The 233,687-nt window shown below is 38.8% G+C and overlaps 4 protein-coding genes across 8 annotated transcripts; 3 read left to right on the plus strand and 1 right to left on the minus strand.

Annotated features, from left to right (window-relative positions):
- Positions 1 to 7,479: 7,479 nt before the first annotated feature.
- LOC145995302 (uncharacterized) lies at positions 7,480 to 59,228 on the plus strand. Of its 2 annotated transcripts, XM_083131903.1 has the most exons (10): positions 7,480 to 7,631; positions 9,352 to 9,506; positions 10,146 to 10,244; positions 11,360 to 11,519; positions 12,558 to 13,747; positions 32,615 to 32,750; positions 37,526 to 37,666; positions 51,294 to 51,415; positions 57,859 to 57,961; positions 58,928 to 59,228. In XM_083131903.1, exons 2-10 carry the CDS (start codon positions 9,352 to 9,354, stop codon positions 59,000 to 59,002), a joined length of 2,181 nt encoding a protein of 726 aa, XP_082988029.1. In that variant the 5' UTR covers positions 7,480 to 7,631; the 3' UTR covers positions 59,003 to 59,228. The 2 variants fall into 2 exon arrangements, with proteins under 2 accessions (XP_082988029.1, XP_082988030.1); XM_083131904.1 differs by lacking the exon at positions 51,294 to 51,415.
- An 11,634-nt stretch (positions 59,229 to 70,862) lies between these two features.
- Positions 70,863 to 93,134, plus strand: LOC145994901 (uncharacterized). The gene is made up of 4 exons (XM_083131368.1): positions 70,863 to 71,347; positions 88,800 to 89,403; positions 90,943 to 91,018; positions 92,998 to 93,134. Exons 1-4 carry the CDS (start codon positions 71,287 to 71,289, stop codon positions 93,001 to 93,003), a joined length of 747 nt encoding a protein of 248 aa, XP_082987494.1. The 5' UTR covers positions 70,863 to 71,286; the 3' UTR covers positions 93,004 to 93,134.
- On the minus strand, positions 93,099 to 108,034 carry Cisd2 (CDGSH iron sulfur domain 2). The gene is made up of 4 exons (XM_083131369.1): positions 107,897 to 108,034; positions 99,663 to 99,760; positions 97,304 to 97,411; positions 93,099 to 93,653 (listed from the first exon to the last, which is right to left on the minus strand). Exons 1-4 carry the CDS (start codon positions 107,991 to 107,993, stop codon positions 93,558 to 93,560), a joined length of 399 nt encoding a protein of 132 aa, XP_082987495.1. The 5' UTR covers positions 107,994 to 108,034; the 3' UTR covers positions 93,099 to 93,557.
- Positions 108,035 to 108,178: 144 nt separating this feature from the next.
- Efa6 (Exchange factor for Arf 6) lies at positions 108,179 to 216,190 on the plus strand. Of its 4 annotated transcripts, none has more exons than XM_083131366.1 (12): positions 108,179 to 108,358; positions 154,601 to 154,667; positions 157,084 to 157,137; positions 160,411 to 161,848; positions 166,337 to 166,530; positions 167,116 to 167,308; positions 169,810 to 169,979; positions 171,123 to 171,351; positions 171,766 to 171,910; positions 178,494 to 178,637; positions 180,953 to 181,152; positions 211,868 to 216,190. In XM_083131366.1, exons 1-12 carry the CDS (start codon positions 108,215 to 108,217, stop codon positions 211,881 to 211,883), a joined length of 2,994 nt encoding a protein of 997 aa, XP_082987492.1. In that variant the 5' UTR covers positions 108,179 to 108,214; the 3' UTR covers positions 211,884 to 216,190. The 4 variants fall into 4 exon arrangements, with proteins under 4 accessions (XP_082987492.1, XP_082987490.1, XP_082987489.1 ...); XM_083131364.1 differs by lacking the exon at positions 211,868 to 216,190 and adding an exon at positions 182,351 to 183,442; XM_083131363.1 differs by lacking the exon at positions 211,868 to 216,190 and having other exon boundaries at positions 180,953 to 183,446.
- Positions 216,191 to 233,687: the final 17,497 nt, after the last annotated feature.

The following is a 233,687-nucleotide window of genomic DNA, read 5'->3' on the forward strand; positions in this document are numbered from 1 at the left end:
CAATGTAGAAACTGATCAGCTTGAGGGCCTCCCCGGTGGCGCAGTGGTAGCGTCGTTGCCTTGAAATCAAGGGGTCAAGGGTTCTATACCTTGTGGAGGCACATAGTGGTTCGGATACCACTTTGAACCACAGGTCCAGTCTCGATTATCCATACTGTGCATAAAGTGGACTTAAAAAAACCAACTCAATCTATCAATTGACCAGCTTGACTGATTGATTTTGTTTATTTTTCTTCGAATCTCTGTCACTTTTGGGCTAATTGCGAAGATGAGGATGAGTGATGATATGATGGAATGGATGAATGGACACTCACAAAGAACACCTGTGCTCAGGCTGGGATTCGAACTCACCACCCCTGGCGTTGTAGCATGCTTTCGTAACCACTCATCCACGAAGACTGGCTACTCAAGCTTGAATCACTTTGTATGCACACATCACTAGTATACTCTTTGGGTACATATTAAGACTCATAAATGTTATAAGTACATTCTGAACTATCACACTCGGACCTAAATGCATTGTTGGTTATATTCTTATTTACTCTTACATTTTTTTCTCCTTTCAGATCATGGACGCCTTTCCATACAGACACTTTAAAGAAATGCAACATGCATATTTTTATCAATGAAGTAAAATTGGTACTGAAAAATAATTCCTCTTTTTTTGGATAAAATTGTGAGAACTATGTTGAATTATTACAAGATGAAATGTACGTATATTGTAAATAAAGTTGAAATTTTTGCTAACTGGTGACTTTATTTCTTCAACCTAATCTTTGGGGTGAAAAAATTAAGCTCGGTATTTGAAATAGAGTGGTTAAAAATTATGCATATGAACATATTTATAACTTTTACTAAATTTGCTCTGCCTTCTTAAGAATGTACATTTTCCTTTATAATTAATTTATTAAAGTACTGAAATAGGTTCTAAAAGCACCAAAAATAACTCGCATTGTAATGATTGTGGCATTGAACTGAGTGTGCTGAACCAGCAGCAAAGGAAAGGTAAGGTTGAATTATTGCTTAATGTGTATGCATTTAGTGGCAAGGTAGTATTTGTCAGAGGTTATCCTCTTACCATGTATGTAAATACTTGCATCCCATGTATCGTACATAAAATTTATCTACGGATATACAAGTATACAGTATTTTGTTGTGTTAAGTATGTCATTTATATCCTAGCAATGTATGATTGTATGTGTGAGCATGAGTTGCTTTTCAAACAGTGCAGAAAAAAGTTGATATTTTGTAATTAACGGGTGTAACTTCTGAAGATCAATCTCCTTCATATTATATTTTACAGTCAAGGACACTTCTGGGTTGTAACAGCACCATTGAATTTCAATTAAATCATTACAACCCAGCAGTGTGTGTGACTGTACATATATCCAGTCCCAATTGGCTTCTAAGCATCAAGTGGAAGTCTCAAAAATGACTTATTGGACAAAATGTATGTACATTAAAAGTTGCGACTTTTTTGTATGATTTAGAAATCGATACATAATATTACATGCAAGCTTCATGTAATTTATGGATGGCTTGTTCTTCTACATGAATACCTTGGTGAGCGTGCCGCATCTAGTTTCCTCTAAGATTTTTAAGCTTTGTCAAAATGTAATGCTAAATTGAATGATATTATTTTTATAAAGAAGACAATTAATCACATTAAAATCTGAACACATGAAATGAAGAAACACTGTTTCCCTGTGATGTCGTATATTACACAATGCAAGAGTTAACATTGCATTTCTCTACTTTGATGAATTTGCTATCTGGGAAGAAATTACAATGAAGTTATGATTGCTCTATCTCATTCTGCATTCATATTGTATAAGATAGAAAAGATATGACTGATTCTTCAAGGTTAAAGGTAAGCATTATTATACTAGTTGAAGATCATTTACCTCTTCCTCACGAACCCCTCAAACTCACCCTATGGGAGGAAAGACACACTCTATACTAGGGTGAGAAAACTCACCATATGGGAGGAAAAACACACTATACTAGGGTGAGAAAACTCACCCTATGGGATGAAAAACACACTATACTAGGGTGAGAAAGACTCACCCCATGGGAGGAAAAACACACTCTATACTAGGGTGAGAAAACTCACCCTATGGGAGGAAAAACACACTCTATACTAGGGTGAGAAAACTCACCCTATGGGAGGAAAAACACACTCTATACTAGGGTGAGAAAACTCACCCCATGGGAGGAAAAACACACTCTATACTAGGGTGAGAAAACTCACCCTATGGGAGGAAAAACACACTCTATACTAGGGTGAGAAAACTCACCCTATGGGAGGAAAAACACACTTTATACTAGGGTGCGAAAACTCACCCTATGGGAGGAAAAACACACTTTATACTAGGGTGCGAAAACTCACCCTATGGGAGGAAAAACACACTCTATACTAGGGTGAGAAAAACTCACTCCATGGGAGGAAAAACACACTCTATACTAGGGTGAGAAAACTCACCCTATGGGACGAAAAACACACTCTATACTAGGGTGAGAAAACTCACCCTATGGGACGAAAAACACACTCTATACTAGGGTGAGAAAACTCACCCCATGGGACGAAAAACACACTCTATACTAGGGTGAGAAAACTCACCCCATGGGAGGAAAAACACACTCTATACTAGGGTGAGAAAAACTCACCCCAATATGGGGTGTGGAAACTCACCTTTTGGGGACGTCTATTTGTGACAAGCCAAACTCACCCCAAAAGGTGAGTTTCCACACATTTTTTTTTCAGTGTACAGGAGAATTGCACTTCACTAAGTGACTTTCATTGTTTCTAATACTTAAGAAGATTAATTTCTTCCAACATCACGTTCATTTTGCAAGAAAATTAAACTCTTCGAAGCACATTTTTTCTTCATTTATATTATTATCTTATAACTTGAATATTTATATCAATAGTTTTATCTCATGAAAGACGATGAATTATAAAATTATGAATGTCTTCCAATACTGAAATAGGCCACTAGAGACAACGCAACTTACGAATAAAAAAGAATTAATGCCTTTATTACATAGAATCATATGGAGATAAACTCGTAATCAAGAAAATTTAGGCAGTAAACGTCCACTCTAAACAAGGGACAAACACAAAACATCATACATGCATATAATAATAATTATCATTATTATAACTATTATTATATATGTATATATATATGTTATATATGTAGTGTTTTCGGGCGTTTTAATGTGACTGCATCCCAACAATATTTTGTTGCACCCCTTCGCCCCCCTCCCGTCACATTTCCCTTACGCCGTCACTGGTTGGAAGTAAATTTATTAGGACGAGTAAAGTAACATTAGCTGTTGACAGTGTTGCACCAAAGGACGTGATATGTACTACTGTTTGTATAAATGATAGGAAATTTAAGCATAAATTTATAATTGTTGAGATTTGAGAGTTGTTTCCGCCATTTGATCATAGGAAGAGGTTTTCTGAGACACAGTGGGATTATTTTACACATACATGAGAAAGGGTGGTTGTTCAAAGATAGAGAAGTATTTTGCACGTTTTTTAAAAGTTCAGATAAAACGAGAATTTAGCCTTACTCTTATGAAAAGAAATAACGCAGTACAGGGAAAGAATAACTCTTCAAATTTCTCGCACCTGGTGGGATGTAACACACGTGCACAAGAGTATTGTAGGAAGTCTATGAACAAGGATGAAGAGGGATATGTGAAATTTGACTTACCTGCGGGTGAATTAGTGGATTCTAATATTCTTAACGTTTTAATGTTCTTAAAGTCCACTTGATTTACTAAATTGCGAACCGACTTTCAGGTTAAAGTGCAATCTAGTCTACTTTGTGCCTCCATTGGGTATCAAACGCGAGGACCCTTAATTACAAGATCTCGGCGTTATTACTACGCCATCGGGGAGGCATCCAATTTACACAAATAGGTTGATTAAAATAACACGTTATATGCATAATCTGATAATTATGCACTTTTGGTGCATCTAAACATATTTTTTTCAACTATAGCATGTCTAAAAATGTCATTGAAGTTTGGATTTTTATAACTTCAGGAGACACGGATCTGAAAATGTGCGATATAAAAGAAATGCAGGTTTGCCTTCTATACGTGGTGGTTTTGTCACGTTTCTTCGCTTCGTGAAACAGACACTTTTTCAGAAACGGCTTCTTGCATCCGCCTGGGGTCTTGCTCTAGCTTAAAAAAAATATATTTGTTTAGCATAATCGAGGGTTACTTATTCCTGCCGAACAAGGATTCTATTGCGACCATACGGCTTTGCATGACAGTATCAATGAAGATTTATGTACAGAAATATTAATTAGGAACTTTTTCTTTTCGTCAACTGGATTTAATATCCTTTTTTGTTATTCAGCAAATATTCAATTCATCACCTTTTTTTTACATTAATTTCCTAGCCAGGACAGCTGTTTTTATGCAAATTTTGGCGATCTTAACTACACGTAAGCTAGATATTAGCTAATATTCGTGCTGTTATATTACTATTCTTGTACTGTCTTTGTAACATCTCATGTAATAATAATAATAATTTAGAATTTAAAGAAAAAAGGTAAATTTTCATAGTGCACGAAAGTTCGACATTCAGATAGAAAGATGGTCTAGGGGAAAACATTTCAAAAGGACAGACAGTTGTATGGAAGCGAGAAAAAACACAAGGTAGATTTCATAAGATACCTAACAATCAGTAACCAAGAAACTGCATTTTTAATATTAATGTCCTCATGATTAACGAACCTTATTTATTCTCACCACGCAATGTGTAAAATATTTGGAGCTTTATCCCACTTTCCGGAAAAATATTGTGTTTCTGCTACTTTCGACTTTTGTTGGCATGATATCCCGGTTCACTTTTACGAGACGAGACGAGACAAAACGAGACGGGACGAGACGAGACGGGACAGAACCCTTCGAGACGGGTCACGAGACGGGACAAACGAATATTTTCGAGACGAGACACGAGACGGATTTTTCAAAGCTCTAAACAGAGCAAAATATCTGGTGCCACTGTTACCTGTACCAGAGAGAAGCCTATACTATCCAAAGTGGTGTGATCTGTGTGGTCTTGCTCACTTTCGCGTCACTTCGGTGCTTTGTGGCATTCATGCCTTGCAAACTAACATTTCAACATTGACGTTAGCACCACTGACTATGTTTATGTTGAAAGATCATTTTCAGCTTGTAAGATGATCCTCACTTTCTGCAGGTAACAGTGACGTCAGACATTTTTGTCTTGTTTAAAGCTTTGATAAACATCATATACTTGGAGGGAGAGAAATCGACAGAAAACATGTTTCAAACACGCCAGTCATTGAATTATTTCGCCACCAAACCTAGTAAATACCTCTGTGAGACAGGCCCGTGCCCAGGATTTTTTTGAGGGAGGTGCCAGACCCATAGGCGAATATTAAATAAATTTTCTCTCATATTTTACGCTGTATATATATATGTGTGTGGGGGGGGGGGATACAGCGTAAAATATGAGAGAAAATTTATTTAAAATTCGCCTATGGGTCTGGCACCTCCCTCAAAAAAATCCTGGGCACGGGCCTGTCTCACAGAGGTATTTACTAGGTTTGGTGGCGAAATAATTCAATGACTGGCGTGTTTGAAACATGTTTTCTGTCGATTTCTCTCCCTCCAAGTATATGATGTTTATCAAAGCTTTAAACAAGACAAAAATGTCTGACGTCACTGTTACCTGCAGAAAGTGAGGATCATCTTACAAGCTGAAAATGATCTTTCAACATAAACATAGTCAGTGGTGCTAACGTCAATGTTGAAATGTTAGTTTGCAAGGCATGAATGCCACAAAGCACCAAAGTGACGCGAAAGTGAGCAAGACCACACAGATCACACCACTTTGGATTGTATAGGCTTCTCTCTGGTACAGGTAACAGTGGCACCAGACATTTTGCTCTGTTTAGAACTTTGAAAAATCACCATGGACTTGGAGGAAGGGAAATCGACAGAGAGTACGTTTCAAACACGTTCGTCATTGAATTTGTACGTGACCAAACAAAGCAAATGCCTCTGTGTGACATAAAAATTCTGTAAAACCTAAAAAAATATATACATAAATACCTAAAGAAAGGCCTGATTTAGGCGCATAAATCTAAAATAGGTCCCAACAAGCAAAATAGTTTTTTAGGCACTATACAACTTCACCAGTTGTTGCGTTTTTTAACGAAACGCTAACATAACTTATTATTTCTTACATACCTAAATAGGAAAAAAAATTGGTTAAAAACCCAAAATCCGAGGTCCCAAAAGTGGGACAAGAAGGGAAGTAAAATCAATGAATCACTGATTTTTTGGAAAGTTTGCCTTGAAAACCGGGAATTATACTTGAAATTTATCATAGTCCTAGAGTGGCCACCGTGACTACATAACATTTTTCGTGTTATCCACAATCAAACTCCGTCTTTTGTCTGTGGGGATCATCTTATGTGCTCAAAATGATCTTTTAACACAAGCATAGTCAGTGGCGCAAATTTGAATGCTGGCACGTTACTTCGCAAGACGTGAATGCCACAAGGCTCCGAACTGACGCGAAAGTGAGCAAGATCATATGGATCAGAAGTTTGCACTTTGGACTGAGTATACTCTGTCCCCGGAATCTGTGGAGCTAGGCCGCGCACGGCGGCAGAGAAGGGGCGGGGGGATCGAGAGGGCAGAGCAAAGCAGTACACGGTGCTGCTGATAACCGCAGTCGCTTTCTCCCCTCCACGCAATCTCGTTCCTTCTCACGTGTTCATTGGCGGAACCGTCTCGCGTCACTACTTGCCAGAGACTTGTTTTCATTCGCGTGCTCCAGAGATACCCGGGACAGAGTATAGGTAAGAGTGGCGCCAGACATTTTGCAATCTTCACAGCTCTGAAAAAACATCATGGATTTGGAGTGAAAGAAATCGACAGAAGGTTCGTTTAGTCATCAAATGTTTTCGTCACCAAGCAGAGCAAATATCGCTGTGTGACATAAAAATCCTGTAAAACCTTAAAAAAATATGTATATTAAATATATATAAATATATATATATATAAAAATATGTACATTTTATTTAGGAGCATAAACCTACAATAGGTTCTAACAAGCAAAATAGATTATTTTAAGCACTATAAATCTTCATCAGTTTTTGCATTTCTTAATGAAACGCTGACGTAACTTGTTATTTCTTATTTACCTGCAAAGGAAAAAAATAGGTTAAAACCTAAAATCCGAGGTCTCCTTATGACCTTTAATAAATTTTTACATTGATTAATATTTTGTCTTTGTATCTATGCTTTGTAATTAATACAGTATGTTAAAAACTGCTAATATCAGTGATTAAGATATGTGACGTAAGTTGGACATAAAATGACGTTGTTAGAGCAACCAATCCCAGCGTTTTTCAGTATATGGACAAACAACGTGTGACCACAATTATATTATAAATAAGTGAAATTGGACATTTTAAAAATAATGACGTACGATGTTAAATTGAGAGTAGTGTTTTCATAGTTTGTGGCTACCTTTATAAATTTCGTGATTACCTGTGAGCAAATTTAATAATTGTGGTTGGTTTAAATCGGAATTGTGATTGCAAGAAAGAACCAAGACGTTCAAGGTATTGTAAATATATTTTCGTAATGTAATGATAGATTCATGCTCTAAACCGATTCTCTTGCTCCCTCAATACATTTTCAAAATTTGACATCTCTTTTACCAATGCATCATGATTCATGTATCTTTGTTATCTCGATTAATAGACAAGGGACTTGCCTTAGCAAAATGCAAGTGTATGAATAAAGATTTACGTAATTTTGCTGTTTCAACAACGCATTTTTTTAAAAAGAAAATTCTGATTTAACTACTTATGCAATCCGAAGAAGTTAACTGTAACACAATATATTCTATGTTCTATGCCTGGACTCTTTCTTGTGTGTTATATGTTTTCAAGTCACTCAATTTTCTTGTTTTTAATGCCGGTAAAGTGCCATTATTGTCCTCCGTGGCCGTGCGGTCTAAGGCGCTGTGCTTTGTGCTTGAGTCCGCCTGTATAGCACCGGTGGCAGGCAACACACCATCGTAAAGAAATTATTGAGTTACGATTGAGTAGCGTAACCCGGTCACGGATATCTCCTATAACGGCTGGGAGTTAGACGTGCTGACCACACGTCACCTCATTACTGGTTGAAGATCTCCACACCTCTAGGTAGGATTGTGGGAGGGAAACTGGCAGTCGGGAGATCGAGCCACGGGTTATTGTTATTTTATTTAAAGCGCCATTATTGTCTCTCATTGCCCAGTTAAACTTATGTTCACACTACAAAAGGTAGCTCAGTCGTTCTCGGGGTGTATATACTACCGCATAAGGGTATTCCTTTAAAAAAGAAAAAAAAGTCGCAATGGCGTCTGACTACCATGCGAGATACCCGGGTTCAATACCCGGCGGGGGAGAACTGGATTTTTTTTTTCATCTGTTCAAGTGGCTCCTGCGCCCACCCAATGTCGTATAAAGTGAATACCTGTAGGAAACTCTGGGGAGTAAAGGCGGCTAGGGGCCTGGTGCTGATCACATCACCCCCGCCTTCAGCCGTGATCAAGAAAGTATGGGGCCCTAACTCCACAACCCCTATACGCCTTCATGGCGTGGTGCAAAGCACAGGGGGGCACTTTACTGTTTACTTTCAATAATTATCTTTGAATTATCAATACATATAATAATATATATTCGCTTTGCGAATTCTACATTTGGAGCCACATAAAAGACTTAGTTTACAAGACGCCGGTAAACTCGCAACAAGAATTCAGGGAGAGGATCTTAACAGCTGATCAACACATCAAGGACACCATCACATCACGAGTTAAGAGAACAAATGTCCGTAAAAACCCGCGTGCCTGCATTCGTAACGGAGGTGCCCACTTTGAGCAAGACGTGTAATGTTCTTTAATTGTATTGTTCATTGATTCCATTCACATGAAGATGAATGAAATATTATTAATATGATTGTTATTTGGGACAAACTTCTTTCAACGAACCACTTATTTGTTAGTTATCAGAAAACGCTGAAATATGTGCCATACAATGAGCTGTTTTTATCTCAATTCGTATTTTTATGTGGAAAATTGTCATTTAAAAAAAAACAATAGAAATTCGATTATCTCGAAAACTACTAATTTTCGGACGGGGCATCATATATGGTCAAATTTATTGCAAATTGCCTCTACTTTAACCCCTTTCAGGGAATACATCTAATTACAGGTCACCCTGTATATATATAATATATGTGTGTATATGTATGTGCGTGTGTGTGACTGAAATAATCTATATTCGTTTGTTACAGATGGAGATGAATCTAAATGAAGCGTACAAAGAACTAGGAACCATTGTTGACTTTTCGGCAGCTGATCTAAGTGTCATAACTCCAAAGGAGAGAGTCACTATGATGTTTGAATTTGGAATTGCGGTAGATATAGACCCAGAAATACCATTGATTAGGTAAGGGTATGCATCCAGCACGTGACCCTCTTGTTTCTCTGACAGTCTTAATATTTCGTGCAGTCCAGTGGTGTGCCCAGCATATTCGGTAGGGGGCGTTACGTATACTTTTCTATAGTCAGCCCTCATCTTGCTATCTTTTCCTGCCTTTGACGTTCTTTCCTTTTTTTAAGGGAATACTGGGGATGACGCCCACCAACCCGCTTTGGGCACGCCATTGATGCACTTTATCGAAAATTTTGCTCTGTTGAGAAATGGGTATTTTTATTTTGTTTCAAAGCTTCCTTGAGTCATTGCGACAATGTTAACGAAAGGAATTTAAACTATCTTCTTGAAAAATAATATCCCTGTTGAATGGTTGCTTTGCAATCGAATAACCACGTTGTCTGTTGAAATATTGTTTTGAATGAATTCAAAATATCTGCTTTGTATCAATACGCATGATTTTGTATCGATTATAACCTGGAATGCAGATATCTAAGTTGTGCAAATTGTGGAGATACCAAAGATGGGCTTCGTAGCACTGGTTGAACACTGACACATAATACCAAAAACCCATATTCGATTTCAGGTCGAGGTACAATTTTCACACGACTTTCCAATAAGTTATAATTTTAACGTTTATTTTTAATTTTTCAGGTATTACACAGCTTGCCTGGATATGACAAGATTAGCTCGCCAATACCTGAGAGAACAAAGCTTCGAAAATGCTTTCATTTTGTATGTGAAAATCTCAACGTAAGTATATGCATTTTGAATTATGAATAGTTAGATATCTAGGACTATTACAGTACCTTAAATTTATCATAAATCAAATAGATATGGCAAACATTTGTCACAATTTCCTCAACATTTTATTCCTAAGTGAAATTGCCTAAGTGTCCTTCGTCGAGACACTATGCGGACATACATGCTCGAGAGAACTAAATGATTTCCAGATTTCCTTCTCTGGATCTTCATGATGCTTGCATTAATTATCGTTGGGAAATTATTATAATTATTATAATTAAATAGTTAACGTTGGCTTAGATGTTTTGGTACTTATATCAACGTACTTAGAAGTGGTTTATTTTTACAGGCGAAAGAAGAAAATGAAGGATTTTTTTTAAAAAGGGGTGGCTGTAGTCTGGACAAAATTTTATCTTTTTACGAGTACATTTGGAGTTGGAGATATTTGAAGTGTTTCACTGACCTAGAAAGAAATCAGTTCAAATTGTCTCATTGTAACCACAATCGCAACAGAAGTGTAACATAATATGAGGCACGGTGTTAAGGAAACATGACTTTAAAAAACATACCTATCCACTAGGGCCTCTCCGGTGGCGTAGTCATAACGTCGTTGCATTATAAGGTGTCCCGGTGGAGGTAGTGCTTCGGATGAATTTTAAATTTCTGTAGGTCCAGTCCCGCTAAGCCTCTCTGTGCATAATATGGACTTAAAAACTCAAATTCTTAACCGACCTCCAGGGCTAGAAGTGTAAATTCCTAGCTGGGAAATGCCTATGCGAATTAACCTAGTGGGTGCGTGGGATGGGGGACGGGGTTATGAGAATCCTCTTAACTGTGGAAAAACATCACCCAATGTTTTGTGAGGGCCATCTCAATGGCGTAGTGATAACGTAAGTCGCCTTGTAATCAAGGGGTTCAGTGTTCGATACCCGGTGGAAGCACATAGTGGTTCGGATCCCACTTGAAACTTTAGGTCCAGTCCCGATCAGCCTATCTGGGCATCAAGCGGCCTTAAGAAACAAAACTCAACTAATCATCATTAGTGTATTGTGCTTCTTTATTGGCGCGTAATAAATGTTGCCTACCACCTTATTTGTTCTAACACACAGCTCTTGAAATTTCAGGATCTTGTGTGATAGAATCCTTCAACATCCAGAATACGACAGACTCTCCGCCGAGGGCCAGGAAATGATCCACCAGAGGGTGCAGGATGTTCTTCCCAAGATGGAGGCCCTGGCACAGTTGCTGTTGGAGATGTACAATTGCCAATACGATGCTTACATCGTATGTGTTACAGCAATAACGAGTGACAGGATTTCTATTATCAGTAGTAGTAGTCCAATATTTGCAGTGTAAAATTACCTAGGTATACTTATAATATTGGTTTTGTATCTTTTATAACTGTGTAGTAACTTTCTGACTTACACGCAAAAGGTGTATTGTAAGACTTACGTAATTTATAATAATCAAGTGTAAGCAAAATGTTGATAAGGAAACTAGACAGTAGCATAATGAGATTGAAAATATAACAGACATAAAACAGAAAGAACATTTACTTTTCACTTTAATACGTGCTATCCAATCAGCACTATGTAAAATATAATGAGAGTATAATGTCTCAATATGTGCATTCGACACCCGGTGGAGGCACATGGCACAGTGCTTCGGATCCCACTTTAAACTGTATGTCCAGTCCCGATTAGCATTCCTGTGCATAAAGTCAACTTAAAACAACAAATCAATCAATCAATATCTGCACTTTATATCAAAGTATGAAACTTGTCAAGTTTGTTATTTACAGCCATTTACAGTGGTTTCAAACGCTGTAGGCATCAGCGGAATTTACTTTGAACCTCAATCTTGGAAAATAGCGGACAAAAGCCGATTTTAGCCTGCAAATTTCGAATGGAAGGTCCGATTTTCATTTTTCTCTCTTTCTTTCTTTCTTTTTGTTTCTTTTAAAGCTCCTTTTAAGACAAAACTTTCTGAAAAAAGCATATATCCATTCAATAATTCAATATCTTTTATAGTGCACAATTGCACTTTCAGACTTCAAATAAAGAAAAATAAACTTTCATAATATTTTCATACCGCAAGCCGTATATTGACGTAGTTTTCTCAATAATTGATGATCAAAATAACAATGTCAGATTCTATTTAAAATCTTTTGATGTGACTGATACATAACAGTACATTGCAATTTACTCCATAAATTATGAATATCTTGTAGCATGAAAAGTTTTAGTCAGCTGTTACTCTAAAAATCAAAATTTCCCCGGTGTAGGATGAAATATTTACCACGAATACCGTATTTCTTTCCAGAAACTTAGCAGAAAGGGAAAGCGATCAGAAACAGAAGAAAGGAGACGCACTACCTTAATTGAAGAAGAAATTCGAAGCTTCAGCATGGGAGGGTCGCAAGTAGATGTCGGGGAAAGCGTTGAAGAAGAACCTGAAGGTGAAGAAGAGGAACCAGAACCCGAGGTTCACATTGAAACTTGTGCTTCCCTTGAGAGAAGTGCTTCACAATACGAGACTCCCTCAGCAGCACCAAAGGTAGACAGGCTAAGAAGGAGACGACGAGGCGACCGTTACTGTGACTTCTGCCGTCGAGAGTGTACAGGCAAATGCGCCATGAAGACTGGCCTCCGAGTAACCGCAACGTCTCTTATATCTGTACTTGAGAGCACGTCTGCTCGGTCATCGTTGAGTGTAACTGAGGGAACGTCACCATTGGACATCAAGAAGAGTTTGTTACCTGAAGGAGAAGTTCAAGGTGAAGGTGAGCGTAAAAGCTACCTTGAAGATGAAGGTGAGCGTGAAGGCGAAGGTGAACATGAGGGTGAAGGTGAACATGAGGGTGAAGGTGAACATGAGGGTGAAGGTGACAGTGAAGGTGAAAGTGAAGGTGAGAGCGAAGGTGAAGATGAAGGTGAAGGTGAAGATGAGGGTGAATATGAAGGTGAATGTGTGCCGAGGGAAAGCATCCCTGTCGAGAAAGACATGTCCTCGCGTATCGCCGGTAGCAGAAGTTCATCAGGAAGAAGCTTAACAGGTTCTCAGAGGGCAAAATCCACCCAAAGCGCAATTGAAAGTTCATCTGTAACAAGACTTGCAGGCTCTCAGAAAGGGTCTTCTGACGTCTTATCTGAAAAAATATCGGGAGAAGCCCCTATCGACATTGAAGAGGGATCTGAGGAAAGGATCGGCTTCGGTTCTCAACAGAAGGCTTCAAGAGCTTTCGAGCGAAGCATAGGTACAGAGCAAGAAATCCCAGGACATGCCGAGAGGGTAAGCGAGAAAGATGCAAAAGAAGCACAATCTGGTGGCATAGGTCTTGGCATTTCAATTCCAAAAACAAACGATTACTACGCGAGGCCAGTTTATAAAGCCGCTGTTCGCAGGCAAAGAGATGCCATGCCTACATATGAGACGCCGGTTGATGAACATGAAGAAAGGAAGACCCCAGCATGGGCAGAAATTAACCATGCAATACCATCACCTCGTACAAAGTGAGTAGATTTTCTTATTTGTTTTTCTTTTCATTTGTCGAATCGCGAAAATAGGAATAAATGGTGATAAGATGAAACTAATGAAAGGGCACCCACAATCTTATATGAACAGCACAATACACGTCCCGCAGAGGATTATACAGCCTGTGCGTTCAGACGCCAGGTAAAGCCCTATCACACGGAACTGGATTTCTAGTAGGAATGCCCTAGTTGGCGCTGAACTAACTTTCTAGGTAGCAATCATGGCCGGCTGGCTGACTGCTTGACTGGTTTGGAGGAATAGGACATGTTCTAATTGCTACTTGCTTTCCTCGACTGGATTCTGTGGAACAGCCAATCAGAGCAAAGTTTCGCCATGTGAAGATAATCTGTGAGTGTGCAAAGGAGCGCTTTTGTCTGTGGTTTCCGAGTGTTAATCCAGCAATGTATAACGTATACAGCATGAAAAGCGCGTTGAGTTACACCATCTATGCTGAGTGCACGGTGTTTACATTTGAAACAACTAAAATATTCTTCCATACGTGTACAGTAAACGTTGTAAAGCAGCGCCATTGTTTTGTACCTAATAACGTTTTATACGAAACGTTATTCCTCTCGGTTGAATAGTTATCGGCTTTTAAAAATGTGAAGTGATCCATTGTTTACATCTCACGCGGCCGCCATTACAACTTCCCTCGTATGGGAACAAAAGTCTATCGACAAGTACGCTGATAAGTATCGTGTGAGGCGAAAACTTGCAAATTGGTAGCCAGTCGAGCGCCAACTAGAGCATACCTACTGAAAATCCAGTTCCGTGTGATGCGGGCTTTATACACAGATTTCATAAACTGACTATTCATATCAAAATTTCATATTTACTTTTGTTGTTGATACTCTCTCTACTCATCGACACTTTGAGACACACAATATAGCTTTAACGAGAGTAGTGTAAGTTTATCGTTTCAAAGTAACACTTGGTACGAGTGCTTTTTTAGCCTCTTTTTTTATCAATTGAATACCACTTTTTGACATATTTTGACAATTTTTTGTCGACGTTTTAGCGTTTAGCGATGTTTTTGTAAAATTTCCCATTTTTTCCCTTTTTTTCCCACTCACACTTGGTACGAATGCCACGATCTTACGTGATATAACTTAACCTATCCTTTCTTTGTGCTAAACTACACGAGAGCCTCTACGTGCTAGTAGTGGTGGTGGACCGGTTCACAAACCGAAAATGAGGCTCGGTGAGGCTCGCCAAAACCTCAAAAACTCACTTTCTCTCCACGTTCCGCGCCTCATTTATTGCGCTGACGATGTTTCGCAGCGACGAAAACAGCACCAAAACCTCAAAAACTCACTTCAATTCACTGAAGTGAGCCACAGTGTTGCAAACCTACGAAAATTTCATCAAAACCTAAAAAAAAAACCCCACTTTCTCTCCACGTTCCGTGCCTGACGAGTAGTAGGTGGAACCCAACGTTCTGGACCCATCCTTTGACCTACTTTTTTATTTTACGACGTTTTACGGACTAAACTAACCTACAATGATAGAAAAATGAACAGAAAAAAAAAGCTCTGGCATCACTTTTTTAAGCTACTTTTTTACCTCCTGCTCTTATGCTACCTCGTCCTTTGACCTACACTTTTGAAATGACTTACGACATTTTCCTATAAGTCTGCTGTCTCCTCTTACTCTTACTCCTCAGTGTAATCTACTACGACCTTGTGCTCTCAGCGTAATCTGCTACGATGTTTTTTTTTAAAAAAAAAAACTCATGTGTGATCTTCTGCGGTGTGTGTGTGTGTGTGTGTGATAATCAAAATTATTTTTGTTAAGACCCTCAAAAAAAGAATAAAAAATATTCCGCCAGAGAGGGGTGCGTGGTGCCCAACACCAGTTCTAAATGGTCATGGCTATCGAAGCCATGCCTCTGTAGAGTTTCACGAGTTATTATTTTTTTTATTTGCGCATCGAACTAACTTACATTGAATCCCGATAGTAGTGTGTAGCGTTAATTTGATCGGAGGCGCCTTATCGACAGGATCGTCGTTCTGCAGTACCGTCGAGAGAAAATCCAAATTGTACACACGCTTGCCGAAATGTTTTCGTATGCGTGGAAGGGTGTGCTCGCACCAGTGTGGAAATTTATTTTTCGCACCGACACCGAGGTTTGAGAGCGTCTTCGTGCTCGAATTATTAGAGGGACTCGTGGTCGAAGATGCGGTGTCCGTCGTGCTGGCGATGCTCGTCATCTCAATTTCGTCGTTGGTCTCGGGACGTTAAGGCTTCTATCAAGAAAGGATTCAAAACAATTTTGTCGGGCTGGCGCAAATCCAAAACTAATCCACAAGGATGATGAATTAATTGCAAATTTGCAGCATCGACGTCGGACGACGATCTAAACCAGGCGCGGCATTTTTGGCATACTCTGTAATTGTTCGTGGTGGGTTGCAGCGAGGAAGATTCTGTGCCTACGAGTATAACTTTCAAATCCGAAGAAATGAGCGTCGGGGTTGTGTTGCTCAGCGTCTGCAAGAAACACATCGTATGGCAAAATTCGCAGCACGAGTCCGGTACGTCGCAGCAGGAGAATTCGATGCGGATGTTGCCCGGGACGAAATGGAGCAAGCAGCACGCTTCGTTCTCCTGCTGGTCTATCTGGTCGAGGATCAAGCTGAATCCTAACTTCGGAGAAACGACCGCTTTAACGGTATTGTTGCTGTTTGCCTCGATTCCAAATAATCGCCTGGCTCCAAAATTGCGATCATCTTTCATGTGAAAATAAGAAAAGAGCGTTCGCACGACGTCGACCCACGGCGAGGGGATCTTTACCCAGTTCACGCGCTCGATGCGCTCCAGAACGAATGCGGAATCCTTTTTGGGGAAGTAGCGTTCTTTGCTTGCGTCCAGGTTGAGAGAATCGATGTACGTGGCCCAAGACCACACGTTGTGCTGTTGATCGCTGCTGCTGCCACAACCCTCAACAATCTGGTGGAAACGAAAATTATCGGGCAGGATCGTCTGTTCGAAGGTTTTGTACTGATTCGATATTCTCTTCTCCGTCCTCAGGAGGCGCAGAAATTGAGTTTTGAACGCGTCAGTTTCGGTCACGTCCTGGTACAAATCTTTCAGGACGTTCAACTTGTTTTCCAAAACCGTATAATGCAGCACCAGGTAATTGATGTTGCAGTGTATGATGAAGAACGTCGGGATGATGCAGCAGAATCGATAGATCAGACCCCAGCCGAGAAAGTAATGCGTGTGGAAACGATGCTGGGTCGTCCACGTGAATTCGTTGAGAACGTGGCCGTCGCAGACGGTATTCGGAAAAATCGTTCGCAGGTACTTGGCCGGATCCTTTCCGAAAACCTTCTCGAAAACGTGTGACGCCAAGCCAGAGCGTTGATGCAGTCGCTTTTGAAACTAGCCAGCGGAGCTGACAGATCGAGCTTCCTCCCCAGATCGAATTGAGTCGCGTGCCTTTCCACGAACTCCAAGTAAGCCTTCGCCGTGGGCCACACGATGCTCGTGACGATCTGTTCCCCCGAGAAATTCTATATAAAATAACATACCTGAAATTCTATTCACAGTATAGATTGAATTTTTTTTTTTTTTTTTTAGTTTTGTAATCACCCCAAGAAATTCTATATAAAATAACATACTTGAAAATTGTATTCACAGTATAGATTGAATTTTTTTGAGTTTTGTAATCACCCCGAGAAATTCCATATAAAATAACATACCTGGAAATTATTTTTTTTTGGTTTGTGTGATCTCAGAAAGCATAATGGAATCCACCAGTTTGATCGAATGTGTTACTTGCAAAAAATTAATATCTAAAACTAATATTAGCAAGCACAGGGCAAGATGTAGCGAAACAGGTTCGAGAATTAATCGTTCGTTACCTTCTAAGTCTTGTGCTCGATGCGGAAAGATGATCAGCATTGCACATTTAAGTAAACACCTCAAAATTTGCAAACCATCGACCGGACAAGCATCGAAAAGGAAAATCGATAATGCAGATACGGAAGCTTCCACTTCCAAGCAAATTAAATTATCGAATGAACGCAAACCAATTAGATCTGCATTCAACGACCAACTCCAGGATTTTTCAATTAAGTCAGAACCAGGCCGTGACATCCTTAGTTTCTTGGATGAAACGAAAACACCTGTACTAAATATTTTAAAAGATAAACTTGAAAACAACTCTATAAAAGTATACGTTGTTCTGTTTTCTGAATACGAGAAAGTTGATGGCACAACGAGTATTTTTTATCATCGTACAAAAAACCAGACACTTTATTTTGCTGACGTCGAAAATTTGGACAACTTCTATTATAAAGTTTCCAACGAGCTGGTTAAGAAACACGACGGTTTCGAGGCTAAAGGGTCGGGATGGTCTCTGTGTGGAAGTCCTCACACGTTAACCGTTTACGTGAACCGATTCTCGCCTCTTCGCGCTTCCAGCTACGTTCCTCTTCCACCGAACATTCAACACAAGAGGGCTGTGTTAAATATACAGAACAGCGATAACAAGTGTTTTCTCTGGTGTATATTGGCTGCACTGCATCCTGTTCATTGGTCAAATAATCCAGAACAGGTTTCTCATTACAAGCAATACGAGTCCGAGTTTGAAAGTGTAATGTCTGGCATCGAATACCCGGTGACATTGTCGGATATAACAAAGTTCGAAAATCGTGCAGGAAAACGCATCGCTATTAATGTATATTCCTTCACGTCAGATAAATATCTCGTGCATCCCGTCAGGATAAGCGATATCGACGATGACGATGTTCGTGTGATTAATCTTCTTCTAATTTCAAACGAGGATGTTCATCACTACACGCTAATTCGTTCACTATCACGTTTGGTCAAAAGTCAAACAACCAAGTATGAACATTGTATCGAAGTTTGCCCGAGATGCCTAACCACGTTCAACGATAAAAAACAAGTCGATTATCGAAAATACACCAGACGTCAGATTGCTATCGAGAAACTTGCCGAACATAAAATTTACTGCGGTGACAACAGACCGACTTGCATGTTGATGCCGAAATCAAAAGAGGTCGAAGAATTTAGGATGCATAAGGCATTGTTCGAACATCCTGCAATAATCATTGCTAATTTTGAGTCTTTTCTCAAACCGTTGTCGTACTGCGAACCAGACCCCGAACTTTCATCCACAACACCGTATCAGTTGCACGAAGCCTCGAGTTTCGGATATGTTGTCGTGCGACAGGATAGGATAGATGAACCGTACGTTTACCGAGGACCAGACGTAATCAAACATTTTTTTGAAAAGATGGTTGAAGAGGTTGAGACCATTGGCAGCCTCTTACGCGAATCGAAACCAATGCTTCCATTATCCAGCGATGAACTTCAATCTCACAATAACATTGAAACGTGTCCGGTGTGCGATCAACGTTTCACCGACGAGAACCGGAAAGTTTTTCACCACAATCACTTCACCGGAAACTACATCGGTGGAATCTGTAACATGTGTAATCTAAAGATCCAAAAACCTACGTTTGTCCCCATATACCTTCATAATGGCAGCGGTTACGACTTCCATCTCTTAATTCGGAATCTTGGATATGATAGACAAAAAATAAATATTCTAGCAGAGAATGAAGAAAGGTACATCAGTGTCAGCAAGCGAGTATTGATTCCGGGAACAAACGAAACTGTGGAGATGAGATTTTTAGATTCTTACAGATTTTTATCTGCGAGCTTGGACGCTCTTGCCAGCAAACTTTCGCCTGAACAATTTAGAATAACGAGAGCTAGTTTTCCCAACGTAGACATAGAAATGATTAGACGTAAAGGGATTTATCCTTACGAATATGTTAGTGATAATTCTAAATTTAACGACGACACTCTTCCACCTCAAAAAGAATTTTACAGTCGACTCAGAGAGAAAGGAATCACGGACGATGAATACGAACACGCGCAACGGATGTGGGACAAATTAGGATGTAGGACGCTCGGCGATTATCACGATGCCTACTTGAAACTGGACGTGACAATACTCGCGGATGTTTTTCAAGCATTCAGGAAAACGTCGGCGAATATTTACAAATTAGATCCTGCATATTTTTACGGTCTCTCGGGCTTAGCGTGGTCTGCCATGTTATTACAGACAAAAATAAAACTCGAATTGATACCGAACGTGGACATGTTATATTTTATCGAGAGGGGGATACGAGGTGGAATGGTGCAATGCGTACAGAGACATGCAAAAGCAAATAACGTTCACATGACAGAAGAATACGATCCTAACGAACAATCGAAATACATATTTTATGTGGATGCAAATAATTTATACGGACATGCTATGATACAAAAACTTCCTTACGGCGGGTTCGAATGGGTGGATACCACTTCCATTAACATTAATAATTTCAACGACTGTGAATTTGGCTTGTTTATAGAGGTGGACCTCGAATTCCCCGACCATCTACACGATTACTTCAAAGATCTACCTCCTGCACCCGAACTAAAATGTTCGCCTGATTCAAATCAACGTAAGCTTCTGTTAACATTAAATAGGAAAGAGAGATACGTTCTCCATTACAAAAATCTTCAATTCTTAATTGAGAAGGGAGTTCAAGTAATAAATGTGAGAAGAATAATGAAATTCAAACATTCCGAGTGGTTAAAACCTTACATTGAAAAAAATACGTATCATAGAACACGCGCCACGTCAGATTTAGATAAAGATTTTTTTAAACTCATGAATAATGCTGTTTACGGAAAAACAATGGAGAATGTCAGGAAGCACGTGGACGTGAGATTAGTTCCCGATTCAAATAAATGTAGAAAATTGATAGCATCGCCGACATTCAAATCACGAAATATATATGATGAAAACCTGGCCCTGTTTGTGATGGATAAAAAAATAATCAAGTTCAACAAACCAATCTACGTGGGGGCGACGGTTTTGGATTTATCTAAACTGCATATGTTTGAATTTCATTATAATGTCATGAAACCTTTCTATAATGAAAATATAACACTTTTGTACACGGACACGGACAGTTTTATTTATTCCGTACAGACATCTGACCTCTACAACAATTTGAAACAACCGAAAATGATTGATCATTTCGACACATCTTCCTTCGCTCAACCAAACAGATTTGATCTCCCTTCTCGCAATAAAAAAGTGCTTGGTAAAATGAAGGATGAATGCAACGGAGAAATCATTCTGGAGTTCGCCGGCTTACGTTCCAAAATGTATGTGGTGAAAACAGAAACCAGCATCACCAAAAAAGCCAAAGGTGTTGGTAAAAATACCGTGAAAAACAAGCTTGTGTTCGAGGATTACATCAATTGCCTCTATTCACAGTCGAGGATTCTACGTTTGGAGACAAGGATACAAAGCGTAGACCACGTGATTACAACAAACAAAGTTAGGAAAGTAGCATTAGATCCGCATGACGATAAAAGATGTATTTTGTCTTGTGGAATCCACACGTTGCCTTGGGGGCACTATCGTTTAGAAATTAGTAAAAATTGTAGGCGATGCAATTGAAAAAAAAAACTTTAACTGTCTCACATACACAATAAAATAAATAGCAAGAACAATGAATCTTTTCGGTTTCCGAAAGCAAACAATGGAGAATGTACACCGCACGACGACAGATCATGAATTTCTACCTTCCGTGTTAACTAAACTCAACGGTCTGTTGATCATTCACCTCAACAGCATTTGGACGAAATTGGATGAAGACGTCGGCAAAACTTTTTACATCTTCAATAACAATTTACATTTCTACGAAATTCCGATCGACGGGAAACTTCGGATCACCGTGAATCCGGAAAACGTAGGCGAAATCAAAATATCTACCGGCAAGAACATTTTTCGAATGAAGCACGACAAGATGCTTTCTAACATAACGTACGATGTTTCAGCAGGAGATTTACTTTACGTGGAACTCCTAGGAGATTACGACAAACTCGTTCCTCTCTTCGTAGAATTACGAATCGTCTATCCTATTATAAATAACACATTTTCGGCCACACCAAGCGTGTAGATCATGCAGAAGAGATTCTCATGTTGGATTCGAGTCAAAAAGTTGAGGAGCGATTTGATCGCTTTGCAGGAGACCTTAAACAAAAGTTTAGAGTCGGAGATCGCTACGCTCCAAACGCAATGTCTCGACCCCATTCTGAAAATCGATTCCGAACTGAAAACGCTCATAAAAAATTATGTCGACGTACCTTCTTACGACAACGTTCAAAATATACAGTTGAGCGTTGATTCGCTTCAAAATGATTTGCTCAAATTACAGCAATTTCAATCGAAAAATGAAGATTTGGAAAAATTGAAACTCGAAATCGAAGAACGAACTTCCGCAATCGAAAAGAATTTCTCTGAACTTCAAACCGTCGTGAACGATATCGACGTAGAACGCTTGCATGTCGTCGTTTCCAAATTACAAGAAGAATTCACCGGCACGTTGGAAGAAATTAAATCCAAGTTACAGACTTTGGAAGATACAATGACGAACCTACCATCGTCAGACGAACTGCAGGTCATCAGTAAAAGCGTCGCGAACATAAAAATTCAACTGGAGGCTTATCGAGGTTTCGAACACATTCAAACCACCATCGCTACGCTTCAGGCGTCTTTGGAATTGATCAACGAAGAAATTAAAAATATTCACGCTGAAGCGATCGCGCTGACGAGCATTCAAGACACGTTAAGCACGGTTCAGCAGAAGATCGAATATTTAGAAAATTTGAACGTCGAATCCAATCTTGCTCATTTTCATCACGTACTGGACAACATACAGGCTGACTTGGAATCGTTACGGACGAGAATGCCTTCTAGCGAAGATTTGGAAAAATTGAAAACGGCGGTGACGGCATTATCCGATTCGAGCGACATCAAAAGTTCATTGAGCGATCTCGAGAGTAGGGTGGCCAATCTCCCCACCTCCAAAGAATTACACGCTTTGAAAAGAAACATATCTCGAATGCTGAAACGACTGGAAACGGAAACGGCGAACGTGGAACAGATTCGAGATGAAATTACTTCGCTGGTGTCGACGCTGCCCACTTCGCAGAGCGTCGCGGATCTTCACACGCAGTTTACCGAGATGCGAAGCATCGTGAACGATCTTACCGAGAAAAGCTCGAAATTGAATCAAGTCGAGAACCTTCAGAACATTGTCGTCAACATCAGAGATCAAGTTGGAGTGCTGGAATCCACGCAGGAATCGACGCTGGCCTCTTTCGGTGCCAAGTTGCAAGAACTCAACGAAAACTACAAGCAGTTGAACGTGGAAGTGAAAATCAAACTGTCATTTTCTGTCGTAACGGATACCATAGTCGAGCATTTGCTCCCCATCGAAAATAAACTCGGACACGTTCACAGTAATCTGCTCGGCGTCGACACTAAATTCGCCAAATTGTTCACCTTGCAAGCCATCGAAATCAACAGCGTACCCAATCAGCAGAGAATCTCCACGTTCGTCGAAGGTAACAAACTGTACATGTTACATCCTTATCATCCGTACTACAAGTTTCTTCTCGATGGCACGATTCAGATAAACGAATTTTCGTACTGGTCTCACGGCAGAAAAGCTAGCGTTCCCACCATGACCTTAATATCGAATCGTGGTGTCCAGAAAGCAGGAAACATTCCTCTGGCACGTTGGAACGAAACGCGCAACATATATGAAATACACGAAGACGAAGATTTAACTGTTTTCGACGTGAGTGCCGGCGATAAGCTGATCGTTCAAGACACGAGCGACGTGCCACCCTCTTTGAATCCCATCACGCTGGTGCTTCTCTTCAAACGTAATCTCTAAAAAAAAAATGTCTAGGCAAGCCATCGTCCAAGAATTGCATAAACCTGCACGCCGCAACTACGAACGTTTGGCGGTGGTAACCAAGGGCATCGATGACCTCTGGGAAAGCGACCTCGTGGAGATGAGTAGCGGCAAGTTAAAAAATGTACATAAATTGAACAAGGGCAACAAGTACCTCCTCACCGTCATAGACACATTTTCGAAATTCGCATGGGCTCTACCTTTGAAGGCGAAAACAGGAACGTGCGTCACGGAAGCATTCAAATTAATTTTTCGCGAAAGCGGCGGCAGACGACCTCGGTTTCTGCACACGGACAAGGGGAAGGAATTTTACAATGCCGTATTCCAAAAGTTTATTCGGAAACACGACGTTCAACATTACTCGACCTTCAGTCACATCAAAGCCAGCATCGTGGAAAGATTTAATCGAACCTTGAAAACACACATGTGGAAACGATTCACGCTTCGGGGAAATTACAAATGGGTCGACATCCTGCCGGAACTCGTCGAAACCTATAATGATACGGTACACAGAACGATAGGCATGAAGCCAGCTGACGTTACGAAGTCTGACCAGCAGCGTTTAATTTCTACAGTTTACTGTCCAAAGTACACACCCACGACTACCAAGAAATCAAAATTCAAAATTGGAGACCAGGTGAGGATCAGCAAATTCAAACGCACCTTCGAGAAGGGATTCACAAAAAATTGGAGCACAGAACTTTTTACGGTGGTTCGAGTTCTACCCGGAAACCGACACACGTATATAATAAAAGATAGTAGCGGCGAGATTTTGAAAGGAAGATTTTACGAAGAGGAACTCTCTAAAACAAAATACCCCGACACGTACCTCATCGAGAAAGTATTGCGTAGGAAAGGTGACAAACTTTTGGTGAAATGGCTGGGACTTCCGGAAAAGAGTTGGATCGACGCGAACGAAGTGATCTTGTGAGTACGTGGAACGTGGTGAAGCGTCTGCCGGATCCGGAAAGTCAAACGAGAAAAAAAAAGAACGGCGAGTTGCTTCCCGACAGCATCCGCTGTCTAATCGTAGGTCCTTCGGGGTGTGGGAAAACGACACTGCTCGTGGACAATTTTCTCCTCGCACCGAATTGGTTAGATTGGAAGAACAGGCACCTGTACGTATTCTCGAAAAGTTTGGAGCAATCCAAATACCAGCAACTGATGAAACTGTACGATGGTCTGGACGTTGCAACGTTCGCTTCGGAAATAAAACCACTCGACGATTGTCGTGAAAATTCAGTCGTTGTGTTCGACGACGTCATCCTGGAAAATCAAAATGAAATTCGCAACTTTTTCACGCAAGGTCGTCACAAAGGAATGGATTGCTTCTACCTAGCTCAAACGTTTTCCAAAATTCCAAAACAGTTAGTACGCGACAACGCTAATTTCATATGTTTGTTTCGTCAAGATCACACCAACCTCAAGCACGCGTACGATGACTACGTAGGCGGAGACATGAACTACAATCAATTTTCGGAACGCTGCTGCTCTTCTTGCTGGAACAGTGACGATTTCGGATTCGCGACGATCGACATGACGAGGAAACCCAACGACGGAAAATACAGAAACAAAATCAACGACTTTCTAAACGTTGCAACGTTGTGAGAAACGACGTGTATAAAATAACGTTATGACGAAACGAAAAATCGAAAACGAAAATCTTAAGCTTCGCGATTACCTCGCGAAACGCTTCAAAGGTTGGAAATCCGAGAATCGCGGATCCTACGAAGAGAAGAAACGTCAGGATCAACCTGTGATCGACGCCATCAGCGGTCTAGGTAAAGAAATTAAAAGTGTCACGGAGCAAAATAAAAATTTGATCAACGAACTCGTACCGCTCGCAGCTAAAAGTTACGCTGTACCCACGCCAATTTCGAGCATTCCTTCGACGCCGTTCGAACTGAAGGAAGCACCGGCACGACGTCGAGCCATAGGTAGCACGTCTTCGGATAAGATCGAGTTGGGACCTTTGGCACGAGACTACCTGAGCACGGGGAAATTCGACAAGGACGAAGTGTTCGGATTGTATCCGAGCATGGAAACCAACGAAGGCGGTGGTGTGGTGTGGAAGATTGGGAAATCGAAGGTGACCTTCGAAGGCAACGACATTAAAGTTAATTTAGGCGAGAAGGGTAGTTGGACCAGGTATCCGGGTACGGTGGGACTGTGGGAACTCGTTGCCAAAAAGCAGCCGAAAGATTACACCGACGAAGATTACCAAAGTTACAGGGAAATTCTGATCATGACGGATGCCTTGTACCAGAACAACGACGCCTCGCAGAATAGGGTGAAATCGAGCAGCGGCGAGAAGTACAGGAATCTCATCAAACCGATTTGGAACGAGGTGAAGAGTGGAAGCGGCGTCAAACGCTACAACACGTTACCCAAAGAATTCGTTTGGGTGGACGACGTGAGGAAGCTCGTGGACCGATTGTTGGTGATAGCCGGCGAAGAGAATGCAGGCAATCGTAATTTCTACAACGAGAAGGTTGGCATCGTGGACATGATCAGCACGAAACTTTCCAACTTCATCGTGAACGACGACAAGGGCATAGGTTACCTCATTAAAATCATCAACACGCTGCCTCCGAGATTCTGGAACGTGGCCGAAGGAAAGGGACTCGTGAACGACATCATCAACAAGTTACCTTTCGAGATGCATTTACCTGGCTACCAGTACTGCGGACCGGGTACCAAACTCGAGAAAAGATTGGAGAGAGGAGACAAGGGTGTGAATCCGTTGGACGCCGCATGCAAAGATCACGACATCGCCTACAACACCACTCGCACCGATCTGGATGCACGTCACGAAGCAGACAAGAAATTGGAACGTGCCGCTTTCGAAAGATTCGTCAGCAGAGACGCATCGCTGGGTGAACGGGTCGCCGCACTGGGCACCACCATCGCCATGAACACGAAACAAAAACTTGGGTGGGGTATATAAATAACAGAGTAAAAAAAAAAAATAATAACAACATGTCTCGTATAACTGATTTGCCGCCCGAGCTACTATGTAAAATATTTAAACACGCAGTAAACGGAGATTGTGAGGATGTAGGGAAACTTGTAATCATAGCAAGAACGACGCCGGAATTTCGCATCCCTTGTGAAATGGTTCTCAAGGACCATCTTCGGGAGATCAGCGGTCTGAGGTGCGGTGATCTCGACACTCTTCTTTCGGCCGCAGGGAAAAAATTAAACGATAGGATGAACACGGATGATTGGTGCAAGTCTGAACAGAAGGCGGCAGATATTATAATGCACATCATCTCGTTTTCCGAAGCACAAGCTTTCTTCCTCTTACACACACTGTAAAAAAATAATAATATACGTGTCAAAAAAAATGTACATGTCAAAAAAAAGTTGCCATGAACATCGTCAGAAAAATGTTGTCTTATCGTAAAAAAATTTTATCTTAAAAAAAAAAGTTGACGTGGCATCGTCAGAAAAAAAAATTGTCTCGTCAAAAAAAAATTGACGTGGACATCGTCAGAAGAAAAGTTGCCTTATCGTAAAAAAATTTTATCGTCAAAAAAAAAGTTGACGTGGACATCGTCAGAAAAAAAATTGCCTTATCGTAAAAAAATTTTTATCGTCAAAAAAAATTGTCTCGTCAAAAAAAAAGTTGACGTGGAAAAATTATCATCGTGAGAAAAAAGTTGCCTTGCCTTATCGTAAAAAAATTTTATCGTCAAAAAAAATTTGTTGTCAAAAAAAAGTTGACGTGGAAAAATGATCATCGTCAGAAAAAAAAAGTTGCCTTAACGTACGTGTCAAAAAAATATACGAGACAAAAAAATGTACGTGTCAAAAAAAAATATACATGTCAAAAAAAATATACGTGTCAAAAAAAATGTACAAGACAAAAAAAATGTACGTGCCAAAAAAAAATGTACAAGTCAAAACAAAAAAAACTTGATATATAAATAACACACATCGTGAAAAAAATCTACGAGATCAAAAAAAAAATTCTTCGGTATATATAAATAACACACATTGTGAAAAATTAAAATTCTGTAACACACACACCCTGAAATTTCTCTTCGATATGACGACTGAAAAAAAAATGAGTGATCTTCAAGCATTAAAACAAATGCTAAATTTGTCAGTCGAATATGTAAAAATTCAGGAATTGGAAGTCGGCAAACCTTACACGATAACTTCCGGTTCAATCGTTTCTACCCAGTATGGTCCCAAGGTACGTCTGTTGCTCGACGGACAATACAGTCTATTTTTACCAGATCGATACGCTAACATGTTATCGGACGAGAAGCTATCTATTTTAATCGAGAACAAAACTCGAATCGTGTACAAGGGGACAAAGGAACTTCTTGGTAAGAAAACGAAGCACGTAATAGAATTTGTTTAATCACAGACACCCCAACCCTCGGAAAATATATATATAAATAACATACCATGAAAAATATGACAACTTGTCTAACTCAACTTCCTCCCGAAGTGTTGCACAAAATATTTACGTTCACGTTCGACGGGGATGTAACTAAACTCATAGACTTGTGTAAAGTAACGCCAGAATTTCGTTCACCGTGCAAAATTATTTTCATGGATCACCTCCGAGAAGTAAGCGGAATGAAAAAATGTTCCGATCCCCAGAGACTCTCTTTCGAGCCGCAAACAAAAAAATTGACGATAGGTTAGACGAGCTGCACGAGTGGAGGCAGGGGAGAAGAAGATTTACCAAAGACTGGTACGCGTCGAACATTGAAACTGTCGATCTTGTAAACCACATGATAGCATTAGGCGAAGCAAAAACTTTTTTTCTTTCCCAGAATACATATATATAAATAACACATCGCCACCTATTCTGAGTGAGACGATATAAATAACACACATCGTAAACCTAACGGGAAAAAAAATTGTTCTCTTTCCCAGATAACATATAGCATCAAAAAAAAACATGAAGCCCAAGGGTGTCGTGTACCAGATACCATATTCGAATCTAAAAAATCTAGGTGCCCTCGATGGGTTACTCACCAAGAAACAACGCGAGAAGAAACGTTCTTGCTTGAGCAAAGGACACGGAATTAAATTACTTCTCAGCACACCTCAATTGAGACGCTTGCAGCGTTCGCGGAAACAGCAAAAGATCGGAGGTTTCATATTCAGCATCCCGGCCATCCTGGCAGCATTGGGGGCCGTTGGAAGTTTGGCTGGGGGTAGCGCCGCCATCGCGAAAACCGTCATCGACTCGAAGAAGAACAAGGCGGAATTGGAAGAACAGAAACGTCACAACCTGGCCATGGAGAAGAAAGGGGGGAAGGGCGTGATGAAAAAGTTTAAAAAAAAGAAACAGCAGCACTCACCAACCGAGACATTGAATCTCTGATCCAACCATTACAAATCAAACACTTCAGAGGAGTTTTCATGTCTGACTCGTTACCTTCAACCGTTAAAAGAAGAGAATGCGGCGTAGTCAACTTGGACGGTCAAGAAAATCCAGGCACGCATTGGATATGTTACCACAAAAATAATAACAAAGCATTCGTTTTCGATTCTTTCGGAGGTGTTCCACCTACAAATTTAGTTCATTTTCTGAAAACGAACAAAACCTCTATATACTACAACGACGAACGCATTCAAGATTTCGGAGACGTGAACTGCGGTCATCTCTGCCTCTCCATGCTCGCGTTTCTCTCTAAAATAAATAAGCCTACGATCAAAGATTTCCAGAAAGCATTGTGGAATTTGAAACACGATGGGCGTGTTCCATCTCACGAGCGAATCTTCGATCTTGAAACTCACGCTGCACGACGACATCGTCTATCCTAAATCCGTAGCTCTGCGTGCATTCTACAGCATGTACCTCATACCTAACGTCACGCAGCACAACAACAAAATTAGCGTCGGAAGCGAACATATCGTCGTCACGCCAGGCCAATACAATCTTTCTACTTTGCAAGCTCAGTTACCCAAAGGCACGTACCTTTCTCAAAATTCGGTCACGCACAGAGTCGAAATCGTATCGGCGACGGAGACCGTGGACCTTTGCACTATGGGAGAACTTTAAGGTTTCGAGAACGACACAAAACTCGAAGCTGGCATCAAGCACGTAGCAACAAACATTCCTAAATTCTTGGCCATAGAGACTCTGAACGTACACTGCAACGTGGCGGAAGGAATGATCACGAAATCTTCGGACGGGGGGTTGCTGGGAAGTCACAAGCAGACGGGAATCATAGCCACGTTCAAACCCAGTTCCGAATTCATGGAACCGATCATCTACACACCCTCTTCGCCGATCTATTTTCCAGTATGTCGCAACCGCATAGACGACATAGAGTTGGTGGTGACGAACGAGAAAGGAGACGTGGTGGATTTCGCAGGTGCAACGACCACGGCCGTCGTGGAGATCAACGTATAATAAATAACACACATAGTGAAAATGGAGCAAATCGAAAGTTACGAATTGCAATCTTTCCCTCCCAACCGTCGCACGTTCGCCAATTTGAACGAAGCGAACAGGGAGATCGAATACGACGTGGACGTAGGCGACGGGTTCGTTCATCCTCACAGAGCGGACCTTTACCTTCAATTCGACGTGGTGAAGAAAGAAAGCGGAGAAGCGTTTCCCGCAGCAGCAAATTTGATACTCGTGGACAACTTCGTGCCTCACCTGTTCCCGCAGGTGGAGGTGAGGAAACACAACACCGTCATCGACAGAATCGATTATCCAGGCATCACGTCGACGGCAGTGGGAACATTGAAATTATCCAAAACAGACGCAGCGTACTACCAGGCGGGAGGATTCGAAGCGGGGACGAAAATATCGACGAGAAGTCACACGGTGCTCTTTCCCATGCGTCTGCTTCCCGGTTTCTTCTCGGACTACAAGGAGATCATGTGGAAGGGAGGACTGAGGATCACGTTTCGAAGAGCGGCCAACGACAACGACGCACTGATGCGATACGCTGCTTTGGGTCCGGACGGCACCACGCCGATAGCCAACACTTTACCCGAAGCAGCCAAGTGCGTCATCCGGAGCATGGAATTGAGAATGCCGGTGGTGGAATACGAGACGAACTACGCCCTCAAGTACAAAGCGGAGATCTTGAAGAGTCCACAGGTACCGATTCACTTTCACGGTTACCAGTGCGTGCAGAAGATGGCGTCGGGAAGTCACATGGAATTCGACGTGACTACGCAGTTCAACAACATACAGTTCGACATGCCAGATTTCGTCGTAGTGCTCTTTCAGACCGGGAGGGACAAGAATCAGGAAAAAGATTCCAGCAAATTCGACGACTGCAAGATCAAGAACGTTTATCTGAAGAATGGGAGGAACGAAGTGTTCCCGCGCGAGAATTACAACCTCGACATGACCAAAGATGATTACCTCAAACTTTACGAAGCGTTCTCGGCTTACAAGCGCGTGACCGAGGGAAGCGTGGACATGTACTACACGCCCAGCGAATTCAAAGCACGCAGGCCGATGTTCGTCATCAACACGACGAAGAGGAAGCAGTTGGTGGTCAACGATCGCACCAACATCAAGGTCGTCTGCGAGTTCCACGATGCCTTGCCCGAGGATACTCTATGCAGTGTCATCCTGGTCGCAGAGAAGTCCTTCGTCCACGACGTGAAGAACGAGAGGGTCACGGAGCAGTTTTAAAAAATAATTCGTAAAAAATAATAATTGCCACATACTAAAAAAAATCAACAAGGTTATATAAAATACAATGTAAGTTAGTTCGATGCGCAAATAAAAAAAAATAATAACAACTCGTGAAACTCTACAGAGGCATGGCTTCGATAGCCATGACCATTTAGAACTGGTGTTGGGCACCACGCACCCCTCTCTATGGCGGGATATTATTTTTTATTCTTTTTTGAGGGCCTTAACAAAAATAATTTTGTTTATCACACACACACACACACACCGCAGAAGATCACACATGAGGTTTTTTAAAAAAAAAAAAAACATCGTAGCAGATTACGCTGAGAGCACAAGGTCGTAGTAGATTACACTGAGGGACCTTACAGTAAGAGGAGACAGCAGACTTATAGGAAAATGTCGTAAGTCATTTCAAAAGTGTAGGTCAAAGGACGAGGTAGCATAAGAGCAGGAGGTAAAAAAAGTAGCTTAAAAAAGTGATGCCAGAGCTTTTTTTTCTGTTCATTTTTCTATCATTGTAGGTTAGTTTAGTCCGTAAAACGTCGTAAAATAAAAAAGTAGGTCAAAGGATGGGTCCAGAACGTTGGGTTCCACCTACTACGTGGAGAGAAAGTGGTTTTTTTTTTAGGTTTTGATGAAATTTTCGTAGGTTTGCAACACTGTGGCTCACTTCAGTGAATTGAAGTGAGTTTTTGAGGTTTTGGTGCTGTTTTCGTCGCTGCGAAACATCGTCAGCGCAATAAATGAGGCGCGGAACGTGGAGAGAAAGTGAGTTTTTGAGGTTTTGGCGAGCCTCACCGAGCCTCATTTTCGGTTTGTGAACCGGTCCACCACCACTACTAGCACGTAGAGGCTCTCGTGTAGTTTAGCACAAAGAAAGGATAGGTTAAGTTATATCACGTAAGATCGTGGCATTCGTACCAAGTGTGAGTGGGAAAAAAAGGGAAAAAATGGGAAATTTTACAAAAACATCGCTAAACGCTAAAACGTCGACAAAAAATTGTCAAAATATGTCAAAAAGTGGTATTCAATTGATAAAAAAAGAGGCTAAAAAAGCACTCGTACCAAGTGTTACTTTGAAACGATAAACTTACACTACTGTCGAGTGTAAAAGATAACTTAAAATAGCAAAACTGTATTAGATATTGCAAGACAATTAGGATTGACACAGCAATAGACCAAAGAAATCCAGAAAATAATTGAATCTCAAATATAGGTTGAATTGTTTAAATTTTTGTTCCAAATAATATGATTACACATGATACTTCTTCCCCAGTATTTTCTAGTTGCATCATTGGTTTCGAGCTGTTTCAAGCTCTTTGTTAGCTACCCTTGATACTAACATTCAGATACTAAAACCTGAACCGTGATCTTACGAGTATGTAATCAAAGTTTATTCCTTGCTTTAGGCCAGATCTAAGAAGACATCAAAACAATCCGCATCAAATAGTTATTCCTTCAACCTTAACTCAGAGGTTTCTGATTGCTGCTCAAGAAAACACTTTGGCCAATAAGGAAACTGCAGCATTTTTAAGTGGCAAGCGAGTAAGTTTAAAGAATTGTACATTGCATAAAATAGTTGAAATTATTGCACACAGCATTACTTTTATTACGTATTTTCTCGATTAAAGCATTAATTATGAATATGCATAGCTATCTGTAATTTGTAGTGTGTGTGTGTGTGTGTGTGTGTGTGTGTGTGTGTGTGTGTGTGTGTGTGTGTGTTGGGGAATCCAACTGGACGCTTGTAGTTCCAAGCTACTTATTGTGATCTTTAATCCGGGAACTTCGGTGCCAAGATCAAAAGTCGATTCGGAGAAAGGGAAGCGTAAATAAAGAATATATCCCATATCAAGTGGCTTAAATTATTCTCATGAGACTTATAATTTACTTATACTCATTGTGTTAAACTTATTTTGCTCTATTATATTTCTTTATTGCCTGGTGCCTACATGGACTTTTTAAAGGTATTAATTGCTACTACAACTGTTGTAAGCATTGTCATTGGCTGGTAGCATTGTAGGGTAGTAATAATCTGTGGTATTTAGGTTAGGATTGTTGAGTTAGGTTTGGTTCTCTTAGAAGAAGAAGACGAAAAATAGTTGTCGCAGCAATACCGATCCTTTTTAAAATTCTAACGCCTTTTTCGCTGACCCTTGGGGAACCGTTCGCCTCAAACCTATGAACGCAGGTCGGGGAGGAGAAAGGGCTTTTGCTGTTTACTGTTATCGTTGAAAGGATGCAACAGCCGTCATGGAAGCGTGCATTGCGATTGACTAGCTACCAGTGACGTAGCATGAGCATTTCGGGTGGGAACGCCAAGTCCAAAGGAAGGCTACGCCCAGGGGTTTATCCAGGATTTTTCCCTTATGAATTTACAAATCTGTAACGTATTTAAGAAATATTTATTTAGATATTCAAACGCTGAACTGGCAATACTGTGCGGTATGTGCTCCCTCTAAAGAGGGCGAGAGGTCATTTTGAAATTTTTCAGATGGCAATGTCCCTTCCCTAGAGCTGACCAAAGCCTTGTGTTTCCAGGGGCCCGTCAAGTATCTGAGCGACGCTCGTTGAGCAGACAGATCATTTACTTGACGCTGATTGTTCATTGATCAAAATATCAGTACCTTTGAATAATCTGTGATCAATGTGGCTGCGTCGAGTGGACAAGATTTCGGTGTTTGAAAAGCTGTTAATTATGGAAATAGAATAGTTGATGTGAACAAAACTGTCGAAATTTTCATTTTCACACCCTTGCACAACTTTCCAAGACTAACGTGAATATTTAATATTTAGATTGGAATAAACAACACTTTCATATTAATACAATTACAAAAACTGGAATATTATTTCTTCACCTTCTGTTACTTGAACTTCCTCTCTAATTACGCTATATCGCAAGCCGTTCATCATAAATATTTCCTCATTGGTCGCCACGCCACTCGCGGCCCGCCACTCCGCCATCCTCAAAGTGCCTCAAATCATACAGGCAAATCATGCCTCACGAGATCGAAACACAAAAACGCTATATTATGTGGTTCAAACCTGTGGCGGGCAAGGTTCAAGTTCACTCAGCGATCAAGTGAGCAGCGCTCGCGGAGCAACGCCTATTTGGCCGTCAAGTAGCTGAGCGATCACGTTGCTCGCTGAGCGTTCAGATACTTGACGCGGCCCAGGAAATGACCATGCTGCACATTCCACCCTCCTTCCTTGACATTTTGGTTTAAGTTGATCGAAAGGTCCATTGGACTACGCTTCTTGTAGAGCTACAAATGGTTCCTTTCTGTTAAAGTATTGTCATTTTATTGTTGATATAAAAGTCCATATTTACAACTTCCCTACAGGGGGGTAACTTTTCTGCTTGGGGGGGGGGTGTTCGTCAAAATTTGGGAGGGTGTTTGGGGAGCGTGTTAGAGGTATGTGGATAAATCACTGGCTACGCCTGTTTTGCCTAATAGTTTAATTATGGGATTATATGATAGCTATAAGTATTGTCTATATGAAAGTATAATTTCATTTTGTTTTGTTGCCATAAGTCGCCCGGCATCCGTTAAAACAAGATTCATCCATGCATATTTAAAAGCTTACAAATGAGATACCTCACTATGCAACAAAGGTTTGGAAGACGGTGTTTTATAACTTTTTTTGTAATTAGGTTTTTCAACTCAGAACACCATACGGCATTCGGAGTCTTTAACCAAACATAGTGCATGTATAGCAAAACTATATTTTGTTTCTCTCAGCACACCCAGTTAACCAAGGACCTTTCGGCATGACGCAAGTCATTAAAAAACCTACCAGACTCATAAGCGATTCTAGAACATTGGAGACGCATTTCGCTCTTCTGCCACTTTTGGTTAATCGCGAAAATGAATATTATAAGTGATGGTATTGATGAAGTTGAAGGGACACTCACAAAGAATACCCATGCTAACCACTCCGCCACAGAGGTCGGCGGATGATCCACCTATCTACACTCTACTGACATAACAGTGCCGATTAGTAATTCAGACTATTGTCTGACATACATTCACGTTGCCACATAAAGAAAACAAACTGATCAATACTTTAAAATAATTCCGTCCAGAGATCATTCGATGTTAAGAGTTTTACAACGAACGCTAAAAATTTCCATTGACAAAATATAAAGGATTTACATATTATCGAACAAATAAACTTTCTTAATGATACATTACTTTTGCGGGTTAAGTGGTAGAGCAGCCATCTGAACTTCGGCTATGAATAAATAATCTCAGTTTCTGACATTTCATACCACTAGAACTGAAAAAACTGACGAAAACTGGGTTTTTGTTTTGTTTTCTTTTAGTTTTTAATGCACATCGCTGTTCGTGTGATAATTTACACAAAGAAGTTATATATTGGAGTTTGATAAAGTTACGTGAGCCATCTTGTGTATTGTAGCATCACACAGCACGAGCGCGAAGAACCGGGTAGGTTTTTCGTCTGCATCGGAAGTCAGGAAGGGTCACATGAGCTCTAGAACCAGTCAGGTGCTCCGTACGCCAGCGTTCTCGAGAGCATGTCGGCCGTGCTGTAGAGATCCAAGATTTCCTCCAGCCAAGCAGAGTCCTGTACGCCAAACCTCCCCGGCGTCCGGCCAGCAAAGGAATTAGAAAAATGCTATAACGAGAGCTGTTTAGTGGAGCGTTATAGGCGTACCGAGATAAATAGCTATCATAATGTCATATAGCTCAAACATATATAATTAGTATTTTACTTTTTATTTACAGCACTCACGCATTTTTTACCCATTTTAAATCAGTGAACGCCTGGCGTTTTGGCATCCAATAACGCTACGCCACTGTAGCTACTAGGAATATAACGTAGCTACTTCGAGTTGAAAATATGACACATGTATTGCAGGTCCTGTAATTTACAATCATATTTAAACAGAAATAATCTGAGAATAGACCTACCATTTATGTGGGATCCGAACCAATCAACTCTATCCGAACTCTCATTTCTGCTTGCGGAAGTCGATTCCTAGAGTCTTGTTTCCTTCGTTCAACTTCAATAGCAGTTTTTGGGTGTCTCTGCAATCGCGCGTCTAGGTTGTTACACGATGCAACACCGACTCGTCTACTTCGTTGATTTGGTGTCAAGTAATGTATTTGGTGCCTGCACAGTTTGCACTACGTTCTGGAGCAGTGTAATTTGTGTTGTATAGTCACGTGGTGCGTGCTAATTAATCAAATGAATGTTAAAAGCAGCAGGCAAGCATTTGTTGAAGCTTCTGAACTTGAACAACGCTATTCGTCTACTTGGTTGAACGTCATTCCCTTGCCACCGGGATACACCTGCACTGCAACTGGTGTCAAAACGTGCTGCGAACTAGATGGGGCTAATGAGTTCACGTCACAGTTGGTGCGTTTGGTAACAGCAATACAGAGAGAGAAATAAAGATAATCACAGGCAGGAAGCAAAAGGTGTGAAAAAGAGAGAGAGAAAAAACAGAAGACAAGAGGGAGAGAGAGGAAATAAAGCGACAGAGATAGAAACGAGTGGGAAAGAAAGATAGAAAGAGAACATGAGAGAGAGAGAGAGAGAGAGAGAGAGATAAGGATAAATCAATGCAGAGAAAGAAATATCGTAAGGAAGAGACACATAGAACGAGAGGGAAAGAAAAGTCTAAGAGGGATAGAAGAGAAGAGAAGTTGAAATTAAAGGAGAGAGAGATGCAAGATTTGATTGGTTAATTTAGTGTTTTAAGTCCACTTTATGCATAGTAAGGCTAATCGGGACTGGACCTACAGATTACAGTGGAATCCGAAACACTATGTGCCTCCACCGGGTATCGAACCCGGGCAGGCCCGAGAGACGCAAGAGAAAGAGAAGTAGAAGAAAGCAGACACAAAAGAAAACTGAAATTCACAGAAAGCGAGCAAGCGAAATAGGGTGAGTGAGAGGGAGAGAGGAAGAGAGAGAGGGGGGAAGAAGTACGATCGAATAACTCAACCCAACAATTCTATACAACAGAAATATTTGAAAATGTAAATCAATTTATTTCAAACATTGCGAATGTATTTTTCGTTTCAGAAACTGAATTGAATATTTGATATGTATCACCCTTCCAGTTAGCATTTAAAAAATTAAATTCATTCTGTTCATTATTATTATTATTATTATTATTATGATTGTTTCTTCCCTTCCTTTTCAAATCTTGATATTAATCAGCTGTAGGGTATTTAAAAACCTAAGGTTTCAAACCATGTAGTTGCAAATAATTTTAATCGTTGAAGATAGTGATGTCTAAACTTTTATTATGTAGCCTATTATCTTTCTTTATTCTCTGTGCTTAGGATGAAGATGGAACAATACGTATAACACACCTGTTGATCCCGAAGCAAGTTGGATATCCTGACACTGTCACGACTCGAAATGAAGAGGAAGTTGCATATTTTCAAACCGATTTTGGACTTCAGACATTTGGCTGGATTCACGTAAGATTTAATATTCTACCATGACTATTCATCATTATTGTCATCATCATCACCATACACATCAATATTACATCCTCTACCTTTACCACAGAGGAATCACCTTTAACTTCATAATTAAAAGAAAGTTTACATAATAGTTATCGAATCAGCAGCAGAACATTTAGGTCCACTTTACGCGCATATAGGCTTTTTCAGTGCTTGGGGATCACACTTTAAATTATAAGTGTAGTTGTTACTTATAACACTTATAATTTAAAGTGTGGTCCCAAAGGACTGAAATTTTCTCTCAACGGGAATCCAACCCGGGTTCCTTTCATTGTGGATCTACTAGATTAAAGCAGAAATGCTATTTCCTTGGGCAATTCCACACATGATGACCCAAAACTCAACTTGTTTTAATTCTTAATTTGTTAATTGAACTGTATTACATAGATAATAAATAATAACTCTTGTGAAATTTGTAGTACTGAGTGTTGGGTAATTATCTAAAAGAAATCTTTTTCCGTGTTATGAAGCTGCATGGAGGCTGTTGTAGTATAGCCCGCCCCTTCGTTCTTATTTCTGGTTCGGAAATACTACATACATATTTTAATTGGTTTGTAAAACACCCCTTCGGAACACAACGAAACGATGCCTATTTACTTGTATAACTGGGCTCTCAAAAGGTTCATGGTCTTAAGTCAGTAATTATTATTTTCATCAAAAGCATGAAAAAGCACTGGATAATAGACGACAGTTGATTACCATTAACAACCTTAATTACTTAAATTTTAACAACAATAATGAAATAAACTGTCACCAAAAATAAATGTTCATCATGATACAGATCCATTTTATAATTAACAGTAATCAATTAACATTAATAATAGCATTATTACAATACAACAATTAGAAATTAAAAACTAGAAATTCTTTATTCATGGGCGAAGTTCAGCCTGTGGCTGTTCTACCACTTAACCCGCAAAATCTAGTACAAGTGACTCTCTCTGATGTTAATCTGTTCATTGGTTTGAATTACTCGTAATAACAGAGATTTGTCCTTTTAATATAATGGGAAATATCTATTATTAATTCTAAATTGTGTCTCTGTATTGACCCCCCCCCCCCACCTTTTTGTTTGATATTACGATCATTCGGATGAAGCTCAACAAGGGAAAATATTTACCAGAACTACTTCTACAAAACAAACTAAAAATAGTGCCGGCTCCCGTGGCGGAGTGGTTAGCAAACGACGCCAGGGGTCCCGGGTTCGAATCCTTTCTGGGCATGGATGTTTGTGAGTGTGCATTCATCAATTTCATCACATCATCACTTACTCCCATCTTCGCAAATTAGCCAAAAGTAAATTAAAGCAAATCAATCAATCTAACTAGAAATAGTGTTAAACAATTAGCTACTCCTCCACCACTACGTGCAGTTAAATCTTACCCCTGTTGAACTCATCCGTCACGTCACGTGTCTGCTTAAAGAGGTAGCAAGGTGTATGGCAGCTGGAGGTGAAGCATAGACATACTACTACAAGATGTTACAGCTGCGGGTTAAGAATGGTTGACAGTATGGCGGCAATGGCGGCGATGACGGTGCCATGTTTTCTAACTCCCACCTGCGAGAACAGGTACGGCACAAAGTTGTCCACGAGCCTCAGGTTCGCGTTGGTCGGGAAAGCTTCGCCGCTGTCTCTCTTCACCACGTAGAACTTGACGTACAGGTCAACTCTGTGATGGTGGATGAATCCATCCCCGACGTCCACATCGAACTCGATCTCTCGGTTCGGTTCGTTGAGGTTCGCAAACGTGCGACGGTTGGGAGGGAAGGACTGCAACTCGTAACTTTCGATTTGCTCCATGATGGTTATTTATTACACGTTGATCTCCACGACGGCAGTGGTCGTGGCTCCGGCGAAATTCACCACCTCGCCCTTCTCGTTGGTCACCGCCAACTCTATGTTGTCTATGCGATTGCGACACACAGGAAAGTATATCAGAGGCGAGGGCGTGTAGATGATTGGCTCCATGAACTCCGAGTTCGGTTTTTGAACGTGGCGATGATCCCCGTCTGCTTGTTTCTGCCCGGGATGCGGTCCGAGGACTTGGTGATCATACCTTCCGCCACGTTGCAGTGCACATTCAGTCTCTCGATGGTAAGAAATTTAGGAATGTTGGCACCGATATGCTTGATGCCAGGTTCGAGATTGGTACCGTTCTCGAAACACAGGAGCTCTCCGACAGTACCTAGGTCCACGGTAACCGTAGCAGACACCAGTTCCACTCTGTGGGTCACGGAGTTCTGCGACAGCAACACACTTATCGGCAAGTGGGCCTGCAAGGTAGACAGATTGTACTGGCCAGGGGGTGATGCTGATTTTTTCGCTACCGACCTTGATGGTGTTGTTATGCACCGGCCCATTGGGTATCAGGTACATGCTGTAGAATGCGCGAAGGGCGATAGATTTAGGATAGATGATGTCGTCGTGCAACGAGAGTTTCAGGACCGAAGTCTCGCTAGTGAGATGGAACATTCCCATCGTGCTTCAGGTGCCACAAAACTTTCTGGAAATCCTCGACTGTTGGGTTATTTATTCGAGACAAGAACTCGAGCATAGAAACACAGAGATGACCGCAGTTCACTTCCTCGAAACCTTGCATGCGTTCGTCGTTGTAGTAGAGACCGGAAGCACCGAGGTACTTCACCTACCCAGCAGGTGGCACACCTCCGAATAATCGAAAGCAAAAGCATTACCGTTTGCTTGCTTGTCGTAGCATATCCAGTGGGTTCCCAGATTTTCGTAACTGTCCAGGTTGACCACGCTACACTCTTCTTTCTTCACAACCGAGAGTAGCTAATCGGACATGAAAACGCACTTGAAGTTTTTAATCCCCAGCTGCTCGATCAGAGATTCAATGTCGAGGTTGGACAGCAGCTCTTCTTTTTTTAAATTCTTTTCAGAGCTTCGAGCTTCCTACCCACACCTTTCCCTTTCTTTTTCATGGCCAGGTTGTGACGTTTCTGCTCTTCCAGCTCGGCCTTGTTCTTCTTCGCGAGGATGATGATCTTGGCGATGGCGACGCTTCCACCGGCCAAGCTACCCACGGCACCCAGAGCAGCCAGGATGGCCGGGATGTTGAATATGAAACCTCCAGTCTTCTGCTGCTTCCGTGAACGCTGCAACCTCCTCAACTGAGAGGTACTGAGCAGCAATTTCATTCCGTGGCCCTTGACCAGGCAGGAACGTTTCATTCCCTCTGTTTCTTGGTGAGCATTCCATCAAGAGCTCCGAGAGACTTGAGTTTCGCGTAGGACACCTGGTAGACGACACCCTTTGGTTTCTTGGTGGTTATTTATATCGCGGGAGCGGGAGAAGAAGGTTCTCGCTTCGGACAACGCAAGAAAGTGACTGAAGATATCATCGGTCTCAGCGTTCGATGCGTAACAGTCATCGGTATATCGTCTCCTTCACTCTCTCGCCTCATGAAATTCGTCCATCCTATGGCCAACTTTTCGCCTGCAGCCCAAAAGAGGGCATCGGGATTCTGCAAGCTCTTTATACCGCTTATTTTGCGAAGATGGTCCATAAGAATCATCTCGCACGGTGGACGAAATTCTGGTGCTGTTTTGCTTAAGTCGACGAGCTTCGCAACATCCTCACCTCCGTCGAAAATGTACGCAAAAATTTTGTACAGCAGTTCCAGTGGTAGGTCGGTTATACAGGTTGCCATTTTCACGGGGGTGTTATTTATTTACAGTCCCCACCCCAATTTTTGTTTCGTGTTCATGACGATGGTTGTACCCAACGCGGCAACGCGTTCACCTAGCGAGGCGTCTCTGCTGACAAGTCTCCCGAAAGCCGCGTGCTCTAACTTCCTGTCGGCATCGTGACGCGCGTTGAGATCGGTGTGAGCGTTGTAAGCGATGTCGTGATCCTTGCATGCAGCGTCCAGCGAATTCACACCCTTGTCTCCTCTCTCCAATCGCTGTTCGAGTTTGGTCCCAGGATCGCAGTACTAGACCTCGACCCTCGGCCACGTTCCAAAATTTCAGAGGCAGGGTGTTAATGATCTTGATGAGCTACCCTATGCCTTTGCTGTCGTTCACGATGAAGTTGGCGAGCTTGGAGCTGATCATATCCACGATGCCCACCTTCTCGTTGTGGAAATTACTGTTACCGGCATTCTCTTCGCCTGCGATGATCAGCAAACGGTCCACGAGCTTCCTCACATCGTCCACCCACACAAACTCCTTGGGCAGAGTGTTGTAGAGTTTGACAGCGCTGCCTGTTTTGATCTGATTCCATACCGGCTTGATGAGGCTCGATTGTTGGATTTGACGCAATTCTGCGTGGCGTCTTTGTTTTGGCACAGGGCGTCCGTCATGATAAAAATTTCTGTGTAACTTTGGTAATCCTCGTCCGTGTAATCTTTGGGTTGCTTTTAGGTGGAGCTCCAACAGTCCCACCGTGCCCGGATACCTGGTCCAGCTGTTCTTCTCACCTAAATTGACTTTCACGTCCTCACCCTGGAATGTGACTTTCGATTTTCCAATTTTCCAAACTACGCCCTCGTTTAGTTCCATGGTCGGGAACATCCGAACAACTCGTCCTTTTCGAATTTCCCGGTGCTTAGGCAATCCCTCGCCAACGGACCCAACTCGACTAGCTTGTCCGAAGAGTTGCTCCCTAGGGCCTGACGTTTCGGTGGTGGTGCGAGTTCGAACGGAGTGGTGTGAATGCTGGATATCGGTGTGGGTACGGCATAATTTCGAGCAGTGAGTGGCACGAGCTCGTTGATCAAGTCTTTGTTTTGCTCGGTAACATCTTTGATTTTTTTTACCAAGTCCGCTCATGGCATCGATGATAGGTTGGTCCTGGCGCTTTTTCTCTTCGTAAATTCCACGATTATCGGATTTCCACACCTTGAACTGTTTCGCCAGGTAGTCGCGCAGCTTCAGGTTGTTGTCTGCGTTTTGTCATTGTTTGTGTGTTATGTTATGTTATGTAACGTTTCAAATTTCGTGAAATTGTTCATTTTGTTGTTGTATTTTCCGTCGTTCGGTTTCCTCGCCATGTCGATCGTAACTAATGCTCCAGATAGAAAAATTAGTGCTGAGCAAGTATTAACAATTTACAGGGTAAGTTGGCAAATTGAGTTATTAGACTTCTTTCAAAATTCATATAATGAGCTCAAAATTGTGAATAGCAGAAATCAAATTAAATTCTAAATCAACCAAATTCGCGTTTATTAACATTTTCAATATAATATTTTATACTAGTTCCCTCAATTTTGAAAGAAGTATATTATTTAAATTGTATAAGAGCCATATAAAGCTTGATAATCTAAAAGGAAAGCCATACAGGGTACTACGTGAATTATATGCTAAATTGTGTGCAATTCTTATATTCCATGGAATGGTTAGTTGTACAAAACTGGAAAAAATACAGAACTTAGCTTAACAAAGGCATTTATTGAGTTCAGTTCTGCACAATGCGCAGAATTTCGAAAATTTGTTGTAGCTCAAATCTCCACCCACATAGTTGTCGTGCACATGCTTTAGGTTGGTGGCATCCTGGCGAAACAGGCACACGAGGTTGGCGTTGTCCCGGAGCAGCTGCTTGGGAACCTTGAAGAAGGTCTGAGCAAGGTAGAAGCAGTCCGTGTCTCTGTGGCGACCTTGGGTGAAGAAGTTGCGAATCTCGTTCCGGTTTTCCAGGATCACGTCGTCGAAGACCACCACCGAAATTTGGAGGCAGCGATCCAGCGGTATCACTTCAGAAGCAAATGTGGCTATGCCCAGTCCTTCGTACAGTTTTGCTAGCTGGCGATACTTGAATTGCTCCAATTTTTTGGAGAAAACGTACAGGTGCCTGTTCTTCCAATCCAGCCAGCCGGGCGCGAGCAAGAAGTTGTCCACAACCAACGTTGTCTTCCCGCATCCCGAAGGTCCGACAACGAGGCAGCGAATGTTGTCGGGCAGCAGCTCGCCATTTTTCCTAGAGCGTTCCGAAAAAGAATCGAGCAGTCGCTTCACCACGTCCCACGCGCCAATCACACAATCACCTTGTCCGCGTCGATCCAGCTTCTTTCCTTGAGTCCCAGCCATTTGACCAGCAGCTTCTGTCCTTTCATACGCAGGAATTTCTCGATGAGGTACGCGTCCCGATGTTTTGTTTTCGAGAGCTCCTCCTCGTAGAATCGCCCTTTTAAGATTTCTTCGCGAGCATCCTTTATTACATACGTGTGCCTTCTTCCCGGCATGACTCAAATCACGATGAAGAGTTCCGTGCTCCAGTTTCTGGTGAAACACTTCTCGACTGTGTGCTTGAACTTGCTGGTCTCACCTGGTCTCCTACTTTGTATTTTGGTTTCTTGGTAGTAGGTCGGTCCTTGGGACAGTAAACAGTGGCGATCAATCGCGCCTCATTTGACTTGCTCACGTCGGCAGGTTTCATGCGTATCGTACGGTTGACCGAGTTGTTGTAGTTGTTCACAAGTTCCTGCAGCACGTACACCCACTTGTAGTTACCCTGAAGTGTGAATTTTTTCCACATGTGCTGCTTCAAAGTTCGATTGAAGCGTTCTACAATGCTGGCCTTCAGTTCGCTGATGGTCGAATAATGCTGGATACCATGCTTTTGAACAAACTGTCGGAATATCGAGTTGTAAAATTCCTTTACGTTGTCCGTTTGCAGGTAGCGTGGTAATCTAGCACCTTGCTCGACAATAGATTTGAATGCTTCTGTAACGCACGCACCGGTTTTGGCTTTCAGCGGCAGGGCCCATGCATATATGGAAAACGTGTCTATGACGGTCAGGAGGTACTTGTGACCATTCTTGACTTTGTGCAAATTCTTCAAATTACCACTGCTCATTTCGACGAGATCCGCCTGCCACAGGTTGACGATGCTCTTGGTGACCACCGGCAAGCGTTCGTAGTTGCGACGTGCAGGTTTGTGCAGCTCGTCAACGATGGCTTGCTTAGACATTGAGTGAGAGATTTCGTCGGAAGGAAAATATTACGGAAAACGGGTTATCCTCGGGGTACAATTGTTTGACTTCGAAGAATAGCCTTTCTCCACTTTCGACGTCAAAAACGGATAATTGTTCATCCTCGTGTATTTTATATTTGTTGGTTGTGTCGTCCCAATATGCGATCGGTATTTGAAGCGCTCTGAATACCCAGTCCTTTCTTTGTATGGTGAAGAGCGGCGCCTCAGGATGCTTTCCATTTTTCCAGTATCTAAATTTGAGAAACCGAAGAATACCGTCGAGGAAAAATTCGTGAGACAGGGTGTAAGAATATAATTTGTAAATGTGACCTGCGCGTTCGTACGTCCAATGTCCTCGAACATTCGGAACGCTGTGAAGCCAGAGAATCTCCACGGAGAACAAATGACGCGAGTCTGAATCGTCCAATCTGCTCAGCACCGGTTCCAGGTGTTCCCCGATGGTGCGAACAACCTCGTCGTAGCTGGGCTTGGTCCTCACGTCGATGTACAGTTGCTTAAATTGCTCTTTCAATTCATGAAACTTCCTGGTTCGCTTCGACGGAGCCGATCTGGAGCTTGACGTTTGCAACGATCTGCTGCAAGCTTTCCACGAGCCTCAACTTGGAACTTTGGGTCCCGAGGTCGCGAACTTGAGTCCTGATTTCAGCAAACAGCACATGGAGGTCGGCAACATTCTGGTTGGTGGGCAAAGCGGCAACCGTGTCCCGAAGTTGCGCGATTTCGGCTTGGATGTTTTTGACGTCGTCGGATTTGAATATTCGGTTCAGGGCCCGCTTTACAGCTTTCAGTTCCTGCAACGTTGGCATGGTGGCCACTACTTTGAAGCGACTCCAGAGCCTTTTGCACGGTATCCAGTTTGGTGGCATCTGCCACGGTGCGCATGGCATCTTGAACTTGTGCCACGTCATCCTGGGTAGGCGTCGATCGCTGCAGCGTTTCTAACTTGTTCTGTATGTCGTCTATCACGTGGTGGAAATGTGAAAGTTTGGATTCGGTGTTCAAACTTTCCAGCTTGGAGATCTGCTGTTGAACGGGGACCAGAGTTTCGGCGATGCCGGGCAATTTCGATTCCAAAGCTTCCTGGACGTTCGAGAGATCGCTCTGCATGGTTGCCAAGGTATCCTCTATTGAGCGACGGTACCTTGAATTTTCCCAAAATCCTCGTAAGTCTCGAGCTGGCGTTTGATGTTGGCTACGCTGCGAGCGATGGCGTTCAGTTTGCTGGACGAAGGCAGGTTGTCTATGAAGCTTTCCAGCGTTTGGAGTTTGGCTTGGACCTCGGCGATGGCGGAGTGCAGGGCATCCGTTTGAAGTTCCAACTTAATGTTTTCCAGCGTAGGAATTTTCAAGGATTCAAACTGCTCGTATAAATAGGCGTAATCATCATGAGTTTTGATACTCTGAACGATGAATTGCAGTTCGGTCTGGATGCTGTTCGTTTGATCCTCTAATCGCTGTTTCAGTTGTTCCACATAGTTGGTCCGTGCCTTGAGTTCGTGTTTCAACTTGCCAACACTCACCTCCAAGTTTCCGAGGTTGTCAATGGACGCAAGATCGGTGTACTTTTCCAGCAGAGATTTGAGCTCGGCATCGATTTTGAGGATGGGGTCCAGGCACTGAGACTGCAGGCTGGCTATCTCGGTCTGGAGGCTGGAGTTGTGCGTGGGCTGCAGGGCCTGCAGGTCGCTCCGCAACTTGTTGACCCTGACGTCGAGCATGAGAAGCTCGTCGCTGTGGTCGTCGCGTTTCGTGTGACCGAAGATGTCGTTAGGCACTATGCTTATTTACCGTATTATAGGGTAGGTGATTCTCAACTCGACGAAGAGAGGGATGAGTTTGTCGTAATCACCCAGAAGCTCGACGTACATGGAATCGTCGGCAGATACATCGTACGTGATGGCACTGTCCATCCTACCGTGCTTGATGCGATAAATATTCCTGCCAAAGGAAACCTTGACTTCACCAACATTCTCCTGTCACGGTATCTAGTGACATGTGAAACGCAATTCGATATAAATTATTTTTTGTTTATTGATTCATTTTATGTTCAAATATAAAAGTGTGGGGTACTTTATTTTGTGGATAAACTTGTATCCGAGCCAGACGTCGGGAGTTGGAGCCGGGTCTTTCCTGAGTGACAGCCGCCGCTTAGAACATGACATATTTGCACCAACGCGAAGATAAGGAAAGATTATTTTCGTCGCTACCAGGCCTGAGTCGCAGCGGGCGGGCTAACCCATGTTCACGGATGACCAGAGAAATCAGCTGGAGCTCAAGCCTGCAAGGATCCAGGGCGCGTCGCCGACCGCGCCTTTCAAGACAATGGACAGAGGTCATTTCCATCCCCTGAGAAAGCGAAGCGAAGCCACCTTAGCGTGGGTTTCAACGGACGAATTTGAATATCTTATATATATGCGGTGCTACCACCCCAGACACAGTTTTTACCCGGATTTCACAGAGAGAGCATCTCCGCGCTACACTCTCGCGTGATCATTGTTTTGTGTCCGTGGACTTTGTTTCCTTACGTACCGTGAGCGGATCGCAGATAGAGGGTTACCAGTGTGCGCCTTATTTTGGTGAAGATTACGCGGTGATTTGTTTTTTGCCAAGCGTTAACTACATAATCATGGGCGGCTAAAGGAGATTGAGAAGGGAGTCTGTCGACTTCCCTGACCCCGCAACGATGCATCGCCATCTTCCGATGAAGCCAGTCAGCCAACGCCAAAGACGACACCAAAGCCAAACACTGCCCAAAGCCCGAAGGACGTTTTCAGAACGACGCCGATCGAAGCCCGTCACCAGAGAGAGAGATTGAAGGACGACTCCAGAACGACGCCGATCGAAGCCAGAGGGAGAGATTGAAGGACGACTCCAGAACGACGCCGATCGAAGCCAGAGGGAGAGATTGATGGACGACTCCAGAACGACGTTTCCAGAACGACGCCGAATCGAAGCCCGTCACCAGAGAGATTCCGAACCGGCGCGTGACCACGTACATCCGACGCTAGTGGCAAGAGGAACGCCCGAAGTACTAAGGAGGTGCAAGTACACCAGATCGTCGCAATTAGTCTTCGTCGCGATCGACCTCGGAGGACAATTTCGCCACAAAGGAACCGTGTACAAGTCCCGCGTCCAGGAGAGATGAATGACCACGCCATGTAGCAGAGTCTGGTACAGTATACTTCAGAGGGTCTCATGTACATGTAAACGTGCGTCGTTAGTATAAACACCGTACAGTTAACGCCGAAGTCTCACTTATTTGCAAAGTTACTCAGGAAAACCCAAACCTAACTTCCGCGTCTAAAAATTGTTTTGGTATTGTTATAAAAAAGGGTAATTTCATGTTCAGATGTTCTAATTTAATTGTCTGCATTCAGGGTTAGAAGCTCCATTTCATTTCTTTAATATTTAGTATAAATTGTCAAAGTGTGCTCCATTTCTTGTGTAACCGACCGCCCCGTCGCGCCATTTAATTTGTCAATAGTTGACTGATGAGTCCTTTTTAATTGTGGAAAGCGTAGTTGTTTTTATTGCAAGGTCGTGTGCGTGAAATAGTATTATTTGTTGCATGGTGGTTTTTAAGGTAATTTTTGCTCGCGCCGACGATTGATTAGTGTATTCCGGCAGCTGGAGCCAATTAAGTTTTTGCATCCCTATGTAATTGTGTAGTTGTTCTCATTGGACGAGAGAGGCTTATGTGTAATACCCCCGTCCGAGAAACTTGTATAATGTCGTGCTTACGACTCGATGCATACGTTCATTGGAACGAAAGATTTAACCACGCCGACCCAATTGTCTTAGTTAACCGCTTTCCGAGGGCTGGCACTTAAGTTAATTTAAAAGAGCACAGGAGCTGGCAGACAAATGCCCTAAATTCACATAAAGGTTTAAAAATTAAAAGGAATGATATGTTAATGAGATCCATGATTTGTATCCATACTTCACATGTAAAAATACCTCATGTGTGTGAAAGAGAGATAGCGTGAATGTTGTGAGAGTGAGGAGGCTTTGTAAACAGTTGTTGATTGCAATATTTTTTTTGTTGTTACAATATATATTCACTTTTTACCGTTCGTCAGTGTTGTTATTTGACGTTTTCAGGTACCGGATCTTATGCTATTAGAGTTGACGAGCTGTATCTTTGCGGGTGGCCGTGGCTACTCCGCGCAGAGTGTGAGAGAGATTCGTTTATGTAGTTGCCACCTACTCGCCCTTTGGGTGGTCGACAGCAAGAACAGAAAGCAAGGATAATGACGCGCAGCCCGTAGCTCCTCCCCCTTGCTACTGCGCAGCTGGGCTTGGGCAGGGTTCACCCGCAAAGATACAGCTCGTCAACTCTGTGTTATGAATGTTCGAATCTACATATCAAAGGTAAACAAAACAGTGTAACATTTCAAGGTATTAATTTCCGCCTCGCAATAGTATGACAATAAACGACCGTCTCAGTACCGAACTTGATAACTGGACCGTGAGTCACGACCGGTTTCCCGTACACATAACGACGTTTGGCCCCGTGCCGGGGTATGATTGACACGTCATTTCGGGGACCGTGAGTGCACTCGTTACACTCCGGAATCACAATTATCTGAAGTTTGCCGCTGATCGGAATTTTGTAGAGATTCAAGTTGTTGTTGAAGACATAGAATGTTTTGCCGACGTCGTCATCGTATTTCGTCCAAATGCTGTTCAAGTGAATGATTAACAGGCCACTCAGTTTGGACAACATGGACGGCAACAGGTCGAAACTTGGCGATGCAGCCTGACTCGGTGCTTCCATGACAGTTTGCTTCCTGAACCCGAACAAGTTCATAGGCATGGTTATTTTTATGCACGCGAGTTGAAACACTACGACAGTAAGTTAGCTACGCTGTGGTTGGGGGTTCATGCAGATTTTCGCCAACTGCTAAACATACATCCGATAAGTTAGAGACGAGCCACATCGCGATAAGGTTAGATGGCATCCATTTTAGGTTAGATTGGGTCGTAGGCAACAACAACACACTGATTCGGTTGCTAGGGTAACAAGAGCATGCCATCCATTTAGGTTAGATAGAGTCATTATAGAGTACGATGCAGTTTAGATTAGAATATAAAACAGTACATAACTCGCCAACACTGATTCGTAAACAGCTATAAGTTGGCAACACTGCCAGTGAGGTTAACACACAACGTAAATAGGTGTGAGCCCTCAAAATATACATCGTAAACGGCTACAAGTTGGCAACACCGCCAGTGAGGTTAACATACATCGTAAAGAAGCCATAGCTTTTTTAAATATACATCGTGAAAGGCTATGCCGAGTTGGCAACACTGCCAGTGAGGTTAACATACATCGTAAAAGGCTACGAGTTAGCAACACTGCGAGCACCACTGAGCACTATTATTGGTTGCTCAATCGGCCTTGTGCCCCTACTACTACAAAAGTGGGTCTAGAGCCTAAGCGGTAAGACTTAGCCAAAATCTGTTTGGGAATTTATAATACACACCTATATGTGAGTAAAAGTCTCAATACAACCTATGCTCGGAAATCCAAAATGGCTACAGGAAGTTGGTCTATCTCGGAAACCGCTAGACTTAGCTGAAATCTGTTTACGGATACATAATATGTTCTCGGATATGAGTAAATGTCTCAATACAACCCATGCTCCGAAATCCAAAATGGAGACAGGAAGTGGGTCTACAGCCTAAGTGGTAAGACTTAGCCAAAATCTGTTTGCGAATTTATAATATATAATCGGATATGAGTAAAAGTCTCAATACAACCTATGCTCGAAAATCCAAAATGGCGACAGGAAGTGAGTGTATCTCGGAAACCGTTGGTTGTAGAGAGTTCGGGTTTTCTGCAGTAGCATTGTCCTGGTGTCCAAGTTTTGTGTTCCTAAGTTCAAAAGGGAGCGGTTTGGTCCAATTGTCGAAATTATAGGTTTGTTGATGACAATACAGTTTGACTCGGGTCCTCCATGATAGCCTGCTGCTTCCTGAACCCGAACACAGTCATAGGCATGGTTATTGTTTTTGCGCGCGAGTTGAAACACCACCACAATAAGTTGCCAATGTTGCAAATGGGGATTTTCGCCAAATGCTATATATCCGAGACGTTAGCCACATCACAGTAAGATAAGGTGTCATCCATTTAGGTTAGATTAGGTCGTAATAGAGTACAATGTTAGTTTAGATTAGGGTGTGAAGGAGTAACATGAATCAGTAACACTGCGAGCCTCACCGAGCCCCATTTTCGAAACAGCTGGCAAAACTGTTAAATATACATCGTAAAAAGGCTATGAGTTGGCTACACTGTAAAATATACATCATAAGAGGCTACAAGTTAGCATCACTGCGAGCCCCACTGAGCCCCATTTTCGGTTACAGAATCGGCTTTATGCCACTACTTAAAAAAATATTGTAATCCTAGGGAGAGCGTTAGTCCAACATGGCAACAGCGCCTGGCTACGCGTGACCTTGAGTCTCGCATTTTTGTGTCCCGCGGTATAGGAAATTGGTTAACCTTTGTACTTTTATATTTTTTGCACTTTTATATAAACACCATTTACATTTTGAAAAAGTACCGTGGAGTACTGAAACGTCCAAGAATAAGAATAAGAAATATATGTTTTTATTCAATTACAGACTCATCCCTCTCAAACAGCTTTCTTGTCCAGTATTGATTTGCATACGCAGTTTACTCTACAAAGATACAATCCTGTGGGGCTTTCCATGTTGGGAATTGTTTGTTCTCCAAAGTATAACGAGTAAGTAAGTTTTCAATTTATATTTAGATTTATTTTATATTTGTAGGCCCGGGGCTAAAACATACGAGGCCTCCTTACGCATATATATGTATGTATGCATGCATATATGTTTTGTGTGTGTGTGTGAGAGAGAGTGTCTACCTCCTGCACATTTTTGCAACATGCCGTGAAGGTATATGTCGAATTAGTGTTGAAACATTCCCAATCTCGGCCATTTGTGGAAGTGGTGTGATCAGCACCATGCTCCGGCTCCTGTAGTCCTCCCTTTCCTCGCTGGTAGCCCCTTTGTTAGAGGCAGGCTGAACTCCAGAGCCGCTTCATGAAGGAACATTACTGGAAAAATATGTTCCGAATCGAACCTGGTCACCCGCATGACAGACATCCTACTATCTGGACCATTCCGGCTCCATACACAAACACACACAGACACACTGTGTCACTGTGAAGGACTTTCAATTCAATGGAAGCGTCACACTGTAAATTGTTCGCGACAACCATTCATAATGCACAGCTCTTCATGGATGTATCCAATTAAAATAATGTGCAATGACATGCGAACGTCTCTCCATAGACGTCACTTTGATCTCGATGCATTACCGAAGCGCTAAACAAATTTTAAGGCATTTTTCTAACACCTCGAAAAGGAGCAAATTGGTACAAGAATTCAGTCATAACTTTTTACTGGTTAAAGATATGTTGAAAAAACCTTCACCATTGCATTTCTCGTGAAATTCTAGCCCATTTTGATATGTCGCACGACCCCCTTCCCTTTTAAAATTCTGAAGTTGAATTCAAGATGGCGGACATCAAGATGGCCGCCGACCGTGTGGGTGGCGTCAATGTGGTTCCCCCTTGGCCTGATAACGATTGGTCATCACCATTTCCATGTTGCGCGCTGCAGTGGCCTTGTACTGGGGGTGTTAAGTGACTTATTGAGCCACCCTGTATAATTGTTTTCGTACATTTTTAAAGGAAATATCGAGTAATTTTATTCTTTCGTTATATAGTAAGCCTAATGTATATCCTTATGAACCGACCCCCGCCTTGCTTGGCCTCGCCAATAGTAATAGTGATAAGTGTAACATATGGCAAATTTTGCACCGTGCATAAATTTCGACCCATTTCAGTTCAGCTTCGTAATCCGGAACGAACTCTCGCCGCACACTACAATAAAACCTGATCGGGAAACGAGACAGGGAACTTGCGTCCTTGCGGACTAATCGAAGCCATTACTCACCGAGATCCACTCTTAATTTCACCCTAATTTAAACCCTCACCCCATCATACTCCCAACCTCAAGCCTAATATCATTCTGGACGCCAGAATGGTTGTCCCTCCTATACATATCATTCCCTATTAACTACAAGATAACTAAAACTAACCTCCAAACTCAAATTATCCAGGCAAACTAAAGCAATTTTTCGTCAAATTTGGGCAAAATTGCTTCAGAAGTTTTTTAAAGAATTTCTAACTCAGAAATCATTACTGAATAACATATCCAAAATCAGACAAAATCGGACTACGGAAAAAAAAACGGATTTCAAAATGGCGGACTGGCTATTGAGAATTTCCCAACATTTTATGTTTATTTGTGAATAACTTTTAATATTTTGTGTACCATTACTTATAATTTGTGTTTTCTTGTTGTGTCGAACTATATTTTGCCTTCTAAGAATGAAAATCTCTAAATTGTGCGCCATTTGTGAGAAAAAAAATTGGACAATGGACAAGAGGTAGTTAAAATATGATTACCACGAATGATTACCATTGCATGATGCTGACAGAATCGGCTCGTCGACGTTTCAAGTTATACTGAAGATTCTCTCCATCATTGCAGCAGCCAGACATCACAATTACCTCAAGCCCCTGTACCTGTACTTGCAGAAAATTTTGTCTGTCGTCTGAAAATCCAACCGTGCTGAAAACGTTCCTTGGGGGTAAATTTGTGACAAGATGAACTGATTGATTATGGACCGAACTCGGATTCAGTTTTGAGTTTTAAGTCCACTTTATGCTAATTGGGGCTAGACCTTCAGTTTAGAGTGGGATCCGAACCACTATATTTCTCCACCGGGTATCAAATCCGGGATCCTGGGCCGAACTCGGATAAGATTTCTTAATATAACAAGTTCAAATGCATTCTCTGCAAAGCAGGGGAGGACTGACACGAAGAAGCGAATTTACATAAATCCAGAAGGCAACATACATGCCTGTGTTCCACACTTAGCAATGCAAGAATATCCCAGAGTTTTGTTGAAGAGTGGTGAACAACACAATGGAATGCGAGAAAGTAGACAAACGAGGGGGACCTTAATGATATTTAAAAAAACAATCTAACGACTGGAATCCATATCCCCATTCCGTTTTGACTCAAGTTTCTGCAACATTACTACAGCAGTCAGTGACAGCTGATTCAAGAGTTAATCTTGATGAATTGCATTACATCGGTACGGACATCGTCTTCAAAATAATTGAGAAAGAGGTGTTCAAATATTCTACCGAAAGGTTGACAAATTGAAATCCGTAGGATTTTCTACTGCTGCTGTTGTTGTGAGCTCTGTCGAATACGATATACAAGTAGATGCAGTACTTTTTCAGAGAATGACGACTTCTGCGACTGGCAGTGCCACTGGAAAATGCCATGTCTTTCGAGCTTCGTGCGTATCCTCTTGCAATAATTCGAATGATAAAATATGTTGAGGAGAGCCGACAAGTCTCAGTTAATTCATGCAGTACTCAAATACACCAACAAGTTACGAATGGAAGAAGTTCAGTGTACAAGCCAGTGCGTTTTCAATGAGATCCATTTCGTAACAAAGAAACACACAAGAACATTGCAATATATTTTGTAGATTTCACTCTGAAAACAGATGGAAGGGCTGTCGTTGTTTCTGATGGCTACAGTGGCTTCCCTACGATCAAGGGCAGAATCCTCAGAAGATTCTGCATCAAACCTATAGGGTTTTTCTACTCTTACGGCGCCCTACATGCTGGTAAGGGAAGTGAGGAGCGGGGAATACGCCGCAGACCAACCAGGAAACAGCGGTGGCGCCGAGAGTTATGACGTCGAGGGGAGGTGCTGCCCCCATCTCTTTCTATAGATCGACCACAAGAAAGAACAAGAAATAACACTTGCTAGCTAATGAAAACAACAACCAAGCAATTATTTCCCTTGTAGGTGAGACGTTGAAGAAGCACCGGTGTGCTCTGCACAACGCAGGTGAGGATGCTCATGTGGACGTCGTTTGTGTTGCAGTCTCATCATCACAAAATGCAAATAGTAATAATAATAATAGAGGGGAGAGGCCGACTTGCTACTGTACGTACCATACCAAGGACAATGATTTCAAGTCGTACTATCTCAGCAGGGGCGCCGACTTGTCAAAATTATTGGGGGGGGCTCTGATCACTGAAATAAATGAATGACTGACTCACTCACTCCCTTTTTTTTAAAATAAAAATTACGTCCTCATGTAGCAATGTTTAAGTAGCTATTATATTCCTCATGCAAATGAAATTTAACAGGAAAAACGTTTAGAAAATGTTTCAAAGTTTCTTTACGTCTTTTGTGTCTGCTCATTTGTTTTTTAGATAACAATTAACATTTTTATTGAAAAGTACGAGACATTAAGAGACCAACCTAACAGTTTATGCTGGCCTCGATAGCCGAGCGTGTTGGTTGGTCGACTCAACTCGCTTTGATCCAGAGGTCTCGGGTTCGAGTTCCATCGAGGGCATGGGTGTGTTTTAATGTCCGCAACAGACATGTGATGGGTTGCAAATAACGAATATTTAACAGTTTTATTTAATTATTTACATAAATGCTAACACAAATCGCAGGAAAATAGTTTTACTTGTTTTTTCTTGCTACAATACGTTGTTACTTTTTTAATTTAATTTTGCAATAATAAGAAAATAGCATGTACACTAAGATATAAAGTGACATACACAACAAAACATATGAACATGATTTAAAAATAAAGCAAAAGTTGCTCTACGCAGTGGGTTATTTTTTATGAACTTATCAACGAGCGGTCTCAGGTCCAAATTATCAAGCACAGTTTGATGTATGTGGAGTACCGCTAAGCTGCTTAGTCTCTTCTGCCCCATTGTAGATCTCAAATATGTCTTTAGTCAGCTAATAGCACTGAATGACCTTTCGGCTGTGGCTGTCGTCACTGGCACAGTGCGGAGAACCATCATGAATTTGGCTTCTGGAGGGCGGTGTCTTCCAAAAGAAACTTCCTTATGTCACGCATGGTAGTTAGAATCACTTTCTTCTGTATGGCTATATCACGAAGCATGGACATGTGTAAGGAGAGCCTATCGGCATCCAAATCTTGGCGAAAGAATTCTCGCGTTTGCTGAAAGTTTGTTGTGCAACTGTTCACAGCTGAGATGCATTCTTTCTCTACGGCTGTTACTTTTTGTAGTCCTGTACATTCATGCCCTTGTTTAACACATGATTTTGCTGTGTCACACACGTCAGTGTACGTATATTGATTTATAATACTATTTTGGAGTGTAGAACTTGTGATGTTTGGCAGCATCAGCATTTTCAAGTCTCTTAGGGACGTGACGTTGCCGGGGCAATTCTGGCTCATCAACAAGGCTTGATTTGCCCTCTGTGCATTTCAGCCAGAACTGCTCAAAACTCATTCGCTTTTCTTGAAAGATGTCAGTCAAGTATTTTAGTTTTGATTCCACTTCTGTAGAACCAATGCGTGGAGACTGAATCTTACAGTTTACCTCTTCTATTGGACCCATCACATGGCAGTAGAGGGAGAGAAAGAAACATGTCTTGAAGTGAAGCATTGTCTCCAGGTATCCAGCACATTTTAATGCTGCGTCAGTAGAATCTTCTTCAGAAAATTTCTCAAGAAATTTGAGAAGGTTTTCATAGTTCCTTAAGATCTGTTGCATACTGGAGGCTCTCAACGTCCACCGACGAGGGCAAAGTGGACGCAGTCCAGTATGGCCAGCCTGCTCATTCACATCAATAATATTCCTAAATATTTGCATTCTTTTAGGGGATTCCCAAACAGTCTTTAACAAGTCGTTGGCTAAATTAATTATGTCTCTGATTAATATATGTAAAATAGTTAATAATAATTATATACTTAGTATATAGTAATAAGTCATGTGTTTTGCTGTCTCCGGTCTCAGCCCCCCCAAAGTTGATGGTCTAGAACATTTCAAATGTGTATTTAAAATTAAGTTCATGTGGCACAATTCGGAGTAAACTTTACAAGATAAGAAAAATAATACATTAGATCCTCTTAAGCAAAATTATTTCGGGGGGCTCTGCCCACACATCATTAACATTGGGGGGGCTCGAGCCCCCCTAAGCCCCATAGAGTCGGCGCCTATGTATCTCAGTGATAAAAGGCGGGGAACATCTCCCAATACTGCGTTCGATATCCTCGGAATTCAATCCTTGCTGGGCCGTGAGATCCGCAAGCTGCTTCTGTATGTTTTCACGGGTTGTAATGCCATACCCATATTTTTTCTGGCCTCCCCGATGGCGTAGTTATAACGTCCGTCGCCTTGTATACAATGGGTTCATGGTTCGATACCTGGTGGAGGCACGTAGTGATTATGATCCCACTTTCAACTGAATGTCCAGTCCTGATTAGCGCATCTGGCAATAAAGTGAACCTAAAACAAGAACTCAAAACCACACCCAGAATGTGTTCCATTGGGAAATCCTCAGCATTAGGCAAACTGATGACGGTAACTGAACTCCGTTCAGCTGCAAATTCATTTTGTTTACATTCTATCAACATTCAGGTATTAAAGCCATTGGAAGAAAAGAAATGCTTCTGTTGTATGACTGCGAGTTGTTGGAATCCACAAACGAACTACAGGTATGTCGTCGAATGTTAATTGAAAACTGCTGCAGGTACATCGTTTATTACACCTGAGTGTTCGTCCACAAATTACCAGCTTTCGCACACATTTTCAAATAGGAATCTGGAAGTATACAGAAGAAATGATCGAGGAAGAAGGGTGGGGTTGGTATGTAAAGAATAATTCCTGCTATGACTGTACACCCCCTAAATCCAGATTTCCTTCTCAAGATGATTTGCTTTTCCTCCTCGACGAACCTATATGATACTTCACGATGTGGATGAAAGCGAAACCCATTGTCCTCTTCAATCGCTCGTGGCGAGTGGTTCCCATAATAATGTGATGACAGTCACTAGAGTACGCAGGATTGTATTTTTCTTTGGGGGAGGGGTGTTGGAATTGTAAAAATGGGTATTACATATGTTCTACTGGGGTGCTGGAAATGGACGCAACTCTTCAAGGAAAGAATTGTTAGCAATAAAACACATCTAAATTATGCATCATTGTTGCAGTCGGATTGGTAGACAATATACTGCACACACAGACTTAACTGTAATTCACTTCAATGCCTTTTTTTAAATTATTTTTGCCAGCACGCTCTTTGCTGTTTTGACCGACCACGGATGCACAGTTCTTGCTGCCTGCGCCGAGGAAGAGGATTTTCACGATCACCCAACGAAAAGACCTCTTTATCAGGTTGGTATTTCCAGTGTGTTTTATTAGTATTACAAGAGAATGAGGTGGGTGCCTTTACTAAAATGCTATTTACTCATGACAACGAAATTGATTAAATACGGAATGAGGCAGTAACTACCGAAAACTAAAAAGAGATTCGACTAGCGATGGGCTGTTGAATCCGAATTCGAATAACTCAAATTTAAAATTGTTCTAAATTCTTTTATCCACTGAGTTTCGAAGCCTCGATTCATTGAACGGTTCTCTAATCCAGGACTCGTTAGCCAATTCTAGGATCCAGAATTCCTTTCCCAGTTTAAGCCGCCCCCGTGGCGGAGTGGTTAGCACATCGCGTCACGATGCCAGGAATCCCGGGTTCGAATCCTGGCTTCGGCATTGATGTTTGTGAGTGTCCATTCATCAATTTCATCACTCATCCCCATCTTCGCAAATTAGCCAAAAGTGGCACAAAAAGCGAAGTAAAATAAAGCATATCAATCAATCAAACCTTTCCCAGTTTTCTATCCCAGAATACATTCTAGGACTCTAGAGATTCTTATACAGGATTCTGGAATCCGAAATTCGTTACCCAAATCTTCAAAAATTCGATCGAATCCTTTACTCGTCGTGTTCGTATATGTCTATGTATATAGATGTGTGTGTGTGCGTGCATACATGTGTGTGTGTGTGTGTGTGGGGAGAGAGAGAGAGAGAGAGAGAGAGAGAGAGAGAGAGAGAGAGAGAGAGAGAGAGAGAGAGAGACAGAGAGAGAGAGAGAGACTTGCGATAAGCTTGTGTGGGCGTGAACGTGTTTGTGTTGGTTATTCGCGTAATATAATTTTTAAATTATTTGCAAATTTGAAAATCAGTTTAAAAATTTATGCCAACTAAAAAGACTTTCTTTTAAGTTAAGTTCTTAAATGGACAAATTCTGTTCAAGGTTATATCTTTGAAGTTACGAGTATATCTTATTTATATCTTTTACAGAAAGCAAAGAATTATTCTTTCGATCCGCAGGCTGCAATGTATGTTGTCGACTTTCGAAATGTAACAAATGAATAGAATTGAAAGTAGTTCTGTTCAGCTCGCTCGCTCTCCGTAAGAAGAATCTATCAAAAGTTGCTTGTACATACAAATATTCTGTTTTTATATGAATGTTGCAATATTGTTTCTATTGTTATCATAAATATTTTTTAATCATAAGTATTTTTTTACCTATATATAATGTATACAAACATTTTTGGAAGAAAAATGGATGTACTTTGATATGTTACAGATATAAAATGTTCTTGAATATATACATATTTTGTGTCTTTTGATTCTTGGTGTAGTAGTTTAATACAAAAATTGTTCAGGATATGCATACATTTAACATAAAAATGTTACTGACATTTGCAAGTTGCACCAAACTAACAAATGCATTTGTGGACGTCAGCGATCGTTGAGATCTTGGCGGGGAAGTGCACTCCTTCTTTCACGAAGCCACCTCGTGTTTCTTCTTTCATCATGACGCTACGACCCCAGGATTCCCGGGTTCGGATCTTGGTCTTGGCATGGGCGTTCTTTGTGAGTGCCCTTTCATCAAATTCATCATATCATCACTCATACTCATCTTCACTGCACGAACATTATCGACGAAGCCTCCTGCCTGGTTCGCTTCCTTCATTACGCCCCTCTTACAACGCTACAGTCCCGCTGTTCGCGCTGCATGCTCGTCCACATGCGCACATAAGATCACAAATAAGGCGGATTGACCAGGTCTCAAATAATGTATTTTATTATTTTACGTCGCTTTCCTTCCACTTTTGTCTAATCGCGGCGATGAAGATGAGTGATGATTAGATGAAATTGATGAAAGGACACTCACAAATAACGCCCATCCCAAGCTCATGCCCGGTTCGCTCAAACATCGTTAAAACGTTCTTAACGAGCTGATAGTTAACGCATCACTAACATCTTAGCAGCCTGAGGCCCGTTAACTAATGACATGTTAGAGGCATTTTGCTTTGATTCCTTGCTATTCTCATACTTCGATACGAGAAATGCAACGTTTTGATTGGTTGCGCCGTGGACAGTAGCCTGTGCGTAAGCGCATTCTTCCGAAACATTTGTTTTGGCCTTTTTTGTATGAAAACCCAGGAACAGCAATAAACATCACATACATATATGTTTAAGAAACGAATGTTAGTTAGGTATTTACGTTCGCACACCGAAAATATTATGTATTAAGATTAACAGTTATATTGTAATTTCGTAAGTTAGATTTAAATGCGTGCCTGCCGACTGCCAGTATAAGATCATAAATATATAAATAAAAACTACTGTTCTAGGTTAGGGTAATCTGTTTAAAGTTTGATAAATTTAATTATATTAATATGGCATTTCAAAAGAGGCCTAAAGGTGGAAATGAACGTGTGTTTGCAATAAGAACAATTTTCCTCAACAAAAGAGGACATTTTATGAAATGTACACCATGCATAACTTAACTTGCTTTGCCATGGCAATTAAATAATATGTAAATATTGCAAGTCACTTCTTTTGGCATTGATGTGAATGTGATACTGCAAACAAGTAATGTACTGTTTCCAAATAATCACTGACAAAAAGAAGGCATGTATAATTAACGTAAAATGTTTACCACTTACCAGTATGCTTACCGTTCATGCATATGTACAAGGGACGTTTCTGAATGGCTGTGTGTTTCGTTTTGTGCAAATATTTTTTTAAGAAATATATATATATATACAATACGATATTTTATATTTGATTTATCATAAATGGTAAAAAGAAGGACAAGTATGAAATGGTAGTCATTCAGATAATGTACCTTGTACATGGAACGTTTGATTAATATGATATTTGATTTATCATAACTGGTGAAAAGAAACAAGTGCACTGTTAGATAGTATCATTACCACTTGTACGTATGTACAAGGAATAGTTTCCGAATGGATGGTAGTGAGCTTTATGTCACTGCACAATGTCAAAATGTTACAATGTCCATGCACGAAACTACATACCTGAAACTGCTTAGGACCTTAAGCTCTTTTACTTAATGAAACACATATGTGTAGTTTGATTTGGTGTTTTAAGTCCACTTTGTGCACAGTAAGGCTAATCGGGACTGGACCTACAGTTTAAAGTGGGATCCGAAAGCAACAAAGAAAATACAAAAAAGACTATACACAAAGGAGACAATTGATATATTCATGCAGAAATTAGGGGAAGAAAGGTGGGATGTCATTTATCAACTACCCTGCACAAATACGAAATTCAATGTCCTCCTAAACAAAATTTGCCTACTCCACAATGAATGCTTTCCTGTAAAACAAGTAAATATAAGAAATAAAGAAAAATCCTGGATAACAAATGGAATAAAAATATCTAGCAGAAATATAAAATTACTTCATGCAGAAAGTAAAGTAAATAATGACCCAAATTTTATAGCCTACTACAAAACGTATAAGAAAACATATCAATCAGTATTAAAACAGGCAAAAATCAGACATAATGACATAAGGATACAAACATCGGATAACAAATGCAAAGCCATGTGGGATATAATCCGAAGTGTAACATGTCCACACTCAAACACAAGAAAAAACATAACATTAAATGTAAAAGGCAAAGAATTAACTAGTCCATATGATGTAGCAAATGTATTCAACACCTTCTTTATAAACTCGGTACCATGTGCTGGCCAAAATAAAAATAAAAAGATGACCAAGACAGGCGCAAAGGCTTTAACAGCTCTGAAAAATGAAAAATCAATCTTCATTTCACCCTTTTCTGAACTAGAATTAAGGGAAATATTCAGATCATTAAAAAACAAGCACTCATTTGGATTTGACGAAATACCAGATTTTCTGATCAAAGGTTGCTACAAACAGCTTTGTAAACCTCTGTTACACATCATAAATCATTCCTTTGAAACAGGTATCTTTCCTGACAGACTAAAAATTGCAATTGTAAAACCAATATACAAGAAAAATGATCCAAAAGATGTAGCCAATTACAGACCTATATCACAATTTTCTGTGTTCTCAAAAATTTTTGAACGTGCAATGCTAATAAAAGTTGAAAAATTCTGTGAAAAGTATTCAGTACTAAGCAAGACACAACACGGTTTTACAAAGCAAAAAAGCACAAATTCAGCCCTTATTGATCTCATTGAACAAGTGGGTGAATCACTTGATAACTGCAAACACACACTTGGGATTTTCTGTGACCTGACAAAAGCCTTTGACTCGGTCAATCACGAAATTCTCCTAAACAAACTAGAAAATTATGGCATGCGAGGACTAGCACATAAATGGTTTAGATCATATCTTCATGAAAGAAAACAATTTGTAGAAATATGTTACTTAAATGCTGATGGAAATACAATATATAATCAATCTCCAGTTCAAAAAATAAATTGTGGAGTTTCCCAAGGCAGCATACTTGGACCTGTTCTATTCCTGCTCTACGTAAACGAAATGCCAAAACTTTTGGATGAGGCACAGGCTATATTGTATGCAGATGACACAAACATTATATTAACAGATCACTGTGAGCATGCCTTAAAAAATAAAGTAAACAACACATTGCTAAAGCTTGATAGCTGGTTTCAAGGAAATAATTTAATTCTAAATACAAGCAAAACAAATTACATAAATTTTACTGCCTCTCAAACAAAGAAACACTTAAATATTAATGTTAAGTTCCAAAATACAGACTTAATGCACGCAAAAGAATCTACATTTTTGGGTATTGTTTTAGATGAACACTTGAAATTTTCAAACCACATCGACATGCTTCAACAAAAATTAAGTAAAGTCTGCTTTGCACTGCGTGTAATGGTAAATATTACCAGCTTTTGGTCTGTCAGAAGTCTGTATGTAGCAAACTTTGAATCAGTAATAAGGTATGGAATCATGAGCTGGGGAAACAAGGCACATAGCTCCATACTGTTTAAATTACAAAAAAGAGCACTTCGAATTGTGGCAGGGGTCAATGGGAAATATTCATGCAGAAATCTCTTCCGTAACTTCCGCTTACTGACATTACCCTGTTTGTATATTTATGAATGTCTGGTATACATCAAACAAAATATTAGTACTTTCAAAACCAATGAAGATATCCATAGCCTGAACACGAGAAATAAAGATAAAATTCGAATGAAGACATGCCGTCTTACTCTCTACAAGAAGGGACCTAAAAACTCAGCAGTTGCCCTGTATAACAAGTTGCCCAGAGAGTTAAGACACGAACCCAAAGTGGAAAAGTTTAAAAACAAAATCAAAACCATGCTAATTAAACATTCATTTTACAGCATACAAGAATATACAGAGGCAACACTCATCTTTTGAAGGTCTTGTATATCTGTAACCAGAATAAATTTTAAAAGGTATGGTTAGGTTAGTTACCATATGTGCAGAGCTTGTTGTTGCACATCAAACTTGAATTTTTCAAGTATAATATTTTATATGAAATGTATCTTATGTTAAATTTACTAAACTTTATTATCATGTATTTCTAATTCACATGTCCTATAATTCTATGTGTAACCAGAATAAATGTTAAAAGGTATGGTTAGTTACCATACATTCAGGGCTTGATGTTGCACATCAAACTGAAATTGTATAGTATAATATCTTGATATGCAAGGGTTATAATACACCAATATATATGCGTGTATCTTATGTTAAAATTAACAAATGTTATTATCATGTACTTCTACTTGACATGTCCTATACTACAGATGTACCTATTTGTACAAAATTGTAGTCCTTGGATGCAAATAAATCATATCATATCATATCATATGTGCCTCCACCGGGTATCGAACCCGGGACACCTTGATCTCAAGGCAACGACGCTACCACTGCGCCATGGGTGAGGCCCCACATATGTGTAGTACTCTATATTATGTGATGAGATGATAGTCGTTCGTAAATGTACCTTGTACATGTAACTGCTGATTTTTTCTTTTCAATTTTTAAGTGCTATTTCAGTTTGTTACGAATACGATTTAATTTCCATTTGCACCGTTATTAGTCAGCCCACTTTCAGTATGCTTCAATAATAAGTGTTTTGATTTTGTGATTATATTAAGACTCACGTTATATTAAATAACATGTTTTATTGTACAGTACATAAGTACAGCTACGAGCTAAATAAGTAAGTAGGTTATGCAGGTTTTCTTTATTTTTGTACTTGGTTACGTTAGACAGGTCAGGTTTGGTGCTTCTAGCATTTATCTCCAGGTTGCTACAGCTGTCGCTAGCCGCTCGTGGTTGCACACACTGTGATTCAGAATAAAGAATGATGAACAGTTGTGTCGAGCATTCTCTTCACTGCAAAAATATTTTTTTCCATTATGTTAATTGGAGTAGGTGGATAATAATTTGAAAAGTTCGAAAGAACAATTCCCTACTACTTTGAAAGATTGCTGGCTACATTGTGTAATGTCACAGATTTATTTTACATTAAATGAGAGTATAGGACGTGTATTACCTATTTCTAGGACAGTTGCTTCATTTTAATTTTATCTCTTACGTTTTCTGACATTTTTCAGTTAAAAACAACATAACATTGGAATGGAAGTCATAAACGGACATAACCATAAACACAACAAACCACGTCTTTCTCCACTGGAAAACGGCGTGGACGACGACATCGAATGATTTGGTGAATAACTTTACCTTTGAAATATGTAAATGGAGGTTACATTATTTTAAAAAGTCATGCGATATTTTGTGTTTATGGTTACAGTGCATTGAAGGTGGAAGCCAAATACGTATGCATTTTTAAAAAATCAAGTTCGTATAATATAACTACTATAAGCATTTATTTTTGGCTCGACAGGCAAAATTAATAAAATTTGAATAATATGTGATGATCACGATTCCATTATTGACAAAACTTTAAAAAGTACATTGATACAATATTTCTCATTTAACTTAAATGTGATTTCTGATTTGCATGAAATTTCAGTTTAGTATGAATTTATAATATGAAATACGAAAAAATGGGAAAATTATTTTTACTGTAGAAAGAAATCGAACTAGTGTACGTTTTGCGATCGTATGCAAATCTGTTCAAATCGGTTTTGAATAACCTTTCAACACAACAGCTGCCATCTTATTTCCGACACAACACAACGTGCTGTTAAGCATCTAAATGAAGCCAAGGAGTGCCTTTAGATTTAACGACGACATTAGAGGTGTGTTAGCCTTAAAGAAGGTTGTAGAAATGCCTCGATGTGCTAATGTAGCGTTAACTTGATTTAACGCTTCTTTAAAATTTAACGCGCGTTGGGCGAACCGGGCATCAAGGCCGTAGAGAGGGGTAGGCTAGAGGGTTGAAGTCTATGGCGCCATGCATGGAGGGTGCCATTCAAGTATTTTTTTAAAAAACAGCAAAGTCACAATATGCAACGGAGATATTTACACTTGGCAGAGGTAAGGAGAGAAGGAAAACATACAAGGTGTTGCTCGCCCCTTGTTGCCATTGAAGATTTTCAGGTGATAAATACTTCCTTTGGAAGGGTCACCACGTGAAAATAGATGTCACCATTCAACTCGGTACAATTATTTTACTTATCCGTTTTATCCCGTTTTATCGATTTTCGTCAAATGTATGAAGGAGCCTTAAAGATGTTCTCCAAACACTAAGAGATATCTTAAATATTCTTAAATATGCTAAACTTTTATTTTAAAATCAAAAATGCAAACTACATATCTCTAAATATATAACCTATATTATTTCTAATGAGTTTTTCTTTGTTTCCTTCAAACCGTGACATGAGAAGAAAAGCTCAAAGAACGCACATAAAATGTCGATGCTTGGAAGTGGGGGGGGGGGAGGGGCGCTAAACCACAATCCTGTTCATAGCGCAGAACAGTAGTGAAGCGCAGTCTTACGAAGGAGGCAAGCAATGTTTCAGTGCAACAAAACATGTAGTACAATGGCATTCCGAAAAAGGGGGGGGGGGTTATTCAAGGTTTATAGCCTCACTGTCCCGGTCGCTGGATTTGTCAAAATATCATAATGAAGTGGCGCGGTATTAAAAATAAACCATATGATCCGCAAAGGCCACTTTTACCTTCAAAATTCCAGGTAACGTTATTCATACGGTAGTAAACGTCTTACATATGCGAACTTTCCGCATACGACTAAAGGGGTACGGAATTTCTTATTTATTAATTAGTACCTTTGTTTGTTCATTATTTTTTAATGTGGGCAAACGGTAACCAAACGATGCCTCATTTTCATTGTGTCCCCGGAATGCTAACTCTTGAGCAAGGTTATTAGAAGTATAGGTTGGGCCAATCCGTTGTTTACTCGTGATGACGAAACGACGGTAAGAGGTGAATTTATCCATGAAATGAATTCCAAATTTATGCGCTAGTGTTGCACTATGCAGATATTAAACCATGCCAGAAACTGAACACACGAAATCGAGTACACAAATGAGCATTTCCACCCATTTACATTTTGTGGCTTCAGACAAATTGAAAATAAATATAGATAGTTACTTATTGTTATGCGGGACAGAATATTATTGATCGGAACGGGAATATTTTTAAAATCCCGACATTCGGGACGGGAAATATTCGCAATTTCTCGACTAGTCGGGAAATCTCAAATTCTCATTTTCACCTTAAGTGATTTTCTTTGCATTTCTGGAATGAAAACTAACAATTTCCGATAAGTTCCAGACACTTGTAATGCAGAAAACATCAAGAATTAATACCGTTTTAAAATGACCATTCGGTATTTCCCGACTGCTCGGGATCCAGAAAAGTAGGGAAGTCATTTGCTGTAGTCGGGATAGGGATGGAATTTTTCTTTCCGATCCCGGTCCCGACTTTTCGAGATACCGCACAACACTTGTTATTATTATTTATTTTAGTTCAGCACAAGATACATCTTCCAAGTACGTTGAACATAATATATACGTTATATACGTTTTTCAAAAGGATTCTTCGGTCACCGAGCTTTGGATTCGTGTGGGAACGCTAACGTGAATCATGCTAATGCTAGAATCTGCAGTGCGCATTTCTGCCCAGAAGATTATGTACGTAATCTGAAAAGTCAACTTTTAGGTTTACATCGAAGAAAGATCCTTAAGCAAGATGCCTTCGACTCCTTATTATGAGCAGGAATGTAGGGAGTATAATCCTGGTAAATACTTCGCCTACCATTTCTTTGCCATTGGTGTACAATTCTCTCTCGCTTTTTCCCTACATATTCACATAAAGCAATAAAAATACAAACTGCTAATTTTTCATTCTATTCTGGTTATTTATTAAACGGTACGTGTTTTTATTTATATTTGATAAATTTCCTTGCTCTTCCGGCCATTTAAGTCAATTGAGATGATGAAGAAGTGATAAAATAGATGAATGACCAACCACAGTTCCCCTTACTTAGAAGAGCGACCACAAGAAAAAGAACCTTCGTCGAAAAGTCGCGCGCACCTTCCTCCTCTTCCGTTCAACTCGGGCTATAAGAGAGCATGCTCCACTCTCCCCCTCCCTTCCACACTGGAATACGGTGCACAGGACTCGCGAGTCTGCGCAGGTTTCTTTGCTTGTGGTTCCACTATAATAGTAATATAAAATTGTACACTCACCTCACTTAGTTCTCCGCAGTTTGTTTCTTTATACATCATATTTGGAGAATATACAATCATATACAATTCAATCTATAGTTGTACGTACACTGTATATAACACACCTGGATGTATAGAGTCAAGGAAAACAAAGAAATGAGCATAATTTTCTCTTCGGTGAAGATGTTGAACCTAAACCAAAAGAAACTCAAATAATGAATTCGACAATGTAAATTGATGAGATTTAGTAAATCATTTGATGAAGTGAACTAATTCTGAGTGTACTAATCGCAAAGTACATAATCAGCTCAGACCCTATTAGGCTACTTCTTCATGGTATGTGACGTAAAGTTCCCGCCCAACCGTTTGACGGCGTTAGTGGTTATCGCATCTCCTTTTCTACAGCCTGTAGTACAGTGGGATCCATGAGTATTACCGTGCAAATTGTCCATGACTATTTTCATTAATTTTTTTCTTACATCATATGTGTTTTTAAGCGATGGATTTTTATGTATGCTGGTGCAGAAGTTATCATCATCTTGTTTTGAGTTTTCTTTTAATTCTTGAAGCTCTTATTGGGTCAAATAAAGTGCATGAACATGGTGATGGACAATTTGCACGATAATACTCATGGATCCCACTGTACATATCCTCATCTAGACATTGTTCTTGTTCTGGTGTTTAATATCTGCATACTGCAACACTGTCGTTTTGTCATTTCACGTGACTTCACATTGAAGTGATGCATTCACTTGGCCGGTTACACGTCATCGCACGCAAAAACTTCAACCGTTACCATGGTTTTGGGCCAGGGCTGCTCTTGAGTACCAAGAAAGGTTGTTACACTAACAAGACGCTTCACAATATCCCGATTTTGACGAACAACTTTATCATGTCGCCACTAATCTGTGGTGGTCCAAAGCAAAATCCACACGAGATTGTCCGAATTCTTTCAGAGTATAAAATGCTCTTATGTGAGATTCTGCCTTTTCATGTCTCTGTAATGCATTGTGCACGTTATCTTGTACTTGACCACACGGACTTCGTCTTGTCCACGGCGAACAATATGCATTGCCAGCAATACAACCTGTTGCGTTCTTCACAACCTGCTAGCCAAATAAACTTTTCGTACAAATTACTTTGGAAATGTCGCACTAAGCCATTTGTGCTAACTTGTTTTAAGTCCGGTAAATCCGGTGTTGGTCGTCCCCTTCCACGACTTTCATTTTTCACGCTTATATCTCTCGAGCTAAACGAAGCAATTTTCAATTGCTGAATAATACACCCGCACTTCTCCGTATCAACCGTTTCTAAATACACGTTCATTTCGATGAATTCACAGCATAAAACACGAAGCAACAAACACTCACTTTCTCCCACGCTCTTTCCACAACTGCACATGCAAGCAAGCCAAGCATCCACACAAGTTCACTTTGAAAATCTCTGAAACAACAGAAAGTGATACCAACCTATTTCCTTAATTTTATCCCTCACGAAGGAAAGATATATCAGTTTGGTGATAGAAATTACGCCGTTGAATCAGAATCATTACAGCAGAAAGAGTATAATAATAACATTTAAGTAATAAAGTGTCCTACAGTGGCGTGCCCAGGGGGAAGGGGGTTGGTGGGAGACACAACCCCCGTTCGGCCCAGTATTCCTAAGAAAAGGAACGTCAAAGGCAGGTAAATATGATAAGATGAGGACTGACTACTAAAAAAAATCCCGATGGCGCAGTGGTAACGTCGTCGTCTTGTAATAAAGGAGTCCCGGGTTTGATACCTGGTGGAGGCACATAGTGGTTCGGATCCCAATTTAAACTGTAGGTCCAGTCCCGATTGGCCTTATTGTGCATAAAGTGGACTTAAAACATGAACTAAACAACAACAATGACACTTAAAACATGTTCTTGTGTTCACAATGTGCACAATGTATACGATTTACTTCTGTGCTGTGTACAAATATCAGTAGATAGTTCTTTTTCAGATAGATTTATTTTCGCTCCAAGTTTTATTCAAAAGCCGTCAATTTATTTAATGTTGTTGTAAAATTTGTGAAACAGCTCACTTGAATTACTGTGTAAATAATTTGGCAGTTGCAAACACTGCTAGCGGTCAACACTTCTGACGTAATTTGAGCTGGACTGACCAGGACGCAGGGTGCAGACCAAGGTCGAATCTTCCCCCCCTCCCTGGGGAAACTCTTAACGGGGGTGCAGTCATTCCACTTCCTGAAAACACAAACGCTCGCCCTTTGCCATCTTGCTCCAACTCCCAATGTCAATTTTTTTCGCGTTTTACAATTCGCGTATAGAATTTAGAACAGTGATAATAACTTATTTTAGTTATTTTATGACTAAGAATTATTATTATATTCGCGATCTTGTTTATGTGTTCATGAAGACAAATATTCGTTACTAGTTTTTGCTGGCAATATATCCTTCTGCTCTCGGTTGAGCTCGGCTATTTTCGGGAATCACGCAAGCTCAGGAAGCAGAGCTTTTTCTTGAATCGTTGTGGACGGTTTCCACCCGAATTTCACGCTTCGCCATGTGACTCCTTCGGGTGTGTTATTTTCCCGCAGAGCGGCCGCAAGCATTGAAGCTGGTGCTTGCTACAGAGCTGCTGAGGGAGGTTGCGGCCGTAATTTTTCGCGAAATCGAGTGCGATGCAAACTAAATAAGGCTAAAACATTAAGTACATTAAATGATATTCGAATAGCAGTGCTTGCATTGCTTGTACTATATCTTCGCCTCTGGCGCCGAGATATCTAGCTACGAGGCTTTCCAGGCTCGGACTCGAACCAATGAACTTTGGTGGCAAGATCGAAAGTCGACCACTTGACGCGTTTCTGTTTTTAAAATATATTTTTTATATTTTTTAAAGGAATACCCCTGTTAGGTAGTATCCCCCGACAAACACAAACATCCATGTCCTAACGGGATTCGAACCCGGGACCCCTGGCGTCGTAGCGCGTTGAGATAACCACTCCGCCACGGAGGCCGACAATTCGGCCACTGAGTCGCCGGGAACTAACGTAACAAATTTAATAACTACTTACCAACGAAAACCAGTTTGTGCTTCCCCAGATATAGACAAGTCTTCGAGTACTTTAATTTACACTTCCCATGAAGACTCGATAATTTACAGTCAGTTCTCGCTCGTGCGTGCGTCATTCTATTCTCCTCTCCCCCTTTGTACTCTTTGCCTTCGCCCCTCACACTTCTAGTTCCTGTCTATCACTAAAATGGAAATTGCGTTTCGATTCCCTCTTCAACCTTCTCCTTCTACCCTGACCTTCAAGTCATCGGAGCAGAAAACATGCCAGGCCTGTTTTTTAATAACTACAGAACAGAAGCAAGGAAAGAAAAACCTCTTTCCCATGGCTTTACGTAATCTTCACCTTCCATGACAGTCATCCACAATGCGCATAGCCTTTACACACTCTTGCCGACTAGCGAAGAGTGAGTCCTTGTCCATTGCCTAACTACGGTGAAGGAACGTCACTCGTTCCTCTAGCCATGAGTCGCTTTATCTCATCTAAACTGATAGCAGGTGAAGCTGTGCTAACGTGAAAGCTTTTTATGTGACGTATCAGTGAATCTTATCAGGAATGTGTGCAAAGGTTATAGAGGTTTTCATTTGAAGCGATTTGATACGTGTGCATCGATATTTTGGAGCTCAATTTGCTGTTTTTAAAGAAAGTTAAAAACTACCCTCGACGGGTTCACCTCTCAGTGTTTAAAATGAAGTCGAAACTGTTGTGCCTGTGCATGTGCATTCTGACGGCGAAAGTGACTTGCAACGGTATGTATTGAAAAACATTTACGCTGGTCATTTATCAAGGAATGTAATTTCATCACACTTCCTGTAGAGTTGTATAGTCGCGTAAGAAGGCAAGCTCCCATACATTAAGGCGCACTTTTGTCCATTAATTGTACAATTAAGAGGCAATTGTGGTTGATTAGTCACGTAAGGAGGCAAGCTAACATACATTAAGATACATTTTTGTCGATTAATTGTACAATCAAGAGTAAAATGTCGTTGTTTAAGACTTGTTACAAACCACCATAAAATTATTACATTTACACCTTATGCTGGAAAGCAAACCTTGCATCGTGTATTATTGCCTGTTAATTTTAACATTTTGATTATAAAATTTTGGGTGCGTTAGCACTTAGGCTATTTTGCTCCCGTCACATTATACGGGGTCCAGCCCCTTACCTTTACTAAGAACAACTCTAACGTTGCATAAGTAAAATCTTAAAAGCTTAAAATCTTCTGACTTTGGTTAAAATCTGGGGCTGTAAAGGGGCACTCAGCACACACAAGGACAAAAAACAGGACAACGCACACAAAATTATACTGGCCAGAGTGCCAGTCGCCAGAGCCTCGTTCGTGTGCAAAATGCAGTCCAGGGTGTACTACGTGGAAGTGAGGTTACACCCCGATTTTAACATTAACTGACTTGCTTGCCAAAACGGCACAATCATGGGAATTTTGAAATGTTTTAATAATTGCATAACAATGGTAACCCGCCAGCTCGACTGTCAATCTAGCGACCGAAATTACCAGGTTCGAATCTTGGCGTGGATGTTCTTTGCGACTGCCCCTTCATCAAATCATCACCCATTCTCATCGTCCCTATCAGCCGAAAGTGGAATTTAAGCGACGTAAAATAACGCAAATTTGCCACCGACTGTACATAAAATCTGTTTCTATATTTTGCTTAATTTGCATTGTTCTTCTACGTTTTCAATTAATCGCGACGATGAGGATAAATACTGACCTGGTGAAAAGGATAATGGGGTTCGAACTTGGAACTTCTGGGTTCGTAGCACGTTACGCTGACCACTCTTGTCACACACAATTTAAAGCTCAAATATACTAAAACAGAAAGTAACATTTATCTAAGTATATTGTTACGTATGATACTTGACTGAGGCGTTTGTCACTTTTGTGGCCAAGCATGTCGAACTGACGATTCAAGTCATGGTCTGGGCAATGGTTATCCTTTATCTTATTGCGATTATTCTCGTGGTCACCTGCTCAAGTAGATTTTATGAACCTTCTGTCCACTGTGAAAATCCTGATTATGCTGCTGTCGAGAAGTATATAGAGAAAATAACTCCTTCGTATTCGGGAATAAGCTATACAAGCAAGATTCCTCACCTTCTCATACTTGTGCAGTCGAAAGTGATATGATGAGCACCATACTACAGCTACTCTTATCCTCGCCCATACAGTTATATGCTGAATATAACCAGTGCTCAACATGGGCCTAACTTGGGACTTAACTTTGAGGGGGGGGGAGGTACAAACTTGAGGCTTAACTTATAAAGGGGCAGTGTCGAAAAGTTTTTCATTCAATACAAATAGTGTCCAGGATAATTTGCTAAATAGCTGTTGCATTTGCGAAATCATAAATATTATTATTCATTACTTAGCTCCTCAGGTCTTAGGATGTTAACAAAAGTATCCTTAACTTGTAAATTTTAACAAACCTGATTTTTTTTGGAGGGACGGGCTTAAATTCCACTTTCGGCTAATAGGGGCGATGAGAATGGGCGATGATTTGATGAAGGGACACTCGCAAAGAACATCCACGCCAAGATTCGAACCTGGTAATTTCGGTCGCTAGATTGCCCCCGCCAAGTTATGTCTATATGTTTCCCCTACCTCACTGTTCCCATGACCATACGAGCATCCCCTCCTCTAAACTCGAAGCTCGAGCAAACATTCCCCAAACTACCAATGTCCACCTCAAGCGATGACCGTAATAATTTTTTAGGTCGATGACAATCGGGGCGCAGGAGATCAAGCCCAACAGCCCCTGCTTCTTGTATTATTTTTACCGTTTGTTCTTGAATTTTGCGCATGCACCCTGATTAATAATGGAATTTCAGACCACGCCCACAAAGTATTAAAGTTATGAAAAAGTTGTCTTTAAAAATTTCAAAATGCAGATATATTTAAGGAAAAATTGATTTTTGCTTTAGTTCGCAGTGTAGAATTATCATTATCAGCCATCTTGTTTCGTAAGGTAATAAATTGTTCCCTTGTGACAGAACGCAGACTAAACGGCGGGCATATTTACAAAATGATTGATACGTTTTTCTTACATGATAAGATAAAAGCTTGAATCATTGCATCGTGTGAAATGGCAGTGGCACGTTGTGACGTTGGCAAATGTTATGAGTGTTTTGTCCAACTGTTGTGTTCCGGGTTCGAATCCAGCCCTGGGCATAGGTGTTCTTTGCGAGTGTCTATTCATCATATCATCACTCATCCTCATCTTCGCGATTAGCCAAAAGTGGCAGAAAAAAACAAAATAAATCAAATCAATCAATCCAACTGTTCTGTAGTTATTATTATTATTGCATTATTACGCAATAGTATCATTCATTAATTTGTCGTGATCTGGAGGACAAAAAAATGAATGATACTCTCACTATTCTGGACCTTGAATAATTCATGAAATTTTGATATAAATAGTCAGTTTATGAAATCTGTGTATAAAGCCTGAATCACACGGAACTAGATTTCCAGTAGGAATGTCCTAGTTGTCGCTGGACTGGCTACCCATTTGCTAGTTACCGCCTCACACGATACTTCTTACCGTACTTGTCGATAGTCTTTTGTTCCCATAAGGCATTGCGCAGAGCAGACAATCTGTAAAGATGGACGAGCAATTTGAAGAATGTTGTAAGAGAATTACTGCTTTGTGCTTTTATTAAAAATTAAAAAAGATAAGTATGGACTAGGGATTGACTCGAAATCGATGCGTATCGAACAAGCTTTTTAATTAACTCGGGTATACATATTCATACATGAGATTCGCAGGATTCATTCACAAATGAAAAAAAAAATCAATTTAATACACTTTGTAATAATAAGGATTTTCATTTTCGGCTAATCATATTTCTCACGTACACATCTCACTCATTGCTTTGCACAAATACCTAAGTATTATTGAACTGAACACGAATGCACTGCACGTCATCTCTTTCCTTTTTTTAAATCGAGAAACTTACAAAAACACTCAGAAACCACAGACAAAAATCTCCCCTTTGCAAACTCACAGATTATCTTCACATGGCCAAACTTTGCTCTGATTGGCTGTTCCACAGAATCCAGTCTTGGAAAGCCAATATCAATTAGAACATGTCCTATTCTTTCAAACCAGTCAAGCAGCCAGTCAGACATCCGGGCAGGTAGCCAGTTCAGCGACAACTAACTGGATATCCAGTTCCGTGTGATTCGGCCTTAAGCCAGTAGGGATGGCCTGATCGGTACTTTAAAGAAATTAGTGGGGAGTCGTATCTAATACACCACTAAATGTCATTTTTCATCTGTCGATGTTTATCAATTTTAGTTACATTTTGTAGTTTTTAGTGCTTTTTTTTCCATGCCTGTTTTGAGAGGTTTTTTTTTCCTATCGATCTCCATGCTGGTTATAATCCCTTATCATCCTTTACTGTACTTTCTTAATAACTATGTGACCACAGATAGCGTTAATATAGGTCACTGAAAGTATCACATTGGAGATGTAACATCTTTTTATGAAATCTTGTGATAACTCTCAGTCGGTAATTAATTTGTGAAAATTCTTTAGGTGTATAATGATTTAGCATGTTGTTTCTCAAGCACTGAGACTTTATTTCTAAAATAAGATATAATAACTAGGCTGAGCCGATATCACTGGTATTGGTACCAGAAAGTATCGGTTGGAAATTATTTACCGATTCCGGCAGATACATTTCCGGCATCTTGGTCTTGCACGAGTTTCGGAAAAATGCCGCTTGACACTTTCAAAGAGTCAAATATCGTGGAAAGTATTCAGAATTCGAAGTTTCTTTTTATATTGCGCCAGTTTTGTGAGAAAAACTTGATTTTTGGAATTATATAACAAGTAATTTAATATTCTGATGTAATTCCTGAATATTTTAGCAAACATTTTTGATGGATATAATTAGAGATAAATACATACACACTAATAGTAATCAATATTTTGAACAACTTTCAATTACTAAAATTTCCAAGTATCGGTATCGGAGGAAATCGGTGAGAGTATCGGTTGAAAGTGGTATCGAATCAGCCCTAATAATAACGGGCAGATTATGATGAGCTCGAGCCCCACAGACCCATGCAAGTTGAAGCCACTGGGTGTATTCGTAAACCAAAAATTGTGTAGTCTCATCTTTAATTTCCTGTTAATGGAATATTCAATGAATGCAAGAAGCAGCACTTACTTACTTGAAGGGTAAACATGCTCTACTGTGGTAGTCAAATTTGTTTGAAGAGCCCAAGGACAAAACAGGAGTCCTGGCGCGTTAGAAGACATCCGTGAAATTCGTTGCGGCATTGACCGAGTGTTGCGTCAACTCATTCACCAAGAGTTTTATAGTTAAGTAAACGATTATGTAATGACGAAAGCTAAGCTGGCCGATTACACCTTGCATCATCTTGCAATGCTGCAGGCTCCTCTCGCCTTCGTACCGTTTCCAGAAGGTCCGGGTTCAATGTTTTCCCAAATTATTTTCTCTTGTTGATGCAGTTGTTCACAAGGACGCGTGGATGCAAATTGTAAATTACTATTTTCATCGACTCTTCTATTTAGGTCATGCCCCTTAGCCAAGGATGATACTTGAGGGCACGTCCGTATTAAGGGCCTCTCAGATGGCGTAGTGGTATTGTCGTCACATCAGTGCCGGATCTACAAATCTTGTCCCCCCCAAAATATTACCGAAGGCCCCGCTCTACCTACCTACCTCCACACACACACACACACACACGCATGTGAATTATCGGGGACAAAGCCGGAAAAATTCGAACCCGGATCTCCCGCGTGGTTGTCAGTCGCTCTACCGACCAGACCACCGTAGCTCCATGCATGAGTTCCATACTTGAATTAATTCAGTTTATTTTAACATATTATCTTGTTTCTATGGATTATCTTCACACTTAAAATGTCTCACCTCGTTGACGAGACAATTATTTCGTAACAAAGAAACAAAAAAATGCTAACTGAATTTGTTAAAAATCGAATGACTAGAAAGGAATTTCGTTCAATTGCTTTCATAAATACTATATTTATGTAGATCTCTTCTACTTAATAGTAGTAGTGGTATTAGTAGTATTATTGGTAGTAATTCAACTAATTATTTAATTGTAAGTATTATTAATTAATTATGAGCATTATTAATTTATTAAAGTATAATAAAACAATGGTAATGTGAATTTGGAGAAAGTTTTAGAAATACCCCCCCTTAATAAAATCCTGCGTACGCTACTGCGTTGGAATATACATATATATAACATTGCCACATCAGTGGATGTGCAGCCACATCAGTGGAATATGAAGTAGCACACACATGCTTACAGGTACATGTAAAATATATGTATATATAAAAGAGTGACATATTGAAAACAGAATATTTTCAACTTTTGCTTGACTTTTCCGAAGGGAAACAAAGATGCCTATTTTGCAATGGACTGGCTCATTCAAGAGCATGAAGACTATAGCATTCCCATGCTTCTTCCCGTGTCCTCCCGTTTTGCCTTATTACGTTTTCACCTTCCCCAATATAATTTCAAATGATTTATGTGACACGAACTTTCTAAGGCGAAACGGGACATCCCATTTCGCCTTATCCTGTTTCGCCTTACACACAAAAAATTTCCCACCTGGGAATATTATCGACTTGAAGGGTAATTCATAATGGGAGCGCAGAGCTTGCCTACCTTGGCTCCCCCACCACGATCCCTAGGTTAGGTTAGGTTAGTTTCTTAGTATGAGTCCAAGAAACACGCGATAAATACACGTTACATCAATGTAGTATGGTGTTTTATAATGACCCTTCATAATATTTGCTGGTGGGAATTTTTTTGTGTAAGGCGAAACAGGATAAGGCGAAATGGGATGTCCCGTTTCGCCTTAGAAAGTTAGTGTCACATAAATCATGCAAAATTGTATTGGGGGAGGGTGAAAACGCAATAAGGCGTAATCCTTTTCCCTCTGTTCTCGCACATATTCATTCATAATATACCATGCGTTTTCCTCAATTCATTGTCGGTTTGAAAGAGGAAATACTGAAATCGTAAATGCACAAGCGCAAGAAAGACACTCAAACTGAGTGATAGTCCCACATTATTGATTCTGTCCATTTCAGAGCAGAATCCTGCCTAATTTACCAACTGTTGTATGCGAAGTTTCTGTGTGCAAAAGTTATGTAATATGTTGAATGTTATACATTGCCCCCCCTACAAAGGGGGGGACGAGAACTGAAGGGGCCGGGGCCCCCTGCCCCCGGTTTGCCCCCCCCCCCTGGTGATGTGATATATATACATGACACTGTTTTCTCACACCTGGAAAATGATATATTTCTTACAATCATGTAGTCATTTTTCCTGATTAAAGCTAGGTTGAAGAAACTTCCACCACTGCATTTCTCGTGAAATTCTAGCCTGATTTGATTCTAGTCTGCCATGCGGGAGACCCGGGGTGGATGATCTAAGGTCAGAATTTTTCCTGCTTTGTCCATGGTACCCGGTGGGGGATAAAGGCGACCGGAGCATGGTGCTGATGACATCACCTCCAAGATGTCCAATATCGAAAATATGTGGGCCCTATCCCCATATAACCTAAATGTCCCTCAAATGGCACGGTGCTATATGCACAGGGAACTTTGCCTATACCTGTGCTATATATTTGATTCGTATTTCTACCCCTGAGTAACTACGTTTATTTTTTACAAACGCGAACCCTCTACTATGTCAATGGCTGAGGGCCCCCTAAAGGCTTACTTGTCCCCCCGCCCGCACTGCGGGGTTTTGCGGCTTGTAGATCCGGCACTGCAGTCACATTGTAACGAAGGGGTCCCGAGTTCGGATCCCACTTTAAACTGTAGAGGGCGTGGCGTGGGGAATCCGATCCGATAAAAAAAAATGTATCATCCAGGAGTACTGATTGGTTGATTTGCTTTATTTTACTTCACTTTCTGCCACTTTTGGCTAATTGCGAAGATGAGGATGAGTGATGAAATTGATTGATTTAATTGTTGCTTTAAGTTCACTTTATGTACAGAAAGGCTAATCGGGACTGGACCTACAGTTTTAAAGTGGGATCCGAACCACTGTGCCTCCGGGTATCGAACCCGGGACCCATCGATTACAAAGCGACGACGTTACCACTACGCCATCGGACAGGGTATGACGAAATTGATGAATGGACATTCACAAACATCCTTGCCCAGGTCGGCATTCGAACCCGGGACCCCTGGCGTCGTAATGCGATAGAAGTATTTCGATAAACGACTGTTACATTTGTAAAATTATAAAAAAATACTTGTTAGTTTGCTCCTCAGGTTCCAGGATGTTAACAAAGTACCATTAACTTGCGAATTTTGATCAAACTGAAAATTTTAGGGGGCAAGTCCCCCTTGCTCTAACCAAGTTACGCCTATTATCGAAACGACTGTGAGGCTTTCAGACCAAATTATGGATAGGCTAATAGGGTCTAGACCCACGGTTTAAAGTGGGATGCGAACCACTATGAACCTCCTCCAGGTATCGAACCCAGAATCCTTGATTACATGGCGACAGTTCCAATATGCGATCGGAGAGGGCCACTGGTGTTACCAAAGGAGTCTGAAAGGGGTTATATCTCAAAATAGACCCAGCTTGCATAAAAAATAATAAGTCGTTGGACACATGAACATGGACGTCCGCAGAATTTTATCCTGGGATGGGAAAGGAAGGTTTTTTTCCAGGGGGGCAAGCAACGCACATTTTCTCCAAAAATAGTGTTGTTCCTAAAAAAAAACATTGCTTAAATTTGAATTTATGGTGTTCTTGCAATAATTAACACATATTGTTGTGGCTAAATTGAAAATATATGTGAAATACATAATTTTTGGTTGACTTTAATTTTCAGGAGGGGGGGAAGCCCTGCCTTCCGGACGCCCATGCACATGAAGATGCTTCGTAGCTAGTTGTTTGAGGAAAAAGTCATATCCCTCCTTTCTTTCACAATTCCTGCGAAAGCTAATGTCTGCACACAGCACAAATATAGTCTTATTTTTCTTCTTTTGCAGCGATTACCTTGTTCGCACGCCTTGAAAATTCCACTGTTTAGCAATCCTTTCAGAGAATTTGATAATTTTGTTGTGTGTAATTTTGTCGCCCCTTCCGAAACAGCTACTACATGGCAAAAAGAAGAATCGTGTTGAGATACAGATTTATTATCGAAGTCTCATTAGCATCGAAAATATGAAGCTAAAAATAAAAACTAACTCTTTACACGAAGAGGGGATTGCAAAAAATCTGAAGGACGGCGATTACTTCAGTAAGAACTCGATTGTAACCTTGAACCAGACCTCACCCATTCGAGGAAGAAGAAAGATAATTACTGAATTTCACAAACCATGTTTCTTGAGGATACATTTTAATCATTTTGCATAGCTTTGTACGTACACCACTGCAGGTTAATTTCGACAATAGGGATGAATGATGAACTAGTTGACACTATGCAACCAGTGGCGGCGATTGAGGGGGCAGTTGCACCCCGCCCTCCACTGTGCTAAACCATATCTACAAAGGGAAACAAACTGTCTTTGTTCCCCCAGTTTCTGCACCTCCCCCCGCTTTTGTAACCCAATCGCCCCCACTGTATAAAACTATGCCTAACTTGCGTGCAACCATGAGCAGCGATTTATCCCCACCCTCCTAAGTCCCCCAAATTTCTTTATCACTCCCTAACAGTCCCCCTAAAATCTTTCACAAATTTTTCATTTTGACTCTAAATATATCATCAGCCCCACCAAACATGAACTTAAATCACTCAAATGACCTTGGGCACATTACCAACCACATGTGAGTCACAATTGATTGATTGATTTAGTTTATTTTACTTCGCGTTTTGTGCCTCTTGGCTAATTTCCGAAGATGGGGATGAGTGATGAATGAACATTCACAAACAACCAAGCCCGAGCAGGATTCCAACCCGGGACCCTTGCCATCGCAGCACGATGTACTAACCACTCGGCCACAGGGTCCGGCTGCGAGTCAACGATTAGTCTTCACAGTGGTTAAATAATGTTCCAATTGCTTTAACCATGAGAAAGAGCTGACGTGTTTCCTCTTTATGGATTTTATAGGTACAACCACGGACACTTCTCGGTTGTAACAATTCCATTGACACCAATGGTGTAGTAACGAAGCAGAATTGTCCGTGGCTGTACATTAGAATCGTTAGATTATTTGACCAGAGGCCTAGCAGCCAAGACTCTCTCAACACAAGTTTGACAAAAAGTTTGTTTTTACCCTTTAGCTGCCAATGTTCCCATTACGGAAACATATTTTTTTTGTCAGCTTCTCACTGAAATATGTAAAAATGTTTAACCATTATATCAAATGTACATGAAGTGAAGAACATAGTAATATTTTTTTAACTTCATAAAGTTATAAAAATGTATATCTTCAATTTTGGAAAAAATATTGTCTTTTGTATTAATTTTATAATCGTCTACCGAGCTGTGTTATTGCTCATTTCTTTTTATTAGGTCAGATTTTAGTAATATATCCATACTTGCATTATGTAAAATTATTTTCAAAAATAATATATTGTGAGAGAGTGTACTTTTCATCTGGTGTTTCCATAATGGGAACCTTGGCATAATTTCCTTGCACCAGTAGTTTCCCATTATGTTCCCGTAATGGAAACATTGGCTTGAAATGAGAGTTTACTCGAGCCACTAACCTATGGCGCTAGCAGTGCAGTCTTTCTCTCATGTAAGACGGCTTTGTATGTTTTGCTGTTGTCTGTCCTTGATGTGTGTGTGTGTGTGTGTTTTTAATTTCAACAATGTGTCTTTAATTTCTGACTACAGAGGACGACTTAGATTACTTGGGAGTGACCAAATTGGACCAAATATACATATTGTGTGCTTGCTTCCAGAACCTGGAGTTGTTTCCGATGAAGAAACATTGACGACATTGAACTTGTTGACATTATGTATCAATACATTGCAGGAAAAGTTGCAGTGGATAGGTCAAATTTTGAAAATGTGGAGTGTACCAAAACAGAAGAAACAGAAACAAAATTGGACAAAACCAAGTGAAGTGACACATTTTCCTGGTGAAAGTTTGCTAGAATTGGTTGATAATCATCGTGAGTTGTGTAACACCATATCAATTTCTCAAGAGGTATTTTGATGACAAAATTTTGCAACATCTTCTAGATGAAATCTCGAGATATGCTAATAAAAAAAACAATGTCAACTTTCACATCGGTGTTCCTGGTCTGAAGAAGTTTTGGGGAATTATTCTTTTCAGTGGATATCATTCATTACCAGTGGGGTAGCGTTATAGTATGCCCTTATCCCCGACGTTGCCAGATTTAAAATTTCAAAAATGCGTAAATGCTGTAATTATGAAGTAAAACTTGACTAATTTCATATATGTTTGACTTTCATGGCATTATAATAGCTATTTTTCGCGATCCGCTTGCCACGCTCCACTAACAACACTCGTTCTAGCATTCTTTTCAATGCCTTTCCTGGCCGGATGCCGGGCAGGTTCAGCGTAAAGGACTCTATATTCCTTGCTGTCTATCTGGAGGGAAAGCTTGAATCTCTACAGCATGCGTGCAAATGCTCTCTCGTACGCCAGCGTATGGAGCAGAGGGCTACGGTGATTGGGTCATGTGACCCTTCCTGCCGGCACGAACAGCGATGTGCATTAAAAACTAAAAGATCAACACAGTTTTTGTCAAATAAGTTGGTGAAGTCCTCATGGTAGAAATTCAGCCTGTGGCTGCTCTATCACTTAACCCGTAAAACTATTATTTTTTATTATTATTATTTCGTTATTATCTAACTGCTTAATATTGTATCAATGGAAATGTTTAGCATACATTTGAAAACTCTTAACATCGAATGGTCTCTGGACAAAATTATTTTAAAATGTTTATCAGCATTCTCAAGATGCAATAAAAGTGGTCTGAATTACTAATTGGCACTGTTACATCAGTAGAGTATACGATAGTTGGATCATCCACCCACCTCCATGTCAGTATGTTTTGTACAGCGCGCCAAGATGACAGAAATCCCTGGATCGAATCCTGGCATGAGCATGGGTGTTCTTTGTGAGTGTCCCTTAATCAACTTTATCATTATCATCACTCAAATTCATATTCGCGATTAACCAAAAGTGGTAGAAAAGCAAAGTAAAATAAACCAAATCAATCCGTAGTTGGACCATCCACAACAATGACATCTACTGTTGTGCAGAGGCGCTTGTGATTCAGGTAGGTTTTCTAATGACTTGCGTCACGTCGAAAGGTATAAAACACCAGAGTTCAAAACATTTGTTGCATAGTGAGGCATCTCATTTTCTAGTTAAAACATGCATGGATGATGTTTTATTGAAAACCCAGCTGACTTCAGGCAAATAATACCTGTGGCGACTAATACCATAAGTAAATTATTAAGCAAAAAAAGGGCCGACCCTTCCTTCGGACTTGGCGTTCCCACCTGAAATGCCCACGCTACGCCACTGTTCATTACCACAAGGGGATTTATATTGGATGACTGTAGTATACCATTAGTGCACAACAGTGGCGATTTCTCTGGGTGTGTAAGTCGTGTGTCAACGGCCAAAGGAAAATGAAATAAAGAAGAAAGTATCTGTACTTTTATAAATTACAATTTTGAGCGTTTATCTTTAATTGTCAGTTTCGAGCGCCCGGTAGTTTTTCGAACGTGGCGCAGCGATTGTCAGGCAGGCAGATCGGTCCCGGACTGCCAGGACGTTGGAGAGGAAATACACATCTTACCCACTGCCAAAACATAGGATGACCGCGCATGGGCACCCTGCCACCCACCATCATGGTTACCTTCTCAAGGCGTTGTATTTGTTCCCAACGATTTGGCTTTCATTCACCCCGCGTTCCATGTTGTTTTGCTCGTGATTGTTGTGCATAATTTTTTAAACGTGTGGTGTGAAGTGATGTGATTATTTTAAGATGGAGAAAAGTGAAAGTGTTGTGCAAAAGTATTTAAATAATTCCTTTTCTTCGCTTTCGTATTCAGAGAAAAAACAAGTGATTGACAATGGTCGACCATGTCCGAATCTCATGATATCAACATGTGTTGGAAGGAAAAAGTGGTGCTAGAAAAGGTTTTGAGAGACATTTTCGAAAAGCACTCTATGAAATTTCAGACTGGCTTTGCGGGTGTGATGTGGTGAATAAATTTTACTGTTTGACATGTTTATTATTCTCGACTAAAAAAGGTGTTGGGAATTATCAAGGGTATGCGGATTTGAATCATCTCAATACTGCAGTGAAAAAACACAGAGTCTGAATTGCATCTTTATAGTTTCTTTAAATGTAGTAGTTTTGTTGCCATCCCTACTAGAATTGACGTTCTTTTGGATACTCAAAGAAAAGCTGAAATAGAGCTACACAATGAAAAAGTAAAAAAGAACAGGAAAATAATAAACAGGTTCATTAACACCGTCTGCTATTTAGCAAAGCGGGAACTGCCATTACGAGGCCATGAGGAAAATGCATCATCTTTCAATAAGGCAATTACATGGAATTCCTTATTGCAAGTGCCGAGTTTGATCCCTCATTAAAAGAACGTTTATTAAATTCTACAGTTTTCGCGGTACTTCCGCAGGCATTCGAAATGATTTAATAAATTCAGTTTCAGATGTTCTGAGATATGAAATCTACAACGAAATTCAAAACCCAGACTTTGTGGCTATCATAGGTCGATGAAACATCAGACATTAGCAATAAGTCTCAGGTATCAACCGTGTTACGTTTAAAATGTAACAAAGAGCTTAAGGTGTTCTTTTGAGATCTTAAATCACTGTCTCTGTTTTTCTCTCATTCTCCAAAGAGGTTACACGAACTTTCTGCTTTCATGTCCAGAAAGCTCCCGTCATTAGCTCCTACCAAATGGAATTTCACCTCTAGGCTAGTGTGGACAGTCAATGACAACAGAGAAACACTGCTTATGCTTTTTGAACATGTTAGTGAAAGTGGAGACTTCGATCATTTGACTGTAATGACTTCAAGAGGATTCTCTAGCTTCCTGAAGGATTTCGAAAATATATTTTTTATAAAGGCTTTATCCAACTTGCTTGCCTTTTCAGACGTATTATTCAGTATATTGCAGTCTAAAAATGTTGATATTTTGTATTGCAGTAATAAAATAACTGAACTGTAGGGGTGATGGGTGTTCCACCAACCTCTCTGATTTCAAAATCGTGCTTTAAAATTTAATTGTATGGCGAAGTATTGAACATTAATTTTCTCGTTTAAACAGTCATTGCTTCTCCTTACCCTTCAAATATATTAATATTTTAAATGAAGTATTTACTTCATTTAAAATAATTTATGTAATTTAATGTTTTTCTAAATATTTCTAAATTTACACCAAACATGTTCGGAGAAAATTTGTAACATTGGTTCACAGAAATGAGAGGGGGAGGGGTTAACATTCCTTCTTTGCCAACACCTTAAGTTCAGGGTCAGGAGACGCCACTGGTGCACAATAGTATGTCAAGAGGTAGATCCATTGACATAAAGTCGTCAAAAGATTTCAAGGCATCACGTACAATTAGAGAAAATCATTTGGGTGATTGTCCTTTGCTGGAAAACAAGATATATATATATATATATGAAGAAAAGAGCCATCTTTCGTTCCATGGAGATATTTGTGTCATAAAGTGGCATGATAATCAATAGTGTGTCTTGCATCAAATTATGAGTCTATAGTAGGGCTTGCTAAATGTTACAGCAAGTCTCAGCATAAAAAAAATGTTGTTCAGCAACTCTCATATAGAGGGAGTGCATCAAGTGTAGTGTGATGTTACATAGGAAGTGCTCCGAGAATTTATATGCTCAAAAATACACAAAAACACTAAACTGTAATTGAGAGACCTGTGTTGAAATTTTACACATAGTGTTTATGTTTTTTCTTGTATGATGTCAAATCTCTGTAGTTGTGTCGTAATTGAGTATAATAAATCAGTTTTTGACCCAAAAATCAGTATCCTTCAAGTAGTGGCGGGGAATGGGTTAACCTTCTAGCGGGCACGTTCATAATTGTGTCACCAGCGGGCACGTGATGCATTTTTTACGTCATTTAGTATCATTCATTATGAGCAAGGATTTTTATGATATAAACGTAAATTTTTTTTGGTCTACATTTATTTATATCATATCTGAGGTTAATATAAATGAAACATATTGAAATACAAGTTAGAATGCTGAAAAAAAAATACAGTACGTAACTTATTACATATTTATAGCGCACCACGCTTTTCATCAGCAGGCGCATGTCGTACTTTTTACAACAGATATTCCTGCTGAAAACCTAAATGTTACAAGTAATTTTTTAAATTTTTTCAGCATTCTAACTTGTATTCAATATGTTTCATTTATATTAACCTCAGATATGATATAACAGTTGGGCTGAAAAGTTCGTAGACTAACATAGTAAAAAATATTTTTTTGACAAAATTCGATTTTATTATTCAATATAGTTGCCTTCGAGGGCGATACAACGATTATAGCGGTCATACAATTTTTCGATGCCATTTTTATAGTACGATTTCTCTTTAGCCTCAAAATAGGCCTCAGTTTCGGCGATTACCTCTTCATCAGTGCTAAATTTCTTTCCAGCGAGCATTCTTTTAAGGTCTGCAAACAGGAAAAGTCACTGGGGGCCAGATCTGGAGAATATGGTGGATGGGGAAGCAATTCGTAGTCTAATTCATATAATTTTGCCATCGTTTTCATTGATTTGTGACACGGTGCATTGTCTTGATGAAACAGCACTTTTTTCTTCTTCAAATGGGGCCGTTTTTTCGTGATTTCATCCTTTAAACGCTCCAACAACGCTATGTAATAATCGCTGTTGATGGTCTGGCCCTTTTTGAGGTAATCGATGAATATAATACCATGCGCATCCCAGAATACTGATGCCATAACCTTGCCAGCCGACTGTTGCGTCTTTCCACGCTTTGGATTCGGTTCATCACGTGCAGTCCACTCGGCTGACTGTCGATTGGACTCTGGAGTGTAGTTATGGAGCCATGTTTCATCCATTGTAATATATCGACGGAAAAATTCGTGTTTATTACGGTTGAATATTGTTAAACATTGCTCCGAATCATCAAAACGTTGTTGCTTTTGATCGATTGTGAGCACGCGCGGCACCCATTTTGCACACAGCTTTCGCATGTTCAAATATTCATGCACAATATGTCCAACACGTTCCTTTGATATTTTTAAAGTCTCAGCTATCTCGATCAACTTCACTTTACGATCATTTAAAATTATTTTGTGGTCTTTTTTGATGTTTTCGTCGGTAACAGCCTCTTTGGGGCGTCCACTGCGTGCATCGTCTTCGATGCTCATTTCGCCTCGTTTAAATTTAGCAAACCACTTCTCAACGGTTGATTTTCCTGGTGCAGAGTCCGAATAATGTTTATCAAGCCAAGCCTTGGCTTCAACAGTATTTTTTTTTCGCCAAAAAGCAATGCTTTATTAACACACGAAATTCTTTTTTATCCATTTTTTCACAATAACAAAAGCTGCTTCACTCACAAGGCTATATCTCACGAACTAATTATCCGGCAGCTGTGAAATTTATACACGTATCTTTTGAAGGTTAGTACTAAGTAAAAATCACATGGATTTAATTCTAGTAACGCCATCTATGAGTCAGCCTACGAACTTTTCAGCCCAACTGTTAAATAAATGTAGACCCAAAAAAATTTACGTTTATATTATAAAAATCCTTGCTCATAATGAATGATACTGTCATATTGATTGACTTCTATATATTCGTCACTTAAGTCACTATCACTGTCCAATTCATGTGATCCCTCTTCATCAGAAGAAACTTGAAGGATACGCTGAATTTTCAACAATGACCTGACGAGAAAATTACAGAACAGGAGCAGGCGCGCAGTGCAAACTTTACGACACGGTGTTCTGATCTGAAATAAACAACAATTGACAGAGTATAACATATGGATTAGTAACAATGACTGCTAATATGCAACACAAAATACCTCTTTGAGGAATACATAAGAAGCAAAGGTCGACGAATTCAAAGGAAACACAAGAAAATTAAAGAAAATTACTTTTGGCGTAAAATTTGCGCAGCCGCACCTGCTCGAAGGTTAAGCCCACTTTATGCTCAAGACAATCTAATCGTGACAGGACATACAGTTTTAAGTGTGATCTGAACCACTTAATAATCTCTCTCCAACCAACGGTGTGTACAGAATTTCTTCTCAGGCGGGTGACAGTGTTCCAAGTGGAGGGGAATGTGGGGTGATGCTATCCCCTCCTGCAGGTAAGAAAATTCTCAAAGGTTCCCCCACTAGGATAATTTGCATAGCCATCCCTCTACCAACTGCATTTTCTCCATGTTGATGCCACATGCGATGAGCAACCCCCCCCACCTAGGAATTTCCACTAGGAACACTGGGTGGGGGTATAAATCTTGCCATTCAGCCATAAAAACTCCTTAGAATTTATTAGTATTGTTATTTTTACAAATCAATAATTGAAATTGGATTGAAAATATAATTGCATTATTGTCAAATTTAGACTTGAGTCCACTAGTTAAATAGGACCTGTATCAGGGGTGTAACTAGGATGGGACAGATCCCCGGAGTAAAGAAAAGACCCGACAGGCTGTCATTGCTGTACTGTCATCATATTACAATAATGAAAAGCACATATAAAAGTGGTTGAAAAGAAACAAGAACAAAAAAGGAAGGCCTTTCACTATATAATTTGGTCTGACATGAAAGAGAAGTCGATTGTACTACTTGTACAAGTTAGCCAGTGCTTACTGCAAAACTTAGTTGTTTTTTTTATCAAAAGCAATCAACAGGAACTCAAAATGTATGGACTAATGTTGTTCGGTACTGGACACACCTTTTTGCTGAAATTTCTACGTTGCGTAAATCTTATCATCAGTTTAGGAGTTAAGATCATTCCCTTGACTGGCAAACAACTGCTTAGTCATGACTTGATAAGTCCATCACTGGATCTAGGGAGGTTTTTTTTTCCTGCTGTTATTAAAGAAGCATTGGGTAACACGTTTCACAAAATTGCAGCATTTTATTTCAGATGTCTAGCTTTGGTACTTTTTTGGATCTCATTTTACTGTACTACATTGTGCGATTCATAAATACAATTTGAATGCTCTTATTCCTTTTCCAGATCTTGAAAATACAGATGATGTACGCTACAAAGAGATAAGCCCTTCAAACATATCAACAATACCAGAGGTCGGTGTAGAATTTCTCAGCTCTACAGAAAAAACTATCCCATTCACCAATTCCAGCCTAGCAAGCAACTTGAAGATCAATGTTTCAGAACAAGCACAAACTGCATCTCCCGTTAGTTCCACTTCTATACCAAGGACATATAATCCTGACGACAATACTAATAAATTAAATAATGAAACTAGTTCAGAAGTTGAAGACTACGAGAGTACGAATCAGCTTGTTACAAAAAGTAGCAGTTCAATATCTGAAATAAAGAATTCAACTATTGTTCAGGGCAATGCAGAAGTTTTGCACACAGAAAATGCAAATGCTTCTACAATGGAGAATCTTCAAACTGCAGAACTTGTTCAACCCAAAGTGACACCCACTAAAAACACAAACTCTCAAGTGGATCAACATCATGATCATGATCACAGGGCATTAGGGCAGTCAGGATTTATACAACCGTCAGAATCGGCTGCAATTCTAGCTTCTGTATTTGTTGGGATAGCTGTTATTGGATATGCAGGACTTGTTATTTGGAGGAAAATACTTGAGTAAGTATACTAGTCCAGTACTCATCATATATCCCATAAAAATTTTGAGGTCCAGACACACTGCTGATTTGGTATCTTGAGGTACAATATTTTTTGATCACTAAATGAAGAAACTATATCACAAAAGGAAAGAAATTGATGTTTTTCAGGGGTTAACAAATTAAAAATGAATATAAATTTTATTTTCAAGATGGCCCTCAGTATTGTACAATTGTCATAATTGTTTTGCAAATCCTATCAGAATTTACTTTCCGACAATAGTCTTTTGGGATCAGGAATGTTAATATACACACTAATATTTTTATCGAGGATGTTTCATCTGTTTTGTATAAATATATTATACAAATGCACATTAATTTTATTTGTCCCAAACTCTATACAAGAGGAATGACATGACCTGTTTGATGTGTCCTTAGTGTTTCAATGTGATGTGTTTTATCTCTTACTCTTATTTTCTCCTTTAGAACAGAATGTACCAAAAGTAGTGCATCAATTGAATTTGTAGTTATATTTTCTTCCCCAAGATCTTAATTTCCTGTTACAAAGGGAAACTAAATAAGGCAGTTTATTTAAATGCTGTCTGTGTGTAGCAACACACTGTTGGTCTCAGCAGTGAGTGAAAATTAAGTTTTGTGTAAAGATAGGTAAGCCAGCTAATGGAATGTGGAAAGTTCGCCTGCAGCAGCCACCAGGCATAATTAAAAGGCCCTGCGTTTGAATGGCACAAGAGGTTTCTTAATAGTAGGGTTTAGATGAAGGTATTGCAAGGTCTGGAAAACCATCAACAATGCTGTAAATTAAAGTTCTGAAATGTGCACACATTTGCAGGATGCAATTAGGCACCCCAACCTGACTTTTGGGCAACTGGACAATGGTTGTTTGCATGAAAATGCAAGACCAGACACAATGCTCTCGTCCAGACTTTACTGTTAAATCCCAGTCAACAGCCATTTCACATCCTTCATATTCTCCTGATATATTGCTGCGTGATTTATTTCTGGTTTGGGTTGAATCCCGGCCTGGGCATGGATGTTTGTGAATGTCCATTCATCAATTTCATCATGTCATCACTCATCCCCATCTTTGCAAATTAGCCAAAAGTGGCAGAAAAAGCGAAGTAAAATAAAACAAATCAATCAAGTAACTGTGACTGTTAATTAGTTATTTTCTGAAATGAGTAACCGAAACCTACTTATTTTTGTACACAAGTAATTAAATTATAGGTACTACCTTAGTGTGTTTCAAAAGTAGTGAACAAAATTATTGTTTGCTAAAACAATATATGTATACAAATAAAATTGTAATATAGACATATGCACTGCAACTATTTTGCATCACATTTTTTTTTCAAAATATACAAGTTTTCTTTGAATTTTCTCATCTCTGTATTTTCACATTTAAATATGTGAGATTTATTAAGGTTAGTGTAAATTTTAGATAACCACCAGTAAAGAAAAACCTCCTGTGAAAGTTAATTTTTGAGCAAAGTAATGCTTCAAATACTGGTGCTAGAATATGATGTGTATCCTTTTTTTCTAGGAAAAAGTATGGAAATCGAGAAATGCTCGTGAATGAGGAGGATTTCAGTGCGGGAAATGATCTCCGATATTTTGAGGTAAGTTAAATGAACATAACATTTCATGATAAAAATATTATACTATGTGGTGTAAATATATTCTTAAAAAATAATGGAAGAATATATCTGATCAGTCAAAATGTCTATTTCTGTTAAATCACCTTTTGCAGACAGAGTTGAGATTCTTTGCTACTTTGGCAGTGCTTGAGTGAGTATCTTTGAACAATGATTGTACTTAATACAAAAATTAGGACTTGGACAAAAAAGAACATTACAGTGTAAAAATTATTTTTTTAAATGAAAATTATTGTATTTTTGTTATTTTACATTGCATTTTGGATACTTGTGATGATGAGGAGTGATGATTAGATGAAATTGATGAAGAGAGACTAAAAAATAACACCCACGTCCAGGCTAGGACTTAAACCTGAGAATTTCAGTAGCGAGATCGAAAATTAACTAAAATTTAATTCATGTATTGCATTATATTTGCGATATTGTATGTTGCTTTCCTACCTCCCTAGGTTAACCACAATGATGAGAATGAATGACAAAATTATACAATACATGAAAAAACGAACACATACGTGCTCTTTAATTTACGTTAAACACATAGCAAGCCTACCTTACTGGCTGTGATCTTGACACTCACACTCAGGATAAATCCAAAGAGCCTTGTATTATATATATGTTTGGTTGTACAATCAGACATGTTATTAACAAATTGGACTTCATAATCACCTCCCCAAAAATGTTCACAAATTCTTATGTAACATTATGAATATTTCAGCTTCTGCAACTTCTGTATACATTGTCTTTTTACCATAATCGAAAGAAGTAGACAAGGCATGTAAGTAAATGATTTGGCCAGAATTTTCAGATGCACGCTCATGTATATTCAACATTTAACATTTTGTTCTTACTGAAGAGTACAGAGAATATTCCGAAAGACATAATGTAAGCATCCGCTATTAAACCTGAATTAGATTTTTCTTTTCTTTCATTCAATTTGTCTAGTGTAATAGTTGTAAATCATTCACTTCTGTACTTCATGCATGTAGTCTGATACCTTCTATAACTTCGCATTACTTACATATAAAACAGTATCAGAGTACATATCTGTGAATGAGCAAACACATTATGATCATACAGAGCAATCCATTGAAGTGTAGACCGTATGTCGGAACTGTAGACTGTCGGTGAATCAAGTGTGCAAGTTTCCATAACAGTTTAAAGAGCGATTCATTTACAACATGGAACTTTTACACCTAGGAATCTTGTTTCAAATTGCCTTTGACCTTCACATACTAAATACACACTGTGCAGTAGAAAACATTTGCTTAGCCATAACACACTTTGCAGTTCAATACACTAGAAAAAAAAATACGTAAAAGAACTCTATTACTTCACAGTCGTCAGACTAATAAACAGGCCACACAATACAAAACAAGGGCCTCCCTGATGGTGCAGTGATTGCGTCATTGCCTTGTAATCAAGGAGTCCTGGGTTCGATACCCGGTGGAGGCACATAGTGGTATGGATCCTACTTTAAACTGTAGGTCCACTCCCGATTAGCCTTTCTATGCACAAAGTGGACTTAAAAACAATTCAATTCAAGGACCCTTATCACTCCACAGTCTCCTGTCTACTTTCAGGACCTCTGTAAAACCGGTTTCTAGCCCCTCTAGCCAGCTTATGTTAGTGGGTGTCTTAGTAAAGGTGTATAAAAAATGTTTGCATATTGAAGGCGACTCGTTTGAACATCTCCTTTTATAAATCCTGTAAGTAAATCCATTTTTAAAATAATTAAGGAAACTTGTGCTCTTGTTTCATTGACACTATACGATGCCAACAAAACCGCAAGTGCAAACACTGATGTGGCGGTCAACACTTCAATGATTCACTATGTATATTACAACAACTCATTTTGACTTTAAAAAAGTGCAACTACATCAGAAGTATATAAATTTACTTGTAATTAATATTTATCGCACTAATAGCACTTGTGTTTTCCCCAGCTTTGACCAGAAAAAGGCACCCTTGGAAGAGGAAGTTGTTGCTGGAAGATACCATCAGGAGAGTTTTGGATGTAAATGGCAAATATGCAATACAATGTAAATATTACTCAACAATGTAATTATCTCTGTACAATAACAAGTTCAATGAACACAGCATTTTGTATATACACTTTTCTATAGAAGAGCAAGAAGAAGCACTAATAAACCAGCCACTAGTCAGCTGTGACAATTATTTTTCAATTACAAGACTTGTGTTCATTACCTACACATTCACAATTACATTTTCACTTAAATTTTCCTTCGACAAATGTATTAGTTTACATAACACCAGTTCAAAAATATTTATCTTTTGTGACAATGTTCATACTAGTTTGGCAAGACAATTAACAGAGTATGCCATACAAAATCCAACATGTCATGACAATGGCTTATTTTTGTCTAGGGATAACGTGTGTTCATATATATTTGGTTTTTAGAAACAATTCCTAACTGTCAAACCCAGGAACCCTTCACAACTAGTAATTTATTTCTAATGTATATCCTAAGTATCAAGCTCAATACTATGCTTCTCCGCTTCTCTTCTTTACACAAAGAGGGCCAACGTTGTCTCCTGTTTCTTTGTTGAAAGCATTATGAGAGCCATCGCAGAATGGAAACTGGAAAAGAAACAAATATGCATAGTAATTATACAATAGACACACACTGTTTTGTGTATATCAAAGTTTTCTATTTCCATGTTGCAGTTTTTATTGATATCACTAAACTGTAGCAACCCAGTGACTCCTCTCCAAACACAAGCTATCTTGCAGCCTAAGAAAGAGCCTCGAAGCCAAGAAGTTTGTTACCCTCTTTGAAAAGGCCATAATTGATCGATTGATTGATTGTTATACTTCGCTTTTCTGCCACTTTTGGTTAAATGCAAAGATGAAGATGAGTGATGAAATTGATGAAGGGACACTCACAAAGATGACACATGTCCAGGCTGGATCCCTAGCATCATAGCACAGTGTGCTCATCATTCGTCGGCAACAAACCCAATAGCTGCAAGCTATCCAACATAGATGTAATCAGTACGTACACCTACATATCAATCAGCCTTGCACTTGACTGTGCCAGAATATGGCTCAACAGTAATGGGACAGCATCTTATGAAACCGATATAATCTGCATTCACCTACAGCACTACCCCGTGACTATTTTCAAGTTGAAAACAGTTACTTCATCCAAACAGAAGACTTAGTGATGGAAAACCTGCCTTCAGCATCCTATGTAACATCATACTACAGTCACGGACACTTCTGGGTTGTAACAACTCCACTGACTTTCAATGCAACCACTACAAGCCAGAAGAGCCTGTGACTATTGTGTCGGAGAAATTTATACTCAACCAACCAGAGTTCACATACATTAACAGCCCTCAACAACATACACTCCAACCTATGATTCACCTCAATATCCGACTTGACCAAGACAGTTCATTACAAGTACAGGAAACCAGATTCGGGCATTCAGTACATTTACCCCCAACCCCCAAAAAGGAAGAACTCCAAGATAAAATAATGCAAAATATGAATCTAGGACTGCTGAACAACAGACGTCAATGTGGTGTGCAAAAGTCGAAGCCCAGTTCTGACACTCACAATGAAGATATGATCGAAACCAAGAAACCACAAGAACTGCATTCCCATACCACCCATAACATAACACAGACTATTCGAAACCAAGAAACCACAAGAATTGCATTCCCATACCACCCATAACATAACACAGACTATTCAACACTAGAAAAAAAAAAATCAATCTTCTCCTTGTCATTCACATAATTAGCTTCCAAGGCAGTTGTGGCACCAACCCCAATTTCAATCTGGGTTAAAGGAGTCAAAGTTGTCAGACTTCCTAACATCAATTTGTATCCATTTACTTTTTGTATTGTTCAAAGATGCCCTTCTTGGTGAATCTCCCCATTGCATCCTTTCTAGGGAGTCGCAAAGAAATTGGAACATACAATTCGGGGGTTTGAAACATCAAAGAAGGCTAAATGAGTAAGCAAGTTTCATGCTTTGAAAGCATAATAGGATCATTAAGCCCTTTCTTCCATAATCCTTGACAAAGAATGTGGTGACTTGAAACGTTTACACTGATGAAAATTAGGTAAAAGGTAAAGAGGATCGTGCCATGAAGGCATATTTAGGGGATGTGATCAGTATCATGCTCCAGCCACCTTTACCCCCCCTGCTTGCTCCCAGGTATCCATTGATTTGAGGCTCTGATGAAAATATTTTTTTTCAAATCAGAGAACATACCTATAGCTCTTTCAGAAACAGCTGCATTTCAACCCAATGAGAAGCACAGAATTTCAAATATAAAACAGTCTTGCCAGTAATTCTTGTGTAATCTGGACATTGAGCATAAGAATCTTTAAAGAAATAGTAAAGAAATCCAACGACAACCAGTCCAGATTTCTTGTGATTGTGCTGAAAGGCACCATGTATTATGTGAAGGCCACAAGTTCCAACCAATAAGAGCTATGGATGTTCTTCACCTGAAACAATTCACAGATAATAGCCCAATTACTAGTGGTTCACCCATCAACTTTTGAACCATGTGAAGTGGAAGAGAAGACAAAGCTTCTAGAAACTTACTGAGGAAGACTGTGGCTGTTGCATGTCACCAAAATACTAGGGTAAGGTACTGGGTGGGCACCTTATTATCAATTACATTCCAGTATCTCAAAACAACATCCATCTCTTCATGCTCAACAATCTTGTTCAAAGATTCAATGAAGCATGCCAGAAAGGAGAAACACAACCAAACGTTTGTAAAAGAACTTGTAAAATATGGTGCTAATCCACACAAAATTAATATGAACATTTTGTAGAACTAAGTATAAATTGCTATCTTGAAACATGTCTTTGAAAATGTCTCCTAAGCTTCACTGAAAATTAAAGGAACAATGACCTATGATAATTTTCAAAGTCCAGATAATTTCTGCTGCTCTGACATCTAGATGCAGAATATAAATTTCCAAAGTAGAATATGGCTCACTTGATGGTTGTGATTGAGGCGTTAGTGCAGCACTGGGTTGTTTATTTATATCATCATCATCTCGGTGGAATGAAAATGTTACAAAGAGTGTAAACAAGTGCTAAGTGCATATTTTTTCAACAAAACATATTCACGTTGACAAGTAGTGTGTTAAAATTAAAATATAATTTAGGGATTCTAAATTACTCTGCACAAGTCTTATAGTAGGTCATGCAGGCGCAAGTGTTCAAGGGTTAAACTTTATGTTTTGTAAGAAATAAGTTTTCACAGATGCACACAACTGAGCTACTTTACTTTTGTATGTAACACTTTTAGAATGACTTGTTACAGCTTCACATCGCACGTTACTTACTTCAAAGACCTTTTTACAAGTTTTTCACTTTGCTTGCATTTGACTGTCCATTACACTTATATCACTCTAGGTTGATATGTGGATCAAACCACAGGGGATCACAGACAGTGCAAAAAGTAGACATTCTATTCCCTAGCCTTTCCATTCCTACTATACTTTATTTACTATATGCTTTAGAATCTTATGAGTGATGGTGATAATGACGGGAACAAAAGCAACTTAACCCAAGATGAAGAAGTGAGGAATGCTCGTAGATAACGATAAGATAGTCGCTGTCTGCAAGTGCAAGTGTGTTAGGTGATAAGTACAACACTCTACTCCCCTACACCTCATGATATTAATTTTCTGGCATATCGGTTCAGAAAACTATTTCACACTAAAAATACTATTGTAGATCTGTTGGTTCTACAGGCAATTTCATTTTAAATGGAGGCATGTAAAGGCTCACATGTAGTGACTTTAAAAATAGTTGAAAGTGACCAAAAACTCAAAATATGACCAAGCATTTATATACGTACTGCATATATAGCACCAGCAAGTAAAATTCTTGAATTCTATTCTGAAATGCAACGTGAACACAATCAACAATATTGCACACAAAAAGATGGCAAAAAATCAATATTTCCCCAAGCCCCTAAGCTTTGCACTGGCCACGTGGATGGCACGAGGAGAAACAAGTTGAACTGGTGGCCAGTCAGTCTTTGCTGAGTTGGCTGATCAGTGATAAGTCTAGCGACAAACAGCTGGAGTTATTAGTACAGAAATCAGAACACTGGTTATGTAGTAGTTTTTATGTTGCATATATTGTTGCTGATAGCCGTTTTAAAAATATGTATTTTTTCCAATAAATTTTGGATTTAAAAAAAGTGTAACCTGTACATGCATATATGGTTGACAAACAAGTGTTACCTCTTTGCTACGCCAGCAGCGACAAAATGAAACCTTATCTCCCATGTCTTCTATTTCAAATGAATCTACAACCTTAGAAACATCTTTTTTGACACTGGGATTGATCTTCTGCAATCAAAAGAAAATGAAAGTTAGTTAGTTCATGATATTGAATAAACAAACAAAACACATAAAAATATATTTTATTTCTTTTTGGTTTGATTTTGCTATGAAAACACTATGTATATGTTCAGTTATGGTAATCTGGACTGAACCTGCCATTTCACACCTTGTTACAAAAAGAAATTCAACATGCAACATTTTGATGATGTATAATTTAAACATTGTTATAGAACAAGTGCCAGAAAGAAAACCAAAATGTGACACATGTGAATGCAGTGTGTGTGCTTGATAAGGATTGCTGATGTTGCATTAATATAAAATTGGCTTTATAGCAACACATACATAAACTGATCAGCAACATTACAAAACTGAAACAATGGGTAAACCTTGACTAAATATGAGGAGTTGTCCAAAATGTTCATGGTCTGACAAGGAAAACAAAATCGTACAGCCTTGCGAAAACTGCATGTTAGTCTTACGTCCTTTGTTGAATATTGACCAATCTTTTCAATGTGCTGAGACTAAGCATTCCACATGCTAAAAGTGGACAAGTTGTTAGTTTAACCTTTAGGAGCCCAAGGCCAGAGCGGATTTTGAGCAAAATGCAGAGATTCAATTAAATGAGTGTAGATCGGAGGCTAATTGCCCTAGAGAGATGAATGATATACCGTTGTACGCGGAATGAACCACAGATTCAGACTATATAAAATGTATTCAAATTCGGCATATATGTGTGGTGATTGGGGAGGGGAGAACCCACAAAATTCCAAAATTTCAGGAAAAAATGGGGATTCCCCCATTTCCCCAAGGAAAAAGTACATGACAGTGCCAACATGCACATGGAAGTTATCGCTGGCATGTAAGGAACACAAAAATATTTGCATTATTATCGTATGACAAATGTAACACAAGTTGTACCCCCAAAAGGAATGGTCAGCATGCCACTGATTCAAGCTTCAAAAGGCAGCATTAACTTGAAATGACTGTAGCTCAGAGGCTAATTGCCCTAGAGAGATGAATGATATACCATTGTACATGGAATGAATCACAGATTCAGACGGTATAAAATTTATGCACATTCGGCATACATATGGAGGTGGAGGGGGGAATCCCCCAAAATTATTATTTTTTTAAAAAAAATTAGGGTTTTCCCCTGCCCCCCCTACCCCCCTGAAAAAAAGGACGGAAAATATTCCTTTTGACCTTGGGTACCGATAAACAAACTTCCTTCGAATGCAGTTTCCACAAGTGAGGGAAACACATTGCTTTAGAACAACAAAGCCGGCCTTCCTTTGTCGGCAAACTTTTTTCCCTTGAAAAAAGATGCAAATAAAAGTTCCTTTTTCCCGCCATTTTCATGAAAAAAAAAAAAAACGTGCAACAATCATATCTGTTAAATACATGTGTTAATAACAATATGAAAAAAGAAAATCGGAATTCTAGCCAAAATAGCAAAGTTATAACGTAAAAACTACAACCTTGACAAAGCATCTCGATCGAGACGATTGGGCACCTAAAGGTTAATCTGAAATGGAGAAACAGGAAGTTCATGCTGTGATCAAATATTTGTGTAGCATGTCTTCATGAGAATATGGTTGTGACATTATGAAGAGGACTGAATTTAAACTGGGGCAAAGCAGCACTGAAGATGATTCGCATCCAGGAAGGTCTCTGGAAACAATCACTCACAAAAATGTGGACAAGGTGCATGATTCAGAGATGGTGGACAGAAGGTTAAGAGTTGGCCAGATTGAAGAGTCATTAGGTATTCCAAAAACAACAGTAGATTGCTGCTGAAACTTTTGACTGCAGATCAAAAAGCATTGAGGAGGCAGTATCCATGGACCATATCTGTTCTGTGTCATCAGGACAATGTTCCAAGTTGCAGGTTTGTTGTTGCCATAACTGAAAATCATGAGTGTGGGCTACAACCCCTCTGTTCGCTCAATCTGGCCCCCTTAGACTTCATCTATTGCCAAACTTACAAAGGTACCTGTCTGACACACATATCACATCATCAATGCTGTTGCCTCATATTTTGACAGCCTTGATAAATCCTATGTGGAGGGAATAAAGGTATATTGGAATGTTGTTGGAGGAAGTGTGTGGAACTGGAGAGGAAAATGTTGATAAAATAAAACAAAACCTTTTTTCTCATGTTCATTATGGTTAGGCCATGAACTTTTAGGACAACCCTCGTAAGTCTTCCCGAAATACATAATCAACAAATCTAATATCCATGCAAAATTGAACTTACTCTCCTCCTAAATGCTGCTGGACAAAATGCTTGGTATGTGGCATAAGAGAGCCCGGCAACAACAACTCCAAATGGTATTATAGACAGCCAATCCCTTGCTGGAAAGAGAGTATGGTAAATTAACTTTTTACATCATAAAAAAGAAGCAATGGAGTAATAGGACAAGTAAAACTTTTAAACTTGCATGAAATGTTACAATGATACCAGTGGCACATATTATGATGATTGATTGAACTTGAAATTTTTGGTGCATCAGCACTTAAAGACTATTTTGCACCAGTCACATTATGCAGCCCCTTAAAACTAAAATATATCTAATAGTAGCCGATTGCCTGGCATTGCCCGGGTATATACGAGGGTTGGGGCAAAAGTCATTGCAACTGTTTTTTTCTTGCAGATATGTGAGCGCAGCACAAAGTGCTATGTGTCGCGTGGAAGCCATGCAGGCATAGTGCGTATGCACAACAACAGATGGCTCTGTGATTTCAGGAAGTTGCACAGAGAGCGCAGTGAAATCACTTGTGTGGCGAGCGTCGTGCGAGATGGACGTAACCCGTGTTGAGCAGCGCTCGTACATCAAACTAGCCGTTCGCCGAGGGTTAAATGCGAGAGATTGTCACAGTGAATTGGTGGACGCCGTTGGGGATAATGCTCTCCCATACCGGACAGTAACATGGTGGGAACGAAAGTTGCGGTGATCAGCAACGCTCGGGACGACCTGTCAGTGTGCGGACTGACGTGTCACGTGCCGTCATCGAGCAGCTCCTGCAGGAAGACCGACGATGGACGCTACTGGAGTTAGAGAGGACAAGTGGCTACGAGAAACGCACCATCCATAGGATATTGTGGACAGAGCTGCAACTGCGCAAAATCGCATCGTGGTGGGTACCACATGCACTGACGGAAATTCAAAGGTGGATGCGATATGCAACATGCTCCGACCACCTAGCACGCTTGCAACAGGACGGCGACCACTTCCTGTCACGAATAATCGCCATCGATGAATTTTGGGCCAGGTCATACGAACCGGAACTCAAACGTCGGTCCGCGGAGTGGCGACATGCCGGATCACCAAGGCCGAAGATGTTCCGTCAGAATCCTGGTGATCGTCGCGTATGATGTCAGAGGAGTCATTGTGTGCCACTTCGTTCCACATGGCAGAACAGTGACAGCAGAGTACTACAGAAACTTCCTCGTGCGACAGGTACGACGTGGCGTTCGGGACACACGTCTGGACCTTCTGGACAGTGCAATCATCCTGCACGACAACGCTAGGCCACATAAAGCAGAGTGTGTACGGCGGCAACTGCACCGCTGGGGATGGGAAGAATTGGAGCACCCGCCATACTCTCCTGACATTTCGCCCTGTGACTTTCATCTCATACCGAAGGTTAAGGAACCACTACATGGAAGGCAGTTTGCGACATGAGACGACATTGCCAATGCTGTCCAACAACAGATGACCCGATTCTCACATGATGCGGCCAATGGTGACGCAGATGGTATTCAGAGTCTCCCACATCGTTGGCAGCGTGTGGTGCACATGGCAGGTGACTACTTTGAGGACCTTTAGCCCCAGTTCTGTTCTGTCAACTGTAGAACAGGTATGTAATTGTCTTGCACGATCAAACCAGTATTGTCCTGTACACTATCGTAATAAATATGTGAGGCAAAATGTTCGCGTGTTTTAACTGTCCCCACATGTAGTTCCCCAATCGTCCTTTCATCTGTATATGTCGCATTTTCCAACCGGGCTGGTATCTGCAAGAAAAAAAATAGTTGCAATGACTTTTGCCCCAACCCTCGTATTTATCACAATCTTCTATTAGACAGGAATATAATGAATTCTAACCATAGTGTAAAATGAACTTGGAGTGTCACTATTCATCTTAGCGACCACAAAAACTATGGATTCCACACTAATATCGGTCGTTTTACATGTTACCCCCTTCCCACCCCCACCCCTAGGGGTGACATAGGGGTGTCTTACCCCCACAGTATTTCTTTCCAGATTGTATAAGTCATATGTCTTCCAAGCTTGGTCATCGTGAATATGACCAATTACCTTAGAGACTTCGAAAACTATGGATTCGACACTAATCTAGGTCATTTTTGAAATTTTATTTTTCACCCCCATCCCAATAGGTGATGATGAACAGCATTGGGAGTGTCACTCATTTTAGCGACCCTGTCACACTAATATCAGTAGTTTTCAATTATTGTTACATGTCACCCCCTCCCACCCCCACCCCTAGTGGTGCCAGAGGTGTCTTACCCCAACAATATTTCCAGATTGCGAGTCATATGTGTACTAAGTTTGGTTGAAATCACTTCAGGCGTTCGAGAGTTAAGCCAGAACAAACAAACACACACATCAATTTATATATAGGTATATAGAAGATAACATAACTATAATGTCGAAGGACTAAAATATTCTTACTTCGGTTAAAAGCTGAGGCTGTAAAGGGGCACTCAGCACATGCAAGGACAAAATACAGGACAACAGCCCTACAGAGGATTATACTGGCTGTAGGTCCAGACGCCAGAGAATTGTTAGTCTGCAAAAGCCAGTCCAGGGCGTACTACGTGGAACTCCCCTTACACCCCACATATTATGGCAAAAGGTGCTCATACTAGCGCTGATGACCCTCTGCAGACCTGTGAGAAAGTAGGAAATTTTGCATTGTGCATGAGGAACAGCAAAACACATCCAGCCAGATGCGATGACCCAAAACTGCTCCTTCCTCACTGACCATTTCCCACAGCGAGCTGGGAAAGGGAGGTCTGTGCGCTAGATGGTTGTAGGAGGGGAACAAAACCTAGCATTACACTTTCACTTTTTGGGAGTACTGATTGATTGATTTGCTTTATTTTACTTTGCTCCTTGTGCCACTTTTGACTAATTTGTGAAGATGGGGGATGAGTGATATGATGAAATTGAAGAATCCCAGGCCGGGATTCAAACCCGGGACCCCTGGCATCGTAGCGCAATGTGCTAGCCACTCTGCCACAGGAGCCGGCTGGATTGAACCCAGGACTTATGGGAATATTATTTTACTTGTTCTCTTGGGAATATCAAACTTCCAATGGTGTAGAAAAACACAAGAATGGGAACAGGACAGGTTGAAGATTTTCTTTGTGTTAGGAAAAGTCGAAACTTCCATTTGATTAGCCGAAACTTGATGATGAAGTTGTTTGTCCAAAATGAATACATGGGAGTCCATAATTCATCTTATTTTATACAGATCATATCTAGCTTAATTATCAACTTAAAAAAAAAAAAAACAATTCAACTTGCAATATGCAGAGAAATTCATACTCTCTCTTCCGACAGTACTGAAATAAATGCATTCCTAGTGAGAAACTGCCAATCTTCACCTAAACATGAGAATTTCTGTTCTTAGCACCAGGAGATGTGTTACAGTAAAGTAAGGGATGCTTTTGTGTGTTACTATTATTTATCACATTATGATGATGTTGCTTATAGTAGTTTACGTTTTTGTTACCTTAGGTTTAATACTGTTATTACTGCACACATTTTTTGACTTTACGATATTTGAAAGTTCTCTGGGATAAGACAACTGCATCTGCAATTACATAGCAGGAAATGAATTTTTTTTAGGTTTGCATGGAATTTTCTTGATAGGTTTGTTTCTTTACATGGATTATTTAGTTAAGCATGAGATTTAATGGTTAGTAATTTTACATTATTCTACATTTTTATTAGGTTGGGTGTTAGATTTATTACTTCTTGGGTTTATGTACGTGCTTACAATACTTCGTTAAGAAAAAAAGCTGAAACTGCTCCATGATACAAGGATTTGAATGAACACTGGTGACACTTCAGGACTAAATATCTCCGTTATCTGTAGTTTCCTCACCTTGAAATAGAATTGTATGATACGTTAAACACTGAAATCTGTCAATGGAGTTGAATTTAGTTTAGTTTAGTTTAATACATGTCATGAAGATTATAGGAAAAGAAATTGGAAATTATTATCCAAATGATGATTTAAATTTTTAATTAAATTAAAAAATGATTTAAAAATTGAATATGTTCCACAACTTACCAAAGGTAAAAATGTGTAAATATTATTTATTGTTGTTATTGATATAAGAGATTGTTCATAATCAAAACATCTTAATGGAATATCAACTATTATGAAATCCATTATTGATTGATTGATTTGGTGTTTAAGTCCACTTTATGCACAGTAAGGCTAATCGGGACTGAACCTACAAATCCATTATTCCATATCATTAGAATGGAATCCAATGAAATCCATTACTCCATATTAGAAACAATCAAGGAAAAGTCTCTTCCATGCAAGTACGTTTGATAAATGTAGTTTCTTGCCACCTAAAAAAATAAAGCCAGGTGCCGATAACTGATGTTGCTTGAATCTGCTTAGTAGTAGCATGGAATGCAACGTTGAATATAAGTTATATTATAAATTACAATTTTCATGCAAATGTTTCAATGACACACATGTTAGTTCCAATGTTCAATATGTCAGAGAAATTTGCTTCTATCTTCCATTTTCCTAATTGTTGTAATAACCAACTATACTATAAATGTATACTATACACGTTATACAAGATTATCGACATTGATACAGTATATGTTGCACATGTTCCGTTTGTCTTATTCTAATAAAATTATAAGTCACTATTAGGGTTAGTGCTCAAAGTCGGGGGGGGGGGGTGGCATCCTCCCAGCTAGCAAAATGTTCAGAAAGCATCCCCAAGCTGTCTCATTTTCATCATGTTAAACCATAGAAGCACCCCCCAGCTAGTCCCAATGCTCAAACACCCCCCCCCCCTCCCCATGGTAATATCCACTTCAAGTGCTCATTAGGGGCAGCGACACAGAACAAATCAATATTCTTTGCTTTGTTCACAATACTCTGTATCTCAAAATGTCACTGTGAAAGGAAATATTATACTGGTGGACTGAGGATGTTGTTTAGAAATGGTGAACTGAATTTAAAACTACTACTTTCATCTAACTATAATCACTGCGGACACTTTTACTTCCCACTTACTGCAGACTACAATTAGTAATTAGTTCTAATTCTCGTTTCAACGTTTCTTCACCTTTTAGGTTGTGATGGACCCACTACTATTCTGTCAGATGCTTGTAATTTCTCTGTATGTGCACAACTACCTGTAATTGTTATTTCTGTGCTAATAAATTGTGTAAAAAATGAAGAGGCTGACCAGATTTTCTGAAACAAAAAGCAGTACATCCCTGGATGCAGGGGATTGCAGCTATAAATAAGAGTCCACTGGGTCAAGTGCACTCCCTCATGCTAATCCTGAAATATTACGTAATTCTCTTTAATGTTTTCTTTCCTGATCTGATTTTTGGCTATTTGCAACAATGAATATGAGGGATGATATGATTCAATTCATGAATGGACACTCACAAAGAACATCCATGCACAGGACGAGATTCAACCCCAGGACCCCTGGCATCCTAGCGTTCAACTACTCTACTCCGCCACGGAGGTCTTCCCTTCTTATATATATTTCCCTTTCCATTTCTCTCTTTTTCGTTCTTCCTCTTGCTTATCTTTTTAATTTTACAGATTAACCTTCCTATCTCTCTTGTTCTTACTGTTTTTTTGTGTTTCCTTACTTTCTTACCATAAAACATTAATACATTGTGAAATAATATTACAATATCAATAAATACTGAGAATATATTTGTCTCTTGCCGCAGCTGTTGTAATCATCTCACCACTGCATCAAACATGCAAATCCCACACAATTGGGCTAGTTTCAATTTTCAAAGTGCCCCTGGATACACATTTAGTCATCACTCGGTACCTTGCATATCATATCATGAACAGACTGCATGCACTATCTGCTTCTAAGCAATACATTTAAGCCTTACAGTAAGACTAAAGTCGTGAGTGAAGAGTATGTCAAAATTTTTAGATCTAAAAGTATTTCTTAGCAACCTAACAATACTATTAATTGAAGGGCTCGGGTGTAAAACATGGTAAGTGACATTTTGGTCATATTCGAGTTACAAAGTAAAATGTGTCATCCTTCAATTTTCGAGTGAAATTGTCATGTCATACAATTTGCATTGGATTCAGTGAAGCCTTCTTAAATTGTTAAAAGCAACATGAAAACAATTTATTTACAGTATAGCTTCTAATAAACTTTATTAAATGTTAACTATCCCCGAAACGTCTGAAATTCCATTTTCTTCTTTTTCACATTGGTACTTACGTATTCTGCATTCCTAAGGATTCTTGAAGGTGCCATTTCATTTTTTTTTCACGCAAATAATCTCAATTTTCGACATATCGAGTAATTCGTTTTCGCTTGCGTTACACGCAATATGGCGGAGAAATCTTGACTACCATTGTCGATGCTCAGTGGTTTTGCAGTGTTGCAACCTTCTTCATCAAAAAAATATCTACTTTCGTGTTACTGATTTTGTATTTTTTTCCAGGTTTGAAAACCCCACGAACCATGCACGGATAGCCCCATGAACTATTCATAAATAGCCCCATGAACCAGCCACACGAACCATTCATGGATAGCCCACAAACCATGCACGGCAAGGTTAGGTTAGGTTCGGTTAGGCAAACATAGTTAAAATTGTCATGTTCTTGGAGAACAACGGTGTGGTTGGAAACACTGACCGGGGGTTACATCATTGAACGCATGCAAGATTTGATTCACGTAGTGGAAGGACATAAAGGCAACAGCTTTTGTGCATTGGAGAGACATTAATCTTCAAAAATACATGATTTACCGGCGACATAAGTTAAGCGATGGGAAAAAACACTTCCACGACCTTTCAAAAGTCTACGGAAAGTCAGTCCGGTAAATACTTTCTCCTGTGAAATTGAAGAAATACGTTTCAGGGATACTTAAATTTTACCTAAATTTTTTTCTTAATGAACTCAGAAATTACCCAAATGTCACTTACCATGTTTTACACCAGAGCCCTTCAATTTAAAAGTCAATAACAGTTTCACAGAGGTAAACAATTTGTCTGGATGTTTTGCAGAACATTTCACAGAATGCTTTTGACAAATAGTACATATTTGTTTTCTTGGAGTAGCATCGCAGACTGCAGGCCACGATTCTAAAAAAAACAAAAATCGGAACGTCTGGTCACCCTACACTATAACTATGCAAAAAATAGAAACCATGCTATTTTTTACTTTTTAAAATTCTTCAGCAACATGCCATCAACAACTGAAATGGCTCTTTATGTTATGACCTTGGTGGACAAACATTAAGAAGAGATAAGCATGTATAACGCACATGTGCATCAGAAGCACACAGCAAAAGTCATCAAATGATGCACTTGTGCATTACTAGTAGTCATTGTGATAACTGTCCTTCAATTCTAGAAACACCATCCCAGTCTCTTCATATCAATTCCATTGAGCATTTATGACAAAAATACCTATACCAATTATAAGTGGAAAGCTGATTTCCAACAGTTGACTACAGGATGGAGAAAAACTGAATTCAAATTCACCAAAAAAGATTACAACTTTCACGTCATTGATATCGTTGAAGGCAGTTGTCACCTCTTATCTGTCAGAATACTTAGGTGTGAGACTGTTCACTTTTTTCCCAAACAAACCGGCCATGATCAAGGGGCACATTTTAAGCTTACTTGCCTCATTTGAACAGGAATGACCCTTGTATGCAAGGGATAACAACATCGAAATTTGCCAAGTATATGTAATTTTCGAGGGTGTACAGTCGTTAACCGGCACCTCTGTTCCCCTGTCTGCAGTTTGCTTGCATAAAAGCAAATTGTTATCACTCGATAACAATTATACACTTTCTAAGTCTCTGTACTCATACCGGAATCCATTCCCGAAATGATGGGTTCGTTTCATGTACAAATATTGACAGAACTGTGTCAATTTGCTTTATCTACGCAATGCTTCAGGTAAAAATTCCAGGCTTTACAAGATAGACCGAAACAATCGAGTACATCATTTTCAAGAATATACGACTTTCATTTCTTATTTTAAACTACATCTCGAGGTAGATAAATTTAGTGACATTGCGTTTATATGAGTATATTTTTCAGTTAAACCTTGGGAACAAGAAACGAGGAGTCAATTAACACTGGGCGAATAACCTAAGAAAATAAGCATGGAGATCAGTCTAATTGAATGTGTAAGCAAAGTATTCTACCGGGAAAAAAACATACTTCTTAGGTGTATAATACTTTAAAAACTCACCCCGAAGTCTAAACCAGCCACCAAATGTGCTTGGTATAGGTAATTCTGACAAATAATTTGGTAACGAAACTTTAACCACTCGTGCAACAGGCTCCATATTGCTTTATACAATGCTGAACAATACAAATACCACAGGTGTTGGGGATTATTCTTACATAGTATTTATGAGCAAAATGCGTGAACATAAATTAATTTTTATTTAATTACGTATATATTGCTTTTATGGAAGCTTTCCCTGCCTTACTTGTTCTCAATGTCTAAAGTGATTTTTTTAAACACATGGCTACATTGATCAACCTCACCTCCAGTCTTCGCAACATGGCCGAAGAGGTGAAGATAGTTAAATTACGAAGAAGTGATTCTTGTGGATTAGGTTTTTCAATATTCGGTGGAGCAGGATCAGACTTTCCTCCTATTGTGTATGATATTATCGAGGACTCGCCAGCCGCAGCTAGTGGTGAGGTACGTCCACTTTTCTTTTAGTTTGAATGGCATACAGCTGTCAATCGAGAAAGAGGTGTGTTTCAGATTGTCTATCTTCTTTGAGGGTGTGTAGCTTGCTAATGACGCACTGAAGGACTTGTTTATTTAGTCATATGCCGGGGCTGAAGGTCAGCTTTGTTTTCGGTCTAAATTTTATCTTTCTGGTACCTAATTTACGCGTGTTTCGATATCTCTCAATATGTTCGTGTGACCTGGAAATTTGGCAACACGGTCATCATAAGTGTTACAGTGCACATTAAGTGTAAAAATTATCGTCTCTTGTGTGTAACGTTATGTCGATAATATTTGAACCAATAATATTCCCTGATTTTGTTAATTGTAATTGCTACAACTACTACTCTGTTTGAGAAATGATAATTTGTTGCAGTTCCGAATATTCCTTGTACTTAAATGTCAAGTTGTAATGGGGATTGTGTTCATTGCAGTTTACTGTTTATCACCGTTATTTTTTTTTACATCAAAATGAGGCCTTTCATACCAGGATCATACATATGAATGAAAGTTAAGTGAATCTAATATAATTATTTTGCACTAGATTGGAGCAGTGTGTAGGATGCCGTAAAAAGTTTTCTTATTTAGAAGGGGGAAAATGTTGCCGGCAGTGGGATTGATTGGTAAACTTTAAGATGATCAATAAATTGTTGTGAAAATTGAAACATTAGCTACTAATGAGACTAAGAAACTCCAGTATTGGGCAAGAAGTGAAGTGGCGTATGCTGAGCAGCAGCATGGTTCGAGGACTATGTGAAAAGTAGATACAGTTCATAGCTGAGTCATACTAGGCATGAAAGCACCTGAAGCATTTTGAGTTCCTTTAGATGTTGTATTTTGATGTGTGTTTAGATTTTGATTCACAATACTTGGCGGAGGAAAGGAAATACTGGGGCAAGTGGCTAACTTGTGTGGGAAGGCACCCTCTCCTACATTACTGTGGAAACTGCATTCTTGTAGGTCAACAAGCCTGTGGCATCTGGACCCGCAGTCCATATTGTCCTTTTTTGTATTAAACAGGCAAACTTTAGATCCTTAGCTGAATGAGAAGCTGCATTTAATTTTCTGTATTGTTGGTAGCCTCCGAACCTGTTGTCTTTCTCTCCTCAGCATTGTTGTTGAGAATTATTTCTTCCTTTGCTTATTCAGCTTGCCCATTTGTGGTTTTTGATAATAACCTACAGCTTTAAAGAAGCAATGAAGCAAGTGAAAAATAATATTGGAAATGGAGAACCATATAACTTCATTGCAATATACAGAGTCCATCCAGTAGGAAAGGTGACTGATTTTTTTGCCATGGAACCACCAGTGCCATCTATGGAGAAGTATATGTACTACGTAGCAACACATTTTGACTTTCTTCCAGCAAAGTTGCAAAGCACTAGCTTTGACGGTTGACGCATACGGATCTTGTGACTGACAGTACGTGCTGAACGTCGGTTGGAAACGGAGCAATGTGCCAACATTAAATTCTGTTTCTAATTGGGTAAAAGTGCAACAGAGACGTGTTTAAGTGGTATGCAAGATTTTGTGATGGTCCAGGGTCCAGACTCTCTAAAAACCGAAGAAAGTGTGCATGCAGAAGAGCTGAATCAAAATCCTGCTCATGGTTTTCTTCGATTCCAAAGGCATCTTTCACAAGGAATTCTCTTCAGATGGTCACACTGTGAATGCTGAGTATAACCTGGGTATTTTGCATTGTCTATTGGCCAGGATTCGTAGAGTTCGGCCTGAATATCGGGAACAGGGCTCATGGTCTGTTGCACGACAATGCACCCGTTCACAAGAGCAGGTTGGTACGCCAATTTTTGGCCAAAAAAGGGATAGTGGAGATCAATCCCCCCCCCCCCCTTCATATTCTCCAGATTTAGCTCCATGCGACTTCTAGCTATTTCCAAAGCTGAAATTGGCATTGAAAGGAAGGTGTTTCGACACCATTCCAGACATCCAAAAGGCTTCGACCGCGATGTTGGAGGCAATTCCGAAACAGGAGTACCAAGACTGCTTGACAAAGTTCTACAACCGCTTCAGTGCATGTATTGACTCACAAGGTGTGTATTTTGAATAAACGTTATTGTAAACTATCAGTCCACAACGTCTTGTCTTTCAATTGTCATTAGTCACCTTTCCCACTAGACGGACTGAGTATACTACTGCAAAATTATTATTGAGATGAAAATCGGGTATGTGGAAGGAAGTGATCAAGAACACCCTGTTATACCACTGGCACCAGCTATGATCCTAAGATACATGTAGTGGTTTAGCTGTCATCTGTGTGTCATGAATTCTATTTTTCTTGATAAGGGCCCCATAATATGTGCTTAAGACCTGGCCCACCATACTTTTAATTTTAATCAAAGAAATTATCACCATTCATGGTAAACTGCAAGTTGTTTAACACTTCATCCAAGAATTGCAAAAAAATAACAAAAACAAAGAATTGTTCATATAAAATTAAAATTTATAGTGTACTGAAGGTGTGAACAAAAGAAATTCAGAACCTTCATGTTTGCAACTGATCCATGTGAAATGGGATATGGCAGGCGGAACTATGTATCAATTGTAAACAGGCAATTTTGTCTTCTAGCTCTTGTCTGATCTAGTGGCAGGTGGCCTACATGCTGGCAAGGGGAGCGGGGAAGGGACGTGATGAGAAACACAGCAGCCTGTAGAACGAGGTTCCCGCAGCACCTCCTCCTGCGATGTTGCAACTCTCAGCATCACCGCTGTTGTCTGGTTGGTATGCGGCGTATTCCCTGCTACCCACTTTCCTTGCCAGCATATAGACTGCCCACTGTAAGACCACACAAGAACTATAACAATGCATTTTCCTTCTTCACATAGTCCAGAAAGTCATGCCATCACAAGGTGTGCTTTGTATTGTCAGAGTCTTCCATGGCTCCTTATTTGACTACCGTAACGCAACTCCCATGCTGCGTTTGGGATCGAACCAAGAACCTCTATATTGTATTGGGTGATGTAGCTATTCCTCATTCACCTTTTAGATCGTTATCACTCGCTTGGCCTAAATGTGATAAATACAAGAGGTTACATTTAAAGGAATGGCGATATAAATTAACTTAGGTTAGATATGGGTTTTATACTCTCCATGACTGAACCGATATGGATTGGTTAAGAAAAGGATATGTGTCCTCTCAAATGTCACTTGTCAGACATCGATTCAATCACACACCATCGTCCAATAATCGTTCTCCACTTTGCTCCTCTCTCACAATCCGCAGACCTTACTATCTCTCGTATTCTCGCCAACTGATCACATCCCCTGACAATTCCAACACTCATTCCATACCCATCTCCCAAGTCACTCACCTAACGTTTGCCTAATTGCTTATTCTGCATTCCTTTCTCTGCTTCCTGCTATGCTAAGATTTTATACTTCTTACCCAATACCTTGGGTACGATACGCTACGTCATGATATGTTAATGCCAGATGTGCTACGTCATGAAATGTTAAATGCCATAGGTGGATGGCCTCCCAGATGGCGCAGTGGTAGCATCCTCGCCTTGTAATCAAGGGGTCCCGGGTTCGATTCCCGGTGGAGGCACATAGGGTTCGGATGCCACTTTAAACTGTAGGTCCAGTCCCGATTAGCCTTACTGTGCATAAAGTGGACTTAGAGAGTTAGCGATAGGTGCTGTCTTGAGATGATGTCAGTGGCTCAGTTGTTGATTGTAGGCTTCGAGAGTTATGACTCGCAAATGGAGAACAGACAACAGAGATGTTATGGAAACAATCTCCCTCTACCTGTGAACCTGTGCAGCATTGTTGCATACATTTAGGATACCACATATTATTCCTGACTTCCAAGCATCAAATATAGGCTTCAAAGAGAAAACAGTTTAAAAAAGTTTCCTTTAATGGTGTCTATATGCTGCAAAAGTTTATGCAGTGACACACTGTATAGGCTATGTAGTTCCACAACAAAAGTTGAGTCATCTCGCTATGTGTCCCGGGCTCAAATCCCAGCCTGGGCATGTTTGTTCTTTGTGAGTGCCCATTCGTCAATTTCATCATATCTCTAAATAATGAAAATCAAATGAAATAGAGTCATCATCTCTACTTCAGATACCAGTCCCAACACTATGATCACTTGATGACTGTAAGTGGTGTTTTGAACATCAAATAGATTTTTGTAACCATCAGGAAATCCATGACATTGTTATATGAGTCATTTTATGTTTGCACTTATATATTACTGCATTAAGCCAGCTTTAGACGAAAGCATTTTCCTTGAAATTTTTCTTAACATTTCTGCTATGATCAAATTCTAACAGTTGGGCTGAAAAGTTCGTAGGCTGACTCATAGATGGCGTTACTAGAATTAAATCCATGTGATTTTTACTTAGTACTAACCTTCAAAAGATTCGTGTATAAATTTCACAGCTTCCGGATAATTAGTTCGTGAGATATAGCATTGTGAGTGAAGCAGCTTTTGTTATTGTGAAAAAATGGATAAAAAAATAATTTCGTGTGTTAATAAAGCATTGCTTTTTGGCGAAAAAAATACTGTTGAAGCCAAGGCTTGGCTTGATAAACATTATTCGGACTCTGCACCAGGAAAATCAACCGTTGAGAAGTGGTTTGCTAAATTTAAACGAGGCGAAATGAGCATCGAAGACGATGCACGCAGTGGACGCCCCAAAGAGGCTGTTACCGACGAAGACATCAAGAAAGTCCACAAAATAATTTTAAATGATCGTAAAGTGAAGTTGATCGAGATAGCTGAGATTATTACATAGCGTTGTTGGAGCGTTTAAAGGATGAAATCACGAAAAAACGGCCCATTTGAAGAAGAAAAAAGTGCTGTTTCATCAAGACAATGCACCGTGTCACAAATCAATGAAAACGATGGCAAAATTATATGAATTAGACTACGAATTGCTTCCCCATCCACCATATTCTCCAGATCTGGCCCCCAGTGACTTTTTCCTGTTTGCAGACCTTAAAAGAATGCTCGCTGGAAAGAAATTTAGCACTGATGAAGAGGTAATCGCCGAAACTGAGGCCTATTTTGAGGCTAAAGAGAAATCGTACTATAAAAATGGCATCGAAAAATCGTATGACCGCTATAATCGTTGTATCGCCCTCAAAGGCAACTATATTGAATAATAAAATCGAATTTTGTCAAAAAAATATTTTTTACTATGTTAGCCTACGAACTTTTCAGCCCAACTGTTACTGTGCAAAGTGAATACATTTTATAGCACTTTTATACCATAGCATATTCCATGACATATTTCACAGATAGAATCAGTCATAATAGCATCTCAATAGATTCTGCTGTCCTAATAGCATATCACGTACCATAACCAATCAGAAGCGAGCTCTATGTTACAAGTGCATATGTAATGGCAGCCGAGTGTGAAGTAAACAATATATCACTTCACATTTTTAAAAGCCAATAACCATTCAACCAAGAGAAAAAAGTTTCCTACAAAATGGTTTTAGGTACATATCCGCTGCTTAAATACATACAGTACTTTGTAGCACATACAATACATGTATGGAAGGATACTTTAATTGTTTCAATTGTAAACACTGGGTACTGGCTGGTGGACATAAATATCTCAATATATATGTGAGGTGGTTGGTTATTTAGTGTTACAGGAAATGAGTAGTTTGTTTGTTTTCACGATATCTCTTTAATTAAATAACCATTTCCTCTCTTAAGTTACATCTCTTCGTCTTCAAATTTATTAGTTATTAAATGAAAACTGCGTAATTCTGTATGCCTTTCGTGATGTATATATTATCTAAGGTTCTGTGCATGCTATAAGATTTTTGGAAACATTTGTATAGCATTTATCCTAGCAAAGCTGTTGAAGAAAATGCTTCGGTGTAAAGAGGCCCTTAATTCTGACGTTGAGGATGAATGATCGATACCTTTGGACCCAGGATAGTAATAGTATTGAGACTAGACATGGCAGTGTTTCTTTCTCATCTCGAGTTGTAAATGCCTCTCTCGTTCTCAAAATATACAGTACATTAATACATATACAGTGTGTCACCACATAAACTTTCACAGTTTATAGAGATCGTTAAGGTAAACAATTTTTTTTTTAACGTTTTGATGTCTGACACCTCGTTTCGAGCTACAAACTGGAAAAAACAATTTTATATTGGAATGTACGTGTGTACAACCACGCAGCACAGGTTCTCAATTACCAGTAGTGGATTGATTTGCAATACTGCTTCATTTAAAACTTTCAATACAAAGCCTCAAACTAGACCGAGTCTTGGACACGAAGTCTCGGTTTCTTAAGAAGATCGAAACTTTTATTCTAGTGTCTTTGGGAGCTTTCGAACCAAAGCGACATGCGAGGTTTTACATCAACACGGGCCCGTCAGTGCGTATACACTGCCAACAGAACGAGGCGACACAATGCATGATATTGTGAAACTGCCCAGTCCGAGCGACATGCAATCGACAAACGACATGTGTCGCTTGTTACTTCGGTGCAACTTTCCCTTACTGCGTGTCACTTCGGTCTGAAAGTTTATGTAGTCAACACAGACAAAGCAGAATACTTCAAACACTGATAGCGAAACCCATTAATAACTGTGTATACTAAAGTTCAATACTATCAGCAAGATCAACCAAGTGTATTACATTCATTGATTTATTTCATGTCCAATACACGAGTACCTGTGTTCGTTTAGGAATCGGATGGTGATGTGAAAAGTTTTGAACGTAAAATATTATACTTTGTTCGCTGGAATACAGGTGCCGGTTCCTGGAGTCAATTATACCGGCCCTCGAGAGATTCTCCTGAAGTTTGCGACTTGCAGCCCGAGCTGGCAACCACGTGGAAAGTAATCCTTTCGTTCGGGGTTCACCAGCGATAATGAGGAAATTCTTTCTCGCCAGTGCTGGTGAGGATTCAAAGCCGCTGGGAGGAGACTGTCACCCGTGCAGCCTCCAAATTTGAATTACAGCGGTATGGCCGTTCTCTAGTTAGGTCCGGACGGGTGAAGCGACTTGTAGCGCGAGCTGGCAACAACCTGGAAAGATGGTCTTTCGTTCAGGTTTAGAAATTAGAAAGTTACTAGGAGTAAAATTGTTGGGATTGGGGTATCGACTTTTAAGAAACGAATATCCCGAGTCCGGGCTCACGAAGTTTGAGAACCATTACACTAAGCAATATCTTTCTGCCATTGCGTTCAGCAGTGGTTGACAAGAGTCACAAGCATGGCGGTCTTAGAAACATTTTATTCCATAAAACACGCATCATCAAGTATGCTATCCGACAAACATCACTGGGAAATCGGCGAATAACCTTAATCCTGCATTGATGTAATCTTAATATGGCGGGTACCTTAAACTGGAAGAAGTTAAATCAAGTTGAAATTCTACATAATGTTTGAGTTCCATCGCTCATGAACACAATTCACAACAGCTAACATTAATTAACTGTATCAGTAACTTTTTTCCAATCGAGATAGCATCTTGTAAAACTCATCAACATATCTAGTTATATAATCAGTAAGGCTTGCAGTCATGCGTCGTGCTGCTGTCGCAATTTTGCGCATTGCAAAATACAACTCTTGATCTCTGTGCAAATTGGAGAAAAGTCAAGGTTATGTCAACATTTCCTCCTTAGACGTGAAATATGCCAACAAAGCCTCCACTACAAATTTCTGAGACAGGAATGAGTTAAACGATGTATAGTTGTTCCAAAGTTCGTCACACTTTGGTGGCAATTTTCATTCGTATTTTCGTCGTCGCCTTGTAATCAAGGGGTCCCGGGTTCGATACCCGGTAGAGGCACATAGTGGTTCGGATCCCACTTTAAACTGTGCTCCAGTCCCAATTAGCCTTACCGTGCATAAAGTGGACTTAAAACACCAACTCAAACAACTCATTCGTATTTTACGTCGCTTTTCTGCCCCAGTTGTGGGCGACACACACTGACGATTATGAAATGGTCAGATGAAATTGACAAAGGCACGCCCAAGTCGGTACTTGAACTTTGAACCTTCCTTAGCGAGTGAACATGCTCGACAACCGAGCGGCGTTCAGGTTACATCAATCAGTGGATGAGTGCGTTTAGATGGAAATCTAAAATTGGAAATCAAAAGTATGCGTGCCCGTTCAAGCAAGACGATTACATTTTGTCAATAATCGCAGCGATGAGGATGATTGATGATTAGACGAAATGGGACTGTTCATTGCCAAACTTTTCCGGTGGCGGCGCCACCCCTTTTGTATTCCTAAATAATTTCCTCATTTGGTTGCCCCAAGCTTTACATTGGAGCGCGATGGGATGGCTATTCAAACGTCATTTTCAACGAAGGTAAGAATTTCTCGTGTAAATCGATAATAAAAATTGGTTTAGCAAAGCTTTAACATTATGTAGCCAGTCATAAGTTTCCGAAAATTACATTCTCCTGAATCTAAGAATTAATATATTAAAGCGCAACGGCAAGGTTGCGCAAACGGGCTATATATTGTATGTTTGTGCACAAAGAGCACTAAACTTGACGTCATTTGGGTCGTCCGTAGCTGCCATGGGTTTGATAATACAAAAATTTAGATTTTTACACTACGCTTTGTTTTTTCCTGGTTGCGAATATGTGTAATTCAACGGCAGGAATTAGAATCGGAGAAACTACCAAAATTATAAAGAAGAAATGTATTAAGTGCGTAAGCGCATAATATTTATTATTGACACTATGCCCTATCCGATAACTTAATATTGACGTATGTTTTCATTGTATTAAGCAGACATTTCCACCTCGAATTTTCGTCCTTTGTTTTTTGTTAACAACAATTTTAAAACTATTATTTCTGAAAATAAGAATGCCCTAGAGGTTGTGAGACATGAAACAGAAAATAAAATATTTTTTGTAATAACTATTTTCTCGATAAATGTGTATATAAAACAAATGACCATATTTACTAGCCACGTGGAAAAGTATATCACGTGAAAAGAACAGTTATTGAAAACAACTATAAAAATACAGTCGCGCGGAATTATGTATTATTTTTTACTGCATTCACAACAAACAAGCCCTTAAATTGTTAAAATTGCAAGTGACGTTAACAAGTGCTGTTCAGATTTTAAGGCTTTTTTGAGTTCCGATATATTTTCTGTTGTTGGCGGTCGTCTTTTCAAAAGTCTTACTTTTACAAACTATCATGTTCAGACATCATTTCTGAGGTTAAGATGAAATTAAACTTGCAATTTAATGTAATAGCAGCACGTTCAGCATCAAATTCCTCGTGTGTTTAAATGGGAGAACAATTGCCCATCAAAAGCGTGGGACAACAGGGGTACTGCCACCTACAATAGTTTGCTGACCAGGCCCATTGGTGAAGGGAATGCTGCTCACCTACGCTCTGGCCATTTCTTGATCCAAGGACCTGTGATGGCGAGATTGTGAATCAGCCACCGAGGCGGCGGACTAGAGCAAACACCCTCGCCTCTCGGATCGTCAATTTGTCGCTCCCTTGTATCAACAACCTTTGCCAAAACTGTGATAGTATAAAGTCACATTAGCTTTAGGTACCTATGGTATTGTAGAAAGATGCATAATCAAACATTTCCGAGAGAGCCTCTTATATGTGTGTACCCGTTAGCAATGGAAATCTCATTTTACATGTACATATTGCGATTTGCCGTAAAACCAACTCCAACAACCTTCAAATGTGAGTTGCAGTGGCGTATTTAAAGGGGGCGTGACACTCGCGAGATGTTCTTGTCGTTGAAAATTAGTTATTGCAGCCATGGACTATAAATATTTCTTTTAAAACTTGGATATTCGTATTTACTAATGTAATGAAGAGTGTCGGTGTGAGGCCCGGACACTAAATTCATTCCTACCATGGGGGGAAAAAATCTCCCGTAGGAGAATGTGTACTATCGTAGCGTAAAACTTATTCATTGTTATTTTTTAGCATTAGAATTTCAGTTTAAGGTATTTTTTAGCATTAGAATTTCAGTTTAAGGTAGGAAATTGATACTCTTCCTGATGGCATATCAAATCTTAAATGGTGAGAGGAAATCTGGGAACTGCAAGTTATACACAATTGGATTTAAAAAAATAAAAACGATCTTCAACTTATAATAACTAGGCCTTAAACAGTACACGTTGTTATTCTTACTGCAATGACACAATTTGAATCTACTTCCATTAGGTTGTAAACCTTTACACACACACACACACACACCGAAGGACGGACAGACAGAGTTTGTTCGTATCTATAAAGTCCCATAACAATTACAAGTTGTTATACACGAATCATAGATAATGGAACAGTTTCTTCTTCAGCAACACCACTTCAAATTGCGACCCCTTTGTGATCTTCATTTCAGGTGTTGTGATGCCAGGAATCATGGTTGTGTACACGTAATCCTTGATTGATTGATTTGGTTTATTTTACTTCGCTTTTCTGCCACTTTTGGCTAATCGTGAAGATGAGATGATGAAATTGATGAAGGGCCACTCACAAAGAACTTCAGAACCCGGAACCCTGGCGTCTTAGCGCGTTGTGATAACCACTCCGCCACCGAGGCGGGCACTTATTCCTTGATGTTCCTCACAGAAAAAGTATTGTGTTATCTATAGAGCGGGGGTGTGGGGAGGGGGCAGGCAATTGGACCACAATCTTCCAAGAAATGTTTGATCCAGAACATTCCTATAAAAGGCTCTAATGAGAAGATGCACCATCTCGTTGGAAGATTGTGTGACTGCAACGCATCTCACCTAGGGAAACGGATAATTTTCCCCGTAATTGTTGATACTGCAAGGATAAACGGTGCCATCACCTTGGCATGCATGAGCACACGCCAAACTTTTACCATTTACCACAACATGCATTGCACCTTCTCTTGTAGTCATCATTCATTCAAACCTGCAAAATAAAAATTTACAGTAGCAATGTAAACTGTGGGCCCTGTGAAACATTTGGCAGAAAACGCGGATTTTCTACGATTCATGCGTAATAATTTGTAATTGTGACGGGACTTGACGAACACCCTATATGTATGTATGTGTGTGTGTGAGAGAGAGAGAGAGAGAGAGAGTTATTTTTGAAAGCACGTTCTTTACAAGTGCTTTAATTTGAAAATTGCTAATGCAGCACACTCATGTTTTGAATATCAGTATTTATTAAATAACAATGATGCCGCGAGAACCGCTGGCCTCCGTGATGGTGTTTTTAACAGAGCGCGCTGCGACAGCAGGGATCCTGGCTTCGAATGCCTGGGCATTGGTGTTCTTTGTGAGTGTCCCCTCATCAATTTTATCATATCACCCATGATTATCTTCGCGATTAGCCAAAAATGGCAGAAAAGTGACGGAAAGTTGCAAACATCAAATCAAGGCGGATGCGAGAACTCATACCTGCTGGATTCACACACAGCCGGTTCACTGACCGATGGTAAGTTGCCTACTTTCGATCACGCCACCGAAGTTCATGGTTTCGAGTCCTGGACTAGGCATAGGCGTTATTTATAAATATCCCTTCATCAATTTCATCCGCATCGTCGCGATTACCTAAAAGTAGGAGAAAACTGACGCTACAAATAATAAAAGTGATGTTAAAAATTACCCTTCCAAAGTAAAGCCCCTATCACACGGAACTAGATTTCTAGTAGGAATGCTCTAGTTGATGCTGGACTGACTACCCATTTGCTAGTTTTCGCCTCACACGGTACTTGTTATACCGTACTTGTCGATAGTCTTTCGTTTCCATAATGGCGGCCGCGCGAGATGTAAACAACGTATCACTTCACACTTTTAAAATACGATAACTATCCAAACGAGAGGAATATCTCATCGCATTAAATGGTTTTAGGTAGAGAAGAACGGCGCTGATAAAATACGTACTTTACAACGTTTACTATACACGAATGGAAGAATATTTTAGATTTTTCAATTGTAAACTTGCCTTTCGTGTTGTATGCACTCGGAAGCCACAGACAAAAAAAGGCTACTTTGCAAACTCACAGAATATCTTCACATGGCCAAACTTTGCTCTGATTGGCTGTTCCACAGAATCTAGTCGAAGAAGTTAGTAGCAATTAGAACATGTCCTATTCCTCAAAACCAGTCAAGCAGTCAGCCAGGCGGCCATGATTACTACCCAGAAAGTTAGTTCATCGCCAACTAACTAGAAATCCAGTTCCGTGTGATAGGGGCTTAAGATTGCAAAAAAGGTGTCGTTCTTGAGTAAAACTTGCATGCTTGAGTTCGAAGCGAGCGAGAGAGAGAGAGAGATACAGACAGACAGACAGACTAGTCGTTGTGACCCAGACTAGTCGTTGTGACCCACCCATGCGACACAGGCGTGATAAAAGGGTGTGTGCTTTAATGCAGTGGTTCTGAAACCTTTTTCTCATTGTACCCATTAGTCGTAACTAAACGTCTAATGTTCCCCCACCATGGGTAGGTTTTCTCCGAATCGTGGGTTTTGAGAATTTTTTTGGCTGCCTGATTGGTAGGGTGTTTTTGATATGTTGGAGTCGTGTATCTGCAATAGAGCAAAATGACATTGGGCTGCATGTGAAAAGATGGTAAACAAATGAACATTAGAATCCTACGTTTATTATTTTATTGGGTGTTCCTACGTTTACATTCTTGTATGATTAGTTACAAGAATAGATATGTGAAACACATGTATGCTAAGAAGTATATAACAAACTTTAATTTTCATATATTTTTCCAGTTATTGAAAATAAAATTAAACCACAAAAAATAGTTTGTAAACAAACTGTGAAGCACGATTTTGGAGTTTTTATTGTAAATCCTCAAGAGTTTCTAGTGAGACAGGTGTGCCTGCATAGCCTGTCACAGTATCTTGAAACCTGGTTGTGCACTTGAAATTTTCACGCAGAGATTCGGCTCTAAATTTAGTCTATTATAGTACAGTGGGATCCATAAGTATTGCTCAGCAAATTGTCCATGACTATTTTCGTTGGTTCTTATCTTCATCCTACGTATTTTTAAGGACTGTATTTTTACGTATACTGGTTCAGAGGTTGTACGCAGATTGTTTGGTATTTTGTGTCAGTTCTTGAAGCTCTCATTGCATAAAACAAAGGGAATAAACGTGGTGATGGACAATTTGCTTGATAATACTTATGGATCCCACTGTACGAGTATTTATTTCAAAACATAGGAGAGAAAGGTAAGTGTGTCAGTTACAAAATCAGCCTCATTTTCCTGTCCAGTGTTGAAGTTATGGAGTCTGCTCTACACACCTGCATCAAAAATGTTGTCATGTGGATATTCCAGTGGCGTGCGGTGACGTTGACACTTGGGTAGCAGTCAGTGGCGTGCTCAAGGGGGGGGGGTTGCTGTGGGTCACACCCATCTTCCTTTTAGGGCCCAGTATTCCTTAAAAAAAAAAAAAGAATGTCAATAACAGAAAAATATTGCAAAATGATGAATGAATAAGTACTAAAAAGTACACGTAAACCCCACCCACATTCGAAAACAAGAAACGATTTATTTGACTACTTAGCTAGAGATCCTGGGTTCGATTCTCGGCTTGGCTCTGTGTGTGTCCCTTTATCAATTTTATCGTATCATCTTCGCGATTAGCCAAAAGTGGCGGAAAAGCGAAGTAAAATATACTAAATCAAGCAATCAATCAATGATTTGATTTCATTTTTGTTACCTAGCGTCGCTTTTTTGTCACGATAAAATTAATGAAGGGACAAACACAAATAACACCCATGCCCAGGTCGGGGTTCGAACCCGGAACTCCTGGTGTCGTAGCGCGCTGTGATAACCACTCCCCATGGTTGGTTGATTTGGTGTTTTAAGTACACTTTATGCACAGAAACAAAACACACTTTTTTGCAGTTTCTTCAATAATATTCATTTGGATTTTTGAGTTCAGAGATACATTCTTCATTCCAAATTATTTCACTATTCACTGCAGAGTACAACACATAGGACAAGAACGCGCACTCATCACGGGTTCGAATCCTGGCCTGGATTGTTCATATGAGGTCCCTTTATCAATTTCATCATATCATCACTCATCCTCATTTTCGCCATAACCAAATGTGGCAGAAAAGCGAAGTAAAATAAACCAAACCAACAACAATATGAACGCGCGTTCTCTTGCCCAAATCAATACATCCGTATTTATGACTGTTAGAGTCCAAGAGTAGTATATTTAAATAAAACACTACTAAAACGAGAGTGAGAGAGAGCCCGAGCACACATTTATAATTTAATCATTATATATTCCTTACTTAGAAGAAAAATTAAAAAAAAGAGAAAGAAAGCATAACATTATTGTCTACACCTAACACGTTCCCATTTAATAAATAATAAAACGATATCCCATATTATACATACATATTGTACAACGTGTAAAAGGTTGTGTAAATACAGAGAACATTACTGCAGAAAATTTTACCCTGAGTTCTTTAGAGGATTTACAAAAAATCTATGAGAAACCAATCCCCTATCTGTCCTATAGGAGATAGACTAGGGGATCTGAAAGCCTGGGCTTTCAACCATTGCAGCGGGAAGCGAGGGGACAAGGGAGGTAGAGGTAAAAATCTTCCTTTTTCCTTCGGGCGCCCGTTTCTACCTGGATACTGGTCAGGCGGAGGAAGAGCGAGCTAGGGTATCCAGCCAGTTTTGCCCGCGGATCGCACCCATGGACGAGTAGCGCGTGGAAAAGGAAGTGTTGCATATGAACTGTGGCTTTAACAAGACAATAAATATTGTGATTTGAATATAATTCGAAATGTGAGATTGATTGATTTATCTCTGCTAGACTAGCTACTCCTCAGTGCACGTCACTGGGATATTCTCAACATTTTTCTTCTTATCTGATCGCGTACCCCCTTCAAGTCTTTCATGTGCCCCTGGGGGTACACGTACCACAGTTTGAGAACCACTGCTTTAATGCATTGTTTTAACAATAAAATTACTGTCGATAGTGATGAGCCGGTGGCAGGTTGAAGCCCGCGAAGGTAAGAGCCTCAGTGCGCAGGCACATTGCAACGGGCGTCGACGGCTCGAGATGTGGGTGAGTGGGTATACATGCTCGGGCGCCGCGCGTGTTTTCCCCCCTCCCTTGTGTCCGAAATAACGCCCGTGACAGCAGACAGTGCCAGGATTTTTTACCCCGGACTTAACGATCACCACCCTTTTACCCGTTCGTCAACAGACGGGACTCTTTCACTCGGACAGGACTGGCTGTTTTTTTTAAGCGTTTGTTTTTTAAAGGCGACCGCTTCAAATAACGTGCCACCATGGTGTACTTGGAGAGGATGTTAATTGTTCTCATATGTCGCGAGAACAATATGGTAGATCGTTCTGATGACCGGCGAGGATGGTTCGCTAACCATAATCCTCCGTGGTGAGTATAGTGTTTTGTCTTCGTTTCCAGTTCTCTTTTCTTACGTAGACATCTGCATGCGTCTCTTTTGCGACGTTCACGGGAACCCCCTACAGGTGTTTTAGAGGTAGTGCTTATGGCTTGTTTAGTCTGCAGTAGTTCTTGTGGCAAGCGACTCGTTGCATCCACACGTTTCGCTTCTCAATGCGTACATTATTTACGAAAATCCTAAGCTAGTCATCAGTTAAGGTCTGCTAATTATATGATAGGTGTACATCGGACGGGTAATTTCGTATACGTATTGTTAGCCGTACACCAGAACGAGTCATTGCGAAAGTCAACACGCATATATTACGAAGACATTTGTCTATTACTCAGTTACGAGAACACGTATTTTGTTTCGTTATGTTGCTTCCACGTTACGGTTCAGCTATATCAGGTCACCAAGCAGGAGAGACCCGGTTCGGTCGATATTCCTCGTCCCAAGGACGAATTTCCAGTCTGCTCCCCTATCAATTGGGCGCTCTAGTCGCTTCGGAGCTTACACGAATGAAACATCCGCGGTCATGTATTCTGGTCGTGTACTTATGGATTCGGGGAATGAACCATGATGGGTCCCCATAAATCGAACCGTAATGTGGCTCTGTGTAGGAAGACTGATTTATCCCGGAGACAGACGCGCAAAACCCGTATTTCCTTTGTTATTTTCTAATCGGGGTAGTATCGATGCATTAATGTGTAATAATCTTAACAAGTTATTCAGTATATATATATATATATATATTACTCATATAGAACCACATACCCTTTTGTCCTTATTTTAAGATAAAGCTTACAAGTAGTTTGCCGTGGTGAGGCAAAACATATGGGTTGGTATTTTTGTCTCTCGTTTTCGGTCGCATGGTTAAGGATATAAAATAAATATAAACTTCGATGGACTGAAATCAAACAATCTTTTCACAAGGAATAAAATGCAGTGATTTATTGAAATCATTCTCATCTCTTTTTGATCAATTTTAAACCTACTTCTACAGGAATGTAATGTTAAAAATCCCTCACCTTGTGCTTTAATCATATTACAGCGGGATGTGTATAGCACTCCACACAATCTCGATCTCCGACATCAGAGGTTGATCCTATTAGTAACATATTGTAGTTTAACAAAGACTCGACAGGTCTCCAAGATTCTTGTCGTTCACGTCTCCTTTTTAAAAGCCAGTAGACGAGGCGTCTCTATATGTCGGTTCCTTTGATGTTTGTTTGATTTATTTTACTTCGCTTTTTGTGCCACTTTTGGCTAATTTGCGAAGATGGGGGTGAGTAATGACATAATGAAATTGATGAATGGACACTCACAAACATCCATGCCCTACCCAGGCCGGGATTCGAACCCGGGACCCCTGGCGTCGTAGCGCAATGTGCTAGCGACTCCGCCACAGGAGCCGGCTGGTTCCTTTGATGTGTAAATTTAACCGATCACCGGTCATGGAGGGCTCAAGTACACCACCCACTCTGGAATGAGAAGGGTCTGCGTATTCTTTATTTTATTTGCTTCTATAATAATTGTTTGTATATTTTACCAAGGCAGCTCCCGAATTGTTCTCACGATGAGGCCCAACACCGGAATTTTGGAGCTCCACAGGGATCGAACTTGGTTCCGGTGGCTCCATAGAGGCAAAAGTGGTAACTGTTTGGTTATGGGAATTCACATCCTGAAGGCAGTCCTCGTTTTTCCATAGCGAACATTCTCCAGCGGTGAAAATAATTGAGCCAAACGTAAATTTGAACTATATGGTTGCCCACATAAGGATAATGCTTCTTTTCTACTCGCAATCTCACCACCGAGTGTGAACGTAAACTGTAGATCCAGTCCCGATTAGCCTATTTGTGCATAAAGTGGACTTATAACAAGAAACCTCAAGTTTTCAATGTTTATGAGAAGGACCATTTATATTTTCAGTGACTAATAAAAACTCCGTCTGGGTATGTGCCTTGAACATAGAAAAAAATGTAAAAAAGAACAGTGTGTTTATAACAGACGTCAGTTTTTAGTTACCACAACTTTTTTTAATTTTATTTTTTGCCGGGGTTCACTGAAAATAAGAATGTTTGGCATTTGAATAAGTTTGTAAGACAATCCACTCCAGTGTGTGCCAACGAATTACTCGTTACTCTGCTTGTTGGTAATTTATTTTCCATCTTCCCACATATGTTACGTGCAGCTGTAGCTTTCCTATGGGTTTCGCAGGCTCGCATACGGTCTTTTCTTGTCAGGGAGAACTCTTATTTTCCGTGAGCTCTTTTTTATTATAACATTTCAGGCGAGATGGAGTTGTGTCCAATCTGCCCTGGACATGCCACTATATTTAACACACGTTACACTCGTAAATTTGTAACTTCGTGTGGAGTAAGTTTAATTTATTTCTCTAATGTTGAGTTGAGCTATAGGCCTTTTCTTCTACGAACCATTTTTATATCGAAAAGGTTAAATTTATTAAATTTAGTACTAATTATAAAATTAAATAATATGTTTGAAAGCATGTGCATAAACGTGTTACGATGATGGTCTCAAAAACTGTCGGCCTAAAAATGAAAGAACGAATTTATAATTTCAGTGTTCTTTTTGTATTATTGTTATTTGTCAACGCAATCTCCCTTAACATCAATACATTTATTCCAACGATTTTCCAACGCCATTATTCCGCCCATGAAGTAGTTTTCTGTAACGTCTGTGGCCGCGGTGGCTCAGTCGGTAACGCGTCTGACTACCATGCTAAAGGTCCCGGGTTCGATCCCCGGCCGGTTCAAATCCGGGAACTTTTCTAACGTAGGAACCGGCCCCGACGTCCACCCAGCGTCGAATAACATGGGTACCTGGGGGAAACCCTGGGGGGTAAAGGCGGTCAGGGGCGTGATGCTGATCACATCACCCTCACTCACGACCGGATCAAGAAAGTGTGTGGCGTTACCCCCACACCCCCTATACGCCTTCATGGCGTGGTGCTAAGCACAGGGAAGCACTTTACCTTTACCTGCACAATACTTCTCTACAACCGCAATCACCTCTTGATTCGATTAAGATCTCTGATCAGCGCTGGAGAGTTTGAGTTTTGGGAACAGAGGAAGCCAAATCTAGTGAATAGGGTGGATGTTCCAACAGTTCATGGTTCAAATTCCTTAATTTTCTCATAATCGAAACACTTTTGTTGATAGGTGCATTGTCTTGGTGAAAAATGATTTTTTTCTTCTGCAAACCGGGTTTTTATTCACGATTTTTTCATCTAGTCTGTTTAAAAGATTGGAATGGTATTCTCCAATTATTGTTTTACCATTTTGAAGGTAAGTTAAATCCCTCGAGCATCCGAAAAGACCGGTGCCATAACCTTTCCTGCTGATGGAACCTGATTCTGTTCAGTGTTTTGACTGTTGTTTCGATTCTGGTGTGTAGTGGTGAATCGAAGTTCATCCATAGCACAAAATCAGTTTTATTCTTATTAAACCGTTCCAGACACTGTTGCGAGATTTTCATACGAACGCGTTTTTGATATGCTATTAGCAACCGATCTTGCGCAAAGCTTTTTCATTTGTAAATCTTCATGCAAAATATATCCTACACGTTCTTTTGAGATGCAATTTGACGCACTTTAGCTCGCCGGTCATACAATACCACAACAACATGCATGTATTCTTTCACGATTTCCGCTGTAGCATTTTTTGGACGTCCTTCACGTGGATCATCTTCAAGGTGGTTAACCACGTTTAAATTTAGCAGCCCATTTTTTAATTGTTGAAAATGGAGTAGAGTCGCCATATATTGTTATGAACTTGAGATGAATTTTCTTCGTCGTTAAACCTTCCTTTTCAAAGATTTTTATCACTGTACGACATTCAGTTTTATCCATTTTAAGGATGCATCTGGCTCAGACAGATGTATTAAAGAAACTATTTGATACAATACTTGCAATGTTGCAGGTATGCTTATGACAGATGTACCAACCTAGAAAAAAGTCTTGCCGATAGCTTCGTCATCTATGGTCGAGGCGGAGAACTTTTTAGACCACCCTAGCATAATCACAGACGTAAACACACACCATATGAAACATATGTAAAAGAAACGTTAAAATTCAAACGGAGAAATATTAAAAATATTAAAAAATTTGGAATTTATAATCGAGGCTGTCAAAATAAAGTATATGAAAATGCATTGTGGATCAATGGTAAATAGATTTTGATGCGTTTTGGACCGAAGTGTTTTCTCTAGAGATTTTTTGATAAAAAATACTACATGTTTCCTGAAATATTGTAACGATTTTTAATACTGTATATTGGCCGGAAATGTTTAACTTAACATTCGGATTAGCGTTTTGCATTAAGTTGCACAGTGTAAAGTGCTAATGAAATATATTGTATAACTAATGCGTAAGGTATTGCAAGTCAGAAGTTTGTTCAATGTCCAGGAATATGCGAGTTCCATATTGTTGTAAACCTTAAATAAATGTAAAGTTTATTTGTTAAGTTATTGAGAAAGCTACTGTGTGATTTATTGTGGTAGTTTTTCAATTACTTCGTGGTCGTTTAATTTTGAGTATTTTAAACAATAAATGAGTATCCTGCTTAAAGCATTTCATCTTATGTCAGGCGTAGGGATCTGATTGAGGGACTATTTTTATCTGCACAATTTTTACCTTGGGGAAGATAAGCATAACTGCGCTGCTTGATTCTTGGCATTTAGTCTGGTTGTTAGTTCTGCGCCTCTGTAATACAAATACCGAATCAAACCATTGACGATGGAATGTCCTCTGCATGTTTGCGTTTTAATTTAAATGATTTAACCTTACATTGTGGAAAACGGTAGTGACCTAACATGGTGATAGACAATCTGAATACAGTATATCAGGGATAGGAAAATACAGTGCGCCTAGTTGCCATGACGCCTGAAAATTTTCAACTGACACTTAAATTTTCAATTCAGTTCTTAATATTTTTTTTTTCAATAATTCGAGTTCGCTTATCGAAATTGCCATGACCTTTTAAAATAACGAGTACAATATATGTTTTGTATCACGTGCAACAGTTAAAGCAGAATAATAGACATGCCATTATAATTTTTTCATTGTTGCTAGCCCAATTTTAAAATCTGCATTGATATGGTAGAGTCGGCCATCCATATATTAGGATGCATTTCATAGCTCTTTATGCTGTTACTGGTAGAGCCTTCTACAGGAAGGCGACTGCTGTACATGTTTAGCTTTATCTTAGTTAGATTCATGGCTTCTTAGCCAATATTTGCAAAAATAAAATAAAATAAAAGATTGTTGCTGAGAAAAAGGGTCTGGTGCCTCCATTATTTTTAGTTTTGTCTACCCCTGCAGTATATCAACTTTGCCGTCGGCTGTACTACCACTTATCTGTTCGTGTTGCTCATGTTTGTTAAGACAGAGAAAATTTGTTTATATATATATATAAGAGAAGAAAGCAAAATCGAATACCGTTCGGGAAATCTAAACTGCACTAACTTTTCGAAAGTATATAAGTGTGATATTACAATTAATTTGCTCCATTGTCTTGACCATTATAGCATTCAAAATATTTTAGTAGGCTGGAGGGCTTCGTAAAACTTTATGGTTGCGTTTCTGGAACAAGATCAGAACTTTCGAGACGACCAAACTGCAGACAGACGCCTGTTATATCGAGACAAGTCCAATACTTACTGTCTTATTCGAGATAGTGCCATATCTCGTTGGACACTTTTATTAAGGATGGTACAGAACACAGACCGGTTTGTAAAATTCGAAACGAGGAGGTCAACCCTTTGAGGCTTGAGACGAGAGCTAGGCAGACCTCTATAAAATCGAGACAATTTCGAGACCTTCGTATGATATTGAAAATTTGACGTAAACCTAATGTACTTTATACTATGAGACTTCAGTTATAGCACCTACATGGTATCAAACAAATTATTTTTGTTTACAGTAATTGCAAATGCAACCCATTAGTGGCAGTTGCGAGCTTGTGCGTGGTTCCACATATTCAGGATAAAATTCCGTTTTTCGAAGGTTAGTAGCGTAGAAGCGAGGCGCCAACAAAAAATATTTATGAAGAAATTTGTTCGGGTGGCATGTTGTATTTGTTTGAATGCGAGTAAATTGAAATATTCGATACTTTTTGAATGCAACTCAAATGTTGTTGTTAACTAGTAATGTTTACAAATCTAGACGAGAACGAGACAGACAACTCAAGACTGCCAAATCTCGTCTCGATACCATCTCTAAAGTGCAGATGTCAAGTCCAGACCGAGAGCGAGACATGCATTCTCCGAGATGGAGAATGTCGGACTTCCCCTTTCACGAGATGAAACATTCACAGGAGAAGAGAAGAACTCGGAATTACTCGAAGAACCAAAAATAAGGAAAGAAATCCTCCTGTTGATGTTTTGCCTGTGAGCGCATCCCTTTTCACCGCCCTGTTTGCAGGACTTCTTTGCTGCAATCGATCCAGCGGCTGTAAAACCAAATTTAATTCCAACAAAAATCTCAAAAGTGACACCGTCCTGTATCTCGAGAACGTGCGAGAGCTTCATAAGCAGGTTTCAGACGCGTGATGAGGGTTTAAAGGGTGCATTTCAGGTGATCATGGGAAGGTTGAGGACAGTTCCTCCTTTTCTTTCTCTTATTTTTGCCATGGAATGACTTTTTTCATTTAGCGAAGAAGAAAACATTAAAAATTGATGTAGGAAAACAAAGATGTCACTTTTACGACAAGGAACACGGTAATAATTTAAAAATTAATCTAATCTACAGAATGTTTTCACAACTTAAACTGTCTTCATGAGTATATATTTTGCTGATCGTCAGTTAAGCAAATGAAATCTAACAATCAATTTCAAAATATGGCTACCATACAGGTATGATCAAAACTAGGGATAGTAGATTAGGTTGCAGAGTAATACCAAGCAAATTATCCATCACTGTGTTTATTCTGCTTGTTTCACGTAGTGAGAACTTCAACAATTGAAAACAAAACACAGACAAGTATCTCACAACCTCTGTACCTAAAAGATCTGTTCCTTAAAGATATGTAGAATGCAACAGAAATAATTATGAAAATAGTCATATATAATTTGCCGAGCAATACATGTGCATCCCTTCGTACCGAGACTAGTCTGTCGAATGGTGGTTCGGATCCCCTTTTAAACTCTAGGCTCAGTCCCGATTATCCTATCTGTGTGTAAAGAGGACTTAAAACCTCGATTGACGTTAGCGTCAAGAAAGCTAAAGCGAACGGACTGCGTTTTGATGGCTATTATTATCGTAGATCAGGGCAAGAAATTTCAAGTTTGAAGTCAGTCGCCGGACTAAAATCTTTGGTCGCCACTATTTTATATTGATAAATAATAAAAATATGAGCAAGTATTAAAAAGTTAGGAATTAATGTTTGTTTAGCGCTGTCGTTCTGCACTGAAGTACCACTTATCAATCGCAGCTGCTGGGTCAAACTCTGACAGGGAGGATGGGGGGGGGGGGTCCGTTTACGAAAACTCTGAGCAAATCATCCAGTGTCTCAGACTTCAGAGAGTTCCTGTAAGTAGTCTTGAGTCTGTTGTGACAGTTGAAACCTCCCCCACATGAGGCTGTGCTCATTGGTAGAACAGCACAAAATGTCAAAATCTGGAGCAAATTGGGGAATCTTGCTGAACACTCCGCGCTGTGGATCGTCACTGTGGATCTTCTCCAGCGTCTGATTCAAAGCTGCAAAGGAAACAAAAGTTTGTATTCTATCCACTCTGCTGACAGAACATCCATTTTCTCATTATAAAGGCTCGAGTTCAAGTATATGTAGAGCTTCTTTATTTCTTCTATCCCAAACTGAAGAATATTTTCTTCGGGAGGCCAACCCAAGGTGTCGAAAACATGCAGAGATGCAATCGCATCTGTTGACATAGACGGCAATGTTTCTGTGATGTACACCTTCGCATTGTTAATTAAGTTTCCTCTAACAGTCTGAAACTCTTGAACATCCCTGATCTTCCCTGAAATGGATACATGGTCCAAGAAATCTTGTTCGCTTGGTCCAACATTAGATTCCAGGTCAGCCAAAACTGAAATACAGTGTTCAATTCTTATTTTCAGAGATGAAATCAAAATATTCTTATTTTGCAGTGCCACGCTTACAGGGTTCAATTGCCCGTAGAAATCCAAAAGGAAGTACAGAAGCTTAACAAATTTAAATTGCTTCAAACTTTTCAGCAAATCCTTAGCTTTAGCGCCATCATTGTCTCTTCTATGGGCCACCTGTTCAAGATGGGTCACAACAGCTTTCCATGATTGCAAGAGAGCTCTTATTGCACGTTCTTTGCTGGCTAACCACCTAATAGTGTGGATATCACTCAGTTTTAGAATTTCTTCTATAACTTCTGCCGATTCTCTCAAGAGGTGAAGTCTTGAAGCGTGTTTGACACACATTTGAAACAACGAAATTTTAGTCGCCAGCCCAGGCGACCTGGCGACCGGAAATTTCGCGCCCTGTCGTAGATGTCCTCCACGATCGGCAAACGACTATGTTACCAAGAATACTTAATGTCACAGGAATGGGTCTATAACTGTAGAACCTATTTGTTTAATGTATTCAGCGATATTTTAAATTAACTTGAACAATTTGCCACAATAAAATAGACGTTGTATTAGTAACATTAATGAAAAAGATGGCATAAATTAAATTATGTTTGCAGACTTTGCGTGGATTCAAAACAAACATTCGACTCTCTAGAACTATTCTATGAAAGTGATCAACGCTTACCTACACATAATTATTTTTTAAGTTTCACAAAATACATAACTCTGGCTCTACCTATTCTTTGTCTCTTACTTTCTCTGTTTTTTCATTGTGTGCCGCCTGGTCAGCGCAGCGAGTCCCATCGCCGCTGTTTTTGTGGTGTCTTTCGAGACCGAAGCCTATTCTTCTCTTCAAGCAGCTCTCATTGTCCCCACAATGCTGGGTCAACACTGAAATTCTGTGGGCTTCCATCGTGTATCGAACCTTGGACCTCTGGGCCCAAAGGCAGCAAGAACGCTAACCAATTGGTTGCGTGGGATTCCTCTTTTTGTATTCTCTGTTCTACTCTTTATTTTTCTCTCTCTCTTTCTGGGTGCACGTGAGTTGTTCTAGCTCGACTAAAAGATTTATTGCCCTGTAAAAAATGATTTATTATTTATTTGCCTTTAATAGAGAATAAATAGTTTCTCCTGTACTCCGCCAGAATATCTGTGCCCTCAGAAAATATGCGAACTACAGGCTTCCCCGTGTCCTAACATTCTACACTAGCGCCTCTGCTCCAGGTCAGACTTCCACATAAGGAGACGGATCAGTATTGAGAATTGTTGGTTTGTGAAAATATCTGTTTGAGCAAGCTCTCCGAAATCCTAGTGAAAGCTGTAGAATTTTTATCAAATCTTTCCTGGTTTTGGTTCCCGTGAGTGTTTTCCACTTTTCTGTGTACAAATACGTATATATCTGAACACTTTAAGTCGAGGAAACTATTTTCTTTTGTCCATTGCAGGCAAGTGTGTTTTGTTGTACTTTTTCTCCATGCGTTTTCTCGTCATGCTCCTTTTTCCGGCGGAAATTCTCATAATTGCTTGTGAGAAAGTCCAAATTTGAGATGTATCAAAGTAAATAGCAGTTACTCTGGATTGATTATTCACTAGTATATGACTTTTTTGCGCAGGTCCCGAGCATAAAATCGCAATTTCCTTTCCTGGATCCCCACACAGTTTACACAGAGCTCCTATGACTCACACGATATAATTCTATAAACATCCTCGTCATAGGAAATGTCGCCTCATTCGTGAAATGGACATCTGGTGCGCAAAAAAGCCCTTTTCCTCCACACGAGTCAAATATTTTGTAGTTGATTCGTAATCATAAAAAAATGCTGAATGTCCCGGGAATTGGTACCATCTCGGTAGACGAGTGCTTCGAGTGTTCAACTCACGACCTTACCCCCGAATGTTCCGGGTTCGAGTTCCCGTCTGGGCATAGGTGTGAGCTTCCCTTCCATCAATTTCATCTAATCATCGTTCATTCTCATAGCCGCGATTAGCTTAAAGAGGCAGAGGAGTGGTGGAAAATGAAGAAAATTCCACCTATTTCACATTTCCTATCGTCCTTAATCTATACCCTAGAACCTTATGCAGTGTCCAAATTATTTGTGTGTTCAGGTTGCCTACCTCCCAGGTTTGGTTGGTAGATACATTAAAGTTCGCTTTTCTGAATTCTCTCTTCAGGACTCCAATCCACTTATACTCGCGACTGTACTTTTCCAGGAAGAGATTGAACAAAAAAGATAATGAACACTTAAATCAGTCGACATGGCTATTATCAAAGTGACTGAATCATAGCATCTAAATATATTTTCCTTATCACTTTAATGGGATGCAGTCTTGCAGAAAATAATGCGCCACATTAATCCGTGTAATTATTGACGTATGGACACTCCATTAAATCCCAACCATGATAAGATAATATCCTTCACAAACACTGAAAAATTTCGATCGTGAGGATCATTATATTCTTGGTTAATTTCACGTACACGGTCGTTAGTCCATCTAGTAGCAACTTGAGAACTATTTAGACTCCAGAGGTTCTGGGTTACATTCGTGGCAAGGCTATAATTCGAGGGTGAGTGAATAATTATCCGCAATACAGTTGTGTGTGTGTTTTTTTCCTTCCGTTAACGTTGCTTTTTTCGCAAGCATCATGAGTAGGGTTCGGAAGTTCAGGAAAAATCCTTTTTTTTTTCCTAGTGGCCGAAGACAAGGCCCAACATAATATATGTTCATTTTGGGTCATTGTAGGCCAGAGAAAGGTGGGGTTTATTTGTGCTTTTTTGCCTTTTTCGGCGTTTTTTGGCTTATTGGCCCTTCTTTAGCCTTTTTTTAGGCCTCGGGGTTTTTTTTTTTGTTTTTTTTCAACTTCACCTTCTTTCGACTACGTTTTTACTGCCCATTCTCAATTCGAATCATCATCACGTCATCACCTCTTAAACATCCTTTCTGTAGTAAAGAAAAATAAATAAATAAATATATTTGAACCATCCCTGAAACGAGAGAGAAACTTTTTTGGACGACTGAAGCAGGTACGGTACTAGGTCCTTTAACCGTAACTTGTCTGGAAGGTCGCAAATATGATTCTTCAAATTATGTTAATCTAAAAATATATATAATGTCTGATAGAAGATGCATTTCATTCACATAGTTTTTTTTTCGCACTGTGTGTCCCATACCACCAATTTTTTTTATTTTTTATTCATTAAATATGTAATTAAAACTCAAGTTATTAATTAATTTGGATCACATTTATACGTCATTTTTAGGTCTTCAACTTCCGAGCCCTAATCATGAACATTCCGTTACTCCTCCACGGGTTAGAAGTTGTTCGATCGTTTGCAATGTTGGCCACTCCCCTTTGTTATTCCACCAAAGAAGAGCAGCGTTCAAACCTAAGAAATGTAAACTACATGAGTTGTCGGCTGTATATTAACTCGATATTTTTATCCATGTTCACTTTGGTGTAGATTTGGTTCAGGAAATGAGTCATTACGATGTTTTGATCAGTATATAGTCTTAGTCACCTTTTCAAATCATGAAATGGTAACCATTAATGGTGGAATAAATAACTAATAGTAACCCGTGCCTCGACAGCCCTTGAAGGACCTTGGCCTATCTCCCGACTGCCAGTTTCCCTCCCACAATCCTACCTAGAGGTGTGGAGATCTTCAACCGATAATGGGGCGACGTGGGGTCAACACGTCGGACCCCCAGCCGTTATAGGAGATTCAGAGACCGGTTTACGCTACTCGCTCGTAGCTCCCCAATTTCCTCACGATGGTGGCTTGCCACCGGTCCTATACACAGGCCGAGAACCCAAACGGACTCGAACCAATCCCGTCGCGCAGTCGGAGTCCAAAGCACAGCGCCTTAGACCGAACGGCCACGGAGAAGGGCTAAATGGTTGAATATAAGCGTTAATCATGGTCGCCTATCCTTGAATTTGCGTTAGCGAAAGTGTTACTTCCGGATTAACAGCAGGGTACTCTCTGCGGTAGTTATTTATTATTATTATTATTTAGCTGCTCCCGCTTCGAATTTTAGTCAAATTTGGCGATCGTAATATCTCATAGCCAGCCTCCGTCGTGGAGTGGAGTAGCGCGTTCGAAGCCAGAGGCTCCAGGCTCGAATCCTGTTAATGTATATCATCACTTCACAATTCTTCCTCGTCGTCGCCGACCCTTGTTGTGCTTTATTTCGCGATTTATTTCCTCAGTATAGAGACGATGATGACAGAAAAACTACGCGTATAAGCAACACAGAACGGCCAAAAATATTGAATATTTTTGTTATTTCAGTCAATGTCTCGTGTCATTTTTTTTTAAATAGATAGTCTTTTTCGGTGTTTCAGGAAATCATACGCTCCATTCTTCAGAGCTTATTTCAAACTAAGAAATATATTTTACTCTTGGCATTTATAATTTTGCTATTCAATTTGCGGCTTATTTTTTTTCCATTTTTGGTGCCTTGCAGCGATACGCTATAGACATTAAGTTTGTTCTAAATGGCAACATTCATTTTGAAACAATGATTGTGTGCACACTTGAATTGATTGTTTTCTTCTGGACACCATGTATGTGATGTGAAGAATACCCAACCTGCGAATGTGCACACATGTTTTCTCTTTTTTGTTAACATGTATACATATATTTTGACTTGAACAACCTTTTTCCGCACTCACTCGAGAATTTTATGCAAGAATATGGTAATATAATCGCGAAACCTGTTGAATATCTCCCACGACAATTTTTTCCCGTGGCGGAAGTTGGTGTTGGGTTGTTTGCCCGAGAAAGAGTTTTAAAAAAGGGGCAACGACATTTACTGGTTGGGAAGAAATTTGCTCGAAATGTTTACCAGCAACCAGCATGGGGAGACTGACCATGGTAGATTTTCTTACTGGATAACATTGTAGGTATTTAGTATCGACAGTTCTAAGACATTACATTATGTTCGGATGGTTTAGTGCACTAAAAGTACCAATCGTACTTTCGTGAAACAAGTCCTGAAAATTTTGAGTTGCAGGTTAACGAGGTGTCGTGTGTCCACTTTTTAACTAGATATGGAAAGTCAAGAGAAAGTTCAGTTTTCTTCTCCATAAACCTTAATAAAAGGCAAAGTTCCCCTCTGTTTTTATAGTTTTTAATTCCGCTTTATGCACAGACAGGCTAATCGGGACTGGACCTAAAGTTTACTGTGGAAACGGAACAAGTGTGTGCCTCCGCAGGGTATCGAATACGGGTCCCCTTGATTATGAGGTGATGGCGTTACCACTACACCATCGGAGAGGCCTTGCACTGGTTCGGATATAACTATATCAATTCCAGATTAACCTATCAGTGCATCAAGTGGACTTCAAGCCAACTCTAGCAACTGTTTTTTTTTGTGTGTGTGTGTATCCTCGGTGTCACTCAACTGTTAAATATATGCTGTGTTGTTAACCATATTGTGCGAAGAGAATAAAAAAGCCTATTTGCTGGCACATTTGCATATTTTTCACAACAATAACTTTATACAGGGTCGTAATTGCCTTTCTGTTCCTCCAAGTAAATCCTTGCACACGGCAGTTACACGTGCTACCTAACAATGTTCTGGCTGAGAATTAGCAACCTATATATCGTAAAAAAAAAAGGTAAAGTGCTCCCCTGTGCATAGCACCACGCCATGAAGGCGTATAGGGGGTGTGGGGGTAACGCCCCACACTTTCTTGATCCGGCCATGAGTGGGGGTGATGTGATCAGCATCACGCCCCTGACCGCCTTTACCCCCCAGGGTTTCCCCCAGGTACCCATGTTATTCGACGCTGGGTGGGCGCCGGGGCCGCTTCCAACCTTAGAAAAGTTCCCGGATTTGAACCGGCCGGGGATCGAACCCGGGACCTTGAGCATGGTAGTCAGACGCGTTACCGACTGAGCCACCGCGGCCACCCTATATATCGTATCGCTGCACAATTTTTTTTTCAGAATCAAGAGGTCAGTAAAGCAAACAACTTTCCTTGATAACGCTCTTCTGTTTGACGTCTCGTGTCTGCCACAATTTCCCAAAGATAGACAAAAATATTTTTATCTTGAATGTATGAAACCGCGCTGCACAGGTTCACAGTTGCCACTAATAGATTACGTTTAAAATTACAATAAACAAAATGTATGACCTCCCTATAAAGAATCGAGTAGCTATCTGGTTGATATGTCTGAATAGGTCGCACAATAATTCTAGTTTAGGAATGTGTCGAAACGAATCAGGGGTCCCTGGTTGGATTCCTGGTGAATGCACATTGCACAGTGGTTCAGATCCCACTTTTAACTCGAGTTTCAGCCCCATTTGACCTTCCTGAGCGTGAAGTGGACAAACTGTGGAACGAGATCTAGCGTCTCGGATACCAAGTCTTCTCTCAGTACCGTCCCCAGTTCCGGCGAAGTGCCAGTATAGTAATGTTCGATATTTTCTTCCCCATGCTCTTATATCTTTACAAGTTCATCCTTTGCCGGTAACTGGGAGTATGATTCAGATTTTAGCCATGAGTTTTCGAAAGCTTTGGCATGTCCAAAACTAGGGGCGCTGTCAAGGTTGGCTGTTAGGCTCATCAAAAAACACATCAACCCACCCTATCCCATTATACAACTTCGGATCTTGCCTTATTAGTCACAACAACTGTAAAAGCAGTGCACCTATAGTAATTTCACTTTATTCAAAGTCTTGGAGCCCGACCCTGTGGCCGAGTGGTTAGCACATCGCGCTGCGACGCCAAGGGTCTCGGGTTCGAATCCCGGTCGGGCTTGGTTGTTTGTGAATGTCTATTCATCAATTTCATCATTTCATCACTCATCCCCATCTTCGCAAATTAGCCAAGAGGCACAAAACGCGAAGTAAAATAAACTAAATCAATCAATCAATCAAAGTCTTGGAGTCGTGAGGGAAGCTCTTCCTAAGGAGTATTCTAATACTAAACCCTATACTTCTAATAACCTTGCATCTTTATAAAACCTGGAAAATGCACTTTCGCATCAAGTTCTGGCAACTACGAGGGTCACTATTTATATTTTGAGCCTAACAATGAAAAAACAGGAATTTGGCATTGAAAACTGCTTTTTGTTTTTCGAAGTATTCTCCTTTATGGTCAATACACTTTTGCATTCGTTCGAACCATTTGTCAAAGCAGTTTTTCCAATCTTCTTGAGACACCTCCATAATATGGTTTTTGAACGCATCAACGGCGTCTTCCGCCGACGAAAATCGTTGTCCACGCAATTTATTCTTGACATTCGGGAACAAGAAGAAGTCATTGGGTGCCAAATCAGGACTGTACGGCGAATGACCCATCAATTCGATTTTTTGACTGTTCATAAAGTCGGTTGTTAGACGAGATGTGTGACAGCTGGCATTGTCTTTATGAAGAATGATCCGACGGCGTTTGTTTGTTTTCCGTATTTGACCGAAGACCTCTGGCAAACAAATTGTTGTGTACCATCCAGAGTTGACCGTTCTACGTTCCTCTAAAGGCACAGTTGCCACATGACCAGTTTTCCCGAAAAAACAGGCGACCATTTGTTTCGATGTGCTTCGAGCGCGAACAACTTTTGTTGGATTGGGTTCATCTTGAAACACCCATACAGTCGACTGCTGTTTACGTTCCGGCTCATATGCTTATATCCATGATTCGTCACCTGTTACAATCTTATATACGTCTTTTGAAGCACCACGATTGTATTTATTGAGCATTTGTTTGCACCAATTGACGCGAGCGTCTTTTTGAGTTTTTGTCAAATTGTGTGGGGTCCAACGAGAACATACCTTTCTCACAGCTAAATGATCATGTAATATTTTATATATGCTGGTGGAACTAATGCCTATGGTTGCCTCAATCTCACAGTATGTCACATGACGATCTTGCAGTATTAGGTTTTGCACAGCATCAATGTTTTCTTGAACAACAACTGATTTTGGACGACCTTCCCGAATCTCGTCGGTGAGCGAATGGCGGCCACGATTAAATTCGTTATACGAGCGTTTCACAGTTGCAAAGGATGGGGCTTCATCGCCAAATGTGGAAGTAAGTTGATCGATGCACTCTTGTCTTGATAATCCACGTCGAAAATCGTAAAAAATCATCGCACGAAAACATTGGAAGTACGTTATGGTCAATAATGCCAGACGATTCCGTGCAAACGTCAAATCGCGCCTAACTTCAATCAGTGTTGCCATGGCTCAAAATATAAATAGTGACCCTCGTAAAACTACAAGCATGATAATCTGTTGTAGGTTGTTATATTTCGATTCTTATCCATGTGGTAATTCGTTTTTAGTTCACAGTTAGTGTTATTTTGAAATCTGATGTTAGTGTGATTTGTGCCCGTGGCCTTAATTTGACTTAACACTGTTCAAATCAATGAAAATACATTAGCATACATTGGTCGGCAGCATTTTTGTTTTGAGTGAACGGGTTTTCCAGATGGTTGTCTTCATATTTCGGGAGGTTTATTAAATATACCTGCATTGTATACACATTTCCATAACTTTTTTTTTAAAGTAGAATTTAATAGTATAATTTTCAACGTTTGAATCGCTGCAACATGTAAGATTATTTAGCTAGTTAAAAAATATGACATTACGAACCTCTAACCCGCATCTGAAACTTCAAATGAAACAGGTTAGCCTTCATTTAGCAAAAGTCAAAAGAAGCCAGTTTATCCGGTTTTTTTTAAAAAAAAATAAAAAAGACTGCTGTTATTAGGGGATGTGCAACTCTGTAATTTGATTGCGATCTTCATAATGAAAGAAAAAAAAATTGAAAATTCGAGGGTGTAGAATAGGATACCCGAACCTGGAGCCAGATTTTAGTTGAGCTCATGCGGTGTTTAAAGTGCTTTTTCTTTATCTTGTGTCGATTACTAATAATCTGCATGCCTATCACTTGAATCTTATCAGTTTTAATGTAGTTTGTAGTAACATGATCGTTAAGCGCTGTATTATAGATATATTGTTTGCCACACTTAATGTTAGTTTCGTAGTAATAGTCAAGTACAGTCACCAGTAATAAAAATGGGACACCTAGGTCCTGAAATATTCGCTTTCCTGCCAGGCGTTGTGCGTGTTGCCTAACTCTACGGCAATAAGTGGATTTTAGTAGCAAATTTTCAATGCCAAATTCTGCCAGCCACACACACACACAACGTCTTGCAAATACGAGAGTATTTCAGGATCTAGGTGTCCCATTTTTATTGCCGGTGATTGTACATGTATTATAAAAACATTGCTTCTGTAGGTTTGCCACACTGTCATTTACGTTGTTCATTATAATTAATGCACGCGAAAGCTGAATTAAATTTTCAATAATTATCGCACCACACTTCATGCGCGTCTAGCTTGACATAGTGATTTGTTCGCACCTTCACACCTCCTTTCATGCAAAACTGTTCACAAGACCTGACAAGGTTATTCCGATTTAACGCATTTGCAACTTACACACAAAAATGCGTGTCTCCGGTCTGAATTAGAAATGCACATTAACAGTAAAATCATTGACATGCCTTTATATTACAAGACATTTGAAATCCACGTCCACATCTCGGTCTATTGCGCTACTGATGGTATCTCTGCGAAGATTACAATAATCTCTTGGAATTTAAAACGGCTGCCCCAGTTAAGCCGCAAAAGAGGATCGCAAGAACATTGATATTCATCCGCTGTTGCGCCGTCCCACAATGCAATGGGCGTTGTGCATATAATTGCAATAGGTGGAGCTTTTTTGCTCCTTTCTTTTACGGATCTTTGGCTGCCTTTCCGTGCGTGAACCAATTAAGCCTTTGTTCCACTTGTTTTACAAAGTTAATGGTCATGTGTGTGCTTAATTGACCTGCATCGCAATCTAAAGTTCTTCGTTAATCCTTGTCCATTTGGAAACAGATTAATGAAATTAATCTGTTATTCCTGGATATTATCTGGATATGTAAATGCGTTGTTTTTATAGAGCAACTTTCAAATTTGGATGAAAGATCGAAATTCGCAGCACTCATTATTTCCATTAATCACATTCCAATAAAACCATTTCATGGTTGCCTGCGTAGGTAACAGGGTGGTGGGGGAACAAGGTATTTCTTTCCAATATCCACCCTCAGGTAAGAATTATTTCCAATGATAAGCCTATATTTCTAAAACATCTGTCCGTTCAGCAGATAATCTTGATAAGGTTACTCATACAGAAAGACTGATCAGAATAGAATACCGAACGAGGCAGGCGATATATGTTAAAGAAGAATGAATTTTTCGAGAAATCTTCATTTTAACAGTGTTTTGGTGTACCTGCATTTATACTGTTAAACTTCCGGCGCGGGACCCTTCTTTATGGCAGTGACCCGCGTTTACCTACGAAAAACTTGCCGTCAAACAGACAGCTACGCCTACCCCTGCTCCCTATTTGTGCAACAAGCGGCAACCTTAGAATCCTTCCTCCCCGAAGCGGCCAGCAGGGAAACGACAGTCTTTTGTCAAAATAACCGTTCTGCGCGCCGTGAATGGGGGCCAGGAGTTAGCGTAGCCCGGTTATAGTATGTAAATATTTTTGAATCCACCTTAATAAATACATTAAATAAACATAAAATGTGTGTATTTATACTGTATGCAGCTTAAATCACACCATCGACATTTAGCCGAGATGTAGAATATGTGGAGCCTTATGTGCCGTCATGCCACGGTGGGTGCAATGTACAGTAATGGACACTTCTGGGTTGTAATAATACCATTATCTTTCAATGGAATTGTTACAAGCCAGAAGTGTGTACAAAGGAGAGAATGTGCGATGAGAATCCTTTACACGTCATTTAGTTATAAATCATGCTTATAAGGGACATCGCTACAACGTATAAAGGAGCTCTCCTGTAATTGTTTGAGCAGAGAAGAAAAGGTTTCCCAAGGGCGGTATCCGTGACCGCTTGCCAGTCGATGGGATCTTTGGTATTTGACGATCCCCGGACGTCCAGCGATGGAGCACTCACCGCAGCCACGGGATGAAAAAAGGCCAGACACACAAAGGCGAGTGACGTGTTGACCCAGTGTCGGGCCCATCGAGCGGACCACACGAGGGAGCAATATAAAGAGTATCCGAAAAACTGTTCGAAAGGCCAATCAATAATCCAATGCGTAAACAAGGGGGCTTGTAGTTTCCTCGTGTACAGCCGAGGCAGTGTGCCTCCGGAATTAGAAAATGTTGTCCATCCACTTCTCCCCTGGACGAGATTTTCTGCGGTGGAATCCCGGAGAAAGGAATTGTTCGATTTTATCCTGCGGTAGAGACAAGTGCTATTGCTGTCGGACATTTTTGATATTTTCTGTTTTTACCGAAACAGTTTATGAACATTCATGTATTTTTTTCCTTTAAAAAAATAATCGATTCACGATTTTCTGAAAACTGGTTTCGACAGCACAGGTACCTGTACACCAAGACAGGATAGCTATACTGTCACACTGTGTCCCAGGAATCTCTGGAACGAGGGAACGAATTCAAATCTGCGCAGCTAGTGACGCGAGACGGCTCGACCAGTGAAAACCATTGCGTAGTTAGAGATCGGTTATTTTCCGGACGCGGTATCAACCGGTGTCCCTTCACAGCGCAGAACTATTATTTTGACAAAAGACTGTTGTTTCGCTGCTGACTGCTTCGGGGAGGAGGGATTCTAAGGTAGCCGCCTCTTGCTCAAGCAATAGGCTTAATATGTTGTTTGACCGCGAGTTCCTTCGTAGGTAAACGCGGCAACAGAGGGTCACTGCCATAAAGGAGATCTCCACGCCGGATATTAGGCCGTTCGTTGAACTCTCCAGCCTAACTATTGCCTATTTTTTTGGGGGGGGGAGCAGGAAACGGTTCTTAAAAGTCCTTTCCTTGACTCATTCTCATCCAACAGGTCGGTAGGTGCCGGGGCTTGTCCCGAGTTGATACCTTCCTGGAGATGATACCTGCTCGAAAAGATTCTTAAAGGCTCGACCAGTGAACACGTGCGAAGGAACGGGATTGCGTGGAGGAAGGAAAGCGACTGGCGTTACCAGCCTTTGCCTTAGTGTTCTCCTTCAGCTCCACCCACTCGCTCTCGCCTCTTCTCTGCCCTTATGCGCAGCCTTGCTCCATAGATTTCCGGGAAAGAGTATACTTGTCTCGATTGGCCTGAATCAACGACCGTGGCGTGCCCAGGATATTCTAAAGGAGACCACTACTTTTTTAGTAGTCAGTCAGCCCTAATTTTACTCTTTTTCCCTGCCTTTCACGTTTTTTTTAGGAGTACCTGACCGAAGGGGGATATAACCTCCACCACCACCCCTCTTCCTTGAGCACGCCACTGACCAAATACTCTGTTTTGATAATTATCAAATTCTATTATATTAGAAGCGAAAAAGAAAGCAGACTATTCACGACTTGTTGAGAGGAGACGTAGACAGACAGATATCTGTGAAGTCGAAACAAAAACACTTCTTGGAGGTGGGAGTGACCTTCTGAAAAGGACACTCAAAAGTAACCTCTCTTCCACGTGCGAGGGAACGGGATTGCCTGGAGGAAGGAAAGCGACTGGCGTTACCAGCCTTTGCCTTAGTGTTCTCTTTCAGCTCCACCCACTCGCTCTCGCCTCTTCTCTGCCCTTATGCGCAGCCTTGCTCCATAGATTTCATCCCGGAAACTGCATGCTTGCAGGCTAACGAGGCACTTTCACCACGAATGGTATTATACTCGGCATTGTGTTGTCCATCTATATATCGTCGTGTGAGAAACAGAGGGACGCAACTCCCAATTTATCAAATTTACAGGAGAGAAGAAATAATGCATTTTTAGAAATATGTCCGACTCTTAAAGATGATTAGAAGTGGAGATATGTCCATCTGACTTCAAGTAGAGATCTTCAGGGGAGTTTACTTGAACAAAACTGAAAACTGCATTTTTTGGGAGTTAAATTTCCTCTGGTTCTCATACGACGATATTGAATTGAATTGAATTGACTTCATTGCTGGGCGAGGTTCAGCTGTTGCTGGTCTACCACCTAACCCCAAAAAGTACAGATTAAAAATTAAAATGAAATAAAATTCAAGATTACAAAGAAAATGAACAAGAAAGTACAATAAAATACAAATGGAATAAAATATCATACAATAGAACAGATAAAAACTAAAAATTAAAATGAAATTCAGATTACAAAGAAATTGATCAAGAAAGTACAATAAAATACAATAGGAATAAAAATCATATACATTGGAACAATATTGGCAGTGAATAAGAAGTCCAGAAAGTTGATAGTAAGAAATAAAAATTCTGGCAACTCACAGTATTTATCATTATTCATAAGTTGATTTACCCTGCTTCTGGTCGTTGATCAGTGATTCACGGAGCATATCGCGAAAACGTCTGAAGTTTTTATTTTTGGTTAGATTTGGTAGTGCATTCCAGGCTTTGGGTGCTGCGTAACTGAAAGAGTCCTGATAAGCTGAAGTTCTGCAACGAGGTAAGCTGAAACTGGCAGCGTTTCTGGTTGAATGCGAGTGAATTTTGCTTCTGAAGTTTAATTTCGAAAAGAGGTAGTTTGGGCTTTTGCTATTAATTATGTTGTGCAGTGTACAAAACAAGTGCAGTTTTCTCCGTCGTGCCATGGAGAGGATTCCGTGCTCATTAAGCACAGGGAGAATGTGCTCACACTTTTTTGTTCTATATACATATCTAATGCATGCGTTTTGAACTTTCTGTATTTTTATTGCAAGCTTTTTTGTTATTCTTAGCCCGTAAACGACATCACAATAGTCAAATAGGGGGAAGATAAGAGACTGTACTAGGTTTAATTTTATCTTAGGAGAGAGAAAGTCTACCAGAAGATAGAGGCTTTTTAATATCGAATACGCCTTGCCACATTGTTGTATCACCTGCTCAGACCAATCGAGCCGCTGGTTCATGATCAGTGCTAGGTTTTTTACTGTTTCAGAAAATTTAATACGCTGTGTGTGAAGAATTATTTCGCATTCATTGATGTTAATATGTTTCAAGAGACTGCCTGTTCCGATAATTGTAAATATTGATTTGTTTGAATTTATTACTAACCCATTTGAAGCGCACCAATCGCTTATGTTCTTCAAATCTTGGTTTAAAAGTGCGACCGCGTCCTGCAATTTTGATATGCGTGTGGATATATATACAATTGAGTGTCGTCAGCATAACAGTGAACGTTGCATATTTTCACAGACTTGACTAAATCAGCGGCCGAGAGCGTGAATAGCAGCGGACCAAGGATCGAGCCCTGAGGCACCCCAGCTCGTACGTGAAGTGGAAAAGATAGCTCCCCTGTCTTAACCCGCTGTTTTCTCCCGTAGTGCCACTGCATTATTAGTGGCATAGTGATTCGATTCTCCTATGTTTTTTAATTCGTTCTTCATAATAAGGAGTCCATTTCCAAAATGAAAATGTTTTGTTTAATCTGTTGGGTTTACACCCCCCCCCTCTTGATTAGTTTTTATTTTCAAAAAGTAGAATACTTCGAAGATGGTAAACCATATTGCAAAGTTTCTGAACATTATATTGATCATATGGATTCCAGGTTCGATCCCCGCTGAAGGACATTCCGCGGTCGTTCAGATCCCATCTTCAACTACGTTGCATCCCGGGAAGTTTTAACTGAGCACAAAATGGTTGTTTTAAGTCCACTTTATGCACAGATATGCTAATCGAGACTGGACCAACAATTTAAAGTGGGATCCGTACTGCTGCAGTGTGCCTCCACCCTTTGATTACAAGGTGGCGACGTAAGGTGAACCTTACGATATCATCATCACTTTTTTGTCGTTACGGTTACCCATCGGCCATGAATATGAACATAACACTGGCAACAAAATAAACATGCCAGCATCTATTCCGAAACTACCATCACTCAGTAGCACGAAGTGTACAAGAAATAAATATATGTATTCACATCATATTCTCTTTGAATTCAGGAAACGTAATATTGAATGGCAGGAAATTCAATTCCTGCCAAGAAGGGATCTCACTTGTGTTTTCATTGCATCCATTAGCTTGAAGCCCAGTGGCAGCCAACCAACGAGTCGAAACCCCTTTGTACGTGTTTCGGCGTGCGTGAGGAAGTTTTGATCCAGACTCGTGTACGCCTCAAACTTCGGCTTTGGAGGAACATGTGACGCTGAGGTGGACGGGAAAAACCATTATGCCGAAGGGATGGGGATTTTGATTGCAACAAAGGGCGACTTCACATTACGGGAAGGGGAAGGTGCGGGGAGAATGTTACCGAGACTGAAACGAGAACTTGATAGATCTCTGTTAGGCAACACTGTGATGTTTAAAAACCAAAATTACTGTGCGACTTATTCAGACATACCAAGCGTATTCTAGATAAGGCATGCATTTTGTTAATCGTAATTACAAACTTAATCTATTAGTAACAGCTCTGTGAACCTGTGCAGCGTGGTTGCATACGTTCAAGATTTTTTTTTTTTTAAATGTTTTTCGAAGTTTCTTGACTGCGAAACGAGACATCAAACAGAACAGGAAACATTTTTGAGAAAAGTTGTTTGCGTCAATTACCTCGTGAAAATGTGAACATTTGTGCGACGGCAAATTTATATATATCGAAAACAGAAACGAGGACGAGACACGCCTTCTCACACAAATCTCGTCTCGATACTCGATACCATTCCTAGGAAGAATTTACCACTGAATTTCGATTTTTTTTTTTTTTTTTTTTTTTTTTTTTGCGGGAGAGCCAATCCTACTAAAATAGTTCACTGGTCGCTAAACTAGTTACGAAACTAATGTACAGTTTAACCTAGATAAGCACCGGCGGCGCCAGGATCAATCATCTAGGGGTGCTGAGGGGGTGCGGAATGAAATGTACAGGGTGCGATGTTGAAAGTAATGAAAAATACAGGTATGTTTTAAGACGCTACATACCAATGAACATTTAGTAGGATTCTATGAAAGTATGCCAATGGTCTCAGTGGCGGCGATTGGGTCCCAAAACCGGGGGGGGGGGGGTGGCAAGGTGCCAAAACTAGGGGGGCAAAGACAGTATATTTCCCTTTGTATATATGATTTAGCATAGTGCGGGGGTAAAAGTGGCGAAAACGGGTGGCAGCTACTACCAATGGAACTAAAAACAGCTAGTGACTTTTTGCATTTTTCTTGATTGTTTTGACCACAACACAGTGCCGGATCTACAACCCGCAAAACCCCACAGTGCGGGGGTGGGGGCGGAGACAAGTAAGTCTTTAGGGAGCCCTCAGCCATTGACATAGCAGAGGGTTCGTATATGCGTATGTAAAAAATAAACGTAGTTACTCAGGGGTACAGAAACTAATACATTATATACAGGTAAAGGTAAAGTCAAAGTTCCCTTGCCATGGAGGTACATTTAGGGTAGGGCCCCATATACTTTTTATGTCGACCATCTTGGAGGTGATGTGATCAGCACCACGCTGCGGCCTTCTTTATCCCCCCCTCCGGATACCATTTGATTTGAGGCTGGGTGGGCCCTAGAGCCGCTTTATGCGAGGAAAAGCTGGAAAAATTCCAACCATTGATCACCCACCCCGGATTTCCGGCGTGGCCGTCAGACTAGAATGAAGTCAGGCTAGAATTTTCCAGAAATGCAGGAAAAGTCTGCATGATTGTAATAAATGTATCATTTTCCAGGTGTGACAAAACAGTGTCATATATACATCATATCATATGCATTTTCTTGTGTGTGTAGAGGTAGGTAGGTAGGTAGAGGATGCCCTTTGGTAATATTTTGCGGTGGGGCCCAAGATTTGTAGATCCGGCACTGCCGCAACATCATGAACAGGGAAGTAAATGTAGCTTCCTTTTCAAGTTGTCGTTAATGGGTTTCCTGTAGAATACAATAATAGTGGTCTTCCTTCAGTACCTATCATTCATTCTAGCTCAGTATGTGAATAGTTTTCGTAAGCCATAGCGTCACATGTCACTGTAAAGGTTATGTGTTTTCGGTTTAACAAAACACGTTTATTGGTAACTGCACGAAAAAAATTGTAGCATTTACTAAATTTGCTAATTTTGAACAAATTCTTTGGTAACCCTAATCATATGTGCACGATTACTAAAGAGCATTTAGCGCTGGTGAATAATCATGTAATTTGTTTATCTCCTGTTGAACAAATGTTTGGTTGCCATAAAATATTTTTTTTGGTTGTTCCAAACTTTTTATACTATTTTCGGTTGAAAATAGGTTATGAAAAAGGGGTGAGGAAGAAAGAGCACCCCCCCCGGCAAACTCGCCAAGTATAGTCATTTGTTTTCTCCTCTCCTGCGTGTGAGCCCTGCGACTACAGCGCCACATGAGCATTCTTATCTTATCTTTGGCCAAGCAAGCTGTAATTTCTTTCTACAAGAAATATAGTAGCGCTCTTTTTTTTCTACCAGACTCGGTTGAACAATACTAAGGCGTTAAGTAGCATATGCAAAGAAAAATATCTGTCTAGAGAATATTACACATTGATGCCTAGTTTAGCAGATAGTATAGAATATTAACATAAATGTGAGTTGTTTGTGAAATCAAAAGGACATTAGCGAATAAAGCTACAGAGTATTCCCTGACATTCGCTACGAGACTCGGCGGCAAGCGGCCCGGCATCAGCGCTTGTCTTTCCCGGTGAACGGGTCCGCGACAGTCGCTAGAGTCGGCTATTAAAATTACAGTTTTCATATTGTGTACTAACCTTGACTACAGAAGGCGTTGAAAATGATGTCCCTCTGCTGCAACACATTCCTGGCTTCTCCGAAGGAAATTAGCATTTACACGTGCAAGCTCGTCTACTGTAATTCTCCCGATTTCTCATACAATACTCTCTTCTAACTCACGGATGGTGTGCGGATTGTCTTTGTATACTTTATTTTTTAGATTTCCCCATTTTTCTTGCCACTTTTATTCAGAACTGACCCTGTTACTCTAAACTTTTTTTTACTATGTTTAATATAGTGGTCCTATGTGGAACGGGAACACCAGGAAATTTCGTTGCAAAACGTCTTCTCACTTCTCCACAATTCCTCTTTCCGAAGTAACACCCGACAAGATAAATCCTTTGTTGTAATGTAAACTTTTGTGGTGCCACATGAAGCCACAATCTTCAACACACGGACACGACACAACACAACTTCCGAGGGAGGATTATACTGACGTCAGTCTACAACGTAAACAGAAAGGGAAAGAGAGCGAAGGCAGGGAGGGCGAGAAAACAGACTATAGCGTGCGACTGTCGCGGACCCCTTTCACCGAGAAAGACAAGCGCTGACGCCAGGCCGCTTGCCGCTGAGTCTCGTAGCGAATATCAGGGAATGCTCTGTATTATTTTCTTCAGTAATATCCTCCCAACTTCTGTGGCGGATGGGTCACACAGTGGGTTCCGGGTTCGAATCCCGCCATGGGTGTTACTTGAGAGCGTCCCTTCATCAATTTCATCATTATCATCACTCATCTCCATCGTCGCGATTAGCGAAAAGTTGAAGAAAAGTGACGCGAAATAACAAAAATCAGTTATATTCCTCATTGGAAAGTGCAGGTTCTTGCCATGTCGGTGCCTGAATCAGGGAAACTTCGAATGTTTTTGTGTTCAAATTCTCCAAGTTTTGAAGACCTTAAGAATCGAAATTTTCGTAAAATGTAACTTTTTATTCAACGGTCACTTCCTGGAGAAGTACTGCGTAGAAGTTCAGAAATCCTGAAATTTTCCCCTCCTGACCGTCGATTTTGTTTCCTGCCGTGACAGGAAGAAAATAAAGAAAAAGAAAAAACTTTCATCTTTAAATTCCCAATCCTTGTTAACCTCCATGTAATTTGCTGATTAGTAACTTTACTGAATGCTATAGTATTTTTGGGGTGTAAAGGGCGTTATCATTTTGAAAGTTATTCAAATGTCAACCTTTCTTCCATGTAGTACACCTTGGACTGGATTCCTGCACACTGTAAGGCTACCCATCAATTTCATCTACATCTTTCCTATTAGCCAAAAGTGGCAGAGAAATGAAGTAAAATAAATTAAGCCACACCCTTATATGTGATCTCACCCACCCCTTCCTTCCCATCCTTGCTGTAACTGAATAAACAGTACAAAATATGTGATGTTTAGTAAGTCAACAAGGAGTCCCAACGAACACAAGATGTCAACAACAACCCAAGCGATTTATAATCCTTCCCAGTGACTGGTTATATTGTTTCAATGTGAGGATAGAGGGCTGCTCTCATCCAACATATTGAACTTGTCATTGTCAGTTACAGTTGTTGGTAAATCCTCAGTGGCGTCTCGTGTTCACAATAAAATTTTTATACTGATTGGAGATTTACTACTCTCCCTAGTAACTTCATCTTCAATATTGAACAAGTAAGAATAACAGTTCAACTTATTTTCAACAATTTCCCCCCAAAATCACACTATATCTGAAGTAATACAATACTTTTTTATTCAATTAACACTCTTTTAATTACGTTATTTACAATTAGTGATTGCTAGTGCAAACTAACTAGTACGAGTATAACATGCAATCTACTTTGTATTACACGGACCATATGTTAACCAACGACATTCATTCAGCATTGAAAGCACGTGCATCGTTAGCGGGACAGAGAGGAGGACACGTCCAGTTCAGAAAAAAAATTGTATATAGTATAAGATATTTGGGTATTGTACAGAATGTCCCCTTGCCCCGCCCACAATAACTCGGTTGTGATGCTTGTGATTGAAGTATCAGTCAATGCGACATTGCTTGTATTCCTTCTTTCCTAGTGTTTCTTATTTTTTCCTAGCCATGGTTCAGAGAGAGATTGATTTTCGACCATTTAAAGAAAGGATTCCCAAACTTGTTTGCTTCACGGCTCCCTTAGTTTTTTCAAGACTACCGCGGCGCCCAGAATATAGCCCCCTCTAACACTTGCAACGTTCAGTTACTTGTAAGATTGCTTGTCTTAAGTTAAAAATTAAACACGTATTTCAAATTCAGAAACATTTTGTATGTAAAAAGAGTACTAAATAAGCAGATATTTGAAACATTCATAGCATTGACTAACGATTCAATGAAAATATCGGAACATGTCGTTGTGCCCCTGTAAGCTAATCACGGTGCCCCAGGGCGCCGCGGCACACACTTTGGGAACCACCGATTTAAAGCGTATAGTAACATCTGTTCGTCGTCGTCATTAACATATTTACTCGTCGTCGCCTTGTAATCGAGGGGTTCCGGTTCGAAACCCGGTGGAGGCACACAGTGGTTCGGATCCCACTTAAAACTGTAGGCCCAGTCTCGATTAGCCTTACTGTGCATAAAGTGGACTTACAGCACCAAATCAATCAATCAAACATATTTACCATCCTTGATATTATACATTGCACGAAGCGAATCGTTCCAATCCAGATGCAGTCTCTTTTTAAGCGAGTCACATGTGCAAATGGTAACAAACGCCCAGGATATGTCCTGTGTTTGTCCATGAATTGGAGCCTCCAAACAATAAACAAGGAAATCAAAATTGCGCGTTCACAACGTTGCACCCACATATCCAATTGTACTTCGGGTACCAGTAAATTTTAATATTCTTTTAATAACGCAATTGGGAGTACTTACCTCTGTACAATGTAGAGCTCGGCTGGTGAGGGCCCATCTTTTTTACTTGAGTTCGTTCTGCTTCCCTCAATCGCGAAAATTACTTTTCTTTCAAACTCCTAACAGTATTCATAGTACAAAACAACACTACACTACACACGCACGTCTGAAAGCCAGTGCACATAAATTCACCCAACCGCGTGTCAATAGATATCTTGCTCTCGACATCGACACTAACCGCCGTTTACGCGTTGCCGCCAAAGACCATAGGTTTTTTTGTTGCCCCGAAAAACTAATGGTACTTGATCTTTCCAAAACAAACGTGCTCCCTTGCAGTTCTTCCACAGCAGCAGTGTTGCCAACAATTGAAACGCAGAAGTTTCTAAATCTTCAACATGCGCTAATTATAAATCGCTGAATCAAATTTGCTGGTGAAAAATACAAAATGTATTTTTAAAAAATGCTGTGGGGAACAACTTACACCAGGTTTATTGAATGTATGTGCGTTTATATGCACATTAAAAATGCATTTAATTTCAATTGTGATAATTTAAATGCATATATTATTTCAACTTTCTAACTTCAAAAAAGAAAATATACATATGTGTAGCAAAAATACAGCTCTAGTTTTCTGAAAGTTATATTTTGTTCTTTACAATAAACATATTCTAATAACGTAGAGAATAGTAAAAATGATTTACTAATATCAATTGATAACTTTTTTCGGTAACAACTATTTAGGCCATACGACCCCATACTATTCTGAGTATAGTTACCAGAAAAATGCACGTTGAATTGATGTAAATGTAGTCAGCACTTTCCTTTACAATTTAAGTTGGTGAGAGTTATTTCCTTGCCATGAAAAACGTCGATTACTAAAGGAAGTTGCACAGTCTGAATTGCCCTTAGACGCACATGCGCAAATCATACATAATATCTTTCAAAGTTTATAACTCCTGCAGACTAGTTTCTAAAGAAAAGTCGCTCGTCACTATTCCGTGAATTTTAGCGCCCACTGGAATTTAAAATCTGCCAGGTTTAGCGATTCTCACTAAAGGTAGCAACTATGTAGCGCCGATCTTTTCGAGTCCTCCTAGACGTGCCTTGTATGTATATGCTGCACCCTGGTGCTGAATGTAAGAAGTATTGCCACTTGGATCAGGGTTCTCACCACAATGTTCGCACAGGGCAGTGAACATTTTCGGGGTATAGTGGCCAACAGCCCCTTAGCTGCCAGTTCACAACACACAACACTGCCATTGTGTTCATCGCAACCGTGGAACACAATGGGAGTCAGTGTTACCAAATATCTAAAAATGTTATCAGACGTGAAAGACGTCGTATCAAACTAAATTGTGTGTGTATACTCGAACATCAAAAAAGTATTATTTCGAAGAAATATATGTGTTTATTTAATATGTACGTAATTTAGAACATATACATGAGTGTTCACGTGCTCGTGCGAACATTATCAGGCGACGCGCCTGTAAATCCTTCCGATTGTGCCTAGTACCTAATACTCCCCCACTTCCAAGTTGTAAATTTTGTTCTTCTGTTACTCTGAGTTGCTTCTGTTGACCTAAGAAATTATCATTACTGATTCTATGGAATGTGCGTAACCTTGATCATTTGCTAACTTGCATTGTACTGCACTTTGAATTTACAATCTTCAAAATTTCGTACATGCAAATTAAAAAATGGCAATATCACAGCAAAACATTGCAGTTGCCAGGCTGAAATTTTCAGATGCCATGGCGACCAGAATTTTTCGAGCATAAAGGGGATAAATGTGTGAATAACTTTTTCTTATTGTTTCCCTCCTTTTAACTCTGTGTGTCCTCAAAAGACTGTATTTTTATCCTGTATGTAATATGTATGCAAAAGACTTTCCACTCCACTCTTCACATAATTTACTTCCTAATTGTCTCATTAAAAGTTTATTGCAGAACAAAATATTTCATTTTATGTACTCTTCCGTGTAATTTTAATTCTATTGGACACTCCAATGTTTGTTTGCATTAAGATGCCATATCACAGCTCCTAATTGAGTGGATGCTATTCTCTAATCTTATGTTGTACGTTTAAAACTGTGAGTGGAAAGTTACCTTGGTTTAAGAGGTGTTATTCATTGTATACTGTCAGTAAAAGTATTACTTTTGTACACAGTGTATGTAACATTTATGTTTTTTACTTGCAGCTAGAAGCTGGAGATGTAATTTTGGAAGTGAATGAAAAGGATGTGTTTAGATTTACTACCAAAGAAGGTAATTTATATATTTCTACTTATGTATTCCATGTAATATAATTAGCAGTTTTAAAAAGGCAAATTGGTATCTTTTGGTTTTGAGCATTCCAAATGAAATTGCCCAGTTGTAAATAAATGAGCTATGTAACATTTTGAAAAAAATATTTACTGTTTGCATATGTGCTCTTACGTGAGTCCAAAACTATTTTTTAAAATTAAAATTGTTAGTTCCTCTTCAGTGGTGCCCATTTTTCTAACGTGGCACATATTGTTTTTGCAAATTGTTGACATTTATGTAAAACTTAAAGCCTCATAGTTTCAATAGAGATTTAGGATAAAGTCAATCTGTAGTTGCTAAAATTAATCTCAGAAATTGCAATGATAAATTTTTGAAAAGCTCATTTTAAACCAAATTATATGCATGAAGTCTTAGATTCAATTTTTTTTATGTATATTTGGTATTGAGCATGTAGGTTTCCTAACTCCACACCCCTGTGTGCCTTCATGGTACAATTCAGTACCAGGGGATAGTGTTACCCCACATTCCAAACAAGAAAACCACATGTTAGCAACTTGTCTCTTGTTTTCTGAGAAAGGACTTAAACGTGGCTACTTGCTGAAATTTCATGATTTGCATTTCAGTGTGCAATATACCACCTAAAAAATCTGAAACGTTATTAGAATAATGAATTTAATGAGCACTACTTGCTGCAAATTTAGTCGATAATACATAAAGTTAAGTAATAGAGTTCTGTCTGATTTTCACCCAACACCTTCGAATGCCAGAAACAGGTCGCAGTGACCTTGCATTATCCACTAAGTAGAGGACACCTTTGCGATTCATGAGTGTTGGTGCCACTTCAGTCTCATGAACTTGTTCTATCTGTTCAGAGTAACAGTTGCATTGCATGTCGGGCTGTGATGTTTGATACCAGGAGCAGTCCACCAAACACATAGCATAACCTTTCTTGGATGCAGTATTGCTTTTGGTTGTTTTGGAACAGCTTCATGTGATAATAAACATTGATGATGTTGCTGTGGAGTATCATAAAGAAACTATTTCTCATCACATGTTAGCACTGTATCCAGAAAGATATCCTTTCCCAGACATAGCACCAAGGATGATCAGGATCTGCTCATTTCAGCCTCTGAGCTGCAGTCAAGGCATGTGGGGCCCATTGACCCTCCTTATACCTTAACCAAGCTGATGGAGGTGTTGTCAAATAGTTTCTGCACTGACAGGGAATTCTTTTCCCAAATTGTCACATGCTCGACCTTTGTTTGCCTGAATAGCTGCCTCCAGAGTGGCATTGTCTGCGGCTGTTGCTATTCCAGCACATGGTGCCTCTTCTTCAAGAGATTCGTCCTTCAATCTTTTCATGTCTGATTATTGCCAAAAGCCTGGCATATTTTCTTTCCGCCTGCTGGCACGTTTGTGACTCATACAACTTACAGGCCCTTATCACACTGTCTTAAATACCCATGCTTCACCTGTCCTCACTGATGTTCACGTTGAACTGCACCAACCATAACCTGCTGGTTGAAGATATATACACTCATGGACAACTCACTATCATCTGTCTAAGATTGGAACTTGCAGTGTGCGGAGCATATGACATTCGTAGAGGCATGCATATTTCGTTTTTGACAAAAAACCCGAAATGTGAAATAAAACATTGTAATGTTAATTTTTCATGTTTCTTAAAGGTGTGAGGTGCATTTTCCTACCCTGTTTTGTCACGAAATGATGTGAAATAGACTCTTAAACACGAAATTTACCATATATATTACGACGCGACACTTTCTGAAGTCTCAAGCATTTGAGAAGCAAAAATGGAACCCTTTATACAGGAATAAACTTAATATTCTGGTAATGATTTAATGTGCTATTAGAAGGGATATGTTTATTTTGTGTAATAGAGCAGTTTTTAAATCAAATTTGGGATTATATTCACATTTTTAAAACGAAAATGTCATTTTATATGCCGCTTTTGAACCGGAATTGACTCTGTTTTTGTACCGAAATTTTGCTTTTTTATTTACCAAAAATATGTGCCTCTAGACATTCGACATAGTCAGAAACTGGCAGAACTTTCTTGATTACCTTTTAGTGCATAATTTGTCTGAACTGTTGCTATTCTAGGGTATCAATTGGTTATTGTAATTGTTACCACATATTCCTGCTTTCTCAGTATTTTATCTAAATATAATCTCTTCTCTGCGATTGTTGCCTTTCTTTTCTCCATGTGCGTAAGCATGAAGTTTCTACTCTTCTGAATTGATTTTCAGTTCTTTATGTGTACATATCTAAGGGCATGAGTGGAAGAAATGTGGAGTGAATGAATATAAAAAAGGAAGGAACACTGTAAAGTATATAGCATACATACATATGTATTACACTTAAATATTTCTAATGGTGATTATTTTTCTTGTAGTTCTCAAGTGTCTACGGCTATCAGGAGAAGTTGTAACATTAAAATTAAAAAAGGGTAAGAAATTGATACATTTCTGTCTTATCGTGAGAATTGTAGTGGTAAAATTACTCGTATATAATGTTATGCTTAAGATATTTTACAATGGAATTCTAAAGTATCATTTTATTTATTAAGTTTTTTTTATAAGTATAATGAGGTATATTGTTTGAATAATGATAGACTGTAATTTAAGATGCATATTTGATCGAACTTACCAAATTGGTGTTTCGTCTGTTCAGTTATCTGTACATGGAAACAAAATTATACATTGAAGGTTGCAGAGATTATGTACTACCCTAGTTATACATTGTCATATTCAAAGTGATGTGAAGTAGCCTAGAAGATTCTCTACAGTAATAATTAATATGTATCGATAATACTCTTAAGATAAAAGAACTGGGGACTACAAACAATATTGGGCTACTTAGTCTGCTTTGGAAACTAGACACTATGTTCAACTTCTGTGCGGTCAGTCTGGTTTGAAGATAATACAAATACATCCAGTTGTTCTGAATTATCTTTCAGATGAAATTCAAAATACTAGCACACAGCAACGTACTTTCTTCTCAGCCATGGAATGAACTGGAAAGTAAACCTTTGATGTGCAGAATACAAGTATGTCCAGTTTCTTGAAAATTATTATTGCAAATGCTTTCTTCGTGATAAATTCACCTGTAAAACTGAATCAAAATTGCACATAAACATTGTATATTAGCTAGAATTATGTATGAGAGTTTTTCCAGGTTAGGAAATATGTAAACCCAAAAATTTGCAGCAACAGAGTTTGCAAAATGTAATAAAAACTATTGGTGTGAAACTACATTGATCTGTGTACTAAAGGAAGTAAAACACTAGTTTCATTACATGATTCCAACATTTAACTGCCCAGAACTAAATATTTAAAAATAATTAAACTTCAGTCTGTACCAATCAGGAACAAGATAAAATTTCCAGCTGCAAATTGTACAATAAATTGAAACAATCATTCAATCATTTTAATCTCTATCATACATGTAGAAAAGTATCTGGGATATCGGTCAAACTGCTTCAGTTTAGGAATGTAATGTATTTTAAATAACTTTTTCTGTTCACTGTATCTTTTCTTGCATAAAATCATGTAATAGACTGCTCTTTCTACAATTTATTGGTGATTCTCCTTGATATGTGCATTGCTTTTGACATGTTGTTTCAGCACTTTGCACTCTACATTAGGCCAAATGCAGACAAAAATATCGGTATAGTGTTAGCTTTCCAAATAGGTAAAAATGCTTGAAGGCCCACACATGCATCTTATACCATGCGTCCATTTCCTTCTGAGGCCGAGAGATCAGTATTAGTGTGGCGGGAGGCGCTGGCGGAGATGCTGACACTTTCGACCAGTAACGTCCCGTTTAAGTTTACCCTCGAAAGAGTTTTGCTTCGCTCAGAATCATTTGGAGGTTTCAAATGTGAAACACTGTATCAAGATTACGTTGCAGATTAAACCGTTAAAAGTCAATGGTTTTTTGTGAGCATTGTTTGGAATCTGAAAGCTCCGAGCTTGAGTTGTTCTTTCCTTCATGACTACAGGTGCCCTGGACAGAGCTGTGAATGGAGTGAGGAACAGACCTTGATCCAAGAGCGTGTTAATTTCGTACTGTGTGAAGAAGTGTTGTTTTTGGTTACTTGCCATGCTACTTCTTTGTGGAATTGCAGTGTGTGTGTGTTGTGTGTAAGTGAGGCGATTGAAATGCCAGCTGCAAAGTTCACTTTAGAACAAAGAATTTTTACGTATGACACTTAGGTGAAAACAAACTCATGTCGAGATGTGTGCAGGCAATTTGCACAGAAATCCCCTGCATGCTAAATATATGTCCATAAAAATAAGCTGGACGTTACTGGTTGAAAATGTCGCCATCTCCGCTACCGCCGCCCGCCACACTTCTCCCAATCTCTTGGCCTCGCAAGGAAATGGACGCATGGTATGTATAGAATGAAAGTTTAATTGTAATTATTAGACATATTTTTATTTATTTAAATACAGCATGGATTAATCCATGTTGAATATACTGAATTGACTACAATTAAAGAAATTTCGATTGTTTCTACAATAGTTTGAGTACCATTGTTAATGAAAATGATCAAGAAAATAAGATCTCTTATCATAGTCTTATTATTAAGACCTTATTTTTTAAAGGAATTAAAATGAAAACTATATATTTCATTTAGATTTTTTTAAAAAATCAACTATATAAACTGTGCATAATAATATATTTTCATTATATTGAATCTACAATTAACAGACGTTTTGTTAAAATTGGTAAATGCAAATATGTTTTCTGAAAGTAAAATTTTCTCTTAACTTGGTATTTGTTGGGTTATAATGGCATGAGGTGCTTATTGTTACATTCATGGATAAATTGTTTAAGTACAAATTGTGCTCTTTTCAAGTTTTAAGCCATCTACAATATCTGCATGGACTAAGCTAGTTTCATTTGCACAGTTTAAAGCAAAATTCCATGAAAAGTTCAACACTCTTTTTCTTTCTCACTTTTGGCAAAAATAAAATCTCCAGTTCTCCACACTGCCATTATTGTTTAAAATGTAGCATTCTGTTTATGATATAAACAGAGTGATGCCTGTCAAACTAAAGACGAGAAAGCGAATAACTTTCCTCAATAATTATGTCTTTCTCCTGTAGGATTTGTGATTTTATTTAATGCTACATGCCATTTTAAAATGACAATCTGTATTGTATGCAATCATGGAGCAAAAATTTATTTTGCTACTGGCATTAATTTTTCTCTCAGAAAGTGACAAGATATTTAGTATGCTTAGGGCTGCCATGTACATTCAAGGCAAGACCTGCCTTCTGTTGGTGGAATGATTGGATTTGAGAGTTAGTACACAACAATGTGTAAAATGTGAAATCTAATGCAATTAGAATATACATTGGTCTCCAATAGACTACCAATAAAAATAATTATAAACAATTTGAATTTACCATTCCAACTGTCTTTTCAGCTTCCATTGCAACTCAATTTTTTTGATCCTCAATCCGATGTTCTGTAATTTCTTATACATTGTTACATTTTCAAATAATTCTTTGCTTTGTGTTGAGATGTCAATCTAATGAAAAGAGTGCAACCAGATAAAGTACATGTTTAATATTTTAATATTTATAACTCCATTTTGCTTTCTGTAATGCTTTTTCTAATTTGAATCTTATCTTTGTAATGGTATTAGTGATATGGGTACTAAGAAGATATGCTGCTATGCAATTTTCTCATAAAGCCTTCTTTCTTTCAGATCCTGTCATCAAAGCTAGAGTGAGGCAGTACTTTTCTTCTCCTCACAGTGTAGAAGACCTTAATGAATTCATTACAAAGGAAGACTACCATGCGCAAGCAGAACTCATAGATAATTCTCCTCCCCATGACCTATCTCCAAACAATGCTCACTCGAATGGTGGTTACAGCCAAGATGACGAAGAGAACATTCCTCCGGAAAATTTTTTGGAAAGCTCCGGCTTGCAGTGGCTCCCACAAGCAGGTGATAGTTGTAACAATAAATCGAGGACTCCGAGGTTCGAAGCTTTTATGATGACAGGAGACTTAATACTCAATCTATCTAGGACTCAGCAGACGCCTAGTTTATTGCCAAAACAGAAGAAAGTGGATAGTTTACGCTATCACAACTCAGTGCCAACAAGTCCTAACGAAATGGACATGGGAATAAAGAAGGGTATGAAACGTGATAGTCTTCAAACCATTTGTAGCCCCGTAGCAGAATCAAAAACTGCTTTCTCGTACAGTAGTGGTTTTGTGCGAACATCGAAATCCGAGGATCATTTGCAGTTTCAAAAGGACTCTATGAGTACGGTGGACATTGATATCGACGAAGATGTTACTTCCTCCCTCAATACGCTCCTAGACACTCGGCAGGACAATAACCCTGATAATGACAGGATCGTGTGGACCTACAATGCACCCGTTTCGCCAGACAGTGTACAAACAAACGATTCGTCATCAGAAGGAGTCAGCCCACAACAGTCACTTTCTCCAGCCTCTCCAACATCAGTGTCTTCATCAGTAATGTCAAGTGAAAGTTCCAAAAAACTACCTATTAGCCATCCGAACGATGTTCCGATAGGTAGTGAACACCTTCAAAATGGTGACCTTAGTCAATCAGAAGCAATCTCTAATATTTCGAGTCCTGATTTCCAGGAAGAGGAAACTATGGACATTTTAAGCGCCAAAGATTTAATGGAGATTAGTGATCCAAGTGACAGTGATAGCACGATTCTAGTCAGTGAACGGACTTCCAATAACTTGGAAGATCATAAGATAGTGATACAAGTTAAAGGTCCGGATAAGGATAATTATCCTGAACAGCCCAGCCCTAAAAAGTTAGACGTGAAAAGAGACTTGGATTTATTAGGTGGACCTCAACCGATGTGCCCGCGATCTCCTAGTTTAAGTTCAGGAAATGTGACACCAGAGCTAGTAGGATACCAAGAGCTACGTGAATCTGAGGATGAAATAACAATGTTGAGTGAGGAGGAAATAAGGCAAAGCAAAGCTATTTCCCCACCTTTATCAGAGGATGATAGTGATATTGATAGTCTTCATAGTTTCCATTACAGTCCTAAGGCAGTTGATCTTCCATCGGCAATACGACTGGCCAAAAGATTATACACATTGGATGGTTTTAAGAAATCTGATGTATCGAGACACCTTAGTAAAAAGTAAGTATATTTTGATACTCTTGATAAGAGTAATGATAGCTACAATAACTGTACGTTAAGGCTCGGCTGGACCTTTGGCTCCCACCAGGGCAGTATTTTTTTAAATTCTACTTTTTCGAAAAACCACTGATATTTGAAAATCCAAAAAATTACATCTTTTTAGAATTTCTTCTAGAGCATTCACATGAATTCTCGTGTGGTTTGCTTTCGCTGTTGTCTAGTAGATATTATCAATAGTTTAATAGACTTAGGTAATCTCGAAGCTATTGATAATATCTAGGCAACGGCAGTTTTTCAAAAAATAGGAAACTTTAAAAGGAACTGCCCTGGTGCAGGTCAAAGGTCCAGCCGAGCATTAATGATGGTGTTACTCAGTTTTTCTTGAAATCAGAATTTGGAATAGTTATTGAGAAAAAGGTAAAGTTTAGTCGCTGCAAAATAAACATAGTTTTAATTAGTACTATTAAGAACAATGTTTTTTATCATCATTATTAACATTGTTTATTATTATTATTATTATTATTATTATTATTATTATTATTATTATTACTTTAACCATGGGCATGTTGTCATGATTTAGCATATGTTGTAAAACTTGAATTTAGAACCCCAGTATGGTAATGACAGTTCTGGCAAATCAAATTTGCAATGGTACTTCTGAGTTTTTCTGGAGATTAAGATTCAAATTTGGAACATGTATTAAAATAACATTTTATATCGTTATTGATTTTAAACCAAATATTCAATAGTTTTGCCCTTGTTTAACATCTGTTACAAAGAACTTGAATTCAGTTCATTTAGGTGATGGAGTATGTTAGCCTGTTTTGTCAACAATGGTTAAGAAATATTCCAGAAAATTTTCCAAATTTATTAATTTAACCCTTTATGCATGTGGTTGTGAATATATATATATATATATATATATATATATATATATATATATATATATATATATATATATATATATATATATATATGGATAAAAGCAAGGAGGGCCAAAAGGGCTAAGTAAAAATCAAATAAGGTAAAAGGAAACACTCACCGGACAGTAGGAAAATTCAAAATTTTCGCTAATTTATAGCATCATCGGTGTGAGAAGAAACAGAAGACGGATCCGGTTCCGTCTTCTGTTTCTTCTCACACCGATGATGCTATAAATTAGCGAAAATTTTGAATTTTCCTACTGTCCGGTGAGTGTTTCCTTTTACCTTATTTGATTTTTATATATATATATATATATACACACACACACACACACACACACACACACACACACATACACACACACAGCATGTTTAAAAATGAATGGTGCGGTTTAAAAAATTAATAATCAATCTATTTATTACCATACACGGGCAAAACTTATACCATAAGCAACGGCAACTGTCCAAGTTTCTTATGCATTAATCACAATCCTTCAATGTGTGCTCCCTTGGTCACATGACACACATCTACAGGGTAATTAAATTCTTCCCATACTCGGTGTAGCATGTTCGCTGTAATGGTCTGCAGTGCAGTCTCCGTTATCCGATCACAAAGTTTCTCAAGGGACATGGGCAATGGCGGTATGTAAACTCTCTCTTTAACAAACTCCCAAAGAAAGAAATCGCATGGTGTTAAATCCGTCAAACGGGATGGCCAGTGGAGATGTTGGTTGTCTTCTTTTGCAGCACGTACAATCCAGCGCTGGTGAAGAAAATGATTGAGAAGCTCTCGTACATTCCTGTGAAAATGGGGGGGGAGCACCGTCAAGTTGCAGAATGTAATCATCATAATTGGTGTTCAGTTGGGGTAACAACCAGTTTTCCAACATGTCTAGAAATGAGTCACGTGTCACAGTTTCTTGTTGGAAGAAAAATAAGCCGTGCACTTTCTCGCGGAACACCGCACAAAAACGTTCACTTTTGGAGAGTCACACTGGTCCTCTATCTGTGTATGTGGTTGCTCGGTTCCCCAGATACGGACATTGTGTTTGTTCACCTTGCCACTTACATGGAAAGTGGCTTCATCGCAGAAGATGAGTCTTTCTACAAAACCATCTTGCTCCATTTTCAACTGCATCTCTTCACAAAAGGCACGCCTTTTCACTTTGTTTGCTGGTGTAAGGGCCTGCACTAATCACACCTTGTACTGTTTAAAACATAGCCGCTTATGCAACACCTTCCACACCATATTCTTCGGCATGTCCAATTCTCTGCTTGCTCTACCAAGTGACTTGTGGAGACCACTGAAACACCTCGCGCACTCTTTCAACGTTTTCATCAGACACATGAGGTTGACCAGAACTCTTGCCTTTACACAAGCATCCAGTTTCCACAAACTGTCGGTACCACCTAGTTGTGTTATTCTTGTGTGGTGGGTCTTTCCTAAATCGTGCACAAAACTCACGCTGCACTGTAACCACAGATCTGGACACCTCAAAATGAAGCATATACACACAGCCTTTTCCTGTTGCGATGTCATCTCGGAAACTGGCACTGCAGCCCTGAAGTAAGCATGAGAAGCAAACTGCTGGTAGCACATGAGAAACTTGGACAGCAGTTGCCGCTGCTTACGGTGTAAGTTTTACCCATGTAAGGTAATAAATAAAATTATTATTAATTTTTGAAATCGCACCATTCATTTATAAACATGCTGTATATATTTTAACCCTTCTGCCCAGGGTTTAAATCTCCCGTCTGCTGAATCTTGAGTGGTATTTATATTGCTTAGCTTTAGCATTTTCTGGTTACATCAAACAAATTTCAGTATTTTTAAATCCAGAGAATATATTTAAATCAAATTTTCAGAGTTATTCACCGACAGTGTCTACACACATCTTGATCGGTGTGAATTACTTTGATTCATGCATTTTCCATGCATTCTAGAAGCATTGTGTTTTAGACTTTAATATTTGAAAGTAAGTAATATTTTCACTCTTGACACAGTTTTTACACCCTAACAATTTTTAGAAAATGGCGAAAACTAACACTTGTAATTACAAATACCTTGAAAAAGTACTATACATTTGCAGGGGAGTGTCATTGTCAAAAATTTGCAATTTGGTCTTTCTCCGTAATTCTTCTCCCAACGCTTACCATTGGGGGCAACCCAGCCATTGCGAATGTTTGTCAAAAACAACGTTGTGCAATTGTTTTTGTTTTTTTTTAATTTCCCTGTAGATGGCAGTAAGGACTATAACCTTTCTGGTCATCTGGTAAAAACAGTTTAAGTCTATTGCCATTAGATGACATCTAACATCAGATTGACGTGAACCATGCATCAAACGTACAGGTGTACGTCGAACCGCCATTAACACAGAATTCCGCGAGCATACATACATACGTCATTCCACCTTGAAGAATTAAGCTGCTTGATGTTGAGAAAATATCGTCAATGATCACATAATACGGCCTCAGTTTTAACTGTTAGCAGTGTTTCGTCTTTACAATATTATCTTGCTAGTTTATGAGACATGTTGTAATGTTAGGTAGTGCACAAGTTCAAGCTAGACAGAAGGGATTTTATAGTCCATGATCCTAGAACAGTGGAACCTCAAATTTACGTTTTCCAGTGGACCAAGCTGAAAAAAATGTGGGAAAATGTAAAATCGAGGAAACTTTTATAGCATTTTACTATGTTGAGATCATCAAGATTGAATGTATAAACTGGGAAAATGTAAAAATCGTTTTTTTTTACTGTGTCTCAGTGTCCATGCTGGTTGCTTTTGCTAACACTGGCGTAGCTCTTAGATTCTTAGATTCATTTGGCTATGCAAGCCCTCTCACCCATCAAAATACATTTGAAACGGTGATATCACAGTGACGTTATATCATTATATGAAGTCTGTCCAAAAAGAAACCAAACTTTCAAAATAGTGTGCCAGTGTATCGATAATCGCTGTTCCGCTATTGGTGCTGCATGGAGGGATTCTTTAGAAGTACTGGTTGTATATATACTGTACTGTATATTGTGGTTGTCTCATCACTTTGTTGTTTCATTTCCGGTGTGCAAGCACTCAAATGAGGTAGTGTTCCATGCTTGCAGTGATTTTCTCAGGCTTGAAGTGCAGGCAAACCAAAAATGCGTAAAATAATTGCATCAAGGCTCAGTGTAAACCAACAAAATGAATTTCATTTTTTTAAAATTAAATTGTTTACTACAATTGTCAATGCATGAGTAAGAGAAAAATAGGCAAAAGCAAACGATGCATTAGTATGTCACATATATGTGTACATATATCACAAAAATAATTTCAAGCATCAACATTGCAAGAACTGTAAATATTATGCACTGATGGTTGGTAGAAATATAGAATTGTTGCAAATGATGAACAATCAGTAGAGAAATTTTTAAAGAGGAAGGTGTTGAGAGAGACATGTAGTAAAATATATCAGACGAAGGTGGAGCTGCTTACTTTAAATTGTGATATTTTTTTGTCTTTTTGTAAAAGACTTAATTATCTTTTCAGCATGATAAACATTTTTTCTCTTTGCTTCCCCATAACAGCAATGACTTCAGTCGTGTTGTTGCAGAAGAGTACTTAAAGTATTTTACATTTGATGGGGACACGTTGGATGTTGCCCTTCGCAAGTTCCTAAAACAGTTCAGTTTGACTGGTGAAACTCAGGAAAGGGAGAGAGTCCTGGTGCATTTCTCAAAGAGGTATCTTGACTGCAATCCAGGCTCTTTTAATTCTCAGGGTAAGTGCTTATTGTAGCGGTTCAAAACTGAAATTTCACATATTTAGAAGCAACAATTGATACAAAACCCTTCAAAATATGACAAAAACGAGTGAATTTTCACTTGCGTTGTCTTATTTGTAAAATTAATTGAATTGTTAGATTGTTTTTGTAAATTAAGAACAATTATGTTCTTAATGAAATATAACCAATTGGTGCACTCTCTTGACAATTTGTGCAGTATATAAGAATAACTTTTTATTCAGCTATTTGTAGATTACAAAGTTTTTTTAACCATATTCACGTATAAGTATTCTCTTGGAATAATAATTATGTAGCAGCCACTGATATAAATGTAAACAAAATAATGAATTTTTCATAGTTCTTGAATTTATTCATAAGGATATTCCCAGATCATAAGAAATTTCAAACTTAAAATATTTTGAGAAAACCTACGCAGAAATCTTAACTTTTTAGAAGTTAGGGTGACATGTTGAAGTTTTCCATAAATTATATTCAGAAGTTTTTTTAAAAATTTCATTCTAGAACTTAGTTGTGTTTTTTTTTTTTCCAAAGTCAAATTTACATTTATTTTTACAATTACAGATGCAGTGCATACGCTAACCTGTGCAATCATGTTACTAAATACAGACTTACATGGTCAAAACATTGGCCGGAAAATGACATGCGGAGAGTTTATCGAGAATCTGTCAGAATTAAATGATGGAGAAAATTTCCCTCGCGAAGTCTTGAAACAGTTGTATCATGCTATAAAGTCTCATCCTTTGGAATGGGCTTTGTAAGTATTCAATGAAAATTTAAGTAGCCTTAATTTGTATGTGTTGTCAGTCAAATTTGTTGCATGAATGTTGTTTTACCTGACTGATGTTAAGCCAGAGGTATAAGATGTTCCAAAATATATATATTGTTAGAATTGTTTGAAGATGGAAAGTTTAGTTCTGAGAAGTAGACATCATATACACTCTCTTAACCCTTTAGTGCTGGCGCAGGGTGTTGTGAACACCCCACACGTTAAAACCTAACTCTCCAAGCTGAGTAAGTTTCACTAACTAGCTATAATTTTCGTTACCTTCCTATTTGAATCTTATCTTAACAACTAATCTAGAATCAATTTTATCACTAATGCCACTGTTTAGTAATTGCAGTATTTAAGACCTGGTTCAGGGTGGCGACTCACCTGGAATTCCTTGAATTCTGGGAATTATACGTGAATTTTTGGCTCTGGTAATTATGCGTGAATTCTGCTTAAATTTTTCTCCGTAGACGTGAAAAATTGCAACTTTTATTAATACAAATCCAATTGAGTTTATACACAGCCTATTTATAAATGCCCTGAGGCAAGTATTTCACAGTTTAGCTTGTATTTTTATGAAAGAAGGAAAAGAAAGCTGCATGGAAATAAAACTGAATTCTCTCAATCTGTTTACTTTGTTAATACCCTTTGCAAAACAATCTATCTGACAGACTGAAGTTTATTGAGGTATCTTGAATTTTAATTAGGTAAATTTGAGTTTGAAATTTTTGTATAACTAACAGTTTTTCGTAGATTGGTATATCCCGTAATATTGATGACTTTTTTGTAGATGTATTTCGAGTCTCAGTATGTGAAATGGCAAATATAAACTCTACACCTTAAATTAAATACTTTATATATATATATATTCCGTTTAATGGAATTGAATCAGAATTTTTGGATACATTGGAATCACAAAGAGACTTTATATTATTAATATACTGTATTTATGTGGGGGCCAGGTGGTGGTGAGAGGCGGTGATACGCAAGGTTGAAACAGTGAGAACATCTTCTTGTAGCCTTGAATTTTGGAAAGTTCACCTTGAAAACTGAAAATTATACTTGAATTTTATAATGGTCCTAGAGTGGCCACCCTGTGGGTGTTCCTAACACCCCGTGCCAGTACTAACATTACATAAGTATTTTGTGACACATTTTATAAATAACGTTCTTTCTGAAATAGCCTACTACGACAATGTGAATGAACAACAATGGGTTAAAAGCATTATAAGCTAACAGGCTTGCCAACAATGAGCTGCGATAAAATAGAAAGATGTCATAACAAAGTGCATCTGCAAGCGTTGCATGAGAAACATGTGTCTTAGTCATGTGGGTGCGATTTGTGATGACTGCTGTAACGCTAAAGACTCGGAAACAAAATAAAATGCCACAGCAACGTCAATGACTTTGCCAAATTATTGTTACATGCATAGTGCAGTTAAAATGGAAAAAAAAGAATCAGTTTGTTTATGTTCTGTAATCATATAATCCTATAATTTCCTCTAAAGATATTTTTTTTTTTGGTGAGCGAATAGAGAATAAGTAAAATTTGGTTCTAAATGTTAAAATAAATATTTGTAAACACACTTTAATAAACTACTTTAGTAAAATTTCATTGTAATTGTTTGAAAGTTATGTTAAAATAAAATGCACATTGTAAAAACATAATGCAAGTCAATTAAAGTAATCATTTCCAGGGGGGTGTACAGAACACCCCATGCCAGTACTAATGTTATGAAATAGAGCACCAGTAGTAAAGGGTTAAGGGATTTCTGAGCCTATGATTGTTTGTATATTATTTATTTAAAATTTTGTCCTTTGTTATAGTATATTAAGACCATCATTAAAAGCAGAGGTGATAAGTTTGTGTGTGTGTGTGTGTGTGTGTGAGAGAGAGAGAGAGAGAGAGAGAGAGAGAGAGATATAGAGAGAGAGGAAAAAGCTGTGTATATGTGATACATGCAGAAATTTAATGAAGTAGAACATACATATATATCTTGTGAATTATTACCACAATGTTTGAAGAGAAAAATTGGAACCAACTAAAAATAATTTGGTAAATATTAAAAAATGAAAATTGAATTAATAATTAAATCCATAAAAATGGATCCCCTTTAAATTATATAAAATTAGAAATTTGACAAATTAACCCAATAGAAAAATACAATGAAAATAGTAGAGAAGAAATGGAAACAAAAGTACAAATAGTAATAATTATCAGCAATGTAAATGAATGCACACAGTGTAGTCAAGCTAGTTAAAAGATGGCATTGCTTTATTTTTGTAGGCAGTTACAAATTCAGAATGAAATTTTGTTTCAAATTTCTAGCATATTGGACATTATTTGAAACTAGTCTATTAAAAAACTATTTTAAAATCTTTGTCAGTGAACATTTAAGAAGAAAGAGTGTGTGTCAACACACAAAATTGTTTGTTCTAATTATGTATATTAATTTTAAAAATTATAAGAATTCAATGTTTTCTAGGGATGAAGAGCCTGAAGAGATAAACACACAACTGCAACAGAAACAGGAGGAGAACCAGCAAGTTGTTGGCCATAATCCATTTTTAGATATACCAAATGCCTCTACTGCAATAGAATATAAAAAGGGATATGTAATGAGGAAAAGTTGCACAGATCCCAATGGAAAGAAAAGTAAATAAATATACTTTACTTCATCTCAATTTAGTCTAAAAGTTTTTCCATGTAGTTTTAGATTTGGTATACAAATGTTTTTTATTGCAACTTTACTCTGTCTGCATTCTTGAACATCTTCACATATACCGGGTGTTTCATACATACTTGAGGGGTTACAAAAATTTACTGCAAGTAAACTATTGAGCTTTCGTTAATTAAACCAGTCCAGAATGAACGAGGAACTCAAACATTCTTTTTTTAACACCTACAAATGTTCAATTGATGCACCACGGGTGACATGCCACACGTCAACACAATAGGAACACAAACAGTTGGAGCATGCATGTTTCATTAAGCTCAGAGTTCATATTCCTGCCGCTAGGTGACACTCAAATCACTTACATCACTCACAGTGTTTTGCGCAATGTTTTGGTCCCCAAGATCACAGGACCTTACATCATGTGACTTCCTTTTGTGGCGTTTCATCAAAGACAGGGTATTCGTCTCACCGCATGTAATATAGCAGCCCTAAGGGAGTGTATCATCACAGCGATAGACACTATCGACAGGCCCATGTTGATGCGAGTGTGGCAAGAACTAGACTATCCTGCTGATGCGTGCCATGTCACCTGTGGTGCATACATTGAACATTTGCAGGTGTTAAAAATAACTGTGAGAGTTTCTCCTTTATTCTGGATTGGTTTCATTAACGAAAGTTCAGTAGTTTACTTGCAATAAATATTTGTAACCCCTCAAGTATTTATGAATCACCCGGTATATGATATTGATTTTTGAAGATCTCAAACAAAAGGAGCGACTTTTATTAAGAAACAATTGCTAAAACTTTATTCTCCAGTTTTGATAATGAAGTCACAGTTATAATAATTAATTATGATAGTAAAAAACTTCTTATGTGACGTGCGGCCAACATACTTGTTAAAGACAGCACAAAACACACAAAGAGAATGATAAAAAAACACTTTTTATTGTACTGCTTGTGTTGTCTTTAACAATTAATTAATTAATTGAAGTAAGAAATCTAGAATTTTTCGCTAAAATTTCCAGACTAATGTTACAAATTGTTCCTATTCTCATTTTTGCTTTGAGTGTGAATGTATTACATAACTATGGAAACAAAATATTTAATTTTTTTTCTTCCAGCACCTTTTGGTAAACGTGGCTGGAAAATGTTCTACTGCACCCTGCGAGATTTGGTTCTGTACTTACATAAGGACGAACATGGATTTCGTAAAAGTCAGCTTTACGACAATCTGCACAATGCAATTCGTGTGCATCATGCTTTGGCAACTAAAGCTACTGACTATACTAAAAAGCAGCATGTCTTCTGGCTACAGACAGCTGATCAAGCTGAATACCTTTTTCAAACCAGGTTAGTGTCATCCTTTTTTATCACGTGTTTCCAAGTGTGACATTTTAGTCATTTTTTTAGTTACAAAGTAAAATGTGCCATCCTTCAATTTTCGAGTAAAATTGCCATGTCATGCAATTTGCATTATACTCTGTGAAACCTTCTGAAATTGATAAACACAACACGAAAGCAATTTATCTACAGTATAGCTTTTTTCTTAATGAACTCTAGTGTGGTTCAAATTTTTTGGTGGATCTATAATATTTTACTATATTTGGAAAATATATGTTTCAAGTTTATTAGATCTGTTCACTGTTGATTCAACAGAGTTTATCTTGTTAGTTTTTCTCTTATGAGTTGTCCTTCCTTTTTTCTCCTCTATTACATGTGTTCACTTTTTGTCACTGTAATGTAAATTATATTGCACACTTTCAGTGATTCCAAAGAGCTTCAGTCCTGGATAGAAACCATTAATTTTGTGGCAGCTACTTTCTCAGCTCAACCCCTAGCCAGTGCAGTTGGGTCTCAACGGAAATTTCAGCGACCATTGCTGCCTTGCAGTCACACAAAGCTGAATCTTGTAAGTTATATATTAGCAGTTTTGCTCTAGTAAACCATATTTACTCTGTATGTGTATACAAGGTTGCTCTACGACTCTGACATCCTTGCACAATGTGTAGAGGACATAAAGAGAAACTTTTTTCAGTAATGTTTATACCCATTAAGGTGTCACTTCAATATTGTGGGCCCTTGAAGACTGCATTGTCTGTCTTGTATGTGTGTGTGTGCAGCCTGCAGCACAAATTCATAGTTACCATTGTCATTTTTTTTTGTCTGATCGAAATGTGATAATATACTACGGAGGCAGCATCATGCCAGTAGACACATCAGTACATTGAGGCTGTTGGATTTAACCTCTCCCCTTAAATCATACATGTATCACCGCGATTCATGCAATGTTTTATGTTTCATGGTGTTGTATATGTTTTATGTAGAAGTCTTTGCATTCCATTGGTCACTCATTACCTTGATTGGCCACAGTCCGTCAGCAGCATATTAACAATTTTATAGTTTTCTGTCGCAACCATGAATCTGTGCTACATGGCTGTATACATACAGGATAGAAAGTGCAGTTCTTCCGGACTTGTAGCATCAAAGTGATGCTTTAAGGAGCAAAATGTTATTGAGAAAATGTTGCTCATTTTGATGTCTGAGTGCATCTGCATGCTTATGCACGTATGTATGACCAAAATAAGAATGGGATGAGAAAATGATTTAGTTTTACCTAATTATTTTGACTACTACAAGTTCAGTTATCAAAATATTAGTTCTTTTGATTCACTAGCCTCAATGCTGATACACTCAATCAATTTTTCAATAATCAATTGCAACCAAAGCTTCTGGGTTTGAATCCTGGCCTGTTTTTGTTTTTTGTCGGTGTCCATTCATTAGCTTCTGATTATACATCTACATTGTCACAATCAACCTCAAAATGGAAAAAATGACAAAAAATAAGAAACATACAAACTATAATGCCTCACAACATTTATGCCATGTCAGAAATAATTACTGAATAAACCAAAGATGGAAACCAAATATTCAGTTCCCACCTTTACTTTCTTACACAATCTTACTTCATTAAATAATCGTTGAATATGGTCAGTTCTCACCAAGGGTCATATGCAATGATATTTCAGATGTGTTCTTGTATATAAGATACAAAATAAGTTTCTACTTCATGTATTCAAACCTGGAAAAGTTTTCAATTAATACAGTAACATTATTGATAGATTATTATTATCTCACTAGAGTGCAAGACAATTTTTTGTATAATTTTCAAAATACAGGGTAAGTCAAAATGATGGACCCGATTTCAGACATTTATTCTGTGAAATATAATAAACAAATATTATTGTGAGACATGTGCTAAGAAAGGTAAACTGTCAAAGTTTTTTTCAAACAAATCTCAAGTGTTCTATGTGAGCACCTCGCGTAACACGGCACACATCAAGCCAATAGTCTATCTCCGGCCAAACCATGTGTAGCATGTTGCGGTCAATATCAGTAATGGCTGCTGTGATGCGGGCACGCAGTCATCCAATGTTGTTGGAAGTGGTGGTACGTAAACATGATCCTTGACAAAACCCCACATGAAGAAATCACATGGGGTCAAGTCGGGGGAACGAGGTGGCCAATGAAGGAGAGGTCGATCCTCTGGAGTTGCACGGCCTTTCCAACGTTGTTCCAATGCCCCATTGAGATGGTCCCGAACGCTGCCATGGTAATGCACAGGGGCACCATCCAATTGGAGAATGAAATCTACGGTATCCTCTGCAAGCTGTGGAAGAAGCCATAGTTGCAGCATATCAAGGAAAACAAGTCCGGTCACAGTACGTTCATGGAGGAAAAAGGGCCCATAAATCTTTTCATGGGAAATGGCACAAAAGGCATTCACTTTGGGAGAATCGCGTTCGTGTTCCACAAATTCATGGGGGTTAGTATTTCTCCAAAGCCTTACATTGTGTCTATTCACTTTCTCTGAATGGTGAAAAGTTGCTTCATCACTGTAAATTAACCTCTCAGGGAACCCATCCGTTTCCACTAATGCGAGGAAATCAGCACAGAAGGACGCGCGCAAAGCATAATCAGTGTATTTTAAGGCTTGAACTAGTTGCAAGCGGTACTGTTTCATTTGTAAACATTTCAGCAGACAGTTTTCTGTGGAAGTTGAAGTTCTTTCGGTGCCCGATAAGTGGACTTCTGTGAACTCCGCACGAAACATGTGCGCACTCGTTCTACTGTCTCTTCCCCAGTCAACGGACGGCCAGTCGATTTTCGTTTACAGATGCAGCCCGAATCTCTGAAATGTTCATACCACTTACGAATGGCCTTCCCCGTAGGTGGTTCTCTCCGATATTTGGTACGAAAATGCCATTGCACACTAATCACAGACTTGTTCACATGATAATCAAGCACACAGAAAGATCTCTGTTCTCCAGGCAACGCCATTTTCCTGCTCGCTGCTGACTCCTAGCGGTAGAAAGTGGAAACACTGTGTGCAAAGTAAACTTTGAAAGTTAACCTTTCGAAGGGCATGTCTCACAATAACATATGTTTATTATAGTTCACGGAATAAATTTCTGTAATCGGGTCCATCATTTTGACTTACCCTGTAATGTGTATATGAAAGTTAGACTCTATCAAGGCCTCCCCCATAATGCAGTGGTAGCGTTATCACCTTTTAATCAAAGGAGTCCCGGGTTCGATAACTGATGGAGGCACATAGTGGTTGGGATCCCCACTTTAAACTTTAGGTCCAGTCCTGATTAGCCTGTCTGTGTTTTAACTTAACAATTCCAATTAGACACACTATCTTGTGAAATTTCTAAATAGCATAGTAATCAAGGGATCACATATTTAGCTCCCAGTGGAAGTTCAGTCATGATTCAGATCTTTGCTTTTGTCTAGTTTCAATTAATGGGTTCTCACTGACCTTCAAATACTGGAAAAGTTAGGAAAATGAACCCAAGTCAAAAAGTCCTGGAAAAGCCAGGTAATTTTGGAAATACATCCTTAAATGTGGAATAGTTGGGGAAAATCCAGTGTTTTTTTTTCTTGCTAGGATTTGGATATGAAAATAAATTCCATTTTTTCATGTTCCAGCTTCTGGATGGGATATACAATCACCACGCACAACAAGTTTGGAATATTTTTGCAATAGGTGGTAGGCACAGTGACATATGTCTGCAAAACCCCAGAAAATCCAGCAGACACATATACCATGTGCTGTTGCATTCCAAGGCTGTGCCTATCACCTAATGCCTAATACACACAACAATATTCCAGTCTTTTTGTGAGGAGTGTATTATAAGTTTACTTTTGTTCCTTTATTTTGAACAGTGTTGAATGAACGTTATTCTCCTTACAGCAAGTGTGAATTTAACACTCCAGGGTGACTACTCACTGGGAATTCTGGGAATTATGCATAAATCATGCGCTCCGGGAATTATATGTGACCTCTTCTTGAATATTTCTCTGTAGACGTGAAAAATTACAACTTTTATTAATCCAGATCCAGTTTAATTTATGCATATTTATAAATGCCCTGAGACACGTTTTTCATAGTTTGCTTTTATTTTTATGGAAGAAGGAAAAGAAATCTGTGGAAAATAAAACAGAATCCTCTCGATCCGTTTAGTTTGTTAGTGTCCTTTGCAGAACAATCTATCTGACAGATGACAGATTATTGCAAGATAAGATATCTTTAAGTTGATTAGGTAAATTTTAGTTTGAAATTCTTATACAATTAACAGTTGTTTGTAGATAAATACATCCCATAACATTTGTGACTTGTGTTTGTACATGTATTTTGAGTGAGTATGTGAAATCGCAAATGTAAGCTTCGCACCGTAATTTAAATTTTTTAAATATATGTACAGTCAACTCTCGATTCAATGACCTTTCACAGTTCCCAGGAAAGGGTTGTTATTTCGAAGGGGTCGTTATTGGAATTTGCACCAATTTTCTGCTTAAACGGAGCTCAAACGGACACAAAGATGTCTAGGAGATGGTAACACCATTTATCCTGGTAGTTATACAACCTGTTATGCACAGGATGCATGTTGTGAGAAGGAAAATAGAACATGAAAACGTTTTCACAAAAAATAATTAAAAATAATGTTACTTTCTTTCTAATTGTGCACAGTCGTTGCTTTTCCAGGAAATTCTTACAATTATAGTTCATGAGAAACCCGTTTGCACCGAGACCTATGGAAAGGAAAACAATCTCTCGCTTATTGCAAGCGAAACTCGAAGAATCTTGACACCAGTCACACTGGCGCCAGCAAAAGTCGGGAGTCCCCTTGAATAATGTCTTTGTAATCGATCTCGGCGACCATTCCTACATTGAGCACTTCTTTTTTCTTCACATGAATGGTTCTGAAGAAAAGCGGATGCGAATTAAATTTACAGTTTTGCTTATCAGAAGGTGCAGAACATGAAGTTATTTTAACTCTTGTTTTCCTTTCTGGAGATCGAATTTCGTTATCGTCAAATCAAAACAGCTTTGCGAGATTCAAAACAATAACTTTTTCCTTCCGGCTGGATGAGTCATTGCTGTTATCGGCAAGCAAGATCTTTGCAGACACTAGACAAAACACTGGCGCCAGCTGCATCGTAAAAACAAGGGCGACCGGCTGGAAGTTCGAGCAACAGGTGGCCGAAGAGAAAAATCCCAGCATTTTAAAGATAAGATAAGACAACTGTCGAAGACGGAACTTTTAACAGCAGTGTAAAGAAGAAAGAAATGACCCTTGCTTTACGTTTTACCATGCAACATACAATAATACGGGTAATATTTCCTATGCAGACAACAGCATAAAAAAAAGACCTGAATTTTACAATTATCAACATTGCCGTGCACACCAGTGGCGGAGAATAAGCTGGGAAAAGGGGGGGAGGGTTATTTTTTTTATTTTTTTTCTGTTTTCTTGTTCGTTTTCAAGAATATATCCAGAACTGGTTGCCCCATTTTAGACGTCAAAGGAAAGGAAGGGGGGTGGTTCCAACCTCGCCTGTAATCAGCCCGTGTGCGCACACGAGCAAGAAAATCGACAGGAAAAAAGGGAGAAGTCAGTCAGCCAATGGAACACTTTTTTGGCAGATATTACGACACAATTAGGAAAATGTATGAAGTGGGAAACGGGAGTTACGATAAGATCGAAGTAAACGTTTGTGAAAACCTGGATGACAACGCATTAAGCAGGTTGACGATCTTTAGTTCGCCTATGTGGCTTTGATTATCTCTAACAGTTTCGCTTTTTTATGAAGTGTTGCAGAGAACAAAGAACACATTTTGAATGAAAGCGGTTACTGGAAGTTGTTGGCTACAAGGCTGAGAGTTGCTCACTCACGGGAACCTACTGAAATCTAGAACAGAGCTGGACAGATGGGCCAGACTTCCAGGCACCACGCATCTGTATTTTGGAACATTCCTGCGATCTTATCTCTCAAGGTGGTGTATTTATCGATAAAAGAGCTTGACCTGCCATACACATTGGCAAAGACTGCAAGTCCAGCAGTCATTTCGGGCTGCTCCCCCCCCCCCCTCCTCACCTGTGAGTTTTCAGCAGCTCTTAAGACAAGGAAACAAGTCAAGGTCGATTTAAAATAACATCCAAGCACATTCGATCTTCTCTTCTGGCGTATCCAAGAGAAAGCGTGGCAAAACAAGCCTGGCACGTTGGCTAGCGGCCGTCGGGTGCAGGATAACATTGGTGTGCTTGAGGGAGGGGAGGGCAGAGGTCAAGTGCTATTGGATATCATTCAAGCATGGTGTGGTGGTGTCTATTTTTAGTTCAGACCCAATTGTGAGCGGTAGAGCGCTCGTGAAGGGAATGAGTGGGAAAAAAACAATGCATTTTTCGGCCGATTTCCTTCAATTTTTCAACTTTTTTTCCTAATTTATTCTAATTTTTCACGGTTCGCGGGAAAAGGGTCGTTATACCTGGGGTCGTAGAATCGAGAGTTGACTGTATTGTTTAATTGAATTGAATTAGAATTTTTGGATTCCTGGGAATCTCACTGATTTTTATATTGTTAATATGTTTGTGTGTGAATGTATGTAGGTGACGAGAGGTGCTAATACGTAAGGTTGAAATAGAAGAAACATCTACCCTTCTACCCTTGAATTTTTGGAAAGTTTACCTTTAAAACCGGGAATTATACTTGAATTTTATCATGGTCCTGAGTGGCCAACCTGCATGGAAAACTCTGGTATTAGCATGTTAAAGCACCCAAAGAATGGTCTGGAAATTTAGTGGGAACCATGAATTAACCTCCATAGATAAAATTTACTCTGTCTGTCCCATAATTATAGTCCAGTTTGCCAAAATGGTAAGTTTTTATTTATGTTCTTTTGGATACTTGATCGGCCAATTTGTACTGATCCTTAAGTAATAACGTTGTATGACTAATTCCCGTGTTTCATTTTCTTCTGTATACACCAATGTCACAGTTTGCATATCGGACAATTATTATTCGACAACAAACAAAAGTGTACCGGACAATAATTATGGGACAGAGGGAGTACTTGGATTCAAACGAGTACCCGACACAGGATGTCTTGAGTACTACATGTTGGTAATGTTTTTATTCCATTGCAGCGTGAACAAATTCGGGACCATGAGGAGCGTGTTCAAAGATTAGAGGCAGAATTAGATGATCATAGGAAACATCCACCTGAACGAGGTGCCAAATCTCTTTGCATTCAAAATTACAAAGAAAGGGATGGCTATTTGCATTTTGAGGTAAATATGCTATGCTAAAATACAACATTTGAAGGTAAATATATGTACTATAAGATGGTGTATTATGTTCTGCATTGAGTAACCCCTATGGAGACTTGTCTATGCTGAATCACATATCTTCCCTTGCTTATCTAATATACAGACTTTAGCACCAGTCACAATTTAACAAACAATTAAACTGTGTGTTGACTGTTACAGTCAAAGGTGTGACTTTGACAAATCAGCTAAAAGTTTATAAAATCCACAAGTAAAAATATTCTGCATCTTCTCTCGTGTAATGCTTGCATCAGTTTATCGGTTACAAAACAATGCAAATGTTTTCAAATGGTAGTTAAGCACATGTAACAGAAAAGTGATGATATACATAACTGGTGGTTGCCTCTAGCAAAAGGACCTTCTCTAATAGCATACTGGTTAACCTTTACTGGCCCGATGATACCATGTGATATCATCAAAAGTAAGGTTGTACTGGCCTGACGATACCATATGGTATCATGGTGCTGATTACGAAATGGACGTGCTTTTTGGACCTTCATACTCTTATGTTTGGGTGGAAACTCTTGACACAGGTCTGGAGCAAGCCTGGGAAATTCACATGGATGATCCCCTCCCCCCTCTCTGCAACATATCCATGCCACATTTCCGAACAGAGTTTCACATTTTGGCTCATTATTCAACTTGTATTGCACCCAGGAACATGAAACATGTTTCATTCTCTTTGGAAACGTCCATTCTTTGAAAAGAATACTAAGGTTTGCACCTTCTCTCCAAAATAGCGGGGGAAGAGGGGGCAAACTCCAGATTTTTGTTTTTTTCCATTAAAATTCAGGTGCCCCCTCCCCCTCCCTTGGTTCGGCGTTCTGAATTGTACACGGTAGCTTGCTCTGATGTTTTAGCTGCAAAACTAAACTTATCCGAAGTAGATTGTTCCCATGGTGCCAGACTTATAACAATTTTCTGAGCAATATGTAAATTACCTATTTTTTGTAAAAAAAACAGAGTTTCACATTTTGGCTTATTATTCAACTTGCATGGCACCCAGGAACATGAAACATGTTTCATTCTCTTTGGAAACGTCCATTCTTTGAAAAGAATACTAAAGTTCTCACCCTCTCCCCAAAATAGAGGGAGCAAACTCCAGATTTTTAGGTTTTTTTTCCATTAAAATTCGGGGGTCATGCCCCCCCATGCCCCCCCTCCTCAGTCCGGCGTTCTGAATTGTACACAGTTTCATGCGCTGATGTTTTAGCTGCAAAACAAAAGTTATCCGAAGTAGATTGCTCCCATAGTGCCAGAGTTATAACAATTTTCCTCCAAAGAGTGTTCGAATTTAAAATTCCCACCGAGAAGCCTGGGCCAGAACGTGGTTACTTTCGTAAACCTGCTTGGCCGTCTAAAGGTTAAAGCTGTCATATTGTAATGAACAGAACCTGGGCTAGTCTTGATGGACCACAGTACTGTGATTCAGATCCCAGTTTAAACTTTAGGTCCAGTACCAATATCCCTCCCTACATGAGCATAAGGTGGACTTAGTCAATCTGCCTACATGAGTGTAAGGTGGATTTAGTCAATCTTTATTTACCTCTAGTAATATCAGTAATGGGATGAATTAATTAAAATTGCTAAGAACTTTACCACTTTGATAGCTTATATGAACACCTTGTAGCTTTAAAAAAACTATGACATAAAAAGATATTGTTTAAAAATGTAATGTATTTTGCAGTTCCTTTTTCTCAGAATACTATTTTAATAAAGTTATTTATTTATGAATGTACATTGAGTTAATGTCTAACTAAAAAATCATATCTGTCCATATGTGTTTATGCATTTTGTACTGTAATTTGCATTGAAGTAAATTCGTAGGCCAGTTTATACATATGATACATTGATCAATCTCCTGGACAGATTTGCATAGAGGTGATACTTTCATATTTCCATCACTCTTCTGCTTCCTTGATTTTCCCTTATTCCTTGTATAATATGTTTTTCTGTCTTTTAAGCAAATGATGTGTGTCTAAGTGTCTCTGCTTCTATCTTCATTGGCTATTATATTGTGTAATTCATATGCACATATGTAATCCTATTCCATAATGTATATGTACAGAAAGTTTCATTGAGATTGCTTAAATATTAAAAAAACTACAGCAAATTTTCAATGTCTAGTTACTTCTTACCCAGACACCAGAAAACTATTGGAAGGGTCCTAAATGTAATGTTCCAACATTTGAAAGTATTCAGAATAATTTTAAATTAGTAAAATTTCCTGGTATTATGTGTCCTAACTGGAATGCATTAATTCCTCACTTGTTTTTCAGCTAAAAAGGTATAAAACGTACGTGTACCTATTGCGTTCCAAAATGGCACAGTATCCTGCACTAGTACCTTCGCTGGTGGAATCATCCATTGGAGAATTGGACGAAAGGCCAGAAGGAGAGAGCGACCAATCAGTGAAAGGTGGGACCATCATTCCTCCACCTATCCCCGAGAGGTCAGACAGGCGCAGCCCGACTAATAGGTACAGTTACAGGGCAGCTATTTACAACAACAGGGGAGACGATATAGGGTGACGGATGCTGGGCGTCTTCTCAGCATGTGTGCTTTGAAACTGTAGTGTGGTGTTGGCTCTATTGGTGATTGTAGTGATAGGAAAAGAGAAATAATAAGTCAACTTAACCATTCTCCACCTTCTGAAGTTCTGTCTCATCTCTGTTGAATGGTGGTTGGACACTACATTCCGTATCTCTCACTATGCTATCTACCTCCTCTTCTTTTCCTGTTTCATAACGACATGTGATTGAATCTAAGAGGGGGAAAAATTGAGAAAAATAAATCTTAAGCACTAACTTCCAGCTACCTTACGCAAGTGGCTAACAAAACTTGTTCAGTACTACGTGCAGGGTTCTACATTTCTAGTGTGAGTATGTGGGTCGGCATGCTTGTTGCATTTGTGTGCGTGTGTGTGGGTGTGTGTTAACGTGGACATTTTAACATGTAAAGTGACTGATCTCTGTGTGTGTTATTGCTTGTTGAATTTAATTATTTCCTAAAGGTGGTTGGTTATTGCTACGCCTTGCAAAATCAGCGTTTTTAACCACGAAGTGGGAACTTTTACGAGTGATTTGGGAAAGCCTTGTAAGCAGAAGAACTAGCTTTTAATAATGCTTCCTAAGCCTGAAGGGGTCTTTCTTACAAATGTTGTGATAATCTTTCCTGCAGCGACAGGGTGCAGGAATATATTATTTCTAATAAAAGAAACAAAAAAAAATATGCCTCATGTCTTTAATGTTACACAAAAGAGAAAGAAAAAAAAGCTGTTTGTTGGAAACTAGTTGACTGTATTGTTTTGTAAGGGAGTTCAGACATGAAAGTGAAAATCCAATAAATTGATCATTATGTATTGAAAAGGGAGGACAATGTTACACACTAATCAGTAAATGGTTGACTGAATTGTTAATTTTCAGTTGAATGTGATGTTGTTCTGTTTTTAACTTAACTAATCATGACTGGATCTGTTATCTTTATATAGATTGTGGTAGATATTAACATACTGCATGTCTGTAAAAAAAATCTTCCAAGTTATACATCACTAGCAAACTAACCAATGGGTGATAGGCGTAGTGTAATAATGGTGAGCTCTGGTTATAGGCCAGGACCAATTTTGAATGCTTATGTTTTTCTGTAGTAGAAATTAACAATATATTTTTTTTCCTCAGCAACCTGATTAACTCTTAATGAAACCAACAACAACAAACAAAGGATCATTTAGTAACTCTCTAACAGAAGTATATGTATATATATGTGTGTGTATATACATACTATTTCAATAACTGATAGAATGCTCAAGCAATATAATACAAACCGAGTTTTACATAACTGAACTTGTCTAGTATGTATACCGGACTAATTCCACTTATTGAAACCTAGTTTGACATGGATTCTTTCTTAGAGTGTATTCCTAAAGCTAGAAGAACGAGGCATTACTTGCCCTCTGGATAAAACAGTTTTGTTATTCTGTAATAAGTGTTAAAAATAACAAAGACAACCTCATTTACATAATGTTTGTTTAGATACATTACGAGCATCATTTTACTTTAAACTTGACTCACATATAAGTGAGATTATATTCAAAAGTTTTCTTTTTGTATTTATTTTACGTGCTAGAATTCCTGTGATGGTGCTTTGACTTTATATCTGCTCGTATGGGAGTACAGCAGAAAAAAAAAGTTACGATGAATAGTGTTGTATGTTTGTACCTGATATTCCTAGTGAAAATATTGCATTTACCTCATTGGAACAATTAGGCCATAGTGAACTTATTGGAATAAATTTTCAAAAGAACTACTTATATATATATATCAGTATGATTTTTTTTAGAAGTGTTAGTTGTTAAAACATGAGAATTTTATATTGTGATATACAATAATGGGGAAACTAATTAAAGGACTTAACCAATTTTTTTTTGTTACTCTCCTTTTTTTTAATGAAATGCTCTGAGTAATTAATACCACTAGTAAACATGCTAGTATATATGATAGTAATGAAATGTGATGAAACAGCATTTTGTGGTTCTTTCCATATCTACCATAAGACTAATGTAGTGTATCTGGGTACTAGAGAATGCTAGTTTCTCATTCTCTAACCTTCGAAGGCAAATGCATATTACAAATATTTTGAGAAGTAAATAGTTTCTGATAGTTTTATTTATGCATGAAATAATCTGTATGTAATTTATTGGTAATTTAGTTTTCTTTCCTTTCTTCCCTTCCAAAATATTGTGCAACGTAATATAATATTTAATGTGATGGGTGGGAGATCAAGACGTATAAAGGAAAAGTAATAAAGATTGATAAACAAATGCTATATATTTTCTCAGTTATGTTCATAACCAACCAACACAAGAATTAAACCTTGAATCTTTAGTAGTTCCTTACTTACTTCCATTTTACATACAGTACATTTGATGTAAATGTAGAATATCTTGCTTTGTGAATCTTTTATTCTTTGCTCATATCTAAGGTGTTCTGGGAGAATTTTTACTTCACTAGAGCTATTATTACAAATTACTTGCATGCAGTATCTGTTTTTTTCCCCCAACTAACATCTTAAAGTATCAAGAGGCTTATCTGCATTGAAGCGTAAGGTGCATATTGAAAAGGTGATATGGAAATTTACACGACCTGATAATTGCAGTGGACACATTTTCTATTGGCACCTGACCTTGAGAGCTATTTCTGCTTACCAATCATCTTTGTGTGTGTGTGTGTAACAATCTAGCTTGCAAAGTGTATAGAAATAATATTGGCTGTCCTGTACAATATCTCCAAGCTTTGCTTGTTGTCATGTTTGCACATTAAAAGGAATTATAACTCCATTAAGCCTTGTTTCCATGATTATGAAAAACTAAATATGCTGACCAAGGCAGTAATTTATTTTATTAAAAACATAAACTAACGTAACGTTTCAACCTTCTAGCAAGGTCTTCTTCAGACTCTGTATCAAGTACAAAAGTAACCAGATACAACAAGAAGGGTAATATATATATACACAAACATTACTCCCTCCAGACTATTTAGAAAGTTGTTTGGAACTTTCTAGCAGATGACTTTCACTTTCCAACTTTACTTTCACCTAAAAGGCTAAACACAATTACTTCCATATAGAATGTGGTTGGACTTTTTAATCTCACGCTCTTTTCCCTTCATTTTTCTTCCTTCTGCTCTCCTCTTTTTCTCTTGTCCTTTCCACTCTTTCCAACATCTTCTTCCATTCTTTGTTTAACTTCAGTCCCCCATTCCAGTTCATTGTGTCTTCTTCGCCTTTCTTCTCTATTTCCTTGGCTTCCTTCCATTTTCTCACTAGCATTCTCTTCTCCCTTCCTATTTGCTTAGCCTCATCCCACTCTATGTCATGTCCTGTTTCTCTCGTGTGTTTAAATATTGCATTTCTCTCTCTCTTAAGTCGTACATCATCCCTATGTTGTTTCAACCTGTCTTTCAGCCTTTTTTTCGTTTCTCCTATGTACACACTCTGACATTCTTTACATTTTACTTCGTAGATAATCCCTTCTTCTTCCTCTTCTCTGTTTTCCTTTTTCTTGTTAGCATTCCTCGCTATTCCTAAGATGCTTCTCCCTCCCTTCCTGTAAGTTTTAATTCCTACTTTCCTAAGCACTTTGCATATCTTTTCTGTGGTCTTCCCCATATTTGGAATAAGGAGTATGGGGAAGACCACAGAAAAGATATGCAAAGTGCTTAGGAAAGTAGGAATTAAAACTTACAGGAAGGGAGGGAGAAGCATCTTAGGAATAGCGAGGAATGCTAACAAGAAAAAGGAAAACAGAGAAGAGGAAGAAGAAGGGATTATCTACGAAGTAAAATGTAAAGAATGTCAGAGTGTGTACATAGGAGAAACGAAAAAAAGGCTGAAAGACAGGTTGAAACAACATAGGGATGATGTACGACTTAAGAGAGAGAGAAATGCAATATTTAAACACACGAGAGAAACAGGACATGACATAGAGTGGGATGAGGCTAAGCAAATAGGAAGGGAGAAGAGAATGCTAGTGAGAAAATGGAAGGAAGCCAAGGAAATAGAGAAGAAAGGCGAAGAAGACACAATGAACTGGAATGGGGGACTGAAGTTAAACAAAGAATGGAAGAAGATGTTGGAAAGAGTGGAAAGGACAAGAGAAAAAGAGGAGAGCAGAAGGAAGAAAAATGAAGGGAAAAGAGCGTGAGATTAAAAAGTCCAACCACATTCTATATGGAAGTAATTGTGTTTAGCCTTTTAGGTGAAAGTCATCTGCTAGAAAGTTCCAAACAACTTTCTAAATAGTCTGGAGGGAGTAATGTTTGTGTATATATATATTACCCTTCTTGTTGTATCTGGTTACTTTTGTACTTGATACAGAGTCTGAAGAAGACCTTGCTAGAAGGTTGAAACGTTACGTTAGTTTATGTTTTTAATAAAATAAATTACTGCCTTGGTCAGCATATTTAGTTTTTCATTAAAAGGAAGCATAATGAGACAAGGTTCTTCGACTGCTGTCTTACTCCCCATGATCATGAGGGTCCACTCATAACAGCAACCTTCACATTTACAACTGCACGAAGGTGGCAACTATGGACTTACAATAGATGTGCCAACATGAGTTTGTATCTGACTCATTTGTTTCATTCTGCAAATATCATCATCATCATCCTTCTCCATTTCCTGCCTGTGGCTGGGTTGGCATAGAAGTCAAGCCTCTCCATTTTTTCCTGGTCTTCCACCACTCCTCTCTTTCCACGGTGTTCCAATCTTGTCCTATTCTCCTAACACTCTCCGCTATCTGCTCTTTTCACCGACGTCTTGGTCTCTCCCTTGGCTTTATTCCCACTCCTTACTGGTAGTCTTTCTGCATCCATCCTCTTCATGTGTCCGAACCATCTCCTCTGTGCCTGATCTATCCTGTCCTGAAGCTTCACCACACCCACTGTCTGTCGGATCTCCTCTTTCCTTATTCTATCCCTTGTAGTCTTCCCCAATACACTTCTTAAAAATTTCATCTCCACTGCCTATATATTTCTTCTCTCTCTGTCATTATCCAAGCCTCTGCTCTGTATGTAATTACTGGCACGTAGTATGTGTTACATATTACCTTCTTGCATTACATAGGTACACCCACTTCTCTCAATTGCTTCCTAGATATTTGAAGCTCTCCACTACCCTCAACTCTTCTGTATCCATCCTTATTCTTGGTTCATTTCTGGCTCTGTTTCTTATTGTTAGCACCTCGCTCTTTTCTGTACCGAATTTCGTTCCTGCTCTTCTGATTTCCTCATTCCAACTATCAAGCTGTCTCTGTACTACTTCTTCCCTGTTTCCTCATATTACTAAGTCATCAGCGAACACATCTCTTCCCCACCTCTTCGTTGATTACATCCATTGTAATTATGAAGAGGAGTGGCTAAAGAGCACTTCCCTGTTTTAGTCCATTACTTATACTGAACCACTCTGTTCTTCCCACTGGTGTCTTCACACAGCTCTGGTTGGCCTTGTATGTGCTCCGACTCTACACACTATCTCTTCTTCGACCCCTTTCTCTCTTAGAGCCTTCCAAATCTTTGTTCTGTCCATGCTATCATATGCCTTTTCTATATCTAGGAATGCCATAATCTTCATTCTCTTCAGTGCTTCCTCCACTTCTTTCCATGTGAGATTAATTTTCCTTCCTGTTTTCTTCTTTTCTTCACTTTTTGATGTTCATTTCCCTTTTTAACATTCATCAATTTCTCCACATTCTCCTCATTTCTTCATCCTCTTCTACAATGTTTCCTCTTTCATCCCTTAACTTACAGTTGTCTCTCCTCTTTCTCTCACTAATCCATACAATACTTTCTTGTTCCCAATCTACATCTTCTTGTAGCACTTTGGCCCATTCTTCGATCCACTTTCTTTCCTCCTTTACTACTGTTCTTGCTTCTTTATTCTTTTCCACGTACTCTTTTCGTGCATTTTGTGATTTAACTTTAAACCATTTTCTAAATGCATCATTTTTGTTTTTCACTTCCTCTCTAGTTCTTTCGTTCCACCATGGTGTTTCTTTCTTCTTTCTTTTCTTGCTTGTCCTTCCACATACCTTTTCGACTGCCTCTACTAATTATGTTTTAAAACTTATCCATTCTGTTTCTACTTCTTTGGGTTCATCTCTTGGCATTTTAGTTCACAATATTTCTTGATATTTCTCATTTATCATCTTATCCTTCAATTTCCACACTCTTATCCTTCTCTCTTGTTCGCCCGTTTTATCTTTTATTTTCCATCTCCTACTAGTAGCCCATGGTAACTGTTTTAAGTTCTCATTGGGTATTACTTTAATAATGTTCATTATCTTCTTTAGTTCCTTGTTTACCAATATATAATCTAGGGATGTGACGAAGCTGAAAACTTACCGATGACGATGAACTCACTGATAATTTTTGGAACCGATACCGATGCCGATATTTAACCGATTCCGATACATAAGATTATTAAACAGAAATGGGATGTTATTTTCAGCATGACAAAAATAAATTTGCTATGTACATTTCTATTGCATATCATATGTATATACATATATATTCTCAAGAGATGCGAATGTACATTTGCATCTACAAAATGTTATGTGAACCTTTAAGAAGAACATGGATTCTCAAGAGATTAAACATTAGTACACAAGCAGTTCTTTGAAATCAAAATGAATTCCTGTTCTGCCATATTCAACTTCAGAAACACGAGATTTGGAAGCACTTCTGGAAGTAACCTACTTCTCTTATCCCAAATCTGTTCAGCAACACTGAACACTCAATCACTGAATACTGATGCAGCAGGTATGCCCAAGTATTTTCTCAGGACTTGCTTCAGGTTTGAATATTCATTTTTGAATTTCCAATACAACAGCAGATCCTGGTTCAGCAATGTACTGTTTTATTTCCGATTTATAGTTAGGTTGATGCTCTGAATGAGTTTGCAATAATTTTATTACCAAAAACTCTACAATAATGACGAATCATAACCTAATTTTCAATAAATCTTACAAAACTAGAATATAAAACTTATTAGAAGGTAAAAATACTAGTATAATCTGTACCGGTTTAAATATCGGATTTTTGCTGATTCCGATACCGATGCCGATGTGTCAATTTCGACCGATTTTCATACGTCTGTAATCGGTTTTCGCACATCCCTAATATAATCTATTACAGATTTTCCTTCATTATTTCAACTGTATCTTGTAATTTTATGGCTGTCATATTTCTTCTTATACCAGCTATTACCTACTAACAGTCCGTTTCTCTTACAAAAGTCCAGTAGCCTCCTTCCCTCCCCATACATCTGCTCCAAGTATTTCCGTATACCCTTTCCTGTCTCTTCCCACTTGTGCATTAAAATCACCTATCTCACTTTGCCATTCCTTTCCTACATGTTCGTCCAAGTCTTCTTCAAATTCGTATTTCTCCTTCTTTGTACATCCTGTGTGTGGGGAATATACTTGAATTATTTCTATAATATTTCCTCATACACTCATTTCTAGTTTTGTTATTCTGTCATTTACCCTCTCTACTTCCTCACTTATTCCACTTGTGATGACAAATCCAACCCCCACTTCTCTTGCCCTCTTCAGTACCTGCTCAGTACAGTTTATAGTCTTTCCTCAATTTCATTTCTCCTCTTCCTTTCCATTTTGTTTCACTCATTCCAAAGATGTCGATCCCTCTTCTCTCCATTAGATCCACAAATCTGCCTCCTTGGGAGAGTGGTTAGCACATCGTGCTACGATGCCAGTGGTCCCGGATTCGAATCCCAGCCTGGGCATGGATGTTTGTGAGTGTCCATTCATCATATCATCACTCATCCCCATCTTCGCAACTTAGCCAAAAGTGGCACAAAAAGCAAAGTAAAACAAAGCAAATCAATCATTAGATCCACAATTTATTCAGTCCTTCCTGTCAGTGTTCCAATATTCAATGTCCCTATTCGTAGCCCGTGTCGTCTTCAATTTCCAGTCTGGCTTGCTTCTTTCTTTTCTCAATTTTTTTATGTTTTCGGCTGTCTGATAATCTGGAATGTCTTGGCATGATTCTACCTGCTCTGCTGGGGTATGTTATGAATTACACATACACATTTTTCAACTTGGGTAGTGAGGCTGCCACTTGTTGGTTCTCAGTAAGGCAGTGGGGGCAAACACTTTTATGGCAGTGTTTATTCACCATGACACAGGGCTGTCGATAGGTATGTGTGGAATTTGCTGAGTATGTTCATGCTACTGGACACCCTCCACACCCTGATAGCCTTGCCACCTCAGCCCTGTCTTTGATGTTCTTTTTTTTTTATCAATAGTAGGTCAAAGGGTGGGGGTCATAACCCCCACCAACCCCTTCCCCCCTTGGATATGCCACTCGCTGAACTGATACCACTTTGAACCTACACTGATAATCTTTACCAGTTCCCATGAGACATATGCCGATATGTGAACGTTCTAGCAATTCAGAATATTTATAAATGCCAATGTGTAACTATTCCATTGCAACTGAACCATATCAGTCTACCAAATTTTGTTTAACCTTTAGTGGACGGGAGCCTCCTGTTAGCCCTTTGGGATGGAAACTTTTCAGGCATGCACTTTTCAAACTTGCCACAATGTACAGAAGTAATCATGGCAAGAGAAGCTGAAAGTGAAGCAATTTATTGTCATCATGCCTTTCTGCATTTTTACAAAGCTTACTGGAGCCTTTTATCACAACACGTAGAACCCCGGATTGTGCCTCCAACTCCCTCTCCAATTTTGGAAAGGAATTCTAATGGGTGAACTTGTCTGCATGTTTGTTTTCAGCAAGACACGTGAGCTTACCTGATAAAGCTATATCAGCCAGATGCAAACATCTGGTTTGTTATAAATAAAGATAAACTAGTACTCACTTTTTCCATAAAACCGTTTTTGCAGTTCTATTAATTTCAATGGTCACTGCCACCATCCTCGTTGGAACTTGAGTGCAACAAGTTCCATCGAGGATGGGGCCAGTGGCCACTGAAATTAATAGAAGTACAAAAACTGTTTCGTGGAAAACATGAGTACTAGTTTCCCTATAGTTATTTACTACAGAATCTCTCATTTCCCAAATATGAATCTGGTTTATTGCTTGGAAGTTAAGGTCGTATGTGTGTTCACAATAGACAGCTATTTTAAAAAATACAGTCCATTGGCGTTTGCAGTCATTCATTGTTCATCCAGTGATATCATCTGTTATCCTCCAAGATTTGCCCCTCAAAAAGTGCACAATGAAATAAAAGTCGGTGGAAATCAGATGGCACAATTTTGTGGCTACAGGTCAGTTGTGGAAGGATTTTGAGGCCATCCAAGCCCTCGTAATTTGTTGAATACAGAATTTAGAATGATGTTTGTGTGGAGCCCCCCCCCCCCCCAAATAAAGAAAATCAAGGAATTAATGATTCAAACCCTTGCTGGTCCAGGCATATTGACAGCAAGCATGTCTCCAGTAGCTGATCTGTGTAAGCAGGTAATCTAAATGAGGTAAGGACCCCATAGAATGTTCCTCTCTTCTGGAGAAGTTGGTTCATGTTAAATTCGTTAAATTCAGGGACCCTGAATTAAAGCCGAGTATCGACATAAAACATCATTAAAGTAACACCGCGTGCTATGCATTCCCCCCCCCCTCCCCAAATAAAAAAATTCTGGAAAAACAGACGGGAGGTAATTAAACTAGCATAAGTAATTAAAATACATAACAGATGTTTTGTCCCAACCCTTCTGACTGAGAATGGTAGGTTACAGGAATAAGGAATAACTTACTCCCGTTCGGTGCGAGTAGCCTCTATTCCAGCAGTCTTACTCCTCTTAGCGATGACCAACAAAGGACCCTTTTCATCTCGATCCTCCTAGTTTTGTCTCTTCTCACTCACCTTCACAAACCTCTCTCCTCAACAAAATCGAGATGCAAGTTCAGACAAGTCTTGGCATGATTCTACCCGCACCGCTTGCGTATGCTACGAATTACACATTTTTCAACTTTTCATACACACACCTAAAATTTTTAACCTCTATGTGTAGTAGACAGCTCGATATCTTCAATATATGGCTTCTCTGTGCTTTGCTTGAGGCAAAAATTAGCATAAATTGCTTGGCTTTTCATTCTTCTCATAACAATATGGATTACTTTGCTTTGTACGATTTGCTGTTGAAATTTACCATGGTGTTGGATCTATGTGTTGAAATGAAAATTGAGGCAAGATGTTGGTTGCCAGTACTTTTTAGAAGTTCAAATTATCTTTATTTGTTCTATAATGTGTAATTTGTATCACAACAGGTTCATCAAATTAACACAATAATTTAATTTAAACTTGAATGATATTTATTTCACTACTAATGGTAATGAATTCACTGTGCTTTCATTGACTGGAACTTATTTTGCAGCATCGTATTTAGTACGCTACATGGTAAGCATGTATGGTTTTACGTTGCTGTTAAAAATCTCTGGTAAGTGGTGCCAGTTCAGAGTGCAGAAACTGACAATCGGAGGGAAAGGGGAAGAGCATACATTTGGCATCAAGACTGAAATGAAACTGATATAACTCATCAGTCTCTGCAATAGCAATATTATTGTAAGAAGGGGAAAAAGTTCTGGTAGATCTTTTAGATCACTAGATAGGAGTAGGTACATCAGCTGCTTTTCTTGTGTGCGTATGTACTTGTGATAAATTCAAGAACTGCATAATAGTACATCTCGACTGCCATACGAAGACCAATTCATGTGCACATATGGCAACAAGTGCTCCATGCGCCAGAAACTTCTCACCAATATATTGCACCTTCACTCACTCACAGTGTTGCCAGTGTTCGTGTAATTACACATAATATGTGTATTATTGGTGCCTATGTGTAATGGAATATTTTGTGTGGATTGTTTAAAAATACTGTAATCTATAAAAATTTTAACACACAACTTGAAATTTCCAGTGAAACCACTTCCTTCCATCAACATCTGCTTCCTTGTGCACGCTGAGGCACTAATTAGAAGAGCCAGAAATAGATCCATTCTGGGTGAAGGAGAAATAGGAATCAAAGAGATTCTAAAAGTTTCACTGAAGATTTCAAATTATGAGAAAAACATGTAAATCTGCATGATTTAAAATTATTATAGATATGTTGCTGATAAAATAATGTAGATTGTAGTATTTTTGAACAATCCACACAAACTCAGGTAGGAATATTTATGGCACTGTCACTGCATAAAGTGAGGCTGGTGCTTGACCGTACACCCTTGAAAATGTATTTAATCGATAGATTTCAGAGCTTTATGTAACATAAAATGTATTTCAGAATGCGGAAATTCCTGTAGTGTGATCACTGGTCGTCCAGGTCATAATTTGGAGCAGTTTCGCTGTTTTTTTAAACGAAATATCATATACACATGCAGTAATCCAAAAAACATGCTAACTATTAATTCTAACAGCATTAAATCTTACACTCATAACCAAATAAAACCAATCACAGCTACAATAAAAATATTGAGAAGGAATACATATGTGCCTTGAAAATAAGCATTTCCTGCTACGTAGTTGCATCATCGTAAAGAATAGACATGTCAGTATCCATGTCACCAGTCTTCATCCAATTTGTTGTATCCTAGAACACTTCCACAGTTATTTTTAAAACAAAATATTATATGTGCACACACAATATGAAAAACATGTGTAAATTCTAAGAGCAGTGAACCTAACTAACAGAAGCATAAAATGACCATGTCATGATATGGTAAGTGGTACTACATTTACCATATAAAACACTAGAACATGTTTTTGCAAGCTATAAACAACAAACATTTAACATTTCCAGGTTGACTACTCACTGGAAATTATACTTGAATTTTTGGCTCTGGGAATCATGCGTAGACGTGAAATATTGCAACTTTTATTAATCCAAATCCAATTGAGTTTATACATAGCCTATTTATAAATGCCCTGAGGCAGGTATTTCACAGTCTAGCTTTTATTTTTATCAAGGAAGAGAAAGAAAGCTACATGGAAAATAACAGAATTCTCTCAGTTAGTTTATTTGGTTGAAGTCCTTTGCAGAAGAATATATCTGACAGACGGAAGTTTATTGAAAGATATCTTGAATTTGATTATGTACGAGGGTCACTATTTATATTTTGAGCCTAACAATGAAAAAACAGGAATTTGTCATTGAAAACTGCTTTATTGTTTTTCGAAGTATTCTCCTTTATGGTCAATACACTTTTGCATTTGTTGGAATCATTTGTCAAAGCAGTTTTTCCAGTCTTCTTGAGACACCTCCATAATACGGTTTTTGAACGCATCAACGGCATCTTCCGCCGACGAAAATTGTTGTCTACGCTATTTATTCTTGACATTCGGGAACAAGAAGAAGTCATTGGGTGCCAAATCAGGACTGTACGGCGGATGACCCATCAATTCGATTTTTTGACTGTTCATAAAGTCGGTTGTTAGACGAGATGTGTGACAGCTCGCACTGTCTTGATGAAGAATGATCCGACGGTGTTTGTTTGTTTTCCGTATTTGACCGAAGACCTCTGGCAAACAAATTGTTGTGTACCATTCAGAGTTGACCGTTCTACGTTCCTCTAAAGGCACAGTTGCCACATGACCAGTTTTCCCGAAAAAACAGGCGACCATTTGTTTTGATGTGCTTTGAGCGTGAACAACTTTTGTTGGATTGGGTTCGTCTTGAAACACCCATACAGTTGACTGCTGTTTACGTTCCGGCTCATATGCTTATATCCATGATTCGTCACCTGTTACAATCTTATATACGTCTTTTGAAGCACCACGATTGTATTTATTGAGCATTTGTTTTCACCAATTGACGGGAGCGTCTTTTTGAGTCTTTGTCAACTTGTGTGGGATCCAACAAGAACATACCTTTCTCACAGCTAAATGATCATGCTGGTGGAACTAATGCCTATGGTTGCCTCAATCTCACACGATCTTGCAGTATTAGGTTTTGCACAGCATCAATGTTTTCTTGAACAACAACTGATTTTGGACGACCTTCGCGAATCTCGTCGGTGAGCGAATGGCGGCCACGATTAAATTTGTTATACCAGCATTTCACAGTGGCAAAGGATGGGGCTTCATCGCCAAATGTGGAAGTAAGTTGATCGATGCACTCTTGTCTTGATAATCCACGTCGAATATCATAAAAAACATCATCGCACGAAAATGTTCACGAGTTAATTCCATTTTATTGTTGTCGCGCAATCTCCAAGGCAACATAAACAACAGAAATGAAGCTATTGACAAAACATTTGAAGTACATTATGGTCAATAATGCCAGACGATTCCGTGCAAACATCAAATCGCACCTAACTTCAATCAGTGTTGCCAAGGCTCAAAATATAAATAGTGACCCTCGTAAAATTGGGTTAGAAATTCATATATAATTAACAATTTTTTGTAGATTAATTTATCCCGTAACATTTGTGACCCGTGTTTCTAGATGAATTTTGAGTCTGTATATGTGAAATGGCCAATGTAAACTCTGCACCTTCAATTAAATATGTATACCGTTAAATTAAATTGAATGAGAATTTTTGATGGATTGATTTTGTTTAGTTACTTCACTTTTGTGCCACTTTTGGCTAATAGGTAATATGAGGATGAGTGATGATACAATGAAATTGATGAAGGTACACTGATAAACACCGATGCCCAGGCCGTGATTTGAACTCGGGACCTCTACTCAGAATTTTCTGTACATTGTAATCACAAAGACCCTTTATATTGTTAACATACAGTATTTGTGTGTGGGGGGAGGGGGCAGGGGGTGGTGAGACCGCGATAATACACAAGGTTGAAATAGAGTTTTCTTGTAGCCTTGAATTTTTGGAACGTTCGCCTTCAAAACAGGGATTTATACTTGAATATTTGGAATGTTCGCCTTGAAAACCGGGATTTATACTTGAATTTTAGCGTTGTTCTAGAGTGGCCACGCTGATTTCGTACTAAACACCATACAATATTTTCCACTTTCTCACTGATGGCAGGAGGATCTCCAACACCCATAAAGTGAGGAGTGGGATGATAGAGCGTGGTGTTAGTCACATCACCAAGGGACCAACATAATGTAGGCTCTACCTCAATGCCCATATGTGTCTTTATGCCATGATGCAATGCACAGGTGATGCCGCACATTCGTTATTTCATCGATGACTTCCGCAGTACAGCATTTAAATTTGTTCATTCAGCTCTGTATCCATCACAGTCCACCTCTTCCACCACATGTAGGTGCTGATGAATGTGATGGGTTTTATGAATTATGGGTAAGTGTAGACTGCTACAATGGCGTCTGACATGAGAACGCTCATGCTTTGTTTCATCGAATCACCCATCTTAATTCAAATAGCTTTTTTAAAATAAGTTACAGAGGAGTGGCCTTTAATTACTAAGTAGAACAACACGTTAAGTTTGTGTGTTGTCTCTGAAGAATTTCTTCAGTTTCGATCTATTTCTGTTACCAAAGTTAACAATAACTTGAAGAGGAGACAGAATGACAATCGAAAGGCATATGTGATGTAAATATTGCTTCTGAAGAGCGGTCATTGCCTTAGTGGGGCAGTGATTTTGCTTGTTTTTACGTGAACTGTGGTTTGGGTCATGAGACTAACACCTCCTGACTTTCACTTCCATTTTGAAACAAGACTTGGATGAAACAAGCAACATCAGTGATGTGACTGGTGATAATGTCACAAAGTGATGCTTTCATGACTGAAACATGATGTGTTTATCTTTTTTGTTTGTAGATGTTCCATTCTAGCATTTGTGTAAAAATATTACCACAATGGAGCCTGTGACCAATACTGTAGCAAAATTTTTGTTCTGTCAAGCTATTCTATTGGAACTGCCTGTGCTATGTTATCTAATTCTTTCATTGATACTTCTCCCAGATTCTCATATATATTTACTTCAACATCCAGCAGCAAGAATGAAAATCCAATGTAATTGTAACATTTTCTGTATTAATAATATTTTGTAAACTTTGAATGTAAAAATTTCAAAATACAGTGAGTGGTTGTGTGCAAATGGTCAGGTAACTAAAGGTGGTGGGGGAGGGGGGGGTAGGAATGTTTTGATCCTGTCAAATGACATAAATTCTGGATCTGAAATCTATATAGCAGTTAGATACTTTGGATAATTGAATGAATTGGTCAAAGCATCTCGATATGGCAGACTTTGAAATTACAAACACAAATGTTGGAATATGAACAGATGATGCACAGAAGAAAGATTTTTAAATGAGGTAAGTTCTTATTGATTTCTCGGTAACTATTGATGTAGAAACTTGAAATTTGTAGTAGACTGGAATAAGATAAAGGTAAAGTTCCCCATGCATATAACAGCGTGCCATGAAGGTATATTTTAGGGGGGTGTAGGGTTAGGGCCCCACACATTCCCAATCTCGGCCATTTTGGAGGTAATGTGATCAGCACCATGCTCTGGCTGCCTTTACCCTCCCCCTCCCCGGTACCCATTGATTTTAGGCTGGGTGAGATCCAGAGCCACATTATGATTGAAGAAGTCCGGAAAAATTCTGACCTTAGATCATCACCCTGGGAATCGAACACCTTGTCTCCCATGTGACAGTTAGATACCCTACTGACCAGACCGCTGCAGCACTGAAATATTTACCTACTGTTTATATTAATCAGCCTGTTAATTAATGGAGGGACGGGTGTTAAAATGGCAGGGGTGTGGTGGTGATCACATCAAATGCAAAATAAAAAATTGCTGAGATTGTCAATCCCATGCAAACTATGTTGTCGTGATGTATCCAATTTAAGAAATATTGTACTTGCTTATGCCACATATGCATGATTTTATTGTTTTAAAGTACAGTAAAACCTTGTTAATCTGAACTAATGGGTTGACCATTAGTTGACCAGTTCAATGAAAGTCCGGATTAACTGAAATAACCTAAAAGAACAGTAGGAAGTGCATTAAAACTCAGTTTATAGCAACAAAACACGTTTATTATGGTGTATTTAAAGAGCATAGACCTAAATACACTATACAGTACAGTAAAATGTATAGCAATTTTGGTATATACAATGCAGTACGTACACACGCGATACCCATATTATGATGATGTGCCCGACAGACCAGGCTCTGCATCACTCGAAACTGCTTTATTTTTTTGCCTTTTTGCCTGTCCGGATTAAGCAAAGTCTGGTTAAACGAGGTTTTACTGTATATGTTTGAGTCCAGAATGAAACCATTTCGTACCTACTGATTACTGGGAAAGTAGTGGACCAAAATTTCACATACTGACTAACCAAATACTGTACAATATATTGTCACAAGCTAATCCCCCAATATCGTGCTACGATGCCAGGTGTCCTGGGTTCGAATGCTAGCCTGGAAATTGGTGTTTATGAGTGTCCATTCATAAATTTCATCACTCACCCCAAACTTTGCGATGAGCCAAAATTGACAGAGAAACGAAGTAAAATAAACATTTTTTTTTTTCACTAAGTGTTTCCATGAATTATTATAGCATCTATCGAACGATCAGGCTACTGCGTCTATAGGCTATTCACAATGGTGAGGATGAGAACAATAACTAAATGGACTTTCTCTAGGTGCATTCACAAATGAATACCCATGCCAGGAATCAATCACACCTGGATGACGAGTCCAGTACTCAACTGAAGTATCAACAGACAATTCTGAATCGAAATGTGTATTAGGTTATCAGTAATTTTGCCAGTCTGATATTACTATAAATAGTTTGTAATTGAATGTTCTGTTCTGCCACTTTCAATGTCTGAATCCCAGCCTGGGCATGGATGTTCGTTGGAAGTGTCCATCAGTTTCATATATTCATCACTCCTCATCATCGTGAGTAGCTAAAACTGACATTTCATTGAACAGGTTTTGTGAAATACATTTTTATGTGCACTGTCTTTGTGTAAGCAAAATCTGTTGCAGTTATGCAGTTAATGCCACCAAACAAAGGTGATACCTTGTCATACATTTGCTATCTTATATCTTGCTGAACCTGTCGAGAGAAGATTGCCATTCTTAGGAACTTAATGAAAAACACAATCCAATTCCTATAACTTGCACCCTAAACAACCCTGCATTGTGTATGACCTCTTGGTTTTTACCATTTCTAGATTCCATTGCAGATAGTTTCCAGGTTCGAACACTGGTCAGGCCTGGATATTTCACTTGTTTGTTCTATTACTGATTATATTATCAGGAAAGCAATATTAAATAACCAAATTAGAAAAGTTAGAAATTTAGTTTTTACTATTATGTGGATCATTCGTAATGACATCATTTTTCCCCTGACTAAAATGTGGGTAAATTTGATACATTTACTGTAACCATGTCAATAACAGTTTCATACCAGCGTGCCCCTAAGAAAAAGAAGCTAAATCAACAGTTAAAATTATTGTTAAAGCAAAGTAGGATGTTACTGCTCATCATCACTACTACTACTACCGTGCGTTCATTTCGATCTTCAGCCGAGAGATCGGGAGAAGCGTGGCGGGAGGCGCTGACGGAGATGCCGACATTTGCAGCCTGTAATGCCCGCTTATTTTTATGGACATATGCAGACATTTATATAAATATTGAAAAACTAGCACTAACCTGTGTTATAACACTCAAAAGTTCTTCTGTAATTCATCCAAGTTCTGCCCTTATATACACAAATAAATACGCTTTAAAAATGATGTTAAGAGCCACAGATAATAAAACATTTTAATCATAGTTTTGACCAGTAACGTCCTGCTTAAGTTTATATCCTTGAAAGAGTTTTGTATCGATGGGGATCATTTGGAGGTTTCTAATGTGCAACACTGTATCAAGAATACGCTGCAGACGAAACCGTTAAGTCAATGGTGATACCTTGTTTTGGTATGGTTTTCGTGAGCTTCCTTGTAATCCGAAATCTCGGAGTTCGAGTTTTTTGTTCCTTCGCGACTAGATGAAGACAGAGCTGTGAATATAGTGGCGAGCAGATGTAAATCAAGAGCATGTTGATTTCGTACTGTGCGCAAGAGTGTTATTCTTGGTTACTTGCCGTTACTTGTTTGTGTTATTGCAGTGTGTATGTGTGTTGAGTCCGTAAGACGATTAGAATGCCAGCCGCAAGGTTCACGTTAGAACAAAGAATTTCTATGTATGACACTTACGTGAAAACAGACTCGTGTCGAGACGTGTGTAGGCAATTTGTACAGAAATTCCCAGGCGTTTAACCTCCACATAGAGTTACGGTTAGACATCTTAAATTACGAGAAACTGGATTGTTAAATTTTAAAACACCTAAGCAAAAACGACTGATTCTAACCGAAGCAAAACTCGATGAAATTGGTGCAGCGTTAGAACGTTCTCCAAACAAACCTGTAGGCCGTGTTTCACAAGAGATGGGCGTGTCAAAATCATCAGCACATACAGCCACTAAGCTACTAAATTTAAAACCGTACAGAGTTTATATAGTGCAAGAATTACTCCCCCCTGACAACGTAAGTAGAGTAAATTTCTATAATTGGGTTTTGCAGAATATTGTACAGAGCATTCCCTGACATTCGCTACGAGACTCGGAGGCAAGCGGCCCGGCATCAGTGCTTGTCTTTCCTCGTGAACGGGTCTGCGACAGTCGCATGCTACAGTCTGTTTTTTTTTCGCTCTCCCTGCCTTCGCTCTCTTTCCCTTTCTGTTGACGTTGCAGACTGACATCAGTATAATCCTCTCTCGGAAGTTGTATTGTGTCGTGTCCGTGTGTTGAAGATTGTGGCTTAATATGGCACCACAAAAGTTTACATTACAACAAAGGATTTATCTTGTCAAGTGTTACTTCGGAAAGAGGAATTGTGGAGAAGTGCGACGACGTTTTGCAACGAAATTTCCTGGTGTTCCCGTTCCACATAGGACCACTATATTAAACATCGTAAAAAAGTTTAGAGTAACAGGGCAGTTCTGAATAAAAGTGGCAAGAAAAATGGGGAAATCTAAAAAAATAAAGTATACAAAGACAATCCACACGCCATCCATGAGTTAAAAGAGAGTATTGTATGAGAGATTGGGAGAATTACAGTAGACAAACTTGCATGTGTAAATGCCAATTTCCTTCGGAGATGCCAGGAATGTGTTGCAGAAGAAGGACATCATTTTCAACACCTTCTGTAGTCAAGCTTAGTACACAATAAAAGCTGTAATTTTAATAGCCGACTCTAGCGACTGTCGCTGACCCTGTTCACCGGGAAAGACAAGCGCTGATGCCGGGTCGCGTGCCGCCGACTCTCGTAGCGAATGTCAGATAATGCTCTGAAATGATCCAAGACAACCCACGTTCAGGATGACCATGCATGGTATTGTTGATCCACAGTTAATAATTTTTTTGGATGAGGCATGGTTTCACTTGCGTGGTCATGTTTGTTCACAGAACAATAGATACTGGAGCACTGAAAATCCCCGAATAATACACGAAGTTCCGTTACATGATGCAAAAATTGGTGTGTGGTGTGCTGTAAGTGCAAAAAGAATAATAGGGCCTATATTTTTTGAAGACACAATAAATTCAGAGAGGTACCGCACACAAATACTCGCGCCGTTTTTTCATTTGTTATCAGATAATGAGAGACAATATGGTTATTTTCAACAAGATTCGGCCACAACCCATACCGCCGCTGATTCTTTGGATGCTATAAGGGAGGTGTTTGATGACAGAATAATTTCTAGAGGTTTATGGCCTTCACGTTCGCCAGATCTTACCGTATGTGACTATTATTTGTGGGGAATCTTAAAAAATAGAGTCTACCAAAATAACCCTCATAGCATCGACGAACTAAAATACAATATAAGGGCAGAACTTGGAAGAATTACAAAAGAAGAAGAACTTTTGCGTGTGAATCAAAATTTCATCAAACGATGCCAGGAATGTGTGAATCTAGGTGGACATCACTTTGAACAACTTTTGATGTGAAGAAGAAAGAGGATAACACAGGTTAGTGCTCATTTTGCAATATTTATATATATATGTCCATAAGAATAAGCGATCATTACTGGCTGCAAATGTCGGCATCTCCGTCAGGGCCACCCGCCACGCTTGTCTCGATCTCTCGGCTGAAGATCGAAATGGACGCACAGTACTTTGCGGAATAATGTGAAATTAGTTTTCACATACTCATACTTCACATGAGAATTGGTGAGCCTTCATGAGTTATAGTATTTTACTTGAGTGCAGGATTAGCTCTCTGCCATGCACACTGGGTAAATATTGCCCACAAGCAAAATTGCTTCTGAAGTCTTAATTGTAATACTTTTAAAGCATGTAAATAATAATATCTTCATTGATTTAATCAATTTTATTAAATTACCACTGGGTAAATATCGCCCACAAGCAAAATTGCTTCTGAAGTTTTAATTGTAATACTTTTAAAGCATGTAAATAATAATACGAGGTTTGGCTAAAAAAAAACCGGATTGATGTTGCTATTGGCAAACAACGAATGCGCGAAGGTTGAGCAATGCATGATTCTATACTACCATACCCTGCCTACAGAATGACTAATTGCCCTGGGTGCAGGCCTCTCAGTTTCGCTGTGGCACTTGGACAAAGCGGAACGTGCGTCTGTGCTCCGTCGGAAAAATGCTGAGTATTAAAATGGAACAGCATGTCAATATGAAGTTCCTTTACAAACTGGGGAAATCCGCAACAGAAGCGCACGACATGTTAAAATCTGTGTACGGGGATGAGTGTTTATCACGCACACAAGTGTTTGAGTGGTTTAAACGGTTTAAAGGAGGACAGGAAATGATCCAAGACAACCCACGTTCAGGATGACCATGCACGTCGAAAACTGAAACAAACATTCAAAAAGTGAGTGATGTGATTCGAAAAATCTTCGATTGACCATTAGAGCAGGTGCTGAAATCACAGGAATAGACAAAGAAAGTGTTCGACAAATTTTACACGAGAATTTGAACATGAGTAAAGTGTGTTCAAAACTCGTGCCAAGGAACCTGACATTGGAACAGAAGGAAGCTCGAGTGAACATTTGTACGGACACTTTGAAGAACATTGAAACAGACCCTACATTCTTAGAGAGAGTGATAACCTGTGATGAATCGTGGTTTTTCACGTACGACCCTGCCACAAAGCGCCAATCAATGCATTGGAAGACCCCGAGTTCGCCACGTCACAAGAAAGCTCGCATGAGCTAGTCCAAATTCAAAGCCATGATGATTGTCTTTTTCGACATTCGAGGCATTGTGTATGTTCATTGGGTACCCGAGGGTCAAACTGTAAACCAACATCATTACATTAATGTGCTGAAAACCCTTCGTGAGCGAGTAAGAAGACTACGACCTGATTTGTGGCAACGGAAGTCATGGATTCTGCACCAAGACAATGCTCCTGTCCATATGGCCCTGTCAGTGAAGACATTTTTGGCTAAATATGGCATCCCAGTGTTAGAACATCCGCCGTATTCACCGGACCTTGCTCCCTGTGACTTCTTTTTATTCCCCAGAGTGAAGTCCGCCCTAAAAGGAACCAGATTTGAGACAGTAGAAGCTGTGCAAAGAAAAGCAACGGATGTAATGAACATGATCGAAAATGACTGGCAACACTGCTTCCAGCAATGGAAAATTTGTATGGAGCAGTGTACAGATTGTGCAGGGGAGTATTTTTAAGGAGATAAAGTTCCTGTTGTACAGAATGCCGAATCATCTTCATTGATTAAATCAATTTTATTAAGTTTGAACATTTCTATTGTACATGGCTACTATAAATGATTCATTCGATTTCAAAACACTGTATTTTCCAAAGTATTGCACATAACTGTAAACTCACCAAGTTGGCAGCACAAGTGCGGTGCCTGTGCAAAATGGCGACAAACCGAGAAAAGAGTTTTTTTGTGTTGGAATATGCGAGATGTTCATCTGTTATTGCAGTTCAGCATGCATTCAAGGAGAGTACAGAAAAGAACCACCATGTAAAGACAGCATTTGTTTATGTACCCCCCCCCCCCCCCCCGCCAAGAACACTGGTAGAGCTCAGGGAACACAGCAATGCTTCTCTGATGACCATTGAGAGGGGATTGCTACAAAATGTATGGGCAAAACTCGACTACCGCTTGGATGTGTGTCATGTGGCCAGAGGAGCGCACATGGAATATTTGTAGAATGTGATGAAAACTTGGTGAGTTTACAGTTATTTTCATGTATCATTCATATCTGTATGTGCAATACTTTGGAAAATACAGTGTTTTGAAATTGAATGAATCATTTATAGTACCACTGTATTACGCAATTGATGAAAATGAAATAATATGTTGAGATACCGATCTGAAACATATGAGCTTGCATGGAGGTGAAATTTACCCAGGTAGTTTTTCAGCAGCCCTGCGAGCAGAGCTAATGAAGTCTCTCGACTGATTCAAGGTCCTGACAATCGTGAGAAAGGTGGCCTCAGGCAATCATTGGAAATGATCAAAAAATAAATTTCAAAGTCATCTGGGTAAATTTTTGCCCATATACGTGTTCTTACAGGTTAAAGGAAATTGTTGTTACAATTTAATGCATTCAGTTCAGCTGCTTACATAACACTTTTGTGCTAATTTGGAGGCAAGAGCATTGCAGATTTAATATTGTCATTAAGAGGAAGTCATGCTTTATTATTAGCACAGTCAATGCCAAAGGTGACCGTAAGCAAACTGTCCATCGCCATTCTATCTGTTTTCCATTGTGTAAGGTTCATGAATTGAAATAAAAAGCACCCATAAATAGAGTTCATCTGCTTCAGCAAGCACATAAGTCCATTTCTAATGTGGGATGTAGAATAGTAGACCAAATTTGCCTACTGTTATCTAGGCTACTGATTGTACTGTTCACAGGTTTGCTATGCATCTGGAAAATGGGGGAAATGTCAGGGAATTTGTCTTGTCGGGAAAATCAGGGAATTTTTCAGATTGTGTGGAATTTACGTGCATTTTTAAGTCTGTAAGAGAAAAAGTTGCAAAATGAACAAGCAGTTCACTTCCACATCTGGATTCGGTTCTTGTGATTCCACTCCCAAAAAAGATTCAGTTTAGAAACTTGTTTCTTTCATTCTTATGATTCTCAGTCTTGTGCAAAATTATGGTTCCTTCGAATTTCTGTAATAAATGTTATTTTATAATACTAGAGATTAGAAAGAATATCAAAGTAAAACTTGCAGTCCAGATATCTGATTGATAACTAAAGTACATTGACAATATGATCATAATTATCAGAAAGGTTGGTGAAGATGAGGTTATCATGTATTATTTTATAGATCTTAGTCTTGTTGTCATATCCTATAGAATTCCTACATTCAACAAAAATTTCTCCAGATGCTGTGTACTTATAAATGGAAGCAAAAAAGCAGCATTTTCTACAACACTATAAATCCGCCAGAAAATGAAAAATTTTGTATGGTTTATGAACTTTTTCTGTTGTTTTTATATTGTGGAGATCTGTTATGGTGAAATAATGTACCTCTGTTACCTTAGCCTGAAGCTAGATGCACATGAATGTAATACCCAATACATTTCTTGCCAATTGTAATTTTACATTTTACTCTTCGAATTTTCACGTGTTCTTGTATGTGTAGAATGAAATTTGCTAAAAAGAAAAGTTGTGAAAGTAAATATTCATAATAATTAATGGATTATACGAGGCATATTCGGAAAGTAAGTACCGAAAGGGTGTAAAAAATAAAGTAAAATAGTTTTGTACCTTCTTTATTTGCATTGCATTCTACAGACCTTAAACTACTTTTCTACGTAGTTTCAACCATTTTTCAAGCATTTGTAATAGCGTGGCACTAGTTTTTGTAGCCCATCATCATAGAATGTTTCCGCATGTGATGAAAGCCATCCATGCACTCCTGCTTCGACGTCATCATCCTCGTCGAAACGCTGACCATAATTTTCGATATTCCAGGCGATCTGTCACAGTTTCGTAGAGGACTGTTCTTGAAATTTGAGGAAATTCCATGGAAAGCGACGATATTGAGAAGCGTCTGTTTTCACAAATTTCCACGTCGACTGCACGCACCAAATTGTCGGTCGCAGCAGATGGCTGACTGCTCCTTGGCTCATCGTGAACTGTCTCACCACCTTCTTTAAACATCAAAAATAAAGACCTCACACAGTTGAAGGTGGATGTCTACCGGTTTCACGTTTCTTGCATTGAGAAAACGAATCACAGACCGGACTTCACAGTCGGCGGGCCGATTGATTTTCTTGAACATTTTAAACCTTCAGAGACCTACGAAGAAAAAGCCTGACCTGCTCCCATGAGTGCCTGTTGCTTATTAACGGATGAAGGACGTCAGCGAGAACTCACACAGTCGCGACTGCAGCGCTACAGCGGCAATATTTGCAAACGGTACTTACTTTATGAATACGCCTCGTATATTTGATTGAAAAACACAAGGTTCAATCAAAATCAACAATCTTGATGATAAAGATGTCTGGAAAAATTTAATTTTTGGACTGGAAAACCTAGAAATGTCAGGGAATATCATAATCAAAAAATCATAGCAACCCTGCTAGACTAGGAAATTCACTACATGGTGAATGTTGCTGCACGGTGCACTTGAACCAGCAATTCTTACCCCTTTGCCATGTATGATAATAGTACATTTATGCCTATTCGGAAAGTAAGTACCGAAAGGGTGTAAAAAATAAAGTAAAATAGTTTTGTACCTTCTTTATTTGCATTGCATTCTACAGACCTTAAACTACTTTTCTACGTAGTTTCGACCATTGATCACGACTATAAATGCACAAATAAGTACCATAATTAAATCAATTATTGCTTTTAAATATAAGTGACGAAGTCATTTGATATCAATGGCATTTCAAGACTGAAGACTTGATAGTTTCCTCAGAATCTGAGAAACTAAGAGAATACCTTACTTATGAATCACTTTGTGTTACTAAACATTGATATTTCTCAAATAATAGCAGCTGTTCTTCAATGTTTCAGATGGCACAAGAGATCAGAATTCTTGGAAGAACTCTTTGTATGAGGTAATAAAGTTTTTTTTTCAAAAAGATCTTTCAAGGTAAAATAATGAATGCTTTAGTGATCCATCCACACTTCGCAAGTAACTTACATGACAAGAAAGTGACTTAGCACCTATGGGATACTTTTTTCAAATTGCTTGAGCACAGAGTTATTTTATAAATTTAGTGTTGTTTATTTACTCTTGCTTTTTCTTAGAACTGCATAAAAATGGAAGTATCATAAATGTCAGAAGATTTCTCCCACAAATTTAATTTCATATGGGCAAAAATTTTATTTTGGAAAGATTTTCCAAGAGCTTAATTGCTTGATTATTGAATATTGGGGACAATATTAGGCATCTTATCTGAGGTTTTGAAGTGAAATTATTGATCTGCCTAACTAATCAAATTGTCTTATTCATCAACAATTGTCATTATTGTAAACACACCAGTAATGGAGCATTCAATGTACACAAAAATTTCTTCTCGAAGTCTATAATGCATTTTGAGAATTGGAATTGTTGGCATTTTTTTTGTAGAAAGGTTGAACCTTTGGGAGGTGTGATCAGCAATATGCTCTGGCTGCCTTTACCCCTCCCAGCATTGCCCCCAGCTAACCTTTTATTAGAGCCCCAGAGTTGCTTCATGCAGGGACAAGATCACCTACTAATGGAATCAAATTCGGGTCTACAGCATGGCAGCCAGACACCCTACCCACTGGACCACCTCATCTTCGGGAACCTTCATAATATCAGTTGAGAAGATGCCTCTTTTTTTTTGTTTGTGTCAGCCAGCAAATTTGAACAGGTACATGTTGTGACTTCATTCTAAATAATGCAACAAATTATTAATAAATAATAAAATGTCTTTAGTTTCATGTCACTATTCTGTGGTGTATTTCATGACCACTTTCTGTATTTAAAATTATTGGAAAATGAAAAATTCCCTTGCATTCACCACTATTTAATAATTTATGGCAATAAAAAACCTGTGGCTCTACAGCCCGTAAGGGCCTTGGCCTATTTCCCGACTGCCAGTCCACCTCCTACAATCCTACCTAGAGGTGTGGAGTTCTTCAACCGGTAATGGGGTCAGCATGTCAAATCCCTGGCCATTAATAGGACATTTTTATGACCGGGTTATGCTACTCACTCGTAGCTCCCCAATTTCCTCACGATGGTGGGTTGTCACCGGTCCTATACACAGGCTGAAAACCTGGAGACTGAACCCAGGCAGACTCAAACCCATGCCATCCCACAGTCGGAGCCCAAAGCACAGCACCTTTGACCGCACAGCCATGGAGGAGGACAATTTATGACAGTATCTATGTATAAATTCCAATCCATCTGGTATAAAAGAATGAAATTAGACAAAAATGTAGCCAAGAATCATCACCCACAAATTTAATGTTTGGTAATCATAATTTATGTTTTCTCCACGTTAAATTTTACAAAACTAATTACATTTTGTAATCAATAAGTTTCAAAATAAAATATCGTTGCATTGAAATTTGTTGAAATGCACAGCTAAACTGAACTCTGTGGCATAACGACCCTATTGATGGGCAAAATGTAACTAATGAAGGGGGATGCATGGTTAGTGATAGATTCCCATTGCTTTCTAGACTCCTATGTAATTTCCCAAATGCCCTTGTCGTGCCAGATCAGCACCAAAAGAAAATGTTGGGCTCCCACTGGAGATTGAACCTGCACTATTTATAAGATCAACCATTTGGCTGCATGGCAAATGCAACATCTAGCAATATTATAAACACATTTGAATTCTTAACCCTTAGAATGAGCAGGCTGGTTCTACAGAACTCAGGTGGCAGTAGTTCTCTAAATCTCTAATAGAGTTCTGAACATACTGTACTGTTGCTTTCAGTTCCTTCTGGCTACATCCTGTAGGGGTACAATTCTTTTCTCCAGGTAAGTGGATTACAAGGCGAAGATGAAAGAGAGAAGAAAATGTGTAATGAGATTGAATGTGACTTCCCTTCACCAATGAAAGCTGCAAAATGAGCGAGGAAAGTCCATTTGTTCATATTTCAGTCTTGTAAACGGGTACTATGAAATGCACTCAGACATACAATTATTTAATATACTTGGATGCCAATTACATATAGGCAAACAGGACTGGACCTACAGTTTAAAGTGGGATTTGAACCCTATTTGTCTCCACCCGGATATCAAACCTGGGACCCGTTGGTTACAAGTCAACAATATTACCACTATGCCATCAGAGGAGGGGGCAGTGATCCAAGACGAATTAGAATTTATAGGTTTGGAATTAAAATTACACAACTTTTACACTATGCACTGCTGTGTGTTACGTAACATTGAATAAGGTATTATGGTGTAGCATTAAAATGAAGGGGGATAATTCATAATAATACCAACAAATTTGTTTAAACAAACTGATTCAAAGTGGCAATAAATTACAGATTTCTTCAAAGGATTTTTGTTAATTTTTTTCTATTGATAATGTCATTTGCATACTCATATAATTGTCTTACATTTGTGTTTTAATTTTACTGTGTACATGCATGACTGGGCTCTTAAAAGGGAATTTGTTCCTTATTTTAGTATGATGTAATTTATATACAACTTTATGAATTAGAGGGCTAATTTTTTTGGTCCATACATTTATAAGCTGTACAAAAATATCTGTGCCCTTAAAACAAAGTGAACCCCACTATCACAACTCCTCTGGAATTTCACTCCCTGCAAATAAGTCACAAAAAGTTTGGCAGCATTCACCTGATGGTGGTAGCGTAATACAGTTGGCTTTTAATTAAGTGGTCTAATGTTTTATCCTTGGTGGAGGCACATTGGCCAGTCGTTTGGATCTCACTTTAAACTGTAGATCCAGTCCCAGTTAGCAGCCCATGTGAGTATAAAATGGACTTGAGACAAACTTTGACTTAGAACCATTTACATTTTGAGATCTCCAGAAGACTAAAAAAACATTTTTTTCTTTCAAAATGTATTTTGCAAATAAGAAAAGTCTTTGTAATACCATAAAATTTTTAGACTTGAAGTATGGAAAGTTGAATAAGGCACAATCTGTACTTGTGCTAAATTTTGTCTTGCCCATTCCATAACAGTAGCTCAATTAATCATGTCTCGCTCAAAAGAAAAATCATTTGCATGACAGCCCTTAAGGGGATATTGCACCAAGTAGTTTACTTTTGAATAGGTTTAGTGTCGCCGCATAAATAATTTTAATATCTTAGTTTCTTCTGTAGTGCCTGTAGTAAAATTCAGACCTCGGTGAAGTATTCCTTTCACGTGCCATTACAATTAGAGGCAGATTGGGACACTGGGCAAAAATCCCAATGCACCCCCTGATCCTTCACTTCGGAAAGCTTTATACACTAGGCATCCTTACCATAAGAACAGCTTAGTTCATACAGTTGTCCCAACAACATTAAGTCAATTGAAGATTTATAGTTACAGACATTCCTTCTTGCCACTGGTCCACCCTTGAATGACAATTTCTACATGTTCTAAACATGTCAATTTTGCATTCATAGATGGTAGCATGTAAAAATTAATATTTGATGGGTGTTTTGCATCGTTTGAAGACCTGAGAAAATATTAACTTTTGATGAATATGCAAATAGGAATTTAGATGCAGTCTACCTGATAGCCTAGTGGATAATGCTACTACCTCCTTGATCAAGGAATCGAGGGTTCGATCTTCAATAGAGGAAACTAAAGATCCAGTCAAGATCAGCCTAAGTATAGAGTGGACTTAAAACAAGCCTTACTGTGTACATTTAACTGCTCCAAACAAACATTTTCTTTGTCATTTTATCAGCAGTGTTGAGGAATAGACTTTTTCAATCAAACGTTTGTAATGCACTTTGCACTTTAACCGCTGTGAATATATTATGCCAATCCACACCTGTGTGTTGATTAGACTAACTCTTTTAAGGGGTATTTAAATTTCGCTTACCTATTGGTGTTTCCAGTCTAGCTCCAGCAACGATGTTGTCATGTTCGATGGTGCCAGCTGCAATTTTAGAAACAAATGTGCATTCGCTAAAAAGAAAGGGAAGATGCCATTGTCATGAGAGGCCCTTGTAATAATTAGGACAAAGTACATTTATTAAAATGAAATTCCATGTGTGAAATATGTACATTTTGACTAGATATTCATGATCCCACACCACACCCTTTCTGGATGCTCCGTGTGTGTGATAAATTTTGAATTATATGTTTATGCTACCAGGTGGATTGAAATGAGAGGAATGAATAGTGATTGTGCTGAATTGTTAAAATAACAGTCCCAAATATCCATTTGTTGTTTGGGGTTGAAAGTGTTTCCATGTTATGCCACATCAAATAATAATAATAAAAAAATTTTATTGTCATTAGGCCAAGTACAGCAATAGACAAAGTCAATAGTTAAGATATGCACATAATAGTGTGAAACCTATAGGCTATGCAAAGCCAATTAAATTATGTACCAAAACTAGATCATATATCTACTAGACATTCAAAAAACTCATTAATATCATAAAATGGGTGTAAAACTAACCAGTTGTACAATTTGTTTTTAAAACCCTGTAACAATTCATTATGCAAGTAGAATGAAATTTTGTTGAAAAGTTTTTGACCAATTACTTCATAACTATTTAATGACTTAGACAATCTATGATGAGATAAATAAAGTTCTCTGTTATGCCTTGTATTGTAATTATGTACATTTTGTTTATATTTCAATTCAGGCAACCTATTTTTAGTATAAATCAAAACAGATTAAATATATAAATTTATTACAGTCATTATTTTGTAATGAATAAACAAAGGTTTACAATGTTCTTTATAGGAAGAACCTGAAATTTCCCTGATGGCTTTCTTTTGCAGTAGCAAAACATTGACCTGACAGGAATTCTCCCAAAGGATTATTCCATAAAGTATAATGCTTTGAAAAAATGAAAAATAAGAAGTTCTAATTTAGTCAACAGGTACACAATTTTTTAAACGCCGTAGCAAATAAATAACTCTAGACAACTTACTACTAATATATTTAATATGCGGTTCCCACGTTAATTTATCAATTTGTATTCCTAAAAAACTTAACATTAATGTTGTCATCTAAAGGTGGCTTATCTCTTAAACTAAAGATTAATTGCTGTGTTTTATTTTGATTTAATTAAAAGCCATTTGCTCTAAACCAATATGATGGTTCTGATATTGTCTTCTACCATAGTTCCAAGATCGATATGATCTTTGCTAGTGTTGAAAAAAGTTATATCATCTGCATATAATGTATGTGTTTTAACATATGATGGCAGATCATTTATCATTATAAGGAACAAAAAGGGGCCAAGAACAGATCATTGTGGGATTCCAATCTTAACCAAACAATTTTGTCTATGGAGGCAATCATTCCATATCATTATAAATAGCCATTCTGAATTCTATGGTTTATCTATCTATAGCATGGTGTACCAAGTCAACTGTAACACATTATTTTTATTATTTCTGCTGCTATTTATTATTTTGCATGCTACAAACATTTTCTCTGAAAGGTTATGACTTTATTTTGTTCTGCATTGTGATACCGTTCCAAAGATGTAAATATAATAATGAGTTGTGAGCACCTTTCTAATTTGACTGCATTTGTGCATAATTGCATGTTTTGTTTTCTTTTCAGAAAGAAGAAAAAGTAATGTAAATTGTGAGATTCCAGTGAAAGAAGTAGAAAACACTGTTGACATTTGTCTGCAAAGGAAGAATTGTGATGCATGAGATTAGCCTCTTATATAAGAATAACAGGCATCATAGTTGGTATTTATGTGTATTTATTTTGTATATTTGTTATTTACTGTAAATATTTCACAAACAAGAGTGTCAAAACTATCGAAGAGATTGCCATTTAAGATTGATTAGAGTTTGATAAATATTTTTGTTATTTTTTTTTCCAGATTTTTACTTATAAATAGAACCATGACCAAGTTATGTTTGTATCTTTAACCAGGGTCTTCACTATCTTATTGATATGAACAAAATGCTTGATATTCTTCAAAAGTTATAGTTATGATAAAGTTATCATAATGAAGCACATAAAAAAACTCTCAATGTTGAGCTCTTACTTTTCTTACTGATAAATTGTTTTTTTCACAATAAATCTTGATACAATTTACTGTGCCATATTAAAATTCTTGCATGTGGCTAAATCACTTATATCCATATGAAGCAAACTTTAGCATTTTAATTATTCCATTTCTGTACACAGTATTACAATGTATTTTTCCACATAGTACAACACACATGTTGTATTGCATTTAACTGTATGATTGTTACTACTGAGGTTAATCTGCAATGTTGTGTTGCTGCTTTTAAGAAATACAGGTGAAATTAATGCATAATACATTATTATTCACTGTGTATCTGTAAACAACACCATGATTATTTTATAACAGGTAGCATTTCACAAATTTCAGATCCAGTGAAGTTGGGGGTGGGGGACTTGTATTGTGGATTACATATTTTGTTAAATCAAACATCAGCAAGCTATGTAATCCTCAATAAAAGCTCTTTTTATATATACATCCAACTCCATTGGGTCTGATAATACAAACAATGTTACATGTTATAAAATTACCAATGTGTTATTTACAAACATGTGAGGGATATTTTTTAAGTAAGGTCTGTTTTGCCAAAAACAAACTGCACTGCCGAAATTTTAGTGAAAATTTTGTTTTGTATCAGATTCTACATGTCTTGATCTATTTTTCTACATAGTTTCCGTGGTTATTTAAGCATTTGTCATAACGTCCGATGAGGTCATAGAAGTCGGCCACCTGCGAGGCAAGCCTTTCACTTCTTCATCGCTGGCGAAACCCTTGCTGCCGAGGAACTTCCAATGCCAACATGTAGATTGTGAATTATCTGTTTTCTTAGATTTTGGTGTCTACCTCAGGCACCAAATTGTCGCTGATAACAGATGGCCGAACTGAGCATGGTTTATTATGCATATTCTCCCGCCCATCCTTGAACATTCTCACTCATTGCTTTGAGGTCATAAACTTCTCAAATCTGGCGATGAATTTCTGCTGCAGCAAAGAACTGGATCAGTGACTGTATCTTACTGTCGGCAGGCTGCCCGATCTTCTTAAACTTTGCAATCACACAGTATGAAGTGCACACACTGACAATGTGGCTTCAAATGGTCTGCTTCTGTGAAAGGATGCTGGGAGTCCATGTGCATGGACAGTACTACGTCTGAAAGAGATATAACAAGTTATTGGTAAACAGACCTTATTTGAAAAATACACCTTGTATAATGAATAATTACATATTTTGCAGTACAAGACAAAATACGATGTATTGTGTCAAAATTATGCGTTATACTTTGTTAATACTCAAAGCAATGAAAATAATGAGTACATAATGGGAAATTACCACAACGTACATTTACATTGGTTTACGCTTTCAATAAGTTCAGCAGCTATTTTAATAACATCTCATTATTTGCATCCTATCTTGAAATGCTTGTGTTGCTCACATGTTATTCCTTGAAAGAAAGTAGTCTGTCTTCTCCCATCTCACCTAAAGATATTTAATACCTTAAGTGGAAAGATGGGTGCAAGTTGTTTGTATACCAGTTTGCGTGAACTGTTGTGTGTTGAACATGTTTTTGTATGAAAATGATATATATATATGTACATAAAAATAATTGCATGTATAGAAGTGCCCAGAATGTATTACATGTATTCTAAGCAATTCCCATGTGTGTGTATAGTATTTGTTTAATCTTGCATTAAGTAATTTATGACAGTAAAGATGGCCAATAGTACATGCACTGAATTGGTTTCAAGCATAATAATAGACAATCTTTATTTATACAATTGGATATAACATATTTTTCAAAAGTGATCCAAGTTCTACCTTTCTAATGCTGCAATCTGTTTCTAAGTGCCTTAAAGTTGACAATCACTTGTTAGTTGTATTTCACATGTTTTAACTTCCAATATGTGCATTCAAGGTACACAATGATTTTGGTTTTGTATTATAGTGACTTTTAAAATTTGCAGCAAACTGCAGTCATTACATACTTAAAGTATAAAATAAGTTTCAAAATTTATTGAGTTTTGAATATTTATTTGTACTTGTAATTATATTGGCATGAGAAGTTATGAAGTTGTTAATTTTCTCAATAATTCGAAATAATTTGTTGTAGTGAGACTTATAGTGATAATATTCATAAGTTTTTAAAGCTTATTTATGTTATAAAATGCACAGGATAAACCATCAGGCATAGTGCATCCAGGAATTTTTTGTTGGGAGGGGAGGGTCAAATATTTAAAAATAAACACACATTTGAAATACAATTATGGGTAATAAAATGGAGCAAATTAATTGTAGTGCACCAATTGTTTCAACAAAACATTACTCCAAAATAAAGGAAGGGGGTGGGGGCATCTGGCCCACATAAACCTCATTTAGTGCCCACTTTACTCTACTAAATTGTTTTAGTACCTACATCTGCCAATCTGGTGCTGACCTGTAATATGTTTTCAACTGTGCAGTTATTTCCATTCTTGGATTTTTTTTCTTTCTTTCTGCAAATTGCTTTTCTTAATTTTGCTCTCCACCTGAGATGGCTTGAAGAAGCAACTAAAACTCTGTGTGTGGGGAGAGGGGGGGAAGGAGGAATTTGAAAGCTAGTTCAAAATATTTACAACTGCAACAATATTGGTAAGCAGTTTTTCAGATTCAGGACAAGGAAGGAGTATATGCGTATGTAGTATTTATCTGCACCTGTATTTTGAAGTTCCAGATCTGTGGAGCTAAAAAAATATAGAAAGAGTAATGTCAACCAAAATAGTCTAAATTGAAATTGCTGTTTGTGTGTGTTAATTTGTTTAAAGATTTTTCACTTGTTTCTTATCTTAAATGCCCACTGAGTTATTTTTTTAAAAAGCGATGCTTTCAAATGGACATAAAGAGTGATTGTGAATTCTGAAAAAGTATCGTCTTCAATCCAAAATTCTGTCTTTAGCTTTTATTTTTATTTTTTTTGTGTAGGGAGTAACTTTCAAAACTGGAATTATAGTCTTTGATGACACTTTTATTTTTCCAGTGTTTATAATAAATGGAAATTGAAATCGTTAAAAATAAAAAATAAATGAAAATCTAAGGAAATGTGAGATTTCGTAAAATATTTTTCAAAGAGAAATTTTACTCTAGCAATATTTGCTTTTTCATAAACTATAACTGGAATAGAAAATTGTTGTGAAATATGTTTGGTGTTTTATTCCCCTTCTTGATTATAAGAACTATAGGGTGTTATTTTTACTTGCGTAGACCTATCATTTGTATAATACTCAATAGACTTTGAAGTTCCTGTACTTTAATAAAGGTTCTTTGCTTACCTTTGCTTAAAGTCATGTAGACTTTTTTAAAGTATGTAATTTGTGGTTTCGGTTTTACACCAAATATGTGTGACAAATGTATATTATTTTGTGTGGGATTTCTGTATAAATGTGTATAATTTTTATATTGATTTTAAACAGAGTGAATTAGTTTTTTTTTGTTTGATACTGTGGTTTCATTTGAGATCTGTAGACTGTATAACTTTTGTATATTTACAAAGACATGAATTTCTTCATAATGCATGAAATGTAATGCTTAATTTTTGCCAGTTATGCATTGTGTAGTAATAAGAATGTTAATGGTGTAATGTATCAGTTTTTTTTATAAGTAAAGCTGATTGAATGTCTTTTTAGCTTGCTACATCACTATCTTTCAATTGATAGAAAGAATGAAGTTAATTTAATTTGTGTACTTGCAATTCTGATTTACCAAAGCATATTCTTCCCTTCTGTCAATTTGTACCTAATGCTAGATTATCTTAAAACATGAATTGCCAGTTAATTTATCACAGTTGTACAACCCCATAAATACTCTTTTTAAAACAGTTTTTAATTGGTTATACGTATATCAGGTAAAAATACCTGTAATATGTATTAATAAAGTGAGATTTAAATAAAACAAATGTTGTTTTTAATTTTAGGTTAGTGTGACTTGTTGTCGTGACCGGACCTACAGTTTGAAGTGGGATGTGCACTGTGCCTCCACTGGGCATCGAACCCAGCACCCTTGATTACAAGGCAAGAAAGTTGGTGTATGCAATTAAATATAAATTTGTAGCAAGTGTTATCTTGCCAAACTCCAGAAACTTCTGTTTATATTAAAGCAACCTTTAAAAACTAAAATCCTGAAATGCACAATCAAATAGGAAATACAATTGCTGATTTGTAAAAAAATATATATTATTTTTGAAGTGAAGTTTTGCAAACAGTCATAGAAAGTGACTTATTGAAAAAAGTATATTGCCTAAGTTTTCTTCACCTGCTTGGCACCAGTAATGTAGCTGAGAACAACTTAGGGGGAGGTATTATCTGCAGTGTGTTTCGAAAGTAACGCAACATTAGGGAGTAAAATACTTGTATGACAACTGAAAATGTCCACCATTATCCATTTCATGCAACTCTGTTTGTGTGTACCTCATTCTTTCGATAGACTTCAATTTTTCTCTTTGTCTTTCTATATCGCTTTCAACCAAATCACTGCAAATATAAAATATCGTTATGTAAGAAGATATGATATTCATAAAATATATTTTTAATAACTTTTTCTCATATTCTTTCCAAATCTAGCTTCATTTGTTTCAGCAAGAAGCTTTCCAGATTTCGGCCCCGATGGCCAGTCTAATGAACGCTGGTGAACTCTGGAAAACACTGAAAGTAACCACAAGGTAAGGACGTTCTGCAACTACTCGTTTTTTTAGGTGTATTTGGAACTTATCGCCGAGTTAAGGCAGTCTCTGTCGTTGTGTCCGATTAGTAGTGGTCCTCTTCATTCTTCTTATTTCCATGTGGAATAAGAACATGCACACGAAATCATTGCACTGCACTTTTTTACTTCAAATGGGTATTTCCATTAAAATTTATTTACAATATTTTCAGAAACTATACCACAGAAAAATACCCCCATGTGTTCTCGCATTTCTGTGCATTCAATTTAAGGCAAAGACAAAACTTCCAAAGTTGTGAGATCAGTGGTGAGCTCAAAACATGATCTGTTATGTTTAAGCAAAGTGAGGACATAGCACTGAAGGGCCCTTGTGAGACTGTCATGTTCAAAATTAATATTATTTATGTTATTGATGTTGTTTTTAACTTATGCATGTTTGTTTTATATATATATATATATATTGTTATAATCATCTTATCATGCTTTATAAAATACAAGAAATCAAATTGCTGTAACCATAGCAATGAGAAATAATAAGTACTAAAAATGGTGATGGAAGTAGTGAGATTTTCTGTGCATGTATTGCATTTATTTTAAATATAACGGTTATCGTTAATTATGCAAATTTATTTGCATTGATAATTGTTCTGCAAGTTTAAGTGCAGCGACGGTTATCAAGAGTGACGACCCAGAAGCCAGGATTGTTCAAAAAGTGTGCAATCTTCTGACAGTGGTAAGAATGTCTGTTGTAATGGAACAGAATTTTTGTCATATGCTAAAGTAAGACTTACGTCACAATCTTCAGTGTGCTTGTATTACGTAACTTCTTACGTGAATCGTCATATGTGTGAAGATCACAATGGCTGATAAGTTAAAACATAGTAAATCTAAATCGTCGCGTAAAGAAATAAACATTTAGGCTAATAAAATGACTACTTACTTTGATGCTGGTAATCCCGTAGTCGCTTCCAGTAATGCGAATACTACAGAACATGATGTTTGTTCTACAAAACCTGATAAATTATCTTGTTGTAATGATCCTGACAATGATTTGAGGTATGTTCGCTGGACTAATACGTGTTCAGATAATCCTATCTTGGGTATACCCTCCTTTACATCTTTATTGTGCTCGCCCCACCTAATTTGCATACTCCTCCCGGTCTGTCCCACGTATTCCTTTCCGCATTCACATACTATCCTGTACACTCCCTTTTGCTCTTCAGGGTTGTCGTGCCTATCTCCCCTCCCTTTCTAACACGATAAAGATGTAAAGGAGGGTATACCCAAGACAGGATTATCTGAACACGTATCTGATCGCCAAAAGAGAAGTCATTAGGAAGATTAACAATAAATTGGACAGGAATGTGTATGAGGCAGCCTATATATGCACGGATAATAGGAATAAACTCAATAGGGATGATGGGAATTTGGAAGATGGCTGGATAAACTTTTTTAAAAAATGGGATAAAGCCGCCAGGAGTAGAGACGAGATGGGCTTCCATGTTACCCCTGAGGTTAGGAAAGCCGTCGAGGTGGAAATTGAATTCTCCTTGGATTGGTGACTCACGAGCCCCGGTTGAGGATAGACGGGGGGGGGGTATGAGCTGACACCGTGGATTCGCCTACCCCGAGCACCGATCGGCAGTTTGCCGTCATCAGCTTTGAATGTTCTTTTGTTTTTTTTAGAGTATTGTGAGGTTTTAGTATGTGTATTTTAAATTCTTTTTTTAGAAAGTGTCTTTCCTATACCATTTTAACCTAAATCCTCAACTATCACTTTCTCGACGAGGCACCATGTCAGGTGTCTGAAAACATCGTTTGAACCTGAAGAAGGAGGTAGTATAACCTTTGAAACGTAGTTTGATGAATCTCATGCTCACACATGTAAGTTACTGATTTTTAATCTTTTAACCTTTAGTTTGTATTTAATTGTGAGCAATCAGCACGTTACCAGTATGTATGATCCTTTTAGTTTGACAGCTTATCTAGAAACTCTTAACCCGAATTTTGGTGATTTGTTAAGTACTGTTAAGAGTATTCAATTGCTTATGGTCACTTCTAATGAAGACCGCAAGACGAAACTAGAACAGTCTAATTCTGAAATGAAATTGCACTTAGAACAGTCTATGAAATCACAGTTAGAACAGTCTAATGCTGAAATGAAATCTCAGTTAGAAAATTCTATGAAATCACAGTTAAACAGTCTAATGCTGAAATGAAATCTGTTAGAAAATTCTATGAAATCACAGTTAGAACAGTCTAATGCTGAAATGAAATCTGTTAGAAAATTCTATGAAACCACAGTTAGAACAGTCTAATGAAGAACTAAAAACCCGAATGGATCTTGCTAACCAAGATATGAAATTACAGTTACAGCAATCTAATCAAGAATTTGCAGAGTTTAATGAGAATATTAAGTCTCAGTTTGAACAATTGGAATTGGATATTTATAGTAACCTAACTTCAAAATTTGAATTGGTTCATCAAGAAATTAATACTGTAAATCAAAGATTAGACAACTTGACTTCCGATGTTAAAACACAACTTGATTCAATAGCTTCTGAATGTGTCAATAGAAGTGAACATTTGGGAAGTATTTTAAATAGCAATATTTCTCAAATCCGAACAGAACAAGACGTTGAAGGGCAACAAATTTTAATAAATAAAGATTTGAGTAGTGAATACGATAAATCTATTACAGTATGTTCATCCAAAATAACTGATATTAATAATAGATTATAATTGCTGGAAGTTGCTGGTAGAGAAAATGTGCATTTTGGAACGTATGTTACGGATTGTAATAACAGGTTGCAACATATAGAATCTCGTGTTGATGTTTTACAAACTAATTATGCAAATTCTCAACGCAACACATCCATTTTCAAAGTTAAATCTGAAACCTCCCCTTGCACAAAATAGTTCTCAAACTAAGACATCAAGTGAAAGGGCTAGAAATGCAGTTGGCTCGGGGGTGACATATTCATCTGATGAATCTTCAACAACGCATGTGAAAACAACGTTCGATGAACCGCATGTTCGAAATCATGTTCGCTGGAAGCGAAACAAAAGATTTATTCCAACCTGCAATGAGGAACGTCATCGAAATAATATGTCACCTAATAGTGTACAGTTTGGGGAAACAAGTAATTATGCAATTAACAATATGCAGACATCTTCTAGATTGAATTCTACCATTACAAATAATGATAAACATTCCAGTGTTCAACAATGTTGTTCTGCTGATGGTGAAAATAGTTACATAAATCAAATGTTTACATACTCTCAAGAACCTAACCTTCCTGCCGTTCATCGTAGTAACGTCCCTGGTGAAACGTGTGGGTTTTGTCATATTTCTTCCTTGCAGAATGAAGCTTGCAGACCATGGTTTCAAGGTGAAAGGCTTAATGCAAATTTAATGACTGGCACAAATTGTCCAAATGCTGAAATTGGTGTTAATGAGCCAAATACAAATAACAATTACTGTGATAATCCACAAAGTCAGTATGATCGTTGTATTTCTCCAACGTCTTTACCTGTAATTACTGTTGGGGATAGAGGAAACAGATACGTAAAGATAAATGAACTCTCTCATTTACCCAAATTTTCTGGGAAAATAGAAGACCAATCGGCTCGAGAATATCTAGAACATCTTAATTCCATGCTTGATCTTATGGGCATTCCAATTAACAAAAGGCTACAGAGTATTCAGCAGTGTTTCAGCAACAGAGCTGCGTACTGGTATAGAACTTACAAACGTATGTTTTCTTCATATGATCATTTTTCAAAGGGAATTCATGAAACGATTTGCAAGTCCGGAAATAATACAGTCTCAGTTATCAGTATTAAGGAACAGGAAGTATGATCCTACAGTACATGGTTATTTAGAAAGTTTTGCATTGAAAACATATTCCAATTATTGCAATTTAGTTGAAAACCCAAACAAATTGGATGTTATTCAATTAGTTATTAGCCAGTTACCAAATAATATAGCTAATAACATAACTTGTCATGAGATACGTTTTATGGACAAATTAACAACTATGTTAAGGAAATTAGATGTTGTCCGAACTACGTAGTAGAAGAGGGCTTATTTTCCTACCGGAAGAAACCGATAATAGTAGTAAGGTTAAAACCATCAAGAATCCTGACAGTATGAAATCAAAATTTAGTGTCAAGCAAAATAATGTTACACACACCAAAAACACTTGCTCGTCTTCTACTCAGACTTCGTCGATGGATGCTCAAGTACACTTTACTAATGAAGTTGGCAATGCTAATTCAAGATATGGATGGTTTAGAGGTAGCAATGGTAGTTTTAGAGGACGTAGAAAATAATTGAGGCTATTCAGGATTTCCATATAACAGAAATAATTTCATATTCCAAAGAAATAACGCATACTCTGGTATTTCCGGTGACATTACAAATAGGAATTATAATCAGGATGCTATAACTTATCAGTTACCTAACAGTAGTCAGAATGGAAGGATTTTCTACAATAGGCAAGTGCAGCATTCAAGTGAGCCTGCTCTCGCTCCTACTTACAGTTAACCTGTTAATGTGACTTCATTACAACCACAAAATGCATCTACATCTTCTGGAATATCAAATTCTCCTTCTGGAAATGTATCAAGGACGTTTACATGACAATCTGGTATTGGAACATCTTACCAATCAACAACAAATTTAAATTAAAGGAGCAGATGGAAGTGCCTCGTTCACTCTGCTTTCTTTCAGAGAGGCCAAATTTGAGCAAACTAAATTCATTTCAAACACAGGAAATTATGAATGTACGTGATGATAAAGACTTAATATCGGAACCACTATTGGAATGGTTTGAAGAAGAACCTGAGTGGACTGTTAGTGATTATCATATACCGGTTCCCAGGGGCGCCGACTTGTCAAAATTATTGGGGGGGGCCTCTGATCACTGAAATGATCACTCCCTCCCTTTTTTAAAAATAAAAATTATGTCTTTGTATAGGAGTTTTTAAGCAGCTATTATATTCCTCATGCAAATGAAATGTAACATGATAAACGTATAGAAAATGTTTCAAAGTCTCTTTATGTCTTTTGTGTCTGCTCATTTGTTTTTTAGATAATTAACATTTTTATTGAAACGTATGTATTTACATTACGAGGCCAACCTAACAGTTTTATGCCGGCCTCGGTAGCCGAGCATGTTGGGTGGTCGACTCAACTCGCTTTGATCCAGAGGTCTCGGGTTCGAGTCCTGGCGAGGGCATGGGTGTGTTTTAATGTCCGCAACAGACATGTGACAGGTTGAAAATAACCTTAGTGTTGATGTACCCATAAAATAACGAATATTTAATAGTTATATTTAATTATTTACATAAATGCTAACACAAATCGCAGGAAAATAGATTTATTTTTTATTCTTGCTACAATATTTTACTTTTTATATTGAATTTTGCAATAATAGAAAAATATAGCACGTACACTAAGATATAAGGTGGCATACGCAACAAAAACATATGAACATGATTTCAAAATAAAGCAAAAGTTGCTCTACGCACTGGTTATTTTTTTATGAACTCATTAACGAGCGATCTCAGGTCCAAATTATCAATCACAGTTTGATGTATGTGAACTACCGCTAAGTTGCTAAGTTGAATTTGGCAACTGCAGGTAGAAGCTCCTGGAGGGTGCTGTCTTCCAAAAGAAACTTCCTTATGTCACGCATGGTACTTAGAACCACTTTCTTCTGTTTGGCGATATCAACAAGCATGGACGTATGTAAGGAGAGCCTATCGGCATCCCAATCATGGCGAAAGAATTCTCGCGTTTGCTGAAAGTTTGTTGTGCAACTGTTCACAGCTGAGATGCATTCTTTCTCTACAGCTGTTACTTTTTGTAGTCCTGTAGATTCATGTCCTTGTTTAACACATGATTTTGCTGTGTCACAGACGTCAGTGTATATTGATTTATAATGCTGTTTTGGAGTGTATAACCTGTGAGTTTTGGCAGAATCAGGATTTTCAAGTCTCTTAGGGATGTGACGTTGCCAGGGCAATTCTGGCTCATCAACGAGGCTGGGTTTACCCTCTGTGCATTTCTGCCAGAACTGTTCAAAACCCATTCGCTTTTCTTGAAAGATGTCAGTCTAAGTATTTTAGTTTTGATTCCACTTCTGTAGCACCAATGCGTGGAAACTGAATCTTACAGTTTCCCTCTTCTATTGGACCCATCACATGGCAGTAGAGGGAGAGAAAGAAAAATGTCTTGAAATGAAGCATTGTCTCCAGGTATTCAGCACATTTTGATGCTGCGTCAGTAGAATCTTCTTCAGAAAATTTCTCAAAAAAATTGAGAAGGTTTTCATAGTTCCTTAAGATCTGTTGCATACTGAAGGCTCTCAACTTCCACCGACGAGGACAAAGTGGTCGCAGTCCAGTATGGCCAGCCTTCTCATTCACATAAATAATATTCCTAAATATTTGCATTCTTTTAGGGGATTCCCAAACAGTCTTTAACAAGTCGTTGGCTAAATTCATTATGTATTAAATTCATTAGCATATGTATAATAGTAAATAATAATTATATACTTAGTATATAGTAATAAGTCATGTGTTTTGCTGTCTCTGGCCATAGCCCCCCTCCCCAAAGTTGATGGTTTAGTGGTCTCATCCCCCCAAAGTTGATGGTCTAGAACATTTCAAATGTGTATTTAAAGTTAAGTTCATGTGGCACAATTCAGAGTAAACTTTACAAGAGAAGCAAAATAATACATTAGATCCCCTTAATTATTTGGGGGGCTCTGCCCCCACATCGTTAACATTGGGGGCTCGAGCCCCCCTAAGCCCCATGGAGTCTGCGCCTATGCCGGTTCCATTAACTGAAGTTCCAGTTATTCATGGAATTATTTGTCAAATACCTGTAAAGTAAGAATCACGAACCTTCCGACCCTCTGTAAACAACCGTCTCACTTTGAGTAATGTATCACTCCGCGCCAGCTGTTCGTGAATGGTGCGGCCATCATATGCTGCTCACTCGCAACCTTTAATTTTACATAACATGGAAAAACGTATTCTTATTTTAACTGATAATCTACACATTGAAGTATAATAAATTTTCTACAAGTGATTAAATATGTGTTCTTGTTCAAGAATGAACATATTTTTCTACGCCAAAAGACTGGGTTAACAGATCCCCCTCCCCCCCCTCTCTCAGTATGACAGCGCCAAAGTTATACAAGATAGTGAGAGATTCATTTCAGTAAATTCAAGCCTTTTGGTTTTATTGCTTCCTCTTCCACCAAATTATTGCCCAACATTGTTGACACGTAGAGTATTGTTTTCTCCTTTGTGCAACAAATATACCGCCGGTTTTAGCAGAAGCTAAACAAAGATAAGCCGGGGAATAAAAAGACATTGTTTATCTTTCTCTCGGTTTCTCGTGCAGTAGAAAACAAGACGATAATAAGCACATTATTTACGCACGTCTCATGCAAGTAATGTATTTTCTTACCTTGATTCAGCAGTTCCTTTTTGAACTTGAGGCATTTTCGGCGCTAGACATCATCCTGTCAGTGTATGGACTGTCAAATTTACTTCCCAAAATGGAACTCAACGTGGCAGAAAAGGCGATTTAACGTCGACTGCTAAAATTGGGGAGATCGTCATCAATCATCACTATCAACATCTTCCCCACAGTGAACAGGACGGCTTTTTGATTGAAAGAATACGAAAGCACCTCGCTTATCTCAAAATCGGTGTACTTGTTTATACGAGCAACAACGTGTTTTTTCGCGGGACTCGCAACTTGACCGGTCGTTTTCCTTTCTTTCACCACACCGAAAACACAAAGACGGAGACACACAATTACACTTGGACACCAACTTCACTGCTTGCTCAGGATAGCACCGACACAACGTCACATAAACGTTAAGAACAACCTGCTTCTTGCCACTTTTCAAACGGCTGTATTTCCGAAAGACACTGAAAACACAGGAGACCTTCCTGCTCCCATGGAAGTCGCCGTGTTCGAAACTGGTGCTATTTTCTTGCTGTTCACGTGATCGATTGTAATTTATACAATAACCACGTATTATTATTATAAACAGAAACCTTTAATGAAAGTATATTTTAAAATGTATAATCCAATGTAATTTACACGTTTTTCTTCCATTAGCGTACTTTCATAGAACGGACTACATGATGCGGAAGAAATCCATTATTAGGCTGTTGCCAACCTCAATACTTCTCACTAAGTCAAGTACAGAAACGGGAGTGGTATGTCGAATGTCGGCATATGACAGTGTGATTTCACGTTGTCAGTGACGATCCTCCGAGGATGGGGAAGGGGGTGGGACCCAGGAGTCTATCTATAATCCAGAGGTGTTCATTATCCAGATGGTGACATCCTCACACTCTGGAATACTTTTGCGGGTGAAGGAGGGCAAGCCGTAGGGTGAGGGAGGTTGATTTAAAATGAACACCTCTCAACAAGAGTGAAGAAAAATGTGACAATATTTAAAAATTCACCCCCAAATATGCATGTTATTTTATATGTAGCGTACAATGAAATGTGACTGCCTCAAAATATTTCTGTATTCTACAGCCTTCTTTCCCCACTTTTATGCTTCTCTAAGTTGCCGTTTTAGTTTCCCTTGGTGTCTTTGCTGCATAATCCAGCATTTTTGAACGGGATGAAAAGGACATACAAGTGTGTTTTTGGATGAAGTAACTTTAGAGATGATGAAGTACACTCTGGAGGATACTGGAATGTGTGACATTGAGGTGAAGATCGAACACGTTGTGACACACACATTTGTCATTAGTTACGAGATGATGAGGGATAGGTGATATTTGAATTCCAAATTAGTTAGCCGCCCCCGTGACGGAGTGGTTAGCACATCGCGCTACGACGCCAGGGGTCCCGGGTTCAAATCGTGACCTAGGCATGGATTGGATGTTTGTGAATGTCCATTTATTGATTTCATCATATCATCATCATTCATCCCCATCTTCGCAAATTAGCCATAAGTGGCACAAGAGGGGATGTAAAATAAAGCAAATCAATCAAACCAAATGAGTTATTTCCATTATTTTTATCTAATTAATAATTATTAATTTAGTCAATCAAATCATATGTATTAGCTTACTTTCATTATCTATAATAATAAATCATAACACTTTCAAACATCAAATAAATTTAATGAAGAAACTCCGGTTTCAAAAGGTAATTTATCTCAATGTGTCACATTCTTCTTACAAGTTTTTTTTAGTAAAATATGAGAGAAAATTAATAGTTTGGTACGGAACCGTCTTACTCCTGGGGGATAAGATGTAAATTTTGTATTTGATTTTTTTAATTTAGCGTTGCTTTTCTCCCACTTTTGGCTAATCCCGACGATGAGAATGAGTGATCGTCAGATGAAATTGATGAAGGGACACTCACAAATAACACCCATGCCGGGATTCGAGCCAGGGAACCTCGGTGATGAATGTGGAAGTCGGCCACCAAGCAAGATGTACATTTTTTTTTTTTCATACATTCAATAACTTTCAACAGGTCATCAGTGATACACTGCTTATTCCGCATCTGTTGACAAATGGAATGTTTTTACACCTTGTAGGCTATGTGGATTATTTTTTTTTCATAAGTTTGCAACACTGTTAGGGTACACATGCTTTTGTTTACAGAAGGTCTTAAGTTCTATGATTCTCACTTTAGTTTGTATTATAGATTTTGGAAGTCAGGCAAAGTTCTAAATTTTGATGTTTGGTGCAAACTATCGTCTTTGATTGGCAACATTAAACTGGATAATGTGGAAGATGTAAAACTCACCAGTTTCGCTGGATCCAAGAAGTGTAAAGTTGTTGGTAATAAAATTATTAATCTGCAGATAAAGCACGAATATTTTTCTATGGAATTCTTTGTTCTTAAAGAGTTGAATGCCGATGTCATATTAGGAGTTCCATTTTTGAGGAAATATAAAGCTGTAATTGATTTTAAAGAAGGGAATGTAAGTTTGCTAAATGACAAAGGAAATGAAATTTCCTCTGTTTTAACTTGGCAATATTCTTCTACAGAAGATTCGAAGTATTGTACAAAGTCTAACTTTTGTTCCGAAGATATATTAAATGATAATGAAAGTTATTCATGTAGATTGTTACGTGATGCGTCAACTTTGAATGATGATGTAGAATATATGCCAGAAATGTTTTTAGAAATGATAATTTAGACAATTTGCAGAAAGCTGATTTGTTCAAACTTCTGTCGTATTATCACATACAATTTTCAGATAAACTTATAAATGCAATTGTTGAACCTTACAAGATTCAATTAGATACTGTAACACCTATTACAAGTACACCTTATCCCAACCAATATCAAGGAGACAACCTATAGAAGAGCTTTCCAAGTGGGAAAAATGGGGAATTATTTACCAGGATTCTTCACCATATCTTAACCCTCTACATATAGTGCCAAAGCAAGGAGGTCTTTGGAGACCTGTGATCGATTTTAGGAAACTTAATCAACATGTTATCTCTCCACAAGTGAGAGTAGAAGCAATTAACGTAATGTTACAGAGGTTCCTAGGATGTGTTTATTTTTCTTCAATTGATTTATCATGCAGTTATTTTTAAATACCGTTGACTGAAGATTCATATCCTTACACAGCTTTTTCTTATAGAGGCAGACAATATCTTTTCCGCTATCTTCCGTTTGGGATTCGTTCAGCAGTCTCCGTGTTCCAGGACAGCATGAATAAAATATTCTCCACCGATTGCAGAAATTTTGTTGTTTGTTACTTGGATGATATTCTAATTTTCAGCAAAGATTGGTCTCAACATATGCAACATGTAGAACTAGTTTTACAAAAGATAAAGGGTGTCAATATGTCTATGAAATTTTCCAAATGTAAGTTTGCTTACAAAAAATCTGCTTCCTTGGACACATAGTGTCCGGTGATAAAATTATGGTTGATCCTGCAAAGAATTCAGCAATTATTAATTTTCCAATTCCAACAAACAAACGCTCCTTGAGGAGGTTCTTAGGATTGGCTAACTGGAGGCGAAAGTTTATTGAAGGATTTGCTGAAATGGCACAGCCTTTGTATGATCTGTTGAAAAAGGAATCAAAATGGCAATGGAATGATGTTCATGCTTCAGTTTTTGAAAACCTCCGGAAGTTGCTGATATCTCCAAAGGCTTTGTATCAACCAGATTTCACGAGTCAATGTCAACACAGACGGTTCGAAGAAAGGAATAGGAGCTGTTCTATGGCAAGACTCGACTGAAAATTCTGAAGAAGGACCACGTATAATTCATCACAAGTGCAATTCCATTTGTTATTTTGTCAATGGATCCAACTCCACCCACCATTTTCATCAAAGGTCAAGAATTTTAGGAAATGTAAGTAATTGTTGTCTGCTATAATGGTGTCCGACATGAGAATGTTCTCAAGACTAGTAGAGGAGAAGGCTGGGGCCATACCTGATCACGTGGTCCTTGACGTCAGGCGTGACGTCACGGGCGGACAGATCGCTCTACGCTCCGGTTTCGCAGCCGAAGCAAAGCAGTAATTATGAACAAAAAAGAGCCGCAATTATGCCCAGAAGCTAATTGGGAGTGAATACACAGACTTACTTAGAATCCAACATAACGTATGTCCTTACAATTGGATTACACAGCCATTTACGCACACATTTTATCGGTAGTTTATATGTCGTCACATTCCTCTGTGAAACATTAGTTTCATGTAAAATTGGGTTAATACACCTAGTAATGCGTTTTGTTAGGGCAGAAAGAAAAATACATGTTGAATGCGTAAAATAATTTTGTTAAATAAAGAAAGGCAGAAAGCCAAAATTATGGATAAGTTTAATATGTAAAAGAAAACAACCTCATCTATTGCTCTCTTTTAGGAGTGAGAGAGGAGCTGTTTTCACTTAACTTCTTCAAATTTGGTAACTTTGCTTCGACTATTGATATTTATTTCTTCATTAATTTTCCTTATTCAGATTACAATTCTGAGTCTTATGCATCTTTGAACTACACAGGGAGGAATGTGAGGAAGTTCCGTGTGTATTATGTCACAAACACTTTAAATAACTTTTGACTGAACGAAAACTTGAGACATAGAACTGAAGAAAGTGGAGGCTCACTTTATATACGTATATATATAATCAGTGGGATGTCGAACAGGGGTGCCCACAGGCGGGTATGTGAAAGCTGGTTGAGTTCACTTAACTTTGGGCGGGGGGCCGATTGTGATGAAAATTTGACTGAATAAATAATAGAACAATGGAGGACGGAAGTTGAACTACGTTGTCATTTAAGCATCACTCGTATATAAATAGCAAGTTGTGTATTTCCAAGGGAATTATAACAGTTACTATGTATTATTAGTGTTGTTAACGAGATTAGACAAGAGAAGAGATGGAATTTTCATGCGACGATACATACCAGTGTCGTCTCTCGGCAACACGGTATCTACTATTTGAGGTGCACAATATCCAGCCAGCTATTACATATTAAACCTTAAATTTTTATCGTGAATTCTGATGTGGAATTACCCTTGGTTGGGCAAGTTTCCAACTCCATGGTAAGGAAATTGAACACTAGGATGGAAGATAGCCAAGCCTTGAGTAGGTATTAATTACTGTTGCGCTTAGACTGTTGTGGGAATTTTGGTATGGCGATTGAGAATTAAATTATTTGGAGGAGGTCGAGATTCAACTCTTCAATACCAACAGTGAACCTAAAATTGACATAGGAATTTTGGTGGGGGACTGGATATTAAATTTGGAGGAGTATGCTTGCAGTTTTTATCTTACTATACTCGTGAGAGCCTTTATTAGAAAATTACAATATTATTATTTTTTATTCTAATAATTGTAACCCAATTGAAGTGTATGGTAGCCTGATGTGGTGTAATGAGACTACTGGTATCGCAATCCACTAACAAGTCTCGATAGATGTGATGTGTTCAGTTATATATTGTCACCCGTAGTTTTTATTTTTTCATCGGAGATCACGACACGTCGCAACATCTCACTGAAGGCATTGTGATCTGCAACACCTCACAACCCATCAGGGTGCGAAATCATTCAAAACTGGTGAGGGGGAGAAAGTTCTTAACCTACAACCCCCTCCCCACAAACATATGTATGAATTATACGATGTACATATTTGTAATGTTATTAAAAGTAAAAATAAATTACTCAATTAAAATAATTATTATGATTATTAATTAGAAATTAATTTGTTACTTTCATACATATCAGATAGTGTAAAGCAGCTAACTAATTCCATTACTAACCGGTTAAAGATGTTAATAAATTATGACATAGTTGAAGTGGTTTTATTATGTGTAAGTTTTTGTTTAGTTTGTGCACTATGTTCATATAAATCAATTAGATTTCATAGTTGTTATTGTTTTGCATTATTGTTTTACTTTTACTGTGCGTATTGATGTAGATTTGTTAATGATCTCTTGGGACAGAAAGCATTCAACACTCAGAAGTACACCAATTTGTGTGTGTTTTCTATATTATTCTTAGTAAAGTATATTTGAAATTAAAAGTAATTGCTGATCTGTTCATTGTTATAGCAAAAACACTTTCCCCCGGGAAATTTTTGGTGGGGGATTTTCGAGACCAAGATTTTTGGTGGGGGGAAATCCCCCTCGTCCCCTCCAGAATTTCGCACCCTGAACCCAACAATCCAGAAATACAAGAGAAAAGGAGCGAAAAGAACAAAACAGATCAGCCTTTCCACGTTTCTTTCTGTGTGGGGTAAAGACTCAGCTGGGTTTTGTCCGCCCATGACGTCACACCCGCGGCAGTCGCGAAAAGAGGCGTGTCTGACCCCAGCCTTTCCTTCTAGTAGTCTTGGAATGCTCTAGGTTGTGTGATTGTATGACTTTTGCATGCATGTGTACGACTTTTGGTCTAATCATCATCCGCCATGATGAGCTTTTAAAAAAGTTGTAGAGCAGTGCCCTTTAACAACTAAATACGACATATTAAGGTTTTTGTGTTCAATTTATCTTGAACTTCTGTTGCCATTTCTGTCACCAAAGTTAACAGTAACTTGAGGAGGAGACAGAAAAACAATGGAAATTACATATATGCTGTGAATATTGTTTCTGAAGAGTGATAATTGCTATTGGGGTGAGAAACTCTTTTGCACTTGTTTGTGTTCATGTGGGAGAAGCTCTGGGAAATGCTTGCTGTGATGCGGAAAACCAGAGTAGCACTTCTCGACTTTCGTTGCCATTTTTTTTATGAAATAGATAAAAAAAATGGCAGTGATGCAATAGGCGATTTTGTCAGAATGATGCTCTCATCACTTGTAATGCAATGAAATTGTGAATGGGTTGTTTTACATACCTGCGGTCAACATCGTCTGCCAGTGGCAAAATTGTGGACAGAAGAGACATGCAGTATAGCTTTAAGAGTATAACAGAAAAAACTTACAACAATGCACATAAATTGTGAAAATTTCAATTTATGTAAACAAATATTATGCAAATTTTATTTTTCTTAGATCCGATATTTTTCTTAAAACTCCTACTTTTAAAGCACTGATTATGAAGAAAAATATCCCATCCTGACTTCAGCAAGACTTTGCAGGATGCCAAGCAGTCGAAAAATTCCAAAGATAAGACTAGTTGTACGTAGAAATTTTCAGCAAAAAATGCAGGCTCGACCATAATTCGAACCTGGTCTCTGGCATACTGTGCCATTGCTCTAACTACTGAGCTACCGAGCCGGCCTAGGCTTGCCTGATTTTTTGCTATCGCTGTTTTACCTGCAATCATTAACATCTCTAAGCTGTGAGGAACCAGGCAACGTCGAAGTCTACTGTGTTTCAAAGGCAACAGATCCTGTTGCGGTAGCACTGGCAGAGACGATTCCATGCAAGTAAACAGCAATAGCGAAAAATCAGGCGAGGCCAGGCTGGCTCGGTAACTCAGTGGGTAGAGCAATGGCACGGTATTCCAGAGTCCTGGTCGAGCCTGCATTCTTTGCTGAAAATGTATACGTACTACATCTCCTGTGTGTGCCTAATCTACAAGACTAGTTGGGTTTAAAAGTGGTTATTTCTCTATATTCTTTGGAACATAAGAGTTTCTGAAACAAGGCCGCCCATAGAGGGCACTTGCCCCCCCCCCCCCTGAGATTTCTGGAAAGACGCATATAATTCAAATTTTGAAATTGTAGCATGAAAAGATAGACGAGTGGTGCCGTGAAAACAGCAGATAAAGTGCCTATGCAAATTATCCTACGCTGGGGATGATTTATGAGAAATATCTGCTGGACACATTGTTTTTGGGTCGGGACGGGAATTTTTTTAAATCCCAACATTCGGCACGGGAAAAATTGAAATTTCCCGACTGTCGGGAAATGTTCGAAATTTCCCGAACCCCTAGAAATCTCGAATTCTACACGTCATTCTCACGTTAAGTGATTATTTTTGCATTTCTGGAATAAAAACTAACAATTTCCAATAAGTTCTAGACACTTACAATGCAGAAAACGTCGAGAATTAACGACTTTTTAAAATGACCAATCGGTATAGACCGTGTTAAAAATGTAAACATAAACATTAGTGAGGTCTTGCCCGGTCCCCCCGGAACTTTAGGCCAGTCCCCGTTGTTGCCAGTGCAGATTCACCGGCATACAATGGGTGCGTTCCGAAAGTATTAACGAAACGAACGCATTCAACGAAAATAACTGGGCTCGTGAATCTGGTGAAACCAGTTATTTTACGGACTTATGGGACACTCTAGGCGAAAGCGCAGGCGCAGCGTTTTGTTTAGAGAAAGTTTCCGCATGGCGTCAGCGGAAGGAATGTCCTTATGGCAAAAATAAACTCTATTATGGCCACTGTTACTCATTTTAATCACATTCTAAGAACGGTCAAGGCATACTTATCTTGTGCATGTTGCTTCATATCGCTATCTGTTAAAATTATAATACATTTTCCGAACTAGTGCAGTTTGAATCCATCAGCACGCGCTTTGTCTGCAAGGAGCAGACGATTTTCACGGAACAAACCAGCATCCTGGCCCGTGCGTTTGGTGAATCTCGTTCTTGCACGAAACGCACAGAATGCGACTTTTGGGACAGCATAATGAAACGCACGGAAGCACTTATGGAACGGCCAGTTACCATAACTCGTTTAACGCGTTAAACTCGTGCGACTTTCGGAACGGGCCCGAAGTAAGAAATGGGCGCTTGTTTTCATCAGTTCGACTACAGTAAAGAACGGTATTTGTTAAAGTTTTACTATGTAGGAGTGGACGTCTAGAATCCATCGGATGATCAGCTGCAGAGCAGATTATTAAAGTGTGACGTGTGTTTATGGCCGCCAGTTGTATAGCATATTACATACAAGTATTTCATGAACACGCACGACGAACTCAAAACGTACGAAAGTTTAGATATATTCACTTATTTTGTAAATGGAAAAGTGAGGGAACGATAATTCTATAAAACTAGTGATATTATTATATTATAAAGTATGCTTAAGTGAATCTTTGCCATCAAATCTGCAGAAGTATTGAAATGACACATCACAAATGCTAGTAAATATATATGCTTTCAACGTCGCCTTTCCGCCTGAGGGATTTAAGGAAACCTATGATATGGCATGCCACTTTCACTTGCACGAATTTACTTCAAACAAAAACGTAGTTTTCAGACTGAAGCGACAAGCGATATAGGGATTTCGCACAC

This window comes from Lepisma saccharinum, chromosome 11, assembly GCF_977018435.1.
Source record: "Lepisma saccharinum chromosome 11, izLepSacc3.1, whole genome shotgun sequence".
Classification (NCBI taxonomy): Eukaryota; Metazoa; Arthropoda; class Insecta; order Zygentoma; family Lepismatidae; genus Lepisma; species Lepisma saccharinum.

What these genes read in the sequence shown, in the direction of transcription:
- Cisd2 (XM_083131369.1), bottom strand. Translation starts at nt 107,993, where the DNA reads ATGGAGCCTGTTGCACGAGTGGTTAAAGTTTCGTTACCAAATTATTTG. An exon ending in CAGCAGCATTTAGGAGGAGA is followed by an intron (nt 97,412 to 99,662) that starts GTAAGTTCAATT and finishes TTTTGATTGCAG; the next exon opens with AAGATCAATCCCAGTGTCAA. An exon ending in GCTGCTGGCGTAGCAAAGAG is followed by an intron (nt 93,654 to 97,303) that starts GTAACACTTGTT and finishes TTTCTTTTCCAG; the next exon opens with TTTCCATTCTGCGATGGCTC.
- LOC145995302 (XM_083131903.1), top strand. Translation starts at nt 9,352, where the DNA reads ATGGAGATGAATCTAAATGAAGCGTACAAAGAACTAGGAACCATTGTT. An exon ending in AGACATTTGGCTGGATTCAC is followed by an intron (nt 37,667 to 51,293) that starts GTAAGATTTAAT and finishes ATTCAATTACAG; the next exon opens with ACTCATCCCTCTCAAACAGC. An exon ending in CGAAAAGACCTCTTTATCAG is followed by an intron (nt 57,962 to 58,927) that starts GTTGGTATTTCC and finishes TATCTTTTACAG; the next exon opens with AAAGCAAAGAATTATTCTTT.
- Efa6 (XM_083131363.1), top strand. Translation starts at nt 108,215, where the DNA reads ATGGCCGAAGAGGTGAAGATAGTTAAATTACGAAGAAGTGATTCTTGT. An exon ending in TAGATTTACTACCAAAGAAG is followed by an intron (nt 154,668 to 157,083) that starts GTAATTTATATA and finishes TTTTTCTTGTAG; the next exon opens with TTCTCAAGTGTCTACGGCTA. An exon ending in GTCACACAAAGCTGAATCTT is followed by an intron (nt 171,911 to 178,493) that starts GTAAGTTATATA and finishes ATTCCATTGCAG; the next exon opens with CGTGAACAAATTCGGGACCA.
- LOC145994901 (XM_083131368.1), top strand. Translation starts at nt 71,287, where the DNA reads ATGAAGTCGAAACTGTTGTGCCTGTGCATGTGCATTCTGACGGCGAAA. An exon ending in GGCGAAAGTGACTTGCAACG is followed by an intron (nt 71,348 to 88,799) that starts GTATGTATTGAA and finishes TTCCTTTTCCAG; the next exon opens with ATCTTGAAAATACAGATGAT. An exon ending in ATTTGGAGGAAAATACTTGA is followed by an intron (nt 89,404 to 90,942) that starts GTAAGTATACTA and finishes CTTTTTTTCTAG; the next exon opens with GAAAAAGTATGGAAATCGAG.